At 46.2% G+C, this 288358-nt stretch overlaps 1 protein-coding gene across 2 annotated transcripts; it reads right to left on the bottom strand.

Annotated features, from left to right (window-relative positions):
- Positions 1-131819: 131819 nt before the first annotated feature.
- On the bottom strand, positions 131820-285039 carry C1QTNF12 (C1q and TNF related 12). Of its 2 annotated transcripts, none has more exons than XM_086921464.1 (8): positions 282055-285039; positions 206830-206949; positions 205306-205417; positions 195377-195555; positions 177769-177877; positions 176813-176903; positions 138991-139069; positions 131820-134089 (listed from the first exon to the last, which is right to left on the bottom strand). In XM_086921464.1, exons 1-8 carry the CDS (start codon positions 282220-282222, stop codon positions 133991-133993), a joined length of 957 nt encoding a protein of 318 aa, XP_086777590.1. In that variant the 5' UTR covers positions 282223-285039; the 3' UTR covers positions 131820-133990. The 2 variants fall into 2 exon arrangements, with proteins under 2 accessions (XP_086777590.1, XP_086777589.1); XM_086921463.1 differs by having other exon boundaries at positions 195377-195558; positions 282055-283244.
- Between the last annotated feature and the right edge of the window lie 3319 nt (positions 285040-288358).

Genomic DNA, 288358 nt, shown 5'->3' with positions numbered 1-288358 from the left:
TATCTAGGTGGTCTTCGCCTGTCAAAGTTACAGAAGTCTTCAGCAAAGCTGTTAGAGTTGAGGGTGGTAAGATCTGGAACTTCAGGCGTATTTCAGCTTGCAGGTCAAATGTCATAGATGAGAAGCATGTCCATTTAGATCCTAGTTCCTCTGATTCCGGTCTTCATGGTTCTCATGAAGCTTTTGATTATCTGCATTCTTCTCAGGTATCTCTGCCTCGAATTTGTCCTAACAATTTTCCTTTACAGGTCGTTCCGTCTAATGCTCATCATGTTGCTTCTCAAAATACTGTGCCTCATGATGTTGTTTCTCAAAATGTTGTTTCTCAGGCGTGCTCTTCCCAGCCTGTTAGTTTACGCAGTAGTTCTCGTGTAAAACATGTTCCTGTAAAGCTTAAGGATTATGTTTGCTCTTAATGTTGTTTTTTTTTTCTTTTCCTCTTTCTTTTAGGGTTTATCGTTTTTTTTTTTTTTTTGTTTTTCGGTGGGAGGTGTGTTGTATTCCTACTTGATGTCATTTTTAGAACTTATGATGTCATCTAGAATGGTGAGTGTCAGGAGCTCATTCTGCTGTGCGCTTCTCCTCCGTTAACTGCTCTATTCTACCTGTGGATGTTAAGTTGTCATTCCTACAATAAAAGCTGTTTCCATCTAACCTACGCTTGGACCTCTTCACTACAGTTACCTTGGGGGTGGTACGGGGTGGTGAACTTGTACGTCACCCGCACTGTTGCCAGAGAGACTTCATGTACTTGGAGATGAAGTTTGTTCCTCTTTTGCTCACTACTTCTCGTGGGAACCCCACCCGGGAGAAGATCCCCATGAGGGCCCGCCCCACTACGGGGGCTGTCACCGTTTGGAGGGGGATGGCCTCGGGATATTGGGTGGCGTGATCCCCCAGGACCAGAATGAACCGGTGTCCTAAGGACATTTGGGGGTCAAGGGGCCCCACGATATCGATTCCTACTCGTTCAAAGGGGGTACTGACCACGGGGAAGGGTTGGAAGGGAGCCTTGCGTCGCCCTCCGCTCTTTCCGCTGGCCTGACACGTGGGGCAGGACCTGCAGTGGGTCTCCACATCAGAGCGCATGTGTGGCCAGTAGAAATGGGTGACCAACCGGTGGTACGTTTTGTCTTGACCCAAGTTTCCCGCCAAGGGCACATCGTGGGCCAGGTTCAGTAGAAATCCGCGGAAATGTTGGGGTACCACCAGCACTCGGGCTGACCCTAGTTCGGCTGACTTTTGTTCGCTATATAGCAGGCCATTTTCCCAATAGACGTGGTGGGAGCCGGACTGGTCACCGGAGGCCTGGGCGGCGGCCTGCTGCCGCGGTCCCACTAGAGAGGGACAAGAAGTCTGCTCCAGGCAGAACCCCTCTCGGGAGGGCCCCCCTCTTGGCGCCACTGGGCCAATTCAGGGAGATCGTCCGTGCTCAGGGCTGGCTCACCAGCTTGGTCCAAGGGACCGGGGTCGGGGTCGCTGCTTTCGCCGGGAAAGAGGTCAAGGCCTTCTGTCTGCCTGCTACCCTCCGGCTCGGCAGAGACGGGCGAGGGTTTTCGGTAGTCACCTCCACGGGGCCGGCCACCCGGGCCGTCACGCAGGCCCACTCGGGTAGGCTCACCATCTCGAGGTGAGTCTTTCGCTCTACTTGCTTCCAGGGGGAGCTCTCTAGATCGTTACCGAGGAGACAGTCCACGGGCATGTTGGTGCGGACTGGATCTCTTAACTCTCCGGAGACCCCCTCTCACTCGAATGGGACCTGAGCTATTCTACAGGTGCGGACGGAGTTGTCTGCGGAGATCACTCTGCAGGAGGCATGGGGTACTATCTGGTCTGGGGTGACTAGGTGCTCTTTCACAGCAGTGATACTGGCCCCGGTATCTCGGAGAGCTCCTATGCGGAACCCGTTGACAGTCACCTGCTGTCGGTATTTCTCTGTGTTATCTGGCAGGAAGGTTGTGGGGACCATTTCTCTATCCCCCAGGGAAACTAAGGTCATGGCTGCTGGTTCCCACCCCTTGGGGTCTCCGATCTCCTCTTCTTCTTCTAGGGCTACGTTGGCGAGGTGGCGCGCAGGTGGACCTGCAGCAGGGGTCTTCTTGAGCAGGGGGCAGTTGGGGTCATTGGCATAGTGCCCTGTTTGATTACATCGGTAGCAGGCTGTGGTTATTCTGGGTCCTGGTCTAACGGGAGGGAATCCGGCCTTTGTGTCTGGCGGGGGGTCCCTGGCTGGTTCCTAGGGGGACTGCAGGGAGGCCCTGCCTGGGAACCCCTCTGTCTATTCTGATTCCCTGCGCCTCTCTGACGGGGAGATCCTTGTTTGTTTCGGCTATAGTCCCCCACGGGCCCTCGGGGGACTCTAGTGTTCACCCATCGATCAGCCTCAACAGCCAACTTCCGGGGGTCGGCCAACTTGCTATCCAGAAGGTGCTGTCTAAGTTCTACAAAGCAATTGTTGGATAGGTGTTCATAGGCGATGAGTTCTACAAGTCCTTCGAAGGTGGTCACTTTGCCGCCCTTGATCCACCCTTCCAAAGCCCGGCTGTAGAAATTCACATATTCTACCCATGTGGTGCCGGGGATCTTTTTGCAGTCTCGAAATCTCTGCCGGTACATTTCCGGAGTGATCCCATAGCGAGCCATGTGGGCGTCCTTCATATGGGTGTAGGAGTTCATGACGGGGGAGGGCAGATCCAGCAGGGTGTCTCTTCCCTCGCTGAGGAAGCGGCCCAATAATCCGGCCCCCCAATCCTTCTCAGGTACTCGGTGGGCGGTCATGGCGACCTCGTACGCTTTGAACCACTTCTGGATATCGTCATTTTTATAATATTCCTTCACTACATCCTTGGGGATGTGTACTTTCGGTTCGACCGGGGTCCAGGGTCTCTGTTCCCCGGGGGTCGGGTCTCTTCGTTCCGGGCTTTAATTTCGAGCTCTTTCAAGCTGCGCTCGTGTTCGAGTTGGAGTTTCTTTCCTTCGTGCTCCCGCTGGAGCTTCTTTTCTTCCAGCTCCCGCTGGAGCTTCTATTCTTCCAATTCTCCTTGCAGCCGTAACTGCTCTACGGCTAGTTTCTTTTCCGCCAGCTTTATTTCTCCTTCGATTTTAAGTTGGGCCAATTCTAGCTCGTGGTTTCAGTTGCGCTCTCGGTCTGCCATTTCTTCTATCGACAGACCTCTCTCCGTGCTGGCATTCCGTGGCAGGGATTCAGATCCTTCCTCCCTCAGGCCGTCAGTTTCGGTTGGCGGCTCCTTCTCTTCACCATTTCTTTCTGTCGTGGGGAGGGGGGCCCCGGCTTCTACCCAGGCCGTCAAGGCTTTCTGGAAGTCGTCTTTGGTGCTCAGCCCAGTGGTAGCGATGCGGAAATCTTTACAGAATTGTTTTAATTCTTTGTGGGTATAATCTTCCAGGTTTTCTTTCTGATGTCCGTCTGTGAGGGTCTGGACATCAAAGGGCCACTGGACTATATCAAGGCCCGCCCCTGAACTAGCGGGCAGTTGTATCTTGGACAAGGAAGCCCTGCTGATCTGATCGCGGCTGAACTGAACCTCGTAACTCTTTGAGCCCTGCTGAGGCTGTCGCGGCTTGTTCTTGGAACTGAAACATCGGAGCCCTGCTGACCTCGTCGCGGCTCGAGCTTGAATCTTGAAGACCTCTACCGTACCTTCTGAGCCCTGCTGACGTGGTCGCGGCTCCTCCAGAACTTCCTCCAGAGCGAGCCCTGCTGACGTCGTCGCGGCTCGAGGAACATTCTAGTCCGGCTGGACTATCGACGCTACCAACACGAGTTGAATCATCCTCAAGTGAGTAGGATCACCAGTGCGGCTACCATCTTCTGTATCCACCCAGCCCGAGGATTGAGAGCTGTGCACAGGGTACGCTACGTACTGGCCTATGAGACTAAGACTGTCCCGCTAACCCCTCCCTAAAGACTTGAGACTTTCTGCGATCCCTCGATCATGATATATATGAGTGATAATACTTTTTACGTGATTATAAAGAAGTTGATAACGAAACCCACGGTGTGGTGTCTGTTCATAAGTGTGGTGTGGTCCTCGTGTGTACGATTCGCTACTTGACGTCTTCCCCGGTGGAGATCTCTCATAAGGCTCGGCATTATTGGTGGGAGAGGCGGGTCACGGAGGAGTCGGGTAGACATAACCTGGCCTCTGGGATCGCCCCTTCTAACAAGACAGAAGCAAGAGAGGTGCAGAAAGAAGGAAGAGAGGTACAGAAAGGGGTAGGAGAGATGCACAAAGACATAAGGGGTACAGAAAGAGGCAAGAGGGGTGCAGAAAGAGGTAGGAGAAGTGCACAAAGACACAAGAGGGGTACAGAAAGATGCAAGAGGGGTGCAAAAAAGGAAGAGAAGTACAGAAAGAAGCAGCAGAGGTGCTGAAAGAGATAAGAAGAGCACAGAAAGAGGCAAGAGGAGTACAGAAAGAGGCAGGAGAGATGCAGAAAGAAGCAAGTGAGGTGCAGAAAATAGCAAGAGAGGTACAGAAAGAAGAGAGTGAGGTTCAGAAAGAGTCAAGAGAAGAGCAGAAAGTGGCAAGTGAGGTGCAGAAAGAGGCAAGAGAGGTATAGAAAGAGGCAAGACAAGTATAGAAAGAGGCAAGAGAAGTACAGAAAAAGGCACTTGAGGTGCAGCAAGAGGCAGGAGAGGTACAGAAAGAGGCTCGAGAAGTACAGAAAGAGGCAAAAGAAGTGCAGAAAGAGTCAAGAGAGGTGCAGAAGGAAGAGAGTGAGGTGCAGAAAGAGGCAGATGAAATGCAGACAGTGGCAAATGAGGTACAGAAAGAGGCAAGGGGACTGCAGAAACAAGCAAGCACAAAGAAGCAAGAGTGAAGCAGAAAGAGACAAGAGAGGTGCAGAACGAAGCAAGAGAAGTGCAGAAAGAGGCAAGGGAAGTGTAGAAAGAGGCACTTGAGGTGCAGAAAGAGGCAAGAGAGGCATAGAGAGCCTCGAGAACTGCAGAAAGAGGCAAGAGAAGTGCAGAAAGAGGCAAGAGAGGTGCAGAAGGGTGAGAGAGAGGTACAGAAAGAGGCAAGTGAGGTGCAGAAAGAGGCAAGGGAGGAACATAAAGAGGCAAGGGAATTGCTGAAACAGGCAAGTGAGGTACAGAAAGAGGCAAGTGAGATGCAGAAAGAGGCAAGAGAGGTACAGAAAGAGGCACAAGAGGTGCAGAAAGAAGCAAGAGATCTGCAGAAAAAAGCAACAGAGGTGCTGAAAGAGGCAAGTGAGGTTCAGAAAGGGGCAAGTGAAGTGCAGAAAGAAGACTATGAGGTGCAGAAAGAGGACGAATGGTGCAGAAAGAAGCAAGAGAAAAGCAGCAAGAGGCAAGAGAGGCACAGAAAGAATAGAGGTTTGTGCACCATTAGTACCAGTTTAACACCTACATTAGGCAATGACCATTCCAGCTTTGCGAAGGCCTTCCACCACGCTGTAGCATGTGACACTGCATTTTTGGGAACATTTGAGCTGTTTGATCTAGAAACAAGGCTTTTTTTGTTCAAATCTGCAGATTAGGCAGCAGATGATGGAATAGTTGGCAAATGCAGAAAATGTTTAAATAGGTGAAAATTGGTGCACCCGAACAGTCATATAATTCCAGTGGCCCTGCTCATACCTCCGACTTGGTCCAGAAGTGCTCCTCAGTGGTTACTTCTTTTTATGTGTCTCATTGAGTTTATAGTTTAGCTTCTATGAAGACGAGGAAGACTAAACCTGAGGTTACCACTCCACAACACGGACTACAATACCACATAATTATTCTCGAAAACACATAATCCCACTCCACATAATTCCTATACACTAAATACCACAAACTTTCTATTCACATAATTTCACTTCACAACATACCACATAATTCCACTACACACAACGTACATCCATTCTACACGAAAAAATATTAGTAAAAAACTTTTACATTTACAATGCCAATAGCTCTAACTCTCACAAATGCGAAACCTATTACATTGCAAATTCTTCTCTAACTAGTAGTCGCGTTTGCAGAGTGGTGGAGAAAGGGTGCTGGGCCTCCGATGTTGCGCAATCACACGAGGCGTTCTAGATGTTTCCTTCTTGATGTTGTAATGTCCCAATCCCCTCGTGAAACAGCCAACTCATCAAGGAAGGGAACACTTGATGAGCTAAGTCGTCCCCAAGGGAAAGGGGGAGTGGAGAGATAAACAAGACAAAACACTGGGCCTTCGTCTTGAGGGATCCAGATATAGTTTCTCTTGCTGAAGTGCTCTGGGCCTTGATTGTGAAGTTGCTGCCAGCCGGCATCTTAACTCCTTCTATCAACAATAAAATCAGAAAGAAATGAACAAGAGTTTCTCTTGAGAGAACTAAAAAGCAATACTCATATAACTATATCTTGGGCACACCACTTATCTGTAGGCCCATGCCATCACTTCTATTGGTCTTCGGTTTAGTCTGATTATTGATTGGAACCTTTGCACCCTTTAAAACAACACAACAGATTATCTTGCACTTACAATATTTATGTTCTTTTCATGCAAACTTTTGATTAATGAGGTTAGTGATGGCCAGTAAACAACATTAGTCAAGAGACATACCTGTTGACCTGAGGTAGAACTCTTAAATTGGGATTCAGTTCTGCAAAGTGATTAAATAGAAAACAATTCCAAAGAAAACACCAACGTACCCTTGGACTGGTTGATCCTTCATTAAGTATTACAGATTAACAATGATGCATAACACACATAACTTAATATTCCGACAGATACATAGTTTGACTGAGTTTTTGGGTAATTCAGAATTGTATTGCCCTGTGCTTGTTGGCAATTCGGAATTGTATTGTCCTGTCCTTGTTGGCAATTGGAATTGTATTGTTCTATGCTTGTTTACTATTCAAAAATTGTTCCATGTCTGTTCACAATTTGAAATTGTCTTGTCTTATGCTTGTTACCAGTTTTTTTAAGGGAACTGTATTGTCCAAGGCTTGTTTGCAATTTACAACAAGTTTGATTCCAAAGCGCTTAAAAAATAGCAAGACTAGCAATAACACTTGTAATGTGCCTTAAAATGTTTTCCCAATGTATTTCGAGAAGTTGCCAAGCAACCGATAAAATGCTTACTTTCCTTTTGCAGGTCGTCGTCTGTTGCTGGCCGGATTTCCGGTGAAGAAGAGCCCGGTGAGGAATCCTGAAACTGCCTACCTTTGTGGAAGACCTCCGAAAGTCTTGCTGGCTCAGGTAAGGCAGAAACAACTGGGCGGAGGGTCTGGGGAGGTACGGAGAGGGAAGGCCTTGAGCTGGAGGTCTGAATCCAAGGCGGCTTCAAATTCGGGAAGAGCTGAGGTCCGGAGCGCTTGTGGGGACGCGATGCAATGAAGCGAAACACCGTCACGTTCTCGAGCGCTCCTATTATAGTTTCAGTGTAGCAGTGGTTTCCTTAATTTGCATGCGCCTCACGTGAATATCAAGACGCTTTCCAATCGTTAATCCATGTGAGGATTTCACGTGGAGGATGAGTCCTGCGTCCATGTGCCAAAGAAACAAGCATTGCTACATCGCTGTGCCTAAGAAACAAGCATTGCTACATACAAATACTACATCACTGATTTTGACCTATTGGAGTTACATTATGCCAAGAACCATAAATAAAATGGAAGTACGATACACACATGTGCTCAGTGTACCTAAACATGACTTCAGTTATGTATATTGAGACTACTGTTAAAAAATTTAGAAGGCAGTAGCATGAGATCCTTTAACAGTTCCTCCCCCCAAAGGCCTTCTCACAGGGCAAGGTTTTTCCGGATTTAGGGCATAAAATGACATAATTAACCTTGGGGCATGCACATTACTTTCAGGTTCCCAGGATCTTTCAGATGTATCATATCCTTTCCAGTCAATAAGATAATAAAGACGACCTTGAACGCGTTTTGCGTCCAAAATCTTTTTGACCTCGTATTCTAGGTGATCACCTACTACAATTGGTGAGGGAGGGTTGTGAGGTCGAGTGGCTGGATCATGGGGTCTCACGAGGGAGACATGAAAAACTGGGTGGATTGCATAATCCCTGGGAAGAATCAATCTAACAGAAACTGGATTTAAGATCTTTTCAATCGGGAATGGACCAATATATCTTAGTTTTAGTTTTTTGGGACCTTCTATTTGAATATTTCTGGTTGATAACCAGACCAAATCTCCTTTTTTATATGGTGGGGCTGGTAATCTGTGTTTGTCAGCTGAGACTTTCATTCTTAGTTTATTTTTGGCCAAACTTTTCTTAACATGTTCCTGAAATCTTAGTAATTATGTCAGTCTTTCTTTAACTGCCGGCATCACTTGTTGGTTTTCTGGAAATAGTACAGGAATAGATCGTGGATGTTGGCCAGTTAGAAAATAAAAGGGGGAACAACCGAAAGCAGCATGTAAGGTGTTGTATGAGAATTCGGTCCAAGGTAATACCTCGTCCCAATTAGCGGACATAGTAGAAAGCAAACAACGTAAACCCTGTTCTAAATACTGGTTTACCTTTTCTGTTTGCCCATCTGTCTGAGGATGGAAAGAAGACGACGAAGCCAATTCAATTCCTAATTGTTTACTGAGCTGAGTTCAAATTTTTAAAATGAATTGAGGGCCTCTGTCCGAAATAATTTTACTTGGGAGGCCATGTAGTTTTACAATATTAGCTAGGAATATATCACTAAACTCGGCTGCTGATGGCAATTTGGGTAAAGGGGCGAAGTGCCCCATTTTTGACAATAGATCTACCACAACTAATATTGTGGTCAAACCATTCGACTTGGGTAAACCAGCAATAAAATCTAAACTGATCGGGGACCAAGGATAAGGAGGAATTACCATTGGTTGAAATAGCCCCATTGGTGCAGTGTGTAGGGCTTTTTGTCGTGTACATACTGGGCAAACCTCGACGTATTGTTGTACATCTGTGATGATATTAACCCACCAAAAATGTCGTTGACAGAGCTCAAGAGTTTAATTAACCCCTGGGTGAGCTGCTGTGGCCAGATCGTGATTCCAGTTTAGCACTTGGAGTCGTAATTCTTTCTCAGGGACAAAAATGTTGTCTTTATGAAAGAAAAAACCCACACGAACAGTGTTATGTTTTTGGGATAGCCATTGTTGTTGGTCTAATGTTTCTACTTTTTTTTTTATCAGATCAAGGAAACTTTCCGAATGGATTTCAGCTATAATCCTTTCTTCAGGAATGATACTTTGTGATTCATTATTCTGATCCCGATGTTTTTCACAAACCAAACGCTATAAGGTGTCTGATAAAAGCTGTTCATTTCCTGGGCTGTTAGAAATGGCAATTTCCGGTTGGCTGAGGCTTGCTCCAAAGTCAGGCAGAAACCACCATTCTAAGTCAGGGCAAGGAAGTCACCCGCCAAGAAAACCCCTGCTCACCCCCTTGGTAGCTTGGCACGAGCAGTCAGGCTTATCTCGGAGGCGATGCGTAAAGCGTTTGCGCGCGCACCCAGCAACAACACCCAAGGCCCACCACAAAGGAAACTCCACACAAGGTTATATATAAAAATAGCCTTTGTATTATACCAAACACATTAGATAATAAACACACTTTACAATGTGCCATAGGCACGGGCAATTTTACAGGGGATTATATACATGGGACAGGGCCACATGGGCCACTGTCAGGAATAAGCACTTTTAGAACTAGCACTTGGTAGAATTAGCACTTTGTAGGAATAACGCTTAGCACATAGCACCTATAATAACTGTAGCACCAAATAGCAAATGTAGCACACAACCAGCATCTACTGGTAAAATGTAAGTACCACCTACGCAATTCTAAACACCTTCGGCAAATATCACGCAGGGAACCATGAACTCACTAGCATCACCTCTACTAGGAAAAACAACCTCCTAAACATAAAAATGCATTCAGAGATATAGGCATAAAGCATTACACATGATGCAGAAATCACATTAGGCAAGTAATCACATCTGTGCGAACCTCACATGAGGTAGAACATGTAAACTGTCCACAGGCCAACCTGGCCTCTCAGGGGCTTGAACGCCCTCAGTCCAGCAAAGTCAGGGCAAGCTGCGCAGGCAGCCAAAGAAGATTGCGCAAGTCCTAAACGAAGCAGCTGCCCACTAAGTGCTGGGCAGCTGTAGGAACTGAGCCTGGCACCAGCGTGCCTCCTGGCTCTCTTCTGGGGCTCTGAGGAAACAATAGGGCCAAAACCATGTGCGAGTCTCATGGGCTCTGAAATAACTGTGCGCCACACTGGGGGAGCGGCCCGCTGCCAACCGGGGCCGCTCTACCCTCTGAGATGCCCCCAAAGATGCGGGAGCCGCTGGGCTCTAAAATAAAATGTGCCCTTCAATCAGCTTTGGAGCCCACAGGCTCTAAGTACACAAATGCCCCTAATACAATGGGGGACTCGTGGGCTCTGAATACAGAATGCTCGCTGGTGCCTTGTGGGCTCGAAATGAACAGGGCCCCAACACGTTGGAGGCTCATGGGCTCTAAAACAAAATGTGCCCAGGTCGTTGGAGCCTTGTGGGCTCAGAAAACAATGTCCCCCTATGTAGATATGCGCATCATGGGGGAGCGGCCCGCAACGGCGGGCCCGCTCAGGATAGGCGCAGAGTGTGTCTGGTTCTGCAGCCACGCGGCACCCAGGGATTCCCCCCCAGCACGTCTGGAATTACAAGGCTGCTCCTCCGGTGGGGTCCTCTCCTGGGTGCTGGCAATCTGGGCTGTTGCTCCGCTCCGCGGGCGGGGCAGGCTGAAGTCGATGGCCTTCACCCCGGACTTGGCTCGAACTCTCGGAGGCGGGGTGAGCTCCCGTCCTCTCCGCACGGCAATCCTTCACTCGCGGGGCTTCCCTCTTCCGTCTTGGAAGCCCCGCCTCCCCGCACACCACCTCGTCTGTCTTCCAGGTCACGCTGGGCAGCGGCTCGGAAGAGGATTATCTAGCGGCTCGGGCTGCGGCGGTAATGGGAGTCAGACGAGGGCTAGGCTCCCTCTCAAGTTGAGCCAGGCTCACCAGCCAACTCCAGCCAATCACAAGCCAGACAGGGAATTCACCTTTATTACGCAGACAGGCCAACTTCTAGAAGTGGCACTTCCACACTTGGCACATTAACGCCGCACACATCATCGCGCAGCATTTAATCACACGAGTCCGCACATAACAAACTCGACCCTGCACTCCCCACGCATCAGGAACTACCAGGGACTCATACATTCCCCATGCATTCCTATGGGAGGGCAGGCCAACCTCACCACATGCACGGACTTTACCCTGGGACACAGTGGTAATGTGTGCAGAAGCCAAAAATCACTAACACCAAGTCACAATTAAAAGCAAAATGTTTAGGGGTGAACCTGCCAGCAGGGCCAAGTCCAACACAACCCCCTTCCAGCCAAAACGCAGGGTAGACCAATCACCACTGTGATGGGCTTCCCTGCTTGGGGCAAAAATAACACGGACACTCTCCTGCTCTACGCCATGGTTTAACCCATGGGGTTCCTTTTAAAAACACTGTCTGGAACAACTGGGCTACCCCACTGGTACTCCCAAGCTGTCCGCGGCCAGGACCAGGCCCTAGGCCACCCAAGTGCCACTGGTCCTTGCCTATTCACAGAGTGGGGGTAGTAACCCCTGGTACATAGTAGCCATTCTCCACTCTTCCTGTCTGTAGGACAGGGAAAGACTGCCACTGGTTCTCCAGCCTAGGGTCTATACCCTCAGGCGGACCAGGAGTCACAGGGGAGGCTCTCCTCCCCCTACCTCTCCTTCTAGGGTTCCTCCTTCTCCTGCGAGGGGTACCCTTAAAACACAATTCTTACAACCTAGGGTTTAACCCCTCAGGTTGCACCGGGGTCAGAGGCGGGCTATCCCACCCTCTGCACCCCTTCCAGAGTTCTGCACCCTCCCAACTGGAGTGGTACCCCTGGAAGATGAACCGGTCAGGAAGCTGATTACAGACGTCCTACCCTTCAGGCCAGGCTGATCCTGGACCTGGCCTCCCAACCTCTGGTCTAAAACCTTTGGTGGAATAATTGCCTGGCACTCCAGGACTTCTGGGGACTTACACACCATCCCCCTGAGGCTAACACATGACTCATATGTTGTGTGACTGTCTGTGTGGCGCAGATCTCCCGTCCCCTGTCCATCTGACAGTGTGTGAAGACCCCCCAGAACAGAAGTGGTGTCACCCGGGTCCCCCCAACGGAATCTAGCCCAACTGACTAGTCCCTGGTCCACTGGTTCTTCCACTGGGGAACTCATCCCCCAATCAATCCTCACTTCAGACTCCTGTGCCCTCCCAACTGGAGTAGCACTGTCGGACACTAGAACCACTGGAGCTCTATTTACAGACGCTCCAGGTCCTCTATACACTAGGAGATCCTCCTCAAATGGACTAACAGGACAGCCTACCTCCCCAACCTGGTGTTCCCTAAAGAAACCACCCAGTTCTGAGACAGGGCATCGGGCATCTGGGGATCCTCGGTCACACACTCACTCCCGCTCCAATGAGACATGTAGTAAGCCCCTACACCCCCTCACTACTCTGGGACCTAGCTGGGCTCCTCTGAACCTCTTCCACCACGATGGGCTGGAAGATACCTGAACCACTACTTTTGGAATCACTCACCAATGACTCTTCAGAACCTCTAGCACTTTCCAAGCGGTCTGCTTTCCTTGCCAGGAGGTCTGGATCAGTAGACCCATATTCCAACAGGTGTTGGCGCAACCCTGGTGAACAACAACTGAGCAGATGCTCTCTGAGAACCATATCGAACAGTATGTAAAAATCAGATTCCGTGCGAATCTCTATCCAAGCCCACAGAGCTCCAAGACATTCCTCCTCAAACTCCGCCCAAGACTGGTGAGACAGTTTCCTTCTGCCCCTGAATTTCAACCTACTCCTCTTCTGGGGAAACTGGTACTATACTCTGGGAACTGGGAATGGGACTTCCTGCACTGAAGTCTATATCGCTGCCACCACTAGACTCAACCCCCCCTGGGGAATCCAGAAAACTAAAACTGCGCGCAGGAGATAGTCTACCTTCCAGAGCTAATTTCTCTCTGGCGAAGGCCCTCTCAGCCTCCTCTATCCTCTCCTGCGCTAAGACCCTCTCAGTCTCTAGCTTTTGCTGTTCAAGGCCCAACGCCTTAAGACTCACTCCTGAGCCCATAATGCCTTTTTCTCCTCTAAGGCTAGCTTCCTATTGTCCAACTCCAATTTCTGAGCTTCCATATGCTCATAGCTCTCCTTCTGGAGTTTCTCTAAAGCCAGCTGATGCTCACTGTCTTCCCTCCTATCTACCCACTCCTCTGGGGACAGGAAAAGGGATGGGGGCTGCTCCCTACACTGGACCCAGCAAGGGACTCCCTATCTATGGGGTCTTCACTATCTACTGGTGTCCAGGCAGTGTCATTTTTTTCCTCCTCTTTAGCCTCTTCAGGGCTCCCCACAGACCCACCACCCTCATGGCGTGCGGCCCGGGCCCTATCTTCCTCACTGCGCTCACGTTCCCATTCATCCTTCTGCCACAGGATCAGGTTGTCCCTCAGTTTGGACGGGGTGTCTGACCCATTCACTGCTATCTCTCTTTCTTCACAGAACTCTACCAACTCATCCACACTGTATGTAAACAGACCACAGAAATTAAAAGCAGACTCCATCTTGGCAGGACGCTCAGGGACACGTGCAACAGAGGGGACCTAACAGTCTGAGCTGAAGCAAGAGTACACAATCTAAAAATTACTCTCTTAGGAGAAGAAATAATGGAACTTCAAAAAACAATAATCCCCAAAATGTCATTATCTAAAATTCAGAGTTTTGTGGTGCAGCCAGTTGCCACTGCGGTACAGTGCAAACGCAAGTCCAATTTCCCACCGCTGCCCAACAATGTTAGAAATGGCGATTTCCGGTTGGCTGAGGCTTGCGCCAAAGTCAGGCAGAAACCACCATTCTAGGTCAGGGCAAGGAAGTCACCCGCCAAGATAACCCCTGCTCACCCCCTTGGTAGCTTGGCACGAGCATTCAGGCTTATCTCGGAGGCGATGTGTGAAGCGTTTGCGCACGCACCCAGCCACAACTCCCAAGGCCCACCACAAAGGAAACTCCACAATAAGGTTATATATAAAATATTCATAAACAAACTGGAGTCCTAAGGACTAATTATTGAAGATATACTCTCACATAGATGTACATCAAAAGAAAGTCTATTGTGACTTACTGTGGCTAGCAAGAATGTGGAAAATAGTAAAGGCTACAAAAAACTCAATGCAGATCGTATTAGGATAGTTGGTATCCCATCATTACACAGTCATGTGCCCAGTGTCATCATCTGGGATCCAAACAGTACCTCCTCAGTCCCTCTTATCAATCAGAGAAGACAATGAGGAAGGAGCTGTATCCTTCTTACGATTATTTCAGAAGGAAAGAAGACAAAAGAGAACATGGAATGTAAACTACAAATCCCATCAGTACTTGCAGAGTTGAGGAACAATGACATCACTAAATGACGGCATGAGCGCACCCCCTAAAGCGTATTCAGATAGCAATATAATGGCGTCCTGATCGACATGGAGACACCTCCACTCCAGCCAAGGTTGTGCCAAGAGGTAACAACGGACAGGTAGGCACGACTAAAGAATATATGCTTTAGTACTGGCTGGGAGCAAAACATGCTTGCTTTGTTACAATAGATATGCTGGCTAGGCTTTTCTTTATTAAATCCAAACTGCCGCTTTTGACAATGATCTTAGTAGACGTATCAAGCTAGGTTAGTTATAAAGGTATGTGGTCACAGTACGAACTGTTCGGAACTTGCTAGAGACAGAACAAGTTCATTTAAAAGAACGCTCGGTAAATCTTTTTTTCGAGCTTGCACGGAGTGTTATAGAATTCAGTAAGTGTGATGTGTCTCTATAATCCAGCGACTCTGCACGTTCAGATTGCAGCATGAACTGCTTTAAATCTCTCAGATAAAGAACAAGTTCATACAAATGAACGCATGATAAATGTTTTTGTCTGGCATGCACAGACTGACATACAATTTATCTTGTATGCCGTGTCTCTGTAATTCAGTGACACCGCACATTTGAATTGGTATTCCGATTCTGAGCTGTTTTGACATATGCCAGTATCGAACAGGTTAAGAATAATGGAATATGCATTCCTTTAAAAACGTTATCAATTCTAAACTCCCTTACAAATGTTGATCAACATGAAAAAAGCAATAGAAAATCATGTTTGGTTTACAATTAATGGATAGAGACTCATGCCTCTAGTAACAGCCTCCACATATTTATCTGCCTTGGTTGCTAAGTCTTTTTATAGTTTGCTAGGTTGTTTATGATTACTCATTTCTGATAACATCATTCTCTGTTCACATAAATGTTGTGGTTGGAATGATTTTTATAGAGCGGGGCTTCATACATCCGAGCTGGTGCAGAGTGAGGTGAGGTCTACCCCTTGAGGAGCGATGGTAAGCCCTCTTTAGCTTGTTAACTAATCTACATGGTGACCATTCTTTGTATAAATATATGTGAAGGCTATCGCACATAAAATGAGAAGTTTTCTGACACTGTTTTCTCCTAGATTCAGTTTTTTCATCTTGCTCATCAAGGTTTTGAACAGAAGCAACATAACAAGAATATTGTATCTATGACTTCCAAGTATTAATAATTTCCCTATGTCTATGCAGTGACAATATTACTTATTGATCCTGAAGAAAGCCAGGGGTCTTAAACTCTGGATTGGCTGAAACATGTCGACCAGGTTATTTTTGAACAGTGATTAATTTCAAACTGTTCCAGGTTTTCACTTTGTCGCGTTGTTTTTACTAGGAGGACTGCAAGAAATTGATGTGATTGCCAATAATTGACTCACTACCTCAGCAGTTTATCCTTTTTAACATACACTTATTCCTTGCACTATCTACTTTCACTGCATATTGTTGAGACTACTTAGGTTTGTCTATTTTTCATTTACACAGTCCTCTTTTGTCTTCTTTCCTTTTGGAATAATCGTAAGAAGGATACAGCTCCTTCCTCATTGTCCTCTCTGATTGATAAGAGGGACTGAGGAGGTACTGTTTGGATACCAGATGATGACACTGGGCACATGACTGTGTAATGATGGGATACCAACTATCCTAATACGATCTGCATTGAGTTTTTTGTAGCCTTTACTGTTTTTCACATTCTTGCTAGCCACAGTACGTCACAATAGACTTTCTTTTGATGTACGTCTATGTGAGAGTATATCTTCAATAATTAGTCCTTAGGATTGCAGTTTGTTTATGAATGTCATGGTAAGGGGGATTGAATCTTGTTAGGACTTTAAGCTTCCCTCAGACCCTTCTCTATTATATTTATATATACAAATAGCCTTTGTATTATACCAAGCACATTAGATAATAAACACACACTTTACAATAGGCACGGGCAGAATTTACAGGGGATTATATACATGGGACAGGGCCACATGGGCCACTGTCAGGAATAAGCACTTTTAGAACTAGTATTTGGTAGAATTAGCACTTTGTAGGAATAACGCTTAGCAAATAGCACCTATAATAACTGTAGCACCAAATAGCAAATGTAGCACACAACCAGCATCTACTGGTAAAAGGTAAGTACCACCTACGCACACATGATGCAGAAATCACATTAGGCAAGTAATCACATTTGTGCAAACCTCACATGAGGCAGAACATGTAAACTGTCCCCAGGCCAACCTGGCCTCTCAGGGGCTGGAACGCCCTGTGTCCAGCAAAGTCAGGGCAGGCTGCGCAGGCAGCCAAAGAACATTGCGCAAGGCCTAAACGAAGCAGCTGCCCACTAAGTGCTGGGCAGCTGGAGGACCTGAGCCTGGCACCAGCATGCCTCCTGGCTCTCTTCTGGGGCTCTGAGGAAACAATAGGGCCATAACCACGTGTGAGTCTCATGGGCTCTGAAATAACTGTGCCCCACACTGGGGGAGCGGCTCGCTGCCAACCGGGGTCGCTCTACCCTCTGAAATGCCCCCAAAGATGCGGGAGCCGCGGGGCTCTAAAATAAAATGTGCCCTTCAATCAGCATTGGAGCCCGCAGGCTCTAAGTACACAAATGCCCCCTAATCCAACGGGGGGCCTCGTGGGCTCTGAATACAGAATGCTCGCTGGCGACTCGTGGGATCGAAATGAACGGGGCCCCAACACGTTGGAGCCTCTTGGGCTCTAAAACAAAATGTGCCCAGGTTGTTGGAGCTTCGTGGGCTCGGAAAACAATGGCCCCCTATGTAGATATGCACGTCATGGGGGAGCGGCCCGCAACGGCGGGCCCGCTTAGGATAGGCGCAGAGTGTCTCTGGTTCTGCAGCCACGCGGCACCCAGGGAGTCCCCCCCCAGCCCGTCTGGACTTACCAGGCTGCTCCTCTTGTGGGGTCCTCTCCTGGGTCCTGGCAATCTGGGCTGCTGCTCTGCTCCGCGGGTGGGGCTGGGTGAAGTCGGTGGCCTTCACCCGGGACTTGGCTCGAACTCGCGGAGGCGGGGTGAGCTCCCGTCCTCTCCGCACGTCAATCCTTCACTCGCAGGGCTTCCCTCTTGGAAGCCCCAACTCCCCGCACACCACCTCGCCTGGCTTTCGGGTCATGCTGGGCAGCGGCCCGGAAGAGGATTATCTAGCGGCTCGGGCCGCGGCGGTAATGGGAGTCAGACAAGGGGTAGGCTCCCTCTCAAGTGAAAATATAACGCAGGGTAGGCACCCGCGAAAATGCAGGAGTCCCTGGCGGGGTGGGCACCCGTCAGGGGGTACAATGAGGGACAAATCTGAGGGGTCGGCACCCGCTCAACCCCACGAAGGACGGCAGTGAGCGGGGTGGCACCCGTGCTGCAAAGGAAGACAAGGGGGGATCCCCACGCCGTAGAATTCCTCTAAACAGCAGTGCACCGTCCAGCGCTGGCAGGAGAAAGCAACAAGCTCCTTGGAAATAAAGAGTTGCCGCTTCCCAGGCGCTTGGAGCACAAAAGTCCCAAGTTTAGGTGAACTCCAGCAAAAGTCCTCAGGCAGGCAGGGGGGGTGCAAAGGCTGGGCCCAGGGGCCAGCTCACAGGGCCCTCCAGGCATGGAGGTAGTCCCCAGTGGCGGTCCTCCTGGCGCCCAGCAGCAGCAGGCCCCCCTCTAGGTAGAATCAGGAAAGAGAACATCGTGTATGGGGTCACAGCCCCTTTTAATATACAGAAACCCTTTGTCTGTGTCTGCAGGGTGGGGGCAAAACCGGTCGCAGCTGGTTTTGGAGCACTCTGGTGTGCTCAGCCCTTCTCACCATTCACTGGCCAGGCTAGGGACATCAGGCACAACACAGGGGGCGGAGCCAGCATTGTGTGGGGAAAGCCCAGCCCTATTCAGGTCCCAGGTGTACTCCTCCCACCCATCTGGCTGTCAATCTCCCTATTCACCACCGGGGCAGACCCATTCTGACTCCTGGAGCCAGGCTCACCAGCCAGCTCCAACCAATCACAAGCCAGACAGGGAATTCACCTTTATTACGCAGACAGGCCAACTTCTAGAAGTGGCACTTCCACACTAGGCACATTAACGCCGCGCACATCATAACGCAGCATTTAATCACACGAGTCCACACATACCAAACTCGACCCTGCACTCCCCAAGCATCAGGAACTACCAGGGACTCATACATTCACCATGCATTCCTGTGGGAGGGCAGGCCAACCTCACCACATGCACGCACTTTACCCTGGGACACAGTGGTAAAGTGCGCAGAAGCCAAAAATCACTAACACCAAGTCACAATTAAAAGCAAAAAGTTTAGGGGTTTACCTGCCAGAAGGGTCAAGTCCAACATGGGCGATAAGTGATCAGAAAATCAAACTCGCAAACAAATTGTAACCAACGCATTTGTCTGGGGGTAAAGACCTTTACAGTAGAATAGAATTGTAAATTGTTATGATCAGAATAAATGGTAATGGTATGTTTAGCTCCTAGGAGATGATGTCTCCATTCTTGGAAAACTGCTTTTATAGCCAAAAGCTCGCGTTCAGCAATGGTGTAATTTTGTTCTGCTGACAAAAGTTTATGAGAATAAAAGGCAATTGAATGTAGATGCCCGGTTTCTGGATCTTTTTGCATTGATACACCTCCCAGAGCTGTTTCTGAGGCGTCCGCCTCAACAAAAAATGGCCTGTCTGGATCAGGATGCACTAAGATAGGTGCTGAGGTAAAGCCTTCTTTAGACTACTAAAGGCTTGTTCTGCCGCTTCAGTCCATTGGAACTTTTTTCCTTTCTTGAGTAATTGTGTAATAGGTGTTACTAATTCAGAAAACTTTGAGATAAATCGTCTGTAGAAATTAGCAAACCCCAGTATTCTTTGTGTGTCTTTTATTGAGGTTGGTGCTGGCCACTCTCGAATTGCTTCCACCTTTTTTGGATCCATTATGATCCCCTCAGGAGACAACCAGTACCCCAAAAATTCCACTTTAGATGTGTTGAAAACACATTTTTCTAACTTTACAAATAATTAATTGTCCCTTAATCTCTGCAGGACTGAACGGACGTGCTGTACATGATCTTCAGTATTCCTTGAATAGATTAGAATGTTGTCTATATATACCAGTGGCGGCTCCTCCATGGGGGCGTTTGGGCGCCGCCCCCTGCTTTCTCGCCGTGCGAGAAGGCAGAAACAAATGGTAGTCATTGACGTAATAACTACCATTTGTTTCTGCCTTCTCGCACGGCGAGAAAGCAGAGTTCCTGGTTTAAAGTGGGCGGTGTTACTCGAGGGCAGGAGGGAGCGGCTTGCCCACTGTTGTTAATACTGTCTGTTTGGGTAGCCTGAGAGGCTGCCCAAACAGACAGTATTAACAACAGTAGGCAAGCCGCTCCCCCCTGCCCTTGAGTAACACCTCCCACTCTCCCTGTCTCTCTGTATGCTGCAGCATATAGAGAGAAATGACATGGGTAGGGCAGCTGGCTGAACCGATCACAGCGCTGGCTGCGGTGGAGGGGAGGGAGGCTGCCTGCCGTGCCGCCTTCCTGATGACGTGCTGCAGCACTTGAAGACCAGGACGGCGGGAGTCGGGATGGAGTCTCCGGATGGTAAGTTTACTTTATTTTATATATATTTCATTTGTTTAAATTGTTTCCAAACCCCTCCCGCCTCCCCCCTCATCCCCTCAGGTCGTCACGACCCCATTTCCAAACCCCCCCCCCCCCGCCCGTAATGCCGTCCGCGACTGGTCATCAATCATGTTATGTGGGATGTTTAGAAGCTATCTTGGGATGCCTTTATTTCAGTGCTCGATGTGCTCCCGTGCTGATTCTTATTTATTTTCTGTTCACCAGTCTGACCCCGTTACCCTTTGGTTGTGCGTGCATCTGTTTGTCTCGCATTCATATTTATTTGGTTGCCGGAATGTGTGAGAGTAGTGAAACTGCCTAATAATAGTTATATAATTCTCTACAAGTACAAGATCACAGAAGCAGCAGCACGCCATATGTTGGCCAGGCCTCTTTTGTCGTCTGCTGCTGTCGCCTTGGTTGGTGTTTACTGTTGTGTTGTTCCCTGATATTACTGGCACAAATATCGACTACAGCTCAAAAGAGTCAGACAAATGAATGCAGTCTACCCGTGTAAAACAATAGCTACACCGTCACTCTGTATTTCCAAGTTCACATTTGCCCCGATTTGCACATATTTATCTCGGGCCTCTTTTATTTTGGTGTCCGACATGCTCATGTGGAGCTTATCTATTTTGTGTTTTCCAGACCCTGATGTTGCTTGTGCGTGCCTCTGTTTTGCTCACAGTAATATTAGGTTGCCGGAAAACTGTGAAACTGCCAAATAATGGCCATAACATTCTCTACAAGATCATAGGAGCTGCAGCACCACCAAATGTATGCCTGATTTGTGTTCTCCTTCTGCCAGCGGCCACCTGGTTTGGTGTTTACTTTTGTGCACTTGTTCCCTGATATTACTGCAAACACCGACGACCACAAATAACAAATGCATGCGGTATACCCTTGTAAATTCATAGCTACATCATCACTGTGTATCTCTACTGTTTACAAGCTCAAATTTGCCCCAATTTGCACATCATTGTCATCAATCATGTGGGCCGGTTTTTAGCTATTCATTTTTTTTGGTTTGCCAGTCTGAATAGGTAACCATGATGTTGTGCTTACATCTGGTTTTCCACCTCTCTCACCACTGGGCACTCAACCATTGACTTTTACGCCCTACCACTTTCAAATGCCACCAGCCGCCACTGATATATACTATAACACACACATCCAATAAATCATGTAATACTTTATTTATGAAGTACCGAAACGCAGCCGGGACGTTGCAGAGGCCCGTATATAACCGTATATTCAAGGAGGCCAAATTTAGTTCGGAATGCGGTTTTTCACTCATCACCTTCCTTTATGCGAATTAGGTGATAAGTCCCTCTTAAATCTAGCTTGATGTAAATGCTGGAGCCCTTTACCTGATTGAGCAATACTGGAATCAATGGTAATGGATACATGTTTTTAATTGTTGCCTTGTTTACAGCGCGATAATCGATGCATGCTCTCAGATGACCAGTCTTCTTAGCCACGAAGAAGAGTGGCGACGAAACTGGTGATGTAGAGTGACAGATGAAACCTATTTCTAATAGTTCATTCAAATAAGATCTTAAGTATTGTTTTTCTGGTTCGGTTAACGCATATATCCTACTACAAGGTAACACTGCTCCGGGAATTAGGTCCATTCTACAAACGTAGACTCTGTGAGGTGGTAGTTTGGTGGCTTTAACCGGATCAAATAATTCCGCGAAGTCTTGATATTCAGTTGGAATATGAATTGTCTTGTGACCCAAGGCTGCACAAAAGAGAGGCATTACTGGGTCCTTGGTTTCCTGATAGCAATGAAATTTACAATGAGGTGATTTCAGGGTGACTGTACGTTTTACCCACTCAATTTTGGGATTATGCAGTTCGAGCCAGGCAATTCCCAGAATGACCCCAAAAGTTGGAGTATCAATGAGATCAAATACAGTGTTCTCGGTATGGCCGTTTTCAGCTACTAGAGTTAAAGGTCCAGTATGAAATCTTATTAGACCAGAAGATAAAGCCGATCCATCCACTGCTCTTACTGGCTCTGGTTCCTTTTTAGGTACTTGGATTAGTTGCAGTTTTCGGGCTAATTCTAAGTCAAAAAAGTTACCGGTAGCTCCTGAATCGATAAGTACTGGTATGCTATGTCTTTGTTGAGTGGATAAAATAAAAATTACTCTTACTGTAAAGTGTTTGGGAATACGATTGATTACATTGGTGGCATACTGAGAGATCTTTGTTACAACACCTCTCGGAGAAACGACCTCTTCTTTCTCAGAGGAACCTAGTTTTCCGACAACTGAGGTGAACTTCTCTCAATTACTAAGGCCTTTTTCTTTACAGGTTTTGTAGGGCAATCCCTAGCAAAATGGCCAGGCTTTCCGCAATAAAGACATACATTTTCTTTACGTCTTCGCTCTTTTTCTTCGAGGGTCAAAGGTCCCTTTACACCACCTATTTGCATAGGTTCAGCGGCAGAACTTTTATCCTCAGACTCCTTCCTGTCTGATTTGAAATGTAAGTTTCTTATGTCTCTTCTGGGTCTTTCACTCTTTCGTTCCCCCAGTCTATGATCTAACTTAACCACTAAATCTTGGAATTCTGCAAAGTCATCGGGCAAATTGACTATATGAGCCAAGGAATCCTTTAGGTAGTCCTTGAGGCCCCGGTAAAACAAGGATACTCTTTTTTCTTCGGGCCAATGAGTTTCAGCCAGTAACTTGTTAAAGGTAGTAATGTAATTTATCAGATCTTTTTATCCCTGAAGTAGACCTAAAAGCTCATTATCAGATGCCTGTATAAACACATGTTTGGCAGAGAGATTAGACATGGCTACTTTGAAATTATACAGATTATGAAGAATAGGATCATTAGTATCAACTACGGTCACGGCCCAGTTAGCTGCCACACCTCCTAAATAAGAAATTATAAAAGCCACCTTAGCTGTATCAGAATTAAAAATCTGCGGTTTGCACATGAAGTGTAATTGACACTGACTCATGAAAGTTGTATACCTGCTACTGACCCCTGTAAATCTCTCAGGATTCGCTAAAGGAATAGGACTAGGGGTAACTACTGTGACTTGTACTGGCTGTTCTGTGGATTGGCTTACATTTGACCGGGGCTGAAAAGTATTGGTACCAAACTTGGGAGGGGTTAATATGGGCTTTCCTTCCTCTGATGATTCTCTCCAGGAAGTAAATCCTAATCTGGTTTATCTAACTCTTGTCTAAGAGACTGATTTTCTGAACGCAAATCCTTCATTTCCTTGTTTAATTTTTGCACAAGTTGGGTTAATTGAGAGACATCTATCTTAACTCAATAAGGGTAATACAAAATCAAGAGGAAACAAGGGAGGCTTCGCTTTCTGTTGCGCGATCACAAGAGCCATTCCGGTTGTTTTCTTCTTGATGTTGTAATGTCCCAATCCCCTCGTGAAACCAGCCAACTCAGCAAGGAAGGGAACACTTGAGGAGCTAACTCGTCCTCAAGGGAAAGGGGAAGTGGAGAGAGAAACAAGACAAAACACTGGGCCTTCGTCTTGAGGGATCCAGATATAGTTTCTCTTGTTGAAGTGCTCTGGGCCTTGATTGTGAAGTTGCTGCCAGACGGCGTTTTAACTCCTTCTATCAACAACAATATTAGAAAGAAATGAACAAGAGTTTCTCTTGAGAGAACTAAAAAACAATACTCATATAACTATATCTTGGACACACCACTTATCTGTAGGCCCATGCCATCACTTCTATTGGTCTTGGGTTTAGTCTGATTCTTGATTTGAACATTTAAACCCTTTAAAACAACACAACAGATTATCTTGCACTTACAATATTTATGTTTTTTTCATGCAAACTTTTGATTAATGAGGTTAGTGATGGTCAGTAAACAAGATTAGTCAAGAGACATACCTGTTGACCTGAGGTAGAATTCTTACATCGGGATTCAGTTCTGCAAAGAGATTAAATAGAAAACAATTCCAAAGAAAACACCAACATACCCTTAGACTGGTTGATCCTTCATTAAGTATTAAAGATTAACAATGATGCATAACATACATAACTTAATATTCCGACAGATACATAGTTTGACTGAGTTTTTGGGCAATTCGGAATTGTATTGTCCTGTGCTTGTCGGCAATTCAAAATTTTATTGTCCTGTGCTTGTTTGCAATTCAGAATTGTATTGTTCTATGCTTGTTTACTATTCAAAACTATAATTGTTCCATTTCTGTTCACAATTCGAAACTGTATTGTCTTATGCTTGTTGCCATTTTTTTTAGGAAACTGTATTGATTGTTTGCAATTTACAACAAGTTTGATTCCAAAGCACTTAAAAAATAGCAAGACTAGCAATAACACTTGTAATGTGCCTTACAATGTTTTCCCAATGAGGTTCAAGAAGTTGCCAAGCAACCGATAAAATGCTTATTTTCCTTTTGCAGGTCGTCGTCTGTTGATGGCCGGATTTCCTGTGAAGAAGAGCCCGGTGAGGAATCCTGAAACTGCCTACCTTCGTGGAAGACGTCTGAAAGTCTTGCTGGCTCAGGTAAGGCGGAAACAACTGGGCGGAGGGTCTGGGGAGGAACGGAGAGGGAAGGGATGGAGCTGGTGGTGTGAATTCAAGGCGGCTTCAAATTCTGGAAGAGCTGAGGTCCGGAGAGCTTGTGGTGACGCGATGCAATGAAGCGAAGCACCGTCACATTCTCAAGCGCTCCTCTTATAGTTTCAGTGTAGCAGCGGTTTCCTTAATTTGCATAAGCTTCACGTGAATTCCAAGACGCTTTCCAATCGTTAATCCATGTGAGGATATCACGTGGAGGACGAGTGCTGCGTCCATGTGCCATTGCTACATGCAAATGCTACATCACTGATTTTGACCTTTCTGGAGTTACATTATGCCAAGAACCATAAATAAAATGGAAGTACGATACACACATGCCCTCAGTGTACCTAAACATGACTTCAGTTATGTATATTGAGACAATGAGCTCCTTTAACATCCGTCCAGTGCTCAGGAATTCTGCTGCGAAGGACTTATAGGAGGTACCAGGAGGGCTTCTTGTCCTGCAAAGTCCCTCAGGAATAAAGTGGACTTCATCCCCCATCCCGTAGTCTGCCAGCACGTGTGTTTGAAGAGTGGTGGGAAAAGGGGGCGTGGCCTCTGAAGACTTCTTAGCAACCTCACTGTGTGGGACTTACTGGAGGTAACAAGAGGGGTATTTGGCCCCCAAGGATGTCCTTGGGTGCCAACTACCCCTCCTATTACCTCCAGTAAGTCCCACACAGCAGGATTGCTAAATTCTCATAGCAGGCCATGGCCCCTTTGCCCACCATTCTGCAAACATGCTCCCTGGCGCGATCTTGGATAGGGTTTGAAGTCACCTTGTGAGACGGCGACACGGACCCCCCTACCCAGAGAACGCCCTCACACACCTGTGTCACTTTCCTTTCCGCCGGGACTGCATCCCCGCGAGCGCTTCCCCATGTCAGTAACAGGAGTCGGCGCTGCAACCATGACCAACGGAACCCCGCCTTCCTCTCTCTTGCAGGAGCCAACCAGAGACCTACGATCAGAGGAAGTACAACCCTCTAACCCCGGAAGTTCCACCCCCGTGGCAGCGTCAGAACAGGGAAAAGCCGAGACCTGGGACAAGAACGCTGTTGGAGTATCGTGGCAGGACACTCAGACTGGAGCGGTAGAAGGAGAAGAGGCGACCGAAGAAGACGTGTGGACGGAAGACTGGTGGAGACCCGAGGAGGTGGCTGAAGAGCGGCCGTGACTCACCGAAGAGTCACGGCGAACCGTGTGAGTACCCGTAATTCCACCTCAGAGCTCGCTAGGTGCTCGTTGTAGAGACTGTGTAAATATCTTCTCTCTTAGGCACGAACGTAGTCGTAGTCACACTGTATAATAGTTGTAAAGCACCCTCACTGTGTAGAAAATCCTCCCCCTCACGACCTTACCTGACACGCTCTCGTCCCCTCCCTCCCTTCTCGATACCTCCCTTCCTCACGGTCATTCCTTTCTCTCCCTCACTACCCGGGTGACGGTGGAAGTATTCTCCTGGGAAACCCCGGCAGGACTAACAGGTCTCTTGTATCTATTATTGCCCTCCGAGGCTCCTCCCCGACGTCGGACCCGCCAGAAGACCCTGAAGAAAGGAACTGGACCCAAGCCCCGAAGCAGAACCCGGACCCTCTCATATGGATTTTGTTCTTATGTCCACCCCTCTTGCTTTCTGCCTTGTATCTAAATAAACACCGGCATAGTCCACTATATCCGGCCTCCTTGCCTGCTTTTCCAGCCTGCGGCACGCCCACCATCACATCTGGTGTCAGAAGTGGGATCCGCTGGAAGCATGGAGGCCGTTGTGAGAAAAATGGCGGAATCACAGGAACAGTTCGGTAAACTGATGGAGCAATTTTTGAAGACCGCGGAAGATGACAGGGGACAGCTTCACGACGTCCTTAAAGGTCAGGGGGTGGTCCACGAACAAGCGATGGGTAAACTGACCGACGCCCTGGGACAACAAAGGCCTATGACCTCACTCCATTCCATAGTCCTACAGAAGTACGTGCCGGGAGAAGACGCAGACTACTTCTTCACCAACTTCGAGAGGTTGGCCCAAGCCGCCAACTGGTCGGTGGACCGATGGGGCCAATACCTCGGACCTCTTTTAACCGGCGACCTGCAGGCCGCCTATCAACAGGCCATTGTGCAGGGAAATACACCGTATGCGGACATAAAGAAATGCATACTAGAACGTCTTGGTATAGACGACGACACCTTCAGGGTAAAATTCAGACAAGCGAAAGAGAGACCCCAAGAGAATCCAAGGACCCTCTCTTTTCGTATTAAGGTTCTCGCAAATAGATGGCTCAAACCTGAGACCTCCACAAAGAAGACATCTTTGAAAAAATATACCTCGAACAGTTCTTGATTTCCCTACACCCGGCGAACCAACGCTGGGTAAGGCAACATTCCCGCCTCACACTGGACACAGCCATCAAAATTGCCTGTGCCTTTAGTCGAGCTCAAGAACACCAGCGGGGCAAGGAGGATCATCTGCACAGGCCCCACAACGTGACGGCTCCTCGTCCTCCACGGCCCCCGTTGGCCCGAAGAGCAGAACCTTCTCCTCTTTTGCCAGCACCGGTCCTGTTCCGGCCCCCCAACCCCGGACCCCAATGTTATTCATGTGGGGGTTTCGGACACATCGCCCGCGTATGTCCACAGAAGGAAGAGCTGATGGAGATCGGCCTCGTGAGGAACTATGTGTGCACCACTCCGGGGACCGCAACCCCCCTTTCACTGCCCTGTGTCTATTGATGGATAACGAGCCTTGGCACTTGCTGATACCGGGTGCCGTCAGAGTGTTCTCCGACCTCAAGATCTAGATCTTCGCTTGGTAACCCTACGGGTGTCGTAGCCATTCAATGTGTTCATGGAGACACCAAACGATACCCCACTACCCAGGTGCGAATTCAACATCAGAAGGATCACGGAACATGCCTCACCGTGGGTCTTGTGCCGGCTCTTCTGGAACAAGCCATATTGGGGAACGATTACCCCGGACTGCCTTCGCTCCTCCAGGACACCACCGACTCTCTGACCCAGTGGTGGAAGGAAGCCCCTTATTCGAAGGGTCAGACATTCCCGGATAGCGAACCAAAACCACACAAGCCCAAAAGCCAGAAGAGAAAAGAAAAAAAAGACTATACAAGTGCATATCCAGCTCTCACGGAAGACCACCCCTGGCAGACAGACCGGGAATTCAGGGCAGCACAACAAGAGGATCCCCTCCTACAAGATGCATGGGGAAGAGCCTTAGAGAATGAGGACCCCTTACAAGTAGGTCCCTACTTCTACAAAAAGAATGGGTTGCTATACCAAAAAGGGGGGGCATAACAGAACCCACAGCTACTAGTACCCGCTCCCGCTCCTTTCCAAGATAAAGTCCTCTTCTTGGCTCACAGCCACCTATTAGGGGGTCATTTCGGTGATGAGAAGACTAGTCAGACGGTCCTCGAGAAGTTTTACAGGCCTGGAGTGCACCAGAGAGTTAAAACCTACTGCCGGGAATGCACGGTCTGTCAAAGAAATAGCCGTTATCGATCCCCTAGGGTACCCTTGCAACCTCTTCCCATCATTGACATTCCGTTTAGCAGAATAGGGATGGACATCATAGGACCCCTCTTGCCCTCACGAAGCGGGTGTCGCTATGCGTTGGTCATAGTCGATTATGCCACTCGCTTCCCTGAAGCTAAACCCTTGCGCCAACCCACAGCCGAAAACATCGCCAAAGCCCTGATTTCTATATTTTCCCGGGTGGGGTTTCCCCGGGAAATCCTGACCGATCAGGGCACGCCTTTTGTTTCTGCGCTCATGAAAAACGTTTGTTCCCAATTGGGGATCAAACAAATCAGAACGTCAGCATATCATCCTCAAACTGACGGTTTGGTAGAACGGTATAATGCCACAATCAAGCAAACACTAAAAAAAAATATTGGGTTTAGAAGCAAAACGTTGGGAAGACATGCTACCACTGGACCTATTCGCCATTCGGTGTAAGACACAGAGTAGCCTGGGATATTCCCCATAAGAATTGTTGTATGGTCGTCCCCCTCATACCTTGCTGGACATGGCTCAGGAAGCCTGGGAAGCGGAACCAGACCGTACACGTCCACTCCCCGAATACCTAGAAAACCTGAAGACCCACCTGTCGGTGATTCGGGACATAGTCCGGCAGAACCTAGAGAGCGCCCAATCCTCCCAGAAGATGCAGTATGACAAGGGCACCAAAAACCGTGTCTTCGCTATAGGCGATCTGGTCCTCCTCATGATGCCCTCCTCAGACGAGAAGCTCCTGGGTCAATGGCAAGGCCCCTACACTATCTGACAGCAGGTGACCCCGGTTATCTACGAGGTGGAGCTGGACCCCACTCGGGGTACTTCCCAGATTTATCATGTGAACCTCCTAAAAAAATGGGAAGGACCCCGTCCACGTCCTACGACCCCACTCCCAGTACGCCGGAGCCTATTTAGACGACATTATCATTTTCAGTGATAGCTGGGCCCAACACTTGGTCCATCTTTTCAATGTTGTCTCTACCCTTGGCTCCTTTGGCTTTGCTATCAACCCCGCCAAAACCACCCTGGCAGCAAAAACAGTTAAATACCTGGGCTATCTCCTGGGGGATGGCCTGATAAGACCCCAAAAAAGTAAGACAGAGGCCATCCAATCCCTGCCCTTTCCTCAAACCAAGAAAGACCTTCGAGCCTTTTTAGGGCTTCTGGGATATTATCGGCGGTTCGTACCCAATTTCTCACAGAGAGCAGCACCCCTCACCGATATACTAAAGAAAACAGTCAGATCCGATGAGACACTAAAAAACCCCACTCCCGTATTATGGCAGGCTTTCACGGACCTAAAACATGCCCTGACCTTCAGTCCGGTCCTGGTGAGCTCTGATTACTTGCTTCCCTTCATTCTGCAGACAGATGCTTCCGACCAAGGGTTAGGGGCAGTATTGTCACAGAAAGATGTTCTAGGGAAGGAAAAACCCGTTCTCTATTTGAGCCGAAAATTATTCCCTAGAGAAAAGAACTATGCTGTAGTGGAAAAAGAAGCCTTGGCAATAAAGTGGGCTGTTGAAAGTCTACGATACTACCTGGAAGGCAGAGACTTTGTCCTCTACACCGATAACCCCCCTTGGAGTGGATGGACCGGAACAAAGGGCAGAACGACAATGTCCTCCGCTGGTTCCTATCCCTACAGCCCTTCCACTCCAAGACATTGCACCGAAAAGGGTCGGACCAAGGCAATGCCGATTACCTTTCCCGCTACCCCCTTACTCCAACCCCTCCAACCCGTACAAGAAGGACAGCTAGGGGAAGGGGATGTGAGATGGAGACACGGACCCCCCTACCCAGAGAACGCCCTCACACACCTGTGTCACCTTCCTTTCCACCGGGACTGCATCCCCGCGAACGCTTCCCCATGTCAGTAACGGGAGTCGGCGCTGCAACCATGACCAATGGAACCCCACCTTCCTCTCTCTTGCAGGAGCCAACCAGAGACCTACGATCAGAGGAAGTACAACCCTCTAACCCCGGAAGTTCCACCCCCGTGGCAGCGTCAGAACAGGTAAAAGCCGAGACCTGGGACAAGAACGCCGTTGGAGTATCGTGGCAGGACACTCTGACTGGAGCGGTAGAAGGAGAAGAGGCGACCGAAGAAGACGTGTGGACGGAAGACTGGTGGAGACCCGAGGAGGTGGCTGAAGAGCGGCCGTGACTCACCGGAGAGTCACGGCGGACCGTGTGAGTACCCGTAATTCCTCCTCAGAGCTCGCTAGGTGCTCGTTGTAGAAACTGTGTAAATATCTTCTCTCTTAGGCACGAACGTGGTCGTAGTCACACTGTATAATAGTTGTAAAGCACCCTCACTGTGTAGAAAATCCTCCCCCTCACGACCTTACCTGACACGCTCTCGTCCCCTCCCTCCCTTCTCGATACCTACCTTCCTCACGGTCATTCCTTTCTCTCCCTCACTACCCGGGTGACGGTGGAAGTATTCTCCTGGGAAACCCCGGCAGGACTAACAGGTCTCTTGTATCTCTTATTGCCCTCCGAGGTTCCTCCCCGACGTCGGACCCGCCAGAAGACCCTGAAGAAAGGAACTGGACCCAAGCCCCGAAGCAGAACCCGGACCCTCTCATATGGATTTTGTTCTTATGTCCACCCCTCTTGCTTTCTGCCTTGTATCTAAATAAACACCGGCATAGCCCACTATATCCGGCCTACTTGCCTGCTTTTCCAGCCTGCGGTATGCACACCATCACACACCTTCACTGCTGGGGGTCCTTTGAGGCCAAGTAGCCTACCTCTTACCCCCAGTAAGCCCCACACAATGGGATTGCTGAGAGGGAGACACAGGCCACGCCCCCTTTCTCCACCACTCTGCAAATGCACCTCCTGGCATGCTCTTTGTTGGGGGATGAAGTCCCCTTGACTCCTGATGGTCTCTGGGGGCCAACTATCCCACCAGGTACCTCCAGTAAATCCCACACAGCTGGATTGCTGATAGTGGTCCGAGGCTGTGACTCCTTTTAACACCACTCTGCAAATGCGCCGCCTGGTGCACTGCTGCTCGCGGGATGAAGTCCACTTGTGTCCTGAGGTCCTCATGAGACAACAAGACCTCATCCTCCCACCAACAGTACACCAAGAGGTGCGTTTGCAGAGTGGTGTAAAAAGGGGCGTGGCCTCAGACCACCTCTCCATAATCCAGCTGTGTGGTGCTTACTGGAGTTACCTGGTGGGCTAGTTGGCCCCCAGGAACCCTCAGTATTCAAGGGGACTTAATTCCCCAACTTAGAATGCAGCAGGGGGCACACTTGCAGAGTAGTGCAGAGAGGGAGCAGGGCCTCTGGCAAGATGCCAGCTTTTCTTTTTTTAAATATTTTTAGGTGGGGGGCTGTGTGGCCCCCTTCTTTAAGTATTTTTTGGGCACTGGGGACCCCATCCCCAGGGCCTGAGCATTTCTTATTATATTTTTTAAATGGGAAGGGGGACCCCCTTCCCTGGGCTGCTATTGGCCCTGTGGACCCCATCCCACGGGGCCTGGCCAGCATTTTTTATTTTTTTATTTTGGAGAGAAGCCGCCAGGCCCTCCTCCCAAGGCCTATAATGGACCCGGGGACCCCATCCCACGGGGGCATTGCCTCATTTTTATCAAATAGTATGGGAGGGGGCCACATGGCCCCCTTCCATTGGTCACTTCTGGCCCCGGGGACCCCATCCCCCGGGGCCTGGCCAGCCTGTTTTATCTTTTTAGGAGTGGGCCACATGGCCTCCCTCCTAAGGCCCAATACGGCCGCGGGGACCCCATCCCCCGGGGCCAGCCTTCCATTAAAAAATAATAATAATAATGAATTAATAGGTAGGGGGCCGCTTGGCGAATCACCCGAAACTTTCAAGACCGGAGCTGGCCGGAGCGCTCCATTAGTTTGAAAAATTTTGCAAAGATTCATCTAACTACGCCACAGATATTGGCAAATCAAAAAACACTTTATCTATGGAAACTAGGTCCTAACTATAACTACAACTATTATATATATGACCGAGTGGCAGTAGCCACTGTGGGCCGGACTCATGATGGGACTCCGTGCTCGTGGCGGAGGTCCCACAGTGGTGGCGGGGTGCCCCCTCTTATAACAGGACCTCAGCATTAAAGTTTCTCATTGCAGAAGTCCTGCTACAAGTGTGGTCCCCCCACCACAACTGCTGGCCCTCACCCCGAGCGCGAAGGCCCTTTGTGAATTAGTCCCTCTGTAGTTATAGTTTTGGTTACCAGAGATAGGGATCCCTTGGAAATTTGCCCCTTAATAACTTTGCACCTGTTAGACAAATCTCCATGAAACTTTACAAAACTCTTTTTCCTTCTACATTGGCGTATGATGCAAAGTTTTGTGGCGATTGCTGAAGGGGGGTGGGGGGGGGGGGGGGGGGGACAAAGAAAAAAGAGAAGTCCCAAAATAGGTTTTGACCCCAGTGCATTTTACATAGATTTTTGTATTGAACGTAATGCCAAAACAACTGAGCAGATTAACATGAAATTTGACCGGATTAGATATTGCGATACACAGGTGATCCATTTGGGTGCTAGGGTAAGTATTTTTTCAATTTATAAGGCCTTTTAAGTTAGTTGTATCTATTGGCATATTTTGCGGAAGTATCGTCCTTAGGTGAGTGGCTAATGACTGCCTTTACAAAAGTTAAAGGCGGCCATGATGTTTTTAGGTATAGTTTGGCTGTGTTCTGCGTTATGCATTCAGTTCCAGGTAGGTATGGAAAAATATTTAAAAGTTTATTTTTTAAAAAATATACAGAGTACTACCTCAAGAATACTGCAGTACCAAAAAACAAAATATGTAAAAACCCGAAATATACTCTGTAATACATTATAAATCACAAATAAAATGCACTAACTGTATTTTCTATTTTTAACTTATTTAAAAATGCACCTAAAAGTCTACTGAGTAGCGTGGTAATACTTAAATATGACCACGCTACTTAAAAGATGTGAAGTTCTGCATAGACTGCTATAATTATTTACTTATTAGCACTTAAATTAAGTGGTACTAGGTAGTGAACAACAATAAAACCTAATACTTACCTATATCTAAGACTCTAACCCAGAACGCAGTGAAAGGCAGACCACAGAACGAAGCAAAACTATGATAAAAACTACATGGCGGACATTTACCTTTGGTAAACATAACCATTAGCCAATCACCTACTGACTTCTCATGCGCATGATCCGCGGTATACTGCAAACTTACCACAGTATACCGCCGCACAATATATAACTGCTTTTTTTAAATGTATAACTTAAATACTACTTACACTATTCAAACACACTACTGTAAATTACCATTTACACTTCATAATGGATACTCCTGCCATATTACATCTATAACCCACAATCCAGAGAAAGGTCAAAGCAACAAAACCCTGCACAAGTCGTTTACTGTGTTTTGGCTATATAGATGAATTCAATGCGGTGCAATGAGCCGGGGTCGTGACCTTTATACACCCCCAATAACGGCGAAGACAACTACCCCACAAAACAATTAAGACACAAATGGCTCTGCACTGAACTAATTAAACTTTATAAATGGATGTTAGTGTCCATAGTCCATCACACATGAGAATAAGATGTTCTCTCCCAAATGAAACACCTTGTTAGGCATCAGTGCTTCTTCAAACTCGTCAGGAAAGCAGGGTAAAGCCTTCGATCTATATCCATTTACATACTTTCATACTGCATCTGTTTCAATTAACACACTCCACTCTACGCTAATCCACTCTACTCCACTCTACACCACTTCACTCTATGCCACCCCTCTATACGCCACTCCAATCCACGCTAACCCGCTGTACGCCACTTCCCTGTACTCCCCACCACTGTACTCTGACCTTTTCATACTGCACACAACTCCGCTGTAAACCCCTTCACTGTACTCCACTGTATGCAACTCCACTACAAAACTACATGCTATTCTACTCTATGCCACTTCACTATGCGTCACTATAAGCTATTCCACTCTACACTACTCCGCTGTAAGCCACTGCACTATATGCCACTCCACGATAATCCAGTGTACGCTATTTCACCATTCACTACTTTGTATGCCACGATACTATATGGCACTCCACTATATGCCACTCCACTCTACGCTAAGACTGTCTACGCTATTCCACTGTACGATACTGCACTCTATGCCACTCTACTATACTCTACTTCACTCTATGCTACTAGGCTGTACGCCACTAAACTCAACGTTATTCCTCTCTCACCACTCCATTGTACACTACCCCACTATATGTCATTCCCCTCTACGCCACTCCTCTCAACGCCACTACATTCTCCACTATTCAACTGTGCTCCACTCCACTCCACCATACGATGTTCGACTCTACTCCACTTTACGACATTATACTATACAACAGCACACTCTACAATACTCTCCTCCACTCACTGTACCACATTCCACTTAATGACACTCAGTGACAGTAAACTGCACGATTTGAAAAAAGAAATTCTTTGAAATAAAAAGATATTGAAATTGAATGAAAAAACAAAGGTTAAGGATAAATCATGGTTAGGAAAACTTTGTTTCTTCTTTCTATCCAAACCCAACTTAAACTATACAATCAGAAATTCTAAAGTTATAATTATAACTTAAATTGATAAATTACGCACAACCTTCAAATTACTATAAGTCGTGTAACTCCGTACACAGTCTGGTGACCTCACTTGCCACACTACATTAACTATAACTCACTACTCTACCATACATTGGTTATATCCTTGCACATTACATAACTTATAGCATGTGAAATCATAGCATACATACCAACACTTATGACATCTCAATGACATGATTTGTGAGAACACAGTGCATGGTAGAGGGATGAGTTATAGTTACTGTAGAGTGGCGAGTGAGGTGACCAGGTTCTGTACGAAGGTACATGACTTATAGGGGCATATTAACAACACGTAGCGATAATTATCGCTAAACGCGCTTAGCATGTTTTTTCCTATCGCTGGATTTTTTCGCCATGATAGCACTGTACTAACAACACTTTGCGCATTGGCAATATAAAATCCAGCAATATCGGCGAAATGCAGGATTATCGCAGGAAATCCAGCGATATAACATCAGTAATAGGGAAATCCTTGCTGATAGGCCATGGTGGACTTAGCCCATCAATCCACCTCCCATGGAAGAGATGGCTAAGTCAGAATTTTTGCAGGAGTTAAAACCTGCGATAAAGGGGGCTTAGCGCGCCTTTTCCTCTTGCATCGCGGGTCAGGGCGGTCTTGTTAATATGGCAATGCAGAGTTAGCAAGATTTTTCCATTTAGTTTTCTAAAGGTACGCCCACTTTGCATGTCATTAGCGATAATAATAGCTGACATGCAAAGTGGAGAGAAAAGATAATTAAGCGGTGAAAAAATAGCGGCTTGATAATATGCCCCATAGTATTTTGAAGGTGGTGTGTATTTATTAGAGAGATAGGGGCCGCACGGTCTCCTCCCAAAGTCTTTAAAAAGTCCTTGGGGACCCAACCCCCAGGGCCTTTGGGACCCTAACCCCAGGGCTGTGACTTAAATCAGCCCCACTCCTTGAGTCTCTAATGGCCCCAGGGACCCCAGTAGTTTCCCTGCTCACTCTACCACGTGCAGGGAAACATGTTTGCTCTCGTCTGGCAGGAGCATTTTCAAATCTCCCGCCAAACGAGAAAAAACACTAAGGGGCTTATTTACAAGCCTCTACGCTGCCGGAACGTTACTTTTTGAATAAGGCAACACAGTGGAAGTTGCTGTGTTGCCTCACACTGCGTAAGTGCCATGGTCTTTGCAGATTTGACACATTCCCAGATTTACAACATGGCATGAATCTGGGAATAGGTAAAAGCCGTGCACCTCCACAGGGGTGACGCAACGAGGAGAAAGGACATTATTTCTCCTCATTTTTTTCCTCTTTCCATGTGTGTTGGATTCTGCAGCACACATAGAAAGATGAAACACCTCCAATTACTTTTTTTGTGAAGGAAGGTGTCCCTTCCCGCACAAAAACTATTATGTCCACAACACAGACAACCTTGCACCATGGTGTTAGCGCACAGCTGCTAATTGTGCACCATCGCTGGCTGAAAGGACAGGAATTATAAATACGGTGCATTCCTGCCCTTTCGGATTGGCGTAAGGCAGCTCAGCAAAATGACTTGAGGTGCTGCCCTACGCCAATGCTTTGCAAATATATCCCTTAGTCTGCTCCCAGCTTTTAAAAATGTTCCTACCTTAGACCTGTGGGCAGGGAAACAGAACCCATATTGCTCCCACCCAGAGGGAGCAGCATAAATAGCTTCTCTCTCAATGTGGGAACAATGCCTGCTCCCACACCATACAGGCTGCCGATTGGGGCCAAGTGGGCCCTGGGGCTAACACCCGTTCCCCCCAATGTGTTGGTAAGTGGGTGCCCCAGGTAGGGACCAGGGCACCCACCTATTACTGATACGTGTATCTAGGACAAAAAAGGCTCAGGAAAGGGTGTGCCCCCTTCCCCTTTTAAAAAAGGTACGGCCCCGGGCTCGGAGAGGGGGGCCGCGTGTCCCTCCTTCCCTTTTATTTACATTTCGATTCCAGGGGATGGGGTCCCAGGACCTATAAAGGCTCGGGAGGGGGGCTGCATGCCCCCTCCCTAATGTATTATATTTGGCTCCAGGGAATGTGATCCCTAGGACCAAGAAGTCTCCTTTTTAACCCCTTCGCTGCGGCGGCTATTCCGCCGCAGCGCTAAGGGGGGGGGGCGGTCGTGCGGCGGTCCCGTACTTGTGACGGAACCGCTCCGTCACGGCTCGCGGGTGAGCTGTGCTTGTGACGGAACGGTTCCGTCATGAACCCGCCCGCCCATTAATTAGTCAGCGCAGGCGCGGAATTCGCGCCGCGCAGGCGCGGCGAGCGGGCCGTGACGGAACCGTTCCATCACAAGCACAGCTCACCCGTGGCTTGTGAGGGAGCGGTTCCGTCACAAGCATGCAATGGGTTATATCGCTTTGGCCCTGGAGGATGGGGTTCTTGGGGCCTGATAAGGTATGGGTGTGGGACTGCACATCCCCTCCCCTGCTTAACTGTATTTGGCCCCGGAGGATAGGGTTCCTGCAGAGGGTTGGACGCAAGGATGGGCTGTAATATTTAAAGTCATAAGCAGTGCACAGTGGGGCCAGGTTTAACTGGCAAATTTCTGAGTTTTTTTTTACTTCAAAACGTTACACTGGCACTGAAATTTACACATAACTATTATGTCACTTTAACATTTGTTTTTTTAGTAAATTTCTAAGGTTTTTTTAAAATCAAATTCTGATCTTATCATCACACCTAACTATAATGTCACTTTAGCCTTTGTTTTTTCCAGTGAAAATATTTATAGATATATTTAGTTATCAATATATTCCTGCAGAATGATTTTTAACACCCTCTGATGCTTCATTGAGGATTCAATGAAGGGGGTTAATACCCAGAAAACGTTGCTCTGTCACAGAAATCTTCAGTCGAAAAATCTTTGGCTGTGATCAAAAGATTAGAGCAGTCTGCAGTAAGTGTAAAAATGTGAAATATAGGTAATAGAATAAACCAATCAAAACAGCACAAAGAGAGTACTAAGAAACTCAACAGTAGCAGGCTATGTGATGTTATGTAGATTTCAAGCGAGCACTATTACCTGTGAGGATATCCTGGCGCTGGGCAGGTGCAAGTCTAGCCAAACCTATGGAGTAATGGGACTACTCTTCATTTTCTTGCAAAATTCAAGGAATTAGGAGGAGGTTCCTTTGAGTGGGGCAGGTCGATACACGCTTTAGTGAAAGAAAGATATATTTGGCAATCATGTTTAAATATTAAGCCAGAAATAGAAAACAGAATGAAATTGTATCCATGTGATGAGCTGTGTGTGTTTATGTATGTGTTTGCGTATGTGTGTTTATATGTATGTATGTATGTGGTATTAGTATAGCACGAATCTAGCCAAAAGCCTGCATTGTACAGGGTGCGTTGTCTGTAAATGAGAAGTGAATGCACAATGTACTGGTTGGGTACAAGGACGTGCTTAGATAGAAGTTAGGGGAGTTACAAGGCTATTTGTATACAATACAAAGAAGGGGGATATTATTAGATACAAAATGGAGAAATGAAACACTAACAGCAGGATAGAATATTGCTAATAGTTTGGAAATGTTGTAATGAGAACATTGCTTGCCAAACAGAAACCTCTCTATGGCCTTCTACTGTTGTCATGCACCAAATAACACGAGGGATGGTAAGATCATGCATAGACTTACTTATGCAGCTTGAACATAACCATAAATATAAGTTTAAGATTTGGATATGGCATTCACAATTATGTGTGCTTCTATCACACCAGGAGGAGCATTTCAATTCTTAACAATGTCCTTTGGATTTTGTTCAACTGCATTGAATTTCCAAAATTCCAGGCACCCAACATTTACTGACAGGCTTGGAGTAGAAATCTGGCTATATGATGACCCATGTTGATGCCAACTGAGAACATAATGGGACTGTGATAAATACTCGATAGCAGCATTCCTTTAAAGGCTTTGAAGTGCAAATGTTCAAGGCACAATTTGGCATATGTGAGACATCTAATTTCTGGCCAACCCCTTGTCTACTGTTAGCAACCAAATAACCATAAAATACGCTTTTAGGCATGTGTGGAGACACAGAATATCAGTGGTGAACACTTTCACCAGCAATTTGAAATGATTAGAAGAGCTTTGTACCGTAATGTGATGAAGAGTGACAGGGATATCTGTGCCTAGAGATTGCCTGTAAACTCTAGAGATCATCTAGAAATATTGCATGTAGTGATGGTAGTAGTATAAATCCTAATAGTAGTAGTTGTAGTGATAGTACAAGTAATCAATCTTGACAGTTTCCACCAGCTGCGTGGGTTTGGTTTCAGTACTTACACAGTTGGTAAGAAAGAATTTAGATTTCTGTCCGGGTATTCAGACATCCAAAATATTTCCACTGGGAAGATGATTTGTGCTAAGAAAATGCCTTAAAATCCCTTAACATTTAAACTGATGGGGATCTGAAAACATTACTGTGAAATTTAACAGGCTGGTGGAAAATATATATATATACATGTGTTTTCATTGCATAGAGCATTCCCGGTGGAGGGAACATATATGTGGTCTACCTTTCATGTGTACCTGTCACGGAGGAAGAGCGGGGATATTCTCAAGAACAGGCGATAATTATCGCCCACCTAGGTGAACGCAATTTTACATAATGCTGTCTATCGCGGGAAATTAACGCTGTGTTAACGGCGTAATCCCAACACACCGGCAACAGGCGATAGTTTCCCTATAACGCGTCAAATGTCCGCGTTAAAATTACCGGGACGCTAATAAAAAGGAAACCCGAATATGAAAAAAGTGGCGATGGGCCCAATAGCAAACGAAATATCAACGATAAGCAGCGCCAAGCTTGCTATTCCCACATCGGGCAGGAAAATTCACCATAAAAGCTGCAAAAAAATAAAACATAATTTTTTTTTCAAAAAAACACAAAACTCAAACAACTGAGAAGCGCCATGGAGGAAGCTGGAGCAACTACAAAGGCCAACCAGAACCCCACACACCCCACGGAGGACCAGCCAGCGACCTCGGGGAAGGAGAAGGGAAAGGAGAAGAAGAAGAGGAACCCGCAATTCAGTCCGCAGGAAAACAAGATCCTGATTACGGAGGTAATAGAACACCACCAACAACTGTTCATCACCTCCACTGTGTCATAGGCAACTAAAAATGCAATATGGCAGTCCATCTTGGCCAAGGTGAATGCAGTCGAAGTGAAGTCCCAAGAAGCGCTGGAATGATGTGACGTGCAAAACCAAGCTGAAACTTGCTAACAACCGTAAAGCAGCAATGCAGACTGGAGGTGGGAGTCCAGCGCCACAGCAGGAGCTGGATGAGATGGAGATAATGGTGTCCACAGTCATCAGTGGGGAGACAGTGGCAGGAGTTGGGGGACCGGACACTGCTCAACATGACCTGACCCAACAGCAACAGGGTGAATAACGAATAACGACCAGGGACTGGGGGGACGGGGGAGAAGGGCACAATGGCACACATGCACATTTAAGTATAGCACAGTGCACACCCACAATGACTCTGGATCATGTCCCTGATCTCCTTGGCATACTGCAGCACACATAGAAACAGCAAGTAGGCCCCAGTTGACAATGTGCCCAGAGGGTACCCTCGCCACACATCACTAATCTCACAACAAACCCATGCACTGAACCCAGCAAAGCAGAGGGTCCATGAGCACACTAACAATGCAAGTGACACTGCATGACGATTAGCATGGCTGCAGTTCAATTATCATGACATGGTGCAGGCCACGACACTGAGGTGGCTGAGTGTGGACCACATCCATAAAGGAGCAGGTCACACTGACACATATGTATGTGTGTTCTTATATAGCGCTCGACTTACCCTTGGGCATCTCGGCGCTTGCATTGGGAACCCGTCCTGGATTTTCCCTGTGAGATAACCCGTACTGGGCATCCCCAAGGTGAAAGCCAGGCATCCCGCCGCGGGGGGCCATTGTGGAGATTAAGCAAGCTTGTTGCCCAGAGCTGCATAGTGTGAACTCGTGCTTAGAGTGGGCACCGAAGTGAGAATTATCGAGTCCGTGGACAATTGGGCTCCGGACCCTGCCGCGTCGGGAATCGAACCCTGGTCCCGGGTCTGACCTCTGCTTCAGGGTATGCCTCCTCTAACCAGTGAGCCACACTTCTCTGTGTGCACAAACAACCCCTGAAATAATTTCCCTTATGTCCATGTTGCTCATGTTGTGCATCAGGGTGGTTCATATTTGACCCCAAATGACACCTGCAATGTCATATTTGACCCCAAATGACACCATTGTTGTCTTTTTTTGAACACCAATGACAGCCTTCATGTCATGTTTTTGTACACATGTGATACGCTGATGAGTGGGACTATGTACTGTATTTGACACCCTCAAATGGCATTTTGAATACGTGACATCCTAAACAGCCTCTCTGTACAGAGGTGACACACCCACCATCTATTTACTATTCATGAGATTGTTAGCACTTAATGTTGCACTTACACTTGTCAGAATGATGTGCTAATACAGAGGAATGTGTTTTGCAATGAATTTAATTGCACATGCTGTTCATGTGGTTATTTTGTACTGGTCCATGATTGCTAAGGACAGTCACAATGTGACGTGCTCATTCGAAGAAATTGTTAATGATTGTGTTCCTTCGGGCTATTCCTGCTGCAGCTGCAGTGGGGTGTGATCTACCTGCCTCATCTTCCTCATCATCGTCTGGTGCATCTGGCACTTGGATCCATGGGGCATTGGTGCGAACACATATGTTGTGCAATACACAACATGCAATGATCATCTTGCACACTACTTCGGGGCTGTACAGGAGTCTTCCATCTGTGATGTCCAGACACCTGAAACGTGACTTTAACATGCCAAATGTGCGCTCAATAATGCCCCATGTGCATTTGTAGGCCACATTGTACTGCCTCTGGGCTGGGGTGTTCGGGGCTCGGAGGGGTGTCATCATCCATGGGCAGAGTGCATATCCTTGATCACCTGTGAGAGATAAATAAGATTAGTGTAAATTGGTGGTTCTGCATGCTGTGTTGGCAGACTTACAAGTTTTGTGGTGTGTGATTTGTGTGACTTTGGGATTCATGTTTGCCATGTATTGCCTCTGGCAAATGAGCGGGATCAATGTGTATTACGTAGCCTCACAGCTGCTCCTCCCCCCCCCCCAAAGCCTATTTACTTGTGTGCCCTGCGCTGTTGCAACACTTGTACTCCTTGTAAGCCTTACAACAATACTGTAATGTTGCCTGTTGAAGGTGCGCGGCCATGTGTGTATAGGCCTATGGTAAGGATAGGGAGGACACAGATGTAGAGTTCAGGCCTGGCTGAACTCGCACTGCGATTGAGGCTATGCCTTTGGCTCATGCTGCGTCAAAGAAGATACACACACAATAGTTGGCATGTATGAGCCAAGACCCCAAGCTATCCTGCGCTCCTTTACTTATCCATTCGGGCAAGCCCGCCCTCCGGGTGCATGCTACATTGCAACATTGGCGATTAAGGGCCAGGTGGCGTCGTCACTACAACAGAGACACACGCCATAGTTACTTTTGTGGCCAGCCCGGAACTGTACCACGCCCAGAGCCCAGAACTGAACCAAGCCCAGAGCCCCAGGCTACTTCTTCACACTCCTCACATGCCTTCGCGTGGGCTGCCGGCGCCGCTGTGGGATGTCATGAGCTTCGGAGTATGTCTCCAGACGTTCCACCCAGGCTTTCCAGCAGCTTGTCTGGGACGGGGTGGCCCAGTGACTGTGAAGGCCTCCAGTGGCGTTACTGAGGACGTGGTGTTGGCTGCTGGAGGCGGACTTGTAGGGTAGCCCCACATGGCGATGACCTGCGGTGCACTGAGATAGGCCCACCTGAAGAGCTGAATGGGTGTGCAGTCTGTGATGATGCAGTAGGCCTGGGAGACCGGACTGGAATAGATTTGTCTGAGACCTGCTGGACTGCAGGGTGGGCCGGAGGGAGCAGTCAGCATACACAGAACTCCACGGTGCAGTGCCGCAGGGTGCACTGGGGGCGTGTTGTGCGGAAGCCAGCGATCAGCTGAGGAGGCTGCCAAGCGTGCGGGCCTCTGGCTTGAAGATTGAACCAGCACGTGGTAGGCTCTCTTGGAGGCACGCCGGTGGCGGCAGGTGAGCAGTGAGGCCTGGATACGCAGGGGCGGGCAATCACCGCTGGGCACCGGATGGTTATGGGCACCAGCGGGCTGGGTTGCAGCAGGCACACAGGTTCACGCAGGCACCACCGGTCACGGCGGCGGCATCGTGGCAGGGTGAGGGGCGCTGCCCTGACAGACACACCCCTGCAGGCGATGACGAGATGTGCGCCGGGTGGCATGTGATGTAGCCACTTCGTCGCCAGCGTAGATTTGTCCGTTGAAGGTGGTTGGCCACATGTGTGTAGGCCTATGGTCAGGATATGGCGGACACAGAGACACTTTACTTTAGAGTTACTTTGGTGGCCATCCCAGAAGTGAACCACGCCCAGATCTCCGGGCTATTAATTCACACTCTTAACCTGGACTGGTGTATGTCGGCCCAGCCCACTACACTTATGCTTACAGGGGGGGGCGACATAGCTAATTGTCCAAGGTCTTCCCCACTGCCTGAGGTAACATGGTTGTGTCCACTCTCCACAACACTACAAATACCAGCAGTATATGTCCACATGGACATATCTGTGGTCTGCATACTCAAGACTGTCCAGTCCATTATCACCACACTTGGTATTGTGCACACTCTTATTTATGGGTCACTTGCCTCTTTTCGCACATTCGCACATTCTTGGTTCCCACCTCTCCCCATATTCTGCAATTGTGTGGCAGAGGGGCTATGCATTTGTGGATGGTTTGTCTACATGTCTGGCCCATTACCACAGTTACTTGTGTTGTTGTGTCTGGTAGGTGGGTATGTTGTTTGGCATGTTGTACATGATTTTGTTACGTGTGCATTCCCACAGTTATGAGTTGTATGATTGTGGAGTTAAGGTGTGTGATGTGTTCCGTTGGTACTTACCGACGAGTAGTCAATTTCCATAGGTACCATCCTGAAAGCACTAGTTGATGATGGACTGTCGGAAGATGTAGGAATCATGTAGGAATCATGCACACTGCCTGGGAAGTTGGTGACGACATTGGTGAACAGTCCCCGGTGGTCCACTATTGCCTTCACATTGATGGAATGTGTGTACTTTCTGTTGCAGTAATTGTGTGCAGTGACAGCAGGGGGCACAAATAGGACACGTGTGCAGTCAATTGCCCCCAACAGGTGCGGGAAGCCAGCTATGGCATAGAACCCTTGCTTGGTCTCCAGCTGTTCCTGCGCAGTGTGGGGGAATTGAAGGTGCTGGGGTATCAAGCTGATGATGGCATACAAGACAGGTGTGAGGATCTTTGATAGGGCTGGCTGTAAGACTCCTCCGACTCTGGCAGTTGCTGGTTGGAAAGTACTAGAGGCCAACAAGTGCAGCACAGCCACTAGCTGTGTTGGTACCGTCAGCCTGTGGACAGTGTGGGTCAGGATGCGGAGGATGGCTGTCCTTTTGAGCCTGTAGTGGGCAATGACATCCTCTGGCGTTAAGTCTCTGAGGCTGGTGCGTTTACGGAAGGTCCACTGTCTTGCTCTGCACTGCCTCAGTGGTAGTCCAGGGGGTTGTCTTGGGTCTCCAAGCTGCATGATTAGTAGCTCCATGGCATCTGTTGGTTTTCAGATGTGGCTCTGGCCTGAGCTCCCTTTATACTGCAGGTTTTCGTCCTACTTAAGACCAGAAAAAAGCAGGTCTTAAGTCCCTGCTGCTAACATTCCTTTTTGCCTGTTTTTGGACCACATCGCTGATCTGGATGGTCGTTGAGAATATCGCGAAGTGGTGTTATTGTGAGTTTTTGGACAGGAACGCCTACTCTACATATGATCAGCGTTAGTTGTCGCTGTCAGCCTTGGCGATGTTTTTAGCGGCAGCTATCGCAGGTAAACTGACGATGTCGGCTGTTAGCGCAGGCTTGTGAAAAGGGCGATAAATCTATTGCCACTTTTGTGGTGGAAAAGTGCAGGTAAATCAGCAATGAGTACTTGAGAATATGCCCCTATGTGTCTATCATCCTGGTTGATTTGGTGATAATGTTGAAATATGCGGTAAAAGAGGATGTGAGTAGGATCTAGTCAGGCAAATGACCAATGTTCAGTTACACTGAATTTTCACATTTGGTGAGGATTTCATGTTAGAGAATGACTGAATCTGGCGTTACTTGTGATGCCTTGGCAAATGCTATCTTTGGAGTTGGTAGGGCCTACGATTGGCATGACAGCATACATGTGTTGTGCAACAGAGTGTCCATGTTTATAGACATTGGACAGAGTTTCAAATGTATCTCTGCCCACAACAAAGAAAGTCACCCACAAGCATGAATCTAATGTCAAGCATAAGTCAGTAGACCCCATTGTTTCAAGAGATTTTGTGCAGATTGAGCAGCATAGTAAGCAGGAAAGTAAGCATGGGCGGAAAATCCGTTCCGCTCGCGGATTTTGCGGATTTTCGGGAAATTCGCAATCCGCGAGATTCGCGAATCTCCCGCAAAATCCGCAAATCCGCGAGCAGCGGATTTTGCTCGCACTGCTCGCACTGTTCGCGTGAGTTCGCGCCCCGCGAATAAGTGCAAAATTGCAGAAATACGCTCTTAGCAAAACTGAAAGTAACTACTTACCAGGTTCAAAAGTTCAGGCTCATCATTAGTAGCCATTTCCTGTAGTGCTTCCTGAGGGGCCCCTCCAGAGTTCAGTTGCCAGTTGAAACTATTATGTGACCCTGCTCTGAACCTCAGAATAGTTACACATATGCCACAAAGGTCCTGAATTACAGCTAAGGGAGACAAGCAGGAGCCAGGCTGGAAGTTAAAATCCATTAATCAGCCCCTAATTCATTATTGTCAGTTGGGGCAGGGCAGGTGTTGTAACTAATTTTGCAACAATGAAAGCACTTAGCAAGTGCAAAAGATCACTAATCAGGGCGCACTAAGGAAGCAGGTGCCAGCTAAAAAAATATTCTGTGACACATTAATCAGCACAAATTAATTCAGGTCACTTGAGGCAGGGAAGGTGTGCTTTGCTTTGCCGAAAATAATGTACACTGGACAACCAGAGGGTGTGGTGATGAAACAGAGGGTGGCATGGGTGGGCCAGAGGGTGGCATGAGTAGTCAGAGAGTGGCAGTGGTGACAGAGAGTGGCAGTGATGAAGAAGAGTGTCCCAAACAGGCTGGACACGTAGAAACAACAAGTTCGCAAAACTTGCGACCCGACAGGTAAGTTCGCAAATTGCGAAATTGTAAAAACCCTCGCGAACTGGCAGAAACACGGGTGAACACAAAAAAAAAAAAATCCGCAAATTCGCGGGAATTCGCGGATTTTGCGGATTGCGAATCCGCAAATCCGCAAAATTCGCGAACGCGAGATCCGCAAAATTCGCCCATGCTTACAGGAAAGTCGGCTTTTAAGAACTAGAAAAGGTGGACAAGGCAAAGAGGATTGCAGCTAACTACGTGAGAGCAAGCGGTGGTATTTTGGATTGTAGTATAAAGCCATTCAGAGGTTATAAGTGTGAGGAAACCAGTGCACTCATGGAGGAGCGAGATTTTTTGATGACAGAATGGATTCAGTGAGAAGATCAGAAGTAGGTGAGGAATGGAATGCAAGTTGTGAGAGATGTGTGTTAAGATGCTGAGAGATTAAGGTCATGGGAAGGTCATGGAAGGTCAAGGTGATGGGTTGAGGTAGCAGGGAAATGTTGGAGTGACCAGTTGAGCACAAGACAGAAATTATTCAAGCAATGTGGTTTGCTGAAATGTTTCTAAGATTTTATCATGGACTAGCTGACATTTTCGTCAACTTGGTCATTTTTAACAGACTTTAATGCAGTATGATAAAATGATTGCTGGTTTGAAGAGTTGGTGAATGATATTGTAGCAGTCCTAAAAGTCATCCATTTAACTCTTTTTCGCAAGTAATATTTAAACAATTAAAAATAACATAATATATTGGTGGTTACATCTACTATAGTTAAGAAATAACTTATCTCAACTAATATTTCCCTGCCTGTGGCAAAGTCAGGTACATTTCATAGCCATGCTGCAAAAGCAGATAGGAATTCTGTCTTTGAGTACGCTGAGCTGAAGTATCCCTTTTTCAGCAGTTGCATGTCCAGCGTTTCTTTCAAACCTCTATATAGTTCATATATAAAGTGCCTTTTCTTTGTCTTCTTCTGGGGCTCTTTCTTGGCAGTAATTGTTGAAAGGCTACATGTTCTCTACTTCCTCAATAGGATTCCTGCCTTCTCCTTGTACGACATGAAAGTATTGATATGGAATAATGAAGTGTACTCTTGGAAGATATTAATTACTCAGTTCTTCCATTGGGATTAAAATGTAATTCCACCATCTTGGATTATTTAGTTGGTTTTTGAGAAAGTGCACGCATGCCTTGATCTCATTGGTGAATAGGTAATCCCCTTTCAATAAACGATTCTCTAGGCCGCTTCACCACGGGCTGCTAGAGGTAGGATATAGGGCTCTCTTTTTTTAACTGTTTTGTATGATGTCAAGGTATTTCAAGTGGGGGTTCAGGTTAAAAAATGCGAAAATGGCACAACAGGTACCCGGCAGGCTCTGTCCAGTAAAGCTGGTCATCCCCTTGCTGCTTCTCTCCTGGAAGCACTGACAGCAAAACCTAGCGTATGCTTGAGAAGGGAATCCCCCTCTCACACCTAGAAAAACGCCTTAGCGAGTGTAACACATAGCCTGTATTACACGAACCCACCTTTTTAGTTTGCACTATCACCATTTTATTTAGGTCCTGAGGAAAGCCAGATTATTCTTAAGGCACTGGCTGAAACATGTCGACCCATGTATAGATGTAGAAGGTCGTAACTCACCACCTTAACATCCCCAAGCCTTAATTTTAACCGCTGACGGCGGCCCAGTTATTAAAGTGTAATTTATCCTCGGGTACTGGGACCCCCGCCAAGCCGTTTTAACTGTCACTTCACTACACACCCTACACTGCACTCTCAGTAAATATCTCAGCTCCGCTGTAATCAGGCGTCGCAGCACACCCGGGAAACATTAGGTGTTACTGGGTGGGCCCGATGATGAAGCATGCCACAAACTAGGTTGGTGGGTGAGGGCTTCATGAACACACCAACAAGGTGCCCACTGACAAAACCAGTCAGAGACCCAACATAAAAGTCATATTGAGCTAGTCTTCTTTGATGATATATAAAAAAATTATAAACCCAGCCACTCGAAGTAGACACCATCTTCTTTGCAACCATAGTGCACATAGTATTCAACTAGGTTAACTGGAGGATCAGAGTCTACCCCCAGTCGTTAAGATGAATTATTAATGTGCAGTACTTTGGGGAAATTTCACTGCCCAATCATATCATGGGAACCTCTTTATTCCCACCAATGAGAATTTCAGAATGGAATGCAAAAGAATTTCAGAATGGAATGCAAATGCTGCACGACTCCAACAGCAATACAGTAATTTACAAATTGTGAAAAAACACTATATAGATGCTAATAACATAACATATCATTCTTCTTCCAGTCTTATGGAACAACTTGGGAGTTTTTGCACCTATTTTACTATCTTGAAAAAGAGAATCTCCTCGAATTACTGAGGGCCCCCCCAGCTTCCATTGTCTGGCTGCTTAGCCTCTCTGATGCTTCCATTGTCTGGTTGCTGAGCCTCTCTGAAAGGTTCACCCTGTCTGTTAAGTCAATTAGCCCTATTCTGTGAAAACATTATTAATCAGTGTTCTCTCAATGGCTTTCTATTTCTTTGAGATTCATGACTTATTGATGAATCGAATAATGCAAGGGGCCATCCGATCTTCTAGATACTGAAGCAATTCCTCCTAGCTATAAAGTTCTCGATTTCAATGGGGTTCAGAAAACAAACAGAGATTTCGGTCCTTATTTTACAATCTTTTTTCCATTTGGGATAATGTATTTCGTAGGTAGTTCTTGATTGCTGCTGGTGATATAATGCAACCGATGCCTCACTGCTTTTGATTCTTCGACATCTATGATGCAACCTCTGAGGTGGTTAATTTGGTTCAACCTTTTGAGTGGGCATGCTTGGGCCATTTTGTCTAGATAACTGGGCCATTAGCAGATCTTGAATTACCTAATTCATGTGGTTGGCTACACACTGGGGGACTAGTTTAAAGAAAAGGGCAGGAATGCGTTGTATCTATGTGATACAGTGCATTCATGACCTTTTCACCTGCGCCGACGCACAATGGGCTGCGGTGCGCCAACGCAGGCACCTTTGCACCATGGTGCAAAGGTGCCTGCGTTGCGGGGTTGATTGAATTTGTGCAGGAAGGGACATCTTCCTGCACAAAATCAATCAATTCAGCCAATTTCCATTTTTGTATGTGTGCTGCAGAATGCAGAACACAGAAAAAGGGAAGCACGAGGAGAAATATTTTAATTTCTCTTCGTTGCGCCTCCCTAACGCCAACCCTGGGGTGGCGTTAGAATCCGACGCATTCCCAGGTTTAGGATTGCTCGTGAATCTGGGAATGTGCCAAGTGCCATGGGTTTTGCGTGGGAACACCCACAGCTCCACCCATGGAACACCCCTTTTACACAGTTTTCTGCATGAAATGGGCGCATATTTATAAGGCCCTGAAAAGCCACATAAAGTGGATTTATGTGGCCTTATAAATATGCGCTGGCACATTGTGCCACCAGAACGTCAAATCCGTGATGAGGCCCTGTATGTGGTCTTTGTTTCAAAGTCTATTATTTCTCCTGATAACGCTTTCACTTGGCATGGTCAGACCACAAGGGTCTTTTATTTGGCAGTGACTGCTGGTTTAATGTTACCACACCCATTACTAGTTCTTTAAAACATCTTAGTCAGAGGAGAAATAGCTGCGATTCTGTTGATTTCACTCCTGGTCTGGATGCAAAATTGCAGAACTCTGGCTTGTTGCAAGGTGGTTTTGCATCTCAGCTTGCTTAAGTCTATTACTGTGTGGCTTGTTAACCCCTTCGATGCTCATTACGGAACGGTTCCGTCATGAGCATCGGTCGAGCTGTGCTCATGACGGAACCGTTCCGTCATGACCACACCCATTAACATTGGGGCCCAGCACCGGCGGTAAATCGGGGCAGCACGGATGTGGTTAAACATTTAAATGTGACCCCAGGAAAAAAAAGCCTGCCCAGACCTAATTCAATCAGGGCCATATTTATGAAGGTGGTTGCGTTGCTTTTGCACCATGCAATGTGGTACATGTGTGACACAACCCCCAAAAGCAATTTATCAAGACCTTCATGGCCACTTTGAGTGGCCATGAGTGGCTTGATAAATCTGGAGTAACGCAATGCAGCGCAAATCGCTGCGTTGAGTTACTCTGCCCTGGGAAGGCATTTCATGGGTATTGGGTGGGTGTTCCCACGCAACTCACATATATGTTGATGCATTCCCAGATTTACCATTGCTTGTAGATGTGGGAACAGGACGGACTAGCCGTAGCGGGCACCGGGCATTTCCCCAAACGGCCGCAAGGTTTGGGGCCCCTGGGGTCAATTTTGTTACAGGGACGTTTTTGCAGCATAGCTCCAATATTGGCCGCTGTAACGAAATAGGCTCAAACCGGCCGTGGCAAACAGCTCGGCCGCACCCCCAACCGCCGGGGGTTCTGGCCGAGCACTTTGCCAGGGCCGTTTTTGATTCTCAGTCCGGCCCTGCGTGGGTTACGCCTCCCCAGTTTAGGCGTAACGAGGAGAAACAGCTTCAATGCTCCACATTACTTCCTCTTTCTATGTGTGCTGCTTTTTGCTGCATACATTAATAGAGAAATATGCCTCCAGGAATTGTTTTTGTGCAGGGAGGTGCTCCTTCCTCCACGAAACAATCCTGCGTGCAACGTAGGCACCCTTGTACCATGGTGCAAGGGTGCCTGCGTTGGTGCTAGACAGTCCATTGTGCACCAGTGCTGTGGAAAGGCCAGGAAAGTGCCATATTGTAATAAATATGGTGCATTCTTGCCCTTACTCTGTAACACAGCAAAAGCAAGGTGACTTGCTACACTGCGTTCCATTACTTTTTCATAAACATGACCTGTATTGTTTAATTTAAGTGCGGGCTTAAGAGTTCAAGTAGTGATGAACAAGCCATGTCTGAAATTTGCAGAGAATAACTTTTTAAAGAGACTCCTTTTCCTTTATTCAGATTTTGGAAGAGCAAAATAAATTATTTTTTTCTTGTTTTAAAGAACAGTACTCTCATTTTATAATTAACTGTGCAGACGTCTGACATATTTTAATGCTCTCTAAATTAATTCTCAGAGAAAATTGCATGTTTTTGTTCTGTGCCTTGGCATGAACATCTGCTCGGAGCTTTTTTTCACCTTGCTTTTTAAAATTTTAAGCTATCTCAGTTGAAGCACTGGATACATTATTGCACTTACTGAATTCAACCATGGCCAGGTTGATTTCTCTGAAACAATAAGATAGTGTAGCCCCTGTTGTTTGTCAGTGAATTGATGTTTTGTTTAGAGTCTCATATGGTTCCTGTGGTTTGGAAAAAAATGTCATGGTACCGAAAATCTTAAAAAAACACTTGTTGGACTCTATGGGCCTCATTTATGAGAAATGACGCATCGCTGCGTGAAAGCAGCGATGCGTCACTTCTCAGTGCGCACTCCTTGCGACATACCTGATGCGTCATATTTACTGTATGACACATCATGTCGCAAGGAGTTACAGATACGTCAGTATTTCTGACGTATCTGTAAGCCCAAAAGTGACGCATTGCTGGAGTGTGTCACAAAAGTGACGCAACTCCAGCAATACGTCCCTTCACATGGGGCAAGCCCCATGTGAAAGGGCCTGCGTCAGTTGAGGCAGGCGTAAGATTTTGACGCAACGGTGTCCTAAAAGTGACGCAGTGAAATCTCATAGATTCCACTGCGTCACTTCTACGACCCTTCCTTGCGTCAATACGCCCCCCTTGCATACATTATACCTGGCGCAGGTATAATGTGGCGCAGGGGTTTACAAAGTGACGCATCTACCTAGATGCGTCACTTTGTAAATATGGCGCAATAAGGTGCATTTTTACGCCACTGGTGCGTCACAAAAAGTGCTGCACTGGCGGCGTAAAAGTGAAGCATGGCCTCATAAATGAGGCCCTATGGACCTTGCCAGCTGCCGATCTCTTTACCACCAGGTGGTGCCAAGGTCCCTGGAATCGCAGTGCCTTGTCAGATAGAGAGCTCAGCTATTTCCTCGTGTAAAAGGGCTTTACTGATGATTTTCAGGATGGTTTTCTTCTGAACAGTGGAATGGAAGAGAGAAAGCCTATATCAGTGGCCCTACAAATATTCTACTGTACCCGGCTGGTCCACACCTGCCGACCTGCTATTTCACAAAATTCTATACAACTAACACCTGTAACGATCCTACATTTTGGTGCGGAGTATTTGTTATCCTTAACTCATGCACATCTAACAAACACAAAAAATAGTAGCCAGGATCATTTCAATTTATTCTGAAGTAAATTCCCTTTAATCAGTTATGTCTTCAAATGCAATAATAAAACTGCACCATACGTGGATGGATTCTGCATAATCTTTACATAATCAATTGATAATCCAATAAATTGTCTTATATCAATGTCTACAAAACAAGAGCCAAAAAGTGTTTTGCTTCTTCGGGACGATAACATATACAGAGAGAGACTCTTCTATCTTCACAGGTTGGTTTCACCTCAAATTTCAAATAATTAGGACAGCAATAGAACCTTCATGTCCATAAATCCAAAATAGGGTTGTATCCATCAGTATGCCCACAGCGCATGATGAAAAGAGCGTTTCCTGAACTGTGACCACCAAGACCAACACCCCCTTTACACAATTGTAGGCGGGGCGGTATTGGTTGGTCGAAGATTTGCCATAGAGATGAAAACTGTTTCGAGGTTGGGGAAATTTGGGGCTACGACTGATTTGTGTTACCACTGTGGATGGAACGAAAATTGCTGTTTAGCTCGGAAATAGAATGAGCAACATATTTCTGGTTTATGATACAAGGACAAGACACCTCCCAGCAGAGCTGCTATACCTTGAATCGGACCATACAAATGCACCACCTATCAGAGCTTCTATGCCTTGCGAAGGGCAGCACCCACTGCACCTCCCAGCAGAGCTTTTGTACCTTGAGAGGGGCAGTGCCCCCTGCACCTCCCAGCAGAGCTTCTATACCTTGAGAGGGGCAGTGCCCCCTGCACCTCCCAGCAGAGCTTCTATACCTTAAAACCAGCAGTACTCAGTGCTCCACCCAGCACAGGTTCTATACCATGAGAACGGCAGTACCAACTGCATCTCCCATACCTTGAGAGGGCCAGTACCCCCTGCACCTCCCAGCAGAGCTTCTATACCATTAGACCGGCAGTACCCGCTGCACCTCCCAGCAGAAGAGCATCTATACATTGAGAGGGACAGTACCGTCTGCACCTCTCAGCAGAGCTTCTATACCTTGAGACCAGCAGTACCCTCTACACCTCCCAGTAGAGATTATATACTTGCAGAGGGGCAATACCCACTGCACCTCACAGCAGAGTTTCTAAATCGTAAATCGTAAATCATACGTTCTTATATAGCGCCTTTCACAGTGGGGTCTCAAGGCGCTTGCTTTGGGAACCCGTCCTGGCTTTTCCCTGCGAGCTAACCCTTACTGGGCATCCCCAAGGTGAAAGCCAGGCATCCCATCGCGGTGGGGCCGTAGTGGAGATTAAGCAAGCTATTGCCCAGAGTTGCAGAGTGTGAACCCATGATTCGAGTAGGCACCAAGGCAAGAATTATCGAGTCTGTGGACATTTTGAGCTCAAGACCCTGCCGCGTCAGGGATTGAACCCTGGTCCCGGGTCTGACCTCTGCGTCCGGGGCTGCCTCCTCTAACCGGTGAGCCACACTTCTCCACACTGCCCCTCTACACTTGCGGAGGGGCAGTACCCACTGCACCTCCCAGCAGAGTTTCTATACCTTGAGACCGGCAGTACCAACTGCACCTCCCAACAGAGTTTCTGTACCTTGAGACCAGCAGTACCCATTGCACCTCCCAGCAGTGCTTCTATACCGTGAGAGGGGCAGTACCCCTTGCACCTCCCAACAGAGTTTCTGTACCTTGAGACCAGCAGTACACACTGCTCCTCCCAGCAGAGCTTCTATACATTGAGAGGGGCAGTACGCACTTCCCAGCGAGGTGCCTACACCTTCATTGCTACAGTACCGTGAGCACTGCCCAGCACGGTGCCTACACCTTCATTGGGACAGTCCCATGAGCACTTCCCAGCACGGTGCCTACACCTTCATTGCGACAGTACCAGGAGCACTGCGCAGCACGGTGCCTACACCTTCATTGCGACAGTACCATGAGCACTGCCCAGCACAGTGCCCGCCCTACACCTTCATTAGGACAGTACCATGAGCACTGCCCAGCACGGTGCCTAAACCTTCATTGGGACAATACCATGAGCACTGCCCAGCACAGTGCCTACACCTTCATTGGGACAGTACCATGAGCACTACCCAGCACGGTGCCTACACCTTCATTGGGACAGTACCATGAGCACTGCCCAGCACAGTGCCCGCCCTAGACCTTCATTAGGACAGTACCATGAGCACTACCCAGCACGGTGCCTACACCTTCATTGGGACAGTACCATGAGCACTGCCCAGCACGGTGCCTACACCTTCATTGGGACAGTACCATGAGCACTGCCCAGCACGAGGCCTACGCCTTCATTGGGACAGTACCATGAGCACTACCCAACACGGTGCTTACACCTTCATTGGGACAGTACCATGAGCACTGCCCAGCACAGTGCCCGCCCTACACCTTCATTGGGACAGTACCATGAGCACTACCCAGCACAGTGCCTACACCTTCATTGGGACAGCACCATGAGCACTACCCAGTACGGTGCCTACACCTTCATTGGGACAGTACCATGAGCACTGCCCAGCACGGTGCCTACACCTTCATTGCGACAGTACCAGGAGCACTGCGCAGCACGGTGCCTGCACCTTCATTGGGACAGTACCATGAGCACTGCCCAGCACGGTGCCTGCACCTTCATTGGGACAGCACCATGAGCACTGCCCAGCACAGTGCCCGCCCTACACCTTCATTGGGACAGTACCATGAGCCCTGCCCAACACGGTGCCTGCACCTTCATTGGGACAGTACCATGAGCACTGCCCAGCAGGGTGCCTACACATTCATTGGGACAGTACCATGAGCACTGCCCAGTAGATCGCGTGTGCCTTCGCTGGGACAGTAACATGTGTGTTCTCTGAAAGACAGAAGTCCATTGTGCGTCCGTGCATCCGATTAACAAATTCACACCTTGACTCTACAATAAGTGAAGGTTCTACGGTGTATTATTTTGGCCTGTGGATCACTATTTTTTCCGGCCACTTGCCCTGAAATAAACTTTGTGAGTCCCCGACAAGACCTGGACTTTCTGTAGAGCTCATTTGTGGGGGTGGCTCGAGGCAGGCACCACCGCCTGGCAGCACAGGGGACAGTGCCGGGCGCTGACGGATCTCCCTGTTCCTGACAGGGGCCTCGGGTTTCAGTTTTTGTAAATGATCCCGGAGTCACGCTCCAGACAGACTCCAAGGGTATTTATGTTGGATTAGCAGCTAATTGCCTCGTTTCACTGGACTCGCCACAGTGCTTGTAAACTCCCTTTTTTTTCCACTCTGTGCTCTTAACCTTCAGCGGGGGCGTCGTCTGTCTTCCAAGGCTTTGTTATAAGATTTGGGGGAGGGCAGGTGATAAATCACTTCCAGGGCAGGCTCCGCGCGCGGGCCCGAACTGTTCCCGAAAGCATATTCATTAAGGAGTCTAGTTATCTCGCGAGGGGTCAGCCAGAGAAAGAGAAGCAGCGCCTTCCTATTGGTCAAGGCGGGCTGGCCTATCAGGAAGAGGTCAGACCCTCTGAAGTAACGTCAGACTTGGCAACAGGTTGGAACATCTGAGAGGTCATCAGGACTGGCTGGGACAGAGTCAATCACATTACATTCTCAAGTCCTATAAGGAATCAGGAAATGTTCTAATAGGTTGGGTTATCCAAGAGTCAGGGGTGGGGTAGGGCCAATCCCATTGTAAGCAAATCTCCTGTGAGGGATAAGAAAATGTGCTAAGGGACAGGGGCATCTGAAATGTTAGGAAGGATGGGCAGGGTCGGCTGGTCTTTAAGGAATGAGGAAATGCTATAACACACTGTTTTTTTCTAGAAGGAAGGGCAGCTGGGGCAAATTCTGTCACACAGCAAGCATATACAGTACAAGGAACCAGGAAATGTCATAGATAGAGCTCTCAAGTTCCCCAGGTCCATGAGTGAGTAGCTCATCTGCTCAAGGATTTTTCCTTGCTCCATGCGTTTTATAGTCCTGTGTATACTATTATGAAATCAGGACTACAAGTACCAGAATGCAAAAACAGCTTGTTCTAGAAAAGCCACTCACTAATGGAGTTGTGAAATTTGAGGTCTCTGTTTATAGACCGGTGTCACTGGGAGGTCACAAACTGATACCTATGTGAGGTCAGAATAAATCACACATTTAGCTTTTATTCTATATGGAGTGAGGAAATGTTCTACAATGCTGTCTCCGAAATTAGGGTTGAGTTGGGGGTAGGCTAAAGTCATACCTTAAGTGATTGGTATGCATGGAGAAAATCGTGGGTATTCCAACAGAGAGAGGTGTCTTGTGGGGCAGTAGTGTTTGGGAAGGGCCAGTCGTCAAACAGGCGATTTTTTTTAACAGGAAGGTGCCTTCGAAAAGCACATAGATATGGGGCGTAGTCTAGTCATGTACCATGCAGGGTTTTAATTGGGGCAGGTTCCTACTGGTCTAAGACATTTAATTAATTAAAAACGGAGCATGTAATAGTTCCCTATTGGGCCCTACATTCATGTCTCTACAGGAAACAAGCATTGGCACAGCCAATAGGTCTCGCTTTTGGGACCTTCTAAGTATTTAGCTATGCAGCACAATATCCTTGGTGCAACCGCATCAACTGTTGCGTGGCTAAACACTTATAAGGTCCCAAAGACGAGACCTATTGGCTATGCCAGTACTTAGTGTGGTTGTGTGTGTGGTTGTGTGTGGTTGTGTGTGTGTGTGTGTGGTTGTGATTGTCTTTTGTGTGTGTGGTTGTGTGTGTGGTTGTGGATGTGTGTAGGTGTGGGTGCGGTTGTGGGTGTGGTGGGTGTGTGTGTGGTTGTGTAGTTGGGTGTGATTATGTGTGCGGTTGTGTGTGGTTGTGTGGTTGGGTGTGGTTGTATGTGGTTGTATGTGGTTGTGTGTGTCTGGTCCTTTGTGTCTTTGTTGTGTGTGGTTGTGTGTGTGTGTGTGTGGTTGTTTGTGTGTGTGGTTGTGTGTGTGGTTGTGTGTGTGTGTGTGGTTGTGTGTGTGTGGTTTTGTGTGTGTGTGGTTGTGTGTGTGTGTGTGTGTGGTTGTGTGTGTGGTTGTATGTGTGGTTGTGTGTGTGGTTGTTATGGTTGTGTGTGGTTGTGTGTGGTTGTGTGGTTGTGTGTGTGTGTGGTTGTGTGTGTGTGGTTGTATGTGTGGTTGTGGTTGGCTATGTGGTTCAGTGTGGTTGTGTGTGTGTGGTTGTGTGTGTGGTTGTGTGTGTGTGGTTGTGGTTGTGTGTGGTTGTGTGTGTTGTTATGTGTGTGGATGTGGTTGTGTGTGGTGATGGGTGTGGGTGTGGTTGTGTGTGTGGGTGTGTGTGGTTGTGTGTGGTTGTGGGGGTGGTTGTGTGTATGTGGTTGTGTGTGTGGTTGTGTGGGTGGATGTGGTTGTGTGTGGGTGTGGTCATTTGTGCGGGTGTGGTTGTGGGTGTGTGTGTGGATATTTTGGTGGGTGTGGTTGTGTGTGGTTGTGTGTGTGGTTATGTGTGTGTAGTTGTGTGTGTGTGTGGTTGTGTGTTGTTGTGTGTGTGGTTGTGCGTGTGGTTGTGTGAGTGGTTATGTGTGTGGTTGTGTGTGTGTGTGTGGTTGTGTGTGTGTGTGGTTGTGTGTGTGTGTGGTTGTGTGGTTGTTGTGTGTGTGATTGTGTGTGATTGTATGTGTGGCTGTGTGTGTAGTTGTGTGTGGTTGTGTGTGTGTGGTTGTGTTTGTGTGTGAGCGTTGTTCTATGGTTGTGTGTGTGGTTGTGGTGGTGTATGTTGTGTTTGTGGTTGTGTGTTTGATTGTGTGGTTGTGTGAGGTTGTGTGCGTGTGTGGTTGTGTGTGTGGTTGTGTGAGTGCTTGTGGTTGTGTGTGGTTGTGTGAGTGTGGTTGTGTGTGTGGATGTGTGTGAGTGTGGGTGTGTGTGTGGATGTGTGTGAGTGTGGCTGTGTGTGTATGTGTGCGGTTGTGTGTGTGGTTGTGTATGTGGTTATGTGTGTGTGGTTGTGTGTGTGGTTGTGTGTGTATGGTTGCGGTTGTGTGTGTGGTTGTGTGTGTGTGGTTGCTTGTGTCTTTTGGTTGTGAGTGTGGTTGTATGTGTGGTTGTGTGTGATTGTCACTGTGTGTTTGGTTGTGTCTGTGGTTGTGTGTGTGGTTGTGTGTGTGTGGTTGTGTGTATGGTTGTGTGTGTGGTTGTGGTGGTGTGTGTGGTTGTGTGTGGTTGTGTGTGGTTGTGTGTGTGGTTGTGTGTATGGTTGTGGTTGTGTGTGTGTTGTTGTTGTGTGTGTGGTTGTGGTTGTGTGTGGGTGCGATTGTGTGTGGGTGTGGTTGTGGGTGCCGGTGTGGGTGTGTGTCTGTGTGGTTGTGTGTGGTTGTGTGTGTGTGGTTGTGGGTGTTTGTGTGGTTGTGTGTGTGTGATTCTGTGTGTGGTTATGTGTGTGGCTGTCTGTGTGGTTGTGTATGTGTGTGGTTGTGTTTGTGGTTTTGTGTGTGGTTGTGTGTGTGGTTGTGTGTGTGTGGTTGTGTGTGTGTGGCTGTGTGTGTGTGGTTGTACGTGTTGTGTTTGTGGTTGTGTGGTTGTGGGTGTGTGTGCTTGTGTGTGTGCTTGTGGTTGCGTGTGTGTGGTTGTGTGTGTGTCTTTGTGTGGTTGTGTGTGTGTGTGGTTGTGTGTGTGTGGTTGTGTGTGTATGGTTGTGTGTGGGGTTGTGTGTTTATGTGTGTGTGGTTGTGTGTGTGTGTGTGGTTGTGTGTGTGTGGTTGTGTGTATGGTTGTGTGTGTGGTTGTGTGTGGTTGTGGTTGGGCGGTTGTGTGTGTGGTTCGTTGGTTGAGGGTGGTTGTTATAAGGTCCCAAAGACGAGACCTATTAGCTATGCCAGTGCTTAGTGTGGTTGTGTGTGTGGTTGTGTGTGGTTGTGTGTGTGTGTGTGTGTGTGTGGTTGTGATTGTCTTTTGTGTGTGTGGTTGTGTGTGTGGTTGTGGATGTGTGTAGGTGTGGGTGCGGTTGTGGGTGTGGTGGGTGTGTGGGTGGTTGTGTAGTTGGGTGTGATTATGTGTGCGGTTGTGTGCGGTTGTGTGGTTGGGTGTGGTTGTATGTGGTTGTATGTGGTTGTGTGTGTGTGGTCCTTTGTGTCTTTGTTGTGTGTGGTTGTGTGTGTGTGTGTGTGTGTGTGTGGTTGTTTGTGTGTGTGGTTGTGTGTGTGGTTGTGTGTGTGGTTGTGTGTGTGTGCGGTTGTGTGTGTGTGGTTTTGTGTGTGTGTGGTTGTGTGTGTGTGTGTGTGTGGTTGTGTGTGTGGTTGTATGTGTGGTTGTGTGTGTGGTTGTTATGGTTGTGTGTGGTTGTGGTTGTGTGTGGTTGTGTGGTTGTGTGGTTGTGTGTGTGTGTGGTTGTGTGTGGTTGTGTGTGTGTGGTTGTATGTGTGGTTGTGGTTGTCTATGTGGTTCAGTGTGGTTGTGTGTGTGTGGTTGTGTGTGTGGTTGTGTGTGTGTGGTTGTGGTTGTGTGTGTTGTTATGTGTGTGGATGTGGTTGTGTGTGGTGATGGGTGTGGGTGTGGTTGTGTGTGTGGGTGTGTGTAGTTGTGTGTGGTTGTGGGGGTGGATGTGGTTGTGTGTGGGTGTGGTCATTTATGCGGGTGTGGTTGTGGGTGTGTGTGTGGATATTTTGGTGGGTGTGGTTGGGTGTGGTTGTGTGTGTGGTTATGTGTGTGTAGTTGTGTGTGTGTGGTTGTGCGTGTGGTTGTGTGAGTGGTCATGTGTGTGGTTGTGTGTGGTTGTGTGTGTGGTTGTGTGTATGGTTGTGGTTGTGTGTGTGTTGTTGTTGTGTGTGTGGTTGTGGTTGTGTGTGGGTGCGATTGTGTGTGGGTGTGGTTGTGGGTGCAGGTGTGGGTGTGTGTCTGTGTGCTTGTGTGTGGTTGTGTGTGTGTGGTTGTGGGTGTTTGTGTGGTTGTGTGTGTGTGATTCTGTGTGTGGTTATGTGTGTGGCTGTCTGTGTGGTTGTGTATGTGTGTGGTTGTGTTTGTGGTTTTGTGTGTGGTTGTGTGTGTGGTTGTGTGTGTGGTTGTGTGTGTGTGGTTGTGTGTGTGTGGTTTTGTGTGTGTGGTTGTACGCGTTGTGTTTGTGGTTGTGTGGTTGTGTGTGTGTGTGCTTGTGTGTGTGCTTGTGGTTGCGTGTGTGTGGTTGTGTGTGTGTCTTTGTGTGGTTGTGTGTGTGTGTGGTTGTGTGTGTGTGGTTGTGTGTGCATGGTTGTGTGTGGGGTTGTGTGTTTATGTGTGTGTGGTGTGTGTGTGTGTGTGGTTGTGTCTGTGTGGTTGTGTGTGTGGTTGTGTGTATGGTTGTGTGTGTGGTTGTGTGTGGTTGTGGTTGGGCGGTTGTGTGTGTGGTTGAGAGTGGTTGTGTGTGTGGATGTGTGTGTGTTTGTGGTTGTGTGTGTGTGGTTTTGGTTGAGTGTGTGGTTGTGTGTGTGTGTGGTTGTGTGTGTGTGTGGTTGTGTGTCTATGGTTGTGTGTGTGGTTGTTGTTTGTGTGTGTGGTTGTGTGTGCGGTTGTGATTGTGTGTGTGGTTGTGTGTGTGGTTGTGTGTTTGTGGTTGTGTGTGTAGTTGTTGTGTGTGTGTGGTTGTGTGTGGTTGTGTGTGGTTGTGTGTATGGTTGTGTGTGGTTGTCTGTGTGGTTTTGTGTGTGGTTGTGTGTGTGTTTGTGGGTGTGTGTGGTTGTGTGTGGGTGTCTGTGTGTGTGGTTGTGTGTGTGTGGTTGTGTGTGCGGTTGTGTGTGTGGTTGTGTGTGTGGATGTGTGTATGGTTGTGTGTCTGTGGTTGTGTGATTTGTTGTGTGTGTGGTTGTGTGTGGATGTGTATGGTTGTGGGTGTGATTGTGGTTGTGTGTGTGGTTGTGTGTGTGGTTGTGGTTGTGTGTGTGTGGTTGTGCGTGTGGTTGTGCGTGTGGTTGTGTGTGTGGTTGTGGTTGTGTGTGTGTAGGGTTGTGTGTGTTTGGTTGTGTGTGTAGTTGTGTGTGTGGTTGTGTGTATATGGTTTTGTGTGTGGTTGTTGTGTGTGTGTGTGTGGTTACAGGTGTATTTGTGTGAATGGTTGGGTGTGTGGTTGTGTGTGTGTGTGGTTGGCTGTGTGGTTGTATGTGGTTATGTGTGTGTGTGGTTGTGTGTGTTATTGTTGTGTGTGGTTGTGTGTGTAGTTGTGGTTGTGTGGGTGGTTGTGTCTGGTTGTGTGGTTATGTGTGTGTGTGGTTGTATTTGTGTGTGGTTGTGTGTGGTTGTGTGTGTGGTTGTGCGTGTGTGTGGTTGTGTGTCTGTGTTTATGGTTGTGAGTGTTGTGTTTGTGTGGTTGTGTGTGTGTGCTTGTGTGTGTGCTTGTGGTTGTGTGTGTGTTGTTGTGTGCGTGGCTGTGTGTGGTTGTGTGTGGTTGTGTGTGTGTATGGTTGTGTGTGGGGCTGTGTGTTTATGTGTGTGTGGTTGTGTGTGTGGTTGTTTGTGTGTGGTTATGTGTAAGGTTGTGGTTGTGTGTGGTTGTGGTTGAGTGGTTGTGTGTGTGATTGTGTGCGGTTGTGGTTGTGTGTGGGTGGTTGTTTGTTTGGTTGTGAGTGTGTGGTTGGTGTGTGTGGTTGTGTGTGTGTGTGGTTGTGTGTGTGGTTGCATGTGTGCGGTTGTGGTTGTGTGTGTGGATGTGTGTGTGGTTGTGTGTGAGTGTTGGATCCGGCCTCGTGGTGTGGCCCTCGCTGACCCCCCCAGAACCCAGAACGACGGACAGAACTAATTCCCGTCCATCCAGAACTATACACGAGACTCCTACATCGGACCTGAAACGACCTCCAGACCGCGTGCCTGCATCCATGCACGTGACCAGCAAACTCCATGTTTGACCACCCTGGCTAGCCGACCGCCTTCTTCCCTTTCGGCAGCCCCTGGCCGCTCCCGGCTGCAGCTGGGCGTGCGCGTCCGGTGCGCCCGACTCGCCCAGGGGGGTGAACGACTCCCCAAGTACCCGAAACCAAGGCGTCCATCACACCTCCGGCCCCCTCCAGAGGAGCTGGATGTCCTCACACCTCTGAACCATCCCTGGGGGCTGGTTTCGATCGCACCTTCTGACTTCCCAGTGAGCTGGCTCCAGGCCTTGATGAGCGTCTGGGGTTCCCTGGACGCCTGGTCCAAAAGCATCAAAAACACCACCGCCCAGACAATCAGGCGCCTAGCCCTCGGACCTCTGGCCTCCTGCCTCTGAGGGTCCGGACATCAAAGAGCTCCTGAACTATAAGACAGGCTGCCTCCAATCTAGTCGGCAGTTGTATCTTGAACAAGAAAGTCCTGCTGATCTGATCGTGGCTGACCTTGAGGAGAACAGACTCTGACCCACCGAGCCCTGCTGACGTCGTCGCGGCTCATCCCCGAATCTACGGAACGGAACCATCGGAGCCCTGCTGACGCGGTCGCGGCTCACTCTCGAAGAGACAGACTTGAACCATCGGAGCCCTGCTGACCTTGTCGCGGCCCACTCTTGAGATCGAGAGACCTTTGCCACCATCCAGAGCCCTGCGGACGCTGTCGCGGCTCTTCCTGCCTACGAGTAGGACGGAGTATTGAAGGACTGGGTTATTTTAGAACCCAGCGGTGCCAGGGCACAACACCTGAAACCTTCGTGGGTAACCTGCTCCGGCGTACAAATCACAGAGACACGGGACACTTCCTTCGGCGTCAAAGATTCAAGGTTTATTTGCTGCAGGGAAACACAGAAATCACGGAAGTACAACAAGTGTAGTTCAGAGTGACTGCTTCAAATTGGTTCTGTGGATCGCTCCTTTTATACACGATTTTCCCATAGGTTTGCATAGCAGACAAAAGTTTACAACCCGGTTCCCACAATTATCCCCCAGAGGGGTCGTTTTGGTCACTTTGATTCACATAAGGTCCGGAATATAAGTGCGGAAACATTTGGCGGTTCCCAACTGTAAAAACCCATCTTCCCACCATTAGTACATTCCAATCAGCAGTAAAACAGATTGAAGTAGGAACAAAGACAGGTGCAGAGGAAGATGGAGACAGTGGGGAGATCGGAAAGGGTGTAAAAGGGGAGGTATCGGGAAACATGAGATACAGGCATCAAAGGGACGTGCCTAATGAGATGCACGGCTGAGACAATAAGCCGGCCGCTCGAGATGGGCCTCGAGCGGCGCCATCTGCCTTACAGTATCATCCCCCTCGTCATAAAGACACTTACAAGAGACATGTGTCTTTCGCAAATATCTTGGGAGTCCCAGGGTCGCGAAGCGGACATCGTCCGTTCGCTGGCTACTTGAGGGCAAGAGACAAAATGGATGCCGTATCTAAGATGGAACCCGTGGGTACAGATGAAAAACCCACATAACAAACGAACGGTTTGAGTTAGTACAGCGAAACTACGTACACCCACTAAACTCGTCATTTGCGGTTCATAGATACCAGACTCGACTATATTCGTGCGAGTCGAAAAACACCACTTACAATTGTCACGGAACCTCAGACGCTCCTTTTGCCCTCATGTAGGCAAGCACTAGTCGGAATCATACTCAATATTCATCAGACCATCTAGATGTTGCTGTAGCATAGCTCTGTCCAACCGAGTTCCATTGGTAACAGGCGGCTGTCTCATACACGTTGTAGCACAGAGGCCACATAAGGCAGGACCGCACTGCACACAAAGGCAACACGTGAACAGGAACGCCACGACAACTCCAACGATCATCAGAATCTTCCAACCCCAAGTCGACATCAGGCCCCAAAACCACCCAAGTAGCGTCCAATCCCCTACATCCACGTGTATGGATTCGGAGATCTTATGCAACTTCGAGATGGCTTGATAAACGGTCGGAGCGTTATCAGGAATGAAAATACAGCAGCTCGAATGGATCACCTTACATACCCCACCTCGATCTGCTAAGATCACGTCTAAAACCATACGGTTTTGTAACGTCATAAGTCTATCCGCCTGAAGTTCTGTGGTGATATTACCAAGGGCACTGACAGTAATGTTAGCTGTCGATTCTACCACTCGAGTCAACTGTCTCAGGTTCCTACTATTAACCATAGGCCCCCAAAACGGGAGGAAACCCTTGAAAAAGTCTCCTGCCTCTTGACCGGCAGTATCCTCTTCGCTGACTACGCCTCTCACAACTCTAGTCTTGTGATAATCTGCATCTACAGTAAACGTCGGGGGCAACAAATTTGCGATAAAACATGAGCCCATGAAGTCAGAGGGCAACCATGCATACGCACGATCATGGCAGATAAAGTATGTACCCTTGGCAGCCAGAAACACAGGGGACGAGACCATCGGCAGAATGTAATTTTCAGTGCAAGCACTCTCTCCAAGTCGGGCTTTCGATCTTCTGCCACGACCTATGAGACAAAAATTACCAATGTGGGGTACGACCCATATCGGAGGTGAGCTTTTAAGCTGTTTTTCACTAGTGAACACACTATACTCGCCTCTACTCAGGACCCTATAGGCTTGTACCTCTTCTTCTGGAATAAGCGAGGGATCATAGATATCACTATCTAAGTCCTCTATTGCTATAGATAAAGGTTTTTGATACGAGGTAGGACCAGAGTAGGGGGAACGTGGTTCCCGAATGGGGTGGAAACCTAGTGCGCTTCGAAACATTGTCTGAAATGCTCGAGCAGACCCTTGGGAACTATACGGTAACACCAGATATGGAATTCTCTTATCCGTAGTATGTGGCATCAACCCACACACCCAACAATTAGTAGTGTTAACCACTAACTGATGCTGGTGAAGGAGCTGAATAAAGGAATTGTTGCGGAATTCTGCACGTCTAGCCTGCTCGTGTTCGGGTAAGATGTGAAAGGAATGAGGGGAAATAGTAGAGGTAAGTTTAGGATCAGGGGTAGGAGTAGGTATAGCAGAAGGTAAGAAGTAAGACATCGTGTAATACACCCCACCCGCCAATAATGCAGAAATAGTCAAAAATAATACAAATATTTGGAACATAAAACATTTGGTACGACTAAGTTGTTGCAACTTGAACCTTTGCGCCTGAGCTTCTTCCAAGTCCATCAGCTTTGAAAACGCCATCCCCTATGACCGTCCGCAACGTTTCTTGACGCACTTCGTTCTGTGTAGCAGTAGTCAATTCCCAGGAGTTCCCAAGAACCGACGGTCTTTAACCTAGCGTCAAGACCTACTAACCAGAAAGAAGTACGCGCGCGGCCCTACGGCCTTTATTTATAATCAATATTTCTCAGCTGTGGAAGCAAAAAGTATAAGGAACAAAACTCAATATATATATATACAAGAATAATCACAATAAGACGGATGTTCAAACTGATCACGGAAAGCGGGATAATGCAGTTGTCAATGAATCAAAGCAGGATCTTTTATTAGTCTTTAGTGCTAGATCGCAAAAAGTATCGGGTTTTCCCAGGACGTGTCTGTTCGTCGAACAAAGGATCCTTTGAAGAGGCAACGTCCTGCTGATCAGTTGAGTGTTCTGGTCTTGAGTCTTTTGATGACAAATGTTCAACTGTGTCTTTCTGCTGCACTGAGGATTCTCCGACAGGTTGTGCGTCGCTAAAAGGTACAAACGCCGGCAATCCTTCGGTTTCAGTTGATGCAATGCCTCTCCTCACCCACGGGTCTGCCGGCAAAGGGATAGGGACTTTCTTCGTGTGGGTGGCGTGCACCCAGTTCTTCCGTCCCTCAAGACGAACAGCAGTCCTCGTGGCGAGGAGAACCTGGTAGGGTCCAGTGAACCTCGGATCCAAATTGTTCTTGCGCAAAAAGTTCCGCGTCACCACCCAATCTCCGGGCTGGAGCTGGTGGCCTGGACCCTCCGTCTGCGTCGGCAGTGCTTCGTAAACCTGTTGGTGAATTAACCTCAGTTTAGCAGTCAAGTCATGAAGATAATCGATCAACATTGGATATTCAAGATCACAGAACGCACCTGGCCTAGGAACCCCCCAAACATTCGCAGGACGACCGAACACTATTTCATAGGGACTAAGCCCTACTCGGGAGTGTACAGTCGCCCTAGTTGACAATAATGCTAAGGGTAAAGCGTCAGGCCACGAGAGACCAGTCGTAGCCTGAATCTTCGCCAGCTTTAGTTTAAGGGTGCCATTATACCCTTCAACCAAACCAGCTGACTGGGGATGATTGGCACTATGGAATTTCTGATTAATTCCAAGGCCCTTACACACGCTCTTCATCACACTCCCCACAAACTCACTTCCGTTATCTGACCACACGACTCTAGGCATTCCGTACCGAGGAAAGTATTCCTTCAGTAGGATTTTTGCAGTAGACAAAGCGGTATTGTCTTTGAGAGGATAGGCCTCAATCCATCGGGAGAATGCGCAAACCACTACTAAAACGTATTTCAGGTTATTGCATCGCTCCATATGGATGAAGTCCAATTGAATCACCTCAAAGGGACATGAAGGGGGAGCAAAACTGCCAGGAGGAGTTGGGGTTCCCTTGCCAGGATTGTACAACATGCACACCATACAATTCTTAACCAAGCGTTCAGCACATTTCGTGATACCATCATTCTTCCACACAGGGGACAGCAGCTTACAAATACCTTTCGCGCTAATATGTGCTAACCCATGTGCCATTGTCACAACGGCCAGCACATACGCATCAGGTAACATCCATCTTTTCCGATCCGATAAATCAATCCAACAACCACTTGCATCCAGCTTTCCCGTACTTTCTTTCCACTTCGTCTTTTCAGTCTTGGTGGCCTCTTTCTGAATTTCTTTCACACTCTCAATGGTGTCTTCACACATACCCGATTCTGCAGGCCACCTAACCGAACTCGTCACATACATTCGAGTGCTAAGGTTCCGGGCAGTCTCCTTAGCAATCTCATCCGCAAACGCATTACCACGACCAACATCATCCGTCACCTTACGATGCGCACTACATTTAACAATTGCTACCTGCTTAGGCAACGTCAGTGCATCTAAGAGATCATTCACAAGCTGGCCATGCTGAATCTTCGTACCATGCGATGTTAGAAAACCTCTCTCTCTCCACAATCGTCCAAAACTATGGGCGACGCCAAACGCATATTGGCTGTCGGTAAACACATTCACACGTTTCCCTTTCGCTAACACACACGCTCTGGTGAGAGCGATCAGCTCTGCAGCTTGGGCAGAATTCTGATTCAATCTTGCAGTCTCAACAACAGTATTCAATGTTACAACAGCATAAGCAGTAGTCACATCGCCATTCGGCAACTTAAAACACGAACCATCCACATACAGCGTTCCATCTGGGTCTTCCAATGGGGTGTTTTTGAGGTCCACTCGACCTTTTGTTTCCTCTTCTGTCCTCAAATAACAATCATGTTCTGTTATTTCATCTGACTCTGAGCTAATTGGTAACAAAGTCGCCGGATTCAGAACATTGCAACGTTTTATTTGGATATGACTTGCCAGCAACGTCAATTCGTACCCAGACAATCTCGCACTCGTCAAGTGCTGAGTTTTCGTACGATTCAGAAGAGTGTCAACTGCATGCGGAACCATCACCGTAAGCATATTATCCATGACCAATCCTGCTGATTGTCGGATGGACACCGCAGCTGCCGCTGTTGCTCTCAAGCAACTCGGCAATGCTCTAGCTACCGGGTCCAAGGTCGAGGAAAAATATGCACATGGACGTTGCTTACCACCAAAAGGTTGCGTTAAAACACTCAACGCACAACCTTCTCTTTCGTGAACATATAACGTGAATGGCTTACTGTAGTCAGGAGTACCTAACACAGGAGCCGAACACAATGAATCACGCAATTCAGAAAAACTTTTCTGACATTCTTCCGTCCATGGTAAAGGAGTTGAAACATCCTTGCACGTAAGAGCCACTAATGGTTTCGCTAGCAATGAAAAATTAGGAATCCATTGCCTGCAGTACGACGTGATACCTAGAAAGGCACGCACATCTCTTTGGGTTTTTGGCACAGCCATTCGTGCAATTGCAGCAATTCTCTCTGGGGTCAACCGCCTTCCCTCCTTTGACAATAAGTGACCTAAATAGGTAACTTCTTGACAACAATATTGGAGTTTAGAAGGCGACACCTTGTGATTTAGCTCGCAGAGATGTTGCAGCAACGACACCGTAGCAATCTTGCAAATGTCCTGAGTGTCAGCAGCCACCAATAAGTCATCGACGTATTGGATTAAGGCCACACCAGCCGGCAACTTGAACGCATCCAGTTGACCCTTCAAGGCTTGACTGTAAATCGATGGACTTTCACAGTAGCCCTGAGGAGCGCGTTTGAACCGGAAGCTGCGTCCACCGAGAGAGAAACCGAAAAGGTCTCTGCTCTCCTCTGCAATCGGGATGCTGAAGAACGCATTCTTCAAGTCAATCACCGAAAACCACGATGCAGAAGCTGGAATCAGAGTCAGTAGCGCCGTGATGTCAGGCACAACGGGGAACTGAGGAATCACAATTTTATTCACCTCCCGTAAATCGATAACAAAACGATAAACAGGTGGTTTCGAAGGATCAGTACGTTTTAGAATGGGCAGTACAGGGCTGTTGCACACGTTTCCCCGAGTCTCTTCAATAACGTCTTTCTCGATCAGATCATAAATGATCGCTAACAGTGCTCGTTCACCATCAAGAGAGATACGGTACTGGGGAATACGTGGCAATCGCACATTAGATTTCAACTGAACAACATAAGGGGAGATGTCAAGCAGGCCCACATCATTGGGACCTGTTGCCCACAAAGACGCAGGAAGAGAACTCAATTCCGGTGGAAGCTTATCGAGGGACAAATACATAGGTGAGACAACTCTCTCTCCCAACGTAAGCTTTACGCCCGCGGGAGAACAGTACAGAGTTGCATACAAACGTTTAAGCAAATCCAGACCCAAAAGATTTTCACCACACCCAGTAGTCAAAATCAACGGAGCCTGGAGTTCACGAGGCCCAATTGTAAGGGGCAAAGGGCGCGAAACTGGATTGCTAACAAGGGCGCCAGAGAATCCAACGGAAACATTTGTTAAGCCAGACAAAGGTGCGCCAGGGAGTTTCGAATGCATAATAGAACTTTTCGCTGCACCAGTGTCCAACAGAAAAGGCTCAACGACGCCCGATGTAGCAACTGCGACGTAAGGCCCTCTCTGATCAACCGGAACTGATACCACTCCCTCTCCTTGTCTTTGGCTGTCCTAGTAATTACTGTCGTCAGTTCCCTGATCGACGTAGTAATCGTCTACATTGTACTGCGCAGATCGTCCTTGCGATGATCCTCGTTGATCAAAACAGTTATTAGAGTTTGATGAGTTATCTGAACGATCATTTTGAACACCGCGACCCCTACCGCGTGATGTCTGTTGAGAACCACCACGACCTCCTCTAGAGGAATTACCACTATTACGGTCGCTCAAAACAGGACAATTAAATTTTATATGACCCTCCTGTCTACAATAGGCACACTGATTGTACCCTAACGATGATCTTTGGAAAGAGGAGTCATTACGAGGTTGTGATCGGTTCGATTGCGACTGCGATCTATTCTGTTGGGGCGCATTCTGATTCGAACGTGGAGGAAACGCCTGCTGTAGCAACACTTTAGTTTTAAGCTCTTTCGTCTTTTTCTCAGCACGGTCGTTCTCCTCTTTCTCTCTATTCTCATAATATTGTGCTGTGGCCAATATCTGAGCTGAGGTAGAAACGGCCCATGCACTTTCTGAATTCTTTAATTTATTGCTCAAATCGGGCAATAAGTTTGAAACAAATTTATCGACAAACAACCGTTGACCACCCTCTGTACCCATATCCTGTCCACTATGGTCGATGAATGCCTCCTCGAACCTTGTAAAGAAGTCGGAGACACTCTCGTCCTTCTTCTGTTTACAAGCCGACAATTTGTCCCAGTTCACCCTCATAGCTGGCATAAGAGTTTTCATTAACGTTATTATTCTTTGAGGAAGATCGGCAATCAACTGCTCGGGTTTAGCACCACCAGTTTGTCGACCATCCGCCGCTACAATGGCAGCCCAAGCCCCACCCAATTCATTGGGATGGTTTTCCTGACGAATCTTAGCCCATACCGGTTGTGGTACGACATTGCCGAACAGCATATCAATATCGGCAAGATTCATTATCGTAGCATCTACGAGCTGCGATAATTCCTTATAGTACCCTGTAGGATTTTTGCGAGGGTCAGGGAAAGATTGTTTCACCTGTAACACTTCTGAGCATTTCCATGGCAGATGTATCCACACTCTCTGGAAATGTGCCAATACCGGGGGGTTCGCCCCAGGATTAGCTGGCATCCACACTGGTGGAACTTCACGCATAGGAAACTGACCAGACTCATCTGGCTGTCTTTCAACATCCTCAACAAACAAGGCTTGGGGTATAGGAGTGGGACGGAAAGATAGCAACCGCTCAACCGCACGTCGAACGTTGGTATCCACTATCAGTCCAGTCGAGAACTGAAGCTGTAGATCGGACAAAGCGGTCAGCACCTCGTCAGGTGCGTCGGCCGATATCTGATCGCGAAGGACCTTACACATTTCTTCGAACACAAATCTCTGGGTTGGTATATTGAATTGACAAAATGTGTCGAGTACGACACGTGGTGGATTTCGAAGAGGATGTGTCATCCAACCCATCGCCATATTGTATAGCGAAGCACGTTCTCTGTTACCAGGAAGCTGACTACGTCTCTGAGGACCATCGGAACCAGCGGACCCAAGAACAGGTCCAAGAGAATGAAAGAAACTAGCCGCAAGAGGAGAAGTACGGCTACGAGTAGAGGGAGAAGTATAAGACACAGGACTAACAAGTGAGGGGGTAGAAACAGTAGCAACAGTAGGAGTTAACAAAGCAGGAGCAGTAGCGGGAGCAGGAGTATGTGGAAGCGGAGGAGCAGTAGGGATGGCAACAGACAAAGGAGCAGGAACAGTCGGAAGGACAGGTGCAGGTTGAGGAACAGGCTGAGGAATAGGTGGCGGAACAGGTACAGGGGGAACCAATGGAACAGCGGTACCCTGTACATACGGAGGTGGTGACTTCATAAGATAGGACATTAAAGAATCCTCAACTGCCTCCTCCTTCTTTTCCGACTCCGTAGGCAAAGTAGGATAACATTTATCTATGGACATACGCTGTAGCCTATCGAACACTTCCTTTTCCTTATCCTCCTTATCACGCTGAAACTGCTCTGCTTTCTTTACAATGGTAGCAACACCATCTCTCTGATTTCGCTTAGTCTGTCTAATTTCTTTCTGTCGGGCTTCTTTACGCCACAACCGAAAAGCATCAAACATGGCCGGCCTTGACTTTTTCGCAAATAGTTTAGCCTCTAGATTATCTAAGATTGGAGTCTCAAAACTACCATGAGGTGGCCAACTAAGGACACCGTCCTTTTTTGTATAACGGATCCAATAATCATTAAAAGTAATCGGGCCTAGCCCATGCTTACTGTACAATTCATAAGTCGGAGTTCCAGCCGGAGGTATCGGACACGAGTCCTCCAATCGGGAATCCACACCACAAGGTCTAAAACAACTAAACAAAGTACTGCGACTAGGCATCTTGCACACTAGCCGAGTTTCACAAACTTCAAGGGTTACGGGATTTACCAAGTCCCTGTAAAGAACAAAAACCCTCGGTTTTTGGCGGCTGCAGTCGTCAAACAACACAACAAAGGACCAAGAACTACAAATGCAATGGAACCATGCAACCACTAAGCAACCACAACCAAGAACTCTGGGAGCGACCCACAAATACTTAACTCAAAAATCGATGGCGTCACCAGGAAGGCCCGTCAATCGTCTCGCTCTACCAAGGTCTACGCCAGGCGCCAAAACAGGTCTACAGTCAGGGCAGCAGTCCGTCGCAGCCGTCAGGAGGCGGGAATCTTCGCGGGAAAAGTCTTCGGGCCACTTATTTCGACAACGGGATCGATGAAGCGGAGTGCACCTTCCCTCGGAGATTTCACACGAAGTTCCTCACGATCGTCGGGCTTGGACCGGTACCACTGATGCAGCCCCACGTTGGGCGCCAACTGAAGGACTGGGTTATTTTAGAACCCAGCGGTGCCAGGGCACAACACCTGAAACCTTCGTGGGTAACCTGCTCCGGCGTACAAATCACAGAGACACGGAACACTTCCTTCGGCGTCAAAGATTCAAGGTTTATTTGCTGCAGGGAAACACAGAAATCACGGAAGTACAACAAGTGTAGTTCAGAGTGACTGCTTCAAATTGGTTCTGTGGATCGCTCCTTTTATACACGATTTTCCCATAGGTTTGCATAGCAGACAAAAGTTTACAACCCGGTTCCCACAATTATCCCCCAGAGGGGTCGTTTTGGTCACTTTGATTCACATAAGGTCCGGAATATAAGTGCGGAAACATTTGGCGGTTCCCAACTGTAAAAACCCATCTTCCCACCATTAGTACATTCCAATCAGCAGTAAAACAGATCGAAGTAGGAACAAAGACAGGTGCAGAGGAAGATGGAGACAGTGGGGAGATCGGAAAGGGTGTAAAAGGGGAGGTATCGGGAAACATGAGATACAGGCATCAAAGGGACGTGCCTAATGAGATGCACGGCTGAGACAATAAGCCGGCCGCTCGAGATGGGCCTCGAGCGGCGCCATCTGCCTTACAGTATCATCCCCCTCGTCATAAAGACACTTACAAGAGACATGTGTCTTTCGCAAATATCTTGGGAGTCCCAGGGTCGCGAAGCGGACATCGTCCGTTCGCTGGCTACTTGAGGGCAAGAGACAAAATGGATGCCGTATCTAAGATGGAACCCGTGGGTACAGATGAAAAACCCACATAACAAACGAACGGTTTGAGTTAGTACAGCGAAACTACGTACACCCACTAAACTCGTCATTTGCGGTTCATAGATACCAGACTCGACTATATTCGTGCGAGTCGAAAAACACCACTTACAATTGTCACGGAACCTCAGTATTCCGAACCAAGTCCTGCTGACCTCGTCACGGCTTGAAGAACTCTCTGGTCCGGCTGGACCATTGACGCTACCCTCACGACCATTTGAAACCAAAGTGAGTAGGACAGCAAGTCCCATCGCCAGCCCCCGTACCCCCCAGTTCGAGGATTGAGAACTGTGCGTAGGGCGCGTGGCGTGCCAGCTGGCCCCCTAAGACTGTCCCGCTTCCCCTACAAGACTTTCGCGAACCCTCGTTCGCCCTGTATTGCTTCTCATTTTTATCTTGATAAAAGTTCATACTTGATAAAGATTCACAGTGTGGTGTCCGTTAATAATTGTGGTGTGTCGACAGTGGGTACGATCAGTCCTCCCCGGCGGGGACTCCCCCCTCGATAAGACTCGGCAGTATTTGTGGGAGAGGAGGTCCCGGGTGGTTAGGAGAGTCATCTTGACCCCTGGGGTCACCGCCTTCCAACATTGGTGGCAGCGACGCGATACGAACCTACGCCTAAAAGATCGTACCACTGACACACTACCTGAACCCACCCACAGCAAACGCACGAGAAAGAAAGAGCAATAATGACGTTCACAGAATCTGGTGTGAAGACGACATTCGATAAAGACCTCTTGGAAGACTACACCCATAAAGAGCTAAAACAGTTTTGCAAAGAACTGAGTATCCCGAGTACCGGACTGAGTACTAAGTACTAAGGAAGATTTCCAGAAAGCGCTAACCGCTTGGGTAGAGTCCAGAGCACCCCTCCCCCGACCGAAGACGACGAGGGAGGGAGGCCACAGACCGAACCCGGTACACCGGCCGGTGAAAGAATCCAGCAACCGACCCAGAGCCCCGCAACCGGGAGAGATCGGTCCTCGGAAGAGAGGGCCGACCGAGAACGTGACCGAAGCCATGAACTCGAACTGGCGCGCCTCAAATTGGAGGGCGAACTCAAACTGGCAGAAAAGAAGTTGGCGGTTGAGCAGATGCGGCTCCTGGGAGAGCTAGAGGAGAAGAAGCTCCAGAGGGAGCATGAAGGCCGGAAACTCCAGCTCGAGCACGAGCGCGGTCTCAAAGAACTAGAGTTGAAAGCCAGAGCAGAAGCAACCGGATCGCCGGGACTCGGAGAGCAGGTGGTCCCCAAAGAAACGAAGGTGCACATCCCCAAAGACGTTGTGAAGGAGTTTTACAAAGGGGACGACATCCAGCAGTGGTTCAAGGCCTACGAGGTTGCCATGTCCGCCCACCGGGTTCCCGAGAAGGACTGGGGGGCCGGCCTGTGGAGCCGCTTCCTCAGCGAGGGAAGAGACACACTGCTGGACCTGCCGTCCGCACACATGAAGGCCTACCCCCACATGAAAGACGCTCTCTTATTCCGCTACGGGCTAACGCCAGAAACGTATCGCCAGCGGTTTGGGGAGTGCAAGAAGATTCCTGGCACCACATGGGTGGACTATGTGAACTACTACACCCGGGCCCTCGATGGGTGGATCAAGGGCAGCAATGTGACCACCTTCGAAGGCCTAGTCGACCTAGTCGCTTACGAGCACCTGTCCGCCAATTGCTTTGTGGAACTAAGACAGCACCTCCTGGACAGCAAGCTCGCCAACCCACGGAAACTGGCTGTTGAAGCCGATCGCTGGGTGGCCACCCGAGTCCAGAAAGGGCCCGGGGGAGACTCCCCACGGAACGACCAAGGATCTTCCCGCCAGCGAGGTGGGGGAGGTCGAGGCAAACAGCAAGGATCCCAGTCAGGGCCCCAGCATAGTCCCCCCAGAAACCAGGCCCCCCACTCTCCTCCCGCGACGAGGGCCACCCTGAGTACAGGACCCCCGGGGCTCCGCCCCAGCTCCACATGCTACAAATGTCAGCAACCCGGGCACTATGCCGGTGATCCCCGATGTCCCATGACCCCGAAATCCACTCCCACTGGCCCCTCCACCAGACAGATATCCTCAGTGGCCATAGAAGAGGAAGAGATAGAGGAACAGGGGGAGTGGGAGCCCGCAGCCATGGTCTTAGCCTCCCTGGGGAATAGCGAGATGATCCCAGGGGATTACCTGCCCGACAACACAGAAAAATATCGCCAGACAGTTAAGGTTAACGAGTGCAGCGTAGGAGCCCTTAGGGACACAGGAGCCAGCATCACGTCTGTTAGATACACGCTAGACCCCGAGTCCATGATCATCCCCCACACCTCCTGTAGAGTAATAGCAGCTGATAATTCCGTCCGCACCTGCAGGATAGCCCAGGTCCCGTTTGAGTGGGGGGAAGTTTCGGGCGATCTACGGGTAGCGGTCCGCACGGACATGCCTGTAGACTGCCTCCTGGGGAATGACTTAGAGAGTTCCCAGTGGAAAGAGGTAGAAAGAAGGACCCATTTAGAAATGTTGGGTCTACCCCAATGGGCCTGTGTGAGCACCCGAGCCATGACCGCCAGAATGTCCAACCCCGGGAACGAAGAGCCCGAGTCCCCCAGTGCAGCCCCTGATGTCCCCGAGGGGAGCGAGCACTTCACGGTCCTCGACCAACCCTCCATCGAAGGAAGCGAATCCGACGAAGGTCCCCTCGGACCCGCCGTCGAGCCAGTCCCCATCCTAGCAGATATCCCCGAGTTGGCCCAGTGGCGCCAAGAAGGAGGACCATCCCGAGAGGAGTTCTGCCGAGAGCAGACCTCCTGCCCTGCCCTTGAGGGGCTCCGGCAACAGGCCGCAGCCCAGGCCGCTGGAGACCAGTCCGGCTCCCATTACCTTTACTGGGAAAACGGCCTACTGTATAGTGAACAGAAGACCGCCGAACTAGGGTCAGCCCGCGTGCTGGTGGTACCCCTACGTTTCCGCGGCCTCCTCCTCAAACTGGCCCACGATGTGCCCCTGGCGGGACACCTGGGCCAAGATAAGACATTCCAACGGCTAGTGACCCCTTTCTACTGGCCCCGCATGCGGGCCGATGTGGAACACCACTGTAAGTCCTGCCCCACGTGTCAGGCTAGCGGCAAAAGCGGAGGCAAGCGCAAGGCTCCCCTCCAGCCCTTCCCAGTTGTCAGTACCCCCTTCGAGAGGGTGGGGATCGACATCGTCGGACCTCTGCACCCCCGGACCTCCCTAGGTCACCGGTTCATTTTGGTTCTGATCGATCAAGCCACCTGATACCCCGAAGCCATCCCTCTCCGGACCGTAACGGCCCCGGTCGTGGGCCGGGCCCTCATGGGGATCTTCTCCTGGGTGGGATTTCCCTGGAAAGTGGTGAGCGACCGGGGCACGAACTTTATCTCCCGGTACATGAAGTCCCTTTGGCAACAGTGTGGGGTGTCGTACAGGTTCACCACCCCCTGCCATCCCCAGGGTAACGGCTTGGTTGAGCGGTTCAACCGCACCCTGAAAGGGATGATCATGGGTCTAGAGGAGCCCTTGCGACGCAAGTGGGACGTCCTCCTGCCCAGCCTCCTGTTCGCATACCGAGAGGTTCCCCAGAAATCCTTGGGGTTCAGCCCTTTCGAGCTGCTCTATGGACACCCCGTCCGGGGTGCACTCAGCCTAGTGAAGGAAGGCTGGGAGACAGCCTCCCCGAGCACCCCCCCCCCCCGATGTGTTCTCCTACGTCCTGGCCCTCCGGAACCAGACGCGGAAGTTTCGCGAGCTGGCCGAGGCCAACCTGGAGGCCAGCCAAGAGGAGATGAAGCGCTGGTACAACCAGAATGCCACTCTGGTCGAGTTTCAACCAGGCCAACAGGTTTGGGTCATGTCCCCAGTGGAACCTTGTGCCTTGCAGGACAAGTGGACTGGACCCTTTAAGGTGATAGAGCGCAAGAGCCAGGTCACCTACCTCGTTGATACGAAATCAGCCAGGAACGCCCTGAAAGTCCTACATGTGAACCGGCTCAAACCCCATTTTGTGCGTTCTGAGTTGGGATTACTCCTTGCCACCGACGACGGAGAGGAGGAGGAAACGGAACCTCTACCAGATCTCCTGTGTGCAAAGGATCAAGATGGCTCCGTAGAGGGAGTGAGTCTCTCCTCCTCCCTCACCCCCGTGCAGCGTGAAGAATGTCGCCACTTGTTGGGACAATTCTCCGACCTCTTCTCCCTCAACCCCGGCGTCACCAGTTGGTGCGGCCACGACGTGGACACCGGGGACAGCCCTCCGGTACGACACAGAGCCTACCGAGTCCCTGACCGAGTTCGAGCCTGCATCAAGGCCGAAGTCGACAAAATGTTGGACCTAGGAGTGGTGGAAGCCTCCGACAGCCCATGGGCCAGCCCCGTGGTCCTGGTTCCGAAGGCAGCCGCCCCCGGTACCGTCCCTGAGCTGAGGTTCTGCGTAGACTACCGCGGACTCAACGCAGTCACCCGAACCGAAGCACACCCCATCCCCCGAGCCAACGAACTCATTGACCGCCTAGGATCGGCTCAGTACCTCAGTACCTTCGATCTCACCAGTGGCTACTGGCAGATCGGCCTCACGGAGAGGGCCCAAGAAAGGTCTGCTTTCTCCACTCCGGATGGCCATTTCCACTTCAGAGTGATGCCATTCTGCATGAAAAACGCCCCCGCCACCTTCCAGCGACTGGTCAATCAGGTCCTGGCCGGGTTGGAGAATTTCAGCGCGGCGTATCTCGACGTCATTGCGGTGTTAAGTGCTCACTGGCCCGAGCACCTGCACCACCTCTGGGAGGTGTTGGACGCCCTGCGTCGGGCCGGGCTCACCATTAAAGCTAGCAAGTGCCAAATAGGACAAAGCTCCGTGGTATACCTCGGGCACCAGGTCGGGAGCGGCCTCGTAGCCCCCCTCCAACCCAAGATAGACGCTATCACCGCCTGGGAGACCCCCACGACCCAGACCGAGGTGCGAGCCTTCCTAGGACTCACAGGGTACTACCGTAGGTTCATAAAGGGGTATGGGAGTATTGTAGGCCCCCTCACGGAGTTGACAGCCAAGGCCAACCCCAAGAAGGTTAGTTGGACCCCCGCCTGTCAGGAGGCATTCGAGGAATTGAAACATGTGCACCGCTCCAGTACTACAGGCCCCTGACTACTCCAGAGAGTTCGTGGTCCAGACCGCCGCCTCCGAACAGGGCATCGGAGCCGTGCTCTCCCAGGTGGACGACCAGGGGATTGATCACCCAGTAGCCTTTATCAGCCGGAGGCTACTACCCCGGGAGCAGAGAGGGAGCACCATCGAGCGAGAGGCCTTCGCAGTAGTCTGGGCCTTGAAGAAACTGAGGCCCTACCTGTTCGGGACCCACTTCCAGGTCCAAACCGACCACCGTCCTCTCCGGTGGCTCATGCAGATGAGAGGAGAGAACCCTAAACTGTTACACTGGTCCATCTCCCTCCAAGGGATGGATTTTACTGTGGAACACAGGCCTGGTGCCGACCACGCCAACGCCGACGGCCTGTCCCGCTTCTTCCGCCTCAGCGAAGAGAACCCCCAAGAGGATGGGTAGTCCTCCTCGGCTTTCAGCTGGAGGGGACGCATGTTGGACCCGGCCTCGTGGCGTGGCCCTCGCTGACCCCCCCAGAACCCAGAACGACGGACAGAACTAATTCCCGTCCATCCAGAACTATACACGAGACTCCTACATCGGACCTGAAACGACCTCCAGACCGCGTGCCTGCACCAATGCACGTGACCAGCAGAGTCCATGTTTGACCACCCCGGCCAGCCGACCGCCTTCTTCCCTTTCGGCAGCCCCTGGCCGCTCCCGGCTGCAGCTGGGCGTGCGCGTCCGGCACGCCCGACTCGCCCAGGGGGGTGAACGACTCCCCAAGTAACCGAAACCAAGGTATCCATCACACCTCCGGCCCCCTCCAGAGGAGCTGGATGTCCTCACACCTCTGAACCATCCCTGGGGGCTGGTTTCGATCGCACCTTCTGACTTCCCAGTGAGCTGGCTCCAGGCCTTGATGAGCGTCTGGGGTTCCCTGGACGCCTGGTCCAAAAGCATCAAAGACACCACCGCCCAGACAATCAGGCGCCTAGCCCTCGGACCTCCGGCCTCCTGCCTCTGATGGTCCGGACATCAAAGAGCTCCTGAACTATAAGACAGGCTGCCTCCCATCTAGTCGGCAGTTGTATCTTGGACAAGAAAGCCCTGCTGATCTGATCGCGGCTGACCTTGAGGAGAACAGACTCTGACCCACCGAGCCCTGCTGACGTTGTCGCGGCTCATCCCCGAATCTACGGAACTGAACCATCGGAGCCCTGCTGACGCGGTCACGGCTCACTCTCGAAGAGACAGACTTGAACCATCGGAGCCCTGCTGACCTCGTCACGGCCCACTCTTGAGATCGAGAGACCTTTGCCACCATCCAGAGCCCTGCGGACGCTGTTGCGGCTCTTCCTGCCTACGAGTACGACGGAGTATTCCGAACCAAGTCCTGCTGACCTCGTCGCGGCTTGAAGAACTCTCTGGTCCGGCTGGACCATCAACGCTACCCTCACGACCATTTGAAACCAAAGTGAGTAGGACAGCAAGTCCCATCGCCAGCCCCCGTACTCCCCAGTTCGAGGATTGAGAACTGTGCGTAGGGCGCGTGGCGTGCCAGCTGGCCCCTAAGACTGTCCCGCTTCCCCGTTTCCTTGCTACAAGACTTTTGCGAACCCTCGTTCGCCCTGTATTGCTTCTCATTTTTATCTTGATAAAAGTTCATACTTGATAAAGATTCACAGTGTGGTGTCCGTTCATAAGTGTGGTGCGTCGACAGTGGGTAGATCAGTCCTCCCCGGCGGGGACTCCCCCCTCGATAAGACTCAGCAGTATTTGTGGGAGAGGAGGTCCCGGGTGGTTAGGAGAGTCATCTTGACCCCTGGGGTCACCGCCTTCCAACAGTGTGGTTGTGTGTGTGGTTGAGTATGGTTGTATGTGTGATTGTGGTTGTGTGTGGTTGTGGTTGTGTGTGTGGTTGTGTGGTTGGGTGTGTTTGTGTGTGTGTGTGTGGTTGTGTGTATGTGTTTGGTTGTGTGTGTGCTTGTGTGTGTGGTTGTGTGGTTGTGCATGTGGTTGTGTGTGTGGTTGTGTGTGTGTGTATGGTTGTGTGTTTGGTTGTGGTTGTGTGTGGTTGTGTGTGTGGTTGTGTGTGTGGTTGTGGTTGTGTGTGTGGTTGTGTATGTGGTTGTGTGTGTGTGGTTGTGTGTGGTTGTTTGTGTGGTTGTGTGTGTGGTTGTGGTTGTGTGTGTGGTTGTGTGTTGTGTTTGTGGTTGTGGTTGTGTGTGTGTGTGTGGTTGTGTGTGTGTGGTTGTGTGTGGTTGTGTGTGTGGTTGTGTGTGTTGTGTTTGTGTGGTTGTGTGTGTGTGTGGATGTGCGTGTGTGTGGTTGTGTATGTGGTTGTGTGTGTGTGGTTGTGTGTAGTTGTGTGTCTGTGGTTATGTGTGTGGTCGTGTGTGTGTGTGGCTGTGTGTGTTATGTGTGTGGTTGTGTGTGTGGTTGTGTGTGTGGTGGTGTGTGTGTGGTTGTGGCTGTGTGTGTGGTTGTATGTGTGGTTGTGTGTGGTTGTGTGTGTGTGTGTGGTTGTGTGTGTGGTTGTGTGTGGATGTGTCTGTGTGTGTGTGGTTGTGTGTGATTGTGTGTGTGGTTGTGTGTGTTGTGGTTGTGTGTGTGGTTGTATGTTTGTGTGTGTGCGGTTGTGTGTGTGGTTGTGTGTGTGGTTGTGTGTGTTGTGTGTGTGGTTGTGTGTGTGGTTATGGTTGTGTGTGTGGTTGTGTGTGTTGTGGTTGTGTGTGTGGTTGTGTCTGGTTGTGTGGTTATGTGTGTGTGGTTGTGTTTGCTTGTGTTGGTGTGTGTGGTTGTATGTGGTTGTGTGTGTGGTTGTGTGTGTGTGGTGTGTGTCTGTGTTTGTGGTTGTGAGTGTTGTGTTTGTGGTTGTGTGGTTGTGTATGTGTGCTTGTGTGTGTGCTTGTGGTTGTGTGTGTGTCATTGTGTGTGTGGCTGTGTGTGGTTGTGTGTGTGTATGGTTGTGTGTGTAGGGTTGTGTGTTTATGTGTGTGTGGTTGTGTGTGTGTGTGGTTGTTTGTATGTGGTTATGTGTGAGGTTGTGGTTGTGTGTGGTTTGGTTGGGTGGTTGTGTGTGTCATTGTGTGTGGTTGTGGTTGTGTGTGGGTAGTTGCTTGTTTGGTTGTGTGTGTGTGGTTGGTGTGTGTGGTTGTGTTTGTGTGTTGTTGTGTGTGTGGTTGCATGTGTGTGGTTGTGGTTGTGTGTGTGGATGTGTGTGGTTGTGTGTGTGGTTGTGTGTGTGGATGTGTGGGGTTGTGTGTGTGGTTGTGTGCGTGGTTGTGTATGGTTGTATGTGTGATTGTGGTTGTGTGTGGTTGTGGTTGTGTGCGTGGTTGTGTAGTTGTGTGTGTGTGGGTGTGTGTGTGTGTGTGTGTGGTTGTGTGTATGTGTGTGGTTGTGTGTGTGCTTGTTTGTGTGGTTGTGTGGTTGTGCATGTGGTTGTGTGTGTGGTTGTGTGTGTATGGTTGTGTGCTTGGTTGCGGTTGTGTGTGTGGTTGTGTGTGTGGTTGTGGTTGTGTGTGTGGTTGTCTGTGTGTGGTTGTGTGTGTGGTTGTATGTGTGGTTGTGTGTGTGGTTGTGGTTGTGTGTGGTTGTGTGTTGTGTGTGTGGTTGTGTGTGTGGTTGAGGTTGTGTGTGTGTGTGATTGTGTGTATGTGGTTTTGTGTGTGGTTGTGTGTGGTTGTTGTGTGTGGTTGTGTGTGTTGTGTGTGTGTGGTTGTGTGTGTGTGTGTGGTTGTGCGTGTTTGTGGTTGTGTGTGTGTGGTTGTGTGTCAGTGGTTGTGTGTGTGGTTGTGTGTGTGTGTGGCTGTGTGTGTTATGTGTGTGGTTGTGTGTGTGGTTCTGTGTGTGGTGGTGTGTGTGTGGTTGTGGCTGTGTGTGTGGTTGTATGTGTGGTTGGGTGTGGTTGTGTATGTGTGGTTGTGTGTGTGGTTGTGTGTGATTGTGTGTGTGTGTGGTTTTATGTGTGGTTGTGTGTGTTGTGGTTGTATGTTTGTGTGTGGTTGTGTGTGTGGTTGTGTGTGTGGTTGTGTGTGGGGTTGTGTGTGTGTATGTGTGGTTGTGTGTGTGTGTGGTTGTGTGTGGGGTTGTGTGTGTGGTTGTGTGTGGTTGTATTGTATTGTATTGTAATTGCATTTGCATTTATATAGCGCTTACTACCCCTGACGAGGTGTCGAAGCGCTTTTTTGGCGAGTAGCACACTACTCCGGAATCCATGAAGGATTAGTGTTGAATTAGTATAGTGAAATATGAAATTAATTTAAGTGGTGGATATGTTAGTCAATTATTTGCATTCAGAAGGATAGCAGAGGGAAAAGAGGTTTGTATTTCTATAGCGCTTCTTACATTGTGTGTGTGTGCTTGTGTGGTTGTTGTGTGTGGATTGTGTGTGTGTGTGGTCGTGTGTATGTGTGTGGTTGTGTGGTTGTGCCTGTGGTTGTGGTTATGTGTGGGTGCAGTTGTGGGTGTGGGTGTGGTTGTGGGTGTGTGTGTGGATGTGTGTGTGATTGTGTGGTTGGGTGTGATTGTGTGTGTGTGTGTGTGGTTTTGTGTGTGTGTGTGTTTGTATGTGTGGTTGTGTGTGTGGTTGTGTGTGTGGTTGTGTGTGTGTGGTTGTGTGTGTGTGGTTGTGTGTGGTGTGTGTGTATGGTTGTGTGTGTGGATGTGTGTGTGGTTGTTTGTGTGGTTGTGTGTGTGTGTGTGTGTATGTGTGTAGTTGTGTGTGTATATGTGGTTGTGTGGTTGTGTGGGGTTGTGTGTGTGTGGTTGTGAGTGTGGTTATGTGTGTGGTTGTGCATGTGGTTGTGGTTGTGCGTGTGGTTGTGTGTGTGGTCTGTGTGTGTGGTTGTGTGGGTTGTTGTGTGCGTGTGGTTGTGGGTGTGTGGGTGTGGTGATGTGTGTGTGTGGTTATGGGTGTGGTTGTGTGTATGTGTGTAGTTGTGTGTGTGTTTGTGGTTGTGTGTGTGTGTGGTTGTATGTGTGGTTGTGTGAGTGGTTGTGATTGTGTGTGTGTGGCTGTGTGTATGTGTGTGGTTGTGTGTGTGGTTGAGTGGTTGCGCGTGTGGCTGTGGTTGTGGTTGTGTGTGTGGTTGTGTGTGTGACAGTAATACTAAAAGCATCTCAAAATTAAGGAACATAAACATCGAGTTTGGGGAAAGAGAAAGCACGTTGTAAGTCAAACGGGCACAGCAAAGCATTAACGCAACAACATGTTCTTTGCACCTGTACACCTGTGCCATGTGGCACACATACATGCCCTAAGGGCATGTATGTGTGTCACATCGCACACAAGCCTGAATCAGGTGTGCAACAGGGTGTCAAAGGGACACCCTGTCCCCCTTTTCAATTCGGTAATTTTACCGAATCAGTATTTACTGATTCAGTAATTGGCATTGGTTCCTATGGGCCTCAAGGCCCATAGGAATCAATGGCAATTACAGAATCGGTAAATACCGATTTGGTAATTACCGAATATTGCCGAATCATTAATTTATTCGGTAAATATACCTACATAGCATTTACCGATTTGTAAATACCGAATCGATAAAATTCGGTATTTACCAATCGGTAAATACTTATTACCTACATCGAGCCCTTGGTGTGCCTGTTGTAATTGTGATTCTATGCAAACATGTGTGAAGGAGGTAGAGAGCTGTCAGAATATTGAGAGGGCAAAAGTAAAACGCTGTGCTTACATGTGAGTGGGTGTGTTGTGTGTGTGTGAAAGATGGTGAAGAGGGTGCGACGGAGTACATGAAGGAAAATGTGAAAAGAGGAGCTGAAAAGGAAAGAGATGAGGTGTGAGATATAAATATGAAGGATTCAAAAGAGATGTGGGGTAAGGCGGGGCGGGGCCCAGTTGATATTTTGAATGCCCGAGACCCTGGGGGTCTGAAGGGCATAACAGAGTCTCAGGCATAACCTGGCACATGTTGCAGGCCTAGATAAGGCTGTTGGTGGAGGTGGGAAGGAGCAGCAGGCTCTGGTTGTAGGTCATGGAAGGTAGGGGTGGGCAGAATTTGAGTAATCGCGTTACGTAAATCTCTGCAAAACGGTAAAAAATCTCTGCGAACACGCAGAAATCCCGCGAGCACGAGGAATTGCATGTTCGCGATGCTTTTTTACTGTTCACAGTCGCTGTTTGCGTGCTCGGGGGGAAATATCTTGCGAACACACATTTTGACATTGCGAACAAGCAAGACATTTTGCGAAGTCGCGGAATGCAGAAGTTTGGGCAATTTCTCGTTCTCCGCGGCACGTGAAATTACCCAAATTCCGTGAACGGAACGGAATTTGCCACCCAGGCCTAATGGAAGGGAGGGTAAAAAGGCCAAGGTTGTTGGTAGTGGGGGGAGGAGCAGCAGGCCTTATTTTGGGGGAAAGGTGATGTGAACATGGAGTTGGGAGGCCCTAGTGGCCAAGAGGGAGATCCTAACAAATTTGGAGATACCCTGGAAGGGGAGCAAGGACAGTAACAGAGGCAGTAGGTCCTGCCAGAGCTGGCAGTGGGGAACAGTCTGTGGGAGCAGTCAGGGAGGCCGGTGGAGGCTGGAGCCAGATCACAAGTATCCTTAACCCCTTCGGTGCTCATGACGAGCTCAGCTCGTCATGAGGCACAGTGCTCGTGTGCTCATGACGAGCTGAGCTCGTCATGACCACACCCATTTCTATTATGGTGCAGCACAGCAGGGGAATATCTTAAGCAGCCTAGGTGTTAAGAATTTGGGACTGGGAAGAGAGGGTGCCAAGTGGTCCTCAGGCACAGTGGCCAGAAGTTCTGTGATGGAGGGCAGGGTCCCAGTGGCGTAGTTAGGCCTTAGGCCACCTAGGGCAGCCCCGCCCTTTGCTGCCCATGGTGGCGTGATCGAAGAGCGGGGTTGAGGTCTGACTATTCATAAGGCCGCACGTGGGAGCAGGGGGAGGGGGGCCGGCTGCCCCCGGCAAAACTTGTGCCGCCTCTGGTGGTCCGCCCCCACACCCCCTCCTAGCTAAGGTCTCTTTGGAGGCAGGGTGTGGAGAGAGAGCAAGGGGGTCAAGAGGTGGCAGGGCAGCAAAAAATGGTCCAGCATCTGCTCCGGTAGTCGCAAAGCTGTAATGGAGCAAGGATGAGGGTCAGGAGGAAGACATGGAAGTAGTAAGGAGCCGCTCTCAATGGGTGTATTCTCAGGGGATCAGAGACGGGGAGTTTGCCCAGGTGCAGGAAGTATAGTGCAGCGGCATACAAGACAAAGGAAGGGTTGTCACTCGAATGTATAGTGGAGAGGAGTCAAATGGTAGCGTTCAGGTCATAGGAGCTCTTGGGTCTTGCACACTGGCCCTATCCTCTTGCTTACAGGTCTCAGGATGTCAACAGGCAGTGGACTCAGGACAGCACAGTGCAGATCATCCACCCCGAGGTGAAGTTAAGGCATGGCGCAGAGTGGCCGGACAGTTGGCATCATGGAACCCAGCCTTGACTGACGCAAGAAGGTCTGGTGACACCATGTCAGGGTACATGGAGGACAAGCACAGTGCACCTTCAGGAGGACAGTCACCTAGGTCACAATGGCCTGCAGCGATGGAGTTCCTGGGAGGGTTTGTTACAGCCCCATAGGGGAAGGTAGACAGTTCCCCACAATAGGGCCCTAAATGCCACATGCAGTGGCAGTTTGCAAATGCATTGAATGGTTGGAGGATTCGGTGGATTGCGTGGAGTTGGATTATGGAGAAGACAGTCTTGAGACGGGTGAGATTGTAGAAAGTGAGGTACAGGGTGCTGCAACATGTGCGGGGCAGCCTCAAAGGGGGGGTCTTGTTAATCAGTGTGTAAGTAGTGTCTTTCAGGCCACGCAAAAGGTACCGACAAGACCCATGAACACCCGTTTGGTGGACAGGTGGGTTGCACTGGTAAGGCAGCAGGCTTCAGAGTGGGCACCGACCATCATGCCAGGTAAGAACGTAGGGGCCACAAGGTTGGCCCCGGAGAAGGTGTCAACCGGAGTGAATGTTTGGTGAGGGCAGGGGGAGGAGGATACCAGACTACGGAAGGGCATATATCTGAAGGCACAGTGGAACGAGAGGCCGAGTGCACAAGTACTGACGGGATGATAAAGAAGGAAGTGGATAAAGCCAAGTGGGGGCAACTACAGGAGGGGGCACGCCAGAGGAGGAGCAGGCAGATGACAAGGTTTAGTCCTTGGGTGCTAAGGATGGAGGAACAGGCGGGGAAAAAGCAAATGCAGAGGGAGCAGAAGACAAGGAGAGGAAGGAGCTGAAAATAAAGAAACTCCCCTATATAGGGCGCCAAAGCCTTTGGAGTCACACCTTATGTTGTCCACCAAGATTTTAAATGGGGAGTATGTTGAAATGTTTAAGCTGTTACATAGAGAGTTGAAGGCCAAGGACGGGTCCAAGGAGGAGGAATATGAAATCGCATAATGCCAAAGGGTGCCTATGACCATAGATACTGGAGGGAAGCCTTTCTAATTTATGCCAGTGTGTGCTGTGAGAAATATACCAAGCGGAATGGGCCCTGTTTAAATACATTAACGTCATGCGCAAAATGCAAATTACATTTGGGCGTAATGATACTCCGCTCCTATCAGCCCATCAGGAGCTTACAGACTGAACTGTACCAGATGATGTTGTGAGAACTGGGTTGCCCGGTCGACCATATGGTTTGAGAGAACCACAATATGTTTACTACATGTGCCTGTATTGTTGGTTTCTGTTGCTTTATATATATTGTGTATAGAATACTATGTGTGGACAAATGAGTGGCTCAACATTATATTGCCAGAAAAAGATTTGAGTGAGTCACACAATGATAATGATGTAACTTTCGTTTTACTTTTGCAAAAACTCAATATAAACAAGTAAAAAAAAACATTTGGGGATAACAACTGGTTGCAGTATGATGATGAATTCCGAGCACACCTGGCCCTTCACACAGAGGCTAAGTGGGGAGAAATGGGCTTAGACCTATGGCAGCACATGATAGGTCTGGCAAAATTTGGTAAAATGATATTCATAGCCAGCAGTTTGCCTATATTCTATCAGTCCCTTCAGGCCTGCCCCACCTGTGGAAGTGTGGGTTCCACAACAAAGAGCCACGGGGGTAAGATGGGGGCTTGTTGGGATGTCAATAATGGTCAATGGAAAACCTGATTGTGTCCATAATAGGGGTGGCACTCAAGAAGAGCAAGGTCAGATCCGGCTGATTCAACATCTTTCTTGGCCACAGGGGAAATCGGTGAATTACTTTATAGCTGACGAGGGGGCCTCCGTGTCATGTTCATCAGTGGATGTAGCAATGGCACTGGTTGAGCAGGCAAGGGTTGGAGCAGAAATGTCAAAGTGTAACATAAAGTCAGCCTTTCAGTTGTTGCCTCCACACCCAGAAGATTTTCAGCTGCTGGGTATACAATTTGGATGACAAGGGTATGTAGGTAAAGCTCCCCCAATGGGTTGCTCTATTTCCTACACTCTGTTAAAGCGATTTAGTTCAATTCTGCAATGGATGTTTACTTGGTACATGAGGCATGTGTGGGTGACCCCTTACCTAGATTATTTTTTTCTTTGGCAACAAGCATAGTTCTGAGGACTGCCAGAGCCTACTATTAAGTTTTTTAAGAGTTCATGGAGGACATTAGGGTTCCATTTGCACCTGAGAAAAAAGTGGCCCACAGATAATGCTTTCCTTTTTGGATATAGAACTGAATTCTGGGGTCATGGAGGCAAGTTTGTCACTGGACAAAAACCTGAAAATACAATTGTTGTTGGATACAATGCTGGACAAAGCAAAGATCAAGGTCCAGGAGGTACAGGTGCTTTGGGGGCACCTACATTTTGCATTCAGTGGGGCACAGATGGGTAGGACCTTCTGTAGAAGGCTAGGATTGGCTCTGTCAGGCCTGACCTTACCGCACCATCATGTGCGCATGTCACCAGGGGTGAAGGAGGACCTGCGCATGTTGTGCTTCTTTTTGGATTCATTCAACAGTATTCCCCTGTGTATGCCACAACAGTGTGAGTGGGATGTCCAGATAGATTTGGATGTGGCAGGGGTATAGGATTTGTCTTGTATTGATAAGGGCTGTGGTGGTCAGAGGGGTGGAAACATGGTGGCCGTAGCATTGCTTTCCTTGAGCTGTTCCCACATTTGGTGGTAGTCACCCTGTGGGTGGATTTGCTGGTGCACAAAAAAGTATTTTTTTGCATTGACATCATCGCAGTGGTGCAGGTGGTTAACAGACAGTTGCCCGGAGACATGCAGGTGCTAAAGTTGCTGCAGGTTTTTGTGTTTGCATGCTTGAAGCATGATATTTTTTTCATGGTGAAACAACGGGCCGATCCTCTTTCTTACAGGTCTCAGGATGTCAACAGGCAGTGGACAATGACATCACAGATGCTTTATCTCATTCATGTTGGAGAAGTTCCATGGTCTGGCCAGGAGGCAGAAAGGGACAAGACATTCATTCTGAGGGAGCTATGGACAGTAGGAGACAGAGGCTGTTCCACCTGGTGGTAGGGTCACTGGCTGTATCTGCACCCAAAGCAAATGTACAGGCGTGGGAGGAATTTTCAGTACAGGGGTTGAGGAACTGGAAAATCTTCATTCTCAGGGGTCTTACTAATATCAATAAAGAACTTGGCACAGAAGCTGAAATATGAAAAAGACATCTTTATTAAATGAGGCCACGTCACCCAGCTGCCTTAGCAACTGAATGAGGCAGTCTGAGGAATACAGAGGACAGAGGCCTTTTATATGTTTTAGGGTTACATGACTCAGCACAAAAGTAAGGGGCAGTCCTAGCTTTTCCAAGCATGCAAAAACCCAACATTCCTTCTTACACAAGCTGAACAAACCCATAATAAAAGACCACAACCCATATCGTAAACAGGTCATAAAAAGAAGGAACAGAAACAGATGAGAGGTAGGATAAGGGGTGTGTATGTGCATACCAAACTTTACAATCTCCTGTGCTCTTATCCTTAATCGTGATCAGCTACTGGGGAAGGAACTGGTCTAACAAGGTCAGCTTCAGGCAACAGGGTCAGTTCACTCAGGTCATTCAAAAGTCAGATAAAGTCATCAGCCTATGTGAGGGCAACTACAAAATGGCTGCCATGCACAAAATGGAACCCAAGGATTCAGAACGAACTATTCAAATACACAGTGAATCCATCGGTGTAACATGATGAAAACGCTCCTACTTGCTGAGCTCACTGTTTACGGTTCACTGTTACCAAAATCGTAACAGAACCACGACCTTTATGACCCAGGTTCAGAATTCACGGAACCTCAGGGTCTGTAGGAGGTTGGATGAGTGAGAAATAGTGGAGGATGTGGTACAGTTTATTCTATGGTTGACGAAGAAAGGGTTTTCTCAGGACACAACTGCTGGGAAGTTGGCAGGCATTGCTTTCATGGGTAAGTTGTTTTGTGGTCGTGCTCTATTGGCAGGAAATTAGGTAGGGGATGCATGAAGGTTGGGCCACGGAACAGGGTTTTTCGGGAACAAAGTGAAAGTCGATTCCATGGAAGGTCTTCACTAAGGTGATTAGTGGTTTGCATTTCAGAACAAGATTTTATCTTGTTTTGTACTTTGATGACATGGATATTTTTTGTAACATTCAAAGTGCCAAAATTGTTGGGGGGCAGTCATAGTAATGGACTCCTACGGGAGGAAGTAGGGTGGTTTCAGGAGACAGGGGTAGAAATCTGGATGTGCCGTTCAAAAACGGATCAGAGGTCGACAGGAACGACTGTACTTCTGCCAGTGTACCTGTGAAGGGTTTTTGCCTGGCAGCTTGGGGTAGGAAACTATGGGAGCAATGAGTGGTACTCTCTGGTGAAGTTTTCAGGCATAGTCAAGGGGAGCTTGTGACCGCATTCCAGCTGTTAACACTATTGAGGAAAGCGATTGATAAGTTTGGGTTGATAGCTACATACTACAGCACACACTCATATCGCATTGGGGTGGCTACGAAGTCGGGCAAGAGGTACTGCCCTGGGAGCAAATCATGGGCCTGGGTAGATGGTCTTCCAGTTGTTTCAAGCGATATGTCAGATCTGGTGGGGGAGAGTGTGGTGTGAATATTTGCTGTATTTTCCCCTTACTGCTCTTTTCCATTTTGTGTTCAGTTGCGGGCCTAGAGGCTGCCGGCTTGATAGTATGGATCAGGGAGCATTAGTTTGTGAACTGCGCTCACTGGGAAGTTGGCCAGAGTCATCATGAATGAAAGGTCGGATTTGACCTGAGTGCTATTTCTGTTGTTTGGCATGGTAAGGGGGCATGCGTTAGAGAGGGTTGCTTCTTACATTGAACTGGTTGATTCAGGTGAAGAATGCCTCTGACGTGTTGTTAGTGTATTTAGGCAAAAACGATGTGTTCGTGGAGAAGTGCTAGTCATTACTGAGGGCAAGGAAGAAGGCTATGAAGGAGCTAAAAGTGCAGTGGTCAGGGTGTTTTGTAGCATGAACAGAATTCATGCCCAGGGGAATTGGAGGGGTGCTAACAAGCCAGCATCAATCGATAAGGCAAGGAGGAAAGTCAATAGGGAGATGCAAAGGTTTTGCAGGTATGAAGGGCTAGGCAGGGTAGAGCATTCTGACTTGAGGAACGATTTGGTGGATTACTTGCGTGGTGATGGGGTTCATCTTTCGCTGTACGGCATGGAATTATATTTGTTGGAAGTGAAGACATTTTTGGCAAGGACATTGAGATTACAGAGGTGAGCAAGCAGGCAGGTAGTGTGGGGCACAACAAGAAAAGCTAGTATCTTTTTCTGGTGGCTGTTGGCCCACAGGTTTGCAGGGGTATAGATAAGATTATTGTTGTTGCCATATGTGAATTATGCTGAAAGGGAGGGTTTGTACAAGGTCACACCAGACGAGGCAGGAAGTTAAAGGTTACGTTATAAGCAGTTAAGATGTTAATAGATTTCACTGTTAAATGGTAGGGGAGGGTAAAATGTTACAATTGCAGTAGTGCTGTATGACATGAGGTAGATGATTGTGTAATTACAATATGTGGGTGGGCAGGAATTTAGGGGTGGGGATAGGAATGGTAGATGGCAAACTTGTATAGTGTGGTTTTAGTTCTGTAAGGTGGAATGTCTAGGTAATTTTGTGAAGTGCGCCTGTTTCAATAAAGGGGCCTTTTTCTCCCTTATTAAAGTGTCAGTGGTCTGTGCTGCACTCATCTTACCCAAAAGGAGGAAGAGAAATGTGGAAAAGAGTGACAAAAGTTGAAGGAGTGAGCAAAAGGGATAGATAATTGTCTGGTGGTAGATAAATGCATCAAGGCTACCCATCCCTAGTATTTGGAAATCTCCAACATTTGTAGCACTGGCCACTGGCTGTTAAGCAACACTTAGGGCCGAACACTTACTGCTTCCCAAATGAAGGGCTGTCAGGCTTACAAATATGTGAGCAGTGCACTATATTAATTTGACTCTTGGGCAGATACTGAAACGCTGCTACTATTTCTCATGTTCGCAGTGCTTTGTCCAATCACCAGGTCACTGGAATTGTGTGGAATGGAAGGACCAAATTGTACAGAGTCTGATGTTACAGCCAGAGGTGCACGTACCCAGGCACCACCATTGCGGGTGCAGTGTGCGCGGGCGACACAATGGTACAGGAGTTCTAAATGTGGTATGTGAGAATATATATGTAAATACACTTCAAAGACTCAGAAAAATAAGGAGGGAAGTCGAAGTGAAGTGGGGATAGTCAATGCTGAAGACTGGGGCTAAGCAAGGCAACAAGGTTGCATTAAAGTTTGAACGGTTGTATATAAAAGTCTCTGGTTACATCTGACCAAGCAGTGGCAAAGACATCTGAATTTATAGCATCCAATATGCCTACTCATATCCGTCGACAAACAAGTGTTTTGACAGCATAGTCTGTGTTTTTAACATGTCTTAATTCGCAGCACAGTAAAACATAAGAAGAATGCATACCATTGTATGAGGAATGTGACCTACTAACTGTTGGCATAGTTATGTGAATTCTATTATCTGTATCTTTCAGACTCTAAGAAAAATATAAAATGCAAACAAAGAGATTTTTTTTAATGGGAAGACCAAATTGTGCAGCAGAGTTTACTAAATAGTGTGTCAAGAAAAGGCAAACTATGGAGCGTAATGCAGCATATTTTGTGAAAGTATTACCTCATTATTTTCTTATTTTTGCACGTCTATCCTACCTGGGTTTTGCATTACTAGTACAAATCCGACACCCAAATACAGCAATAAGCAACAGAAAGATGGCCAGTCAGACTTTGAGAAGGACTTCCTTCTGCGCGTCAACACGTCTTGCCGCATTTTTAGTAACGTTTGATCAGTTTAAGCTAGAAACATTTTTTTTTTAAATCTGCGGATTATGGAGCAGATAATGCATTATGTGGCAACTGCGACAAATCCATAATTATGCGGAAAACGCTGTGGCTGCAAAATCACATAAATCCCGTGACCCTGCTGATCACCCAGCACTGCGCTGCACATTTTTAGTAAAGATAGCCCAATATGTCATGCCTAATCCCTGCTCCTCCTGAAAGGTATATGCACTTTTCCGGGGTGACGGTACCCAGTGAGCACGAGAGAGCAGGTATGAGTACAACTTGTATTAGACTCGCCCGCTCATGCATCAGGAGCTTGCTGGGGCATTATGCCAGGGCTGGGCACACAGAAAAGGCAGACAGCGCCGCTTGTCTGCACGCAATGCCACCCTGCTCAGTGGGAGGGTGCAGCCTGGGGGGCAGAGAGCACCGGTGGGAGCGGACGAAGGGTGCACATTTGGGGTTTGGATCTTTGAGACGCACAACAAGGGTTGGAGGCCCTCCAATGCGGGGAAAGATTACGAGTAATCCCGCTCGACGCCACTTTCAGATCCCGAATTAGAGGAAAACTGGGCGAGTTTCACGTCCTACAAAATGGAACTCTGCTTGCGAAGTACGAAAGAAACTTCGCTTCATATCTAATTGTCAGATGCAGTCACAGTCCAGAGGCCCTTTGAGGTGTTAGTTCACGTGAATAATTGATTGCATGAAGATACAGATTGTTTTAATTTTGCAGCCCGAAGGTAGTATGTGAACACTTTCGGATTACACGAGTGGCAGGGTCTGGAGGCTGCGTCGACCAATGTCTCCATCGGAGCACTCTGAGTTTGACTCAAGGATCACAGGACCGAATCCTGGCAGGCCCACTCAACGTTTCATCCTTCCGAGGTCGTTTAAATGAGTACACATGAGGTGGTTAACAACAACTCCTCTGATCTGTCACTAGCGCCAAGAGACACAGTCACTGTTACTCTAAGAAATGTTTTTAGTGAGAAATTCGGATGCAGAATTGGACTGTCTCCACATATGGTGCTAATCTGCACTTGAGATTTGGACTATCTCTAAATTGAATTCCCCAGGCTGCTAATCTGCACTGGACATTTGGACTGTCTATAAATATTAGTCCCTGGAGATGCTTACCTGTGCTGGGATTTGGACTATCTCTTTTTTCTCATTTTTCAAAATATTTTTATTGCATTTTTAGACATACACATATGACAGATAACATTTAGTCGTTTCACATTGTCCACACAGGGTAACATTTCATTTGATTTAGTTGCTGGTAGCATGGTTTACATAGGTTTGAACGTCCCTGCTAAAACTATCGTAAAACATATAACATAAAACATATACCCGGTGTGGCGCTTTGTGCTGGGGGTGTCCGTAAGGTTGGTCGGGTTGCAGTAAATTATGAGCTTGATCGGCCCCCTGTCCCATTGTCTACTGTGGGGGAAAGTAAAAAGGGGCGAGAGAGAGAAGATTCAATGGGGGAAGGGGGGGGGGGGTGGAGATGTCCTGCTCTAATTGGAGGACAGGTGCTGGGCTATTCCACGGGTACTGACAAGCACCTTGAAGATGGTTCATACGGGTCTAGGAACCTGTCCAGGAAACCCACATACCCCTATTGGGGTTTCTCCATGGTGTGTTGCGTGGTGTTGTGAGGTCGGCACCTCTCAAAAATGTCACCCAGTTGAGCCACCCCTTGAAGGTGGCTTTGGAGGTGTCCTTCCAATTGGTCAGGACTATTTTAACTGCTGCTGTTAGCAGGAGGTCGAGGAGGTTTCTGTCGTGATCCGTGTCTAGATCAGATGTTATAAATGCGGTGGTGACTGAAGCAAACTCTTCTTTAAGTGTGCACCCTAGGGCTTCATTTATGAAGGTAAATATTTTGTTCCAAAATGTTTTGACCTTTGTGCAGTGGAAGATGAGGTTTGCCAGGTCCTCCTGTTCTATGTCACAGTTCCAGCAACGGTCGTGTTCTCTCAGAACCATGGACGCTAAGCGAGCCGGGGTCCAATAGATTTTGTGCAGCAGCCAGAATTTTTTCTGGGCTAGCACCGGGAAGATCATATTTTTCGAAAGGGGCCAACCAGAGGGTGTGTCTTTCTTGTTCGGTCAGAGCGGTGTCTAGCTGTGCCTCCCAGTAACTGATTGTTTTGTTATTAAGCTTGGAGGTGTTGGGGCGAAGTAGTTTGTAGATGTGGGAGACCTAATGGCCCACTTTGTTCAGATTCTCCATATACTGGAAAATTGAGGGTTCGTGTCTGGCTATACTTGATTTGGTTAGGGCAGTTCCGATTTTAAGGAAGTTGTAGAGTTCTATGTCTGGTAAGTTATGCCGTTTTTGTAACATGTTGTAAACAGGAGTCCCTGGGGTGCTAATTTGCGCTACAGATTTAGACTATCTGTTAATAAGAGTTCCCGGGGAACTAATCTGCACTCTAGATTTGGACTGTCTAAAATAAATATGAGTCCCAGGGCTGCTAATCTGTGCTAGCGATTTGGACTATCTCTAAACATAAATCCTGGGGTGCAGAAGGAAACCATGGTTTGTGAAAGGTGGCAACGTGAAACAGTGGCTGAGGGTCAACTGATACAACTCTGTCCTAATTCAAAATCTTTCACTCTAGACCAGCACTACTCTTATCAACCTCCGATCTGCATGATCCTGCTCTTTGTCATTCATTGTCCAACATCAGATAACATTAATCACTTGCTTAACATTGACTATTACAGGATATTATTGTGCCCTGGATTTAAATAAACCACAACGGGATAAGACTGCCATTGACTAACATTGACTGCTTCAAGATAACATTGTTACCTTAGCTAACATTTGGCTCCCATAGGATAACATTGTGCCCGTGACTAGCATTGACCCTCATAGGTTAACAGCGTGCCATTCACATACCCCTTGCATCCATCCATCCATTCATATTAAATGGTTCTTGCTCTCAGCCTTGCCCTAGTGGTGTAGCAGGCATCCTGTGGGCCCTAATGCAAGAAGATAGGCGTCCTCCCAGTGATAGGGAAGTAAAGCACTCCAATTTTTGTGGTTTAGTAGTCCCATCACGCCTATAGGTCCTGGAGTAATTTCAAACTGCTCCATCATTAGTAGCTTCATTGGCTGATCTCTTGCTTCTTGCAGGCGGTAGAGTTGTTCCTTGCTTGTCATACACAGCAGTGATACCCCTCACATGGTACGGACAGTAGAGCTAGCCCCCGTTGGTTACAGACAGCAGAAATGTTGCTTGCCTTACTGACTTATCACTGGTCTGTTGCATAACTTTTTCAGGTCCACTTGTGTGTTCAAGCTGTCTACCTGTCCTTGTACGTATATCTATCCATTAGTCCCAGAGTCCCTTAGGTGAAACTGTAAAACACAACAGGGCCATACTTCACACAGGCCAGGGGGAGGGATGAAGGATATTAGCCTTTCCTACAGAACACTCTGTAGAGATAACCCATGACATACATTTGACTCACTCATCTGAGGTTGGAAGGTCGCAGGATCTGTCTTGCTCAATGAAACATTGTCTTAGGGAAAATGCTGTTGTTACATCCGAATCATCTACACTCACTCTCCCTGATAGGAAGACCAAATTGCACTCTTCCACACCCTAGTACCAGGATGAAGAACCTCTGTCAGGTAAACCCACAATCACAGACGATTCTATCTACAAGAACATAATGCATCAAAAGGCCAAATACTTGGCAATCTCTGCAATCAATCAATTAGGAATTATAAAGCACGGCTATTCACCCAATGGGGTATCCAGGTGCTTGCAGGTCCCGGAGGCTTATTTGAACAGCCAGGTCTTGAGGGCCATTCAAAATTCCAGAAATTAGGTGATGGATGGCACGGAGGTGCATGGGGAGACAATACAAAACTCACCCGGATTTTACAGAACCCACACAATCTTGGCAAGGGAGACTCAGTATAATAAGTTAGAGAACTGTAAATGGGAAAAAGGGAACAGGGATCATGGGATGAAGTGGATTGACAGGATAGTGTTGCACTGAGCAAATAATAACTACACGGAGATCAACCTAGACGTCGCATTGAAACCATTACTGAAGGATTGCATATATTACCTTCCCACAAGCCTTATATTACAATCAACTAAAACACACTCAGCAATTCAGTCACCATGCACACAATCCTCCCCTACAACATAGGGAGGTATAGCCATACTCCACCCACAACATGATGCCTACCAAGACTCCATGCCCTGAATGACACAGCTGACATGGGATATGTGGAGGGTAAATTACTTGTACCCCAGCTATGATATACCCTGGAGAAGCTAGCCGAAAATACCACACACTCACATGGGTTTGGCCAGGAGGTTCCACTGCCCCACCCCACCTCCCAGAATCCTGGAACAAGCCACAGAAATATGTTGGATCATCTAACATAAACCCATTAGCATTGTTATTGTGATAATCTGTCTGCTGAGATCCCCAAGGATGACTCTCCATGAATAAAGCCACACCACAAACACATACGTCTACAAGAAAAAATGCTAAGGGGCAAAATAATTGGCAGATGTGTACAACATAAAAACATGTAACAACATAACAGGAAATTCAAATGTGTGATGCGAGTAGATGTTAAATGAGCTACAGGCTGTCACCATGCCAAGCTATTTCTTCTTGCCAAAACCAACTGAACATTGACTCCGTCTGGACCTCAATTACCAGCCTCAAGTTAAAACTCAAACACCAAATTGTAAATAACATAGATCTAGGCAAGCACATATCAAAATACATAATTTGGCACGCCCAATTATCACTCATGACAGAAGACTGAAGGATAGTTGCACATTGTAAACAATGCCAAGCAAGAATAAAAACAAATGAAACAGGCTTATCTTTGGGTGTAGAATCGCCAGTGCCAGTGGTACCAAAGGCCAAGTCAGGCCAGCTGAAGTGACCCCGGGAAACCCAACATAATTAACTTCAACTCTTCCTCAGAGACAAATTACAGATGATCCAACAATACATCAACAACACTAAGCATGGCTCACCCATTAGACCCACCCCTTCTTGTAGCATCTAGCAAAGCAAAAACAAAAAGATAATAGACTGAAATCTGAACAATGTCAAACATTCACACCCATTCCCAGATCTGCATTAAATTCATTGTTCTTTTGCTCACCACGCCACCCCAGTTAGGACGGAGCCATATGCAAATCAGTCTTGACCCTGCTTCCCATGGGAACAGTCCAGACAAAACTGCCAGGCCAGGTCCTCCCTGGACCGGAAAACAGGCATCCTGGGACTGGTTTTGGGGTAAGCTAGGCTACCCTACTCATCAGCCAGGCTAGCTTGAATCCAGTGGCACGTTGAGCATGAAACCTCACTGAAGGCATCTGCCCAGGGGCTGCTAAACAGGCCAGAGTTTCACACTCTTGAAGAACCCACTGTAAACCCTAACGCCCTTTGAAAATACTTACTGCTCACTTACCTACTATTCATCTGAAAAAACATTGAAAATCAGTCCACGAGAACTCCAAGATGGCATCAACACCAACCATATCCAGCATAACTACCAAATCTGGCTTCAGATCACTTTGCAGTACAGAGACAGCTACCCAAGACATCATAGATGACTCTTGACCACAGGTGAAGATTATGCCTGCTTCCTAATATTGCTGGGTCTCCGAGCTAACTTTGACAACGCTGACCATCCCATCCTCATCCACAGCCTGAAATCTTGAATGGGATTCACTGGAAATGTATTTTTCTAGTTCTCCTACTATGCAAACAACATTGATTTGTCCACGTAGGCTCCTTCACATCCCAGAAGATCCCTGTACGGAGTGCATCAAGGTCCATCTAATCCCTGTCAACTTCAATCTGTACATGGAGCTCCTTGGGCTCTACTCACAGAGAACAACATCAGAACAAATAATATGCCAACAATATACAACTCTACCTGAAAGTCTCCTCTGCTCTAAACATCCTATGCCTCAAAAACGTTCGCCACCATCTCCAAATGTGAATGTTTAGCAGTTAAGTGAGGCTAAACACCACCAATACAGAATTCCTTACATTTGTTTAGAATAACAAGCAACAACTAGCCCAAACCTGCCTCAGTGACATGAACCTTGATGGTTTTGAACCCCAGATTTTCATTCAGTGCCAAGTCACTTGGATTAACTTCAGACACAAACCTCACCCTAAACAAAACACAGTCAAGTAGACAGCCTCGTGCCAGCTCTCTCTACTAAACAAAAGTGAAACCTGTCATTTCAGAAAGCAGCTATAGAAATGTTTTTCAAGCCCTCATATCTGGATGGTAGCAATGCCCTGCACGATAGCCTCCAAGACTTTACAATGCCCCCCTTAAGGGCAACATCAGTGTTGCAGCATGTCTCATCCATTGCTAAAGAAATACAACCAGTTCTCCTCCCATACTTATGGAACGCTATTGGCTTCCCTTACCAGCTCTCAGTATCTTAAAAGCCATCTCCATCATTAATAAAGTAATCATGACCAGCTCCAATGTCTGTCTGACAACCTTACCATGGCACACCCTATTCAGGACATAATTAGACTGGAGGCAAAGTGTGAAAAAAAGGCAACAGGTGTTTTTCATTTAATCACCTAGGTCCTGGAACCTTTATCTATTCATCAGGATGCCCAATTCTGCTCCAATTTAAGAAAGAGCTTAAGACACACCTCTAGAAATAACAATACAGAACAATGCAGTGGCATCCCACTTCTGCTCAAATACTCCAGCTTACTCTTAAATCATATGTTGCCTGTTTCTTAGCCTTTGACCCTGTATGGTGCTCTATTGCTTTTTTTGCTAGGTTTGCACTATACATATACAGCAAGCATACATACATTACAACCATGGTCTAAATGTCTTAGATAATGCCTCTGGAGTGGAAGCTGTGCTGTCACAAACCCATATTTTCCAACGACTCCAAGGGATGTACTGCAGAGCTATCTGAAGCCACATGCCTCCTCTGGGCGTGTCTTATCTGTGGTTTCTTTTTAATAGCATTACTGGAACCTAGGCTAGCTTCATTCTTAGAAGGGGTGGTCACTCAGGGACTTTAGAATGTATCACAATCAGCCATATTATTGGTCACTTCCCAAGAAGTATGAAACAAACTCCCTGCCCATTTAAACACAATCTTTTCCATGGGGTTGAGAAACTGTAAGCAGCATTGCCACCCCTTTTCCTAAGCAAACAACCTTACCTATGCACTGTCAGTAGTTCTGAAAGAAAACATTTAGTCCCCCTTAGAACAAACTCCTATTTTCTGCTCTCAGCTCTTGTAAGATTGCTATTTCTAGAGCGAAATGTATTAGGTTACAACTACCTTAGGGAAGATTATATTATTCCTTCTAGAACTAGCTCTGCCCCCAACTCTGTGGTGCTGGGAGACAACCTTTGTGTTCTCCTTGAAAGCTCCAGTCTCTATGAGCTACTCCAAGGGAGCCGTTCTTTTTCCCTTAGTGTGATTTCCTGCATGTGCCTAGAGTTAGGACCGCCATTTGCTCTGAGGATGTAGAAGACTCCGCTGTCCCTGGGAATTTCAACTTCCCTATGTGCTCTGCTACAGAGAGTCCATGTGGTCTCAGAGGCAAAGGACACTGTTATCAAGAGGTTTCCAAACTTTTTAGAACCACCACCCACTCTTCAGAGCAACACAAGCAACAAATGTGGGCGACACACATAATTTTAATGGACATGAGGTGGAGCGATTTTTTTATGTAACTAAAGCATTGTGTGGCAGCGCATTGTCATTTACAGGCAACACATTTTTCATTGAAATGGCCACTAAATTTGCACAGACATACAGTTTTACTGATAAAACTATGTAGCACACAAATGATAACGCATGTAAATCGTTTTCTGTGAAAGTTTATCATTTGTGCATCACCAAGTAAGTGTCTTGTTTTGATCCTATTAAAAACTCTGTTTCTAGCACACTTCAGAATTACAAAAAAAGGTGCTTCATGTTTACTTTTCTAACTGCTGGATGCATACAGTTCATTTACAGGTATTAACATTTTGTTGTGTATTGCAAAAAACAACATTCTACATTGTCACATAATTCACTTTAAAACGCATCTCACTTTGCAGTCAGGGAATGAAAACAAAACACCAATCCACATGTTGACCTCTGTCAGTGAGCAAGTGTGACAAGTTAAACACAAAATGTAAAGGCATCTTTATTTATTGCTCTTACTTTCAAGACCCACCAAAAATCAGCTTGCGACCCATCAGTGTGCTGTGACCCACAGTTTGGGAAACACTGCATTAGAGAATCTTTTGTCACAATTACTGTTATCTTTCATATGTTCTCTCAGATTAGTCTGTGAGAGTCTTTTACCCGTTTCTGCCATGTTCACCAGGTGTTCTTAATTAGAACAGACGTGACTATATTTCTCAGACTAGACTGTGAGAAAGTCTTATATCTCCCCTACTGCCTGTCTTAGAATGCCCATGTGCTTTAACCCCTTCCATGCTCATGACGAGCTCAGCTCGTCATGAGGCACAGTTGAGCTGTGCTGATGACGAGCTGAGCTCGTCATGACACCAGCAAAATGGCAATTTCCAGCACAGGGGAAAAATAACCACAGCAGCGATGTGGTTAAGGACCTGATTCACAAAGGGCCTCCACACTCGTGGCGGAGAAGCTGCAGTTGTTGGGAAGTCTCAACATTTTGGGTGGAATCTATGCGACAAGAATTCTGATTGCGAAAATTCCGCGTGAGTGCTCAGACTCCCGCATGACCGTGGGGCCTCCGCACTCGTGGCGGAGGCCCCACAGTCATGGGGGAGTCTGACCATTTTTGTGAATCAAGCCCTGAGACTTTATTGTGAGAAAGTCCTCATCTGTCCTCCTTAGACTAGTTTTTTTCATGTGCCCCAACTGTGACCATGTGATCTGAGACAGGACTGTGAGACAATCTTCTGAATGCTTTAGCACTGACTTCTGCATGTGCCCCAAAATAACGTCTGTCGTGAGTCATTGTGCCTATATGTTCTAAGACTGTACTGCGAGGGATTTCTGGCTCCATCATTGCTGGCCTCTGCATGTGCCCGGAGTTACAGCTGACATGTACTCGGACACTAGACTGCCCTCTTTAGTGCCATTTTCAGTGTGTGCTTTGTTTTGTGCCCCGGTGTGCTCTGTGGAAGGGTCATTTGCCCTCTATGCCATCTGCATGGGCTCAGAGTTACAGCGGCCATGTGCACTGAGACTGGACCATAAGAGACTCATCTGTCCTCCTAGAGCCATTGTTTTCTGTGCCCTGAGTTAGATCACCCATGCAATGCCTTTTGCCCCATATTACATTTCTTCAGGTCTTCTGAGTTAGAGCGACCACACCTCTGTGCTCTGTGACTAGACTACAACAGAGTTTTTTGTCACTCTGTGATCTGAGGTAGGGCGACCATGCGATCTAAGACTCTACCGTGGGAGTGTCTTTTAGCTCTGTTACTACGAACTGAGGTGTTCTGAGAAAACATTTCTGCTTCCAGATAAAGCGACTGCGAGTGCCCCAGCATTCAGATCAATTCCACTGAGAAGCAGTGGGGTCAGTAACCCAGAGATTGTGCAGGAGTGCAAGCTCTGAAGATAGCAATTGTCTCTGACTGGTCGCAGAAATGCTTCTAGGTGTCAGGTGAGTTTGGCGGTGAGCTGTAGGGTCAGAAGTGACAGGGTGGCCAAGCAACACTTCTTTATATTGGTGGTAAAAGTCGGACTACACTCACATGGATGACATAGCGACGCAGTATCCTCAAGTGAAGGCAATCATCACAGTGGAACTGTCCACGCAGGCACAACTTTAGAACTTTACAGCAGCTCAGGCTCCTAGGTACAATTTCAGTTAGCATGGTGCGCCCGAGCACAACTTTAAGACAGCGCCAGGGTGTAGGTCACTCAGACAAAATGTCTGAGTTGCAGCAGCACGGTCTGGTAAGGCACAACTACAAGAAAGTACTACTGTGCCTGCTGCTCATGTACACCTTCAGGATAGCAGTGGCTTGCCTTTTCAGGCACAACCACAACTTAAGGACAGTACCACTGTGCAGGCTACTCAGGCAGAAGAGACTGCACAGGAGTTCTTGAGCATGTAGGTTGCTCTCCTGAGTCTCTAGTGAGGACAGACCCTCAGCTTTGGCGTTAGCTGCTTCTGTTTGCCTTAGATGTTTTCAACTCTGGTAGGGTTAGTTCACTTCTTCCCTCTCTCAGCAGGCAAGTCAACTTCCAGGATCTGCACAACAGGAACCTAGCTCTTCCTTCCAGGACAGACTCCAGGTGATGTTGTCTTGCTTTTGGTAAGGTGGGTTTGAGCCAGACACCAGCTTTGGTTACTCTGCGGAGCACTCCCTTCCTTGGTCAGAAAGAACTTGGCACTCGATCAATAAGTGGGTCAATGGCTTCCACTTTTATACAGTCAAAGCAGACACATGCTATGGATTCTCTGTCTGCACTTATAGAACCGGTTCTATCTGTACTCTCCAAACTGTTTTACAGACACAGACTTTGTGCAGAGTGATGCTCCGTACAGCTTGGTACTCACCTGACTGGAGTACCCACAACAGAGGCAAAAGAGGTGTGAGCCATCTGCACCTGGCTATCAAACAGCCACCCTAAACAGTGATTAGGAAAGAGACAAAAGGCGGCCTCACCTAAAGGACCCGTCACGCTCTGAACAGAAACTGCAGTCCCACCCTTCACCCCCTTCTTCAATAAAATGGCAGTGTTTAAAAAGAATAATTAAAAGACCTTCATGACCAAAAGACCTAATCAAATTTCTAAAGGGAGCCCTGCCTCCTCTTTCCTAACTTCATTGTCTAGATTTCCTCCATCCAGTTACAGGAATGTCAGCAATACCCTTCCACTGCCTGGCAAAATAACCTCTCCTCCATCTTGTGCACAAGGACAGGCAAGGGGCTTCCAAAGGTGAGCCCACAGACCTCCATTACTTTAGTTTACTCATAGACACAATGCAAGCAGCACACAGGCTACACATGTATGCACATGAATGATATGCACTGGGCGGTAAGTAGTAGGACCAGGGTTAGAACAGAAGCAGAAATTTACAAAAGTAGGCCCTTAGACCTTCTCTCCTATAAGAGATAAAAAGGTCTGTTTACAAATACTGATTCACAAAATATGGTATGTTGCCACCACCATTCTATATGCTAAATCACTGAGAGGGTCAGAAGTTCACTGTCAAACAAATAAGGGCACACATCCATGGGAAGAGACATGCCTTCGTGCACACACACACACACTAAATTAGCATGAGGCGGAGGCGAAAATCAAAAACCAAGATACCAGATACTTGCAGTTGGACCTTCAGAGCAGGGGAACACAACTTTTCCCAAAGCACAGGACATTCCCATCCCAAAAGTGAATGAGAGCCTAATATTTCCTGTTAGTGTTATAGATAATGGAGCACCAGAACAGGACAGGACCTTCGCTAACAGACGAGTAAAGTAAAATAGAATGCTTTTAACCCCTTGCCCGCGGCTGGAATTCCGCTCCTGTGCGGCACATTCCGATCGCGGGCGTGGTCATGACAGCCGGGAGCCGTCATCAGCACACGAGCACTCTGTGCCACGACGGCTCCCAGCCGTCATCAGCATGGAAGGGGTTAAATGTATGTTGTGCTAGTGAATACAGGTGAGAGTGTGTTTGGGGAGAGACAGTATGTGATAGTGTGACAGTCGGTGTTGGTATGTGTGAGCATGTGTGTGAGTGAGAGTAAGTGGCAGGCAGTGAGTGAGAATGAGTGAATATAAGTGAGGTTGATTGTCGGTAAGTGAGAATGATTGAGCCAATGAGAATGAGTGAGTGAGGTGAGAGAAAGAGTGATAGCAAGTGAATTGACATTTTGAACTTATCTTCAGAAAGCTGCAAGCCCATACCCCAGAGACAGGGGTGAAACGCATGTCGGCTGTATCAAGTTTCAACAAAGCCCACACCATATTGTTCGTAAATAATACTTTTTATGATCATCTAATAGAAGCCGGACAATAAGTATATTCAACCAAGGTTTACTACATGAGATTGAAACAGTAGAATGTGTATTGGATAACAAAATAACATTTAAATCTTAATCAAAAGTCTTTGAAGCTCCACAAAGGCACCTGTATGGCAGATTACGGACAGTAAAATGATTGATCAACAAATTCAGAAAAGATAAATCGTGTCTGATATCATATTGCATAAGTTAATTTACGAAGGGAAACAGTACACTATACACAACAAAAATTTGACACTGAGCGGTGTTGTAGGCCCTACCATCATGAGTGTAGATTCCCTCAAGATTTATGATACTAATGGGTATTATTAAGCAGGCCTAAAGTGAGTCGCGCCTCATCAAAGGAGTAATAAGGCAAACAGTGTTTTGATGGGCACCGTTTACTTTCTGCAGCTTCTACTGGGATTGGTACATTATGTGTTATGTTTTGTAACATGAATACATTCAGGGGTTCAATGCACGACCTTATGATTAAACAAAAAAAAGAGCCAAATAAAACACCTTTAAACAAGTTATTTCCACATTTCATTAATGTGAGTACATAAAACACCCTGGGCCCGATTCACAAAGGTAAACTTAGACCTGAAGTCTAAGATTAGAGCTAAAGCCTATCTTTAGACCTGAACTCTAAGTTTAAACCTGAAGTCTAAGTTTTGACCTGAAGTCAGACTTCAGGCCTAAAGTTAGACAATAGGTCTAAAGTTAGACTTCAGGTCTAAACTTAGACTTTAGGTCTAAAGTTCGACTTTAGGTCTAAAGGTCGACTTTAGGTCTGCAGTTAGACTTTAGATGTAAGGTTAGACTTTGGGTCTTAACTTAGACTTCAGGTCTACGTTTGCCCTTGTGAACCGGGCACTATGTGTCTGAATAAAACCTTAACCTTTGTGCATGGCAAAAGTGATAGTGCCTCACAAATGATCACAAATAAAATGTATTCATATAAGAAATTATTTAAGGCAACAACATATTTAATAAATGGTGAATATAAATAAAAATATTTTGACATAACTACTAATTGATGTTTTTTAAATCTCTTTTCGACTCTACAATTTATGAATACAGTTCTCGTTGTGCCAGACATTAGGGGAACTATTTAATCAGTTTGTGGTATATATAGCTTAGGTTCTCAGACCTGATCTATCTTTTATGGCACTATATTTTTTTCAGATGAGCGTATCATTTTTCATCTAATGCAAAGATAATTGAGTAATGTTCCTCTAGAATATCATGTCAGCACCCTGCTATAAATGGTGGCAATAGCAGACATTTGTCTGTGTTTAATTGTTATTTTAATCATGCAGTTATTATGGAATTTCAGGATTATCTCTTACTGGGATATCCAGGAGTGTAGCAAACACAAGGAGATGATGGACGGAGCGCTGAAACCTTTCAGACACTCACTGCCAGTCACAGATCTGGGTTGAATCCATCATCGTTCTTTAGCTCACTTCGTCACCCCAGTTCAGACCCATCCATATGCAAATCAGTCTTGACCCTATTCCTCATGGGATTGGTCCAGCCCAAACAGGATTGTATAACACAGGTCTCTGTGGCACATCGGGGGCTCCAACCATTCATTGGGTCGAAACCCTCCAGGGCCCTCATATTCAGCCCAAGGCCAATGTACACACGAGAGATATTGGGAACTCAAGGTCCCCTCATCATATACTTTCAGGGGCTCCCAAGCATTTTGCCTTAGACCACAGGGACTGTCATCAAGATTAAGGTCTTGTGAGATCATCTTCTGTGAAGGTTCAGGGTCAAGGGTCATATGATGTCACTTACTGTGATGTCATAACGGTCAAAGGTTGAATGATGTTGCTTCTGCTATCCCTGTAATTTTGATGAATTCACATTCATGCACACAACCCCTCCTTGTGTCCTTTGTAGTTCGAGGTAGGTCCTCTGTTCTTGTCAAAAAAATCTTGTTACATTATGCACCAATAGCGTAGATGCCGGCCTTACAACAAGGAAAACAAACATTACATATAAAGAAGGTAGAATAGAGTAGAATAAAACATACATGTGTAGGATTTCAGTTGCCACCAACACACATCCCCCCTTTTGGATTCTGTGCTCACCATACTCAATGCTCCCAGGAGCGCTCTGTCCTTCTGGGCACCTCACCATTCTGCTCATTGATACTCTATGGTCAACACATCTGCATGGGACGAGCTTTCCACAAACCTTTGCCAAAGATGTCTCAAAATGTATCCATCATTGCAGGCTCCTATTATTTTCTGAATTCAATAGGCTCCCAAATGCCCAATTGCGACAATGTTCCTTCTCAGAATATGGCTACCACCAGGTATCACAATGCATCGGCGTCCTATGTCCAAAACACGTCTTCAGAAACGCCAGGTATTTTCCCAATTTAATGGATTTTGTTATCCACAATAACAAAGAGTAAAAAGTCTTGATGTAGACAGTAAGAGCACTAAATTAATTATTTTTTCTTCTAACTACATTTTTCACTGACAGTAACCGTAGCCAGGAAGCTCAGCCTCTTCCAAAACATGTGGGTGAGCCTCCCCGCCAAAAAAATGTGCAAAACAAAGTGAGCAAGCAGTACACGTGTGGCAACAATTTCCAAAATATATTGAATTACATGCCAGTGAATTCACTGTGCAAATTGACTACTCAGGTTGTATAAGCTGTTGCTCATAATTCTGAAAGTGATGCTGATTGCTTATTACTTTCAGAATATTGATGCTTCAGACTCATGCATCAGATTGTCAGATTGTAGACATGCTCACCTGACGACAGGCAATGCCATGATGCCTTTGTCCTCATTGCCTCAATATGTAAAGCACCAGTGCTCCAAGTATGTAAGGCCTAAAGCAATGCACGAAGCTACAAGGGCAGAGCAAAACCTTGATAATCTGGCCCCCGGTTATAAACCTGTAGATCTGTGGCACAAAAGCAGCTACTTGCAGGATTACATGTTACTCTGCTTGTTGCAGAACTTGTCCCCAGCTCTGGACAGGAGGTTCAAGGGTGCCCGCCGAGAGCTCAGCGTTGGCATTCAGAAATCAGAGGCTGACACCATGGTCTCCTTGCTGGAAGAAGTGCTTGAGTGACACATGCAGGTTTTTTGAGCTGGTCTTGGGGGCCATGTTTATCAAGGAGACCTTCTCACCAGAAATGAAGAAAGGGGTAAGGCCCTCCTAAAGGGTGAAGTGTGCACCATCTGCGCTTTACTCAGAAGTGCCCCTTGAAACAGATCATCTGTGTTCCCTTGGGTAAGAAGTAGAGGAGAGGCAGTGAGGAGAGCAGAGGTGCCCTATCAAGATGGTACCTAAGAGACACTTCCATGGTACCGGAATTTCCTACCTCTTCTTATTTGAATTTCAAGACCCTATTTAGGGACGCACAAATTCATGGTCTGGCAGGGGTGGGCCACTCCTATAGTCACACATTTATTAAGAAGAATGGGCCCACATGAATACCTATTATCTCCCTTGTGCCACCCGTTCTCTCTTGTGAGGTCATTTGCACATCAGAAAGGCTCTGGACATGACAAAGGCTCTGCCTGAGCACACTCACAAAGAGTTTGCACTAGTCTTTTGTGACCCCAGACAAGCTGGGGCCAAGGAAGGGAGACATGACAATCTTGAACACCTCTGGGGTGGAAATCCAGAACCTTCTCCTGCTTCAATGCTGACATCAAATATTGGAGCCTCAGACATAACTCTTCAGTACACCATCTGTGGAAGACTCAGAAAGACTTCTGGGCTGTTAAGCAAGACGTCTGCTACTCCGTTGCCCTGCCGCCTTACTGCCTGCTGCCCTGATGCCTGAGTAAAGGCCAACATCTTGAACCCAAGATCACCAGAATGACTCTTCATCATCAGCCTCGGGGACAGACAAGACTCCAACCATCCTGAACCCAGCACCTGGACTCTGCATGCTGTGTGTCTTGCTACCCAAGTGGTGCCACCACAGTCCTGGAGCCTTGAAAGTGGGTCTGAAGGTGCTCTGCCAGTCTAGCTGTGGTCCTGCTTGAGAAACTGACACAGCATGATGCATTTCCTCGCAGCCACATTGGAAACACGGCAGCGTGATGCATCCCCAATGCAGACCTCACATCACAGCCCACAGATGATGTGCAATGCATTCTCGATACAGCCCTTCGCATCGCATGCCCCTTGTCGATAGCATCCTTGATGATGACGCAGGACTCTACATCCAAGCCCCTCAGCTTCTTTGGAACAGCCACTGTGCAACACATCCTCGACACAGGTCTTCACAATGCAAGCCCCTCGCCGAAGGCATTCTCAATGACAGTGCAGTACTCCGCATCGCAGCCTCCCAGCTGCTCGAAACTGCAGCTGTGTGACGCATCCTCGATGTGGGGCAATGCTTCGCAAACCAGGATGTTCAGCGGGCATAATTTGGTCCGCGTATCTGTTCCGTGCTATATTGTGGTTTGCCTGAACTTGTGACTTTGTCCCAGTCAAGGCGACCAGATACCTACAGTTGGGGCTTGGTGCTTCTAGGCACAAGCTTCACTTAAAAAATGTAATTGCATATCTCCGGTGCTACTGATTGGATTTTTGTAGCTTTGATCGTAAATAATGCATTACATTTTACTCTATTTTTCTAAATTTGTGTGAGATTTGTTTTATGTTTTATTTCCACTTTATTGCTGTTTGAAGTGCTGCAAAAACTCTTTACACATTGCCTTTAAGTTAAGCCTGACTGCTTTGTGCCAAGCTACCAGCCTGTTAAACACAGGCAAATTTGGGGTTTTCTTTGGCTTCACCATGACAGGGATTGTGCTAGCTGCTTGAGTAGGGTTTCATGCCTCTCAACCAGTAACCCAATTTCCAACAAATATTGTTTGCAGATTTCATTTGGAAAGGTCAAAGCAACGCTTTAGAGCAAGCCTTAGTTTTAGCACATTTGTGGGAGCAAAAACAAGTGCGATTCAAGGAGAATTCTCCTGGCAACATTTCAGCAAGTGTGGATAATTTCAAGAGTGAGAAACCAATGTTCTAGTCACTCTGGAAAAGCTAACTTTCAATATGAGAAACAAATCTCCATTAAAAGTAATGACTTAAAGTTAGACAATAGTGCTCTGTGGTGAAACCTTTCTTGCATTTATCATTAACTAGAAGTCACTGCAAAGGGAAGTGGTTTGTGTGGTACGAGAGAGCATATATCATGTGAAGAACAAACAGGAAAGATCTCTGATCTCAGAGGAATAAATGACAAGAAAAACTGAAGAGATGCAATTAGTGAATGTTGTTTTAGAACAAACTGTTCATGTGGAATGTAATGAAGTTCTATGCACACAGAAGTGTATCTTGCCTTGTTTACTATTTTTATTTCTTTGGATGTTCAGATTATCAGCCAGTGAAGTTCCCTTTCTAATCCCCCGCCTCCTTCCCCTGGGGGAGGTAGTTTCAATTCTTTTTTGTGCTGCTTTTCAATGCAGTTTCATTCAGTCACAGGTAGGTTCTCAATTCATGTACGGAACTGGCCTGTATGTATAAGACTTGTTAGTGACGGATTTCTCCTTGCACAGGATCTACACCTCAGAATCAGCTACCTTTAGTCCTTTTCTCTCACACTTGCCACAGTTTGCCGCCGATCACCCTCAAAACTGCGTAATCAAATGTTGGGTGGTGGTGCGTTATTTACTTGTATTCTCTTCTTGGTGGTGGCTTCCACCCAACAGTAGAATCTCCAGGGGCCCCCCCCGACCCCAGACTGTGTTGATGTCAATTCTTTGTTCTTTTTGCACAGATGTGACCTCTTTTCTAGACAGCATCTTCCTTCAAGGCACTCTTCCAGTACTCATCTGCTCAGTGAATTGATCTCTTCCCTTAAGGCAGATTCAACAGCTCCATTAGGGTTGGAACCCAAGTCCCTTCACAGTTCTTTTCTCTGCATGCAGATGGGCTTATGACTCCACATGGTAGGCTCTTCTTCCCCAGCAGATTATTGGCCATTCCTTTTTGTCCAGCAGTTATTCTTTCTCCAGGCACTCTACTGTTCTACTTGCGGAGATCTTGTCTAGGTTGTCCCCAAAGGAAGCAGGCTATCGGGGATCCTGACTCTGGAGCACAAGTAATTGTCACCCACACCCGGTATCAGTCCTGCCGCTGGGCAATGAGAATTCTTGATCAGAGTTTGTACCCATTTATTCTAGTTTTGCTAGCGTAGATGGGAAATTCAGGTATCTACCTACTGAGCTGGTTTCAGGCAGTTTCTGACATTTATAAGCCCCACACTGGTCAGACTAATTCCTTTTGTTTCTCAAACCTGGCAGGGAGAGGAGGTGAGCTGGGTATGCCCAGACTAGCGAAACTGAAGTAAAGGCACAAAAGAGAGGAATGGCTTCCCACTGCAAAACTGCATAACGCTGTCTGCAGAAATGCATGTGTTCTGTCTCTGTTATCCTTTCACATTGTATATATTTCTTGTTATGTGAGTTCTGAAATGTTGGTGTGGGGCAGTTGAAGCAAGCACCATCCCCGATGTCTCCGCAAGCCTTGGGTTTTGCATTGAAGAAAATACTTTTTTACCTGTAAATTTAGACTTATTGGTGTAGAAATATGCAGTACATCGCCTGACCATTGTGCTGAATCACAACAGGTGAACCATAGTCACAACTTATGACCATTATTGTTAGCCTAGCCCCATGTAATGGTGAATGTAGTGGAGTCCCAGCCTATCCATTGTGAATGGTAGGTTCTGGTTAGGAGTGGTGAGGGAACCCACTGTCTGAAGATGCCAGTCATCATTATCTCAATTATACTGGGCTGGGAGTAGAACAGAAGTCTGAGTACCATCTGGCTATCTGGTTAATCAGCCTCTCACCAGGTGGACCACCCCAGTTGTGACTGAAAGGACAAGGCCATCCGCCAACCAGATGGTTTTACACTGAACACTAGATGGCAGTGGTATATGTTGGCCAGCACCTCTGTAAAGTTTGCTTCAAAGTTCTAATACACGAAAAGGGATATTCTCCAGCGTGCTCAATGGCAGACACCGTGCCATCCACAGTGTTACAAAATATGTAAGAAGCCCCACATACAAACAATGCCCAAATATTTTGTTTTCCTTCCGCTGCGGTCGGTTGAAGGCGGAGGAGCTCGCAGGGCGGTTAAAGTACTGCAAGAAAGGAAAATGGATGAAACACTAATAGTGTACAGATAACCTTTAAAATCTTGGAGTGTCAATTCCCTGATGAAGGGCATGCTACTAATGCCCGAAATGCATTGGAGACGTTAAGGACATTGTCTGAGCCTGTATGTTGAATATAATCATGAAGACATTAGAATTGAATCGATAAAACAACATCATTAAAATCACGAAATAAATGAAATGAATTACAACGAACAGAGAATGGAAGTTGTTTTCTTGCACTAAGGGAACGCAAATTAGTGTGTGCCATACTAGCGATGGGACCAGAGTTCCTCTGGCCTCACATAGCAAATATTCAATTTGACGTCGTTGGACCCTCGACGCCTCCTTACTGAGCACCACCAAACCAAAATAAATATAGGTAAACCAAAGAATAACGGATCTTGAATCATAACTAGCTGTGCATCAATCCAATCACAAATACAAATATTTTGTTTGACAGAGCACAACTCGAAGTAATTTATCAAAATGCCTTAAGTAGGTGAAACAGATGTGACAACAAAAATGGCACAACTCAAATATTGTCCATAGTCAAAAGGTCTTTTGATTTTCAAGTCTTCATTATTGTTGACACGTAGACATAGAGACATTCACAGCCGACACGTGGTTTGTCTTGAGACGACTTTTTAAGAAAATACTATCAAGAAAATATCGAAGAATGGAAATCTTTCAAGTTAAATTAGATGTATACATTTTTTTGTACAGCCTTGAAAAAGTTGTCTCAAGAAGAAACACGTGTCGGCTGTGAATGTCTCTATGTCTACGTTTATGACTGGGGTGAATGTTTTGCCATTGTGTAACATTCCGTCCATCATCTTGTGTGTCAAACTGAACGGGGACAAGACCGAGCTGATGGTTCTTGGCAACACCCGCACCACTCAATTGATTCCTTATGGCCATCCTGTCTTGGACCTGCCCCCATATCCAAGGACTCAATTAAGAGCCTGGGTGTATGGCTGGATAAGGCTCTGAATTTTAACCATCAAGCTGCCAAACTTTCAGCCGTCTGCTTTGGCATACTCATGCTCATCCGGAATATCCTCCCCCTACTACCCTTCAAGGTGAGGCAGATTATGATTCATGGGCTCATTTTGTCCTGCCTGGACTTTGGCAATGCCGTCTATCTTGAGTCCCCCCAGGCTAACCTAAACAAGCTCCAAGTTACTCAAAATTGTGCTACCCGAACCCTTCTTCAGATTCCCCGTCGCCGCTCCGTCAGAACTGAACTTAAAACCCTCCACTGGCTCCCAATCAGGAGCAGAATTGAATTCAAGGGCCTGTGTCCTGCCCACCGGGCCTTCTGGAAAAAGGGTGCCACCATCAACCACATGCTGATCACCCCATACCACCCAAATAGACAGCTCAGATCTGCCTCCTCCTTCCAGGCCACCGTACCCAAGATCCGGAGAGCCAGATGTGGCGGCCGCTCGTTCTCCTACAACGCAGCACGACTTTGGAACTCCCTCCCTATCCATATGTGATCAGAACCCAATCTACTGCCCTTCCTCAAAAAGTTAAAAACCCTGTTGTTCTATAAATCAGACTAGCTCCCACTGTTCATTTACATACGCCGTCCAGAGCGCTGGGACGCCTCAGGGTAGCTACCACGCTATACAAAAACTCTTTTCATTTCATTTCATTCATTCATTCACAGTAAACACAGTATGCTGAAGGACTTTGCCTTACTCTATAGCTATGAGGCCATGAAAGGCCATACAAAGTGGCTTTGCGTGACCTCGTAGCTATGGGTCAGCACACTGCGCTTCCGAAGCATCACAAAAGTGACGCTACAGCACCACAAATGTATCGCAAGGGGCTTGTAAATAAGACCCTATGTGTTCAAAGAGTCAGCATTTTCTTGCAACTTTACCCAACGGTCACAAAGTACTACGCATTTAGGTTTTTGTGTGAAAATGGTGACTTTGGCATATGTTTTATGTTGTAAACTACTCGGTTTCAACAACAAATCTATCCCACATCTGAAAAACATTGATGGGAACCTTTTTTCCTAAACCCCTGTAAATAAGCTTTTTTTATGTTGAATGCACACCCAGGGCGTCATCTACAATAAAATGACGCAACGCGGCCCCACAATCCATTTAGCTGAGCTGTGCTACATCATTTTCATAGCACAGGGATGCGTCGTATTAACAACAACACAATGCACACCTGTGCTGTACCCTGTGCTGGTGCACAATTGGTTGCCATGCACCAGCACATACGCGTGCTTAATTTTCTAAGAGTGTCTTTTTTGTGGGGATGATTGTTTTTGTGCAGGAAGGCCCGCCTTCCTGCCCAAAAACAATAATTGATGGAATTTTCCTCTTTCTATGCGGGCTGCAGAATGCAGCCCGCATAAAAGAGGAAATACGAGGAGAAATAAAAGTATTTCTTTTTGTTGTGCCACTCGGATTCTGATGCATCTCCAGATTTACAAAATGTTGTAAATGGGAAAGCGTCAGGTTCCATGGATGTTCTATGGAAACACCCACAGCAACACCCATGGAACACCCCTTTCCCGCAGAATAATGAGGGAAAGGGGCTCATGTTTACAAGGCCATGAAAGGTGCAGGCTGACCTTATGTGGCCTTGTAAATATGGGCAAGCCCATTGCGCTGCTGGCGCGTCAAAAAAGTGATGCACCAGCGGCACAATGGGCTTGTAAGTAAGCCCCCCAGTCCCACAGTAAAAGTACAAGAAAAAGGCAAACCCGGTTTCGGCGCAGTGCTACATGTGAGAAAATGTTAAACCACTTGCGGAAATAAGTTTGAATGTTCGATATAAAAGGGAAACTGCAAAATATGTAAAAGATAATAAACATGAATTTAGCTAAATTGGCTTACGTAATAATAACTTTGTCTAGTATTCACAGCCGGAGTCATGCAGAGGACATTCTTCTGTGTACCTTATACTTTATACTTCCTTCTATTGACTTAATGTAGTGTATCAATGTGTTAAGCACGTGTTCATCCATGATGGGCCATCTTGGTGCTAAATAATGTACATTTATTATTACTTTACTGAACTGTACTTTTTAACGTGAATTCAAAGCAATAGAAAGATGACAAAAAACATCCTGGTTGGTTTTATAGTCTCCACCATTGTGATGTGGTTTAGAGAACAAAGTCCCTCATTACCAGTAGTCTGTAATTATTGCATCCAACAAAATCCAACACCCAGGTGTTCAGAATTTATCAGTCACTATAATTATAGCCTATGTCGAGTTTTGTCCACAAATGAGCACTATATGTGGCTATTGTTGCTTACTGCATGGCCCATTGTTTACCTGTCACTTTTCTCCAAATTATTTTTTGGCGGGTTTCAGCTGCCAAAATGTACCTAGATAAGATTGCAGAGGTGTGGTGCTTGATGCAAAACTCTGAATTCCTGTATGTGTTGAAACAGAATTAACTGCACATACTGAAATTTAACAAGCCAATTGTTAGTTACTACATAACGGAATTTAGCAAGCAACTCGTAATGAGGGGCCTCAGGGGAGACGCCAAAATTGAAAAGGATAGGTAGGCAGAAAATTGTCTGCTGTCTGGCTCAAGGGAGGGGTGTGGTGTGCTGGTGTGAACTGGTTCTTTTCTGAGAAAGGATGAGCCAAGTGTTCACAGTAGATGGCATGAAATCTTTCCTCCAGATAACAGAATATGATACAGACAGTAGCACAAATCTAATAATGGAACAACTTTGTATGAACAGCAAAAAAACGCTGCAGGGCTCTACAAAGTGCATTCTTCGATTTAGCTTCTAATTAAGAACACCAGTGCTTGAGTGCAGGTGCTAATACCATATTTTAAGAATCGGTTCCTCTGGTAAAAAGGAAGAGTTTTCAGAAACCTGCCCTGGGCACCACCCCCAAGCCAACGGACCACGCACGAAACCTGGGCTTCATCCTGGACTCCTCCCTCTCGATGACCAAACAAGTCAAAGCCGTCTGGTCATCCTGTTTCAACACCCTGCACATGCTCCGAAAGATCTTTCGATGGATCCCTACCGAAACCAGGAAGACGGTCACCCAGGCACTCGTCACCAGCCGACTGGACTACGGAAACACCCTCTACGCGGGAACCACGGCCAAACTACAGAAAAGACTCCAGCGCATACAGAACGCCTCCGCACGACTCGTCCTGGACATCCCCCGCCACAACCACATCTTCGCCCACCTCAGAGACCTGCACTGGCTCCCCGTCAGCAAGAGGATCACGTTCAGACTCCTCACCCACGCACACAAGGCTCTCCACGTCCTGGGCTCCAAGTACCTCAACAACCGCCTCACTTTCTACACGCCCACCCGCCAGCTGCAATCGACCACCCTCGCCCTCGCCACCGCACCACGAATTCGCAGAGCCACCGCCGGGGGAAGATCCTTCTCCTACCTGGCGGCCAAGACATGGAACTCCCTCCCCATCCACCTACAGCTGACCCAGGACCATCTCTCCTTTAGGGAAAACTCAAGACCTGGCTTTTCGAGCAGTAACGGACCCCTCCTCCCCAGCGCCTTGAGACCCTAGCGGGTGAGTAGTGCGCTATATAAATTGACTGATTGATTGATTGAGAAAGTACAAAGAAGAACATTGGCCTATATGTCCAATGATTCAAAAGAGGATCCAAATGTAGAACCTGAAGAGGAATTTTAGTCCGAGAACTTTCCATCTAATACAAAAGTGAGTTAGTTCTAAGAAACAAAAAAAAATAACAAAATCTTTGCAGTATTCGATAAGCAGAATATGTTTGAGGCCAACCAATGATGAAGTAATCAATATATGTAGTCATTTTTCTTCTTTCAAAGGATTACATTCAATATATCTAAACAGTATTTACTGACACACGCAATTCCGGTTGCTTGCTATTAAACATAAATGGTAAGCAAATCTACTCCAGAACAAGTGTTCCATGGAGATAATGTGGAACGTCAGCACCTTTTGCCTCCTACTGTTTCAAGCAATATATTATTGTACAGAGCAAAGCAAGGAATTTTCAAAGCTGAAAATCCTAACTAAAATTAAGGCATTTTAAAGGAAAGAACAGTATGTCAAGGTCAAGTTGAAATGTTTGGATCAACATGCATCTACTCAGGAGAGTTTTCATATCGTTCCTCTCCTCTGCATAGTGTTCTAATTCCTGAATCGATTCCAGCAAAAAGCTTGTACTCATTTTGCACACAGTAGGACCACCTTGGAACTAAATGATTATTACAGACGGTGGAATTTCAGCTGAACTCAAACTATAAATACATCCTTTCCTATACTCCCATTCTAGCTCGTCGCGTACACAGAGGTGGAGTAAAGAATTGTAAATTAACACTTGCTTCATGAATTTTTCTTCATGATATTTTGGTACTTGATAATTTTGATCAAAATATTTTTGTAGCACAAATGTTTCTGAAGTTAACATTTCATCATGTAACGATTTCCTCTTGTCAATGCCTGTTTTTGTAAGTTTTTTAGCTAAGTTCCACCCTAATCAGGTTAAGTGTTATTTATCACTCCCCGGGTGAGAACACATTCATTCACTTCACACATTCTAAAACATTCGGCAAAATAAACATTTAGATTGCGTGGTTTTATGGCAATAACTCTGAGGTAGCTAATGCTCGGAATAATGTGCCTTCTAATTGCATTCATTAAGATGTTAACATTTTCACAGCTAACTATAATGATTTCGTAAAAGACCTTCTTCATGAAGTCTCACCTTTGATATACAAAAACAAGAGACCAACGTACTCTGCTCCAGTGTTTTCCAAGGGTTGTTGAGAGCAAAGGAAATCCTTAACGGGGAGTCACTCTCCATCACCCTTAAGCAGACTCAGCCCAAAGCTACCAGAAACACCGTAATAAATGCATTTATGCGGGAACGCCTCACTCATCAAATCTGTTAGATTCCTCCAGTAATCACTCTATAATTCTCTTTGAAGTTGTAAAACATTCTACCAATTTGCTGTCAGCTTTCACTTTATGCAGGTCTTTGCTGAGAAAGTAAAATCTATTCACAACTCTCTGCCAAAGACTTCCTACCCTCCCATTGATCTTAACTTACTCTGCAAAGCTCAGATGATTTGGTTTCATTTTGCTGACATTTCTGACCATGATTTACCCAAAACTATTGCCAAGGTTAAACATTCTAACCATTTTACGAGTGCAATTCAAGAAAGCATTGCTAAGGCATTGTATAGACACATCTTATCAGTTTGGACCACTGAACTTAATTCATCTATGCACAAGGCGTTCACCCGGTCTGTCTTGAAGTTGGCCAAGTGTCACCCCTTAAGAAGAACCTCTCTAGTGCTAGTGATCTTATTAACCTCTAACCCGCAACAGCTAGCCTTTCCTAAGAAAGTTGAATGTAAAGCTGTGCGTCTACTCAGATATCTCAAATCTTTGTAATGGGCTCCTAAGCAACTCTCGATCCAAATTCAGACAAGACTGTTGCAACAAGGCCGCACTCCTACAGACTGTATATGATGCACTCCATTTCCAAGACTCACTTAACTCATAACTACATGTATGTCTAGATGTATCCTCTTCGTTTGGCCCAGCTAATCAAACTTCTTTCACCAACATCCTCAAAGATCGAACGGGCATTAATGGTGTGCTCTTAAAGTGGTTTACCTCACACTTATTGAACCAGTGTCGATTAGTTTAAATCATAAACTCTCTTCTGAGTCCTGTTTTTCAGCAGCCTGGGGTTCTACAAGGTTCCATGTTGTCCGGTACACTGTTCAGCCACTATATGGAGCGGCAAGGGAGTGGGCGGGTCATTCTCAGTAGGCCAGTGATACTGTATTATAAATATGCTAATGAGCACAGGTGTGCATCAAGCTCTCCTCTCCCAAAGCTATCCTTCTCTTCTCATGGATGGAGCTTATTAATGAATGTCTAGTTATCACTTCATATGCAACTGTCCAAAATCGAAGGTCCCATAGGAAGTCCAACCTACCTGTTCAATTCTAGATTGATTTCTCAAGCACATTGAACTGGAAAGCCTGTTCTCGCTAACGATGCGAAATTGCTGGGTATTATCCTTGATAACAGGCCAATCTACAGTCCCATGGTAATGCTATGGTTAATGGCTAACAGCTCTCAGTATCAAGTGACATTGCTGTGGGGCATCAGTTACCCGAAAAAGACTATATAATGTGCAAGATTTAAATCCTTTCCAAACTAGGGGGCCGATTAGGATTGCGGTGAATCCGCATCCTCCGGGCCGGCGGAAACAACCGCCGGCCCGGAGGATGCGGATTCATCGCTGCAGTGATTGCAAAGACCCCCCGCCAGATTAGGATGGCAGGGGGGTCATCTGCGGACGTGAAGACCGACCGCAACTTTTCCGCCGCGGTCCCGCAGCGGAAAAGCTCTAATATGGGGGCGGTGTCTATCAGACACCGCCAGCCATATTAGGATTCATGCGGAAACATGCTTTTCCACTGGGGGTTTTCCGTCGTGGAAAAGCATGTGGTCTTTGGTGTTTGGGGGCCTGTTGCGGGCCCCCAGGGTGTCGGGTGGGGGGTGCACATGGGAGGTACCTATGGTACCCCCCAGCATTTACATGCACAAAGCGGCAGGCACCGCGCGTTAAACATGCATTTTTAACCTTGCGGCGGGTGCTGCTTCAAGCAGCACCCGGCGCAAGGTTAAAGGAACAGGAAGTGACCGCCAGGGTGGCAGTCACATCCTAATTTGCATTAAGGGACCGTCGCTGCCCATGCGGACGGTCCCTCTTCCTCGGGGGTGGCGGATGGACGCAGGTCCGTCCGCCATCCTAATAACCCCCTAGATTATGGTAACTCACTCCTCTTTTGCATCTCTAATATATATCTAGCACCCCTTAGGGCAGTACTACATGAAGCAGCCCACTTTGTTTATTGAAGAAATGAAAGTGACCATGGCAACCCCTCCTCTAAAAGTCCAGTGGCTTCCCATCAAAGGCATAGCACAGTTCATGATGCCTTGCTTCCCCCAAATATCCTTGCAAAGGCTACTCCCATCTATTATGAACAAAAGTTAAAAATATCCAATGGCTTATGCATAGTGCAGACTCTCTTTTCCTCGAGGACCCACATTTAGAAAAGAACAGTAATGTCCGATAATTTCCTGGCAGTGGAACAAGACTCTGGATCTCATTAAAAAAAATCCAATCTAACTATCACCGTTTTTGAAGTACCACCTTTCCAGATACTTGTGAATGTGTGAATAGAGGATGCAGTAGAATGGTTGCATCCTGGAGCCTTGGAGTGTATATTGTCCCTACGATAGTGATTTGACAAGATGCACCGGGTTCAAAGCATAAGAAAGGGTATCTTTAACAAGAAATCATACAATTGCATTATTCAAGGTTGATGATACAGAATTATAGCAATTACATTTGGAAGTGAATGACCATCGTACTGCAACTCATTTTTTTACAGTTCTGCCCAGAACACATTTGAGTGGGACTTTTTCTACATAAAATTGGCACAACCACAAAGAAGAAACCTAAAGTCTGTTTGTTCTCCATCACCACAAACCTGCAGTCCATAAAGGTGGTCAGCAATTCCAAGCGAGCCCTGACCCTCCTGGTAGGTCGCTCCCTCTCCACACAGCTCCCACTGTGTGCCCCTGCTGCCACTGCCGCTGGTAAGTGTCCTCCGTCCCTTTTGCCACTGTCTCCCCATCTTTGTGCCCCGTTTTCTCCTCTGTGCCACTCAGTTTTTTCCCCCCTTGTGCCCCATTTTGACTTCTGTACCATTGTTTCCCCGCCGCTGTGCCCCCTGCGGCCCGCCCCCTGCCAACTCGCTGCTCCCGCCTCCTGCCTCCCAGCTGCTCCTCCCTCCCGCCTCCCCATATATGCCGGACGCTGCGTGGTGAGGTGAGCAACCCCTGACCCTCCTGGTAGGTCGCTCCCCCTCCACGCAGCTCTGACTGTGTGCCCCTGCTGCCGCTGCCACTGCCTCTGGTAAGTGTCCTCTGTCCATTTTGCCACTGTCTCCCCCACTTTGTACCCCGTTTTCTCCTCTGTGCCTCTCGGTTTCCCCCCCTTGTGCCCCATTTTGCCTTCTGTACCATTGTTTCCCGTCGCTGTGCCCCCTGCGGCCCCGCCCCCTGCCCACTTGCTGCTCCTGCCTCCCAGCCGCTCCTCCCTCCCCATATATGCCGGATGCTGCGCGGTGAGGTGAGCGACCTCTGACCCTCCTGGTAGGTCACTCCCCTTCCACGCAGCTCCGACTGTGTGCTCCTGCTGCCGCTGCCGCTGTTTAGTGTCCTCCGTCCCTTTTGCCACTGTCTCCCCCTCTTTGTGCCCCGTTTTCTCCTCTGTGCCACTCTGTTTCCCCCCCCTCGTGCCCCATTTTGCCTTCTGTCCCATTGTTTCCCTGCCGCTGTGCCCCCTGAGGCCCCCCCTGCCCACTCACTGCTCCCGCCTCCCAGCTGCTCCTCCCTCCCACCTCCCCATATATGCCGGACGGTGTGTGGCCGCGCCGCTGGCACGCCGAAGGCACGCCTAAGGCAAGCCCGTCTGTGCCTGGACCGCGCCCAGCGCCAGAATCCCTGGACCCCGCGAACGCCACAACACCAGACTCCACTACGACGCCAGCACCCGCCACGCACTCAACGCCGGCCGAAACCACACCTGCTTCCAGGCCACCCCGAAACAGACCCACAGACCCTTCTCCTGCCACACCTGCAGCTTCACCTGCGACAGATCCGCCAAACCTCCAAGGACTGGACCCAACCACCTCCGCTGCATACTCCTCAAAACCCGCTCCGCACGCAAACATGCAGTCGAGCTCTGGGATCTGCTCTACACCTCCGCCCCAGACGTGGCCTTCCTGACCGAGACCTGGTGGAATGACTCCTCCGTGCCCGACATCGCCATAGCCATCCCGGACGGCTACAAGATCACCCGCAGGGATCGCGCCAACGGAATCGGAGGAGGAATAGCCATCATCCACAAGTCCACCCTCAAGGTCGCCACCCACGCAGACGACACCCTCAAAACCGCAGAACATCTGCCCTTCGAATCCACACTGACCCCAACACCACCCTCAGAGGAACACTTAACTACAGACCCCCCCGGACCCCGGGCTCAGTTCAGCGACTCCATCGCTGACCTCGCCAGCACCCACGCACTCGCCTCCATGGACAACATCCTCCTCGGGGACCTGAACTTCACCCTCGAGAACAACGACACCAACTCCGCCACCCTGATCGACAACCTCACCAACCTCGGCCTCAGACAACTCGTCACAGCACCCACCCACGCTGCCGGCCACACGCTGGACCCCGTATTCTCCACAGGCACACACGTCGCCTTCGACCACACCGCCGAACTCCACTGGACCGAAAACCGCTGCATCCATTTCACCTTCAAGAAACCAACCATGCACCACCGCACCCAACAGCTGCCTCGTCTCTCTTGGAGCAAAGTCAGCGAAGACCAGCTGATCACCACCCTCACCCAGAACCCACCCACCGACCCGACCAACCCAGACGCCGCAGCCCGCAACCTCAGACAGTGGATCGACGACTGCGCCAACACCCTCGCCCCGCTCAAGAAACCCTCCAACAGGCATTCCAGCAAGGGAGCCACCTGGTTCACCGACGAGCTCCAGACCTCCAAACGCGCATGCTGGAAACTGGAGAAAATATGGCTCCACGAACGCACACCGGACAACCACGCAGCCCACAAGGACGCCACCCACAGGCATCACCACCTCATCAGATTAGCCAAGAGATCCTCCTTCAAAGACCGCTTGGATAACAACGCACATGACAGCAAAGACCTCTTCAGCATCATAAAGGAACTCTCCAACACCAGCGCCAACGCCGCCATCCCGCACTCACAAGAACTGTGCGACTCACTAGCCATCTTCTTCCACCGCAAGATCACTGACATCCACGACAGCTTCAAAACCACGACCACCCCGACTACGCCAGACTGCACCTCCCCTGTGAACACCACCAGCGCCATCCTACTGACCTCCTGGTCCAACGGCAACGACGACGAGACACGCAAGGTCATGAACTCCATCCACTCAGGATCTCCGTCAGACCCGTGCCCACACCACGTATTCAACAAAGCAGACGCAGCAATCAACATCTCCTTCGAAACAGCGACATTCCCGGAAAGCTGGAAACACGCCGAAATCAACGCCCTCCTCAAGAAGCCCAGGCGGGCCACAAAGACCTCAAGAACTTCCGGCCCATCTCCCTGCTCCTGTTCCCGGCAAAGGTCATCGAGAAGATCGTCAACAGGCAAATGGCCCGCCACCTGGAAGACAACAACATCTTGGACCCGTTCCTGTCCGGATTCAGACGAAACCACAGCATCGAGACAGTCCTCATCGCCGCCATAGACGACATCAGGCACCAACTAGACAACGGCGAAACATCAGCCCTCCTGGACCTGTCGGCCGCCTTCGACACAGTCTGCCATCGCACTCTAAAGACACGCCTCCTAAAAGCCGGAATCCAAAAGAAGGCCCTTGACTGGACCATTCTTTCCTCTCCGGCAGAACCCAGAGCGTCCGCCTCCCACACTTCCGATCCAAAGCCACCGACATCATCTGCAGCGTCCCCCAGGGCTCATCCCTCAGCCCGACGCTGTTCGTCTACATGGCCCCCTTCGCACAAGTGGCCCGCCATCATGACCTCAACATCATCTCCTACGCCTTCAACACCCAGCTCATCCTCTCTCTCACCAAGGACCCACACACCGCCAAAACCAACCTCCATGAGGGAATGATGGCCATCGCCGACTGGATGAGGAGCAGCCGTCTGAAGCTGAACTCGAACAAGACGGTGGTACTCATCCTCGGACCCACCCCCTCAGCCTGGGTCGACTCCTGGTGGCCGACCACACTGGGAACAGCACCAACACCCACCGACCATGCACGCAACCTAGGATTCATCCTCGACTCCTCCCTCTCCATGTCTAAGCAGGTCAACGCCCTCTCCTCCTCCTGCTACAACACCCTCCGCATGCTCCGCAGGATCTACAAGTGGATCCCGACCAAAACAAGAAGAACGGTGACACAGGCCCTCGTCAGCAGCAGACTGGACTATGGCAACGTACTCTATGGAGGAATCCCAGCCAAACACCTACGACAACTACAACGCTTCCAAAACGCCTCTGCCCGACTGATCGTCAACGTCCCCCGCCGCAGCCACATCACCCCCCACCTGAGAGACAAACACTGGCTCCCCGTCGACAAGAGGATCACCTTCAAGCTCCTCACCCACGCACACAAAGCACTCTACAACGCCGGACCAGCCTACCTGAACAGCAGACTCAGCTTCTATACCCCCACCCGCCAGCTCCGTTCCGCCAGCCTCGCCCTAGCCGCTGTCCCCCGCATCCAACGAACGACCTCCGGCAGCAGATCCTTCTCCTACCTCGCGGCCAAGACCTGGAACACCCTCCCTACCCACATACGGCAGACCCAAGACCTACTCGCCTTCAGAAGACTCCTCACGACCTGGCTCTTCGAGCAGTAGCGCCCCCCCCACCTCAGCGCCTTGAGATCCTCACGGGTAAGTAGTGCGCTCTACAAGTAATATGATTGATTGATTGATTGATTGATTGAACCGTTGTTGGTTCTTGATGGGCTTGTAAGAGTTCACAGATCAAGAGATGGGCTCATCAAAGAGATTCTGCTCGCACCCTAAGTTTCTTTCTGTGGCAACCCCAGCTTCGGCTGCTGGCTATGCTCTCCCAGGCCCGGTTGCAGCTGATGAACTCGGAAAGTGCCTGGGGAACTTTGAAAGTGGCTGGAGCACATATTTCTGCACCTAATCGCAACGAGTGAGAAAAGTATGCAGGCCCAGCCAGCCTCCCTAAGAGAGACTTGCGCCAGTGAGGGTGTGCGATCTCCCACCAATTTTTTTCAATGGGCCAAAATAATGTATTTTACAGCACAATGTTCAGATACGCTTGATAAAAAGACATATGTTGTGAAGCCGCAGTCATAGAATACTCTAATATTTTCATGTTGTGAGTGCCTAATGCTTTCAGGACTTGAATGTTCCCTCTCCTCCACAGGAAGTTTACAGAAAATGTCAGTAAAAGGGTAACTTTTCAGCAGAATTTTAATAAATAAAATCTATCTGAAAAGCAAAGGATGATTCAGGCAGCTCAGAAAGTGTAATTGAACCTGTGTTATCCGTTTACAAGGCGCTTATCTTCACTTCTACATTTCACTTCCTTTCATTTTTACATGCTCCCACTTGCAAATTAATTCTTAGCCATAAAGTCTGACAGAAAATCTCCTTTGAGAATCAGGCTTGAAATAAGATACACATGTCTCACAAACTCTGGTAGCAAACAGCAAAGCAAGACAACTTTTAGAGACCCTTGAAGTAGTGATGCAGCTCTGTTTAGGGAGTCCTTCCTTGGCAACACCAGTCCCCAGAGCACAGGTCTCAAACAGCAGCAGCGGTTATCACTCCTATATCAGCTGGAAAGACATATTTGTAAATGTAATAAATGTATCCCTAGACATCAGTGTGTTGGTTAAAGAAAATACACCGTTTTTGATTTCACATACAAGCTTTGAAGTCTGAAATACGAGTCAGCGATGCGGGAAGTGCAAGGTAAGTGGTTTTATTTATTTTATGTTCACTATCCCTTCTATGTTGACTTCCACCCCCATGTCCGTTCCCCACTGCACTTACCTGCATGGCCCGCGACTGGGCCCCATCATCCTCTAAGCCGTGCCATTGCATGCAGGCCATAGAGAGCACTGGGCGTTTCCCGGTGGGCCGGAAGGGCGGGGGGCTGTTTTTGGAGCTCTGGGGGGGGTTTGTAACAGGGTCCCGGTTTTGCTGCAGTGCTGCAATATCGGCTGCCTGTAACAAAAGCGGCAGAGGGAGTGGTGCTTCCCACTTGCATCCCCCACCCGCAAGTCGAGCTGATTGCCAGGGCTTGTTTCAGTTCCCAGTCCGGCCGTGGTTGCATGCCTTGCAGAATGCTTGCAATGTCATGGAATAAGAAAAAGTTAAGCACTTGGGAAAGCCATTCTGCTTTACCAAGCAAGCCCCTGCATTGTAGGGGGGCCCAACCGTTAAGGGGGCTCCCATCAAGGGTGGCCTTAGGCATGTGCAAGCTGTGCACCTGCACAGGGCTGCCAAACCCCAGGAGCCGCCACGCCAATATATATCCATAATATAATAATCCTCTGAGGATGGATACATGTTTGCGTGGCGGCCCCTTGCAGGGATTTGGCGGCCTCCGGCTCTGTTCCACTTCCAAACACCCTGACCCCCCCCCCTCTTCACTGGCCTCCACGCTCCGCCCGGATCCCCTGTTCCGGGGCCCCCTAAATACGCTCCCTGCCCAGGGCCGCCATGAGCCTAGAGCCGCCCCTGCTCCCATTGAGCTCATTGTGCAGGGGGCTCCCATCATTTTGTGTTACGCCACAAATGCAAACACCAGTAAAACTGTTTGCGGAACTTTGCACACCCTTGCAAATTATTACAGGAGCTAATCAGAAGATGTCCTCGTGTCTACCTTACTTTCCAGTGAAAAAACATTTTGGTTGAGCTTACGCGCTTCAGTGCCTTAAACACAGACTCATTCCCCTAACATAACTTGTATTTGTATAGTGTTCACCACTGAATAATACATGAGTATTGTTATCAGCTCTATGGAATTTATTTTGTCGATCCCTGAATGATGCTATGGATACCCACCGGGATTCGAACCTGTGACCGTAAGGTGAAAGAGATGTCCAAGATGCATTAATCAACTGAGTTAGGGGACCCGGTATGAAGAACACACAAAAAAATATAACAAAAAATTCTTCTTTGTTGGTTTTACACACTCCTCCAGCGAGTTGGTGTTTTGTCGACTTAGGAGAGAAGCCAAAAGGGAAAAGGAAAGGTAGGCAGAAAACCACTGGATGTCAAGTTGACGAGAGAGAAGGGTGCGGTGTGCTGGTGTGTGCTCCAAGTCTGTTTTCTGAGAAAGGACATGAGTCAAGTGTTCATAGCAGAAAGCATGAAATGTTTCCTCCAGATAACAGCCCCGTTCTATCGAAGTAATGGCCCTGCTCCCTAGAAAACCGTTCCACATTACGATTTAATGTAAGGCAAGACCAGAATGGTTTCATGTCAGGAGAAGTCCTACAGTTGGACTTATCGGGAGAGCAGAGGCTGTTGTTCGCTTGATAATGGCTTGGTCGCTAGCCTCGATGCTACAGACCGTACAGGCAGCAAGCCAGGCTGATTTTCAAACAATTTCATGTCCATGTATGCTGATTACTTTGCCGAGCCCACTTTAAACAAGTCCATGTGACAGTCTATTATTTACTTAATTTATGCCACTTTTAAGTTACCTCTAAAGTTCAGGACGTCTCCTTAGAGTAAATATAGTAATTTGTTAAAGAGATCTGTCTCCATGGTTCACTTTCAACAATGGTACCAGCAGATCTTTAACAATGTGTTTGCAGATGTTACTTTGTTTTCCACTTTAGAAAGAGGAGTGTGGAGGGCCCGTCACCATCAGCGGCTGCAAAAAACAGGAAACCGAAGGTTGATAAAACACTTGTGCACTCTTTAGAACCTACGGCAAAAGTGCGGACCCGTAGACAGATAGGGATCCCTCTAGTAGGTGAGCCTCTGTACGCCCGTAGGAGGCACCCTCCATACCTCCACTGCAACAATATCCCTTCTTTAGGAACCCGGGTCCTTCGTTCAGGGAGTTAGCCAATGGTTGTTTGTGTGAGACAGTGGAGCCTCCCCCACTGCTCTTAGAGGGGTGAAAAGTAAAACGACAATAACAAGGTTATTATCGTTTTATTTTTGGTTGCTGTGGGCTGGGTTAGCGCGGGGCTGGTGACTCAGGTTGGGAGGGAGAGTGGACTATGCACACTAAGTGCGCATGACTGCTTGGTCGGCCGTTTCAGCCGGCCAAGCAGTAATGCGCCCTTTGCATATTCCCCACCATACTGTAATGGACAGCCTGGTGGGGAATGTGCACAGGCTCCCCGTCCCGATCTGAGCTCCGATCCACGGCGCTCAGACCAATCACAACGCAGCGTTGTGATTGGCTCAGGGGAGCCTGTGTGCCGGGTGCGTCCTGCAGCTTCTTCCAGACTGGAGTCAGAAAGAGCAGGGAAGCGGAGGAGAGACACAGTCCTCAGAAAAGGTAAGTGTTTTTAAAAATATATATATTTTCCAGACGCCCTGCCACCCCTGTTCCCTACTATCCGCCACTGGTGTGAAGGCGTGTTTTATCTAGTACCACCACTGTATACTTAGCTCCTCTGCCTGAGCTGACCAGTAATTGTAATCAGGAATATTTACATTGGAAATACCGCGACCACAGGGCCCATTTTAAAATTTCTCACATAATTTGTGTTTCACATCTTACCAACAGGTAAAATCACATAATATTCGTCATTCCACACTGAATTCTCCATGTAAACTATTCCTTATATGTTGGCGCAATTTGTGCAACTTGAAATGTGAAACTGGGCACAAACACCCAGAGCTAATTTGAGCCAGTGGTTGTCGGTTTTACCTTATCGGACTATTCTGGAGAGCAAGAGAAGGAAAAACATGCAAAGGGGAGAGTAGGAGAAAGAAATAGACGGATAACCATCACAAAGTAAGAAAGGAGGAACCTGCAAGAGTGAATTCAAGGAACAGGGACTGTCCAGGGTGAATTAAAGAGCAATGATGTGGATTCAAGACTACTCAGCATTGGTATTCAGAGCACCAACATGTAATAGTGCTGGCATTTAAGCAGAGCATTGGGCACCAGCACTCATTCTTTTACAAATTAAGCACTGCAAAAAACATTTGCACAAGATATCCCATTTACTACAGGAACCTGTTAAACTAAACATATGAGAATCCTCTTAACATAAGGGGCAGATGAAGGGGCAAATGAATGCTTTGTTTTAATGTTTTGAGGGGGGAAGGGAAGGTTCATGTTTTAAATGTCACTGTTCCCATTTCTACTTACATTGATAGAGAAAACCCTCCGCATATCTTTTAATTTTCATACAAAACTTGCTACCTGTGCCACTCAGGCAGCTCACTTTATTACCACTCATACCAAGCCCATTGCCTGGATTTTTAACAAACCAGGCCTTAGGTCATTTCCACATCCTACCCACTAACTCACAATCTGCCCATTAATTCACAACTTATCCGCTGACATATATAAAGATGCCACCTTCCTCCTGTTGTCACTTGAGCTCTCTGCTCCATACAACAGAATCGAACACCCCACCCTCATCCACCCATTAACGTCTCACATGGGTATCACTGATAACATCCCTCACAGATTCTTCTAATGCCTTTCCCTCAAACCAGTTCATTTACATGGGCACCTCCAAGTCCCAGAAGATCCCAGTCACCTGAGGAGTTACCCAGGGGCATATTATCAAGGGATTTATCCCTGCTTTTTTGGCTTTAAAAGTCAAGACAGAGGAGATAAAATTATCTCCCTATCAGCAACAGGGTCCTAATACGCAAATTTGCATGTTAGCACCCTTTTTCTCTACGCTTCCCCTTGCATCGCTAATGAGATGCAAAGGGGGCGTTCCAGAGAAAAATAATCGGAGAAATGTTGTTAAGCGACATTTCTCCTATTATCAAGAATATCGCTAACCCTGTTAGTGATAAAAAAAAAAGCAGCGCTAACCGCGGTTAGAGCTGCTTTTTTTACACCTGGTATTTTCCTGACTTAGCCATGATATCCTATGGAAGGTGGATATCATGGCTAAGTTTGTGAGCCCCTATCATCAAGCTAACGCCAAGCTTTGAGGGATTATCGTTGGTTTTCCAGCAATAATCTTTCATTTGGCAGTTAGCGTGAGGATTTTTATCACTTTTGAGATAAACTTTGCTAATAGCAAGTTATCTCAGCGATAATTTCCGGCGATGCTTAGCGATAAAAAAATCGTTGCAAAGCCTCATTAGCGATAAATATCGCTACTCGTTGGTAATATGCCCCCCAGTTTCCATACTATCTCCTGCCATCTTGAAACTGAACGTGGTGCCCCATGGAGCTCTATTCACAGATAGCATCATTAGTATTCCCCAATATACTGGTAATACACAACTCTACTTGAAAGTCTCCTCAGCTCCAGACATCCAACACCTCAAACACTGCCTGCACCTCACCCAGACCAGGATTTCCAGCACGCATCTGAAGCTTAGTCACACCCAAACAGAAGTCCTGCTGCTCACTAAGAGTAGCAAACAACAAGTCCAAACCTGACAGAACAACATGAACATTGGCGGATTCAAACCCGAATTTTCACCCAAGTCGCTTGATTTACACTGGACATCAATCTCACCCTCCAGGAACATATAGCCAAGAAGACTAAGATGCCGAGTACCAGCTCTCTTCTCTAGAGAAAGTGTAACCATTCCTCCCAGAAAGTGACTTCGAAACCGTAATTCAAACAGCTCGTACTCTTGCATCTGGATATTGACAATGCCTAGTCTATGGGCTCCCAGACTCCACAATAGCCATACATAAGGGCATCCTATTTGCAGTGGTATGCCTCAAAATGCACCTGAAGAAATATGACACATCACCCCCAACCTGATCAAAATTCCACTGGCTTCTCTTGCCAATAGACACTATCTTCAGAATCGGCATCATCTGCAAACCCATCCCAACTAGCACACTTGCCTATATGGCTGACAAGCTCGCCATCACCAGTGGCTCTCGCAGCCAGGACGCCATAAGACTTGAAAAGAAGTCCACTGAGAAATAAAAAAGGGCATCAGGCCTTCTCAATATGTGCCGCCCAAGTTTGCAGTGGCATCCTTTATCCATCAGGGCTGCCCCAACTCTGCTCCAATTTAGGAACGAGCTGAAGACAAACTCCATAAATAACACTACATCCTGAAGTATTAACATTCCACTTACAGTACTTGAAACCAGTTACCTTCCAATCACATGTTTACTGTATTTGACTTGGTCCCTGTACAGCGCTCTACTGCTGTTCGCCTAGATTTGTGGTATATAAATACTACACACATCTATACATACAAACACAGTTGCTCAAACAACTGGACATTTTATATTAAGTCGTTTCCGCACCAGACCTACAGTCCTGAGAGGTGTGTCTTAATAGGGCACTCTCACTGCTGACCTTCAGAGCTTTGCGCCACTTCCTCAGTCATTCCACTGATATACCAGTACATTTCCATATTCTTCTCAGTTAAATTGCACACCACTCTCATAAAGCATTCATTGATGTATCAGGCAACTTGTATAACCCACCCAATTATATATCAAATCACTTCAGCAGTCCACTTTATCATGCCAACTCCATAGCCTCCTTACAGGATTAATAAAAAAGAGGTACTAGACTATTGACCTATTAGGCAGCCGTCAACACTCCCGCCGAGACATGCCCTCTAATTCATGGCTTGCCCAAAGACGTATACAGTCACTCATACAACCCTCCACATTTATATCATGCCACTCCCTGAGTACGCATAATGACCTATGGGTTTACTTCAATAATTCTTCCAATCGTCTTTTGGGCCACTGGGCAAGAAAACAGACTGATGGCTAATGCCACTTTCTCAGACCGCCTACAGGACTATCAAGATGCTTCAACAAGCAGCCTACTGCATGTGCAGCTCTTTCAGCTAAACCACTAACATAACACAGTAATCCTACAGCCCATCAAAAGACTTATCAGGGCACCTTGACAGACCACTAACACAGTGGTGCTTCTGAAGATGCAACGGTATAGCCTCCTCTTCCTAAGGCAACACTTATGTCCCACAATTCTATCTGCTTCTTTAACTGGCTGCGTGCTGACCAATCACACTCACTCACTAATTTGGAAGATGACAGGGCCACTTTCTGATCTAAAAGGTCATTGGCATAGTCTGCTGGCTGAAAAAACTGGTCCACAGTCTACCAACGAACCTAAAACATAAATTTTAATAGATCATGCAAAGGAGGAAGGCACGTTTGCAGAGCCCCTCTACTAATAAAGAAAAGTCTCCCTGAAAGTCAGCCTGGAATTGCTCTTTAGGAATGATACACTGCATTGAACAAAAGCACATTAAGAAACAACACAAAATCCAAAGAAAAACTCAAGACCACTTCTTTCTTCAGTTTTGAAGATAAATTAAATATTTTCAACTTAAATTTGCCAGGCATACTGAAACATTGTCCAAGTTCATACTTATAATAAACATTTGATAACCACACTATATATTGAGGAAGTGGTTGTGGGACACATCCCCATTTTCTTTACACATATTCACACAATACAAGATTTGTCGTCGTATAGTATATGCTGACACATATAGTAGGATTATGTACAGACTACAACCAGTTAGGAAGCGCCCAAACCAACTTCTACCTTTTTTTTGTGATCATTTACTGAGGGAATTCTTTTTACCACTATTAAGGAGCAAATCAACCCCCACTAATGTAACTCTGTTTTCCAGCCTGGCCTCTGGTGAAGTCAATCAGCAGTGCTCATTCTCTGCACAACCACTGATGCAAGGAGCCGCCTTCCATATTGGTCAGGTACACAATTACTGTGGTGCAGACTGTGTTATATATGATGCTTCTTGTGCTTGCCTCTGGAAGTACCACTCTCTCCTGCTGGCTAAATAAAAACCTGAAACAGCATTTACAAATACACCAAGATAAAAATCTTAGGTAGTCTCTGGTTGGGTATTCCACCGCTGTCGCCAAAAGCAGCCCTTTTTCTAGATCTTGAATTTTTTCCCACTGTGGCACTGTGTTTTGTTAGACAGATCCGAAGATCTCGTTAAGATCCAAGAATGTTGCAAAGTCACTGACACAACAGCTCAATGTGTTTCTCATAGAAGTCCTCCTGGTTTTCAGGTTTGTGATCACCCCTGTCCAGATTATTTTAAGCATTTCAGTTTTTTAATATTATGATGCAATTGAAGCCAAAGGTATTGGACAAACATTTCCTTGTAGCTAATGTAACCAGGTGTTAACAACAAAGCTCACAGTAACAGTTTAATTAATTGGATACAGTGGAAGCATGAATGTGAAAGTCCAAACCCTGGTCTTACTCCTTAGAAAAGCTGAAATCAATATATCTCCCACAATGGCAATACTACAACTTCTTAGAAGATATCACTGGTGCTAACTGTAGTATTGGTTATGAGCAGAGTGGGATAGCCCGAGTAAAGGCTAGAAATATTCTAACAGGCCAGGACCCATATAGGGAGTAGTGAGCATACTTCTGGACCACAGGAAAACAGTGTAGTATTAATGTATATCGACATCCTTCCTCATTCATCCTGCACGCTTGTCAGAGTTTCTGCTGAGTATGCAAGTATAGATGATTCTGCAATGTGGACAAGTAAAGCTTGTGTGTCTTCTTATTGATGGACTTTTATGGAAGAGGCCAAGGGACCAGAGACTCAGAAAGACCGTAAACGCACAAAGCGTGCAATAGTATCTTCTGAATGGTTGGAGCTGAGTCGAAGCTTGTGGTATGGAATATCCCATTTCTGCTTATACTTCTGCCCGCTTTACATTTCAGATGAATAAAGCAGGACATGTTAAGTGGGATTCATGTCGGACAAAGAACTTTCGGAATCCTCTCAAAAGCAAGTACTGCAAAAAATTGTGCAGCGCATCATTAAGGATTACTCCCTAGAATGTTTTGGCAACCCCAGACCCAACAATAAACGTGGAGTTTTCAGCCTGAAAAAGGTCAGATTCCTCCTGGGTTTCCACAATTTGTATTATTTTACATGCCACAGTTCAGGTGATATTTCCTTTGCTTTTCACTAGTCCCCAGAACACACCCTTGCATCTGTGACATCACTACGAAGCGCTGATCCACTTTTAAATTGTGTATAACTCTGCCAAAATATATATATTTATATGTGTACATATTTGAAAATGTAGGTCCTTTGCATATAAACACACGTGATTTGTGAAGTTCTAAGGCCCAATGCATCATAGCTTATTCCCAATTCCGTTTTTAAACAATACTCTGGTCTCTGTTCATAAAAGTTAAAGTGTTCTATGCAGGCTCCTGGGACGCTATGAGAGACGACCCCCCATGGTTGGTGGCATATAAATCTGTTTTTTTTCTCCAAGTGGAAGCCATGGTAAATGTCAGGGGTGGTGCAAGGGATGTCATCTGGCTTGTGCTGGGCAACCAGTTGTTTTGGCCTCTGAGCTCATTGTCTTTCCACAGTGCTGCCCGCATATCCTCCAGTGCTGCATGTTTCTACTCTTCCACCGCCACCACTGGCCTTTCCACCGTTGCGCCTAGGCTATACGCCCATCAGCATGCCCATGAAGTCAGAGCCGTTCTGGACGGTGACTGGAGCTCCAGCGCTGTTATCCACAAAGATGGAGGTGTACTGTCCTGCCTGCGGATACAAGAAACACCATGACTCAAGAGAAGGATCCACTGTACCATCATAGTTCACTGCATAACCAACAACCTCAATTAAAAAGAATCAAAACTAAGTCAAATGCAACGGAATTTGGAAACTAAATCAAAAGATGTTATTATTACCTAAGGGCACTGTTAAAGCGGAAAGAAAGACACTGGTAAACTCCAAACATGAACAACTGAGTAGCACTTTATTTTATGTCTTAACACATTAAGCTCCATCTACCTAATTCCCCCAACGGTTTTTCCAAGAACGTTTTCACCATCGCGTTCTAAGAAGATACTGAGCGAATCAGGAAAGAAAGGGGAGTGAGGAAAAGGGAATGGAAAACAAGGAACATAAGCTAAACCATATGTGATACAATACAACACATCTTCCTTTATACACATTTTTTTGATGAACAGCAAAAGAACAAAACAAAACAAATAGTCATCAAACAAAATGTTCCTGCATGGAAATCTTTGAATGTTCTTTATTCTATCAGCCACTGATTCGCCTCCAATAACCATCAGCTCAGAGGGAGCTGCTACAGTATGGATACTCGCAAACATTTTCCTGGGAGCCAAAAAAGTATGGTCCGTGTTGTGACAGAGGGCAGCATTGATGCTAGCAGGTTGGGAGTGTGGGGCATATGGGGTGGAAGGTAACACAGGGGAAGCGAAGCATGTACATGGTGTGCAGGGGGCGATGTAGTTATTTTGAGACTTTCAATCCACACTTCTTCTAGTCTCTTATTTGTAAATATTAGGAGTGCTTAGAAGCAGGGATCAAACATGGGATCAATACCGGCTTTCCTACTTGACAAAATTGTGTGATCCTAGGCAGTTTCTTTTATTTCACTTTGCTAAATCTTTCTTCATTATCTTATATGAGAGCACCCTGAAATATGTTTCCAGGATGTGTGCTGAACAAAACCTCTTGTGTTTGATTTAATAAACTATTATGTTGCATGTATATTGGTAACCTAGGTAACATCGAGGGTGCATATGACAACTGACTTGCCTCCTGGTTCACAGATGGCACTGTTATCAAGCCAGGCAAGGCATGCATGTTTCCAGGTTCATTTTTGAAAAACCTTTAAATGCAGTGATATAAACCTTTTTGAATTCTGAAGAGCCTTTATTATATCTGTACACGTTTGTTGTACAACATCTTTAAAATCAATGTGTTCCTAAAGATAAGTGGTGCAGGCCACCTTCTTTTCTTCTTTTCCTTTCACTTCAGCTAATGTGTAAATACATACTTACAGTTGAAAGTTCCTAAATGTCACAGCCATATCAAATAAACAGCAGCCTAGCGGTCTGCATGTAAAGGTCAGGAGGGCCATACTTTGACTATCCTTCTGCCATAGTCATCTGAAAACAAGAGTCAGAATCTGGCTGGGATTGCTTAGATAGAATGTCACCCTGGAGGGCATGAAGAGCACCACAGGCTGACTCATTACCACCATCCTCACTGTCTGAAACATTATCCTGGACACCTTGTTAAAAAACATTAGCTGAATCATTACATTTACACTTAGACCATCTTAAATCCAAGCATTTGCCATCTTGGGTACATACACTGCCTTTATTGATCTTGATCACCTATGTTGGTTTGGAGAAATAACTTTTTCCATTCCCTAGTCGAATCTTGACAATATCACCCACAGAGGTCTTTGAAAGGGCAACACTATGCAATAGCTCGTTTTTGTTCTTTGCGATGCATAGTTTAGCCCTCATTTTAGATCTAATTTTCTCAAATTGAACTTCAGCAACCAAGCAGGTGAAAACACCATACTTTGTCCACCATGGACAAATTAGAGAAGTAGGTTGTCTCCCCTTTAACAATAAGAAAGGTGGTACAATTACAACATTATGGGGTGTATTTCTATACGCTCACGATCGTTAACGTATTGCCAGAAAAGGAACCTTACTAATATTGACTAACTCCCCAAGTCTGACCCTCTTCAATGCATGCATGATCCCTCTAGCCAGCATCATCTGCTCTCATGACATCAACGTCCTCGTCTACTGTGATGACACACAATTAATTCTCTCCCTCACGGGCAAGATGCTGAGAACCCTGATCAAGTTTAATGCCTGCATGACTGAAATTGCCTACTGGATGTAGACCAAATGTCTGAAGCTGAACACCGACAAGACTAAAATTGTGATGTTCGGGAAGAGCACTTCAACATGGGACTTCACCTGGTGGCCAACAGAACTAGGACCGAAACCCACCTCCACCACCGATGCCAAGAATCTCGTAATTGTCATAGACAGCAAACTCAACATGACTGTCCAAGTCAACACCGTCACCGCCTCATGTTTCCATAACCTGAAGTTGCTGAGCAATCTCTTCAAATGGCTCCAAATCAGCACTGGGAAAACCATCACGCATACCTTTGCCACAAGCAAGCTAGGCTTCGGGAACACCCTGTACACCAGTAACAACAAATTATCCAGAAGGCTGCAGATCATTCAGATTTCGGCAGCCAGAATCACTCTCAACGTCCCATGCCGCACTCACATCACACCACACCTGAAACAGCTCCACTGGGTCCCCATACATAAAGAAGCACAATTCAAACTCCTCTCCCACACTTTTAAGCAATCACATCTGCTTGAATAATATTTCCAGTCAAGCTCTGCTCATCCAGACTCCTACATGCACGCATCCCACACATACGGAAAACCCGATCTGGCACTTAAGCCTTCTCCTACATCGCTTCTAAAGCATGGAACGGCCTGCTTCTACACATAATAGCCTCTTCCTCACTTCTTGAATTCCGCAAAAAGCTGAAGACCCGGCTTTTTGAGAAGTCTTAATAGGTCATAGGTTTGGCTACACTCACACCTACTCAGTGCCAGGATACTCTCCAGGGTGATATATATTGCACTCTACAAATCTGCATAACATAACTTAACTACTTATTAACTACTTACTTCGGTAACCTACTAATTTAGGTTACCGAAGCTCAAAAGGGGTTTTGATACATGTAAAAAGCCTGTTTTGCATTCACAAACCGACCAATTCTGCGATTGGGCCCGTTTGCGAATGCAAAAATGGTTCCCACATGTGGTCCTCAGTTCTTTACAACATCCAATTTGCTCTTTGTTACTCATAGGACATATTTCTACTTCTTATTCGTGGAAGTTTGATTAACTGCTTTGATCCAACTCATCGATTGTTCTATAGCCTTAGCTGACTTGACCACTTCACCTAGTGTTCATTCTACCATTATCTATAGCATTTCCTATATGCGCTTATTATTGGTATTCACTATAAGTTGGCCTTGTATCATTTCATTAGCTGCATTGCAAAAATTGGAGGTACTGGATAAGCTTCTTTAAATAGTAAGAAACTCATCGAATGTTTCGCCTTCCTTCTGTCTCCTAGTGTAAAAACGGTACCTCTCTAAGGTTGTATCAATAGTGGCCTTAAATCTTGGCTCTAATCTCATCATTGCTTCTTCAAACTCCTCATAGTTATCCACTCCTTCAGGGGCTCCTACCTTAGGAAGTGAACTAACTATCTCTTGACCTTCTCAGCTCACTAAATGTAATAGGATGCATTTTTTCCTTTTCACTGGCATTCTGTTACCTTCTATTGAAAGTATGTACAAAACTCATCTTTCAATCTTTCCAGGGAATAGGCAGTTCACCTTTTATTTTCAAGAATTTTTTTAGGAGGACCCAACTGTATGCTGATGCAATTATATGAATGCAGTAGCATCCCAGCAGGAAATGTATGTCTGTCACTATATGGAATAAAATTGCACAGCTCTGACTTCAAAAGTGTATCCAATAGATGATGGTGGATTGTTTATGAACACCAGCGATATTGAATATTTAAGTCGTAAATTAGAATGGCTTATGATGCCATAAAACTTTTGTGAGCAATATTCACTGATCAAAATTGATCAAAATGTCTGTTTTCCAGCTTGGATCCATGCGTTGCACAATTTTTAATAGAAAAACAAAATTGTTGCAGAGGTCCAACATGAGGATCAAACTGCTGCTATTGTCTTTTGTGAGGAGATGAAGGAAATTTCCTCTTACAACATTCCTGTGAGTGGGAAGCCATACCTTGCTCGTATTCAATGGTCCCCTCACAATACTCTGTCTTCTCATTTATTAGTAGGCAGGGCTATTACCAGGTGGAAGAATGTGGCCTTATCTCTTTCTCAGGATTGCAGGTCGAACGCCATCCCCTTCATAAAGAGCAATGCGGAGTGACAGAGTAGTGGACCAATCGACCCATGAAAACAACTGCGCATGTCAATACTCTTCCTCTTTGCCAAAATCAGTGTCGCAGAGAAAGAAAGACACTGGAAGCTTCAAATGTGAGAAGCAGAAGAGCACTTTATTTTAGGTCTTGATAAAGTCACCTCTCGGTATTTAATACATGTAACGAGATTTCCTTGTAGGTACTCACCACCACGTTCTAATCGCAGGCTGAGCGAATCAGGAAAGGACGGAAAGGAAATGGGAGTGACAAACAAGGAACATGTGCTACACCACAACAGGTTCTTATTTTATTGATGAACGAAAACAAAATCTGGGTTACTTTTTTAAAATGTATTTTAGCTCGTTGACTTTAAGAAACATACAGATAGCTGCTGCAGGTTCATTCTGTCACTGAGCTATCCTAACTCATTTCATGACCATTTCCACATGAACCACTGCGATAAAAAATGAGTGAAATTCATTCAACATATGACCTACTTACCCAACATGGATAGGCCAGCCTGCGTGGGTCGCTGAGGACACGTCATAATGGGTATGTACATTACTGTGGGAAGAGCGTGAGAAACCAAGCGCTATGTATTGCCTGTGATAGTGCCTTCATTTCATATGGCACCCACAGGGCAGATGACTGTGAACCCTTACCTGTAACTGAAGCAATCCGTGAACATAGACGGTGAATATTTTGCTGTTGCTTTCCAGGCCTGCGATAACTTCAAGCGATCTGGAAGAGATCACAAAGAAGACAAGACTTGTTACAGAAGTACCATTAGAGAACAGCTGTAAAGCTCCCTAATCCACAGCATGGCTTGAGCAACTGATTGGGAACCACTGTTGCATATAAAAACAATGAAGGGTGTTCAGAAAATCTATGCATAAGCACCTTACTCTGGTAGTGTGGCTCACTGGTTAGAGGCGGCAGACCCGAGAGCAGAGGACGGCCCGGGACCAGGGTTCGATTCCCGGCGCGGCAGGTTTCTGGACCAGGGTCAGCGGACTCGATAATTCTCTCGCCTCGGTCCCCACTCTATTCAGCGATCACACTCGGCAACTCTGGGCATTAGCTTGCCTCATCTTCACTAACGGCCCCACCAGACCGCCGGGGATGCCTGGTCTCACCCTGGAGATACCCATTAAGGGACCATCTCTCAGGGAAGCCAGGAAGGGTTTCGCAGCGGTCGAAGCGCCTTGGGACCCTCCGGGTAAGTAGTGCTCTATATAAATGCCTATACATTTACATACATTTACATTTACACTCTTCATCCACTGGCGATATCTCTCTGGTCTTTAAATAAGACTCTGAATGCCTATTTTTCCACAAAATGCTTTTCAATACCTGTGTATAGAAACACATTAACCAACAAATAATCAAGGCTTTCCACCTTGTCTTTTTTCAGTAATAGTTATTAGCATATTAAACATGCAGGAATGAGTGGAGCTGGCAGACTTCTATCTCATTCATATCGCCCTCTTGGTGATCAGGAGATCTAAGTGTATAAATCTTGTGGTGACATTTTTAGTTTTGAATCTGGGGAAGGAATAATGTTACTGCTCAGTATTACCTCCAGTTCCTTTAGAGTTTTACTGCAATACAGGTGGAATACCCTGCAGTTTTAATGTTACCACACTTCTATTGTCATGCATTTTTTTAAATATTCCTATTAGCCCTCTGCTGGGGGAAATCATTCACCTAATTTCTTTGAAGCTGTGCACTCCGACAACATTACAGTATATCCGTGATATGGCAAAAATGTACTGTAATATAGACACTGCATGTGTTTGCCCCAACTGCAGGAGCTTACAAGAGGTTGTCGTTCTTCAGGCGGCACCAATATTCAGTCTTGTATGCAGTCCAGTCTGGCTTGAACTTCAAAGAGTCAAAAGGTCGATGATAGCCACTGGTTCCTATTTTTTTAGGTCTGCCTTTCAAATCACCAACTACATTAGGTCACACACTCATCCTAATCAACAATAATTTGTTGTTTTCTTCACATCGTTCCCCCATTGTTTCTACAGGATTTGCTTTTATGTTGGACTCTAAACTGCTAAACAGCTATGTGTGCATAGGCTCAGACCTTTTAAAACAACATTGGCTTATTGCATTTGACATTAATATGGGCACAGTAATATGGTACAAGAAATGCTCAGGTAGCTGAAAGGTCAGATGTCACATGTGTGTTGCAGCATAGATTTACATTACCATTTGAATGGCTCTAAGAGCATGACTTCAGGACTGCCATTGCAGCCCTAGATGGCCGAAGCCATCATTGTCAAAAGTAACAGTTTTGACATGTAAAAAAGACTGCCTACAGTTGTGGCTAAATCACCCCTAAGTAGTGCCTTGGAGCCGCCCAGAAAGCCCTGTTGGACAACGGGTGGAAGTGGTTCATGCCAAGTAATTAGACGAGTGTTTGTACCTGCAGTAACAATATTAAAAATGCTATTTAACTACAATGGTTTTGGGAGCTATTTCATAATGCGAAAGCCTATTTGTAAATAAAAGTTTGTGTTGTTCAATTTTATGCACTCTGCTGGAATATTTAACAATATCAAATACTGTGATGAATATAGTGCAAGGATGAGTTTATACAAATGAGTCAATTTCTGCCTAAGCCCTGAATAAGTGTGTAAACCAGCTGTGCCTGCCTCTCCCTCTCCCAGTAACAGAAGTGAATTGCCAGCTCAGTTGATTAGGTGTAACATGGCTCACCTTAGCTTAGCTTGGCCGGCCAGCACGACTCTGACAGGAAGGAAGGGAGAGGTTCCTTACTGGACATTTATCTAGGAATGTGACGGGAGAAGAGTGACTAGGGACAGCAGAGAAGCGCTGAAAAGGACTCGCAGGATCCATTTGAAAGAACCTTTTTATACTGAACTGGTTTCTGGGGTGAATCTTTCCTTAGATGGTGGCCTTCTCCCAGAAATGTTGAGTTCTTGAGCAAAGACTCAGCTTCATTGGGTTTATAGATGAAATGGAAGGATCTCATTGTCATAGGCCTGTCCTTGGGAAGGCTTAGAGAGCTCTACCTAATGACTCTGGGATCCAGCCCTTTGGAGAAACTACAGAAACAAGGCTTACTGGGATCGTTTTGCAGCAAACCAAGAAGAGATGCTGTAAAAGAGGACCGGGTTGATGACGGGGGAGTCTTGTGGGCTTCCATTGACAATTCTTATTAATCAACAGCTTCAGAACACTTTAAGAAAGTCTTCCCACTTTAAGGCTTCACAAGGAACATAATGAGCTTGAAGAAGATCCTGCTGGCTTTGTCTGCCTGAAGGAGGTGAATAAGGCCTGGGCAGCTTTTTCTTTGTTCCCAAGAGGGGGGGGGTGCTTTTCGAGGGTGAGACCAGTGGTCCTCCTGTGATGAAAAGGACATAATCAGCAAGAAAGGCATCTTTACAGAAGACTCAGCAGACCTGTAGGAACTGGCACCTGTGCTAGAACTTGGACTAGAGAGAGTCCTTGAGCTTCTCACTGCTTTTGTTGCCCTGATGTTCAGGAAGCTATCTCTTTCAATTTGGAAACTTTAGGAGTAGCCAGGTGGAAGATAATCAGCAACCTGGCAAGTTTGGGAACAACAAAATGAACCAGCCTGTGTGAGACAGAAATGTTTGCTGGTGATTTTATGGCAAGACCGGAGGCTCCTATTATGCATTCTAATCTTGCATTTATTACAATAGCAGCCAAATAAGTGAAAAACCACAGTTCCCAGAGGGCCAGGCGAGAACTGGGCCATGGGAACGAGAAAAAACGTTAGGACAATAGCCAATCAGCACCAGGTAAACAGATAAGAGAACACACTGATTAGAATGCATAATACTCGCCTCCGTGTCTTTAATAAAATTAAGACTTTCCGTCATAATAACTAGGAAAATCTACATTTCTTTTCATATTTAATGCTAGGGTAAACCTACAAAACCACAGCGACTGTAACACCCCATTGTTGATTGGAGAGTATTTTTATTTGTTTTTAAAAGTGTCATATCTCCTGGTTCTCTTACCCAATCTTGTCTGAATTGTTCTTTTTACTACATTGCTTTGGGACCTTTACCAGTTAGTTTACAACTTTAATGTTGGTTTCTACATACTTAACAACCATTTCTGGAAGGAAAAGCTGTATTTTCTAAGCAATTGCTACAGAGTAAACCCAGGTTTTCTCACCGCTGTGTATTTTACCTCACACAGCACTAGATTACTACTTTGATGGCAACACTGCCCAGGTACTTATTCTGCCCATTTACATGTATTGTCTTTGATCATATGTCAGCCTTTAACTATCAAATTAGATCGCATTAGAAAGAAGACCACCAAAACAGAGTGGTACAAAACACAATTCTCGAATTCTCCTTCTACCATTCTCATAGACGTGTTTGATTGATGTTTTCCCGCGGGCTGCATTACACCCAGGAAGTTTAACTCAGTCTTTCACAAAAACATATTCAGAGACTTCCATTCACCAAAATCAAAGCAGTTCTTATTACTGGCCTGGGTAAAAGAGATATACTAAAGCTAGCTTGACTGGCTTACAATGATCACCATGTAGAGGGAAATATGGAAATAGCTTGTCAATGGCGCTATTACGAATAGTGCGTAATGAAGGAACCGAGGTGCCATGGTGTTTCACTTGTTTTTATATATGTTTGATTTTAGACAGTCGTGGCAAAAAAGAGCACCAACTTGTGTCCAACACAAGCAGAACACCATGCGGAAGGGCGATTGCACGTCAGGTATCCCCGCAGAAGTGGAGGATAACATCTTACTAATATGCAGTATACTGAAAACAATTAGACAAGCCCAGGGAATCATGAGACATGGTTCAAAAATGCTGAGGGAACAATACTTCAGTTGCCTCGTCATACATATCTAAATCATAGTATCGAATCCAAAAACACAAGTATTGTGAAACGAGCGGTGCAGCCCCTGGTTTGATACGAATCCTTTTCCGCCAACATGTAAAAAAAACCCTCACCCCCTTTTCCATTCCCCTAAGGTCGGTACCTCTGAGGCACCCCAGTATTATGCCAGGTCCCTCTTAGCCACCACTAGGCCCAAATTACAGAATAGTAGTTTCATCCGGGGGAGGTCTACCTCAGTGGGTATGTCCAGGAGGGTGTATTTGCCATGGTGTATTCCAGCTATGGGAAGATATAGAAATTGTCTTGCTAATAGGGCTTCACAAACTTGAAAAGCAATTTAGAAACTGGTTTGACAGTGGTACCTTACATAGTTGGGGAAAATGTAGAAAGTGGCATAATACTGTTTGAAATGTGGAACAAATGGATTAAAATACTGGGGGCTAAATGCAAACTAGCTTAGAAGCTGTGCATTGCATATTCAAGTGATGCTCATTTTAAATTTCAGCTGTGCTGTACATACTTAGGAAAATGTACACTGGCTTGACAGTTGTGTTTTACTAGGCAATTAGCAGCAACATAATGCCGGCCAGCCGAAAACTGAGACTGTTCAGGCAAATCCAGGGCTTCTGGTCACCATAAACTATCTCTCTCACGCACACCACCAGTGAAACAGAAAAAGGAAAGAGCAAGAAATAGAAGGGACAGGGGACCAGAAAGACAATGAGCCAGTGCTTAATTTGAGCTGGTGCTGGCAGGTGTGGCCCACCAGCATTCATTTTTTGGGGGAATGGTACTCACTTTTCCTCATCGGACTTTCACCCAGAGCAAGAAAGGAAAACACACAAAAGGGAGAAAGAAAGAGGAAGAAAAAGATGGAAAACAACGACAAATGGAGAAATGAATGAAAAATAACCTCAAAGAGTGAGATGAAGGTGATAGGGGGGCCTCATGGTGGATGAAAGAGGCATGAGCTGGAAACAAGGTTAAGCAGTCCTGGTATACAACACCCCTGCATTTGATCAAGCCAGCTGTGGGCTTCTGAACAAAACTTTTGGCCCCGAAACTTATTGTTATACAAACTGAGCCCGGCAAAAAGCAAAAGTTAGAATTAAGTATGAGAGACAACCAACTAAAGTGAGAAGGGAGACACTCGCTTCTGTTCATATGAGAGAACCTATGGATAGTTGGAAGAGAACGAGAGGTAATTACTAGCGAAGGAAGGAACATTCAACATTAGAGGTTTCATGGAGAGTAAAAGATCCTGTGTACACACGCCTGGGGACAGAGGGCAACAGCCCAGACCGCAATTAGCGCTGTCAAGTGAAGACAGACAGAGAGACACCGAGGCCTCAGAAGAGCCGAGAGTTCTCGAGTGAGGAGTTTTCACTTGTTAAGAAAACAAAAGTGTCCCAGATTGGGAGCCGCAGATAAGGCAGACGGTCTGGCTCGGTGTCTCCCCGGACAGAGGCGCCCCGGAGCGCCGTGTTTACCGGCGGGTGCTCTGTCTCCTTCCAGCCGGTGCCAACAGTGCAAGTGAAATCTAAAAATACTCTGCCTTTTAAAGAAATCCGTCTGGGGCCTCGGCGAGCCGCTCCGAATGTTGAGACGTTCCGAGGGAGGAAAGGTACAGTTTACCAACCCATCTACGTTACTGCGAAATGGAGACGTTTTCCATCAGGACTGCTTGCCTGGGGGCTGCGTCACATCTCAGGCACTGCACGACTTTGTCCCGAGCCCTAGAAGGAAACCAGCACAAATGCCGCCCTCCTGTTCACATTTCCACTTTTTGGCTCTGGCGAATGGTGTGCATTTATCTCAGACACTGGCTTTCCGCTGCAAAAGGTTTTACCCCATCCAATGGATAATAGCTCATTGTATTACTGTACCTGCTCCAGAAATCGTTGTGAACTTGAGATACTTCAATGCCATTGTTCTGGATTCCTGTGCACGCCTGTGCATCCTTCCAATGTCAAAAACAGGGCAATCTCTATGCTCGAAAGGGATTTTTGATGGATTATCTGTTCTAAATGTACTGTTTCAAACCCAAATGGTGCGAAAATAACGTGTTCCCATTTATTAGCATACTAAAACAAGATTAAAAACTACAGTACACTACAGAATCATGTATCACTTTAAAAAGATTTTAAGCTTGACGGTATGGTAAATATGCAATACGGATTTTACATGCACAAATAATAAACATTGTAGTTTTATGTTGTCGAGCTTTTTTTTAACAAATCATTTTCGCCAAAAACATCTCCACGTAAACTCTGCACATTTTTCCTTTTTTGGATCAAATAATTTTCACACAAATAATTCAGCACAAAAGAAAGTAGTTAGGACAAAATATATTATCTAAATGAGGAAGTGAGCTAATAGGCCTGGGAAACTTTCAGTGCATTATGGACAGCCCAGTAGCGACATGAATTTCCAGTATATCCCGGTCTCTGTATTTAAAGTTGTAGACCCAACCCCCAAATGGAAGAGTTGATGGTAATTCTAATTAAAACAACACCTGGTTTCCAAAAGAAGGCACGGTCCGATTCACAATGAAAAGGTGTGATTTTTTTCTAGAAATTAATGAGTGATCCAGGAGGAAGTGACACTTTTTCACTGAAAAATATCTGTAAATAACCTTAAGAATGACGAGAGAAAAATGCGGAAAAGTGGAGGAAAGATAGGGATAAAATATAAGCGTTGTTGCTTTCAGTAGGAATATAAAAATATAATAAGATGATTGAAGGGGCTGATATTTATGAAGAGCGAATGAAACTTAGGTGTATGCACGCTCCCTACCTTGGTGATTTGCGACGGCACAGAATGTAACCAAGTTCTTTCATAAGAAGATTGAGTTACTGAAGTCAAACATTTTACAATCTTCGGACCAATTAAGAAAGTTGGATGCACTTCCCTCCACATCAAGTCATCTTTAGCTGGTCCTTGGTGTTTGGTCGAGCTACAAAGGTTATGTTATTTTACGTTATGTTATCTTCTGTTATTTTACGTCATGCTACGTTGTGGTGTGTCATGTTTCATTATATCATGTTATTCTAACAAAGATTTGTATAGCCCTGCGTAGCAAGACTGCCTCAGTCTTGTATAAGCCAGAAGCTCTTCCTCCACATCGAATAACAAAACTCCAGAGAATACCAGTCTACAAGGGGGACTGATAATTAATTAATCCTCCGAGAGAAGGCATTTGCCCCCTCAACTTGAGTTGGCAATGGCGGGTAAAGGTCCCCCCAACCCCCCAGAAAAGGTCAATGGCCCTCCATTTGATCTAGCCAGCAACTGGTCTCTATCAAACCTCTAATTGTAAGCAGGAGGAAGATACTGTAGTTACTAGTTGTCAGTCTGGCTTTCAGCGGGACTGCAGGACGGAATCAGCGCTGCTGGCATCCATGATGGCTGGTGTTGACCAAAGATGAGACTCAACCTTAGATCTTGATATGATTGGAAATCACTTATGGCTCCTGTAATTGGAAGGAGAAGCCTACCAAAGCTAGAGTCAAGGCTTTAAAAAGGGCAGATCATTCTTGGTGCCAGCCAGTGGTGGCTGCTCCACTAAGGCGGAGGATCATCGCCCCACCCAGGGAAAAATAAAATGCTTAAAACATAATGTTATTATCGTTTTATTTTGTCCTCCTGCTGAGGCAGGTTTGCGTGAGGGGGCAGGGCGGGTCTGTAGAGCAGGGGAGGAGTGGTTTGCTTACTCCTAAGTGCACAATGGCTGTTTGGTCAGCCCTCTTGGGCCACCCAAAACAGTCATGCGCTCTTCCCTGTTCTTCATACAGGCTGCCTTACAGCCAGCATAGAGAACATGCCCAGCCCTCCAGCCTCTGGCTGAGCACCGTTTTAAGGCGCTCAGACCAATCACAACGCTGCATTGCAAAGTTGTGATTGGCTTAGGGGAGGGAGCCTGGCTGCCTGTTTCCTGTTTCTGGAGTCCGACGCAGGAGAGCAGGAGCAGCGACGCAGGACCCAGCGGCAAAGTAAGTGTTATTTCTTTTGCCTTTTTTACATTGAAGCCCACGCCCCCACCTCCCGCACGCCCATCCCCCCACCCTCAAGCCATGCCGGCCGGCACTGATACCAACATAGATTCTATATAATACAGCTGCGGTGGGAAGTGCTGCACTCTCCCCCATGTTCTTTCACTTGCAACATGAATGAGGTGAACATTTTAGGAGGGGATGATAAACGGCTGACCAAAGAGTGGACGAACAGGGAAAACATCTAGAAATTCCTCAAGGACATTCCAGCCTGTGTGAGGGTAGGGATCTTGGCTTTGAAAGTCTACAAGACCTTGATTTTAGTCTCAGGAGCTGAGACCCCCATAGCCCACTCTTATTTGACCAATATCACTGACCTCAGTTCCTCTTACCATACGCAGGTTCAAGCACCTTGGGTTTTAGTTTTTCAATAATCTTTAGCTGTACTACTGTATGTCCATAATGGACGATTCAGGCAGCATCCACTTCAATCTGGTTGAAAACTTTCCATTAATATTGTGAGAGTGACATTTTATAACAATAGTTTCCTTTTAACCACACAGTCTAGGTAATAATTCCCAGGCTGCAAGGGGTGGGTGCACAATACAGCAGTGCAAGGGATTTGAGTTCAGAGAGTCCATGGCCAGGTCCTCCCCCAGTCATGGCTTGTGTACACTGACTGCCTGTTACTGCTCCAGTTCAAGCTGATGATCCTCAAGTGGTCCATAGAACAGACTGGGGTATAAGCCCTTCTGAGAGGCAAAGGGTCCATGTGAGCCATCTTGTTCTTGTGGCCTAGGATTGGCGGCCTCTATTACAATCAGAGTCACCAAGAACCAGTAATTGAAATGAAATTATAGAAGTTCAAATACTCACTGTTACATTGTACTTGCAGGGCAAGCTGGTGGCCCCCCATACAGAAATCTTGTTTTTTGTCCCCCACACACCCAATGACCTTCGTCTCAGCGGATTCCCTACCTACCACCCTCCAACAGTGCCCCTCAACTCTCCATTGTCCCTCTCTCACATGCATTACATTTGTTTTGTAGTGCTACTTATACCAGTGTAGGGTGTCAGAGCACTTTATATCAAACACACATTATACAGAGATAATTAATCAAACTTGTGTAAATCAGTCTATAGGAAATGATACATAAGAAAATGAGGATTACAAGCTGTAGGAATCATGCCATCCATACTAGCAGGCAGTATATTTTAGGAGTGTTAGGTCTGGAGAAGCACAAACCCAGGATTTAAACCTACCACAGTGGTTAGCTTTACTAATAAGAATGATATTTCTACCCAAACAAACCCTTTTTTGCAATATTAGAATAATAAAAGGCTGGAGAAAAACATAACCTTCTAACATATACCATGCCGTTTGCATACAGCTCTTTGATGATTGTTCACAGCTTACTGAGCTATATTAGGATTATAATTTATGAACTGCAAGTAACAAAATGATCTCTATGACAAAAGCGGTACCCCACTGAGCTGGGCACATAAAATACAATTCTGTGATCTGCATCGTACACGTTCTTTGCAGCAGGCATGTTAACCTTCTGCGCTACTTTATGATGAGTCAAAACTGCCACTAGACAAAACCTGTCTCTTTCCAGCAGAAACATTAATCATCAAATCTATTGTGACATTTTTAATGTTGCCCGAAAACTGTTGGACACATAAGGAACTCTGCAACAGGTGCTTTTAAACGCACAAGCTATTTTTAAACACAGCACTCGCTAAACTCAGCACAAGGTGCGGCTGCACCACTCGCATCACCCTAAAGCCGGCCCTGATTACCTGCTTGCTATTGAGGTGCGGTGGCACTACAAGTGTCACACCCTGCAGAGAGGTCCTTGCACTCTTCCTTTGTAGCGAAAGAAATAGAGCTATTTTAATACTTGACACTACTCGAGCCTTTTTACAGCACGGGCAAGTAATGAAGAGAGTGGTCTGGAGGTCCAATGCTGCTAGTGGTCAGTAGAGGTTGGCGAGCCACTAAAATCTCAAGCTAGATCTCTGGCTCAGCTAAAGGTCCTCTTGGAACCTCAAGCACTAAGCAAGCCCAGTCGAGGCTTCTGTCTGCTATGGGCGGTCCAACCTCATGCACCAAGAATGAAGTACAAAGCATCAACATTTAATGCAAAAAGTACCTTGAGAAAGATGCCCATTTAGTGGCTGAATTGCAGAGTGGACCAGAAAATCAGCAATTAATTTCGAATTCTCCTCCTAACCACATTGTAAGATCCTAGTCGAATATCTTATTTCACAAAACCTTCACGAGAGGCCCTTCAAATACATGAGTTCAAGATGTGCACTGTATAAAAAACATTGTGCTTTGTTTAATAGACTAAACGACTGTTCCAAAAAAGGAATCTAGACTACATATAGAAAGAGCATTAATACTGACTTGCTTTTACATCATAAATAGTATTGTGGTCAGGGCGCAGAGCAATGTTTATAAAGTACCTCTTAATGCTGGCATATAATCTGAGGTACTAAAATCAAACGCTTAAGCGTGTTAAAGAAATACACTTTTTGGAATTTTGAAGAGACCCTGTGATATTTTATATTATATTTGTTACATAATTAAATGCTAAATATGTTTAAAACTAAGCTCGTGCATTGGGCTGTTAGAACCAAGTCAGACTCTTGGCTCGGCTCTCCCTATTAGTGCTCAGAGGTAAAGGTAAGGTAAACCATCTCAGGTTTGAAGGAGCTCCAAAGACTCTCACTGCACTTTGTACTAGGAGGGCCTCAATGGGTGCTAATTGTGAGATAGGCCATCAGAGACAGGCACTCTCTCTGAAGCAGCCTCCGTCTCAGTGGATGCAACCACTGCAAAGTCTAAAAGAACTTTAAATATTCGACAAATACTGAGACTGGCACGGAAGACAGAGGTGCCAGATGCATTTCCTTCTGCTGCTGAACTTCGAGTTTGATGTGGATGGGAAACGTGGTTTCGTAAAGATCATTTTCTAAACGATTCCAGGAAAATACGTTTTTTTTTGCTTTGCGCTTAATAGGAGTACCATAAAACATGATGCCTGCCGCCTTCAAGTGCCTGGTGATGAGATGACAGGCCTCACACCACCATCTCAAATACACAGGGAAGAAGTGAAGCACGTGCCTTCTTGTGGATCCTGGGAGGGATAGTTGGTGAAAACGAGAGTGCTAATATTTGACTTTAGAGATAATTAATCTAATCTGTCTTCTGCTGTTTTGAACTGCTTTTCACATTAGTGCAGCAAGGTTTTCTCATCTCATCTGTTAACCACATCCAATTGACGAGTCTGCTTTCACACCTGTAATTTATGCAAAGTTTTGTTGAGGATGCGGAGAGGTACCATATGGAAAAAGGTGATCTGCTCACATGACCACTGCACCAACCATCTCTTCTTTTCAACTGAAATCTACCCACCCATGGTGCACCCCATCTATCTACCCCTGCCCTTCAATTATTAAACCTTTGCCCCTTTCCTCAAGTACTAAAATATACAAACAAAGTGATGGATGCAATGCTTGAATTTATCTCAGCCACTGGTAATTCCTCAGATCTCATACAAGCCCATTGACATTTTTCACACCATGCCAGCTCTGTTTAGACCCAGCTATAAGAAATCAGCCTTGACCCTGCTCCAACGGCAATAGTCCAGCCTGAACTGCCAAGCCAGGACCTCCCTGAACTGGAACACAAGAAACTGAGGACCGGTTTAGCCATTGGGCTCATCTGCCAGGTAAAGCTTGGTTCCAGTGACACAGTGTGCCCAGGACCCACGTCTGGGTATACTCATCCCACTTAGAGCAACATAGTAAAGTGCCCTAAGTACACAGGGTATGCCCAGAGATGGCTCCCTCCTCACTATGCCACTGGAATAAAGCTATACCTGGCTGATGAGCCCTTACCTGAGCAAGGCCGGTCCTAGGTTGCTTGTGTTCTGGCTCAGGGAGGACCTGGCTTGGCATTTTGTGCTGGGCTGCTCCCATGAAGAGCGGGGTCAAAGCTAATTTATATATAGGTGGGTCCAAACTGAGGTGGCATGGTGGACGAAAAATGATGCCTTGTGGTACGGCCTCAAGCAATTCCCAGCGGCTGAGATTAATTCAAGCATTTTATCCATTACTGTGTTTTTGTTGTGGCTTTCCGCAAATAGGCACACCTCTTACCACTATGCATCTACCTGCAATTTGCCAACCCCGCCATGGTACAATCATTCCTGAAAAAAATATTGCCCAGCCTCTCCTCTCCCTCCAGCCACCTTTGTCTCGCCCCATTGCCCATTTGTCTCCTAAATCCTGAAGCAAGGGAGTAACCGGAAAAATAGGCTACCCTCTACTTTGAACTGAGTGAGCAGGTGGAGGCAAGCAAACCCAGCAATCAGTTGTGGCTAACAACGGGTGGAGAACTCCGTTCCGCCCGCGGAGGATGCAGAGATTTGCCTACTGTGCGTTCCAATGGAGAACGCGGAGTAGGCAAATCTCTGCACACTTCGCAACGGAGCTGAGTTAGCCAGCCCCCGGCTCCACCCCCCTATTAACAAAAAAATAGACTTTAATGAAGAGTAAAATAAAAACCACTAACCTGTACTGCGGATTCCCCGGGCTGCTCTCTTCCTCACCGTCTCTGGGTAATCCTTGCAAAAACTGTGCATGCATGTGTGCATTTTTCGCAAGGATTACCCAGAGAAGACGAGGAAGAGAAGGAGGTCACCGCAGTACAGGTAAGTGGTTTTTATTTTACTTTTTATTAACGTCTATTTCATTGTTAATAGGGGGGGTGCAGGTGGGTGGCGTAGCGGAGTTCCACGGAGTTTGTTCCCAACTCTGTGGACCTCCGCGTAGTCCCACTATGCCAACTACACCCAGGGTTATTTGCAGCACTTTTCCCTCTGAGAAAATTTAAAATGTCAGATAATTCCTTCCTTCCTTCTTTCCAACCTTCTTTGAGTCTTTTGTCCTGCCCTTCTTCTCTCCATCTTTCTGACTTTGCTTTACATATTTCTTTCTTTCTCCTTTCTGTACATTTTCCCATTCACCCTTCTTTGGCCTTTTACACATATCCATACATCCTTCTTTCCATGTCTATTTTTCATCCATCTATCCTTTCTTCTCTCCATCTGTGTATTTTCCTTTATTTCTTTATTCATTCACCAACCTTCCTTTTCACCATGACCCATACATCCTTCCTTCCTCTTTTCATGTGTGCATCCTTCCCTACAGCTTCCACCATCTTCCTTTCATTCATCACTCAATTTATCTTTATTGCCATTCATCTACTCTTCTATAAATACTCCTCTCCATCCATCATTTTCCCAATACAACCTTTTTTGTCCATTCATCCTTTCATCCATCTTCCTTTCTAGTTATCCATCCCTGCATTCATCCAACCACCCATCTTTTTCTCTCTGTCCTTCTTGACTCTACTCTCTCTCTCTCTCCATTCTCTTCTCCATTCCTTCCTCTCACCAACCCTCCCTTCCTTCCGATAAAAGAGCTGGTATTCATGATATTCTGATCAGTCAACGCAGCCATAGATACTAATGTAAATGTTTAATGTTATGCAGAATTACACTCTGGCACACAACCCCTCTTCAAGTTGCTAAAGTGAGGGGCTCATGATGTTCCTTTCTTGGAGAATTTTGTGTTTGACAGTCTTTCTTTCTCACTGTGTAAACACTCACAGGATAACAGGTCACCAAATTTGGCTTTCATGATTATCACTCTCCCAAAACAGCTCTCTTTCCTGTCTCAAATGTGCAACCTCGGCACATCACAACCGTCAATCAGGGATACTTACGTCTTGGACCAATTAGCTGCCTTTGATACATTTGACGTCTCCATCTTATTTAACATTTTAACTTCACTTGGTCCACCAACTGCACCCAATCAATATCTGCAATCACTTGTTATCTGTCACAAGGGCTTGCCCCAGTCCTCATCCACTTTCCTCCAGCTGGCTCTCAGAAAGTTCAGTTGTTGGCCCCATACTCTTCTCCATTAAAGCAGAAGTCTGGGTGAATTATTTTCCAACGACTGCATAAAGCCAGCCTCCAAGGACCTGAACTTTGCTGGATTTGCAACTTCCTTACAGGCCACATCCAGTAGGTCAGCCTGACCTTCTTCAGCTTGGATGTCGTCAATATCATCTGCCAAGTTCCACCAGGTTCCTGATTCAGCCTCGCAAGTTCAACGCCTGCATGTCCCCACTCGCCAGCATCATCCATACACACAGATTCAACATCATATCCTACACTGACGACACCCAGCTCATACTTTCCCTTTCCATAAAGACGCCAAACAAGTGGACTTATTTCTCTGCCTGCATGACTGAAGTAGCCACATAAATGAAAAACAACTGCCTCAAGTTCAACACCATCATTCGAAGTGCATTAAAAAAAAGACTGGGAACTGTGAACTCCTCCAAGACCCCCTCCCCCCCAGCGCCACGACAGACACCAACTCCACAGCCAGGGAATTCCACTGTTGGGTCTCCTGCTGAGCGGACAAGCTGACACCCGTCCGCCATCCCGCCAAACAACACCCCTTGAAGGCCGCCTGGTTCACCACTGAACTACAAAAAGCGAGACGCTCCTGCAGACGCCCAGAAAAAACCTGACAAAACCAGAAATCCATGGAAGCACGGAACGGCCACAAGAGCGCCCAGAAGAAATACCACCAGTGCAGAAGGGACACCAAACGGGCCTTCATTAGAGTCAAAGCCCAGACCAACGCGACCAATGTCAAGGAACTGTCCAACGTCATTCAGCAGTTCACAAAACCCACCTGTGAGGCCACGGACGTCACACCCTCCCAGGAACTCTGCGACATGCTCAGCTCCTACTTTCATCTGAAGATCAAATCCATCTACGACAACTTCAGCAAACAAGTGCAGGACAACTCCCCCCTATCTACCGCCACCGATAAGCCAACCATCAAATCCTGGGACCCCGCTACCGTCAAACACATCACTGTGACCATGACGAAAACTCACTCTGGAGCCCCAACGGACCCCTGCCCACCCCACATCTTCCACAGGGCCGCCGCTGCCATCACACCCAAACTAAGACAGACAATCAACACCTCCCTCAGATCAGGCACCTGCCCCGATGACTGGAAACGGGCGGAGATGAAACTCCTCATCAAGAAGCCTACGGCCGACCCAACGGACCTGAAAAATCACCGATCCATCTCACTCCTGCCCTTCACAATTCTCTTGGTGACTTTGGCTGCAAACACCCAGCTGACCGCCTTCATCGAATAGAACTCCATCCTAGACACCTCCCAGTCACGCTTCCGTAGCTACCACAGCACCGAGACCGCCCTCCTCGCTGTCACTGACATCCGCATGCTACTAGACCAGGGACACACTGCGACCCTCATCCTGCTAGACCTCTCCGCTGCCTTTGACATGTCTCACATTGCACACCCGCAGCCAGACTCCACAACGCTGGGATCCAAGGAGCCGCCCTCGACTGGATCCAATCCTTCCTCTCCGGCAGAACCCAGAGGACCAGACTCACACCCTTTCTCTCTGAACCCACTGACATCAACTGCCGAGAACCCCAAGGATCATCACTCAGTCAGACGCTCTTCAATATCTACATGGCCCCCCTCGCCGCCATTGTCAGATAGCATGGGCTCAGCATCGTATCCTATGCCGACGACACCCAGCTCTTCCTCTCACTCACAAAGAATCCCAAAGACACCAGACTCTGCTTCCAGGAAGGAATGAAGATCGTGGCAGCCTAGATGAAGGACAGCTGTTTAAAGATCAACTCAGAGAAGACCGAAGTCCTCAACCTCGGACTCTGCAGCTCCGCCTGGGAAAATATCTGGTGGCCCTCCGCCCTCAGGATCCCACCAACCCCGACAGACCACGCTCAGAAATTCGGAATCATCCTTGACTCCTCCCTCTCCATGAACCGCCAGATCAACGCAGTCGCATACACCAGTTTCAACTGCCTTCGCATCCTCCGTAAGACCTTTAAATGGATCCCCTCCGAATGCAGAAAGACTGTCACCCACTCACTCATAAGCAGCAGACTGAACTACGGCAATTCCCTCTATGCAGGAGTAAACAGAACTCTTCTACATAAACCCAAACCATCCAGAACGCCACAGCCAGACTCGTCCTCGGGACACCACGTCACAGGCACATGACCCAACACCTACGAGGCCACCACTGGCTCCCTGTCGAGAAGAGGATCACCTTCAAACTCCTCACCCACGCCTACAAATCCCTCAACAACATCGGACCCAAGTACCTTAATGACAGAGTATCCTTCCACATACCCAAAAGGAAGCTCAGCTCCTCCGACCTCGCCATGGCAGAGGTCCCCCAAATCCGCAGACACAGAACCGGCGGGAGACCTTTCTCCTACATCACAGACAAGACCTGGAACGAGCTTCCTGTGAACATCAGACGCTCCCCGCCCCTACACACTTTCAGGAAGGATCTCAAGACTTGGCTCTTCGACTGATCTGAAGCTGCTCTTCCTCCCCCCTCCCCCCATCCCCCAGCACCTTGAGACCCTCACGGGTGAATAGCGCGCTTACAAACCCCTGATTGATTGATTGTGATGCTGCACACAATGGGGATGGGGTCAATGGACATGGAGGTAAGGTCAAAGGTGTGGCTAAAAAGACAAAACATTATGTAAGTTTTTCTGGTCTTTCACCTTCTGGTAACTACATATAAAATAACAGTTTTAAGGAAAAATAGATACAAATTAAATTACTCAGTGGAAAACACAATGTAGTACGTATGAAATCTCTATTTATGCACTGCAGAGGTCTGTGTGTGTAACCTGAGAAAGACAGAATTTACTCTTGGTTGGTGCAATGGAGAACAGTGGCTTGTGTATTTTTAGTGGTATGAGGTCCCAGCCTGTGAGAGAAGGCACTGCGAATATGTAAGTCATTATTTTAAACTTGCATTACACCCAATATAAGATAAGCTGCTACAAAATTTCAAAATGTGCATTGAGGTTTAAGATAAAAAAGATGCTTCCAAAATATAGATTTTAATAATATCCAGACAGTACATAGGGCAATTTGTTTTCTATAACTGTACCATTAAAGCAAACACTTCCCAGCTCAGCTGGTAACTTGCTTGCACTACCACTCAAAAAGAATACATCTGTATTATCAGAAAGCTTCAAGTGATTCCATAAATTAAAGTAAATACTGGCTTCCAAGCATATTTTAAATTTGTAGATTAACCAGTTATGCACATTTACATTTCTTTCAGGCAAGCAGGCACCCTGACAAGAGCACTTGTTTCTTGTTTAGCTGTCTGCCCGCCTTCTGTTTCACAGCATAGGAGTCTCCCTGCCTGACACTTCAGTTGAAGCATTTAAACTATTGGAATTTACCATTCCGGGATGGTTGTCTTTTCACTAAAGTAGAGGAATGATTTTGCCTACATTTAAAAAGTATGGGCACGTTGTGCCCCTCCAATCAGTCCCACTTCAACCTCTGGTCAACATATACAAGAAGGAAGTAATCATTTTCGGCAAAGATACCTCACTCTAGAATTCCACCTGGCGGACTGCTGAATCGGAGCCACACCTCTCCTGCAACTCATATAAAGAACCTTGGAATAGTAATCGATAGCCAACTCACCTTGACCGGCCTAGTGAACGCAATCTCCGTCTTCTCCTTCCACACACTCAAGATGCTCAGGAAAATCTTCGAATGTCTACCCCCCATCTCTTGCAGAACTGTCACCCAAGCCCTTATCACCAGCATGCTGGACTACAACAATACACTCTATGCAGGAATCAGTGCTCAACTGACCAGAGGACTACAGACCATTAAAGACTCAGCAGGCTCACCCTCAACCTCCCATCCCCCACTTACATCACCATGCACCTCAAGAGTTCCACTAGTTCCCAATCCATAAACGAGTACTCTTTATATGCCTCACACACACACATACAAAGCCTTACACAACATTGGCCGTATGTACTTTAAAACTGCATAAACTTCCACAAACCTAACAGACACCTCCGTTTAGCAGGACTCATACTTCCACCCCACGCATATGCAGAACGGGATCCGATTGTCATGCTCCTCCTACCTCTCTTCTAAAGCCTGGGATGACCTGCCCCTTCACATATAAGCTACCACCTCCCTTTTATACATTCCACCAGAAACCGAACACCAGGCTCTTCACCTAGCCCTGGTAGTGGCTTGGCTCATACAGCTCTTGCTTTGGTGCCTGACTAGCCTCCCTGGAAGTTGTGCTCTATACAAATAAATGTATCACAACATAACATAAGATAACATACTATAACACAACATAATATAACACAACTTAACACACAACATAATTTAACATAACATTACATACCATTATCTCCTTCTTTGGCCTCTTCCATCACCTCCAAGACAATGGCACCCAAGCATTATCTTCTTTACCCTCGTTCACACCTCAACTTCACACTCAACTCCCCAATGTCAATCTACAATCAGGCAATTGTTGGCTCCACAATTTCTCAAGCTCAAATCATCATAAACTGAATTAACCAAACGTTCGTCTTCCCCTATCCCATCGACCCTGAGGCTACTAATAACATAACATATTTATCTGTGAAGCTCAATTCTTGGAGTTGCATGAGAGAGGTTTATTGTTACCCATCTCAACGGTAGTCATTAAACCCACTGGAACTCAAATTTGTGACCCCAAGGTAAAACACAGATACATGGAGTGGGTGACTTAGTTCACCGGGCCACCATGCTAAACACTGCTCCTCCTGATGACATGAAGTAGGGTGGCCACCCTGGCTTAAGGCATGTATTCTTTTAGTGTTCTGTTTTTTAGTTTTGAACAGCCATCACTGAAAGGTAATTTATGGCTTCTGCTGTTAGGCATCGTCAAGTTTTGTAATAAGTACATGCTGGGAAGCCCATGCGATACCTCAGCTTAGACAATATTAAGACTGGTATACCTAGGCCCAAAATATATTAAAAGCATTTCCATGCAGCCAACACTAGTACTATGTTATGGCTATGGCAACATGCTGCATAGTGTATTTTGGACTCCTTAATTAGGTACGGAGATGCATGTAAATGTTGCTATATGATGATGCTGTGCCACTATGATTTGGTTTTTTGTGTTTTTTGCAAATCATATGTTTAAGGTGTGTGATCGAAATAAGTCAGTTGTACTGAACCAAGACCATAACTCCCACAAAGCACAGGTGTATGTATGTATTTATTAAATAAAAGTGATTGGCTTGAAAGAGTGCTGATATCGCATATCCACAATCACTTCATCTTCTCAGAATCCTGAAAGGCTGCCACACATAGTTTTGTTTTCCTGTGGAACTCCAGGCTTCAGCCACTAGCATGAAAAGTCCTTTTGTCTAAAAGGCCAGACTTAATAAACCTGTGGCAAATTACGTGGAAAAAAACGTGTTGGGCCGACACGTGAAATGACATTCACAATGACCTTTGTAACACGGACATTAGCCACTGAGATTTTTCCCAGCGTCAGAAGTCTCAATTTCTAAAGCCCACCGCCAGGCCCTTGAAGCGATGGGCCTATGAGCAGATTTTTGGCAACACAACCTACGCCCAGTAGTACTCCGTAAGTCTGTCATATGTCGGGTAAAAGGCCTAATACAAGGCATTGCCAGTACACTGCCCCCGTTCTACCAGGGGGGTTTCCGAGTGACAGGCCAGTCCAAAATCGCGTCTACTCTCACTACCAGTAGGACTGAAACGAAGCTTCTGTTTGACTCCAAAAAGCCAAGCTGCGTCGTCATCCAAAAGCCAGCGCGTTGCCAAGAGTTGGCCCCCAGCGAGGGATCGCCTGTCCTTGCCGCGCGCTCGGTGCAGGCCCGACGCGCTGCGCGAGGCGCGAGGGAGGCGCGAGGCGTGGCGCGCTAATGAACGGAACATTGCCGCGCCATGAGCTCAGCGGCCCACGTGGCTGCAGAAGCCATCACCGCCGTCTGACTTACCTGGCGAGCCGCGCCGCACAGGAGCTGACTGTTAATTTGTGGCCCTTTACGAGGCCTGTTAAATTGTGGCCTTTTACGAGGAGCTAGCGGTCCCCACAGGAGGTGAGGGCGGCGCACAGTAGGAGCCTTGAAGCCGAGCCAGCACAGACCCGCCAATAAAAGCGGAGTCTGACTGCTCACACTCACGCGGCACTCTGTTTACTATGGGCTCCGCACTTGTACAAATAACGTGTGTGCTGTACCCGAAATTCGATCGAGGGACGTGTGCACCACTGCAGCTGCGTTAGTGCGCGAGGGGAACAGGGACGTAACTTTCATTGGTGCAGCAGGTGCCGTTGCGCCGCTGCCCTGAGGCCCTAGGAACCCTCTGAACCCCGATTATTGCTGTAGCTTATAATTCAAAAAGAGCAGCCAAGGGCCCAATTTTCTTTCTTGCATTTGGGCCTATAACACACTGGCTACTACTTAACCAGAAACGTGCCCTGCTGCTGGACAGGCGTGCTTGTCCAGTGCTTTGCTGCTTTCCATGATACACCTGTTGTGTGTGAGCCAGGCTTGCATTCTTAGTACCTGCACATTAAGTAGCACGTGTGTGAGGGAACAGTGCGTTTGACAAACGTACATTGTTGATGCATGTGAAGTAATACATGTGTGTTCGAGGAAAGTGTATGTTTGTGTGTATCAATCTTGCCCTGTTGATGCCAGTGCTGAACCTCTTCTCCGTGTGTATGTGTATTTGCAAGAGAAGTTTTTTATTTTTATTTAATGCGATTTTCTATAGCACGAACTTTACCCGAAGGTGTCAGAGCGCTTTACATAAGAACAGTTGCAAAACATAAGGATTTAGAATTACATGCGTTACATAAACGATACAAACAGAAAAAATGCAAATGTACAAGATGTAAAGTCACACAAGGAAGAGATACAAACAGAAAGAAAAATTGAAAATGTACAAGTAGTAAAGTCACTCAAGGAAGAGATACAAATGGATATACTCTAGTTTCACATAGGAATGGTAGAGAGCAGCCGCGGGCCGTGGAGGGAGTTGCGGTGGGGCAGGGGCAGGGTGGAGAGGGCTAAAAACCGGCATATGGATAATTACAGGTAAGTAAGCAATTTAAATAATAAAACAAATTTCGTAGCGAGCACTGCATCGCAAAATGCGATGCAGTGCTCGCTACGAAATTCGTTTTATTATTTAAATTGCTTACTTACCTGTAATTATCCATATGCCGGTTTTTAGCCCTCTCCACCCTTCCCCTCCCCCTCCCCGCCTCCCTGCCCCACCGCTACTCCCACCACAACCCGCGGCTGCTAGAGAGTGCAAAGGTCTACTGCATATACCAGTGATTAGAGTTATCTCTATATACATGGGGAAGGGATACAAATGGATATACTCTAAGAGTCACATAGGAATGGTAGAGAGTACAAAGGTCTACTGCATATACTAGTGATTAGAGTTATCTCTATATACATAGGGAAGGGATACAAATGGATATACTCTGAGTCACATAGGAATGGTAGAGAGTACAAAGGTCTACTGCATATACTAGTGATTAGAGTTATCTCTATATACATAGGGAAGGGATACAAATGGATATACTTTAAGAGTCACATAGGAATAGTAGAGAGTACAAAGGTCTACTTCATATACTAGTGATTAGAGTTATCTCTTTATACATAGGGAAGGGATACAAATGGATATACTTTAAGAGTCACATAGGAATAGTAGAGAGTACAAAGGTCTACTTCATATACTAGTGATTAGAGTTATCTCTATATACATAGGGAAGGGATACAAATGGATATACTCTGAGTCACATAGGAATGGTAGAGAGTACAAAGGTCTACTGCATATACTAGTGATTAGAGTTATCTCTATATACATAGGGAAGGGATACAAATGGATATACTCTGAGTCACATAGGAATGGTAGAGAGTACAAAGGTCTACTGCATATACTAGTGATTAGAGTTATCTCTAAATACATGGGGAAGGGATACAAATGGATATACTCTGAGTCACATAGGAATGGTAGAGAGTACAAAGGTCTACTGCATATACTAGTGATTAGAGTTATCTCTATATACATAGGGAAGGGATACAAATGGATATACTCTGAGTCACATAGGAATGGTAGAGAGTACAAAGGTCTACTGCATATACTAGTGATTAGAGTTATCTCTATATACATGGGGAAGGGATACACATGGATATACTCTGAGTCACATAGGAATGGTAGAGAGTACAAAGGTCTACTGCATATACTAGTGATTAGAGTTATCTCTATATACATGGGGAAGGGATACAAATGGATATACTCTAAGAGTCACATAGGAATGGTAGAGAGTACAAAGGTCTACTGCATATACTAGTGATTAGAGTTATCTCTATATACATAGGGAAGGGATACAAATGGATATACTCTGAGTCACATAGGAATGGTAGAGAGTACAAAGGTCTACTGCATATACTAGTGATTAGAGTTATCTCTATATACATAGGGAAGGGATACAAATGGATATACTTTAAGAGTCACATAGGAATAGTAGAGAGTACAAAGGTCTACTTCATATACTAGTGATTAGAGTTATCTCTATATACATAGGGAAGGGATACAAATGGATATACTCTGAGTCACATAGGAATGGTAGAGAGTACAAAGGTCTACTGCATATACTAGTGATTAGAGTTATCTCTATATACATAGGGAAGGGATACAAATGGATATACTCTGAGTCACATAGGAATGGTAGAGAGTACAAAGGTCTACTGCATATACTAGTGATTAGAGTTATCTCTAAATACATGGGGAAGGGATACAAATGGATATACTCCGAGTCACATAGGAATAGTAGAGAGTACAAAGGTCTACTGCATATACTAGTGATTAGAGTTATCTCTATATACATGGGGAAGGGATACAAATGGATATACTCTAAGAGTCACATAGGAATGGTAGAGAGTACAAAGGTCTACTGCATATACTAGTGATTAGAGTTTTCTCTATATACATATCCACACATGGTAGATTTTCTCAGGTCAAGAACCAAAAAACCAGGAGAGCAGAGTTCCATTAAGTGGGGTAGGAGGGGGGCCGCAGTCACAGCAGCAAGGGAGGGTGGGAGGGATACAAGGGTATGGAGAAAAGGCAAATCAGTGTGTGTGTGTATGTATACAGTATGCTTATCTGCTGGTTGCAGAGTTGTGTTGGTGTGCGTCCATTTACCATTTTGTTTTCTGTGACGCACGACAGGGAGGTTTCCGAAAACATGGTCTTCTGCGTATCCACTTAGGAAAGTTCCAAGCGGTCATGCTGCTCTATACCAAGATCATTGATCAAAACAATGGCGCACACACCAGTCATGTAATCTACCCATCAGCCACAGAATAATTGAATAATCAGCTACATAACAACATGAAGTGCACTCCATCCCATCTCATAGACCTCAATAACAATGTCATGAATACAGGCAGCGGCATGTTGCTTCAACACACCTATCCCAGTTTTCAGGACATTATACATCAGTTCCTACAATCTGCACATAGAACATACTATAACCACACACTTTCAACCAAACATCTGCTGGGGTCTGCCAGTAATCCATCAGTGTGATACAAAATATGTCAATTGTTGGACTACGGAATATAGACATTATAGTGAAGCTTTGACATGATTGCACTACAGCATAGGTCTATAACTGTTCTTCAGAACATGGACATCATCAGAGAATGTGTACATCATTATTCTATGGGATATGGATATCGTCACAGAAAATGGGCACACTGTAATAGGGACCACGGGCATTATAGAAAAACATGGACCTTATTGTATTACAGCATATGTCCATAATGGTTCTACACAATAATGTCATTATCACAGAATATGGACTTCATTGACCTAGAAAATATGGACATCATCCCAAAATATGACATTACAATACAACTGAAAATGCTGATTCCTGTTAACGATTATGGCCATAATGGGGCTGCAACAGGTACCTGTTACTTGACTTCAACATATGTACATCATTGTATCTCAGAACGTATCTACCTTTATACAGTAGAAAAAACCCATCAATATTTTGAAGAATCTATCCTTCAATATGCATCCCTGTGCTAGAGAACTTGGGTATCATCCCCAAAAAAGGACACCATTATCTGACAAACTATAGGCACTATCAATGCATGTAGACACCACTAGCCTATATAATGTGGGCATCGTCCCAAATATTGCTGTGAAGATCAATATAATACAGAATATGTCAACCTTTTACTACAGAACATGTCCATAAATACATAATATTGCATACCATCACAACAAAAGATTCAGACAGCTATCAAAGATCGAACACCGGGAGAACTTTTTTAGGAGTCCCGAAGTAATCAGGGGTTAATGGGCTCAGATTGTGACGATCAAAGTCTTTTACCACTGCTGTTCAGGGGCATCCCCTCACTGTTAAACCCAAAATTGAACATCAGGTACACCTCTTTAGCACTTGACCCTCAGGGTAGGTAGGCAGAGCAGTCCAAGGATTACTTTGGAAAGTGGTTGGGTTTAGAGACTCAGGGCTCAAGAGACATCAGACAACAATACAATACTATCCATCCAGTGCTCAATAAAAATAAAGAAGATTATTCCTATACTACACACAATTTACTTGCTGTAAATAATCAACAGAAGGCATCCATCAGTGGTACTACTAGGAAACATGAACAGTAAACCTGGGGACAGCGTTTAGGTAATTTGTGTTGATCCTTTCTTGGAGAAGGACTCAGCAGAGTTACTGGGTGGGAGGGATGATGATCTCCCAGTGGAACAATTAATTTTACTAGCAGAAGTCCCATCCACTATTACTATGCCTACCTCCCCTTTTGGGGTGCCGCCATACAGTACATTTTCTGTGCTGGACATGCGTTCTGTCTGGTGCAGACTGCACTAGTGTCTTGTGGGTGGAGTGCACTGTTTGCGTTGGTGTGTGCAGCATGCTGCTAGAGTGTGGGAGGAAGTGATCCTTCTCTAACCCAAGTAGCTGGTGGTCGAGTGGCATCTCCTGTGCTGACGTGAGATGAGCGGAGGCAACACTTCACATTCAGCACCAGATGAGAAGGCTGCAGTGAAGTTGTTGTGTCATGGTTTATCTGCTCTTGTTCTGGGGCCCTTCCTTGAGCCCACACACAAAACCCAACTCACAAACAAAACTAGATGCCCACCCATTGTCATCTTTGTAAATATGTAGTCCTTGGTGGGAAAACTTCTGCAGGCTTGACGCTCTTCCAGAACTCCTAATTCCTTCCATTGGGAACCGCAGATGGTGGTTGATCATTTAATAGCACCCCTTGTCTTCTTGGGAAACTTGGCTGGCTACTAGTTTCCAGGTACCCTTGATCCAAAGGGGAACATTGTTCCATTCCACTGCAGGGTAAATCCAGGATCATTTGGACTCGCCCTTGCAGAATAGTGCAGGTTGTTTCCAAATCAGAAGTGGACATCTTCAGCTCTTCCCACCTTGGCTCATTCACAGCCCTCTCATTCTCAGTGAAGTCTAGAGAAACTTCAATGCCAACCCCCCCCCTCTCCGCCCCGAGCAGTCAGTCTGCTCTCTCCCTCAAAGCAGGATAGAAGGCAACTTTCATGGCAGCCTTGGGTCAAAGGCCCAAGGTTACTGGTCCTGCCCCTGCCAAGAAGAGTTGGTCGAAGGTACGCCAATCCTTACTCTCAAAGGGTGTTTCGGTCACAACTGATTCAGGATAAGAAGTCTTACATAATGGGCCCTATTCACATAGATAAACTACCACTTTTGTGTAATTTTACTCTTTTTCGTTATATTCACAATAGGCCTGTCCTATCTTTTTATGTGTAGAGTTCTCCACCCTTACTGCAGAGTCTCCACAGTCATAAAGTTACTGTTAAACTCCGCAGTTTGTGCGGAGAACTCTGCAGTTAAAAAGATAGGATAGGACTATATTTTTATGAGCAGAGTTCTCTACCCGACTGCGGAATCTCCGCTCGTTTGTGAAAATCAAAAAAGACTAATCTGACACAACGGTGTAAGTTTACCTTTGTGAATCAGGCCCATAAGCTGGAAGTTTCTGACTGTCGTTGCAGACAAATCGTAAAAATAGCAGGTCCTCCAAATGCATTACTATTAATGACCATTTTAGCTTTGGTGGTGAGTCCTTAGACCTCCACTTCTCAGTGATGATGCCACCAACGAGCCAAAGAACATCAAATTCTCAATGGCTGTGTTGTTCCTGCAGCTTCACCACCGCCCGACTAGTGCCACAATTGGATCAAATGCAATTCATATCTTAATACCTGTTCCAATGCTGCATATATGAAGAAAAGGTTGTGTTTTCCTACATTAACTAGAAGCGTAACATACAGTCTGTGGCGAGGGAAGAATACCTCATCATTGTATTAAAAACATGGCCACCGTTGTACTCTGGGACACGGCGTTCAGTTTACTGCACAGTATGTCCATCTCCGAGCTACAGAACATGAGCGTCATTGTCTATTGTAGTACTCAAGAATTGTACATCTTAGTACTACTGAAACTGAACATCATTGTACAACACATTGTAAAAGCATGGTTTGTAGAAAGCTCAGCAGAAACGGCCTGAAGCCTCGGAAGAATTGCTTATATGCTGGTTAACTCAGAAGGCTAAACCATCACTAAACCGATAGAAGTAAATAGGAAATCCTTGTATTCTGAAAGTGTTTTATACAGGTTGAGCAAGAAAGGTAGGCAGCAAGAGGGAAGGATAGACGTTACTACAATAAATGCAAAAGATATAACGATATAACAGAGCACAAAAATTGCAGGAAAGATGCTTTGTTCACTAAAATATACAAGATTGCCTACTTTTCCGAGAGACTGAAAAGAAAGTGTTCTTTAAGGAAGCATACAATAACTGTCATGTAGACCCTCAATAAAGACACAGAAGAATATCAGAACAAAGCAAATCCTACTACATGGTGATAAGAAATCTGTGGCTATGATGTACACAAGTGTTAAGTAATCTTAAATCAGCAGAATTACTGGAGAACATTGAATTGCATTCATGAAGACAGCTAGCGAAGATAGACAGTTGTTAGAGGGTCAAGAGACAGAAATCACTGAACAATAGTTTTGGCCTGATATTAAAGGATTTGCACCCCTGGGTATGCTAGGATTAGATGGGCGTATCACAGAGATGTGTCCATCTTACAGTAAAATATGAGATTCACACCTGGTGACCCTGCAAAGGTGGGTAGTGATTGAGAACAGTTTATTAAACATTTTTAGAGTCGGAGTGGATGATGGTTCAACCTTCATCTGCAAAGTGGTGACATTTAGAAACACTGGAGTCTATTCACAGTGGTAATTTGGAATATGTAACGTGTTACTCCTGTTATACTCATTTAAGTACTCTTTCATGCCTTTGTAAATTAGCCCAAAACATCTAAAATGGGAGTAATCAGGGAATGTTCATATCTAATTAGCGCACACAGGAAAGTCCATGCCCTCATTGCACTTTTGCTAATTGAGTGTTTTACAATTTGGGGCTGATTTGCCAAGGTATGTATGTCTGTAACACTACTCCAGTACTCATAAATGTTTTTGTAAATTAGCACCTTCCCACTGGCCAAACATGGCACTGTTTTGTAGAGCTGTCCACCAATGTATAAAAGGTTGTGGTAGTCTGTCTCCGAAGAACTTGGCTGGGAAGGAGCCAGTAATTTGGCATTGGAAATATAGTGTGAGGTGTGGAACAAGGTACATGCCTGTGATGGGGATATCACTTGGGGTCTGTTAAAGAGCTTCAGTCGTCCTTCCAAGGTGCCTTGTGTCTGTGAAAAGGGACTCTGAAATTCCTGCTTTTTTCTTTTAAACTGCAAGTTTTGTACTTTGCAGAACTTCTAACGTTTAATTTAAAAAAATTGAATTTCTGATTAGTTAAGAGAATTTTTAATTATTGAAATACAAAAAGTTAGGTAAAGACCAACCCAAAGGTTTTTCTTTATTATATCTTATATATCATTAAAGTGTGACACCAAGATACTGGCTGAAGTAATCTTTCTTAGTCTTGAATTGATTATTCCCCAGGCTGACAGTCCAAGCTCAAACAACCTTGGTCCCTCTGGTGGAAATTATTATATAGAGATCTAGTCAGCATGGAGTTTAGAGAGAATATCACAGCATGGATCAGAAGGCAAAACAAAGCCCTTGGCGAGGGTAAAACCAATAATATGGTGTCTGAAACCTGGAAGCTAAACTGAGGGACTAGGCTGGAGGGCCCCTTATCACTCACCCTATTTCCAATCATCTAAGTGTGTTGTATTGTATGTCACTTCTTTAAAAATATCCTATTTTAAAAGCTCTGGATTAATAAAATTAGGTAGTGCGGAGTTAAATTAATTGGTCGATGCAATTAGCAATACAGTCCCCCTGCCCAAATTAAAAGCCTGCTTCGTATCCGCTTAGTGCGCTAAGGTGCAGTTTTAAAGTGCTATGTGTTATCTCCTCAGGCCAGGTGTTGTTCCTTAGCTGCCTGCTAGGGCTCACAAGTAGGATTATTTGTTCGAAATCTGATCTAGTATACTTTTGCTACTGGTGAATGGCCCTTGCTGTCCACTTCTGTGCTTGATGGAAAAAAGCGCTGCTGCCAGCTAGGAATAATAAAAAAAAGTGCCCCGTGCAAATTAGACATACATATCTTAATCTATTTGTGGCCTAAGTCCAGCAGCTCATTGTTAGATTCGGGTCAGGATGTACCGTGCTGGTTGTGATGTTAATGTCTTAGCCTCTCGAGGGACTATGAGATCTGTTGTGAATCTTAGAGTGCTAATCTGATTAAATGTATGAACTTCGCCACTATTGCAAGTTTACAAACCTTGGTTTCAGTAAAACACAAGTCCAAGGTCTCCTTACAAGTCTGTCAGACAGGTGAGCCTTCTAGAACTATCTACAGACAATATATTATTAACTTTATCTCAGCCTAGACTGAAGTTGCCAGAAGGGCTGAATATTAAAACAGAATTCCAACCTGTAGCTGGTGTCAATGATTTATTGCATCAGATCTGTAATGTTTCAGCTAGCAGGGAACATGATGCAGGACAAGGCAGGGGGCAGCTACAATGCACTCTGGTTGGGCTCTGGTATCCAGCATGAAGATTATACTTATATAGTTCATAGATTATACTCAGTTCAGCAACTCCATCACAGACATCGTCAGCTCGCACGCCTTGGCCTCCACAGGCTACATCGACCTCGGAGACATGAACTTGCACCTCGAGAACGCCAACAACAGCAACTCCACCACCCTGCTGGACACCCTCACCAACCTCGGACTCAAACAGCTCGTCATGACACCCACCCACTTCGCCGGACACACGCTCGATCCCATCTTTTCCGCCAGCAGCCACGTCACCTTCAACCACACCACCGAACTCCACTGGACCGACCACCGCTGCATCCACTTCTCCTTCAAGAAAAACACCACACACATTCACCCGAAATGAATCCCCCACCCCAGCTGGAACAAGGTCACCAATGACCAGCTAATAGCCACCCTCGCCCGAGACACACTAACCGACCGCACCGACACAGCCGCCCACAACCTCAGGCAATGGATCGACGACTGCGCCAACGCTCTCCCCTGATCAAGAAACCCTCAAACAGACACACCGACAGTAGGGCCATCTGGTTCACCACCGACCTCCAGACATCCAAGCAGACCCACCGAAGACGCGAGAAGAAGTGGCACCATGAACAGACATCAGAAGACCACTCAGCCCTCAAGAACGCCAGCCGCAAGCACCGCCAACTCATTCGAACCGCCAAAAGGACCTCCTTCAAGGAACGCATCGACAACTACGCACACAACAGCAAAGAGCTCTTTAACATCGTGAAGGAACTCGCCAACCCCAGCTCCAATGACATTCTGCCATCACAAGACCTCTGCGACTCTCTAGCAAACTTCTTCCACCGCAAGATCATAGACATCCACAACAGCATCAACACTCAGACCCCCCGACAGCCACCGACACCTCAGACTCACTGCCCCCCAGTCACACCGGCCTCCTCCTCTCCTGGAACAACATCAACGACGAAAACACCATAAAAACCAAGAACACCATCCTCTCCAGCTCACCGTCAGACCCCTGCCCTCACCACATCTTCAACAAAGCAAGCTCCGTCTTCGCACCCCAACTCCGTAAGATCTTCAACAGCTCCTTCGAGACCGCCATGTTCCCAGAGAGCTGGAAATACGCACAGATCAACTCCCTACTCAAGAAACCTAAGGCAGACCCAAAGGACCTCAAGAACTTCCAGCACATCTCCCTGCTCCTGTTCCCGGCAAAAGTCATCGAGAAGATCGTCAACAGACAACTGACCCGCTTCCTCGTAGAGAACAACACCCTGGACTCGTCCCAATCTGGATTCCGCAGCAGCCACAGCACCGAAACCGCCCTCATCGCCGCCACCGACGATATCAGAACCGTGCTGGACAACTGCGAAACAGCTGCCCTCGTCCTCCTAGACCTCTGAGCCGCCTTCAACACCGTCTGCCACCACACAATACGCACACGCCTCCACGACGCAGGGATCCACAACAAAGCCCTGGACTGGATCACCTCCTTCCTCATCGACAGAACCCAGAGAGTACGCCTCCCTCCATTTTGATTTGAAGCCACTAAGATCACCTGCGGCGTGCCCCAAGGATCATCCCTCAGCTCGACCCTCTTCAACGTCTACATGACACCGCTCTCCAACATCGCCCGATTGCACGACTTTAACATCGTCTCATACACCGACGACACCCAGCTGATCTTCTCTCTCACCAAGGACTTCGCCACCGCCAAAACCAACTTCCAGGAAGGAATGAAGGCCATCACCGAATAGATGAAGAACAGTCCCCTGAAACTGAAGTCGGACAAGATGGAGGTCCTCATCCTCGGCTCCACCCCCTCTGCCTGGGACGACTCCTGGTGGCTGGCCTTGCTGGGAGCTGCGCCGACACCCACCGTCCACGCACGCAACCTGGGGTTCATCCTGGACTCATCACTGTCAATGACCCAGCAAGTCAACGCCGTCTCCTCCTCCTGCTTCAACACCCTCAGCTTGCTTCGCAAGATCTACAGATGGATCCCCACCGGAACCAGAAGGGCGGTCACCCATGCCCTCGTCACCAGCAGGCTGGACTACGGCAACGCCCTCTACGTGGGAACCACTGCCAAACTCCAGAAGAGACTTCAACGCATACAGAACACCTCTGCACGCCTCGTCCTCGACATCCCCCGCCACAGCCACATCACTGCCCAACTGAGAGACCTGCACTGGCTCCCCATCAACAAGAGTATCACCTTCAAGCTCCTCACCCACGCTCACAAAGCACTCCATGACGCTGGACCAACCTACCTCAACAAACGACTCACCTTCTACACTCCCAACCGACAGCTTCGCTCCGCTGACCTCGCCCTCACCACCGTTCCACGCAACCACTGAATGACCATCGGCGGCAGATCCTTCTCCCACATCGCCGCCAAAACTTGGAACACCCTCCCCATCCACCTGCGACAGACTCAGGACCTGCTGACCTTCAGACCTGGCTTTTCGAACAGTAGCAGCTTCCTCCCCTCCCCCCACCCCCCTTTAGCGCCTTGAGACCTGCACAGGTGAGTAGTGCGCTCTACAAATGCTTGATTGATTGATTGATTGATTGATTGATTGATAGAGAATAGAGAAAATGCTCCAGAGTGAAGTTCTTAAGAGCGTTTGCTCTATGTTTGCTAGTAGGCAGATGGCAAGTGTTCCATCAAAAGTGTTGGGCAATCAAGTTAAGTAGGTACTAACGCAGTAAAGAAATACAATAAACAATGCACCAGACAAAAAAAGCCAGGACTAATCCCATGTAACCCAAGAAAAAATTAAAAGAAATTAACTGACATGCGATTTTGCAAAGATGATACCTTTATGTGTCTAACCCATATTTCAGGTTGCTACATTTCACGATTGCATAGGACAACTCTGCTTGCAGTTATAGCACAACGACAACAGATCCTTCAGTTATTTGAGAGAGCCATCTCATTACTTTTTACTGTGCACTAAGGTTACATGTAAGTTTGGTAAAAACAGGAAAAGCGGGAAAAAAAATTATTTATTTGAAACCATTTTCATTTCTTTTTTCGGTGTATGGCATGTAAATACACTTTTTGATACAAACAGGAAACAAGCAGTTGCAATGCAATAGGTCTCGCAATTGCGAGATTTCGAGCTATTGGCATTGTAAATGATAATGGCCTTTATTTATGTGTTGCAAAAAACATACAATAATAAAAAGCATTGACATTTACAATATGGATAGGTGTAAGTTTATAAAATGCGAGACCTGTTGTATTGCAAATGCTTGTTTTCAAGCGCCCCATAAAGGATGTTTATGCTAATGGAGGACATGGCCCTTTGTTTGGATGAGGGGCGTCTAAAGAAAGGTCCGCTGCCGCTGTTAAAGAAAGGGTTGCTGTGATATGTACTGGGAATATTTTCGGAGCTATGAAGTTGCAGAAATATTGTGCAAATACAAAAAAAACATCTGATTGAACTGCATGTAACTTTTCTAGTTACATATTTTAGATTCTAAAATGTGCCTCTGGGTAAAAAAAATGACCTGGATTGGGGGTGGGGGTTGGTTGTAGGTGATCTAATGTGTCATGTAAGTGTCAGTAAAAATATGGGACACCGCATAGTGTCAACTATATTTAAAGATGTACTCCCTCAAAAAACATTAAGACAATTCACTACCAAATTTCTTATTCAAAAATGTCAAATAGATAGTATGCTACCTTGTAGACTAATGCCCTCATTTAATAAAATTGGTAAAGCACTGCAAGTAGGCTAAACATAAGTGCTAACCCAGTGAGAGAACACATGGTAGGTTTATCAATTTATTGGTTGGCAGTTGCTGTTATCTATACTTTGTTTGTGTATAACCTACCAGGACGTTAATGAGCAATACCACATAATGTAGGGTAAAAGGGCGATGAGGCGAGAAAGTGAGAAAGTGATAGGCAAACAGGAATTATTGAATATGGCAGCACAAATGATCCTCATGTGTGGGGGCTGCGAAAACTATGTACGGGTAGATGATGTATCAAAGGCACAACTTAACGTGCAGCAATCTATGACCAAATCAGTAGTGCGCTACCTTGTAGAGCAATGGGCTGTTCGAAATAATTTCAACTAGTTTAGAGATGGCTGTTTGTTTAGTGAACGAACATGGGGTATAAATATGAGTGTTGTTGTAGTAAGGAATTGAAATTGGTATACTGTAAGTGTATAGTTATGATTGCCATTGAGTAGTGACATGCAATGGTAGGAGCAGGGCCCAAGGGGGGAGGGGCGGTGAGTGAGCGAGCGAGAGCCAAACTGTATTTTGTGTGCAAAGTGCTGCAAATGACAATGCCTTTTATTTATGGTTTAAAAACGAAAACAAAAATAAAAGTCATGGTCATTTGCAATGTCAATAGCTCAAACTGGGAATAAATGCAAGACATATTGCATTGCAAATGCTCGTCTAATATTGCATCTCTGAGCACACCCCAGAGCCGACATTAACCACTCTAATTGTTATAGAACTGATGTTACCCTTGTGGCAGTTGATGTTTCAAGGACGCTGGGAAAGTTGTTTGTTATTCTAACCACAGCCCTATATTACTTGGTGAAAGTGTAACTTTCTCCCAAATGGTCCAGACATATTATGTACTATTCTATCACCAATCTTGGAATATTTTGAGGAAGATTTAAAAAAAATACTCCGTTATTGTACAGAGGACAGAAATGTTGTAATTTAACGTCTCTGCAAAATGTGTACTTATGCTGCTCTGAGCAACTAATGGCAAAAAAAACAAGAAAGATAACCTTATAATATGAAATACAACACCACTTTGCTCCGGCAGTTACCCGATTTCATGGTTCTGTGTCTGAATCCTTATGATCTAGATTGCGTGTACACGAAGTAGCAGCAGCAACTACAGGTGGCGAGTAAAATAAAGCTAGATTTGACTATCATTAATATACGTCCTTGCTTTATTCTCTTTAAGTCTACAAGAAATTCTCCACCAAACGCATGTCAGGTGCAGATGCTGAACACCTTAACAGAAATTCTAATCTAAATGTCGACTGATTTTCTTTAGTTAATTGCTTCAAAAGCTGGGCTGATTGTATATGGTAACAAAGGGGGCTTGTTTATCTAAATAAAGACCCAAAGGGCTAGTACGCAGTAATCAGAAATAACTCTTCTGCTAACGAAATTCTGTTAATTTTATCAATTATTAGTTGAAGTTCTAGTGTGCCTCCAGCTGTGATTTTGTATAATACACAATGCCAAATATCAGAAAAGGGACGCTGCCTATAGAGGCGCACCTTAAACCAGAGATTATTAGTACTTGATTTGCTTGAGCAGAGTATTCAACTCATCTTCGAGGCTGTTGTCACCATGGCCACGCAGTTAAGCGCCTCAGTATTCAATAACTATTTCTATGTAAGGAAACTAAAACCCATTTTACAACTGTAATTAGAAATAAGTTGACTACTCAAATAATTACTACCTGCACTCCTGCAATGGTCTTGGCTTCCTCGGTCCCTTTTGAGCTGGCTACAAACAGCACAAAATACAGCCTTAAGAGGTTCACAGGATCATCGCGTATGCAATTCAAAGTGTACTGTGTGAACTATGACACTATGTACTCCTGATTCCAGGTATTGCCACTTGAAAGAAATACACGTCAACCTTCCAGATCCAAGCAAGTGGTCCCTGGATGCTGGTCTTCCCTTCCACTCCCGGTAGAAAATCTTAAAAATCAGACAGTCTCTGCTTCATTTTCCACATTACCAAACTTCAACAAACACCAGGCCCATGTCCGTTTTAACAAATATAATATAGGTGACAAATAACGTAGCGTAGCCTAACTGGTAAAACGAAGAACTCAACTACTCGGCGTCTGTCTGGGCAAGTGCACATCAGAACGCGCAGTGAGCGTGCACATCTGCTGTCCGGGCGCCAAAGAAGACACGCAGTGAGCGTGCACATCGGCTGTCCCCCTTCGGACGCCAAACCGACAACAATAGGTCTCGCCAAGGCGACAGCGCATGCGCTGCATCGCTAGGCGAGACCTAAAAAGAGGGATATTGGATCTTGTGTTTTGGATTTGTCTGTTATTCTGTGAAATTACGTACGAAATGGGGAGTGTTATACGTGACGTGTCAGGGTATGAATACCTTTGCTCCACTGAGCAGGAGTGGGAATAATGTTCCTATCCAGAGTTCAGGACCTCGAAAAACTGTGTTGTTACTTCACTTGGGAGCAAGGAATGAGGCTATTTCTGTGTGGTTAGTTTTTCCTGAAGGCTATCTGAGCCTTGGGAGGGAGGTGGCGAGACAGGTTCATATTAGATAGTGGCAGATAAAATCTATGTCCATTTCTTTCCAGTTTGCACAGCCCGTAATGTTTGTATGAATACGGTTTGGTATAGTGGCTCTTTGGTAACACTAGGCAGAAACGTTTGGAGTGTATTTTTCAAGAAATTGACTATTCGACAGAAAGTATTTGGTGCACTCATCACGTTTCTATTTATATTACCAAAGATATGCTCCCATTACAATGCATGAACGGTGAAGTCTCTATTCGATGAAGTGGAGATGCAGTGATCACCTTTAAACAATGGAGCCAGGAGCGGCTCTAGGCTCATGGCGGCCCTGGGCAGGGAGTGTAGGTAGGGGGCCCCGGAAGAGGGGGTCCGGGCGGGGCGGAGCGCGGAGGCCAGTGAAGAGGGGGGGGGGGGGGGGGGGGTCAGTGTGTTTGGAAGTGGAACAGAGCTGGAGGCCGCCAAATCAATGCCAGGGGCCGCCACGCAAATATATATCCATCCTCAGAGGATTATTATATTAAGGATATAAATTGGCATGGTGGCCCCTGGGGTTTGGTGGCCCTGTGCAGGTGCACAGCTTGCACATGCCTAAGGCCGCCCCTGATGGAGCTAGTCCACTGGTTGACACAGGACGCATATAAACTTTGGGCATCTGCACATTGTAGTTATGGAGAGTGGAGAGAGCTTGCTATAGATCTGTCCCCTATCTCCTCCCCAACGCTTGCCACCTCACTCCTTGCTGTCTACGTCTTCGTTGCCCCTTCCTGGACATGCTTGCTCTGTCCAGTCCAATCTCAATCAATCCATCCATCAGGATTTATAAAGCACAGCTAATCACATGATAGGCTATCAAGGTGCTTACAGGTCACAGAGGCTTATTCGAACAGTAAGGTCTTCAGGGACATTCGGAAATCTGAAAGCCCCGCTCTACCTCCTTCACTTTCTCTGTAGTGCCCCGGGGATAAGAGAGATCGCATCTGCATCTCTCTCTACTCGCCTCCTGTAGAATAACTATGAGAGGTCAGGCTGCAGATACAGGTGTTTGTGCCGCTTTAACTTCCATTAGTGCAGGGAAAGGGAAGCAGCAGGTTGTAAAAACAAACGCACTGTATTCAGCTATTTCTACGGCTTGTGCCTTCCCTGACAATGTGGGGCACGTTCCTTCCAGTGTACGGAAGACTGGCCTCTGCTGAGGACTGAAGACGCCTTTATCCTTTGTGCTCCTGTACAAGTTCTGTCCCAAGTGGCAGCAGGTGTCAGAGGTCAAAGACAGCACATTTGGATACCAAACATAGCAGCCCGTCATAAAAAGCAAATATACACTGACTACAAGTTAATCAGGAGATAACCTAAGACATGAAAAGAATGTGAACTTTCTCAATATTTACATTTCTGTAAGGCAAGGGGGTGTATGTGTGCTTTCTAGGTATGTATGGTATGCAGATCTAAACAAGTAAATACACCAATAATGGGCATTTATATAGTCCACATACACTAACAATGGGCATACACTTTTCACAATACAAAGTAACTCTTTTTGGGCACTTAACAGTTTGCTTTAGTTACTACCGAACCCAATGGTACCCACTTGATGAACCCAAGAATAATGATTGATTGAGTTGAAACCTGCTGGGATTCAGTCTGACGCATTGCAGGTTACATGCCCCTGTTCCACACATAACCCAGTGAGCTGGCTTACAAGCATGGGAACCTATGACTTGTAGGTAACACACACAGTGCTCTGCATCAGTAACAATAACCTGCTAAGCTTTGATATCAAAACTGTGACCAACAGATTACATACAGTCCTGTGCAGCACGTGCATAGACCCACTAGCTATTTTATTCTGTGTCATGCTGGGTGCACAAATGTGACTGCAAGAGGTGCTTTACACCCTTCGTTAGTTTAAAATACCTCTGTTAATCTTTGGTGTTAAAAGTCATTGTCCAATGGCACTTTGAGGTATTAATACATGCTATTGGCACGCTGGTGTATGGTGATATGGTGGCGCACTTGGATCCTAATCGGTTCTATATGTTTTTTAAACTATAAGTGTTTCTACTTCTTGGTTACTGCTGCTTTAATGTACATACTTGCCCATCCTTACGGTCACTGGTCCAAATAATGCTTATGTATCACCGCTTCTGCTCTCTCCTAAGCCCCTAGAAAATTGCGAGCTCCTTGGAAAAGCAAGAATGACAACAAAGGATGCATAGTGGTCAAGGCAGGTCACTCACGTGTAGCGGTGGCACAGGGACTCAATGCAGATCAAAACCCGTACATTGTCTCGAGCTCGCAGCTGCCCTTTCGTCTTCATCTCACTGTGATCTGTAGGAAAATATTTTCCATTATTTAGGCGGCACACAAAGGATATACAATAACAAGGCATCTGGTCTCAGTAGGGTCACTGAGACAGAAAAGGCAATAATGGGAACAGCGCGGATGGTGAATAAAGGCTTAATGCAGAGTTAGGGGGACTGGAGGAAACGATTAAGTAAAGGTAATTGCACACAGGCATAAATAGGGTGAATTGCAGGAAGAGAGCAGACAGTTCCACAAATTTAGTGCAAAGAACGATTTGCTTAGGGACAAAAAATTAACCATAGCACACATTCCTCACTGCCCTACCCCTGCCTTTAATTCTTCACTTTCTGCCTTTTTTCTTCCTTATTTCCATTTGTCTTTTCTTTGCTTCTTTCCCATCAATCATGAATCTAGCTCTCTATTTCTTTACTCCATTCCTTAATTATATATTTCTTTTTTTCCTTTACTTCCTCCTTCTCCTTCCTCCTCCTATCTCTATTTGTTTCCTCCTTTGTATGGTTAGTGCTTAACTTTCTCTTGTTTCCCTTCCTCCCTCCTTTTCTTCCTTTGTTACTGATTTAAATGCTTTCCTTGCGTCCTCATTTCCCTTCTCCAATCCTTTACTCAACTTTTTCAGTTTGCGCTTGTTTCCTGAGAAGAGATATTTCCTCCATCTACAGGGCTTATGTCTGTAGTATTGTCTCCTCTGCCGAGGCTAGATGTGTCTCTCCAGGATCTCCCATTTGTGGATTACCTACTTGACAACTCTTTTATGCCCAAACGTCCCTATCCTAAAGGATATGTGGTCTGGCTTGCGCTTTGTTGAATAAGTTATGTACTGCAAGGCATTTAAGTTGCACAACCACAAATTTTGCTTGGCAACACTCACCGATATGGACGTTGGCTGAGAACTGGTAGATTCCTGATATTGGTGCAGTGAAACGACCCGCTCCCAAGTTCATGCCAGAACCCCTGAGGAAGGCTCCTTTAGCGATAGGCTGCAGACAACAATGGCAAAGTGTTACACCAATGCAATATACTGTAAGGGTTCATGTGATGTCCAGCGATGACTGTGTTAATTCCTAATGGCAAACAATCTTAACTGCGAGTGTAAACACTACAGTTAACTGTGTAAACCTTAATGCACTTGGAAATATTCAGAAAGTTTGTATTCTCTGTCATCAATGTGCTTCTAACCAATCAGAACATAATTTACTTTAGGTACTGCAATTTGGCCCCTGCTGTGTCTGTTGCTCCTTTCCTCCTGCCCACACTGTATCTGTTGCCCAATACACCATGTACACGTTTCACCATTTGTTCTGGTGCCTCTTCCTATTAATTATCTGGTGACCCTTCTTTTGTGCTCGCACTATAGCCATTACTTGCGCCATCTCATCGATGTTATTCCGTCTAACCCCCCCACACCCTATGCCTGCTGTTGCCCCATTATAACTATATGGCATTCTATGTCCCCTCTACCCTTCCATCCTGTATCTGTTGCCCTTCTTTATTTTTTTTGAGTTGTTCTTATTTGTTCATATTATCAAGTACAAACATATATGTTGTGTATAAATATATACAGTGCTTTAAATGGGGCGGTACTGTCCGATACTGAGTACCGGCACTTTTTTATTTTTGCGAGGGAGAGTATCGTCACTTCTCAAGAGAAATGTAATACTTTTAATTGGAGAGTACCGGCACTTCTCAGAAACAATCAGAAACAAGCAGGTATTCTGGTACCTGCCCTTCTATTTTCCATTTCAAGCACTGCATATACGTATATAGCAGGTGCCGGATGTTGAGGTCGGACCAGACCTCGCAATACGTTTCCAAACAAAAATTGCACCGCACTGCAGGAATCACTAGTAACTGCTGTACTTTTATTAAAGCACAATTACCACCACTACCATCGCCAACGTTTCGACCAAGAAATGGTCTTTCTCACAGTTCACATTATTTTATGCATTCACTTTTCGTATTTCCTCAGTGTATAATTCAGGGTTGGTACCCTATTTCATATGTCTCTCTTTATTCTGTTTGTAATTACTGATTTCTACAAAATGGATAGGTACTTCCTACAGATGAATATGTAGCTCCTCGTCTCCGTTCAAGCCATACGGAGTCTTGGTCTTGAATCTGATGATCAGACGCGACTCTAGTCTCCTCAACTTCAGTGTCCGGTTTCCTCCTCTTACATTCACAGGGACTATTGGAATTCCAAAATATTGTATATCTTGCCAGTTTGTTTTATGTTGGGTATGCAGATGTTTTGATATTGCGTAGTTCATGTCCCCATTCTGGATCGCTCTCAAGTGTTCCAGGATCCATTTCCGCAAAGGACAGATTGTACTTCCTATATAGCGTAGGCCACATGTCCACTCGATCGTATATACAACATATGTTGTCTCGCACATTATTTTTTCATTGATTTGAAACGTCCTTCCTCGGAAATCATTAATCATCTTGGTACTCTTGCCGATCTTGCACGCTTTGCATTTATTGCACTGTATGAAGCCTTTTTGTTTGTCCATCAGCCAGGCTGTCTATTTGTTCGTGAGAAGTGGCTTCTTACAAGTTTATCCCTTAGGGGTGGCGCTATTCGGAATGTTACCATTGGTCTTATTCCAATTCTCTGCCCAATGTCAGAATCTTTCACCTGAACATTCCAGTATTTCTTGAGAATGTTTACAATTTTGTAGCTCTCCTTACTATATGTTAGGATCAATCTGGTTGTATCCTCTTATTCCTTAGTTGTATCTCTGCCTCTGTTTACGAGTGCTTCTGCTCTGGGTATTTTCATTGCCTTTTCCAAGGCTTCTTTCACATCTCTATGCTTGTAACCTCTCCGTATGAATCTCTGTTCTGTTTCTTTCAGGTTTTTCTCTGCTATTCCTGTATCCGAGCAGTTTCTCTTCATCATGATGAACTCCCCGTACGGGATACGCTTCTTCAATTGTGCCGGGTGAAAACGTGCACAATGGAGCATACTGTTTGTGGAAGTCGGCTTCCGATATATCTTCGTGTGGATTTGATCCTTATCAATATACACCGATACATCCAGAAATTGGACTTGTTTTTTGCTCATGTTGTATGTGAATTTAAGTCCCATGTTGTTAATATTCAGGATCTCAAAGTATTTTTTTTAATCCTCCATTCCAGATAAGAAAAAGTCCCCCATTCCAGATCAGAAAAAGATTGTCTATGTATCTTAGCCATAGCTCGATTTTAGATGTATATCTTTCATTTTCATCACACCATGCCACAAACTACTCCCACCAACCCATCATAAGTTTGGCGTAGCTGGGTGAAAATGAAACGCCCATGGCAGTTCCGCACTTCTGGGTATACACTTGATGGTTAAAGAGAATTATGTTGTTCCTTAGCATAGCTCGATCATTTCCATCAACATTTCAGTGTGTCTTAATTCCTGAATGTTTCTTTGGCGTAGGAAGTAACCCACAGCTTTAAGCCCAATCCCATGATCAATGGAAGTGTATAATGGCACTACGTCGATGGTTATTATTACGAAGCCTTTTCGCCATCCCATATTGGGTAGAGTTCGCAAGAAGTCCTCAGTATCCTTGATGTAGGAACTGAGATTTGTCACCATAGGTGCGAGAAAATGGTCTACGTATACAGAGATGTTCTGGTAGAGAGACTTACAGCTCCATACGATGAGTCTCCCAGGTGGATTTATTAGGGTCTTATGAACTTTCGGCAGAAAGTATATGGTCGGCATTACCGGGCTGTTATCAAATAGAAACCTGGCTTCCTCCTCATCGAGGAGTCCTTTGTTTTTTCATGCTGTTCTTTTTCAATTCTAGATCCAAGGTTAATGTATTAATTGGATTTGACAATAATTTCATGTAATTTTATTGGTCGTTTAGTTGTTTCATGGCTTCTTTTATTTAGTTCTCAGTATTGAGTATCACCATATTCCCACCCTTGTCAGCAGGTTTGATTGTTATTTTATCATTAGCCATAAGTTTTTGTAATGCAGTTCTCTCATTTTTGCTCAGACTCTCTTTCCTAGATGTTACGTTTTCCATTCTTTCAAGGTCTGCAACTACTAAATCATGGAATAGGTCGATTTTGTTTCCAGGGCTCAATGATGGACAGAATTTCGATTCTGGTTTAAAGACAGAGCTTAACTGTTTATCCGTAGTGATAATCAGATCTTGCACTGCATATATACATATATATATATATATATATATATATATATATATATATATATATATATATATATATATATATATATATATATATATATATATATATATATATATATATATATATATATGTATATATATATATTCTCCAAGAGAACTCCTAACAGCTACCTCCAATCCCACGAGATCGGCGAAGCAGGAGACGGACCACAATTGAGGGTAATAATCCTTTACTGCAGAAAAGGGTCAGATGATAAAGCCAGCAAAGACGCGTTTCGGGCCCAACGGCCCTTGTTTACATGTGTTCATTGTTCATATGTGTGTGTGTATATATATATATATATATATATATATCCCGCTCCATAGTTTCGCCATCTAAAACCCGGACACTGACAAAAGCTAAGGCTGAAACGCGTCTGTTGTTTTGAATTATTTGAATAAATCCTAACCGGGATTGAACTGACAAGAGTGCTGGTTCTTCTGTTTTTTGGCAGCGGAGCCAAGGCTCCGTTAGAGCCGAAACGTTGGTGACTCTTTCTGCGTGAATAAAGCTGTTTATACCTCGAGGTCCGTGTCCGGAGTCTGCTTGCTGGGTCTGCGCGAGCGTGCGAGCTGGGAGACAGACGGTGCACAGGATATATATATATATATATCACTGCAACCATTGACAATGTCAAAGTTGACTTCCTTGATGTTGAAATTTACATTGTCGATAATGAATGGGTGTGTGTTCTGCCATTTCACAGCCCTGGATGGGCCCTGGAATGCAGATGTCCATTGATCCCTCGGCTGCTGCTTCACAGTAGGCTCGGCGACTTCCGGCCCATGACCCCCTGTGGTTTTTTGAGCGGTGGGGTGCATACCTTCGCGGCTGGGCAGGTAAGGAATGCACTCATCCAGCAGCCCTTATTTCAGCGGGCAAAGGACATCACTGCATCCCAGTCTGCAGCTTCTCATGTCTCGATTGAAAGCCTGACGCTGTGAAATAAGGGCTGCTGGATGAGTGCATTCCTTACCTATAAGTCCCACAAAGCAGTGCGAGTGGGAGTGTCAAAGCGTCAACTCAAGTCGAGCCTCTGAAGACGTGATGTCCTTTACCCGCTGAAATAAGGGCTGCTAAATGAGTGCATTCCTTACCTGTGGGTAACTTGGAGCTTTCATTTACACGCAGCAGCCCAGCCGCGAAGGTATGCACCCCCCGCTCAAAAAACCACAGGGGGTCATGGGCCGGAAGTCGCCGAGCCTACTGTGAAGCAGCAGCCGAGGGATCAATGGACATCTGCATCCCGGGGCCCATCCAGGGCTGTGAAATGGCAGAACACGCACCCATACAGGGAAGAGACACGGCCTATAAGTCCCACAAAGCAGTGCGAGTGTCAAAGCGTCAACTCAAGTCGAGCCTCTGAAGACGAGCGTAGGCTCAGAAACGCGTCAGGCTTTCAATCGAGACATGAGAAGCTGCAGACTGGGATGCAGTGATGTCCTTTAACCGCTGAAATAAGGGCTGCTGGATGAGTGCATTCCTTACCTGTGGGTAACTTGGAGACTCTGAAATAATTAAAAACGGTAGTTTAATACCAACGTGCCCACGAGTGCTGTTTTCCTAACGTAAATCGTGAGGATTGTGAGCTACATGTAAATGCGGGGGTTCTGCCACCGCAGACTGCACCCACCCGCGAGTGTCCCGTCTTTTTTGGCAGAACTTGGAGCTTGGGATATATATATATATATATATATATATATATATATATATATATATATATATATATATATATATATATATATACATATATATATATGAGCGAGAGATCGGCTGATCTCAAAACGCGTTGGGTGTTTTCTTCTGCTAATTAAATACTGACAAGCACCGTACTACAATTGAGCTCCGACTCTGGGTTTTTCCGTGGGAAGGATTGAGACCAGGAGTGTGTGCACATTGAGGGGCTGGCGAACCCCGTCGTGAGCCCGCCGTTGAAGTGGCTTAAGCACGCCATCCTTGCGTGTGTGTGTGTATATATATATATATATATATACACATATATATATATATATATATATATATATATATATATATATATATATATATATATATATATATATACATATATATATATATATATATATATATATATATATATATATATATATATATATATATATATATATATATATATATATATATAGCAGCGCGCTTGCCCTAAAGTCCTTGAAAAGAAGGCAAGAGTAGACCCAAATTCGTTCTTTATTCCACAATCACCATGTCGCTATGACATGTTTCGGATGGAAAGAGATGGCCTTGATTACATATATGTGGGCAACCCTTTTCTTTGTGTTTAGCGGCTGGTCCGGCTGCAGAGAGATCCTGCCGCCTCATCTGCGGATCCCTGTGCTTGCAACCGTGCGCACTTTTGGATTGGGGGGGCCTCACCTTTGGATACTATTGGTGAGCAACGAGCGCTTTCCTTTCATTTTTCACCCACTTGGTATTAGAATTTTGGAAATAAACCCACTTGGACTGATTTTAATAACGGGGGGACCTAACCCACTGGGGTCTCACGGAACTTGCAGACAGTCAGAACAGGCACAGGAACTAAGTGACCCAGAATGCCTTGCCTGATGATACCCATTTGGGCGGGACTGTTCAAACGAATAAAGGTGTTCCAAATTGATTGCTGCCTCTGTTTACTTTGTGCAAGCCAGTGAACAAGGGCTACGGCTTGAAACGCGCCTGGCTTTACTTGCAATTGGAAGTTGTGGTCCCCACTTAAGTTGCTGCTGCCATTGGTGTTTGTGCTGAAAACCGCCCCCAGGAGTGACCTCTCTATTGTGGGCAACCCTTTTCTTTGTGCTTAGCGCCTGGTCTGGCTGCAGAGAGGTCCCGCCGCCTAACCTGCGGATCCCTGTGCTCGCAACTGTGCACACTTTTGGATTGGAGGGGGCCTCACCTTTGGATACTATTGGTGAGCAACAAGCGCTTTCCTTTCAACTTTCACCCACTTGGGATTAGAATTTTGGAAATAAACCCACTTGGACTGATTTTAATAACGGGGGCAACTAACCAACTGGGGTCTCACGGAACTTGCAGTCAGCACAGGCACAGGAACTACGTGACCCAGAATGCCTTGCCTGATGACGCCCATTGGGGCGGGACTGTTCAAACGAATAAATGGATACTATTGGTGAGCAACGAGCGCTTTCCTTTCAACTTTCACCCACTTGGTATTAGAATTTTGGAAATAAACCCACTTGGACTGATTTTAATAACGGGGGGACCTAACCCACTGGGGTCTCACGGAACTTGCAGTCAGAACAGGCACAGGAACTACGTGACCCAGAATGCCTTGCCTGATGACACCCATTTGGGCGGGACTGTTCAAACGAATAAAGGTGTTCCAAATTGATTGCTGCCTCTGTTTACTTTGTGCAAGCCAGTGAACAAGGGCTACGGCTTGAAACGCGCCTGGCTTTACTTGCAATTGGAAGTTGTGGTCCCCACTTAAGTTGCTGCTGCCATTGGTGTTTGTGCTGAAAACCGCCCCCAGGAGTGACCTCTCTATTGTGGGCAACCCTTTTATTTATATGTATATATATATATATATATATATATATATATATATATATATATATATATATATATATATATATATCAGTATAGCCACCCTATAGCATCATAACGACATCACACGTCTTTCCATAGAAGAGTGCTGAACAACTATATCTTAGTAACTACATGGCTCACAAAAGAAGTAACCATTATGCCTGTATCAACATGGATGATTTCCACCTAACAACAAAACAAAAAATAAGAATTAAGAAACAGAGCAGTGAACAACGATCTTACAACTGCTCGACTCATCAAAATTAACATTAGTTAATTAAAATAAATAATAATATTAATTCATTAATAAACAGTTGTCCCGTGTTTACGTATATCGGAATGAGGCCATCTGCCATTTTCTTTGTAACCACACTTTGTGTTGCCCCTGCCATTCTGACCGCATGGTACACATTGCCACTTCTATTTTGATCATGTTCTTTCGTTGTCCCTTTTATTTTGCCACCCTGTACCTGTTTCCACCTATTTCCTTTTTATGCTGCCTTCTTTGTGCGACTCTCATATTGTGCCTCCTCTCAATGCTGGCCAGGTTGCATCTTTCAGCCTCCTATGCACACACATATTATATGTTTTAGGCTTTAGGGAAATCGCAAAATAGCAGCGTTTGCGATAAAAAGATGGGAAATGCGATGTATTAAAAAAATTGCATCGCAAAATTTGCGATTCCTTAATTTTGCGCTATCATTTAAGGAATCGCAAAAAGCGATTCCTTAAATGGTATGTAAGAAAGAAGAAAGTTTCGCGATTTCACTCTAAGAAATCGCAAATTACCACCAACTTGTAGTTGGTAGTAATTTGCGAATTCTTCAAAAAATGCACTTTTTGAAATTTCTAAAGGTGCCATGTGACGCTCATACATGCCCTTTGGGCATGTATGTGCACCATATGTGCACACATGTAAATTTCAGGGGTGCAGCAGGGTGTCCTTAAGACACCCTTGCACCCTTGAAATTATTCTCAATTTGCGATTAGCAAATTGCGAATCGCAAATTGAGAATAACTTTCCATTCATTCTTATGGGCCTCCTGGCCCATAGAAACAAATGGGAAATTATTCCTTAATTGCGATTAGCAATTTGCTAAACGCAGTTAAGGAATTTTAAGAAATCGCTAAAAAATAGCGAATTTCTAGATACATACCATTTAGCAATTCTCAAATAGCAATTCGCAAAAAATCGCTATTTGAAAATCGCTAAAGGGTATCTTGATACATCTGGCCCTTATTGATTTGCCAAGAATCAAAGGATGGTTCCCCGCATGTAAACATCTCCTCTTTTCTGCCGAACGGTACCCACCAACACCCTCATCATGTCAATGCGACAAAAAACAGGAAATGCGATGTATTTAAAAAATCGCATCGCAAAATTTGCAATTCCTTAATTTTGCGCTATCATTTAAGGAATCGCAAAAAGCGATTCCTTAAATGGTATGTAAGAAAGAAGAAAGTTTCGCGATTTCACTCTAAGAAATCGCAAATTACCACCAACTTGTAGTTGGTAGTAATTTGCGAATTCTTCAAAAAATGCACTTTTTGAAATTTCTAAAGGTGCCATGTGACGCTCATACATGGCCTTTGGGCATGTATGTGCACCATATGCGCACACATGTAAATTTCAGGGGTGCAGCAGGGTGTCCTTAAGACACCCTTGAAATTATTCTCAATTTGCGATTAGCAAATTGCGAATCGCAAATTGAGAATAACTTTCCATTCATTCTTATGGGCCTCCTGGCCCATAGTAATAAATGGGAAATTATTCCTTAATTGCGGTTAGCAATTTGCTAATCGCAATTAAGGAATTTTAAGAAATCTCTAAAAAATAGCGAATTTCTAGATACATACCATTTAGCAATTCTCAAATAGCGATTCATAAAAAATCGCTATTTGAGAATCGCTAAAGGGCATCTTGATACATCTGGCCCTTAGTGATTTGCCAAGAATCAAAGGGTGGTTCCCCGCAAGTAAACATCTCCTCTTTTCTGCCGAACGGTACCCACCAACACCCTCATCATGTCAAGGCTGTTGACGGTTGACCCCAAAACCCTTTTCAATGGTTTACAGGATGAGATTACACAGCTTGGACTGGAACAAGGCATGAGCGATTGCCATTCGCTGAGACTTTGCCATGTGTTTCCCTTTCCACTAGTCATCTTTTGTTGTCTTAATGTGCTTTCGTCAGTGTGATGGGTCTGTCGTGGCGTGGAACCGTGGTCACTGTGCCGTAGGATCCAAGCTACATCTCACTACTGATTACCAACAAGGCTGAAGCCAGCGTGAGGTTGCTTGTTTTGGTAAAGTGGACATGGCCTGGCAGTTCATACTGGACTGTTTATTGGTGGACTGCAATGTGGCCCGAGTGGCTGGCAGTGGATGAGACGTTTGCATGCATGCTTTTGTTGCTTCATTTTAGCAGCTGAAGGCAGCAGCAAGTGAGTGCCAACAATGAATGGCACAAAAGCCCAAATAAAATAAGGCTATGCAGCAATGGATGCCTCAAAGACATATGTGAGAATAAGTAGTTATAAAGCAGAAGTTGGCCTGATGGCGGTGAAGCTATGATTGCTTGTTGTGACGCTCCATTAAAGTTAACGAAGCCTAGCTGCGGGCCAGAATGAAGCTCAATTCCCGATGTGAGACTCGCCCTCTTTGAGCGCCACCCGAGGCGCGCGTGCTGTGAGAAGCGCGCGTGCTGTGCCACCACGAGAACAAGCGGGCTGTCTCTCAGAGTGTCAAAGCAGCGGCTGCAGTAAGTGGGCCGCAGTGGGGCGCCTGCCAATCACACGGGGAGGCAGACATTCCGAAGCCGTACTTCCATCAGATCGACTTTGTTTACTGTTAGTTTTGGCTACGACCGCCTGGCTTTGGCTTGAGGTGAAATTAAGAGGTAATAGGTAAGAGGAGCCAAAACACGAGTATGGCCAAAACATCACTCCACCAGGCACCCCTCTTCTCCAACCACAAGAATTCTTCCAGAAATTTGGAATGGAAGGCATCGGGCGCATTAGAAGCAGCCTTTCGTTTCTATGAAGAGGAGGGCTGAAACAAACAGGTAAACAGAGACAGGCAAACATTGGTGGATGGACAGACATACGGGCATGCAAAGGTAAACAGACATAAAGGCAGACGTACATACTGACTGCATGAAACAGAGCAACTACCGTATGACTGGACAGGCAGAGACGTATACCGACAGGTAAGTGTCCAGTCAGGCACAGGTGGCCAGGCATAGGTAGACTGAAAGGGAAGCAGGCAAGCAGGTTGATGGATGGATGGATGGATGGATGGATGGATGGATGGATGGATAGATGGACAGATAGCAGCAATTGTTGAGTGAGACACTTCCATCCACAGATACAGGCTCACTCACCACGCACAATATACACCACACTCAGACACTCTCAAATTATTTGTTTTTTTTAATGATATTGGTGTAACACATAACTAGCCAGCTTAGAGCTTCACACAAAAAATACTGTGCTGCAGAAAAGTGAAATAAACAACAGCGAGGAGCGTAGAGGTGATGCTGTAAGGATCAAGGGACAGAGGGGACACTACTTGTTTAGGTAGTCACGAGGAGCGGAGTCCTCAGGGAAAGGGAGCAGGCCTGGATTTGGTCTTTCTCCCTCAGGTAGGTGACTCTAAATTCTGGGTGTCCGTGCGCCAGGAGAGGCCTGATGCTTTTTTTTTTTAGCTGTAGTTACTCTGAGAAGGAGAGAGTTGCTTCTCTTCTCCGTGTCTCTTCAACCCTCTGCCATGAGTAGTTTATTGTTCAGGCCGAGGGGCAGAGCCTTTTCTGAAGATCTTGGCCTGGTGCAAAGTAACAGGGTAAATGCAATAACAAAAGAATAAGGGAGCAGACAATTAAGCTAAAAAAAGAAGTTCTGAATGTAACTAAGATGCACCCCAAAAATAGCAGAAACATTGACCACGCGTCATTAAAATTCTAATAGGTATTCGTATAATTAGACCACCATCCTTTTAGCAAGTAACGCCTTGAGTAGTGCTGCACAGGAGAAAGGGCAGAGCTGTGGATGGACCACTTAAGAAAAGCGAGAAAAAAGCCTCAGCTGACATGTAGAGAAAAGACTGTGTGACGTTTAAGGGTCAGGCTGACAACGGAGTGCCTTTGACTGTGTGTGCTGTTGTTTAAGAGCTTGGAGGACTGTAACACCTGGTCACACGGAGCTGGAGAAGTGCCTACATTTTGCATTTACATGAAATTCAGGACATTTCTCGAAATGCTGCATAACGTAATTTTGAGTAACTTTTGTACCAGGGCATGCACTTTGAATATTAAACTTGTGATACATAAAAAAAGGGAGGAATTGGAGTAATGAAGATTGTAAGTAAGTAATCTGGGCATTCCTGAAGCTTCAAAGAGGCCACTCAAGGGTACATTAAATAAGGAGCAAGAAAGCTTAGCAGTGGTGCTTTAAATGGGAAGGTGCTGCTTTGTACTAAGAACATGCACTTCTTTAATTTGACTGAGAGAGTACCCTCACCTCTCTACTGTGATGCACTACTTTTAATGATTTGAGTGCCACCACTGCTCATTAGCAAGCACATACTCTGGAATAGTGAGTACCCACACATCTATAGTTCCATTTCAAGCACTGCTTAACGTTGATGGGAAAGAAGAAGCCGAAGGCTTTGCACACTTAGGACAGTACTTCCTTGGTTAACTTCTCCGGATTCACAATTATAGACCAAAGGCGAAGTTTATCTTAGGTCACTTGGGGGACTGCCATGATGCTTCCAGTAGCATGTGTCATAGGATTATTAAATACATCCAGAATTGACCGATACCACGTGGGTGGATTAAGAACTGTTTAAGGCAGTCCAATAATTACAGCAATATGCACATGTGTGTCTACCCTATCAGACATCAAAATCCACGCAATGGTAACAAAAACACTAAAAGAAAATCAGGGGAGTAGAATAAGATTTGGTAGAACCTATGCATGCTCGTAGCCCGCAAACAGTGCAGTTCGAGCCACCTTTAGCGAACAAACCAGGGCTCGAGTCGGGGTACCACGCGGGTGGACGGCGTCCCCCCACTTATTTTACTGGGTCCTCGATAACTGCAGCAAATGGAGCCACACATTCACTCTTTGGCCTCTCTGGGGCGAGATCGGAGCATATTCAGAACGCTGGTCATGCGCTGGCTTCTCTGATGCAATCGCATCTAAGGGGTGAGCAAGGGGAGGCAATGAGTCTGATGGTGCAAGCCACCTTTCGTGACGTCACTTCCTGTAGTGCCGCCAGCGTCCCCCCACTTCTTTTTTTTAGGACTTGTGCCCTGACTCAAACCACACTTTATGCAATAATGCACAGCATGTGACTATCTGCTAACTCTGCAGACTGAACTCGGACAGCAAGAGAAAGTGACATCACAGAGAAGAGAGCGAGAATGTGGTGACTGGCAGGTGGATGAGCAAAGGAAACCTAGAAAAGCACCTCCTCTCCTCCCTCCACACACACACTCACGCTCTCCTCTGGACTGACCACAGCTGCGTCCACTTTACCTACAACAAGCCCAAATCCAACAACCACCCCCAACCAACTCTACAAAGAAACTGGAACAAAATCACCATCGACCAGATCTCCTCATCGCTTCGTCTAAACCCCCCAGCCCACTCCTCTAACCCCGACCAGGCCGCCACCAACCTCACCCTATGGTTATCCAACAGCGCCGACATCCTAGCACCACTGAAAAAACGACAAATCATACTTGGCAGCAAGAAAGCCTCCTGGTTCAACGATGATCTCAAGAAATCCAAGAAACTCTGCCACTCCCTGGAGAAGGCATGGAAAAAAGACCCAACCACTAGCACCAAGGAAGCCTTCAAAAACGCCACTCGCACACACCACCAACTGATCCGAAAAGCCAAGAAAACTGCCTTCAAGGACCGACTAGATAGCAACGCCCACAACAGCAAGGAACTTTTCAACATCGTCAAGGAATTCACCAACCCCTCGGCCATCTCCAACGACATCACCCCCTCTCAAGCCCTCTGCGACTCCCTAGCCTCATTCTTCCACAACAAAATTGCAGACATTCACAACAGCTTCGATAACCAACCCGGAGACCAACCCAGCCAACCATCTGCTGGACCTTCACCACCCTCGAACTTCCTTAATGATTGGAATCCAATCTCCACTGAGGACACTATCCGCCTGATGAACTCCATCCACTCAGGATCCCCAACTGACCCATGCCCTCACCACATCTTCAACAAAGCAGACTCCATCATAGCACCGCACCTCAGAGACGTCATCAACTGCTCCCTCAACTCCGCCACCTTCCCAGAAAGCTGGAAACACGCAGAACTCAGCGCACTTCTGAAAAAACCCACAGCGGACCCCACCGAACTCAAAAACTACCGTCCCATTTCACTCCTTCCATTCCCGGCCAAAGTCATCGAGAAAGCTGTCAACAACCAGCTCGCCGCCTTCCTCGAAGCCAATAACTCCCTCGACTCCTCACAGTCCGGCTTCCGAGCCAAACACAGCACCGAAACCGCCCTCATCGCAGCAACAGACGACATTCGAACCCTACTGGACAATGGAGACACAGTCGCCCTCATCCTCCTCGACCTCTCCGCAGCCTTCGACACAGTCTGCCATAACACCCTCCTTCAGCGCCTCAGAAACATTGGAATCCAAGGAAAAGCACTAGAATGGATCACCTCGTTCCTCACCGGAAGAACCCAGAGAGTCCGCCTTCCACCATTCAAGTCAGAGGCCACTGAAGTCATCTGCGGCGTTCCACAAGGATCTTCACTCAGCCCCACCCTTTTCAACGTATACATGAGCCCCCTCGCGACCATCGCACGCCAACACAGCCTCAACATCATCTCCTACGCGGACGACACTCAACTGATCCTATCTCTCACCAAGGACCCTCACACCGCCAAAACTAACCTACACGAAGGAATGAAAGAAGTTGCCGAATGGATGAAACATAGCCGTCTGAAACTTAACTCTGATAAAACAGAAGTCCTTATCTTAGGTACCTCCCCCTCCGCATGGGACGATTCTTGGTGGCCAGAAGCCCTTGGAAAAGCACCCATCCCGACAGACCATGCACGGAACCTGGGCGTCATCCTGGATTCCTCACTTTCAATGCACAAACAAGTCAACGCCGTCTCCTCATCCTGCTTCAACATTCTTCGCATGCTCAAAAAAACATTTCGTTGGATCCCCACCGAAACTAGGAAAACGGTCACCCACGCCCTGGTCACGAGCCGACTGGACTACGGAAACACCCTCTACGCCGGTACTACCGCTAAACTCCAGAAAAAACTCCAACGAATTCAAAACGCCTCAGCCAGACTCATTTTAGACATCCCGTGTAAAGAACATATCTCTGGTCACCTGAAAAGCCTCCACTCGCTTCCCGTCAACAAGAGGATCACCTTCCGGCTACTAACCCACGCACACAAAGCACTCTACGAAATCGGACCAGAATGCCTCAACACACGACTATCCTTCTACTCCCCCTCCCGCCAGCTACGATCATCCAACCAAGCCCTTGCCACCGTACCTCGCATCAACAAAACCACCATGGGAGGTAGATCCTTCTCCTACCTGGCAGCTAAAACCTGGAACTCCCTTCCCACCCACCTTCGCCTTACCCAGAATCACCTAGCATTCAGAAAGCAACTTAAAACGTGGATATTTGACAAATAATTCCCCTCCCCTCCTCAAGCGCCTTGAGACCCTCTGGGTATGTAGAGCGCTATATAAATTCTTTGACTTGACTTGACTTGTCAGAAATGATCAAACAGTCCAATGCACGACCTCCCCCCTGACTGTCTCTTTTGCCCTCCTCTGCTTCACACAGTTATATTTTAGGGAAATTGTTTTCTTTTCCTTGAATTTGCAGAGATTGAAACCGTAGTCATCCTAGTGTAAGAGCACTGGATTACATAAATGGCAGTGGGTGATGTTACAAATAAGAATTATTGCTCCACTCTGAGAAATGCCCATAGAGGAAAACCAGGATCAGATAGTTTTGCACCCGTTTTCTTTATTATAAAATGAGTGCAAATACAATTTTTTTAACTTGTAAGTTCCTTTAGGGCTCTTCCTGTAAGAAACTGCACAAGGAAATTGCTAAAGTGTGCAGAAGCAGTAACGCCATGCGAAAAATCACCTGATAAAAAGTTTCACACATTATTCTGCATTATGCACCACAAAAGTCCTAGTAGGGCACAAAAAACAACCCGATTCCGTGTGCAGATGGTATTTGTACCTAAGTCTTTGTGCACCTGTTATTACTTCGTAACTTAGAATGAGGCCTTAAGCTTTACCTAATTGTCACCCCTGGCACTGCTTCTTTAAAATGCACTATTAACTGTTTCAAGTCGCATTTGCATTTTTGCTGCGAAATGCATTTGCTAGTTCACATACATTGAATATGTTTGCAAATTAAATGAATGTTCTTGAATTTCAACTGAAAGGTTTATACACTTAAACATTTGTGGTAGTTCGAAATTTCAATAAAATGATATTATTTTACATTGCAGATTTATCACAGGCACCACCACTGATGTTGTGAGCAAGTGACTTTAAACTAAACCAGGTGATGTGCTATTCTCTGACCCTTGCACAATGCAGTGCTGTAATTTTTTTATGCAGTGCTCCTTTTGTGTGATGGACAGTACATCTAGGCCTACGTTTTCTGAGGTCTCATTGAAGATGCAGCACCATCAAGGTAAATAAAGGTCAGCGTTGAGAAAGAGGTGTTGTCTTTAACAATAATACTCACTTTATTTACTGTTTAGAGTCATAGAGTACTTAAAATGGTGAGGAGTGCTGAAAACTAAAAGTTAACCATTGCATTTCCCAGTTTATATGTTACTGCAGATTATTCTAGCAAAGCACAATGCAGTAAATAGGCCAGACAAAACTTCTTCAAGCTTAAACCCAGCCTATGAGAAGAATGGACACAACGCTGCTTCAGTGTCCAGGAAGCACTCTTCAGCATCACAAAGACTTTCAGGATGCAGCCCAGGAAGTCTGATTGGTGATGCTCATTACCACATTACTTAGTTAGTGCAGGAGAGCAGGACATGGGTCCTGCTCCAGTGATTACAGGAGGGCAGGGCATCAGATTAACAGAATTGGCTCTGCACTGGTGAGCTACAATACTACAAGCATCAGTCTTTGACTATTAATGCCATTTCTATGTTTACACAATCTAACTACATACTTGGGGTGGGTGGAAGGTCCAGCTATAAATAATGCATAGGTTGTATCCTCGGAAGTTGGCAGTCCACACTTCCCAGCATATCACAAAAAGTCTGTATCCCATCTTCAATAGAATACTAGCAATTCGTCTGATACCCTCTCCCACTCATCTCTCCCCGAACCAGGTCAGTTGAATTACTCACTTCAGCTTAAACAGGAGGCTACGCTACTTGCTCCCACCAGACAGGGAGAGCCTACAGCTAAACTGACAATCACCTACAATGGGCAACAGGGATGTCTCTGGGCCAGATTCTAACAGGTGAAGTTAAGCAGTGGAAAAACACAAGAAATGGAGGGTGGGGCAGTTGTAACATGCAGATTTCACCTTTGAACTGGTATTTGCCTTGTGTTGCTCTATGGGATTTGCTGCTGTTTTTGATGTGCTCTCTGCGCACGGAGCCAGTGACTACCTTCAGAGGGTGCACATCTTCATCATGCATCAGATCCCCCACGTTGTTATTATGCCCGACAGCAATGAAAAGTTTACAGACGTATGGAAACAGGCAGAAATGTAACCCGATGATCTTCTACTTAAAAACCTCTCTCATTAAAGGCAATTAAATTAATAGCAGGATTGATGCTCCCACAGAGCAGGGTACCACGGGACGAGAGCAGACACCAGAAATGATTGCAGGTAATTTGGGCCTGTTGCATCTTGAGCCGCTGCCTCGACAAAGCAAGCGTACTTTTGATTTATTTAATGATTTACTGATTCTAGAAGTACAAAGGCGGTAAACCAATCTCAGAATTGTAGCTATATAAATATTCCTCCCAAACGGTGTGGCTAGAACCACTTCCCTTTACATTCCCCTTTCCAGCTGACAGGCCCGCAACACTTACCATTCCATTCTACCTCCTGGCAGAGAGGTCTAGATCATTTGCCATTGCATCCTTGATTCCAAGCCTGCCCCCTCCTCAAGTGAGAGGCTCTACTGTCGTCCCCATAACCCCCACAGAGGCACTGCAAATTGCACTTCTCACCCCAGTCCTGCTTCCCAGAAAAAAGGCCCTGGACCACTTTACTTTCCAGAACAAACATCTTACCCCAGCTCAGTGGTTTTGCACCTCTCTGCCTCCCTTCTGAGAGGCCCAACATCACTTAAAATTATATTACTAGTCCCTCATTTGAGGGCCCTGCACAACATCCAACTCACATGTTACCTACCAAGTGCGATTTTCTGCACCACTTGTAGTTTAAAGTCCAGCTTCTACCTCACTAGACAGAGATCCCTTATACCTCTACCTCCCAGCTGATGGCCCTGTACCACCTACAATTCAAGCTCTAAAATCCCAGTCACCTACTGCTCATGAATAGCACTTTTATGTGATGCCTGTTTCCAAACATTCATATGCCCTCATGTCTCGAAGTCTGCACACATCCCCTTAGTTTAGGATCCCCATCTTACCCTACCTTCCCCATAAAGCTATCTTCGTATGCTCTAACTCCTCTGACTCACCGTCTGGAAGTTCTGCAGCTCCACCAGGGTCTTTTTATCGACGGTAACTGGACCCTTCAGCTTACAGTGGAAGGCTTCTTCCACACGCCGGTACGGAGACAAGTCCTCAAGAATGGGGAGTAACGGCGGCAATTCACTGGGCAGCTCCGGTGTGGCCACCAAGGCTCTCTGCTCTGCAGCTTCTGACGAGGAAGCAAAACATTAATTACCATCTTCAAGAACGCTACGTCCGTGCTCAACAGCTAGGTTTGCACTCTTTAAATACCAATACATACATAAACACATTAAGGGTGGGAGGGTGGAGATTTATCATTTATCAGCAAAGTTGGGTGAATTCTAGACTCTTTGCATGCCACAGAGGTGGGAACATTTTTCTGAAACTCTCCGAATTCAATGAGATGAAGCTGAGCTCATCTACAGGCCGCATATTGGGCTGATATCCATAAAATGCCTAGGCCATGCATTGCAGGGCATGATGTGATATGAATAGCGTTCTGTGGTATGGTTTGCAAATTACTCTATGCTGGTGCTGTGGTGTGTCTGGGGTCAGAGCTAAGAGGGGGAGGGTGCAGTGGCGTGTGGGAAGGGTTTGGGGGTGCCTAAAGCATGGGAAATTGCCAGAGAGGGTGTTGGCTAACCAGGTGGGGATCAGAGCAAGTGGACATGCTTAGGGGGTTGAGGGGTTATGCCAAGTACAGATGCCAAGTGGCAGCAGTCACTGTGGCCCGCCCCCCATAGTGTTGTGTAGTTCCACAGGATCTGCGTGTTTAGACAATATAAACTAAGGGTACAGACTGATTCCAGACACCCGAAGGATATGTTAGTCTGTAGACCAGCTAGCTCACAGTGCCACTATGAGCCCCTCTTACCAAGGAGAGAAAAGTTTCTGGCAACTATCGAACATGACAACCCTGACTCCTCAGGAATTGTGGAAACAGAACAGTACTTTTCGCTCAGTCACTCATGCTCATTCAGTCTCAGAATAGAACAGAATAAATGGTGGGGACGTTTTCGATAAGTATTTATTGAACCAGCGTCATTCTAGTATAAAATACGTGTGCTGCAACAACCATGAGACATACACATATATATATATGATTATGAGCACCAATAGAGTAAAGAAAAGATAGAATTCCATCATAGTGCTAAAACAATGAATATATACAGGCATATAGATGCATAACAGTAACAATTTGTACTCCTACAATGCGAACCCTAACTAGATGTACCTAAATGTACCGATCATGTATGTTGGTGTATAGCCAAGAATCCCCTTAGGATAGAGCCAACCCCATTACCTGTTGTGGGAGAGCGAAGGACCCCATGTTGGTCTTGAGATGGACACTGCATGCGTGCAGGAGGATCTGCGTGCATTGACCTCAGCATCTCGCCTCAGCGTGTCAGCATGGAAGTCCTTTTCTCCTCTATCTGCCCAGTGAAGATGTAGCACTTATATACCCGATAGGTACCCTCAGGGGTTTTACCTAGAAGCGTACTCTGGGCATGTCGGGCAAGGATGACGACAGAGGTGACCCTTATACAGAGTTATTTTGCAGAAGATGGTAATCCTGCTGTGATAGTGAGAAATCTCATGCATAATACATGAGGCTAGTTTTCGGAGAAAAACCACACAACAGTCATGTAGCACCTAATTTGCTAAAAGGTCAGTGTCAGACCCATTATGTAGAACAATAGTAGGACAGATGTAGGTAAAAGGTTGTGTAACTACAGAGGCCTATATTGGGGTACATTGGGGTTCATAACAATAGCAATGAAGGAAAGGTGTTCTAGTCAGGCCTAACGCAGAGGCTGGTTCCATTTTCAATGCGACCTGTCACTATGCTTGCCTGGAGTTTTGGAGACCTTGATTGTATTTCTGAGATGACAACTACAGGTCATTCAGTCTAAGACCTTTATAAATAAATGTACAGTAGATGGAGATTGTGAAGAACAGAAGTCTTTGCTTATTAATAAAAGGCAAAGCTTTTTTAATCCTTTGGGATGAGGTGACATTAAAGGATATTCACAAAGGAGCAGCACTTCTACTTTGAGTTGACCCAGTTTGGTACGTTATCGGTGGCTTTCAGCTTGTGGCTTAGTAAAGACTAGTTCCTTACCTAGGTTGTTAGTCAAGCTGCCCTGTAAACTATATCTCCAAATCTCTATAGGTTACTGGGCTTCTTTATTTCATGATGGCTTTTAATGTTACAAGGACACTTCCCATCAGGGTTCATATCATTTTTTGAATTGCGGGAAGGTTGGGGCAGTTCTAATGTATATGGAGATGTTGCTTCAGATCCTAGGAGCATAGATGGAAAAGGCCTGTTTCCAGCTTTTCTCTTTTTACTTCTGGTGTACAGCAGCCCTGTCATTTGGCTTATTGTTACCAATGCTTTAGAATATAAAAAGATTGGGCGTTGACTCCAACTAGAGGAGAATGACTCTCTTACCTTAAGCTATTGTCTGTTTCACGTATTATTCCACTCTCCTATTAAGTGTGTACATTGCAATGCATGAGGAACTAGTTTTCATCTCAATGGTGCACTCAATGACCACTCATTAAATTCTTTACCTCATAGATGCATCTCATACAGAAATGACTTTTTTGTATTATATTTTACTTTTCACTGTTTAAATGGTTTAGTCAGGACTCAAAATGCAGCCACATCTATTGGCTTTGCACGTGTTTGTTTTCAGTATTACCACTTACTGCCAGAAGTTTGTACTTTAATCAGCAGTTGAAATATTGAAGGACTTTGCTTCTGTAAATGATTTATTTTAAATCGTACATATATTGTGAACTTTACAAATTTTTAAAAGTAAGCGGGAGATCACTGTTGCAAAGCCCAACTTTTAGCAAAAAAAGTTATTTAAGAAATTGTCCTTCAGAAAGCTAGGTATGTGAAGCTATGCTAACTTCACAACTTTAGTAGCTTGGTAAACGGTAATAGTTGTGCATTCTAGAAAACTTTGTTTGTGGAACTGTTGTTGCCCACAGACATACTTATAATTAAATAGCGTAAACAACATCAACAGAATAAATGGCCCAAATATCAACAGTATCAGATTAAATTACCTAAATCTGACAAGCACACTGTTAACAGGGTATTATGTTATGTATTTCTGTTATGTTTGCTATTGCATAGAACCAATGGGAAAACATTTGTGATCACACCTTCGTGCTCACAGGGGACTTGAGCAATCACAGAGGTGGAAGCGTAGAGCTATTAGAGCAGGCGGACGTAGGCTTGGATGAGAGGAGTGGATTACTACATTTGTCGATTTGCTGAGAGACACTGTGGGATGAGGAGAGGAGAGTAACTCTTTTCAGAGGAAGATGAGGGAGGAGTTCAAGGGTTGACTAGAGGGAGTTTCATAGTTTTGGGGCCCAGAAGATTTCTCTGATGGTTTTTTTCTGGGGTTTTTTGCATTGTATCTCTGCATGAATGACATTTACTTCTTGTTGTGAGACTTCAGTCTGATACGATGAGTTTCACAATGACTTAGACGGGTTTTTGTTTCGGATTGACCGTGTTGATGACACAAGTAGGATTGAAGGGGACAAAAAATTGAAGTGGGATACAGCGAAAGGTAATTAAGATGGAAGTTGTTTTTTAGGTCTCGCCTATGCAGCGCGCATGCGCTGTATAGGAAAAAGACCTTTAGCCATTGATTCTGTTTTGCTGCCAAAAATTTGCACGCATTGCATTGCTTTCAATGGCAATGCGTACACGTTTAGCGATTCCCTTGCGGGAGCGAGCTTTCAAACCATTTGCTTGCTTGCTCCCGCAAGGGAAACGGCGCAGGCCCCCTCCTCTCACCCCTCCCCCTGCTGCCTCTTTTCCTTTGAACCTGGGGCAGGCCTAGCAGGGTTAGAAGTGGCTGGGCCCAGGTGTCGTCACCCACCTCCAGCCCACTGCGCTGTCCCTCTTCCTGCCCGCTTCCTGCCTCTCCAGGGGCTGCACACCTTACCCGCTGGGCCTATTGAGTACGTGTTGTGGCTGTAGCCCTCCAGCGGACCCCTATTGTCCAGTCAGGCAATCAGCATGGGCGGCGGCTGCAGGAGTGCAGGCCTCCCTCGGGCATCGCACGCCCTCTACATTCTGGGTGTCTGGTCGCTTCTCTGACTCTGTTGTCACGCCTGCTGCTTCCTAGACCCTTGCCTGCAAGCCGAAGACACTGGTCGGAAATACGTGAGGTGCAACCGATGGAAGACCTCAGGTACTGCGCTGCTTCCTTTGCACTGCCAGACCTCGCTGGGTCCCGCTCTCCTTAGTGGCTGCAGCGGCCGCAATCTGCTCCCTGTCGCTATGTAAGCGGGGTGTTGCCGCTCGCCTGAGGCCCCGATGGCCTTGCGCACGCACCGTAAGGGCCCCACTCAACAATGGCCATGGGTGTTCACGTTCATTGGGGCAGCCTCCGATTCAGGAGTGTGTGCCTTGGTCCCTCTCGACTTCCATTCCAGCTCTCTGCTATCGGCTGCTCTCCGGACCCCTACTCTATGTACCAGCTCTCTGCCTAACAAAGCCACCGCCCCGGATTACCCTCGACAGTTGATAGCTCTAGGCTATGTACTGCGGGCCGGGGTAGACGCGCCGCGTGTCGCATCTGTGTAGCATATCTATTTTGTATATCGGGCCTTCCATCTACCGGTGAATTCTTTCTACTTTTTCACATTAGTTATGCAGTCCAAGACGTTGCACTAACTAAAGGGATACGTCCATTTACAGTCTCAGTAATACCAGTACCACAAACACAGGGAAAACGGCTCCGCTGCACAGGCAGCACAACTCCTACAACTCGGCCCCCACGGGGCCTCCACTCACTTTAGGCTATTACGCAAAGCTTTGCCTCCTTACCTACTGCTCCCCTTAAAATCAACTCCCCGCCAGGCGCCAACAATCCGCTCACCTCAATCCTAGTTATAACAGTGCAAGCTCACCACCATATTACACCTGCACCCCCAAATGCTTTCAGTCCGCCGCCGCTCTACAAACCTCACCAAAATAAACACATAAGCCACATACCACTCAACTCCCCCGCAAATATGTTCGCTCTACAATTTCTTTACAGGCTAACTCCCGGGCCCCCACTCACCCCCACAAAAGCTCTCTGCTACCCGCTACCCATAACCTCATCAACCCCTACAAAGCCTTTCCAATAGCCTAACAGCCTCTCCTGCTTACTCCATAGCCCTAGTTGCATACCCCCATCAGGCCCCATTCCATGCGTATCATCTTAAACTCACCATAAACAAGCATTGGCATAGCCAATAGGTTTCACCTTTGTGACCTTATAAGTGTTTAGCCATGCAACAGTTGATGTTGTTGCACCAAGAATATTGTGCTTGATAGTCCCAAAGCCGAGACCTATTGTCTATGCCAATGCTTGTCTAGGTGTGCTGTGGTATTGTGAAAAGGGGTTGAGGAAAGAACAGCAGAGTGGATAATAGAGCATGCCCATGGAGTTGAAAGAGGGCAAAGCCTTATACTCTGACTTAGAAGTCAGTTTGGGTTAGGTATCCCTTTACTTTGTGAAGAAGGCTTAATTGTAAGTAGGACTCGAGCTTTTCAAGCTGTATGTGTCTTAAATCAAAGTACTAGGGAGCCCATGTTGAAGTCTAGTGAATTTGTGTAGGGAATTGTGTGAAAAAGAGGCCATCTAGTGCGATTCCGATGAGCTATACTTAAAAGGGGTAACAAGCTGATATCATAATTCTCAAAGCAACAGCAAACATCAAACAAAGGAACTATCTGAAACATAAAATAGTAGTGTGCAAAGCTGCAAAGGAAGCGAATTGTAGTTCCACTTAGGTTTTTTTTAGTTAGGAATTTAAATTTGTGACTTTGAAAAAAAAAAACCTTTGTATTAGTTTGAAACTATTCCCTCTGCTGTGAGGTGCAGCAGGTAGATTGCTGCTCTCGACAGCTGTTCCCTATATCTCTCATCATTACAATTTATCACCCTCCTACGGGCAAAGCTAAAGTGCAATTCTTGAAGCTTCCCTATTATCTCTGCCATCCCTAGATCTCAGGCCCTACCTCACCATCTGCCCCTGCCCGGCTATTGCCGTACCCTTAATGGCCAATTCCAATTGGGGACCAGCCTGCGGCTGGACATCAGCCAAGTGTGGGGCCACAGGCAGGTTTAACTTTGCTGCAGCAAAGTTAGAAACTTTTATTGTCTTTGCTGGAGGTGTTTCTCACCCGATTTCACAGGTGAAACAAAATATTCACTCACCCTTATCCGAAGACCACCAACATTTTCAAACAAGTGACTCAAAACCCAACCTGACATAATGAAATTATGTCGTTTTCTGGAATCTAAAGTTGGAGGGGTGATTTGCACATTTTTAATGTTCACCTGTGTAATCTGGCAATGTCGGAAAATGTGGTCCTTTTGAAGATGCACAAAATATTCTCTCCTCACCTCAGGCGAGGGTTCACATCACCCCTTCCAGGGGCGGCCTTAGGCATTTGCAAGCTGTGCACCGGCACATTGCCACGAAACCCCAAGGGTCACCACGCCAATATATATCCTTAATATAATAATCCTCTGAGGATGGATACATATTTGCGTGGCGGCCCCTGGCAGGGATTTGGCGGCCTCTGGCTCTTTCCCACTTCCAAACACCCTGAACCCCCCCTCTTCACTGGCCTCCGCTCCTGCGTTCCTCCGGGGGCCCCCTACCTACGCTCCCTGCCCAGGGCCACCATGAGCCTAGAGCCGCCCCTGCCCCTTCAGTTTCTAAGTCCCACAGGACCTCTTGCTCCAGGAAACTGTCTTTCTGCTGCCACTCTGGGCTACCGGCCTTGGCTGGGAGCATGGAGACGGAACAGATACTGCTTGCTGACTTCAACCCGGTCACATTCTGGCATAAGAGAAGGGGAAGCATGTGGCCCTCAAGAAGCCAGTCAGTCGTCAGCCTAGAGAGAGGCCTGATCGCAGCGTTGGCTTAGCAGTCGGGACGCTCCTGCTGCCACCACACTCGACCCCTTTTTCACATCGGGTGACCAAAATCCAGGGTGTAGCAGAAGTGACATCACTTCTGCATCACTTGACATGACGCAACATCAAATGATCTTTGACGTCCGATAACCTCACAATAAAAAACAGTGTCACAGAAAGTGACTTTAATAAAGTAAAACTAGCAGGTACAGGATTAATAACAACACAAACCACTACTAAAGCTGATTATGGTCTTATTTTATGTTACTTATTACATATTAACTAGTGTGCTGCCATAAAAGACTAGGAGCACAGACTTGATATGCCAGGGCTCAGCTGTCATCTACACAGAATCAACAATCTCATGCTTACACAGTCGACACTAAAATGCACAAGCATACGGCCATATGCCAACGTGACCCTTCAATAATCACACATGAACAACTTATGGCCAAACAGACCCCACATATCCTGAATTATAGTCTGATAATATCAAGTGTAGCTACATATGCCATTTGCTGTCTCTAGGATGACTACATCAATCCAGGTCACTAAGAAAACTGTCTCCAGTCCAGAACGTTTTACCTAAAAATCATTGTTTTCAGATCTGCTAATCTAATTAGTTCAATGGAAGCAAAGGAAGGCTACAACGCCCAGGTTGCATTAGGAGATCACATTGTCCATAATGACTTAGAAGGCGGTATTCACCTTAGGAACTTCATAAGCACTGCAATAGTTACAGTATAGCTATGTAGTCCCTTCAAATGCTCATTATGTTTAAGTATAGCCGCAAATGTCTGTAAATTCTTGCCATGAATAAGCATGTACTTGACTGCTGAGTGCAGGCACCACATGTGCAAATATAGTCTGAATCACAACCTATTTGTGTATGGGTTTAGCGCCAGTGCTTAATTTGTAAACAAATAAGTACCAGGCTCTGTCAGGAGACCACTGCAGCTTGCAGCACACATTGACCCTGCTATGCTGCCAATAATAGTGACAACAGACCTACTAAAAATCACACTCCTACAAGTGTGACAATTCGGACAATTTCTAGCCCGAAAGCTATATGAATGTTTTGGGCAACAGGTAAGATTCATTTGTAATGAGGTTTGAATGACTAACAAACTGTTGTGGTCATCTCGAAATTATCCAAACAGCACCACCTTGTGTTAGACTGTTACAAGCCCTGGTGTGGACAATTAAGTGGCGGTGCTGGGCACCGGAAACCACAGACTCAAATTAAGCACTGGTTAGCCTTCACTGCTTTTAGTGCAGCCTCCCTGTGCATTGTTTACAGCCTCAAATGTCAAGTGCAATATTATGCATGCACATGTTTTTTGTCTCAAAGGCCTGTGCAGTCTCACTTAGTGCAAAACCTGGGACATATATTGGCAATTCGCAATACTATAGCACTTTGCCAGCCCTCCTGGGTTTTCTTTTCCAAATAATTGGGTGTGCTTGTGCAATTGCTCCTGTTAACGCAAGCCAGGACTACAATTCCCTGGTGCACATTTTATTTATATGAAATCCCAGGAATGGCACGTGGTGCCCTGCCATCTTTGAACAATCTCGAAAGCCAAACTCTCTGAGGCTATTACTGGAATCTGCAAAATCATACCTGTATTCGGCTGTGCAAAATAAGAAGACCCCATTCTTTCCTGTGCATAATCTGCACAGAAAATATGTCACCCCTGACCCCCAGGTGGTGTGGACTGGGAGGCACACAAAGCACTTGCAGTTTCAACATTTGAAGGACAACTTGACTCCAGCCTTCTCTCGAGTTTCTCACAGGCTTGAACTGTGAAGTGAATTACTGCAATACATTATCATTATTGATGCAGTTAATTAGTGGACAAACTGTAGAGAGATGCAATGACTCAAACATTGTTTAAATAATGTTTTCCCCACAGAGAGTCCTTTGCTGACTTAGAAACACAAATATTTAAACATGACCACGCCTATAATACACAAAGTTTTGGACATGACACACTTTGTCAAATATTGCACATAAAAACCATTGTAACAGCCCAAGAGAAGCCTGCTCACGATTGGGGGCCCAGGGAGCGATAGAAGTGGGCTGCAAGCTAATCGGATAAACTGTAGCAGTTTCCAACTGCTCGTTTTTATTCTGTATCCAGTCCAGCCTCATGCAGTTTAATTATAAAAGAGCTACATGGAAAATTACAACAGGAACCGCTATTTATCACTGGCTTTGTAACCACAGAGACCAGAAGTTACAAGAGCAGTATCAGGGGTAGCAAGGAAAAGCCGGGGGTCGCAGTTGCAACATCCAGTGCCTGACCCCTAAATGACGTCCATTAAAAGTTCAAAATAAGAGATCTGTGACATTGAGAGAGACTAAACTATGCAACTTTAAGCACCCTAACTGAAAGGCAACAAGATGGGGCTTGGAGGAACCCGCATTGTTGGTGAATGGTGATAATTTAAGGCTGGGCACACAGTTTTAGATTTTCTTTTCTCATGGTTAGCGTCTCAAAGATACATTTTGTTTTATAGCATGTCTCAATAATTGTTAGGCAGAATTTAAGGTGTTCTTGACTAGGCCTGGGCGGTGAACTCTGCTCCATTCGCATAGTTTGTGGAGTTTGCCTCACTCCGCGCTCCACCGAGCACGCGGAGTTACGAAAACCCAAAGAGCGGAGTGGTTTTCCTCACTCGCCAACGTTAAGTTGGCGAGCGAGAGTAAGGAAAATCCAGCGCTAGGCCACCTTCCAGCAAGATTTCTCAACACGGGCGGTCGTGGATGGTCGCAAACGCTTGCGTTGAGAAACCATCCGTTGATGAAATTCCTATTCTTACAGAAGGGGGGTCTGGCAGTTCTTGGGCTTTCTGTATAACTACAGTGGCTTTGATTCATTGGAGCAGGCGAATGAGGAATGATGATGCTTTCTTACCTTTTACTACAGTGGCTTTGATTCATTGGAGCAGGCGAATGAGGAATGATGATGCTTTCTTACCTTTTATCATCTCCTTGAACTCCTGCAGCAGCACATCCTGAGTAACCTCTGCTCCTGGAGGTCCAGGGGGTCCCTGGGGCCCGGGAGGGCCTGGGGGTCCTATAAGGCCACGCTTAGAGAGCAGCCAAAAGAAAGCATAAGAATCAAATCCAAGGACCAGCCAACAACTGCAAACAGAATGCTCTGTCTCTGCACTTTTACAGCATACAGGCCCTCTGTCACTCTACTGTCATAGACTATAGCCAACACCCTCCATCAGTAAGAACATTCTCTCAGCCTGCAGGCCTCTGTTACTTCGCTGCCACAGCGTACAGGTCCTTTGTCACTCCACTGTTACTGCTTTAAGGCCAACCGGCACTGCATAATCACAATCTACAGGCCATCTCTGAGTGAACTAGGTCTAATTCAAACTACAGGCCACTGTTACGGCACTGTCACAGTCTGCAGGCATCTGTCAGTGACCGCCTTCCACAGCCCCATTGTCATTGCATTAATACATCCCGGAAGTCTGCACTCTCACAATATAAGAGCCTTCTCCCACTGCACTGATACAGCATACAGGCTGCAGTGTTACAACTGGAAGGCCTGCTACTATTATAGTGCTTGAGCCAAAAGGCGGTATTACAACCTACAGGCCAATGATTACTACAGTGTCAATCCCTGCAGGCCTGTCAGTGCTTAGAGTGTGAATGACCTCCGTCAATGCATTCTCACAACTTGCAGGCGCTCTTTGTTGTGCAGTTTAAAGGGCTCTTGTTACTGCACTATCACAGTCTGCCGAACAATACCAGTGCTGTCCCTTCCTTAAAGCCCTCTGCCACTGAACACCATAAATGCTTTCGTCACTGCACTGTGACAGCCTACAGGTCAAGCATCAGGTTGCAATCACAGAATTGTATGTAACAGTGTCGCTGAACTATTTTTTGTAAATAAAAGTTTGTACGAGAAGGGTTTTTAGGTCTGGGTTTTAAAAAATGCAGCTGTCAAACAGAACAATTGTTAACAATATGCAAAGAGTGGGTAGTGGGTGTGTCCCAGTCAACCATTGGATTGTTGAACCAGCCTCATCAAACATTGGTCTGAGACTCTTCCTCCTATTACGTATCCCACTTCTCCTCCTTCCATCCATTGTGCACAAGGATTACTACTAAACCACCTTTCCACTGCCTTCAGGTCATCCTCACCACTCTATCCTAGCACTACCATCAGCCTCTCCCTCCCCATTGCAACACTGCTACTGTATCCTCTCCAGTGCCTATTGATACCCCATTGCCAGCATTGTGCCGTCTTAAGATGTCTCTTTCAATTCAGTGCTTTATAGCTAGGTTTGAACTATCTAAATCTCCCACATACATAATGCATATGGCACTGATAATATTTCTCCCACTAGCAATTGTTGAAGGCTTTACTTTGGTTGCTCAGTGTTTTCCTGTGATTGATGGGTTTGAAATCTCAAAAGCATGCACAGATACACCCATGCACGCACATGCACTCACACTCACTCACTGCACAGTCATAACTTACTAATTTCTTGTCTTTTCCTTTGCATTTTTTTTTGGAATTGTTCCCATCGTCCGGGCGGTGGACGAAAGTCATCCAGGTTTCCCGGGGGTTTGTTATTTCGGGATCAGGGACCTCAGGGAGCTGTGGAGGAAGAAGACAATAAGAGATACTTGTTAAAGCAGTGATTATCTGCCTAAAAATAGAAACTAAAACCGTCTTAAGGTCCCCATACCCAGTAGCTGGTCAATCACTGATCATTATTCATGGATACATTGATACTGAAGACCAATAAGGACCAATAGTTTGCTCATGTCTGTTGCATCCCTGACTGCAGTACCAAAGCCATTTCCAGCCGGTCTCCAGCACTATCGTTTATCTTACAATGGGAATAGACGACGGCTGTCTGTCGTAAGCTTTACAGAGTTCTATTCACTTTCTTTTTTTACACCTACTGCTCCTGCTGAAAGGTAGGCAATTCCATTTACCATAATTTCAGAGAAGAAAAAAAACCCTTATATTACAAATAAGTCCCTGCACCCACACTATCTCAACCTGAAAAACATTTTTTTCTTTCAGCCCCAACTCTCACTCGCTACTGTATTTATACGCCAGAGTGATTCAGACGTCTTTATTATGACTGCAACCTATCCTTCAACTCAGACTCATGATAGAGTGGTGAGTTATAGTTAGTGCTGTCTGCTTAGCAAGCTGAAACGAGGTCCACTTCTTATAAATATTTGAAGGTGGTGGATGAATTATAAATGAAAGTTATAACTATAACTTTAGAATTTTTAAAGTTTGTGTAGTTTAATCTTGTTTGTATAGGGTCGATAGGTTTACCCAACTGTAACTAAGCTTTAACCTTTGTTTTTTTCATTGAATTTCAATGTTTTTAAAACTTTTTGTAAATAAAAATGTGTTTGAAATTTTAAAGTGCAGAGTTGTTATGTGGAGTGTCGTGCAGTATAGTGGAGAAGAGAGTATTTTAAAGTCTATTGTCTCAGACTGGAGTATTGTAGATTGGAATTGAGTGGAGTAGAGTGTAGTAGCGTATCATACAGTGTAGTAAAGTGTACAGGAATATAGTGGAGTAGAATGCTGTAGAGTGTCATGTAGTGTGGTATGTAGACTTTCATAGAGTGGAAATATATAGAGTGATGGAGAGTGCCATACAATGCAGCAGCATTTAGTGGAGTGGCATACACAGTAGTGGTGTAGAGTGGGCTACCGTAAAGTGGAGTAGCATACAGTGGAATGGCGTACAGTGTTTTACTACAATGTAGTGAAGAAGAGTGGAGTGTCATAGAGTTGAATAGTCCAGAGTGGAACGGTATACAGTGGAGGAGTAGCATAGAGTGGGTCAGGATACAGTGGATTAGTAAAGATTGGGGTGGCATACATTGAAGTGGTGTAGCGTAGAGTTGAAGAAGCTGATATAAATTGGACTGGTGTCTCATACAGTTGAGTGGCGTGCTGTGTCATACAGTTTTGGAAAGTGTCATAGAGTGGAGTAGAGTGTTACACAATAAAGTTTACAGGCATAGAGCACAGTGCAAATTTGGATAGTAAAGTGTATGGGGACAGAGTGGAGTAGAGTCTAGTAGAGTGGCATAGAGTGCAGTACAGTTTGGTAGCGTGGAGTTATATAGAGTGGAAGCGACTACACTGGAGTGGCGTAGAGTGGAGTAGTATACAGTGCAGTGGCAAAAAGTGGAACAGGGTAGAGTGGAGCAGCGTAGACTGGAGTGGTGTACAGTGGAGCAGCGTACAGTTTAATAGCCTATATTGTAGTAGAGTACAGTGGAGTGGCATAAAGAGGAGTAGAATATGGCGGAGTAACGTACAGTGTAGACTGGAGTTGCATACACTGGAATGGGGTAGAGACATACAATGTAGTTGGGTCCAATCAAATAGCGGAGAATTAAGTGGCGTGGAGTGGAGTGCAATACACTAGAGTGGCGTGGAGTTAAGTTACATACAATGGAGTAGCATACAGTGGAATAGCATAGAATGGAGTGGCATACAGTGGAATAGCATATACTGGAGTAGCATATAGTGGTGTGGCATACCATGGAGTGGTATACACTGAAAAGGCATAGAGTGGAGTTGTGTACAGTGTAATAGCGTAGACAGGAGTGGCTTAGAGCAGAATGTTGTACAGTGGAGCATCGTAGATTGTAATAGTGTATAGTGGAGTAGCATATAGTGGCGTGGCGTGTAATGGACTGGTGTAGACTGGAGTGGTGTATGGTGGCATGGGTCAGAATGTAATAGCATTGAGTGGAGTGACTTACATTGGAGTTCGGTCCAATCGAATAGCGTAGTATGAAGTGGCGTAGGTTGGAGTGCCATACACTGGAGTGGCATAAAGTGGAACAGCGGCATGCAGCGGAACAGAGTATAATTGAGTGGAGTGGCATAAAGTGGAATAGACTAAAGGGGAGTGGCGTACAGTAGAATGGTGTAGGATGGAATAGCGTATAGTGGAGTCGCATACAGTGTGAAGTGACATGGACTGGAGTGGCGTGCAGTGACGTTGCATACAGTGTAACAGCATAGAGAGTAGTGGAGTAGGGTGAAGCCTCGCACAGTGGAGAGGTGTAGGTTGGAATAGCGTTAAGTGGAGTAGCTACAGTGGCGTGGCATATGGATGTATGTGACATTTTGAAGCAATGTTTTATTATGGTGTGCAGAGTAATGCAAAACAGTGAATTGCACTTCCTTGCTTTTCTCCAGATTTACCAATCAACGCAGGGCACACATGGTATTCTAGTCGTTATGTATTTGTTTTCAGGTTTCCATTAGCATGCAAAGATAAATCGGTATTTTAGTTGCTTATGTGGTAAATCTGAAACTTTACACATGCAGTCTAGTTTATTCTTTGGGCTTTCTTGCTACTTTTATTGTGCTACATATGAAGGCCAAAGTGAATAAAAGGCAATCATTGATATTGTTACAAAAATTGAGATCATTATTTTTTTCCCAGTGGCCAATTATCATGTCCCCCAAATAGAAGTTTGTGTGTCTCACTGCCAGGGCAATTTTTCATTTTGTAGCACTGGGGTGCATAAGAAAATGTTTTTTGATAGGCTTGTTGGGCCACTTTTATTTTGTCAGCCAGAGAACATGGAATAGAAAACCTATGTAGATTAAGATGTATTCTATTTAATATGTGTTTGTTTATAGGTTACCAATAGCATTCAACCACAAATGGGTCTTTCAGTTTTCCATGTAGTAAATCTGATACTGTACATATGAAAGTTTATTTTTTTGAGAGATCAAATTCTTGAATTTCTACTTGATTGACTGTGACGATTTAGACAGATTTTTCCCTTGAAAAAGCCCCTGGCCTATTTGCCACTGAGTGGAACACGTGTCAGCTGTTTGTTTGACATTGTTAACCTGTGCATACAAGACAATAAAGGAACTATTTATTGTCCAACGCAACACATCTTGTGGAAAATGTCTTTCCTAAACAAACCATTGCATAACCAAAGGGTACGAACCTCCATCAACTAACCACATGGGATCTTAGGGGATGCCTGGACACCATCGATTGGGCAACCCAAGACTGTGAGGCATCGGATGCAGGGGTGTCTTTTGGCATCTGGTTCTTCTTACCAGCCGCTGTCGTGGTCGGGGGGGACCCTTCTGGTTCAGGCTGCAGGCGTCATCTCTTGAACCTTGAGGGAGGTCAGAGATCCCCAGATCCCAGGTCAGGATCACTGAGGAGACCTCCTTGTGGTGTTGGGCCACTCAAACTTGGGCTGTAGGCATCAGGTGCAGAGTGTAGCAGAATTGTGGAGTCGCCTGGATCTGGTTTTTGTGGCTGAATCTTGGCTTGGGCAAATTCGGTGCTCACGGGAGACAGAGTCTGTTAGATCAGTGCAGGGCAGGTCCTCCTGGCTCTGTGGGTTGATGGCTGCTGGACTCAACGGGGTTCTCGCTGTAGGCAGGTCGCAGGCGGGACAGGCTGGTGGTCTGGGGCCAAAGCAGTAGGGGCCCTCTTCTTCCTGGTTCAGCACTGCTCTTCGGTCCTTCTTCTTTCTTCCTCGAATCTGAGGGGGCGAAGTTCAGGGTTGCCCCTAAATACTACCTTTAGGGGAATTAAAAGGGGTGAGCAAGTAGGGACCAATGTGTCCCTTCCTTGGGGTAGGTGCACCCCCTATTATGCCACCCTCCATTGGGAAAGGGCATGAGCCACTCCCCAATTGGCTGAGTCCCCTAATCCTCAAGATGGAGTGAACGGACATATGTGCTTCACCTCGCCTCCCCTACCTGAGGGGTAGGGTTGACAAAGGTGGTGTAGGAAGCTGGGTTTCTGTTGCAGTAACCCCCCCAATTGTAGCCAGACTACTGCCAATCAGGCCCCAGGGCCTGTGTTCTCTACCAAACTCGGACCTTGTCCCTCAATTAACACCTCTCTGGCCACATGTCAGTCTCTTGTAAAAGGTACCATGGGTATGAAGGGCACTGTGGCGGATCCTGAGTCAGGGGGAGGCGAAGGATGACCAGATGATAGTATTGATCACAACAAGACTTTGATGGGAATCCTATATTTATATATTGGTTTCACCCACAATCACTGTTTGGTCCTGTGTGTATTATTTATATGCTTAAATCAGTAGCAAATTGCCCTAGTAATTGATAGATTGGTACGCTATCGTTACCCTGGATTAGAGGCTCCCTTTTCCTCACATTTTAGACCCCTAGGTTTTCTTGTAGTGAACAGTATTATTGGGGATTGTAACCTAGGCTGACTATAAACTTCCCTTAGACCCTCCACACAGTATTAGTTTTTATATAGACCAATTCTTAGACATTGTAAGTGCAGTAATGCCATTAAGAGTATATGTTGCTGGGAGATTGTCATTACGAACTCCACGGCATCATAATTACTTTACTGAAAACTGGGAAGTTTGGTATCAAACTTCTAAGCACATTAAACCCACACTGATGCCATGAAAAAGGCACTTAGCTCTATGTATTCTGGTACCCAGCAAAAGTACCCTGGTCCTGTGGTACTGCACTAACACATAAAAAAAGAAATTAAAGGGTCTGGTCATAAGTCAGACCCTGCGCTAACCGCCATTGTGCAGGCCATGTGCAGTGGGAGTTGCCCACCTAAAGTGGGTTGGTCAGAGGGCCAGCCCACAGCTGTGCACAACTGTAAGCAGTGGGGGTGGCTGGAAACCCATAAGTATTTGGGTGCTCGAAGAGGGTTGGCCCAGAGGCCAGACCCTGTGGCCGACCATAGTAGAGGCACCCACAAGAGCAGTACCTAGTGAGGCCCCCAGTGAAGTACAGGGGTATCAGTGCTTGTACCGAAGCACTAAAAAATTAGAAGTGTCTGGTCATAGATCAGACCCTGCAGCCAACCGCCACTGTGCAGGCCATATTCTGTGCACATTGGGAGTTGGCTGTCTGCAGTTGGATGGGAGCCAGGCCAAACCAATGCTGTGCATGGCTGATGGCCATGCGCAGTAAGGGGTTGGGAGCCAGCTGGGGTTTGGACTCAGGCCATGTAGCCAAAGACTACTTAGTGCTTAATTTGAGCTTGTAGTTTCCGGTGCTCGGCACTGACACCTAATTGCCAGCACCGGCACATAATTGCCAGATCCTGCACTTAAAACAGATGCCACATGGTTGCCCTGTTTGTGTAAGTTATGGATGAGTAGAAAAACAGTTATTTGTTAATTCAATATACATTAAAAACAACTAATACCTGTCACCCAAGCCATTCTTAACCGCATGCTCGCTAGCGGAATTCCGCTCGCACGCTGGGTTTTTTAAAAACGCACTTTACGTGACAGCTGGGCTCGTCATCAGCGTGCGAGGAGGCTACGCCATGACGAGCCCAGCTCGTCATCAGCGTCGAAGGGGTTAAAGCTTTGGTGGTATCGAACAGTCTTATTTGTCACACTTGCAGTAGTGTGATGGTTGGTAGTCGTGTAAGTACTGTGGCAATATGTGGTGGGAACTGCGGTGGCCTCCTGACGAGAGCCCGGCACATATTTTTTTATAATGTAAGCACTGCCCCCAGTTAGGTGTGCACATAAGGGGGGTTGGGGGAAGGTTGTCGGAGGGAGTTGGGCATATGCTCAACTTTAAATATGATAAAAAGAAACACAGAAATCCACAAAAAAAACGAATTTTAAAGTGATGTAATAGTTTAGTATGATAACAAGATTTTAATTTATATTAAAAAAACAAATACATTCACTGAAAAAATCAAGGATTAAATTGACATTATAGTTAGGTGTTGAAATGACATAAGAACTAACATTTAGAAAAAGAAAAACCAAATAAATTTGCCAGTTCTAGTTTCCTGAACTAACTATAACTTGCACCCCGTTGTACACTTCTTACCACCTCACATATTGCGTGCCTCATGACCTGTCAAATTACATCAATGATTCCATCTCAAATGACATTATTCATAATACTGCTATTTACATTCCTTCAGAAATCCTTATATCATAAAATGCTAATAAAGGTTTGATAGTTATATACAGCATTCAATTACTGTGTGTATGCGTGTGGGAACATAGAAGGAAACAGAGTAAGCACTAGAGGCAAGTGTGATTAGGGATATTGAAAATGATATGGTACACAGTTTACAAACCAGTAAAGTTTGGAGCACAATTAGTACTCCATGTTAAATGTGGTAAGGGCTGAGCGCACCTGATGTGGGTTGCATAGGCATGTTTAATAGGAGATTGTGGCTAGAAGCCAAAGTCTGTTGCAAAAGAATTGTGAGAAAAGTCAAAGTGTTCATTCACAATAAATTATTCACTTGAGGATGTCTAGGCATGAGCCCATGTCAAATAATTATAGCACTGTGCTATAGACAAAAGCTACGTAGCAAGGACTATTGTATGGTGTGGATCTTTACTTATAGAACTTTGTTGAAGAGTTTGAGGCAACACCGATTGTTTGATAATGTAGAATGTAGGAGTGATCCACTTAAAGTTGCTTTAAATCACACTGGATTTGTAAATAAGGCTCTAAAGGAGCATGCTATTGTGCTAATCTCAGGCATGTGTATAGTGTAGTTTACCCAACTATGGAGGGTTGTCCATCAGGCCGGATATAATATGTCTTATCAGTGGCAAATGCATATCTGTAAATCCCTTGACTTAGCATTGTAGTGTCATGTGAAGTCATTAAGAAGGTGAGTGCATTAAGCTGTGTAGAGCAGGACCTCTTTTTAGAGGGTGTTTATGTTTTAAAAATGGGAGACCGCCTAAAGCCTTTGGAAGCATTTTGTGTTTTAGATAGGTGAAAACCTGTTCAAAGAGGGTAACATTCACCAAATCTCAGTGACTTGACAAATATACTATGTGAACAGCATATGGCCAAACGCTATGTCAGTTATAATTTGATTGGTGATAGAAAATTGGGCACAGATGTCGTTTTTAAAATTACTTCAAGGTCGCAAACCCTCTAGGATGCTGTCGCAATGACTGCACAGTGTCATCAAAGATGTAATTAGTAATGTCATTTCGGATATCATCAGTAATGTCTTTAATTGTGTCATTTAACATATCATGAGTGATGTAATATGAGAGGTGATAAACAGTGCATAACGCAGTACAAGTTAGAATTAGTTGACAGAATTATAACTACCAAATTTCAATGGTTTCGTTTTTAAGCTAGCTCCTATCTAGTTTCAACAGCTAACCATAACCTCAACTATAACCCTATAACCCTTGTTTTTCAGAGAACAAAATAGACAGACAGACAGACAGACAGACAGACAGAAAGATAGATAGATAGATAGATAGATAGATAGATAGATAGATAGATAGATAGATAGATAGATAGATAGATAGATAGATAGACAGACAGACAGACAGACAGATAGATAGATAGATAGATAGATAGATAGATAGATAGATAGATAGATAGATAGATAGATAGATAGATAGATAGATAGATAGATAGATAGATAGATAGATAGATAGATAGATAGATAGATAGATAGATAGATAGATAGATAGATAGATAGATAGATAGATAGATAGATAGATAGATAGATAGATAGATGAGGAACTAAACATCCACCTAGGGGATAGAGATATGTATCTGTGATCTCTTTAAGATTGACTGTGGTGCTATTGTTTATGTGTTGTCTGTGAGATGACAAGTTGCTTTTTTCTGCTTTGTTGTGGTCATGTTTTGGGTTTTTTGCAACTTTGGTTTATGCATATATAACCATATAGGAATTCCAGCTGCTGTTTATAGAGGTTTTTTGTGTTTTTTTTAGGAGTTCCAGATTTAATTGTATTTCTTTTTAACAGACTGGTGATGGGTTTGGCACTTGGACAGGTTCAGATTCGATTCCTGTTTGCGCTTTCACCTCTTCTTTGTGGTAATATGATCTTATTTCTTCAGTTTTGGAGGCACCCACATAGGCCTCATATCCAGTACTGAACAACCAGGACACAGATACCAAATGCAGATGTTATTTTCTATATTATAGCTATTCTGACTTTTGTATAAAAGAGAAGTGACTGTTTTGTACTATTTTGGTTTTTACTTTCTGGTCCTGTCCCTGTCCCCCCCTTGCCCTCACCCCTCCTCTTTGACTTTCATCTTTTCTTACATTTACTTGTCTAATTGTTTTTTTTCATGAAGTGCGTTTGAAGTCTAAATATTCGCTCACTGGGCTTTATGAGCGTATGGTTACTTTTGGTCTTAAGAATTCTTTTCATTATTGGATTTATGTTTGGCAAGTACTTTCAAGGGGTTTCTGATGAACTATCATATTATCTTTGGAGCTAGATTGGTATACAGCAGATATTTTATAAATTTTTGCTCCTGCATTTTGCTATATTTTAAATATTACAAGATGTGTGATCCCCTTGTATATAATCATGTACTAGTGGTGTGGCTGTAATGTTGACCTTTTCATAATTTCAAGATGGCGCTTCTGGAAACGTGGGGTGTACTTGAATTGTTTCTATTGCCTGGCCTCACTGTTAAACCTTGTAACTCGAAATGCTTGGCTTTGAGTTGGTGTCCTCACCCGTTATCAAGACGTGAGTAAACTTGTATTTGGTGGTTTCCGCGTTTTGATGTTAGCTATGAGTTTCTCCACTAGTCACAAGTTGTACCATCACTGCCTGGATCTGAGAGAAATTGTGCTTTTGTAGATATTCATGCTTGGGATTGCTGGACTCATCTCCGCATGGATATTTGGGGGAATCTGTATAACAAAATGTGATTAATTGAGCACTTGCTCTCTCCTTACCTTGGTGTAGGAGGACGGCACAGTTTGAGGTGAGTCAGCTACTTGGTTCTCTGTTACACTTGTATGATATTTCTGCATTTGGGAGACAGGTGATATGGCTAACTTTGCTTCACCAAAGGTGCCTTCAATTACAATTAGGTGTGGGTGGAAAACTCTACTCCGCTAGTTGCATTCACATAGTTTTGTCACACTGCGCTCCACTTGATGCATGGAGTTCGGCAAAAAACTCCCCCATCTGCCTTCGTAGAGGAGTTTACCGGCACCACCCCTGTACAGTCATTCCCTTTGCTCAGTAAAGTATTGCATGAACAGGACGATCAACGCACATCTCAAGCCTCGCTCTTGTGCACACTTTTAGTTGCCTGAAAATCCTAACAATGCGCTTGCTGGATGATTTAATTTTCACGACGAGGTTTTACTGTCTTACAGCATGTTTACTCACAGCGACCAGCTAGCGTAATTGCATTTGGAGTCTGTTTGCTGCCAGAGCAGTCTAAACGGTTGCACGCCATGATGGAGATCGGGGAGGTGTTTGTGTATTTGGTGAAAAGTATTTGAGGGGATTTAGCACACGAAAGACTGAGCACGGGTGAATGTGCATAGCATACTTCACATACCTAGTTAGCACAAGGCCAGAATGTGATTGTGAATCCAAAAGCAGCCTGATTAAACTCGTTGTAACCTGCTTCATATTTGCACTGTGCAAACGAGCATAGACCATTCCAAGATACCGTCCATCACACTCTTGCTCACTGCACTGATATCCGCCTCCATTCCCTAACAAGGAGTTGCATCAGGTGAATATACTACCTCCTACTAACATGTAGTTGAACAATTTTTATGACAATTATGACATATCTTTCTGCTGTGGCTATTATAATAATATCAATATCTATTATGAACTGTGTGTTTCTTTGTTTCTGGCTTCAGCACTCGATGTTACTTTGCACCGCGAATCTGTGAAGTTCTCTGGTGTCTATCTTAGTGAGGGTCAAGATTGTACTATGTGCAGAGCTAGAATTCCCTCCCACTCTAATAATCCCCTGGCTGTTGCAATTTATAGGAGAGTCTTCAGGAGAGTGTTCAGGTACTTTTTGAGATTCACACATCTCGAAAATGTTCATAATATTGCACTTACAGTAAACTCGTTGTGTTTTTATAAAATTCTGAAATGGCTGACGTTATCCAGCATTCTTTGATATGTTTCATTTAATAAATGAAGCTTACTGGTACATTACTCACATTCTTTACCAGCAATATGTATGCATGTTGCACCACTTTCCTGAGAGACTATGCACTCAACAAAAGTTTGAAAACTGAAGAACTGTCGAGCCTGGGAGCCTGAAAATTTGCCCTGCTCGCTAAGTATGGCCTGGGCCTGAGGAGGAAAAGGAGACATAATATTACATGTCTCCGAGAGCAGATGCCTTTATTTCATTTTACGTTTATGTCAAATCCGCTGCTAAACTCGAAGATAATTTGTTGTAATAGTGGCCATGCGAAGATGACAAATGGCACTCCTGTCTGATGAGAAATGTATTTTTTCCTGTGCTCTTGCATTAAACTGTGATTTGTATTAGAGCACTTCATGGTTTTCACAGGCTGTGTGGAGATAAACATGTATTTATTCATGCCCCTTCTATAAATTAACCTGTGTGAAATATTCTTTTGGTGGCTTGCCTTCCTGAGGGGGAAGAGAACCACAAAATAGAAGCACACAAAAGATGGGAGCCTTGGGTTACTGCTATAACCGTGCAGAGTCACTGGATAGTCTGACGTAGACAAGAGCTTTCATGATGCCCTATACCATAAAGTGTGTTGCAAGCTCTTACAAGACGTTTTAGGAACATCAGTTTTTGTGCAGTATGTGAGTGTACTGGGAGCAGGGCCTGCCATTATCAAATAGAAGCTATTGTGCTGTTGTGACCCAAAGCAATTTTTGTGCTGCGCTCAATTCATCTTCTTCAGCCATTGTTTGGGTTTCATTCGGCCACCATATATTTCGCAGTGGCGCATAGTTGCTATTGGCCTCACTCTATTGAACTCCACATGGCAGCAGCTTCTAGGGAAAAACCATGGACTCTGAAACTGATCAAAAAGTCCTTCCTAGTGTCCCCCAACTGTCAGAGAACCACACAGATGACATCAAATAAAAGCATGGTGAATACATTAGCAGGCATGCAGCGATGGCACGTGTGATAGAGTACTCTGCCATCTTACAGAACTCCGAAAAATCACGCCGAGTTTTTTAGTTACCCTGCGAAATTCCATGGAGTGAAACTCTGCGAGCTTTGCCCATGGCTATGTCACACACAGAGTGCAAGGCCACAAAGAAAATGACAGCAGACTCAATTTTTGTGGAACTATTTCCAAATTTGTGTGAACATTCTACAACTAGTAATGAATTGAATAGTCACATGTTACTCTTAAGATTAGATAAACTACTTAAAAGATAGATTAACACATGGTGGGAAGCACCTTCCTTACAGAAATACATTGGTTTGAGCGGTGACCGAAGAGTTTTAAGGATTTTAACCATTTCTTCATATGCTGACCCAAACCCACTTATACTAGAGGAATGCTAAGAAGATAACCACAGCTGTCCAATGAAAATGCTCGAAATCTGGTGAAAGATGCTATTAAACAAAAACATGCGAAACAGGAGATGATTTAGGCACAAAAGGCCAAGATTTACAAAAAAGAGGATTTGGAGAATGATACAAAAGCTAAGAAACAGACAAAATTATAAAACAGGACGTATATTAACTTTCAGTAAAAAATACGATGGTCTAAGATGGCAGATTGCTAATAATACCAAGAAAACAACAATAGTAACTTCACCAAAGACTGACATAATAGGAACCACAAGTGGATATTCAGGTGTTATAGAAACATCAGATATGTGGGAGTGAAAAAAATCTGGCATTGAACAACCATAAACCAAGGAGGATTAAAAAAAAAAAATTAGATTGATGAACAAAGGTCGAACTCAGATATTTGGCAAAAGGGGACATCCAAGGGGTGGAGGAGGAAAGCCAGGAGAAGCAATAGGTACAAAGAACCAAAGCTCAGTGGGAATGTAAACAAGAGGCAGCAAAGCGAGGAAATGATTGATAACAGTGATGCTCTCACGGAAATAAATGTCTCTTCTAGAAACTTAAATTAAACTAAATTAGAAGTACTGAGTAGGGCTTATCATTCTGTCCCACCAACACTAGGGATGACAGTCAAACCTAGATCGACTTCTACAAATGTATACGTAAACTTAAATTGAAAAAGTATTTTTGCTTTGAAACCTGATGACACTAGAAGGAAGGAGGCTGGGTTGCAAATGGGACAGACCCCCTAAACGGACCTTTCGGTGGGGGATGTCAACACTTTAAATACTTTTGTTTTCCCTGTAAATTAGTGATTTGAGTGAGTTGGGGGTATGAGATTTTAGTGGATACATTTTGCCCCAGTGGCTTTAAATTGAATTCCAGTTTTCACATCCTTTATCATACAATCATATTGACATTTTTCATGAAGTAGTTATAAGGGATGTGAAAAAACAAAGACTTAAAATGTTCTCTGGTAAACATAACTTAAACTGGTGTCAATGGAAATGGGTCCTTGAGGATGATTACAGTATATTTATTCACCCTGCTGTTATGGGGGTTAATGTGGTGCTTTACCTAAACATTTGTACCTTGAGGAAGCCTATCACCAAATAGCTGACACTAATTGTTGTGAGATCTCTACTATATCTGACTATACACATGCTCATATTACATATATGAACATGTTGAAAGACTGGAGAGATGGAGGTTTAAATGTCTCTGAAGAATGCAATTTCTTGAGGTGTAATTTTCAGATTTTACCTATCCTGTATCGCCTGCCCAAGGTTCATATGGATATGAGGAATCCTGCAGATCAACCTATTATTTCATCAAGGGGAAGTTTCCTAGAGAATTCCTCTAAATATATTGATTTATTTCTATGTCCTTTTGTTGAGACATTACCTTCATATTTAGGAGACAGTTGTGACTTTCTGAAATGCACTGATGACAAAAACTGGAACTCTAGTTATGCTTTGATGACTGTAGATATCAAGTCACTGTGCACAAGAATTAATCATGATATAGGTTTGGCTGCTTGTAGATATTTCCTAATAGCCAGACCTATTTCTTTCTATTAACATACTGAGATGCTTATGGCCATGATAGAGTTGTGCCTTAACAATAACTTTTTCCAGTTTAATAATAGGTATGTTCAAACAAAGAGCACTGCGATGGGCACCTGCTTTGCCCCCAGCTAGGCAAATCTAGTGATAGTCTGGCGGGAGGAGGAGGAGGAGGAGGAGGTGGTCTAGGGTCCAATAATTCCCATTTTCATGATCTGATTTGTTATCTGGATCTGGGAAGATGACCCCTCCATTGCTAGCGAGTTAATGAAAATTCTTAATGATAACACCTGCAACTAGCTAGCACCATCAGTTAAGACCGCATCGATTATTTAGATATTAGGATCAGAATCCTTGACAACACAATTACCACAGGCATTTTTGGTAAAAAGACTGCAGTAAATAGCTTATTATGCTAGTAGTGGAAACTCATTGAATTTGAAATGGAGTATCCCCTATATGGAATTACTATGGATAAAAAGGAACCTCAATGAGCATGAGACTTTTTTGGAACAACAAGATCAGATGTTGAATTGTTTCAGACACAGGAGGTTTATTGAAGAATGCCAAACAGAGGGCCATACTGATTGAAGAAAAGATCTTATTCACCCTGTAGAGGTAGTAAAGAAGAGCAAGGCTGATCAAGAGAAATTTAGCATAATTTTGGCGTTTAATAACAATTCCAATAAGGCTAGTAATATTCTGAGTATAAATGCTGGCATTTAGTTTGTACTGATGCAGTAATTGGGAGAACAGTAGGTGATTACCCAAATATTACTTACAAAAAGAACCACACTCTGAGGGATTGGCTCATGAAAACTGAATTTTTATCAAAATCTAAGGTTGAGGGTTCAATAATTTCATGTTTTTTACCTGTAATAAATGTAAACATGTTAGTATAATGAGAATGTGAAAGAATATCTTTCACTACCCTCAAATGTTCCTTCTATAATCAACCAACATCTGAGCTGTAACTTTTCTGGAGAAAATTGTATCTTTATAGATATACTAGCAGCCCGTCCCGACGTTGTCTGGGTATGAATTGCTGGCGGCCAGTAGTATATTGTTTTGTAGGATTTCGTTTTGATAGCATTTCTTATCTGTGACACGCCTGTGAAATGCTCCGATTCACAGTGCACTGCTGATGCACTTAAGAGTGCCCGTTCAGTAGTGTGTGAACTCGAGTTTCCCTACTTTATTTTTCCTTGCAATATTATACAGCGCAAACTCGAGAACATGGCATGAGCACAATTTACATTACAGAAGAACACATTCATTTGTGGTAGGCACGGGGAATCAGAGGATGTTGAGCTGATGCCAAGATTCGAACGTAGCTCCCCAGCCAGCTCTAAAGTTCGCAATTCTAGAACTTGTGGCGGGAGGTGTATCTAAAAGTGTATGTCGGTGCTGGCCATCAATGAGAGAGACCTGTGCATTTTTCAAATGGGTGGTGGAAAAATATGAGTATGTTGCTGGAGGTGTGGGCCGCCGTGCCACCAGTGTACTTACCGGGGAGGGTAAACACCCATTATTCCGCAACTTTCTTTCCGCATACCATCACTCCGCATACTTTCATTACGAAAGTACCATGACTCCGCAATGCCATTATAACGCATGGCATTACATTTTATATGCTTTTACCACGCATACATTTACAACAAAATTTGTTGTAAATGCATGAATGGTAAAAGCATGTTTTTGTTTTAATGTTTGGATAAGGTAAGTATGGGTATAGGGGAATATGTTTTGGGGTACTGAGGTATATGTTTTGGGGTGTTTGGGTATTTTAAGGGTTCAGATATAGTTTGGGTTATGGGGACAGGGGTAGTTTTAGGGTTTAGGGATAGGTATGGGTTTTGGGGTACAGGGGTATTTTTAGGGTTCAGGGCTAGGTTTGGGTTTTGGGGTATAGGGGTATTTTTAGGGTTCAGAGGTAGGTTTGGGTTTTGGGGTACAGGGGTATTTTAAAGGTTCAGGGCTAGGTTTGGGTTTTGGGGTACAGGGGTATTTTAGGGTTCAGGGGTAGGTTTGGGTTTTGGGGTACAGGGTTATTTTTAGGTTTCAGGGCTAGATTTGGGTTTTGGGGTACAGGGGTAATTTTAGGGTTCAGGGTTAGGTTTGGGTTTTGGGTTACAGGGTTTTTTTAAGGGTTCAGGGCTAGGTTTGGGGTTTGGGGTACAGGGGTATTTTAGGGTTCAGGAGTAGGTTTGGGTTTTGGGGTACAGTGGTATTTTTAGGGTTCAGGGCTAGGTTTGGGTTTTGGGGTACAGGGGTATTTATAGGGTTCCGGGGTAGGTTTGGGTTTTGAGGTACATGGGTATTTATAGGGTTCAGGGCTAGGTTCGGGTTTTGGGGTTCAGGGGTATTTTTAGGGTTTAGGGATAGGTTTGGGTTTTGGGGTACAGGGTATATTTATAGGGTTAAGATGGGTTAGTGTTTAAGGGTGTTGGGGTTATTTTAAGGAGTACGGGTGTGTTATGATTATGGGGTGCAGGGGTATTTAAAGGGAGCAGGGTGGGATTAGCACACGATATGAGACATGGCATGAAGGGCGGAACGTACCACACGCCCCCAGCATTTGTCACGCCCCCAGCACACGCCCACAGCACAACACAGACACTCCCACAAGGGACTACTTTGCTGGCACGGTTCTTTTACCTTTTAAATGTATATGGTGGGTGTCTGCATAGCCTATGTCCTTCTGCTGCAACTGCCCTTTCCAACGCTGTATTGGGTGTTGTGATTGGTGCTGTGGTTCCTGATATTACCCGCCTCAAAGGTTTGGGCTCTCTCTTTATTATATTAGTATGGATAGAGATATATTAATTTAAAAAAACGATTAAAGTAACATTATAGTTAGGTGGGTATTAATATTTAAATGTACTCAAAAAGTTACTGAAAATGCAAAGGTTAAAGTTATAGTTAGATCTTGTGATATATTAAAAGTTAATGTTTAAAAAACACTGAAATTCACCAGTGATAGTTTACTGCGCTCACTATAGCTTGCACCACAGCCATGCACTGCTTATAACCTTACATATTACATCACTTGTGGCACTTTAAATGCCACCATTGATGGCAACACTGATGACATCTCAAATGAGATCATTGATGACATCACCCATGAGATGATACAAAGATTGTGACACCTTCCTTTAGGGTTTTTGGCCTTTAACTAATTCAACAAACTAAAGGTGTGGACAATGTTCTATTTACCTTAATTAGCTAACCCACTTAAACAATTAGCATGACATCAATTTTAAGTCAAGAGATTGACAAGTATACATTTAAACTGTAAATACACTTTCTTCCAGGCTCTAGGGACGACACTCCATAGTTTAGTGAGATATTTTACGCACGTTCCTCAGATGGGCACAGAGGCATACAACAAAAGAGCCATGGTTACAACACCAGTGAGACATAAACCACTTCTAAGTGGAATACCCCTACATTTTGTTTTATTAAAAATCTCAAGTGCCTTTTATTTTTTCTTCAAAAACTGGAAATAAACATCTACGCTTTAGAAATGCCCTCACTCCCTAACATTGTCTATAGTACTGTAATACAGCTGTTAAATATGGCTGAGTGTCCAAATATTAGACCTTTCACACAAATTATTTGGAAAAGGCTTTGGCTTTAAGCCAAAAACTACTTTCAAGTATACCTTTGCAACCCACATTAGGTGTGCTCAACCGTTAGCTTGTTTAACAAGGAGTAGTACTTGCACCACAAACTTATTTATTTATACACGATTCATCACATAACTTTCAACATACACAATCATTCTTTTTTCCAGTGCTTACGCTGTTTCCATGCTATGGACCCACACATGTACACCCAGGAACTTTATACTGTATATGAGGACTATGGTAATTTCAGTAATGTCGCTGATGTGGTCATTTGAGATGTCATCAGTGATATCATCAATTATGTCATTTAACATGAGGCCATGCATGGCGGTGGCACAAATTATAATTACCTCAGGAAATTGTACCTGATTAATTTTAATGCTTTTCTTTTTGTTTTTATAAACAATTTTTATATATCTTATTATAAGGCCTAACTATAATATTCCTTTAACCTTTGTTTTTTTCAGTACATTTCTAGGTTTTTTTTTTAAACCGTAAACTAAAATCTTATTACCTTACTTAATTATAGCATCACTTTAACCTTTATTTTTTTCAGTGCATGTTTTTTTTTAATATAAAGTAAGAACGTATTACTATACCTAACTACAAAGTCAATTTAACCTTAGATTTTTTTCGGCCGCGCCTGGCAAAATGTTAACTTCATGGCCTACCATTTGGCCAGGCACTGCACCCATTCCCAATAAACAACCAACCTCAAGGAATGAACAGCCTTTGGCCATGCATGGGCGTCTGGTAGGGCAAAAACTCAATAGAGCATAACTACATTGGCATAAAGTGATGTGCTAGTTTTTGCACCCAATATGCTTATCAGCACAAAAAAGGCAGAAAAAGATGCAATGTTGGGAATCAAGATCCCCCACAGATGCACTGTCCTCTGGGACAACCTAGCATCTCACCAATATGGTCAACATAGCGCCATGAGTTAAGCTCTTGCAGCTGGTATCTGTGTCAACTGTGTCAGTCCATCTGTCTGAGTTGTTGGTATACATCATGCACTAGTGGTTACAACTGTTCTCTCCTAGGTGTTAATGAAGTCTTTGTAGATATTTGGGGTGCACGGGGCTGATTGCAATGCTGAGAATTATGGGTTCACGATTTATGTAAGGTTTTTCATTTGTTGGTCAAGGTAAGTAAGTTACGCTGCAGTTGTGATTTGATCAGGACATCACCTACGTAACATATTGGCATCACAGCAGAATGTGTGCTACATCACAAGTGTCCAGGATGTTTAAGGTGAAGGCGGCATATTGCGACACAGCATTGTCTGTTTCCATAAGGTGTGATTCTCCTCCTCTTGGCATGATATATATATCCTACTGGCAATAGCCATTAGGTAGTTAGTTAGGAACCAACTTTTCACATAGGCGAAGTGTTTTTTGTTTGGCTAATAACTTTGGCGCCCTTTAGTGAATCTTCACAAAAGTTTTCAAAATAAGTGACCTATTTTTCGTAGTTCTATATGGAAGGTTTTACAGTAATTTATCAAGCGAGGGTCCAGAAAAAGGGGGGGTCACAAAATGATTTTTCCCCCTGCAATGTTGGGGATTTAAAATTTTTTAGACATGGCTACAGGCCGAACCGTTGAACATATTTACACCAAATTTTGCAGAAAGCTAGCTCTTGGTCCAGAAAGATCCCTTTTTAAGCCTCAGATAGACAGTACATGACCTGTCTCAAAGAGACATGTTGTATTTAAACTGTGGGCTTCAGCCCACCCAGAGGCTTCCCATCACTCACAGGATTCTCATTTGCTCGCTCTGTCATCGGTCTCATGCTCTTTGTCACCATTTGTCCCTGGCATGCACGGTCATGCCCCTTCTTGTATGTAACCCTCTCTTCTAAGCATCGACCAAGTACTTGTAAACAGCCACTGCTCCTGTTTTTATGACTATTTTAGGACATAATTTTTTCCATGTTTTTCATCACTCTATACAGTGCACATGCTTTTGCCAGCTCTGTCTCCTCCCACCCACCCTCATGCCCCATCTACAGATCACCCCATCACTGCTTTTCCTATTGCTGCTGCTTTTCGTTTCCCCATTTTCACCTTTGCTTGCTTCCTTGCACCTCCCGGTGCTTCGTCCCATCCACAAATCACCCCATCCTCCGTCATTGCTTTTCCTTTCATTGCGGCTTTCTGTTTCCCCCACCTCTCCCCTCTAGTCTCTGCTTGCTCCCTCACACCTCCCAGTGCTTAAATCATACACAAATCATCCCCTCCCCTAACCACATCACTTTTTTTTAAACCCCCATTTTAGTCTGTTTCCTTCTAATGAGTGGTGGTGTTCTGCCTTTTAATCTCCTGTTAGTGTACTGTTGACGTGCTGATTGGAGCATGTGTGCATGGCTGTTATTACATGGCACACATGTGCTCTCTGTCTATTTTCCACATGTGTGGGTACTAGGGGGCAGATTTACAAGCCCCTTGCGCCGACTTTATGCCGCCGTTGCGTCACTGGTGTCGTAAACAATGCACCATGATGCGACATATGTACAACGTGACACATCTAGGGAGAGGCGTCACGTTGTAAAGCCCTGCGCTACATTATAGCAGGCGTAAGGAGTGACGCAGCATGTTAGGGATAAGCATTCCTAACAATTGCTGGAGTTGCGTCGTGCTTGCGACACGACTCCAGCAATGCGCTGCTCTTACGCTGATAAGATGCGTCACGCAACTGTCTATCCTTGCGCCACGGTGCGCTGTATTGTAAATGCAGTGCATCCAAGCAAGGCTATTTTCCAGTCATTCAAATCAACTGGCGCATCCCTGCTAATATGCAGGGTTGCGCAAGTTCTTGTAAATCTGCCCCCAGGTGTGTAAGTGTTTACACTATATGTGGTCATTCGGCAATGGTGTTTATAACCAGATAATCAGACCTCAAGAGAATCAGGTATGCATTATCACAGGGCATGTCAGAGCTTCTAAAGTACCTGTGTCTTCTGCTGTAATTGCATAGCCACATTTCTCCTGTGCAAAATGACTGAACTGTTTCTGTCTCACCTTGTTGCTTCTGATTTCATAGGATGGGACTCTATTTCTTCAAATTTCTATCATAGGGACACTTTCTTACTCTTTACGTATTCACCAGTAAAATGTTTCGGTGCACCAATGTTGCTTAACTTTTTTATCTTCAAAGGGGCCAGGCTGCGTCTTGAAGTCACCAAGGTCTGCCTGTCCTTCAGTGTCCATGTCAAAAGTAGTCCTTTTAATGTGATTGCTGATGCAATGTATTTCTTCTTGTTCACTACAATAAACCAGCCTAACACTGTGATTCTTTCTGTTTTTGTGTGAGCAGTTTTATATAGCACCAACACCATCCGAAGGTAGTGGAGTGCTTGAAATTAGCACCAGTTACTTTTTTGTGCAGTTTTATGTAGCCACAATGCCACCTGTAGGTATTGGAGTGCTTTACATTAGCACTAGTTTCTTTAGATAGGGGCACATTTATTTTTGTAGGCACGGGGTGATTAAGGGCCTGATTTAGATCTTGGCGGACAAGTTACCTGTCACAACAGTGAAGGATAGCCCGTCCACCAGAATATAAATCCCATTATATCCTATGAGATTTATATTTCGGCGGACAGGCTAATCGCCACCGTTGTGATGCACTAACCCATATGTCAAGATCAAAGTCAAGCCGTAAGTGATTTGCTCAGAATCAAGGATGTTAAGCCGAAGTTAAAACTCAAACCTGGTTTCCCAGCTCCATAGTCAGCAGCTTTGGCCTTTATGCCACGTCCTCTCACAACAGGATACCACATCATCTCCCTAGCCTCAGCTTCAGTTCCACATTTTGTAATAACGGGCAAATCACTTAGTCTCCCCATGGCTGACGGCATGTGCTGTTGGTGGCCCATCCACCTTCCACCTGTCACTGCTTGGCCCACTGAACTCCGTTACACAACCCACTCCTCCCCCGACTCTGCTTTTCAATTTATTTTCTAGAGTTTTATATAGTGCCAACACCACCAAAAGGTATTGGAGTGTTTTACATTAGCACCAGTTACTTTTTGTGTGCAATGTTATATTGCACCACATCACTCAAATGCATTGGAGCACTTTACATTAACACCAGTTACTTTTCACAAGGACACCTAATGTGCTCATTCAAAACAATAAATGAATTGTGTAAGGATTTCAGAAACATGAAGCATAGAGAGGTCTGAGATGATATCTGACATCATGTATCAATTTGCATTTCTGTTAGCATATGATGGGGCACTTGCCGTCAATGACACCTAAACATAAACTAACATTGAATCCCTCCCACAAATAATCAGGGGTCGTTTATTCAAGCAGACTCCAGATGAAACACCATTTGGGTAAAGATTGTTGGGGCCTGAGAATCCGGTATTATCCAAGATATCTATAATAGGGGTAGTTGCACATCGCACTGTTTCAATGATGTAGTATTGGCTGTTCTGGAAATTAACCTCGACAAAGTTGATCCTGAATGAACTTAATTGGATATGAGGAATTTAATTGTATACAACTGTATAATTTTATCAGCTATGCCAATTCATGATTATTATCGCATTTGTAATTATATTTGTATGTGAGGGCACTTGCCGTCAGTGACACCCAAACATAAAGTACTTGAGTATGAAATGGCCGTTGCATCCCTCCTGCAATTTATCAGGGGTTGGTTATTCAAGCAGACTCCTGATGAAACACCATTTGGGTAAAGATTGTTGGGGTCTGAGAATCCGGTATTATCTAAGGTATCTATAATAGGGGCAGTTGCACACCGGACTGTTTCAATGATGTAGTATTGGAGGCTCTGAGAATTAATCTCAACAAAGTTGATCTAAAATGAACTTAATTGTATACAATGAATTTAATTGTATATAACTGTATATTGTTATCAGTTATGCCAATTGATGATTTTTATTGCATTTGTAAACGAAATTGCAAGTAATACTGTTTTCCAGCCTAAATACGAGTGTATGCTAAAGCTGACAGTAACTTTTCCATGTTTATGCGCCATGCAGTCTATTTCTAAGGGAGATTGCTGTACAGGAAATCACTTGAGAAAGGCTTACGCCGAAACACGTAGTCTTGAAACTAGTGCACAATAAACTTTATTGTTCAGTCCTCTGGAGTGCTGTTTCTTGGTTTAGTTGCTGATTGCGGCGAATTTACAGGAGTTCATTTGCATTACAAAGCCGCTGCTGCTGCTATCTGGCACCGATGCCGGAAACCGCAAAGTGCAGCGTTGGAGGAATTATATATATATATATATATATATATATATATATATATATATATATATATATATATATATATATATATATATATATATATATATATATATATATATATATATATATATATATAGATATAGCTATAGATATAGATATAGATATATAGATATAGATATATATATCCTTTCAAAAACCCCCAAGCTTCAGAGACGCATCTTAATCATAGGGTGGGTGATTTGGAAAGTCAGAAATGGAATGCCACTTATTTTCATCCAGCATGCCTTCTCCAGTGAATGGCATGCTGGTAGCGGTAGTCCCAATTACTCCCCTTCGGTGGGGTCCGTTTTTCCAACACTGGTTTTGCTCCCAAATTCAATTTGTATTGTTTTCTCTGCCCTCCGGTGGGCCTCAGGTTCGAAATGCCGCCTCCAAATTGCTCTGTTCCTCGTGCTGGAAGAAGGCTGCAACACCGTTATGCAGCCACACAGACCTTCAACTAATGTTAGTGGCGGTGCGATCTCCCACGGCCGGAGCCGCCGTGCAAAACATCCTTTCAAAACCCCCCAAGCTTTAGAGACGCACTCCACAAGGAACAGCTTATCCAAGCTATTTATTCAAAAAAGGCAGCATTTCCAACCTGACAGATTTATGTCCCTGACGCGTTTCGATGCCTCCGGCATCTTAATCATGAGGTGGGTGATTTGGAAAGTCAGAAATGGAATACCACTTATTTTCATCCAGCATGCCTTCTCCAGTGAATGGCATGCTGGTAGCGGTAGTCCCAATTACTCCCCTTCAGTGGGGTCCATTTTTCCAACACTGGTTTTGCTCCCAAATTCAATTTGTACTGTTATCTCTGCTCTGAATTGGAAAACAGAGAAGCGAACCTGAGGCCCACTGGAGGGCTAGAAAAACATTAACTTTGGCAAAAGTGAGAAAATTATGTTTGCAAAACGGAACCCACCGAAGGGGAATAATTGGGACTGCCACTACCACCATACCCTTCACTAGAGAGAGCACGCAATATGAAAATGAGTGACAATCCATTTCTGGTTTTGCAACACACCAAACCCTATGATTAAGATGTCGGATGGCATTGAAACTCGTCAAGGAGAAAAATAATCAGGCTTGCATTTCACACTATCTTAATCTACTTAATCAAACTGAGCATTTCATTTATATTCCACTAATTTCTTGTGATTTAGACAGCCTTGAGTTGTAATAAAATAGCTCTCTATATGGCGCCACTTAGAAGAGGTGGAATGCAAGCAACGAGATAATTAATGTTTAGAGACAATCTTGCATTCTAAAAATGTAGGCTTCTCCATTGATATGACTTTACAAGGAGAAAGTGAAATACAACCATTTTGTATATTTATAAATAGACTGTGTTGGATTGTTACTGATTAATATTTCTTTCTAAAACATCACCAGTAGATAAAGGAATGTAAATGAATGTTCAGCCATATTAGGTTCTTACATGTTTTAGGGAAAGAAAGAACGTGAATGGTCTTAGAAATTCTGTGGCTTTTATGCGTTGGAGACTAGTCCTCTACAGCAGAGATTACACCCAACTGCAGAGATCAGGCTAAGACACTTGGAGACTAGACTAGGGATTGAGAAGTAGCTCAGGAACACAGAAAAGAGGCTCAGCCGCAGTGTGGGGTCAAACACCAGGGTGAGACACTAGAACCACACATTGTCTAGGTTCAGATAAATATATGCAAGGCCTAGTCACACAGCAAATGAGAGAAGCTGTTCTACAGAACTCAAAGACAGAAACTAGGGCAAAGCACAGCGAGGATCTAGCCACATAGAGACTAGACCCAGTTGCTAAGACTCTAGGAGAACAACGTAGAAACTAAGGGTAGATGTGTGAAGCCATAGTCTATAGAGCTTGCCACATAGAGATTAGGCGCAGCCACACAGAGACCAGGCCCAGTCAGAGAGGCCTAAGTCAGCAACACAGATACCAGGCCAAATTACAAACACTAGATTCTGCCACACTGTGACCAGGCATAGTCACAGAGACTAGAGCTAGCTTCATGGAAACCAGGCCCAGTCAGAGACTAACCCAGTCGTGCAGAGACCAAAAGTTACAGGGACTACAGACAGCCACACAGAAACCAGCTTCAGTCACACAGGCTGCAGTCGGTCTGGAAAAAACACAAGCACAGTCACACAGGCTACAGCCAGTCTAGAAAAGCACCGACCCAGTTAGACATGCCATATCTGGCCTAAAATAGAGATCTATTTAAAGAGAAACAAGGCCAGCAAAACAGGCCAAGCCGAGGCATGGAGAAAAGAACCAGAGAGAAGAATTTGGCTCAGTTAGAGACAATACTGCTAGCTCCACAGAAACGAGGCACAACCACGAACACAAAACACTAAAATTAGACAAACAACGAACAGACTCTTTACAGAGACTAAGTGCAGTGGCACATAGACCAGGCTCTGTTACAGAGTCCAGTGACCGGGGAACCAAAAGCAGACCTGGCAAAAATGCTCACACCATCCCGGCATCCCTCCTCTCCTGGCCCTATTTTTCGCATTCCCGCATCTCTCTCCTCTCGCTCTTTTCCGTCTCTGATTTCTCACCCTCTCTATCTCGCCCTCTGGAAGCCCCATGTGCTTGCTGAAATTGGGGAGCGAGAGAAAGTGACAGAGGCACCAGAAGCGGCCCTGGGCTTTCAAAACTCTAATGCTGCAGCCCACCGGGAAACGCCCGATACAATAAAAGGCCAGTCGTATGTGACAGAGTCATGCAAACCCCACACAAAGAACGCGCTCAGTCACATCCACCTGGAGCTAACCGCGCAGAGAAAAGACAGTCACAACACTAGAGCCAACCACAGTGGAAAAGTCCAGAAAAGCATAGGATGTTAGCGACTCGAGCCGTGCAGGCCTTTCAGATACATTGGTATGTTAGGAAATGCCGATGAAAGCTGGTACCCAGCCCCTGCCTGCCAAGCCATCAGAGCTGGGAGCCAGGACCAATGCCCCAGCAATAATGAGGTGTAAAAAGCAGAGGTGAACAAAAGCAGAACCCGTTCCTGGAACCCAGACGTGTCACCGAAACAGCTGAGCAGGCGGGAAAAGGCTGGCTCGGACTCCAAACGTTGAAAGAGCCTGGGCCCCACACTCAGCTAACACTGTCCCGAAAAGTGTGGTATGGCCATTAACTTGCAGGGCGCGGACCAGAAACTGGCCCTTCTCGCGGGATGCCCGTAAAGCCTGCGCTAAGAATTCAGCCCTTATTGTGCAAAGTTATAAAAACTGCATATTTTGTAATAATAGCCCATGGGAAGTCTAATGCCTTCTGTTTGAGGCGGAAAAAAAGAGCATAACTAGCCTTTTCTGCTAAGAAATAGCCTATTAAGGCTGGGTGGCTTGGCTGCTGTTTTTCAATTACAAATGCAAAGATCTCTTTTGAAATTAAGTAATTTGCAGCATTTTAAGCACATTTGTGATGTCAAAGAATCTTTAGTAAGAGCCTTTCTTCCAGTGAGGTGTAAAGACACACACTCTTTGCCGCTGACTGTGGTTGATACTCGCACATACAGGTTTTGCACTGGGTTCTGGAAATGTATGGTCCGTAGTAAGAGAAGCTATTTGCCTCTGAGAAGTGAAGGTCCGGTGCTTAATTTGTAAAACAAGCACTGGCGTTGCCAATAGGTCTCGCAGTAGGAAAGTTGGAGCTATTACAATTGCAAATAACAATGCCTTTTATTTTTTTTTTCATTTTAAAAACATAAAGGGCTTTGTCATTTACAAAAGCAATAGCTCCAACTTTCCTACTGCGAGACCTATTGTGCACTGCACAGTGTGGGTGAAAGTGGCACTGCGTGTGTGTGAGTGGCTTTGAGTGAGTTGCGTTGCGTGGGTGAGTGGCGTTGCATGTGTGAGTGGCGTTGCGTGTGTGAGTTGCGTTGCGTGGGTGAGTTGCGTTGCGTGGGTGAGTGGCATTGCATGGGTGAGAGTGGCGTTGCATGTGTGAGAGTGGCGTTGCGTGTGTGAGAGTGGGCTTGCGTGGGTGTGAGTGGCGTTGTGTGTCCTTAGTCATCAAGACACAATTTGCAGGGTGTGGGCTTTTCTCCAGCAACCTAATGCGTTTTTGGGCATTGTAATGCTGGTTAATTTCAACTGAACCAATTGAAACTACTGGTGGCTCGGGACTTGAAGCGGGCATCCATGGTGATATTACCCATCTGGTAACCTTTTTTCATTCTAATCGCTTTTGAACAGACTGATTTATTGTGCATAGGGAAGCAGGGGTGTAGCTACAAATAGTGCAGCAGGTGCTGTGGCACCAGTACCCAAGGGACCACTGAACCATAGCTATACCCTAGCTGAACCATGGCAATAGTTGTATACCTTTTCTCCTTGCACCAGGGCCCATAGCACCTTTGATACGCCACTGTAGTGCAGAGATGGTGTATGTTTGTGTGTATAGTGTGTTATATCTCAAGGGGACAGTCGTGTTTGAACGGAATGTGTGATTTTTCTCCGGTTGTGTTTTTTTCAGCGGGTTGCTGATTGTGCAAGGAGACAGCTGGTTTGGAAGGGGCGTGAGGGCGTTTGGGAAGGGTGCGTCTGTCCGCAGTGGGTGCGGTTCAGCCCTGTGACTGCAGGGGCAGTGGTGCATCGTGATGAGGGTCGTGGGAATCCGGCAGTTCTTCTAGAAAAGAGGGCGAGGGGAAGCATGGTGCGGAGAGGGCGTGGACTTTGAAAAGATGGATGGTGTGAGTGATGTCTGACTCTGACGCTGGAGTAAATGGCCACTCTAGCTGAAAGCAGCCACAGACGGGGAGGGGCTCTCGGGATTTGAAAAGGTGAGAGGCTGTCAAAATGTAAGAAGGAAAGTGAAAATTCAGATTTTCGAACAACCTTAAATCAACTCTTGTTTGCCCTCCTGTTTCTTAGTTGGGGTCCATAGCACCAAGAGGTCTCATTCAGGGCGCTGTATTGCGCTGCAAAATTGGTGGTGGAACAGAGGCTTTCGAAAGTGACCCCGAGAGACTGTGGGTGGAGGAGGTAGGGCGTCGGCGAGGGAGGCTGTGATGACAAACACTGTGGCGATGGTGAGAGACATTCTGGCGGCATGGGTGGAGGTGCGAGTTGAGGTGCGAGGACTTTTGGAGATTGGGGGCTGTTAGACCTGACATCATTGGCTTGAGTCTCTCCTCCATTTTTCTGTTCGCCTCTACTGTGTTTACGATGTTTTGCTGGTGTATGCTTTGGGCGCCGTGTCACTGCTGATCAGTGCCATTGCGCAAGTGCTCCCTCTGTTAAAATGATGTATCTATTGTATCCATGTTTGGCTTATTTGGTTTACTATCAGTCCCTAGTCTAGTGCACCAGGAGTGCCGGGGCTTGTAAATACAAATGCCGCTCGTGGGCTTGCAGCACGTGTTGTGCCACCCACAGGAGCGGCCTTGGAAAAGAATGTCTACGGGTCGGTCATTGCGAGACCCACGTGCAGTCTTGCACTGTCACGTCAGCTGCGCAGGTATACCTACCTGCCAGCCCCTCCAACCTTCCCTTAAACTTCATGTTAGTCACCCCTATGGTAGACCCGTGGTCAGGGTGCATTGTAAGTGTAAGGTAGGACAAGCCTGACCAAGTTGGCATGTCCTGATAGTGAAGTGCCGCCATCTTAGTGCTTCACTATTGCGAGGTAGCCTGCTCTCCGTTGGATAGAATGGGCCGCCGGGATTATTAATGCTATGATCCTAGCTGGCTCGGAGAGTACGGTGCAATGTCGAGTTTGGTATCCCTGAACTCAGGGTTTAATTACGCATCCGTTGGTGTGGATGGTTTTTGGACTCTGGGTTCGAAAGTAGTACTTTTAGAAAGTGTCTATTTTCTTGTCTAACCATATCTGGTCTCTGCTGGTCTTACGTGTGTGTGACAGGAGCTGGGTGGCTCCCCGAGGTCTGGATGAGTCAGTGTGGGATGAGTGGGACATTACGTTGAGAGTAGGGGGAGAGTAGTTGTTGATAGCCTGCCTTGCCTGATACAATGCTGGCTCCACCTCCTGCCAAGCGACTGATGGCTCTGTGCCTGCCATGGACGATCCTAGCCCCACCTCCTGCCAGGTGGCCGATTGCTCTACTCCTGCCGGTGTCAATGCTGGCTCCACCTCCTGCTGGGCGTCTGAGGACCCAGCCCTGCTCAGTGAATAGGCCAGGTGCTACTGCCTGGCTCCACCCACCGCAGACCCAGGATGTTGGGAAACCCCCGGCATAGACAAAGGGATCAAAGACGAAAAGGGGTATAAGAGAAGGACCCCTGAACTAGGAAATCAGATCACTTCTGACAAGGAACCCTGTAACCAAGGACAAGAGGCCTGCTGATCTAAGGACTGCCTACCCCTTCTGCCAAGTGTGCTGTTGTTGGGGGAATCCTGCAGTGCTTCTTTATTTTTGCCAAGGAACCAGGAGAGAGGAACTGTGTGTGTACTCTCACGCTTGCTAAGAAAATCTCCAAGGACTGGAAGAGTGCCAGTCTCCTGCTGAAGTCACAGGGCTAAAGGACTTCATCTGCTAAAAGTGCTATCCGCTGGAAGTGTGAGTCCAGCACCTCTGAAAGGAACAGCAATCACGACGATCGGACGCTGGGCCCGACCGACGCCAGCAGCAACGCCAGTGAGTGGGAGTACGGCTCTAGCTCCAGAGGACCTCGTGTCTGCACCGCTGCTGATCGCATCACCTGTGTGCCCTTCGACGCCGTGAGCGCTGCTCACTCTGTGCAACTGCATCATCGACAACGCCTGCTGAGGCCTGATCGACACCGAAGACGCGTCGCCGGAGTGCTCGACGCCGCTGATCATCGTGTGCTTCAATTTCCTAAGGTACTGTGTTGTTGGGGGTCCGTGTGACTCCAGGCCCGGCGCAGCGCTCCTCGCGGTCGACGCCCAACCTGTGGATTAACTTTGCCTCGACGTTGTGTAGCTCCCGTGTGAGTTACCCTGTTGCTAAGAACTTTGTTTCCAAGAAGAAGATTTGCTTGATACTAAAAGACTCTTGTGCTAAAGAAGAAACTACCTTTGAACTATCCTTTTTCCTTCCCGAACGTATTTATTCCGATTGTGTACAGTTTTGCCGTTATTTGGTCTTGTGCTAAGTCTTATATAAAAATACTTATTTTTATAATACTACGGTGTCGTGTCCATTTGTAGTGCATTCACTGTGTTACTGTATGTGGTCATAATTGCTTAACGCACAGCCTCGGAGATAAGCCTGTTCTGCTCTGCCAAGCTACCAAGGGGGTGAGCAGGGGTTATCGAAGGGTGTGATCCCCTTGCCCTGACTAGAAAAGGAGTGTCCCTATTTGTCAGAAGTGTATACCTCTGCCAACTAGAGACAGCCGGTTCTAACATTGGTGGCAGCGGTGGGATTTGGACCTTGCATTTATGACCCATGTACAGTGATTAGTGAGCGCTACATAGTGAAAGCAGACCATAACGCAGTCACAATCTGATTCGGAAGGATCCTATTTTTGTTCTCCGCTTTTCTGAAACTTGATTTTCTGAACACTGCCAGTTGTAACCATGAGTGACAACGGAGTCACTGCCCCTGCTATCGTTGTTGTTGAAGAGTTCGAGAGGAGTAAGGTAAAGAAATACAAGAAAGATGAGCTGAAACACTTTTGCAACCAGTTTGAAGTTCCTACCACCGGCCTCTCGAGAAAAGATGATTTTTATAAAGCATTGCAGGCCTGGTGGGAATCCAGAAATCCCTCTGATGTGGTGGTGGTACCCACAGAGGAAGGGGATGAGGAGGTGCCAGTGAATGGACCTGTGCCCTCTCCCGGAAGCAGTGTTTCCTCCAAAGGTCTTTCCCCTGAAGAAAGAGAAGAAAGGGCGAAAGAGCGAGCTTACAACATGGAGATGGCAAGGCTAAAGATAAATGGGCAGTTGGAGTTAGAAAATGCAAGAGGTAGAAGGAAAGCTGACTTAGAGATCAAAAATTTGGAGTTTGAACGAGAGAAGTTAGCTGGATATCCAAGCTAAAAAGTTAGAGTTGAACCCCTCTGGTGGCAGCATTCCATCCGAGCCTGCAGAAAGTAAGTTTTACTTCCCGAAAGATGTGATCAAAGATTACAATAAGAATGAAGATATTGGTCAGTGGTTTAAAGCATATGAGTTAGCATTGTTGGCCCACCAGGTCCCTGAGAAGAATTGGGGAGCGGGGTTGTGGGGTCGCTTTGTGAATGAGGGAAGAGATACCCTGTTAGACATGCCTGTTGCGGATAGGATGTCGTATGCTCATATGAAAGATGCTTTAATGTTGCGATATGGTTTAACCCCCGAGCAGTACAGACAAGCTTTTAGAGAATGCAAGAAGTTGCCTGGTACGACGTGGGTTGAATATGTGTCTTATTTTTGCAGAGCCATGGATGGTTGGGTAAAGGGCAGCAAAGTGGAAAGTTATGAAGCTCTCTATGATTTGTTTGCGTGGGAGCACTTGTCTAATAACTGTTTTCCAGAACTGCGCCAGCACCTGATTGATAGCAAGATATCTAACCCTAGAAAACTTGCTGAGGAGGCGGACCGCTGGGTCAGTACCAGGGTCCACAAGGGTCCAGTGGGAGACTCAGCCAAAGGTGGGCAGGGTCCCCAGCAGAAGAGTGGGGGGGACAAGGGAAAACAGAAGGAGTCTCAGAAAGGGCCCCAAAGTAATCCCCAAGGGAACCAAGGGAAAGGTTCCCAGCCTCCCCCTGAGAAGAAGCCAGGGGCTCCAATGGGTAAACCTGTTCATAGGGGCCCCCTAACCTGCTACGGTTGTGGGCAGGTGGGACACCGGTTTTATGACCCCCAGTGTCCCAAGAAGGATTCGAATGCACCGCCGCGTGCGCCCCCTCGTCAGTTGGCAAGTGTAGCCTTGGGAGGGGAGGAGATGGTTGTCCATGGTGGGAGGGGTCCCGCAGAAATGTCCCTGGTCTCGCTAGGAGACATGCAAATGGTCCCTCCACCCCCTCTGCCTAGTAACACTAGTAAATATAGGCAGTGGGTGACCATTAATGGCCATAGAGTGGAAGCTCTCAGAGACACCGGAGCGAGTGTGACAGCTGTCAAGTGTCACTTGGTGTCCAGAGAGCAGGTGGTTCCCCACGCATTCTACCCCGTGATAGCTGCCGGTAACTCCCAGAAAGAGTGTGAGGTGGCTCAGGTTTCCTTTGAATGGGGGGGAGTTTCAGGTACTCTTCAGGTTGCTGTGAGGCCCGCCATGCCTGTCGACTGTCTCCTGGGCAATGATTTGGAAGACTCCCCTTGGGCTAAGGTGGAGCGAGGGGCGCACTTGAAAATGTTGGGTGTGCCAGAGTGGGTGTGTGCAACCACTCGATCCATGACAGCGAGTAAGGGTGTTGATGGGGTCCCGGAGCCTGAAAGTACGGCCCAGGACCCAGCTGTGAAGAGAAGAGGCAGGAGGCGCGGAAAACCGGCCCCCGTCGTTCCCGTGGTCCAGAAGGAGGTAGACCCTGAGGGGGATGCCCTGGAGCCCACAGGGGAACAAATTGCCGAACTGGGAGATCTGCCCGAGCTGACCCACTGGCAGCAGGATGGTGGTCCCTCCAGGGAGGAATTCTGTGCGGAACAGAAGGTGTGCCCTTCTCTTGTGGGCATGAGGCAGCAGGCCTCAGCCCAATCCTCAGGTGATCAGTCAGGGTCACATTTTGTGTACTGGGAGAACGACCTCCTGTATAGCGAGCCTAAGGCTGCTGAGCCTGGGTCAGCCCGTGTGCTGGTGGTACCCCAGCGCTTCAGAGCCTTCCTACTGGGGTTGGCTCATGACGTACCGTTAGCTGGACATCTGGGGCAGGACAAGACCTATGACAGGCTTGTCACCCATTTCTATTGGCCTCAGATGCGTAGGGATGTAGACATCCATTGCAAGACTTGTCGCACTTGCCAGGCAAGTGGGAAAAGCGGAAGGAAGCAGAAGGCTCCCCTCCAACCTTTTCCGGTGGTCAGCACCCCCTTTGACCGGGTGGGTATTGACATTGTTGGGCCCCTGGACCCCAAGACAGCCCTGGGCAACAGGTTCATCCTGGTCTTGGGGGACCATGCCACGAGGTACCCGGAAGCCATCCCTCTCAGAACAGTGACGGCCCCCGTGGTGGGACGGGCACTGATGGGTGTTTTCTCCCGGATGGGGTTCCCCAGAGAGGTGGTGTCCGACCGAGGCACCAACTTCATTTCGAACTATATGAAGTCTCTGTGGAAGGAGTGTGGGGTAACCTACAAGTTCACCACTCCTTACCACCCTCAAGGAAATGGGCTGGTTGAGAGATTCAACCGGACCCTGAAAGGCATGATCATGGGTCTTGAAGAACCAATGAGGCGGAAATGGGACGTCCTCTTGCCATGCCTATTGTTTGCTTACCGTGAGGTACCGCAGAAGGCTCTAGGGTTCAGCCCCTTTGAGCTCTTATACGGTCACCCGGTAAGAGGGCCTTTGAGTCTGGTTAAGGAAGGCTGGGAGCAATCTCCCAGGAAACCTCCCCAGGATGTATACAGCTACATGCTGGCCTTTCGGAACCAGACTCGGCGCTTCAGAGAACTTGCTCAGGCAAATCTGGAGGCCAGCCAGGAGGAGATGAAGCGTTGGTACGACCGGAATGCCACTCTGGTAGAGCTTCAGCCTGGTCAGGAAGTGTGGGTCATGTCCCCGGTGGAACCTTGTGCGCTCAAGGACAGGTGGACTGGACCGTTTAAGGTTGTGGAGAAGAAGAGCGATGTCACCTACTTGGTGGACTTGAAATCTCCCAGGAACCCCTTGCGGGTCCTGCATGTCAACCGTTTGAAGCCCCACTTAGAGAGGTCCGAAGTGGGCATGCTCTTAGCTACAGATGCTGGAACGGAGGAGGAGAGTGAGCCTCTTCCTGACCTCCTGTATGCGAAGGAACAAGACGGGTCAGTGGATGGTGTGGTCCTCTCTGACACACTGACCCTTGAACAGAAACAGGATTGTCGCCAACTGTTGGGACAATTCCCGGATCTGTTTTCCTTGGTTCCGGGTGTCACGCATTGGTGTGTCCATGACGTTGACACCGGAGACAGCCCTCCTGTGAAGCACAAGGCTTACAGGGTGACTGACAAGGTCAGAGCGTACATTAAGGAGGAGGTCTCCAAAATGTTCGCGTTAGGGGTGATTGAGTCCTCTAGCAGTCCTTGGGCCAGCCCAGTGGTCTTGGTCCCGAAGGCTGCAGCGCCTGGTGCTTCACCAGAACTCCGGTTCTGCGTGGACTACCGAGGGCTCAATTCGGTCACGAAGACTGACGCGCACCCCATCCCCAGAGCTGATGAGCTCATCGATCGGTTGGGGGCTGCCCGGTACCTTAGTACGTTCGATTTAACGTCTGGGTACTGGCAGATCGCCTTGACTGATGGGGCAAAAGAGAGGTCAGCATTCTCCACACCAGATGGGCTATACCAGTTCCGGGTGATGCCCTTTGGGATGAAGAATGCCCCCGCCACCTTCCAGAGGTTGGTCAACCAGGTCTTGGCTGGACTGGAGGATTTCAGTGCCGCCTACCTGGACGACATCGCAGTGTTCAGCGCCAGCTGGGAGGAACACTTGCGCCACCTCCAGGAAGTGTTGTTGGCCCTGCGCGGAGCAGGCCTCACAATCAAAGCCAGTAAGTGCCAGATTGGGCAGGGTTCTGTGGTGTACTTGGGGCACCAAGTAGGGAGCGGCAAGGTTGCCCCCCTGCAACCCAAGATCGATACCATCCTGGCTTGGGCACCGCCCAAAACCCAAACGCAGGTGAGAGCCTTCTTAGGACTCACGGGTTACTACAGGAGGTTTGTCAAGGATTACGGTAACATCGTGCACCCCTTGACTTCGCTGACTTCCAGGAAGCAGCCACGAAACGTGATCTGGACTGATGCCTGTCAGACGGCCTTTGATACCCTGAAAACTGCAATGTGCACAGCACCTATACTCCAGGCACCCGACTTTTCAAAAGAATTCATTGTTCAGACGGACGCTTCAGAGCATGGCGTGGGGGCTGTTCTAGCTCAGGTGAATGAAGAGGGCCGAGACTTGCCTGTAGCCTTCATCAGTAGGAGGTTAATTCCCAGGGAAACGAGGTGGAGTGCGATAGAGAGAGAAGCATTTGCTGTGGTCTGGGCGCTGAAGAAGCTAAGACCCTACCTGTTTGGGACTCACTTCCGGGTTCAGACAGACCACAGGCCCCTCAGATGGTTGATGCAAATGAGGGGTGAGAATCCAAAACTGTTGAGGTGGTCCATTGCTCTACAGGGGATGGACTTTACGGTGGAACACCGCCCTGGCACAGATCACGCCAATGCTGATGGTCTGTCCAGATTTTTCCGCCTTAGTGATGAGGACTCCCTAGGTTAAGGGTAGTTCTCCCCACATTTCAGCTGGAGGGGACACGTGTTAGACCTGACATCATTGGCTTGAGTCTCTCCTCAATTTTTATGTTCGCCTCTACTGTGTTTACGATGTTTTGCTGGTGTATGCTTTGGGCGCCGTGTCACTGCTGATCAGTGCCATAGCGCAAGTGCTCCCTCTGTTAAAATGATGTATCTATTGTATCCATGTTTGGCTTATTTGGTTTACTATCAGTCCCTAGTCTAGTGCACCAGGAGGGCCGGGGCTTGTAAATACAAATGCCGCTCGTGGGCTTGCAGCACGTGTTGTGCCACCCACAGGAGCGGCCTTGGAAAAGAATGTCTACGGGTCGGTCATTGCGAGACCCACGTGCAGTCTTGCACTGTCACGTCAGCTGCGCAGGTATACCTACCTGCCAGCCCCTCCAACCTTCCCTTAAACTTCATGTTAGTCACCCCTATGGTAGGCCCGTGGGGAGGGTGCATTGTAAGTGTAAGGTAGGACAAGCCTGACCAAGTTGGCATGTCCTGATAGTGAAGTGCCGCCATCTTAGTGCTTCACTATTGCGAGGTAGCCTGCTCTCCGTTGGATAGAATGGGCCGCCGGGATTATTAATGCTATGATCCTAGCTGGCTCGGAGAGTACGGTGCAATGTCGAGTTTGGTATCCCTGAATTCGGGGTTTAATTACGCATCCGTTGGTGTGGATGGTTTTTGGACTCTGGGTTCAAAAGTAGTACTTTTAGAAAGTGTCTATTTTCTTGTCTAACCATATCTGGTCTCTGCTGGTCTTACGTGTGTGTGACAGGAGCTGGGTGGCTCCCCGAGGTCTGGATGAGTCAGTGTGGGATGAGTGGGACATTACGTTGAGAGTAGGGGGAGAGTAGTTGTTGATAGCCTGCCTTGCCTGATACAATGCTGGCTCCACCTCCTGCCAAGCGACTGATGGCTCTGTGCCTGCCATGGACGATCCTAGCCCCACCTCCTGCCAGGTGGCCGATAGCTCTACTCCTGCCGGTGTCAATGCTGGCTCCACCTCCTGCTGGGCGTCTGAGGACCCAGCCCTGCTCAGTGAATAGGCCAGGTGCTACTGCCTGGCTCCACCCACCGCAGACCCAGGATGTTGGGAAACCCCCGGCATAGACAAAGGGATCAAAGACGAAAAGGGGTATAAGAGAAGGACCCCTGAACTAGGAAATCAGATCACTTCTGACAAGGAACCCTGTAACCAAGGACAAGAGGCCTGCTGATCTAAGGACTGCCTACCCCTTCTGCCAAGTGTGCTGTTGTTGGGGGAATCCTGCAGTGCTTCTTTATTTTTGCCAAGGAACCAGGAGAGAGGAACTGTGTGTGTACTCTCACGCTTGCTAAGAAAATCTCCAAGGACTGGAAGAGTGCCAGTCTCCTGCTGAAGTCACAGGGCTAAAGGACTTCATCTGCTAAAAGTGCTATCCGCTGGAAGTGTGAGTCCAGCACCTCTGAAAGGAACAGCAATCACGACGATCGGACGCTGGGCCCGACCGACGCCAGCAGCAACGCCAGTGAGTGGGAGTACGGCTCTAGCTCCAGAGGACCTCGTGTCTGCACCGCTGCTGATCGCATCACCTGTGTGCCCTTCGACGCCGTGAGCACTGCTCACTCTGTGCAACTGCATCATCGACAACGCCTGCTGCGGCCTGATCGACACCGAAGACGCGACGCCGGAGTGCTCGACGCCGCTGATCATCGTGTGCTTCAATTTCCTAAGGTACTGTGTTGTTGGGGGTCCGTGTGACTCCAGGCCCGGCGCAGCGCTCCTCGCGGTCGACGCCCAACCTGTGGATTAACTTTGCCTCGACGTTGTGTAGCTCCCGTGTGAGTTACCCTGTTGCTAAGAACTTTGTTTCCAAGAAGAAGATTTGCTTGATACTAAAAGACTCTTGTGCTAAAGAAGAAACTACCTTTGAACTATCCTTTTTCCTTCCCGAACGTATTTATTCCGATTGTGTACAGTTTTGCCGTTATTTGGTCTTGTGCTAAGTCTTATATAAAAATACTTATTTTTATAATACTACGGTGTCGTGTCCATTTGTAGTGCATTCACTGTGTTACTGTATGTGGTCATAATTGCTTAACGCACAGCCTCGGAGATAAGCCTGTTCTGCTCTGCCAAGCTACCAAGGGGGTGAGCAGGGGTTATCGAAGGGTGTGATCCCCTTGCCCTGACTAGAAAAGGAGTGTCCCTATTTGTCAGAAGTGTATACCTCTGCCAACTAGAGACAGCCGGTTCTAACAGGGGCAGAGACTGTGGCGCTGTTGAGATGGCTGTGGTGGTCGTGGGTAGGCTGTGAGTAGTAGCGTTGGAGGGTGAGGGGGAGAACTTGGGCTTCGGTGGTGGGGAGACGCTGGGGGCAGGAGAAGACGAGAGCGGGGTTAGTGGAAAGTGGGAGCGGTGGTTTTGGGGCAGGGGTTGGAGAAGTGGTGGGGTGTGCGAGGAGAGCGAAAGTGGGGTAACTAGGAAAGGTAGGGGAGGGGGTCGGGTGGCGAGATGTATCGAGCGCCAAGAAGCAGTGGTTAGGATAGGTGGTGGAAGAAGAGCAAAGCAGAAGCCATGTGACGGAGCTGGGTTGTGTTGTTGGGACAGGCTCGGCAGTGGTTGAGGGGAGAGGTCGGGGTTGGAGTGGGAGAGGCTGCTGCAGTGCATTGTTTGAATAGCACAGAATGAAAACAAGGCTGTGTTTGCGGGGAGAGAGAGGGGAGGTGCTGGTGTGGGAGGAGTGCTGATAGGGCAAGGCTGTGTTTGCGAAGCAAATAAAATGGAAGTAAACCAGACGGCAAGGCTGTGATTGCGTGGAGAGAGAGGGGAGGTGCTGGTGTGGGAGGGGGGAGGTGCTGGTGTGGGGGGAGTGCTGCTGGTGTGGGAGGAGTGCTGCTAGGGCAAGGCTGTGATTGCATGGAGAGAGAGGGGAGGTGCTGGTGTGGGAGGGGGGAGGTGCTGTCGAAAGTGACCCCGAGAGACTGTGGGTGGAGGAGGTAGGGCGTCGGCGAGGGAGGCTGTGATGACAAACACTGTGGCGATGGCGAGAGACATTCTGGCGGCATTAAGCGGGGCTGTGGCATGACGCACAACGTTGCCCCCACTGCTGACTATGATGAGGGGCCACTGAGTCTTCCGTTTCTCACAGTGTTAATTGCGCGTGTGCTGCGTGGGGGCTCCTTACTGTTTGCCCCTTCCTCGGCCGGCCTCACCCCTGGGCCTAGTTTAACCTCCTGGGTTTTGGCTATGTTGGGGGGAGCCTGGAGCATGATGAAGGCGGGGGGGGTGTGCTTTTGCTGGGGAAAGTGATATGCCCGGTCGATAATTCGAGACTTTTGATAAATCGGGCATGAGTATGGCACTTGACATGGCGCCGGCGCGTGCTGTGGGTGGAGGTGTGAGTTGCTATGCGAGGACCTTTGGAGATTGGGGGCAGAGACTGTGGCGCTGTTGAGATGGCTGTGGTGGTCGTGGGTAGGCTGTGAGTAGTAGCGTTGGAGGGTGAGGGGAGAACTTGGGCTTCGGTGATGGGGAGACGCTGGGGGCAGGAGAAGACAAGAGCGGGGTTAGTGGAAAGTGGGAGCGGTGGTTTTGGGGCAGGGGTTGGAGAAGTGTTGGGGTGTGCGAGGAGAGCGAAAGTGGGGTAGCTAGGAATGGTAGGAGAGGGGGTCGGGTGGCGAGATGTATCGAGCGCCAAGAAGCAGTGGTTAGGAGAGGTGATGGAAGAAGAGCAAAGCAGAAGCCATGTGACGGAGCTGGGTTGTGTTGTTGGGACAGGCTCGGCAGTGCGGCAAGGCTGTGATTGCGTGGAGAGAGGGGAAGTGCTGGTGTGGGAGGGGGGAGGTGCTGGTGTGGGAGGGGGGAGGTGCTGGTGTGGGAGGAGTGCTGCTAGGGAAAGGCTGTGATTGCGTGGAGAGAGAGGGGAGGTGCTGGTGTGTGATTGCGTGGAGAAGGGGGGAAGTGCTGGTGTGGGAGGGGGGAGGTGCTGGTGTGGGAGGAGTGCTGCTAGGGAAAGGCTGTGATTGCGTGGAGAGAGAGGGGAGGTGCTGGTGTGGGAGGGGGGAGTTGCTGGTGTGGGAGGAGTGCTGCTAGGGGAGGAGAAGCCTGATGCCGGATGGGGGCGGGAGAGCCTGGGAATGCGAGAGGCTGGGCTTGCATGCGATGCGCGTGCATGTACACGTGAACTGCATGAAAACCGCGGGGCTGAAAGCCCTTAGTTTGACGATGTTTTCGCCACTTGAATTCTCGCTCCGCTCGATGCGCTTGCGCACATCGATAGGTCGCGAGACCTAAAAAAGAGTGCAGTGGGTCAAAGTTTTACTCAGTATTCCGCCACCAATGCTTCAAATCTTAGGGGTGCCGAATCCAAAATAAAAGTGGTCCCCACCTAATTAACGAATTAGATAACTAAAAAAGTGGCCCATGTTTATAAATTGTGTCAGGTTTTGAACTTGTAAAGACACGCTGTATAATTGTTTTGCAAAGTATGGAAATGTGCATGCATTTTTGCTTGCTGCAGGGTATGTTTGGTCTAATATGAGGGAAATTAACAGCAAAAACTAGCCCACCAGACGATAAAATAGGCCAGCAAACAGACAAAAAAAATACTGACCTGTCAGACCAGCTTTTATCGGGCCTGATTGCCCCAATCCGACTTGTCTTGTTTCTACCTCAGGTCTCTTTCATCTACCACCGCACACTTCCTAGCCTTTTATCTCACTCTTTCAGGTTCCTTTTCATTCCTGCTTTCTCCCTTTGTCACTGTTTTCCATCTTTTTCTTTCTTTCTCCCTTTTGTTTTTTTCTCCCACTTGGTCTGAGTGAAAGTCTGGTGAGGAAAAATAAGTGCCAGTCACCAAAAAGTGTGTCCTGATGGGTGCCACCTGCACAACTGCTCATATTAAGTAAAGAAAAGACCCTGGGATGGTCCCTCAGTGAGAGGCGCTTCCAGCCTATAAGCTCTTTGTGAAAGACAGCCATCTCTCTCTCTCTCTCACGCTCTCTCTCCCATCTCTCTCCCATGGTTTGTTAGTGAGAGACACTTCCCGCCTCTGAAATGTGCAAACACACTCATTCTATTAAGCCCATGTTGTGCGCATACAAAAGCCCCCGTTTTTTTTGTATGCACACAACAAACGTGCACCAAAAGAGACAAAGTCTCTCTTCTCTGGTGTGCAGACACACTTCACACAGAAATGGTTCTGGGATGGTGGTTTAGTGAGACAAGGTCCCTGTCTCTGAGGTGTGCAGTCACACTGCATTAAGGTCCTGGAATTGGTTAGTTAGTGATAGAAGCTGTGTGCCTCTGAGTTGTGCAGGGCGACTGCACTCGATTTTGAAGCCATCAAAGGGCTCATGAAACAAGCCCTAAAACAAATAGTGGAGTAATAGTTAGCATAATTTGTGCACAATTACATCAAGTGGAGTGACCTTGCAGAAACCAATGTGATGGCCTTATCATATCCTTGACTTTAATGGTAAATTGCACTGAAATTTGCAATCAAAGCTCAGAAACAATATGGTCTGGTTCTGCCTAAGACCCCCTCCCTTCCATACGACATATACCCTTGGTGAAATGAGAGACCCTCCCCACTCCCTTGGAGGCTCGCTGCCTCTCACTTTCCCCCAAGGCAATACAATGCAAACACCACACTGTTTGGATTAGGGGTCATCGTAACCCCAGCTGTTTTTATTTACATAAAAATCCTAAAACATTAATAGTTATTTTATTTACATTATGTACAATACTCAGAAAGTCCAATACATTGAAAGGTACATGATGTCAATTGGCCAACCTTAACATGTTTCGAATACATAGCCAATCCTATCGTAATCTAAGTGATGAAGATATTAACTTTCTGCGTATCCCTGTTAGACCCTACGGCATGGTCAATGACTGGCGTCCCCAGATCCTGATCCAGCTAGGTCCCAACCTCCTTACCGGCGTGACCTTGCATAGGGGACCCAGCTTACCGGATGAATACCTCCCCAGGGTCCCCCTATGCCCTCAACATTAAACTCCATAAAAAGGGGTGCAGCAATTATGCCTCCTTGTACCCTTGAGTGCATGAGCGTGCGGGGATTGTCGAGCCAGTCTCCTGGAAGCGAGACTTCCCTTCCCCCGCTCCACACCAGCCTACCGGCTGTAACTGCCCCTGGAGTTCCATGAGAGACCCTCTGTCTCCCCCTCGGGCGTCCCCATTTTACAATGGTGATGCCCGCTAAGGACCGAAAACTATGCTCACCAATCATGACCATTTGGGCAAGGCAAACCATTCTGAAATGGCTCCCGATGTATAATTATTCAGCAGACGCAACCTGCTTCTCCAGAATTAAATGGGCTTATTTACAAGCCCCGTGCACTGCTGGAACGGAATTTTCCCCCTATATTAAAAGTGATGCACCGGCTTCGCAAGGGGCTTTTAAATAAGCCCCTAAATCTCTTCAACATGAAGTCCTCAAGCCAGCTTTTTAGCACTGACAGTGATGAACTACCATCTTGTGTTGCATATCCTCACAAGGATCACTATTGTTACACCCCCCCCCCATAATACATAACACTGACCCAGAAGGAACAGCAGGGCACCACCTAGGAGAGAACTGAACTGATTCTTCCAGAGATGGATTGTGCACCACTCCACCAATTATACAGGCAGTCCTGTTTTCAGTAGTTTTTTGGGATTTCAGTGTTCTTTTCACAGTGTTTTCCAAACCTTTTGAAGTCGGTTTTTATCAGTGTTCATTCAGTTGCCTAACCCCCCAAAAATAATAAATGTGTTATTCATTAAGAATCCTGCCACAGCTTTTTTTTTAACATACATTTAGCCCTAATTACTCTGGGGAATAACAGTGACCAAGATTCTACCCCATCCTTCAACAGGCTCCAAACGATTCACAGCAACTGTCCGGAAATAGATTCATGGTCCGCACCGGCATGGATGAAAATGAGAGACATTATATAAGGGAGAGTGATCATTTATGTATTTATTTTATTTATTTATAAAGGTTGATATAGCGCGAACAAGATCCAGAAGGATATCAGAGCGCTTTACAAAAGGATGGAAGACATGTAATAAATGCAGGTAATAAATGCAATATCGACATCAAGTAAGAATAACAAACATGAATAATTACAAAATTACAGGGCAAGGGGTCAGAGGAGAGTAATACAATACCAGGTACATAGCAGGCTTAGAGAGGGGCACATGATGAGGTAAAGAAGAGTAGCATCCACTGAAGGACTAACGGTTGAAGGATCAGGGACTTAGAACCCATGATCCTAACCCAATTAAGGTAAGAACTTGTTCATTAGGAATCTTTTGGCTTCCATTTTGAAAGCAATTGTGGAGGAGATTCTACGTACTTCCGGTGGAAGAGAGTTCCATATCTTACCAACACTGTTGTAGGTGGCAGGGCCAATATATACGCAAACTTTAGACCCCCTGAGCCATGCGATCTACCTCCCTGTCCTGGAAATATGATGTACTTCTGGATTAGATAAAGGTTTGTAACAGCTCCAGCTGGGTCCCCCATCAGCATCTCCACATCAGAGGTAGTATGTGGGGAAAACATTGTCTATGTTTCCACCCATCAAGAATTATTACCAAAATTATTTGACATTGCCACATGACATCCTTTTCCCACTGTTAACAAGATGTAATCCCTGAGAAGAAAAGTTGTTTTGGATCATCTCCTTCTCTGGTTATCTGAGAGTGAAACCTTGCTCACTGCATCTGCGTGGAGGCACCCTCACTGTTGCTGCTTGTCGTCGCTGGATTTTTGTGAAAGACTCCACAACTTGCCGTACCCGCTGCGCGGGTCCCGCTGCGCCTACAGACTCCGTGGGGCGTTGGGAGGGGAGTTGGACACCCTTGAACCCCTTTGCTCACCGGCAGGGCTGCGAGCAGCCTAGCAGGGACTCCATTGCCCAGGAGTCCCTGCGTGCTACACCTGTGGCCGCTCTCCCTGCCGGTCACGCCCCCTGACTTTGGACAAAGCTGCTCTCTTTTCCCCACTCAGCGGGAAACCTTGCTCACTGCATCTGCGTGGAGGCACCCTCACTGTTGCTGCTTGTCGTCGCTGGATTTTTGTGAAAGACTCCAAAACTTGCCGGACCCGCTGCGCGGGTCCCGCTGCGCCTACAGACTCCGTGGGGCATTGGGAGGGGAGTTGGACACCCTTGAACCCCTTTGCTCACCGGCAGGGCTGCGAGCAGCCTAGCAGGGACTCCATTGCCCAGGAGTCCCTGCGTGCTACACCTGTGGCCGCTCTCCCTGCCGGTCACACCCCCTGACTTTGGACAAAGCTGCTCTCTTTTCTCTCCACTCAGCGGGAAACCTTGCTCACTGCATCTGCGTGGAGGCACCCTCACTGTTGCTGCTTGTCGTCGCTGGATTTTTGTGAAAGTCTCCACAACTTGCCAGACCCGCTGCGCGGGTCCCGCTGCACCTACAGACTGCGTGGGGCGTTGGGAGGGGAGTTGGACACCCTTGAACCCCTTTGCTCACCGGCAGGGCTGCGAGCAGCCTAGCAAGGACTCCATTGCCCAGGAGTCCCTGCGTGCTACACCTGTGGCCGCTCTCCCTGCCGGTCACGCCCCCTGCCCTGTCCTAGCCCTATTTTAGAGGGCGGAGTAACCGCTGCGCGGTAGCGCCCGGGGCAAAGACCGGGCAAAGAGTGGGCCGTTTGAGGCCGTTCGAGGTCTAAGAGGTCTGGGCTGGGCCTTCCCCCTTGGTTTGTTGATTATTGTTGATATATTCCACTCGTGTCACATCGTCCATTTTTACACCCACTATGTGTACACGGGGTAGTCGCAGCAAAACTGCCAAGTGACCTAATAAGCCCAATGGAACCCTAGATGATTTCCTCACAAAGACCAATCTGGCCATTGATGTGGAAATCAGTAAAATGCAACATAGGGTTTCCTTAGAATTAGAAGCTGCGCGAAAGCTTTCACTGAACTTAGCTTCCTCCAAAAAATCATCCTTAGGGAAACTTGCCTTAGCTCTAACCCCTGAGCGTACAGCAGGCCCCCGTCCATTGTTAACGCTGGCAGATATCCACCATGTTCCAACCACATCTCTACCTGAGCCCCTTCTGAATCCAACATTACCACCTCTAAAACCCTTGGAGGAGTCCGTGCCCTACACCCCGTGGCCGGCATAGGCTTCCCCACCAAACCCGATTTGTCTAACCCAGCAGTAAATGCTAAAAAAGTTGCCATTCAAAAGAGAAAATGCCTTGCCAGATCCACTTATGTTTGCAAAAAGGCAAAAATTGCGAGATCCCAGTTCTTTAATAGTAGATGACCATTGGTCACACATGGGGTGGGTGAAGAAGCATTTAAAACTAACATCGCCACTCTGGGCAAGGAAAATGACACTGGTTCACGCAGTGTTGTGCTAGACCTTACTACGGGAACCTCTCCATATAAGATTGAGGAAGGGCCCATAGAGGGTAGGTTGAGTGAGTTGGAGAAGGATAGGAGGGGGGATGAAGAATTTCTTAAAACCGTTTGGGACACATTAAAACAGCTACTTACTCCCCTGGAACTTAGACTTTCCCGAATAGAAAACAACCTACTAGAAATGGATAAGACTATAGTCACATTGGCTAGCTTTAGTCTTAAACAAATGGAAGCTAGGTTTCCCCAGGGTGAGGGTTGTACCCCTCAGGCTCAGGAGTCAGAACCCCCGGCCTTGCCCCCCCCAAGATCTAAACCCATACCCAAACCCCGTACTAAAGTCTGTAATCCCACCGCCACAAATCCAAGACCTACAGCCCCCAGCACCCGTCCCCCTCAGAGTGTAGCACCATCAAAGCCAAGGCCTCAAGCTGTCTCAGACCAGTCTAACCAGCCAGCAACCACGACATTACTCCCTCAGCAACCCAGTCGACCAAATTTTTGCGGTGGCTATATTGACTTGCCACCTGAGGCCGGGCCTTATGTCATAGTATTAGCTGGCGTGCCCGCCCTTGGCCCACAAACACAAGAGAACCATTGGTCCTTAAAAAATAAGGTAATCTACTGGCTCAATACAAATAGACAGCTCCCTAATCACCAAAGAAGTCGGGTATTAATGGTGCGCAGAGTACCATGGGTTGGTCCTACAAGCAAGTCCATTGCTGGCGATTGTATAGTAGTGTCTTTCGCAGATCCCCATACAGCTCAGCATCTCTGTTCATGGGCCTCACGAGATGATGACCCCTCTATTGTTGTTAGACCCCTCACTTTTTTCTATCCCCCTCGACAGCAGTTTGAGATGGAGGGGTCCTGGTCAACAGTCCAAAAACCTAGACAGAAAGGACGAAGGGATGGCTGGCAAAGCCATAATAACTGGTGGCAAGGGGCTCCTACTACTAACATGTTTGGTTGTTTGGATGAGGTTGACTGACTTGGGGGGATTGATGCATCAATACATCTCATGGAACCAATTCTCCCTCAAGCGATTGCCCCTCCCACCCCCCCAGTAACCTGTATGGATTGCTCAACCTCATGTAAAGGTTATAGCACAACCCTGGATCATGTTAACATTCCTACTTTGACTAGGTCAGGGGCTCTGGGTTTATCACAGACTATTCCACTCAATAGCTCGGTAAATGAAATCAAGGTGGCCTCATGGAATATTGCAGGATTGAGGGGTCGGCTGGATAACGACGACTGGGTAGACTTCATTGTCACATATGACATCGTCGTTTTTCAGGAAACTTGGTCAATCGTCCCCTATTTAGGGAAGGCTACCTGAACTATCACAAACCGGCTACACAGGGCCCCAGGGGTAGGGCTTCGGGAGGTCTCACTGTATGGATCAGAAACTCCCTGGGTTTCCGTGTTAAGGAAATCCTGGTGGAGAATGCTGACCTCCTCTGTATTAACCTGAGTAAGGATAACTGCAAGGACATCATTCTAATTAACATCTACGCCCGAGGTTGTCAGGGTGGGAGGAAGCAACCAATCCTTAATGACCTTGAACATCTCCTGAACAAGCACAAAGGTGATCATCTTGTCGTAGTGGCAGGTGATCTGAATTGCTCATTCGAGCCCATCCTTAGTCTGGCTGAAGATGTGGGGACTGACGAAGATACTGCCTGGAATATCCCCCGCTAGCTATAAGTAAGGGTGTCAGGGGCACGGAGGCTGCCCTCCACTGGCTGGGTCTCTGCCTGGAGTGGGGGCTTCGGGCAGTGAATGGCCGCACTCCGTCGGACAAGTTAGGGAAATCTACCTTTGATAATGGGATTAGTGCAAGTCGCATTGACTATATATTGGTCAATATAGAATCCTGGTCACATGTGATGGATATGGTAGTAGAGACCAGGCCAGAGAGTGATCATAACCCCCTCTCTTTGGGGCTAAGGGTACCTGGACTAGGTGGTCTCCAAATAGAAACAGCCTGCATAACGCCTGATTTAGTCCTGTGCGATAACAGAAGACGGGTCAAATGGACTAGGGTCATAGCGGACCCAGAGCTTATCTGTAAAATAGAGGAGTTGGTCCTAGACACAAGGAGCAGGATGACTGTATTATCCCCCCTTGACGGAGCCGATTCCTCTACCATCGATCTTCATGAGAAGTGTTTTGCGGCACTCAAAAATCTTCTTACTAGGCCATCTAAAAATAAGAAAGACAAACCACATACAAGATGGTATAATAAGAACTGCAGAGAAGCCCACAGCAAACTAATAGCAGCTGTTAAAACCAGGATAACCCCTGATATCAGGAAAGCTAGGCAGTTTTATAAACACACCCTTTGGGCAGCTAAGAGGGACTGGGACGATTCTTACTGGTTAGATCTCCTTAAAGCCTGTGAGTCATCTAAACAAGTAAAATTTTGGGAGATAGTTAGACGGGGCAGGGACTCGGACTCCCAAATACCAGTAAACCATGTTTCAGCTCTGGATTGGGTGGAATTTTTCTCTGCCCAATTTAAAGATACAAACGCCGAACAGGAACTGGCAACCGAGCCTGCAGTGGGGATAATACCAATATTTCATGGGGATAGGCTCACATTTTCCGCTTCAGACACGGTACGTGCCCTAGGTTCTGTCCAGTCTGGTAAAGCCCCAGGTTTAGATGCCATACCAGCGGACCTTTTTAAACTGAACCTTGATTTATGGGTCCCATACATTACAACACTAGCAAACTCTATTGCAGCAGGGGCTAGGATACCTCAATCCTGGAAAGGTGCTGAGATACTTCCAGTATATAAGAAAGGGGATCGATCATTACCTAATAACTATCGCCCCATAAGCCTGATCGACTCTATTCAAAAAATTGTATCAAGAATGGCCTTAACAAGAATTCAGGGGTGGATCGAGCAGAACAATATACTCTCCCCTATGCAGGCAGGGTTTAGATCAGGCACCAGCACCTTAGATCAGGTGTTCCGACTTACCATGCTCTATTGGAAGGTGGTTTTCTTGGGCGGTGGGGTTATCTATGCCGCATTCGTTGATCTTAGGTCGGCTTTCGACTTAGTTCCTAGGGCAAAACTATGGGAAGCCCTCAGACTTATGGGTCTCCCCCTAGAACTCCTGGAACTAGTCAGGCGCCTACATGAGGATAATTTCGCCCTGGTAAGGTGGGGGAGACAGGGCCAGGTGACCAACGGCTTTCCTGTCCAACGAGGGGTGCGCCAGGGCTACGTGTTGGCCCCCACCCTGTTTCTCCTTTTCATCAACCAGGTAGTTGCATTTTTTACTAACACGCAAACATATGCACCTACCCTGGGCGGATCAAAATATCCTATGTTAATATTCGCCGACGACACCCTGCTCCTTTCCAAAACCCGGAGCGGGTTACAGGCAGCCCTGAATAGGTTTGCTGAGTTTTCCGCAGATCAACGTTGACAAAACCAAATTTATGGTTTTCAACAAAAATAAACCAATCAAAAGTTCGGTTACTCTGAACGGTGCCCCAATTGAACAGGTCAAGGTCATGACATATTTGGGCGTGACTCTTGATCATCAACTTAGTTGGAACCCCCAGTTGGAGGCTCTAAAACTTAAATTTGTCCGCCTTACTGGATGTTTACTGCAGGAACCAAAAAAATCCCTGACCAAACGCATTATACCAGCGCTAAAAATTTATGAGGCCAAGGCTAATGCTGCTACCCTGTATGGAGCTGACATATGGGGTTATAAGGACTTGTCAGCATTGAACACAGCACAGAATAGGTTTCTACGGAACTTGGTTGGGCTTCCACAATCTTCACCAATAAAACCACTGCTCTTAGATCTAGGTTGTAGACCTCTGGACGAGATGGCGCAGTATCGTCTCGTGGCACTCTGGCGTCGCCTCTGGACGACTCTAGAGCTTAGCCTCTTCGCCCATGAATTGGTTGAGGTCAAATCATTGTGGGGTGCTCATAGAATTCCATGGCTCCGGGAAGTGAAACAAATATTGTATATAATGGGCCTCTCTGAGCTGTGGTCATATCCTGAATGCTCCAGGTTTCCATCGAAACAAGAGTTTAAGGATCTTTTCTGGGCTGCAAAAAAAGCTACGCTGGTCACTCATTCTTCGGACAATAGTCTAACGGGACTCTTTTTAACACATAAGGTAACACCGTCCCTTGAGCCCTATTGGGATTTGATTTGCAAAACCCTAGACCGTAAACTGTATCACCAGTTTCGGGTAGGTACATTGCTCATCAACTCCTTCACTACGAAGTGGGCGAAGAATGCACGCAATAAATGTTTCTTTTGTCCCGACCAGGTAGAAAGCATTGGCCATCTGTTTTTTGCATGCCCAGTATATCGATCCCCTCGATTGAAATGGCTGAAACCTATATGTATAACCTTGAACTGTGGGGGACATCGTGAAGCCCTGCTGAAATTACGTGATACACGAACTGAAATGTCTGTGATTTGCGTAGCCAAATTTCTGGGGTGGGCGTGGCTGATCCGTTCAATGAAATTGAAAACCCTTTTAAATTAATTGTCATGAAATGATCATATATTGATTGTTGTTATACTTTTTTTTATAATTTGTGGGCATGTTTGAAGTAGTTTTTTTAAAATATTATGTAATGTATGTCGTCTTTTATGAATTTTATTCGAAATAAAGACATAATGAAACTGAAAAACTGATATTCTCTCTCCAGTTTCACATGGGTTCAGGAAGGGCCTCTGCACCATGGAACAGTGCCTAAATATACATCTCCGTGTGGCCAAACATACATTTGCAAATGGCAGCTCTATCCAGTTGGCACTCATGGATCTATCGAGGGTCTTCGGGACAGTTTAGTATCTTTGGGGTTTGAGGTGGATTTGGTTGTCTTCTGTTAGGTTTGGGGAACAAGGTGAGTACATGTCCCCATTTAAACGTAACAGTGGAGTCCACCAAGGCTGCATCCTTGCCCTCATAATATTCCTCCTGTTTATCAATGATTTTGAAAGGACCTTGGTGACAGCTGAGGTGGATGAGCAGCGGGTGGATAATATAGCTATGCCTGCATCACTTTACGTGGATGGCACGATGCTCTTGGCCAGGAGAGCAAATGGCCTCAACAAGTTGATCACTAGTTTTGTGGTGTTCATGAAAGGGCTTGATCTAGAAACTAAAATTGTCAAAAACATTTATAATGGTTTGGGCCCGAAGAACACCAAAACCTGTACCTTGCATATAGAGGTAAGGTTGACTGAACAGGTGAATCACTTCCCGTATCTCTGAGTGGTGTTTGATGAGATCTGTACTTGGTCCCCCTGTGTCAAGAACATACTAGATCGTTTCCTGCATGCAGTGGAAGCCACTTTCTAATTTGCTGCCTCTATAGGCAAAAAACCTATTGCACCCATTTCAGAAATATACATGAAGAAGTGCCTCCCCACTCTTACATATGACAGAGGGGTATGGGGCGCAGAGATATATCATTCAAGTGAAGGAAAACAGATTTTGCAAGTGTCTGTTTGAGGTCCCTCCATCCACTTCACATTTTACAACACATTTAGAACTAGGCCTGGAATATGTGGACGATCTCATTAACCTTGCTCCGCTGGTACTTTGATATTCAATATGGTTGATTAAGGAAGCCAAACTAAATCAAGCAATTATTTGTGATTATCCCTCCTGTAATTTTGGGTCAAAAATTCCATGGCTGAAATATATGAGAGGCAGCCCTTGCTTTGGGCTGCCCCTATTCATACGAAAAACCCGAGAGCATTACCAAGAAGTATAAAGATTGGGTCATGGATTGCTACCTCAAGTATAGACAGGCCCAAAGGAAGGGCATAGAAGTAATGAAACACACTGTCAGAGAATGATGTCTCCTTCCGATGTCTGCTGGGGTTGCTCCCTATCTTTATTTTTGTACAGAACACATGGGAATGAATGTTACCGACCCGATTTAGATTTGGGTCCATCAAGTTGTTATTATGTTTCCCGCAAGGGCAATTTGCTCCTTCTGACATTTGTTTTTGCCCATGTGAGGAACAGTCCTCCCAGACACTTTTGCACTTCGTATTTTTCTGCAAGTATTATCTTCCCCTCACCAGGAGATATGTATTGTCCCTGCTACAGAGAAATGCGTTTAGCAAATGTAGAGTGGCCCTGGTTTTCTTACAGCAGTTACAAGATCCTGATACATGCTAAGCAGTTGGCTGTTTATTGAAAGTATAGTGGGCCTGAGAAAATCTATGATGATTTGGAGAAGACACCTATTATTGACACTTTACTTGCTTATGGTTCCAGTGGGTATGTGTTCCTTTTATTGCTGAACATATTGTATACACAATGTTTAATAACTTTTTTAAACTTTATTTTAATCGAGAAAACAATTTTTTATTTATATATGTGGTTTTTAGCTGGTGAGAGCTTTCTTTTGTATTTTTTGGGACCCTCTATCATGCGCAATTTTGAAACAGGTCCCTGTTTATAAAATGCACTGAAATCACAAAAAGGCTTCTCTTTTTGAACCTCCAAAGCTTGAAACCCGTTTAACTTCTGGTTCTTTCGCTGATTTTTAGAACTGTTTCATGTAATTTTGTGTCTTTTATAATCTGCTCTTTAGATCGAATAAAGATTATTGTATTATATTGTGTTTTTCAGTGTTTATAAAACGTTGGTTTTTACATTGATTGTTATAAAGCAAATATTTAATTTAAAGGGGAAGTAATGAAAGATATCTTTTATCTTCTCATTGGCAGTGTCCAATGGACTTATGTTAAACTGTTTTAATCATAAAAAGTCTGTTTATAGAACCCATTAATTCTCACATCTCATTAACCTCTTTCACATCCCAGTCTCTCACACACACTCAGGGTCCAATTCACAAAGGATTCTGAGCTCATGGCAGAGGCCCCGCAGTCATGGTGGAACATTCATTCATTTTTTGAATCAAAAAAGTGTTTAAAATATTTAATTATAATTATATTACTATTTTTTAAAATATTTTTTAACATTAAAATATTTGTTAATATTTTAAGTAATGTAATTTAATTTAACGTAATTAATGTTAATGTTAATTTAGTATTATTCCCTGTGGAGGTTTATTTTAAGTCCATGCTTGCATTATGTTATATAGAAGAGTGTTGTAGTATCAGTGGTTAGCCATGTGTGGTGTTGGGCTCAGTATTTTTCTCTTTCGGCAGTAATAACGTAGACATGTAAGTTTGGCTTCACCCCCTTTTTCAGAGAGTGAAGATGTGTAAATCCACGCTTTTGAGTAATTTTACACTTGGATTTAGTGAATAGCCAAAAGTAGAAAAGTTACTCGGAATTGTAGAAGTAAATTGCACATGCAAATTACTCACAAGTTTACATTCCCTATGTGAATATGATGCTTAGTGTATATTTCAATATTGTATGGCATCTTGAAGGCTTGATTTAGCTCAAAATAAGATATCTATTCAAAGTTATTCCAAAAAGGAGGCCCCAAAATACGTTTTTGGTCAGGGTTCCAAAAATCCTTAAGATAGGCAGTGGGTGGGATAGGGTGACCACTCGGCCACTGGAAAGTCAATATGATGGTTCTGCATGGCAGCTCTATACAGTGCTGTACTGGAAGGCGGCATCTGTTCCAGTGCAACTTTCCCCAGGTTTGAATTATTAGTCACACATGGTCCTGTTTGTCCTACAAGTGCTCCTTCTCACACTTACAACTATAATGTTAACCTCCACTTTTCCCTCAGTTGTTCTAGTCTGCTGCACTATTTCAGACCATGCCCCAGTGCTACCTCCTTCTCTGGGAGTTTAAGCCCTCATCCTTTCTTACCGTTATGCATCCTGCATAGATGCAATAAACCCTTCTCTGCCACTTCGGCTCACAAGTGTCTGACTGCATTGTATTAGATGTGTTGGTACAAGTAACAGAAAAATAGGAGGATTGGAGGTCAGATCTTAGTCCACTGGCAAAGCCCTAAGTCACTAATATGCCTTTAAAATATTTAAAGAAGCCCTTTTAGACATGAATGTTTGCTCAGTTCTGCTACATAATATACAAATCGATCAACATAAACTTATTGTGACCTGAACTTGTGTCGGTCATCTATTTATTTATTTACTTTTATAGTATTGGTTGACCTCAAGAATGTGCCTGTGAAATTGCTTTTTTATCATGATATTTGTCCTGAATGTTGACCCTTTGTCCTCAAATTTAACAGTTACTGCCCACAGTTTGCCTCAATGCCGAGTGGTCACCATGCTTGAGTAGCTATATGGGTGATGCATGTCCTAGTCTCTCCGCTCAGCCAATGGTTCACGCCAGGTAAAAACCAACCAGGTGCAAACAATCCATTTACAGAAGGAAATAAATTGCTTCTTGATGAGCATGCCAATTTCTTCCAACTCTTCCCCAGTTTTACCATTCACCAACGCAAAGAGGGCCACACACCATCCAAAGAACCAAGGGCTCAAGCAGGAGAGCCAAAGTGTGGCAGCCATCTTGGGACCGTATTGCCCCGCTCCAACCTTTTTTAGTTTTCTATGGTCCCTGTGGTGACCTTTCCGGTTATCTAACACACAAAGCTAGGGCTTTAGAAGTACAAAAATTTAACCTGAAAGACTATACCCTAATTTGGAGCATTTTTCTAAATGTTATAATATTTATAAAGGACTTCAGGAAGACTCATTCAAATCTACGATAGTCACAGATTTTTTTGAGAAATCTATCCAGATAACTTACTCTTGTGGCAGTCGCGCCCAGCACTGATCAGAGGTATGGGACGAGATGGGGGAGAATGAGGGAGGAAGCGGTGAAATTTTTTTTTTAAATTACCTTCTTGTGGCTTCCTCGCCTGTGTAGTCCTCCCCTGCTCGCGTTACCAAAAGCACACCCAGGCTCCCAGTCAGCCAATAAAAGCGCTGCCTTAGCAGCGTTGTGCTTGGTCTGAGCGCCGTGCTTCAGCGCTCAGACGCTGACTGGGGGCCTGGGAATGTACTCCATGTAGGCTGAAAGGGCCCGAGAGGGCCGGCCAAGCAGTCAATGCGCACTTTAGGAGGGTGCTACCACTCCTTCCTTGTCCCCGCCCCCTAACACAAAGCGGGCAGAAGTAGGAGCAAACAAAAGGATAATAAAGCAAGTTATTATCATTTTATTTTCCCTTTGTGTCACTGCAAAAAAAGAAGTAGGGCGACGCTCCTCTGCCTTAGCGGAGGAGTCGCCACTGTCTAGTGGTTTTTCCAGTGGGTGGAGAATTCTGTGGATGAAACTAAGTAAATGTCCACAAACCTTCAGCTGTGTGGCTGTTCATCTCCTTCAAAAAGTAACTCACTCAAGAACGCCCATAAACAGACTGTTTACCCTAAATCTGTGATTTGGGGAATTTCTGTATTTGCAGGTCCCTAAATCATTGAAACTTATTTGGGGAGTTACCTCTACTAAGATTGCACCCAAATAAAATTAGGCACACCAAAACGATGACCAGTTGGACCATGTGACAACTCATCAGTTCATTTATCCTTTCCTCATAAGACATTTGCATCTGCTGCTAGCACATTTTCAGGGCCATCTTTCAAAGCTTATGGATACATTGAATGTATATCTGTTTAGCTCTCTCTCCTCTGTTTCTCCCTGTTCTCTATAAAAATACATATGTGCCTGTCTCCCTATATTTCTGACTTTTTTTCTATCAATATATCTCTGCTTCTCTCTAGCTTTTTCCTATTTGACTCTGTCTCTCTTTCTCCCTGTCTTTCACGCTGCTTGCCTGTCTTTCTCTTTCCCAGTCTCTGTCCATCTCTCTTTCTATACCCCTCTATCTTCCTCTCAGTTTCTCTCACTTGCTCGCATTCTCTCTCTCTTTCTGTCTTTCTCTGTCCCACTATCTTTGTTTCTATCTCTGTACCTCTGTTTTTCTCTTGGTCCCTCTTCCTCCTCGTTCTCATTGTTTCTCTCTCCCTCTCTTTTGGTCTTTCTTTCTCACATTACCTGGCTCATTCACTTTCTATTTCTTGTCTTTCTCTTCTCCTCTCCATATCTCCCTCTTGCCCTTCCTTTTTCTCACCCATTCTTTCTCTCCCAATCTCATTCTTTCTTTCTCTCTTTCTTTCTTGATCTCACATGTTCTCTTTTCTCTCTTGTTCTCTCTCTCTGTCTCATTTTCTCTCTTGCTGCCTCTCTTTCTTTCTCCCACCCTCTCCACTCTATCACGACCAGCTTTTCTCCTCTCTCTCAGCCAGCTTTTCTAACTCATGGCCCAGCAGGTAGTTGTGAAGGGGTGGGGCAGTAGGTTCAAAATTGAAGAACCCCCTGGGGAAGGGCATCTGCAGCTGGCACTACTGGCAAGGGCGTAGCTTCAAGGAGGCATTTGGGGTGTGACCCCACCCCAAATAAATGCATTCTTGGCTTGGTATTGGGTTTGGGGACTCTGAGTCGGGTCTACTTTGTCTGTGTTGTTTCTTCTTGCCATCCAGATTTCACTGAGAGGTTATAACTTGTTGACCAGCAACTTAAATATATATGGAGTCTGGTTTACCGAAAAGTTGTAAATCTGCACCCACAGAAGGGCTCCTTGAATAGATGCAAATGTACTAATATTCAGAATTCACAAATGTTGGCAGTAGTAGCCATGGAAAGCTGTGCCAGTTTCAGGTTTCCAAGCTTACTGCTGGCAATCAAACACCCAAAAAGTGAAGGGCTGAATGCCTTCAATTAGTCTAACTAATAGCAATTGCTTGGGTGGCATTCCAACTCATTGCTTTTCATCCAGTGTGCCAATGTAGACACAGAGCCTGATTTAGGGTTTGGCGGACGGATTAAAGACAGACAGGGTAACGGAGGACTTTTTGTCCACCACCCTGCCTTTCTTTTGCCTGCCAAATGTACAGATGTTTGCCAGCTGCATGGACATCTCTATACTTTTACCACAACTGCCATTGTGGCAGTGCCTGTCGATGTAAGAAAAGATTGACAGGCGGCTCTGTCAAACATGAGAGCTGGCCATCAAACTTTTCCACAGTTTTTTAAATATTTCATAAGCAAACATAGGCTGAAACATAAGCAAACATAAGCTGAAGTTTATTTTTGAAAAATAAAAAACTAACACATAATGAGAGCATTCTTCCACCGTGGGATGGTGATTTTTTCTGTAACTCACCTCCAGGATATGCCTGACTGTGACAGACAGCAAAAATAGCCATCCAATAGTCCACTCTTAATAGGGCAGATGATCGGTTGACTGTCTTCCGACGGCCAATACATCATTGGGCCATCTGAAGAAGTTTTACACCAATGGAATACATTTCTCTCCATTGGCATAAAACATGCAGCCAAATAGACACAAAACCGGGTAGCGCTCTTCGAGCTTGACTCCTGTTGAGTACCTTCCCTAGTAGGCTTCTTCAGAGACCCCACTTGTCCAGAACTATCAGTGATTGAGAACCATGGGGCTCAGTGTAGCGCCTAGATTCTATTGGTTTAGCTCCTCATGATGCTATAGCATGTTATGTGTATTTGTTTAGAGCACAACTCACCTTGGGTAGTTAGCATGTTATGTGTATTTGTTTAGAGCACAACTCACCTTAGGTAGTACACTGTCGTTGAACCAGGAGCGGTATGGCCCAAGCCAGGGTCAAGGCTAGATAACGAGCCAGGGCTTCAATTCCTTACGGAATTCAAGAACTGAGGGCGGGGTTCTCATGTGCAGGGGCAGGTCATTCCAGGCTGTAATAGTGAGCTAGGATAAGGAAATCCACCAGATTTGGTGCTGCTTATGTGGAGTGTGTGCTAGTAGGAGTCTGTCTGAGTGGAGGCTTCTTTTTGGTTTGTGGAAGTTTATGCAGTTGTTGAGGTATGTGGGTCGAATGCTGGGAATGATTTGTATGTGTGTGAGGGTTTTGAAAAGTACTTGATTGTGGATTCGGAGCCAGTGGAGCTCTTTGAGGTGCAGGGTGATGAGAGTACAGGGTGGAGTTTGAGGGTGAGTCTGGTGTCTGAGTTTTGTATGGGCTAGAGTCTTGTGGTGAGTTGAGTGTTGCTTCCAGCATAGAGTGAGTTGCCTTAGACCAGCTAGTGGTGAAGAGGGTTCGATTGACAGTTCAGCGAGTGTTGGTGGGTAGCCATTTGAAGATCTTCTTGAGCATTTTGAGAGTGTGGAAGTAGTAGACTAAGACTGTGTTCACTTGGCCGGTCATGGTGAGTTGCTTGTCAATTCCTATTCTTAGGTTCTTTTTGTGGGTTGCCAAGAGGTGTGTGTGGTCTAGTCAGGCATGCCACTGGGTGGAGTGCCAGATTAAGGTGTCTTTGGCAAAGATTACTATTTCCTTCCATGTTGAGCTTGAGACAGATGGTTTTCATTCATCTAGAGCAGGGGTCTCCAAACCGGTCCTGGAGGGCCGGATCCATACCAGATTTTTTAAATTACTACATGTATCTCAATGGGGAAATCCAAAAAATCTGGCATGGATCCGGCCCTCCAGGACCGGTTTGGAGACCCCTGATCTAGAGGCTTCAGTCAAAGAAATTGGCCTGGGTGTTTGGTGTCTTGCCAGAAAGGGAAAGTGTGAGCTGGGTGTCATCAGCATTGGGTACGGCATTAATTCCATGGCCGTGGATGATAGTGGTGAGTGGGGTCATGCAGGCACTGAACAAAGTGGGGCCAGGTGAGGCTCCTTGTGGAACTCCACACTGAGATGTAGAGCACTGATGTGATGAGGAACAGGCTGACCGACTGGGAGCAGTCCTTAAGAAAGAAGCAAATCCAATGTCTTCCGTGTCATCCGGATGTTGTCCGTAACAGCGATGAGGGCAGTCTCTGTACTGTGGATGTGCCTGAATCTGGACTGAGTGGTGTCTATGAGGTGGTTGTCAGTGAGGTGGCTAAATATGTGTTTATTATCTTTTCCAAGATTTTTGCTGGGTAGGATAGCAACGTCATTAGGTCTGTTGAATATTTCAGGAGGAGGCATTTTTCAAGGTGGATGAGATGACTGAGTTGTAGGGTGAGGACTGCATGATGGGGTCTAATCCTTTGATGAAGACGTGGTGAGAGCAGAGTTCATATTGACTGCATGGTTGTTGAGGTTTCCTGAGTGGTGAGGGTGGGCCTGGTGGTCAGGATGGTCCTCAGGGTGTTGGTAGAGATGAGCAGGAAGGCTGCAAGGGTGGAAGGGTCCGGTTAGGGCTCAAACATTTCGTACATACTGGTGATCTTGTTGCTGAAGAATAGGAACAGCTGAGAATAGAGGTCCTAGATAGGAGTTTTACTGGTGGAGCTTGCTGCCAGAAATGTGAAGTTTTTCATTATGACAAAGACTTCTTGGTGCTGTTGCTGCTATTTTTAATGCCGTCAGTGAGGGCAGAGCATTTGGTGGCTCTTGTGTTTTGTGAGACTGAGCTCCTCTGATCTCTTTTGTGTACCAGTTGCCTTGTGGTCTGCTTCTCGTGGCTTTGTTGGCTTTGAGATGAGTTAAGGTATCTGTGCAATTGGTGATCCAAGCAGTGAAGTTGGAGTTGGATTCAGGAAGGTTGTTGTTGTGTCAAGGCTGACGGTGTAGGAGTTTGGAAGGCCAGGAGTCTTCTGGATCTTTTTTCAGTCCCATCGTGAATACCTGGTGATGGTTCTTCTGTGGTGGTGTGGGATGGGTATGCTGAAATTGATGAGAATACAAATAGGTCTGAGCTCACCAAGTCTTTTGATTCAGGGTGGGCAAAGAGCAGAGAGAAGGCACCCGCCCGAGATGTTCACATTTAATCTTCAAGCAGTATCTGGTTTCCAACTGAGCTCCTAGTCCTGCTGGTGAGGAGCAAATGCCAGTAGCCTCTTATATGACTGACGGACAGGATCTGTGGACATGTGCGTTCTTTCCCAGGTCATGAAGTTGAAGTGACCACCAAGAAGTTTTAATGAGGCCAACATGTATTTCCTACTGAAAGGGATTCAGCAGGAGCAGGTGGGAAATGGATGTGGCGACTTTTTTGTCTCGTTGTGCAGGAGGTGGGGGCGTTGCAGGGGGTAGAGGAGAGAGCAGGGAGAAGCATTTTCTGCTCCCCACAAGCCTGTCCCACCCATCACTACAGGAAGAGGACTACATGAGGTGGTCCGGACACAGCCCCAGCACCTCCTCTGTTGGGTTCAGGTATGGGGGCTCCCTGGGCCCAAAATTACTGGGCCTGGTACTTGTAAGTCCACAGAAACACTGGAACACATATAAATGCCCACCCCAAAACGTCGCACAATAATGGTACTAAGGGCAGTGTTGCAAATCAGTATTGATGAACATTGTCAAATCTCGCGTGGATTTCGTGAGATACTGCAGGCCACGGGACTTAGCCAGATGTGGTGCCTATATTCAAATAAAAGGATGAAAGCTCGTCCGCAGCCCACAGCCACTAGGAGAGATTTTTTGCAGCGTGGAATTAAAATACTGGAAGGTATGAAGGACTCCCTTGAACCTGAGCGTCTAAGTCAGATGGCCGAGTCCCACGAGGCACCCCTGCTTCTCTCAACAGTGCAGTGTGCCACGGGCACAATAGCAGCCCCAAGCAACTTTCTCCCAAAATCATTATAAACGGCAAGTGCTGGGTGTGAAAATTGTCTAGACAGTTCTAAACACAGCCTGTAAATCTGTCGGTGAGACGTGAGAAACCGAAAGTCCACTTACCACAAAAATGTTGTTAACTCCCCGCTGCCACCACGACGCCTGCGCGCGAGACTTCAAATGCACGACGCACGTGCGCCCACGCGAGCATCTGGCAGAGCAAAGCGGTGTTGAAAACCAAGATGCAAATCAAGCCAGCCAGGGCGACCGGCCGCTGTGGGGATGTATGGCATAGCCCACGGTTGGGAAGCCTTCCTTTCATGAGCACCAGCAGTGCAAGATTCCCTCACACATCACAGGAACAAGCATAAAAGAAATAACCGGGGCGCAGGAGTTTCCTGCTCAGATATAAGACGCGCATTAGGCTGCAGCAGAGACAGCCTTCATCATGCACAGAGGGCAGGCACATCAGAGTCCACGCCGCCCTAGTGTCCTTCACAGCTCAGACAGCAGCAGTGCGCGCGTCATTCACACAGTTACGACAGTTAAACACAGGAGCAGTCATGCACGTTTTGTGCAAGCAGATAGGCCCAACTCACAAGTTATGTGGAGAGGAATTCCTGAGTAGAATTCCAATCCACATAATTATCAGTGGTCTGATGCTATAGGCAGTGGCGGATCCTCCGCTATGGCGAAGGAGCGTTGCCCCACTGCTTACAAGCAATGCCAGAAGCAAAAACAAAAAATGATAATAACTTTCAGTTGTTATCATTTTATGTTTCCTTTGCGGGCAGGTGGATGGGCTACTCTGATAATGTAGCAGGGCAGGAGAGGAGTAGTTTGCACATTCCTAAATGCACAATCACTGTTTTGTTGGCCCTCTCGAGTCGCCCTAAGTAGTCATGCGCACTTTCCTAGTTCTCCTTGCAGGCTGCATTACAGCCTGCATGGAAAACATGCCCACCCCTCCAGCCCCTAGCTGAGCGCTGTGTCGGGACCCGGCTTCAAGGTAAGTTATTTATTATTTATGCTCCCTCCCGATACCCCCGCGTGACCCCCACACCCCCATGTGACCCTTCCTCCCGTGACCCCCTGCACCCAGCCCCCACCCGCGTGCCATGCCGGCTGCAATTCGTTATGGGACTCAGATTTTCCAGGTGCAGGAACACCAGACCTATTTTTCCCTGCTGGAAAATCCAGGATATGGAATCACACTTTGGGGAAAGGCTGCATTGTAGACCAGACCCATTTCCCAGCCCCGCCAAACTTTATGTCAAGGCAGTGGGGAGCACTATGCTCCCCATGCAAGGCAACATCCTCCCATACTCTTGACCGCAAGCTACAAAGGAGTGTTTAGAGACATTTACCACCTGTAACGAGCAGATGTTAAATGCCTTTGTTAAACCCCACCAGAATTGGGAATACTGTGCAGATTTCCGCCCTGTACTTTCAGGTCTGCACAGTTATTCCCCATTCCCAGAGACTAACTCATAATTGTAAGAGTTCTATGCAGAGACTCAGTCCAGTATTGGTATTTGCAGCTGCCCAGAATCTCTCATAACTCTGAATCGGGCAATAGAAGGCAGGGACATCTTAATGAGTTTGGGGGCCCCAGGCCAAAGAAAATTTGGGGCCCCCTGCTCACAACTTTGAATTTGGAATACATGCCAGCTCATTCCCGCTCCCGCCCTGTGCAACTATGGTGGGATCACTAGCAACCCTCTTCCTAAGACAATCTTCATTTAGGCACAACCCAACAACCAGCAGAATAGTGACATGATCAAGCCTTTGCATGTTGTGCAGTGGGTTGGTGTCTCATGTTCTGGGCCTGTACATACAAAGGATGCATTTTTGTTTTTGCACTCCAGTCCTGCAGTGAGAGGAACAGGGATTCCGAGTCTGTAGGGACTTTGCTGTTGTACTGACCTAGCAGTGGTTTCACAAGGATGGTGCAGTGAAGAAGGGAGCATATAATGCTGCTCTGCACTGCACATTGACATGTGCCCTACTCTTGTGGCCTACACTGTGGCCCTACTTCGGAGCAAGTACTTTCCAACTGGACTGAGCCACCAAAGCAGAAAGACTAGTAGTCTGGCCAAGCCTTCTAGAGACAATGTGCGGTGTAGTTTCTATCATGTGCTTTTGTTTTACTGCCCTGCCTCTGCTTTGTGGGAGTATTAATCGAAATTCAGAGATACTAGCCAGTGATCACGCCAGTCCGGCAGTAGCTCAACAAGATTGATACAGTGACAGAAGGAGTGCACAATAATTGGAACATACTGAATAAAGGCAAAGGCCTGGGCAGTTGGGCTGGACCTAGGAACTTAAAATGTTAAATGCATGATGAATCTAAACAGAACTGAATATGCATTTTCCTTTAACACTCACTATCTCTCAGGTAAAGACCAAAATGGCTGTCCAGCCTGGGTAAACAAAATGGGTATTTATAAACCCATACAGTCTAAGATTGTCACAAAAGCCTAAAAAGGAGCCCCTTAAAAGGTGGGGCCCTGGGCCAGAGCCCACTGTGACCATGCCTTAAAATATAGAAGGTGATAGAAGGTGTAAAGCACAGAGACTGTACCTGTGCAAGATTAAGTTACAAACAGGGAACCGGTACAAAACGGTCAGGGGCGGTCCCATATCTAGCTTTCCTGATACACAGGACCAGAACGCCATGCCCAAGCAGAATCAGTGCATGCCTCTGTATGGGGAAAAAACAATGCACTCATCACTCGGTACAGGAATAAGCACTGCAAGCTTTCCTCACAGACACAACAGTTACAGCAAATGTCACAGTAATGATTAAAAACACAGGCCACCTATCATATGTTTCCTTCACCAGAAAGTACAGGATAGGGAGAAGCCATGTATAGTGTGGGCCTCCCTGGGACAGAACAGGCAGAGTACAGGAAGCAGCAGTATACCCTTCCTTCTCATAGAAATTACTTTCATATTTCACTATACTTATTCAACACTAATCCTTTATGGGTTCTGGAGTAGCGCGCTACTCGCCGAAAAAACGCTTTGACGCCTCGTCAGGGGTAGTAAGCGCTATATAAATGCAATTACAATACAATACAATGGAACAGGTACTTAGCCCAGGAAGCACCAGTGCAAGCCTCCCTCACTCACACAAAAGGTATGACACGCAGCAGCAACACATGATTCCTTCATGTAGAACAGGCACAGCACAGGCAGCAGCAGGACAACATCTATGAGCCTGCTTGACAAGGAGCCCGTGCACGCAACACTTTCCCGACTCTGACTCGGCCCCACTGTCCTTCAAAGACAACGTCCTGTTCTGAAAACCAGGTATTTACTGCTTGACTACACTGAGCCTGTGCCCTCTTCAGAACCACATCCATCACCCCGCCCCCTCTTCCTGTCAAGACATTCTTGTAACTGGCCCATGTCTAAGGCCGTCAAAGGTCGCACATGATCAAAGGCCTCTCATTAGAGGGGTCAGTGAAGACTGCAAATGAAGGAGCTCTCTCACACTCTGTAGAAAAAGACATGCAGTTAAGGGGGTGGGGGGGGGGTCGGGGGTCTGTCTTCGCCTCTCGCACTTTAAAAGGCCAAACGTTTAATTCCTTTGGCTGCCCTAATCCTGATTCCCAGGATGTGCATTGCAGCCCATACCATACCTCCAGGCACCAGTTGGTCATTACCAATTCACACACAATTCAACTCGAAACATCCTGAAAGGGGTCCACAGTTGGGTTCAAGAAACACTCCACACTCCATGTGCAAGCCATATTTGTGATGGCAGGCAAGGCTAAATCAGGGCAGGCCATTGTTTGGGGTGTGAGGGGACATTGGAAAGGGAAAGACCATGGCATCTTCAACTCATTTTTTGCTAATTCCACATATCTAGTTGGCCATTCTCTCTTTTTTCATTGCCTCCAGAGACGCAGCTGTCATTGGTGACTCCTGTGCAGTGGTAGTGGGGCCCCAGGGTGCAAGTGGCCCACTCACAAGAATGGTGACTCCATTTTAATATCCAACTGGGGACCAGGAATCCATTTTCCGTGCTTGCATTAGAGCACATGGCACACTTGGTACAATGTGAACTAAAGAACTCAGTGGGAGGAGCTACTCAAATATGAGTCAAGTTAAGCTCATGGGGACTAACCGACCCAGAATGCAGCCTGCCGCACTTGATGGAGGTTTCATGTTGAACTGCGAGAACTAAAATACCGATCGAAAAATCAGGGCTGCGTGAACTATTTTCGCCTGAATTAAGACAACTTGAGATCTCAGTACTATACAGCGATACACAACACCACAGCAGGGTTTAAACGACATTAACACCACAACTGGGTTAATCAGGGGCGTATCCCACGTCAATGTTAACAATCTGCGAACACCACTTCTAGGTTTAAAGTATGCTAACACTACAGAGGGGATTCCAGTGTGCTAGAACTACAACAGGGTTCGCAAAGAACTAACAGCAACTCAGTGGTTACACAGTAGGGATAACACTGGACTAAACCGCAGTACGGCTTACAGTGGTCTCACGCCATACCATAGTTCACAAAGGACCAACAACCTAGGAGTAATGCAATAGGGTTTGCATTAGACTAGCACAACAGTTTGGTTTACATAGAAGGTTAACATTAGAACACCTTCTCTACTATCCACGGGGACTGCAGTTGGAACAGTAAATTAAACTATTCACTATCCAGCACCCCCCAACGCAAGTCGTTGTAACGACTTGCGTTGAAAAACCTGTGTTGTAAAGGCATGCGTGGTAAAAGCATGCATTGTAACAACGTACATCCTGGTTACAAAGTGCCAACAGCACAGCAGGGTTCTTAATGTGCTAACACTACAGCAGGGTTTATGATATACTAACATCACTTTAGGGTTTACAGCATAGCAAAGGTTACAAAGCTTGAACACCAAAGTAGAGTTCTTAATATACTAACACCGCAGAAGTGTTCATAAAACAGTAACACCACAGTGGGGTTCATAATATGCTAACACCATAATAGGGTTCACTATTTCAACATACTATGGTCAGAGAGCAAGGGTTTCAAAATACTAACATCACAGCAGGGTTTAGAATATAATAACACCACAGAGAGGGTTATAATATACTACTGCCTCAGTGACGTTTACAACATACCAAGGTCAGAGAGAGCAATGGTTAAAACATTAACACCAAGTCAAAGTTTATAAAATACTAACACCACAGCAGGGTTTATAATATACTAACACTAAAGTATGGTATGTAACAGACCAAGGTCAGAGAAATTTGAGGGGAAAATAAGCACAAAAAAATAGTAACTGGTGTTCATGTTGTTTTGCAGTAAGCGCTATTTTCTTAGTGCAAAATGCATCCTCATGTCCCTTTTGGCCGCAAGGATGCACTTGGTGCTAAGAAAATAGTGCTGAATGCCGTGAGTAAGTTGGGGGAAAAATTGGCCGCGTTCATGTTATGTTACATTTTGCACTATTTCCTAGTGAAAAACGCATTCTCTGGCTCATTTTAGATGAAAGGGGTAACTTTAGTGCTAACAAAGTAGCACTTAATGCTGAATTACTCTTCTTGCCTATTTACACAGATTCTCATGTAATTCTGTGTAATTACGCCACAGTAAATTATGCAAGTTATGCCCACCCCTAATTCTTTGCACCCTTTCTCTTTGCAGTAATAACTGCAGTTAAGCCAAAGCATAAGAAAATATCCATATCTTGACTGGGTAGACAAAATGCGAGTACTGACTATAACTGTCATAAAACAGCAGTTGCTACCTCGAAAAGAGATGGAGTAAAATAGCTCCAATGTGCTATTGCAAGTTGCAATATTGTACTGCCTTGTTCCATTTTTTTTTGCGCCAGTCAGTGCTGTGCTTACCTATGTGCACATATGCTGTACACATCACTGCACATGCATCTAGCTGTACTTATACTTTATTAATCACATTGCATATCTGTATGCATTATGTACGTATCACAGCGCATACACCTATCTGTACACATGATGTACACAACACAGTGCATACACCTGGCTTTGCACATGCAGTACACATCACAGGGCTCACAAACGCACACAGCTTCATGGCCACTGGAATTATGCGATTGCGCGAACGCAACAATTTTTGCATAATTATAGATTTGCCGCATTTACCACACAATCCATCATCTGCTGCATAATCTGTAGATTTTAACAACAACAAAAATTCTAGCTCAAGCGGTTCAAAAGTTACAAAAAATGCAGCCACAGGTATTGCTGCATGCTTAAAGGCCCCTTACAAGATTGGACTGGTCACCTTTTTGTAGGGGTGGGCGTAGTTCGCGAAGTAGAGCTACGCGAAGTGCACTTCGCACTACGCGAACTTCACGTAGCACTACGCGAGCTGCGTAGTAGCATGTTCGCACTGTGCAAGATGTGTTTTCAATGATTGCACAGAGTGGACAAGCATCCGGCACTGTGAAATCATTGAAAACGGCATCTTGCACTGTGCGAGCTGTAGTTTTCTGCTGCTCGAGTAGATTATTACTCGAGCGGCAGCTTTTTCAACGCGAACTGGTAGTTTCTCATTGAGAGCGGTCGCGAGCATGCGCAACCACTCACAATGAGAAACCTGACCTCCCCGCGTTGAGAATCTCACTGGGATGTCATTTTGCTTGCTCGCGGTCGCGAACATGACGTTGAGGACCGCGAACAAGCAAAAAATGACCGCTGCACTACGCTACGCTACGCTGCACTACGCATGTTCGCACTGTGCTACGTGCAGCTCGCGTAGGGCGAAGTTGCGCAAACTTCGCAAACTCCGCAAGCGTAGCGTAGTGCTTCGCCCAGGGTTACCTTTTTGTTGCTTATTGCTATAATTGGGTGTTAAACTGGTACTTATGAGGTGCAACCAATGCCCAGACAGTGTTACCAATTTTAAAAATCACAAAATAATGAAGTAATACTATTACAAAATGTGCCACATTATGCTGCATAATTTGTTTTTTCTTGCCAAATAATTTACTCAAACCTGCTGTATAATTTGGCAATCTCCTTCCACATAATTCCATTAGTCCTGGCTATAGGCTCCCAAACTGTATACATCACAATGTCTGGACCTGTGCTGAACACACATCACATAGCTGCAACTTCCCATCAAAGATCCTAGTATTTAATGCACACACCTGAGAATACCCTGTAGACATCGGTGCATATAAGGCACACATGGAGAAACGATAGGAACACGTAAAAGCGCATACATAAATCTTTACACTTGTTTCACAGATCACATTCCAAACTCCCCATGTCGAAAAACCTGCTCTGCACGTCACAGTACATATGCATGCACATCTTTATCCATGCTGTGCACAGCATAGTACAGAGATGCCAGTTAGCATGCTGTATCTATCTCGATATATGTTGTGTGCATTCATGTGTGCTGCACATATCACAGTAAATACCGCACACATCTATAGGCATAAAGCATGTACCAACATTCCTGTGTAGGGAAGTTATACACATACTCATGCGTTATTTACATATAAGTGCACACCTCATAATATTAAACACGTTGTGTATATCTGTGTTGTTGTACACGACAGTGAGAGCTCCACTGATCTCAGTGCAGCACAGTGGTGGCTCCTCAGCTAAGGCGGAGGAGTGTGGCCCCAATGCTTTCAGCACTGGAAATAAAGGAAAAATAAAGTGATAATAACATTGTTATTATCATTTTATTTGTTTGTGTTGAGGCTTGGCCGGCGGAGCATGGCTGCTCTGCTCTCAGAGCAGGGGAGGAGTAGTGGCACCCTCCTAAGTGGACAATGGCCATCTCGGGACGGCCAAACAGTCATGTGCACATTGTATGTTCTCCGTGGGCCCCATTCCCTGGCTGAGCACCGAAACATGACGCTTAGACCAATCACAACCCTGCATTGCAATCAATCAATCATATCATTTGTTCATTGGCTGCCGGTCCAGCAACGGATTCTTTATAACGCATGGTGTTTGGTTTTCAAAGCTTTGCATGGACAGGGACCTGTTCTGCTGCAGAATCTTTTTTCCAGGTATGTTACTCCTCGAACCTTGCGCTCTTCTTCTGCATGCCTGGTAATGGTTCCCAGGTTTCAGAGATCAAGGATGGGAGGTCGCTCTTTCAGCTTTTCCTCTGCTAGGCTCTGGGATTCTCTTCCGCTTCCATTGAGGAGCCAAGGCGAATTTCCATCTTTTAAGAGAAATCTGAAAACTTACTTATTTCCAAGAGTAGTGTGATCTCTGTGAGTGTGTGCCAGCTATGTTTTGTCAAAGCGCCAGGATACCCTTTGGGTGATAGTGTTGCGCTATATAAGATTGCAATACATACATACATACATACAAAGCACACTACTCACCCGTGAGGGTCTCAAGGCGCTAGGGAGGGGTGGGGAATGCTGCTACTGCTCGAAAAGCCAGGTCTTGAGGAGTTTTCTGAAGGTCAGCAGGTCTTGGGTCTGACGTAGGTGGATGGGGAGGGTTTTCCAGGTCTAGGAGGCGAGGTGGGAGAACGATCTGCCACCGGAGGTTGCTCTTCGGAAGCGGGGGACTGTGGCGAGGGTGAGGTCGGTGGAGCGGAGCTGGCGGATGAGGGTGTGGAAGCTAAGTGATCTGTTGAGGTACATTGGTCCAGTCTTGTGGAGTGCCTTGTGTGCGTGGGTGAGGAGCTTGAAGGTTATCCTCTTGTTGACCGGGTGCCAGTGCAGGTCTCTCAGGTAGGGTGTGATGTGGCTGCAGCAAGGGATGTCGAGGATCAGGTGTGCAGAGGCGTTCTGGATGCGTTGAAGCCGACTCAGGAGTTTGGCCGAGGCTCCTGCATAGAGGGCGTTTCCATAGTGCAACCTGCTGATGATGAGGGCCTGGTTGACCGTTCTTCTCGTTTCAGTGGGGATCCACCTGTAGATCCTGCGGAGCATGAGGAGGGTGTTGAAGCAGGAAGAGGAGACGGCGTTGACCTGTTTAGTCATGGAGAGGGTGGAGTCAAGGATGACCCCTAGGTTGCGTGCATGGTCGGTGGGTGTGGGGCAGTTCCCAGTGTGGTCGGCCGCCAGGAGTTGTCCCAGGCCGAATGGGTGGATCCGAAGATGAGGATCTCCGTCTTGTCCGAGTTCAGCTTCAGTCGTCTGTTCCTCATCCATTCAGCGATGGCCTTCATTCCTTTGTGAAGGTTGGTTTTGGCGGTGTGGGGGTACTTGGTGAGGGAGAGGATCAGCTGGGTGTCATCGGCATAGGAGATGATATTGAGGTTGTGCCGACGGGCAACGTGGGCGAGCGGTGCCATGTAGATGTTGAACAGAGTTGGGCTGAGGGATGAGCCCTGCGGTACGCCGCAGATGATCTCGGTGGCTTCGGAGCGGAAGGGGGGAAGGCGGACGCTCTGTGTTCTGCCGGAGAGGAAGGAGGTGGTCCAGTCCAGGGCCTTCTCTCGGATCCCGACGATGTGGAGACCTGTTCGTAATGTGTGGTGGCAGACCGTGTCGAAGGCGGCTGACCGGTCCAGGAGGATGAGGGCCGCCGTTTCTCCGTTGTCCAACAGGGACTTTATGTCATCAGTGGTGGTGATGAGGGTAGTCTCGGTGCTGTGGTTGCTGCAGAACCCGGACTGGGAAGGGTCCTGGATTTTGTTCTCCTAGAGGTAGCGGGTCAGTTGTTCGTTGGCGGTCTTCTTGATGACCTTTGCCGGGAACGGGAGCAGGGAGATGGGCCGTAAGTTCTTTAGGTCCTTGGGGTCCGCCTTGGGTTTCTTGAGTAAGGCGTTGATCTCGGCGTGCTTCCAGCTCTCCGGGAAGGTTGCTGTCTCAAAGGAGTTGTTGATGACTTTCCAGAGATGGGGTGCGATGGTTGTGCTGGCTTTGTTGAAGATGTGGTGTGGGCATGTGTCTGATGGAGATCCAGAGTAGATGGTGTTCATGATCTTGATGGTGTCGTCGTCATTGATGTTGGTCCAGGAGAGCAGGCGGTTGGTGTGGATGGTGGTCGTGGGGGCGGAGGTCTCAGTGGTTGTCGTGGCGGTCGTGGCATTGAAGCTGTCGTGGATGTCTGCAATCTTGCGGTGGAAGAAGGTGGCGTTGCAGCCTTGTGATTGGTCAAGGGAGCCTGGGTGCTTACCAATTACAACACTGAATTGCAGCGCTGTATTTCGTCTGGGGACCATGGGTGTGCTTCCTGGTTCCTGCGGAGCAGAAGAACGACGAGGAGCGGCAAGGAGGTGAGGTAAGTTTTATTTTTTTTCTTTACTTTACCCACTTCCCCCTCCCCGCCCCTCACCCCCCCATCCCAGCCACCACAGGTGTAGCAGGAGATGGATGTGCAGACATTCCATGCATGAGTATACTCTGCATTGGTATCAGTGTAACTTTCCACAAACACATGAAAAAAGCCTGCAGAAGCGTTCACACAACGTAGATATGACTGCCTCAAATATGAGTACATATACATCAGTAAATTTTCTCCGTTTTCGCATAGGTAATTTAAACATTTGAATTAGAGATGGGCAAGTCAAGAAATTAACAGGGAGAGCCAAGCAGAGCTGAGCCATGGGCTGCATTGGCTCCTAGAGTCAGTGCATGAGTCGAGCCCTGAAAATGTTTGCCGTGTAAATCATATAACAAGCATCACATAAAATATGATAAAATCTCTTCAAAAATAAACAAAGGTGTATTTCTGTAACATGTGAAGTCTTTCACATGAATATGTCACACTATGGCACTGCACTGAAAAGTACTACTTAAAAGTTTTTAAATATGAACAGAGAATCATTCCTACCCCATCCCTATGCTGGGGACAGTGCCATTAGAAAACCAAGAGGCAAGCCAGTAGTCATGTGAACTATTTTTGTCGATCAGATTATTATAGAGCAAATTATAATCTATTAAATCAAACACAATGGGTTTCTATATAGTTGGTATTCTGAGCTCACATATTTGAAAATGCTATCATATGCAAATATGAAAAAAGGAGTTTTGGTGAAATAAAATATTTGCCTAAGCTCACACAATGTAATGGGGAAACCATGATTTATCCAGGTTTTTTAGTTTCAAGGTATTGCAGCGCTTTACATGTACATCAGTTACATTACACAAGGTCACATTCATTTTTTTATGAAGTCACTTGGAGATTAAGTGATTTGCCCAGAATCACATGCTGTTGAGCAAACACTAAGATTTGAACCTCTTTCCCCAGTTCCATAGTTAATTGCTATGTACGCAACACCACATTCAGGAAGAGCGAGGGCAGCAGGCAGATACTACATTAAAGCTCGGCTCGTTATGGGCTTGCGGTTCCCACAGGACCTGGATCTGAGCCAGAGCCAGGCTTCAGGCTCGAGCTTTGAGTGTCTCTCTCGCCTCTAATTTGAGTACACATCATACGGTTCTTACAGTATACTGTTTATGTGACTATATTATGCTCATGTGAGATGATACAACAGGCAACTCCATTCAGTGTAGGTTTTTATATATGTGAGAAGATAATATGTAATTGTGGTAACACACCACACACCCCTGGTTATATATGAAACAGACTTTGTACACAATAAGATGAACTTGTGATAACACACCCCTGGTTATATATGAAACAGACGTTGTACAAGAGTATATCTTATATAAATGAGCATGTGGTGTGAATGCACATGTGCACATGTGCATTCACACCACATGACCCTCAATAATTCTTTGTATGGGAATGAATGTTGAACACCTGTAGGTAAACCTCACAGAGACCTGGATCTGTGTTCTAGGTATGGGATTAGATACTGACAAGTTAGTACACACCACAGTGTATGTTTAAGAGGTATGAATAGATAATGTACATGTGTGAGGCGTGAAGCATTCCGTGTATGTTCTATATATAAGAACAATGTGTTCTTGAGAGCACAAACTACAGAACAATTTTTGTGCATGTTTTCTGCATGTGAACAGAACGGTTGCACAGGCGCTTATAACCCATACACACATGAGTACGTATTCTACTCTTGTAGATTGTGTACACTTCAAAGTAGGAACAATCTAGCTCTCACTATACGCTTTCTAGACGTGATCATCTTTGGGTGTATGTTCTAAATATGTGAAAAGAGATTGTAGTCATGTGAGTACACAGCACACAGCCTTCGATGTATGTTTCCTATGGGTGGAGGGATATAAGCTTGTGAGTGCGCATCATAGAGCCCACAGCAGATGTTGAATTTGTATGAATTGTTATTTTAAGCCTGTGAGTTATGCCCAGAACTGAGAGTGTTTGCTCTAAACATGTAACTAAATACATGGGCTTCAAAATCAAAATTTCAGGGCTAAGTCAACATTTGTTAAATTTTGTCACAAACTTCGTGCCGCCGACCCTGACACTCTAAATAATCTTTGTTGGCAAGCAATCAATACAGATCCCACTCAGCCCTGGGCCATTCATTTGGAGAAATGTCTTGTGGACTTCGATCTGCCAGTTACATGGAATAAAAAAGTTGATCAAGCAAGTTTCTGCAAAATAGTAAATTCTATTGCCAAAAGGAAGTCTGTTCTAGAAGACAAACAAACATTGTCCCATCGACGTCATGCCTGGTCAGTCATTTCCTCTTACTCACTCCAACAACCTCAGGCCTATTTGGCATCCCATTTTAGCCACTATTTAAAAAAATACCTTATCAACCTCCGTATGGGCCTTCATGAATCTAAGGATTTACCACCTTCCTGGAAACCCCAAGATGATTGCCCAAAATGTCGACTCTGCGGATATCATACTGAATCTCTAGTTCATTTGTTTTGTGTATGCCCATCCCTTATGGTATCTAGAAGACGCTTTATACGGGACATATTGAACAACCTGAATATAAGAACATGTCGCCAGGCCGTTATTTTCTGGCTGGGAGGTTCATCTCCGATCCTGACCTGTCGGGGTCTCAAATTTATGATGGAAATTAGAAAGCAGCTACAGGCCTCCCAATGATCATTTTACATATTGCTTTGCCCCACCCTCTTTGCAAGTGCCCCTCGGCCCACTCTATAAATCCCTATCTTGCAAGAAGGGGCGGGTTTTGAGTAGAGCTTTAGTTTTAACTCTTTTTTAAAATTGTCATTTTCTTGTTTTTATAATGTAACCTGGTTAATCTTACCCTTCTTATTGTAAGGATTTTTATTAATTCAACAATAAAAACATATTGTATTGTATTGTTGTAACTAAATACTGTACAAATGCATGCCTCAGAACTTTCAGTGTGCGCTTTATATTTTACTTCGAGCAAACTTTAAGGGTAAACATCAAAAGAAATCTGCTCCAGCATTTGCACAATCTTCATTTCAATGTTTGCATTATTTACCGAGTGCATTTTCTCAAGTGCAGCGTAAACTTCTCAATATTTCACTGTGTTTGTGCCCAACCATTACTTTACGCTTCCAGCCCTTGAGCTGATCAGTTGTTCTTACTTAAGGGTGGTCCAGTGGTAGTCTTTCAGGTGATAGACTGTTTGTCTGATTTGATAGCTTAGGCTTTCTACAGTTCTGCATCCTCAGATTGCATGAAATCTCTAAAAAGTCTCCTCTGTATTCCTATGATGTTGACCTTGACTTAAAACATCCTATTGTTGTCTCTCCGTTTTCTTCAAATGACCCTCTATTTAGAATTACTTAAATAATGGTAAGGCTGACTGGACCAGCACTGGGGCCTAAATCAGTATATTCAATAACCATAAAGTATAGAAAGTTCGTACGCTCTTCGTCCTGGGGTCTACCATTAAGGCCCCAAATGATCCAAACATATGAAGATAACAGGGAAGGAGCGTCGTATTTGTAAAAAAGTCTTGGGTTCAAATATTGTGTTCCAAAGTTTTTATTGTTGCCAAGTTCATCCAATATCAGCAACAGAAGATTTGAATGAGAAAATTGCACGAGTTATTATATCCAGGCATGAATAGGATATGAAGTTGATATTTTGAGATTTATTACCAGAGCTGGACTCAATACACTGAATCTTAGAACTTAGCAGAGGCCTCCGCATTATTGATTTAATACAGTTATTTTGAGCCCTGATGATGTCCAATCCGGACGAAACGCATTGGCTGTTATGAGTTTTCCACACTGTATTGATTTGGATTAAGTTGGACTTTTTTTGTAACATTGGAAACAAAACTTCTGTTGCTGACATTGTATGAACTTTGCAACAATACAAACTTTGGAACACAATATTTGAACCCAAGACTTTTTTTTACAAATACGCACCCCTTCCTTGTTATCTTCATATGTTTTGACCCTCTACTTACATTCCATCCTCTGCATTCTTCCTCCCTCAGAGCACAGCTTACTCTAAATCACACGCATGTTTGCCTTAATCCCTGTTATTGTATTTCTGCAAATTGGCGTCACCTCATTTCAAAGATCACAACCACTACTTTAAAAGTCACACTCCTGCGACCTAACAATGCCCAATGTCATGTAGCTCACCTATTAATATGGCCAAACATTTGCATACATTCACAGCAACCCCCTTCCCATCAAAAGATCACACCTCCCTCGAGTAAATGCATTAGTATGGTTTCCATATGAGGGTTCCGGGAAAGTGTGCTGCCCTCATAAAGCCCTTCAACACCTCATCAGGGGTACTTAGCGCTCGACAGATTCAATTACAATATAATTGGTGGATATTGTACATAATTACACACAACTCAACCCTTGGAGTATGTTCTAAATATGCGAATAGATATTGAACACACATGAGCACATACCACAAAGCCCTCATTGTAAGTTCTATACGTGTGACTAATATTGTGCACATGTGAGTATACATGTTGCAGACCTCAGTGTATTTTCTGTATGTGTGAATAGATATTGTGTGCCAGGAATGGCTCAATGGCGGTATAAACAGCTGGTGTTCTGGAAGAGTGGATGGGGCGGGAGGGGGTCACGGGACAACAAAATAAAAATATATATATATATTTTTAAATGTACATACAGCCGGCAGCGTTGTGCTCTTCTTCTCCTCTCCTCGAATGCGCAAGCTCCCAGACGTTACTGCTGCCCATCCTCACTTAGCTCTCATGTCATGAGAGCAGAGTCAGGATTGGCCTGAACCTTCTGAATTTGTGATCCCAGTGAGACTGGGAGCCTGCTGTCTCCAACCAGGCAACACAGCTGGGGTGGGAGACAGCATCGGTGCACAGGACGGTTTGGTCAGCCAGCCGCCCAACCCGCCATGCGCACCTACAACAGTGCCCACAACTCCTCCTGCAGCCTGTCAACCCCTTTGCCCACCCTCCCCAGACGTGTTTGTCGTTTTTTTACCTTTCCTGACATTTTGAGTCAGCTGGCAGGAGGGGGGGGAGGGGGGCATTGCTCCACCATTGCAGAGGAGCTGCCACTGCACACCTGCTGCAGAGTTGAGGGGCGCTATGTTTAGAATTAAATTATTGTTTTAAAACCACCTACTTCAAAGTTCCTGGTGTTTCCAGTAGTTTTCAGTCAACAATAAAAATGCCAAAATAACTCTAGTGAATAATGTTCCTGTTGAAGAGAGATGGAGTTTTGTCTAGTGGCAGATTTGACTCATCAAAAGGTAGCGCAGAGGGTTAATATGCCTGCTGCGAAGAACGTGTACCATGCAGATCACAGAACTGTACTTTATGTGGATAGCTCAGTGGGTTACTGCTTTTGTGTCACAGAGAGCCTTGTGTAACTTGCAGTTCATAAATTATAATCCTAATATAGCACAGTGACCTATGAACTGTCATCACAGAGCTACATGCAAACTGCAAGGTATAGGTTAGAACGTTGTTTTTCTCCCAAGTCTTCTATTGTCCTACTGTTGTTTAAAAGGGTTCATTTGGGTAGAAACACATTCTTAATAGCAAAGCCAACCACTGTGGTACGTTTTCAATCCTGAGTGTGTGCTTCTACAGACCAAGCACTCTTAAAATATACTGCCTGCTAGTACCACCGACCTGAGTCCTAAACCTTGTAATCCTCATTGTTTTATGTAATATTCCCTATAGACTGATTTACTCACTATGATCCATTGTCTCTATATGTATATGTGTAAACTGAAGTGCCCCGACACCCTACACTGGTGTCAGTAGCGCTATAAAAATAAAATGCTATGCATGTGAGAGAGGGGTTAAGGAGAGAAATTAGTCACTGTTGAAGGGTGGTTGAGAGGGAATCTGTGGGGGAGGAGGTCATGGGGGTGGACGCCACCAGCGCTAAACTGGCCCTGTATGCGAATGTGAAGACGCACCACGCAGTCCGCGTGACATGAATGCTCTGTTCTGTATGCCTGAATGGATATTGTACGCATGTAAAGTATGCACCCTGCAGTCCTGGCGGCATGCATGTTTTGTATGTGCATGGGTGTTGTGAATCTCCACCATGCAGCCCTGGTGGCATGTTGTGTGTGTGAATAGTATGTGTGCACGTGTGTGGTGTGTGAATGGCTTGTGTGCATGTGTGTGTGTGAATAACTTGTATGCACGTGTGTGTGTGAATGGCGTGTGTGACGTGTGTGTGTGAATAATATGTGTGCACGTGTGTGTGAATGGATTGTGCGCACGTGTGTGTGTGAATAGCGTGTGTGCACGTGTGTGTGAATAGTATGTGTGCACGTGTGTGTGTGTGAATGGCTCATGTGCACGTGTGTGTGTGTGTAACTAGATTGTGCACGCCCGGTTCTCGGTGCACGCTTCCCCAGCAGCGCCTGGCTTCGCCCCTTACCTTGGCCTGCCCGTGGAACTCCTCGCTGTTGGACACGGTGGTGTTGAGCGGCAGCAGGTACTGGTTCTGCTCTTTCCCTTTCTTTCGCTCCTTCTTGGCCGCCACGCGGACCAGGGCGAAATGCTGCCACACGAGCCCCGCCACCACGGCCAGCACCCAGCCCCTCATAGCGCCTCGCTGGACCCGCCCGAGAGCGGTCGCTGGAGTGCGGTGTGCAGGGCGAGGGGTACGGTGTGGGGACCACCAGCCGAGTCCTGGCTCCAGAGAGGTTGGGTGTGTGCACGCGGCACCCAGGACAGGTACAATGGAAAGGGGGGCAGTGGCTGAAGACGGGAATAAAAGAGTTTGGTGTTCGCAAAGGTCTAGCGAGATGACTCAGAAGCCCAAAACCCCCGGGAGAAGGACCCCGAACCCTGCAGTGTCATTCCAGGAACCTGCAGTTGGTGTCCAGGTGGCGGGACGACGGGCGATCCTGTGGAGACTTCCTTTGCACCCATAAAGCGCCTCACTGCAGACAAGGGTCGTCACGTCACCGGGAGGTGGAAGCCAGGAGGTCAGTGGACGAGGACAGCTCAGGCAGACCGCTCAAGGGGCCACTCATCCGCGTGATCAGCCATAAGCCCCCAGGGCGACCACAACGTCCAGGTCAAGCTGATAGTCGGGCACCAGTGGCAGCGTACCGATTGGACTAACACCAAGGACCAAGTTCAGAGAGAACAGCTCCGGCAAGTCAAGCGCCAAGACACGAGAGCGCCAGGCGGCGCAGCAAGAGGCGCGCGGCAAGAGTAAAGTTCTACCAGTTCAGAGCCGCAACTAAAGTCGAGCGCCAAGAGTCAAGCGCCAAAAGGCATGTCCCGTGAGTAGATCGCCGGGAGTCGGCACGACGAAGCGAGCTCCCCGAGTGCAAAGAGTTATGTGCCAAGAGTTGACTACGAGGAGCTCAACTTCGAGAGTCAAGTTGCAATGAGCGTGCACCAGAAGTCGAGCGCCAAGAGTCCAGCTCCGAGAGTCGAGCGCCAACAGTGCCACTGCGCACACTACATGGGGTTAGAACCTGGAGGGCAGTGTGACAGCTCCATCCCTCCCACCTGCCTTCTGATCTTCCCTATGCGCGAGGGTGGTCCTTGGAGACTGGGAGGAGACTCCCACTCAAACGATACCGCTCCGGTGAACAGTCTGGCTGCGTGTGTGACACCCCCTCCTCTGCGGGCACGTCACCCAAGGTATAAGAGCCTCAGCAACTCCGAACTGGGCTTAAATCGGCGGGCACTGCCCGCTTTCCAGAAGTGGCCCTTTACAGGAAGCAGTAGTGCCAGCCGGGCTGCTGTACATATATTAGGACAGTACAGGAACTTCAGTAGGGCTGATGGACTGTTAATGGTACAGTAAAGGTTGCTAGTTCTCAGCAATGCTGATGCATATTTAATAGTACAGTGCCCGCGCTTCTCAGCACTGTTAATGAGTCAGCACTAGAATCCTAATACCGGGCTGCTGAATTTTTAATGGCACAGTATCTTTCAGTATCTTTACTTTTTAGTAGATTGAGAACATTACCAACACTTTTAGCGGTGACGCTGTCCTTTTAATTAGACAGTGACTGCCCTTCGGAGTAGGGCTATTGTACTTTTATTAGCGCCGTATTTGCACTTCTCAGCGCTAGAGTTGCTGTACTTGAATCGGATATCATAGCACTGGCACTTTTCATCGGGTCTGCTATGATTTTAATGCAATAGCGGTCTGAATGTTGTTCTTTTTATGGGATGTCATTAGCACTTCAGGGAAGGGATGCTGCACTTGTATGAGACCAGCCCTTCTCATCCGAACAGCTATACTTTTAAATGAGAGCACCAGCACTTAGATAGGGCTGATGCACTTTGAACGGGACAGTATAAGCACTTCAAGTTACCGCGGCTTTGCTTTTCATGTAATAGCGGTAGCACTTCTCAGCAGTGATGCTGTACATTTAAATGGATGGTACTCGCACTTCAAACGAGAAATGCTGTTCTCGTGATGGGGCACGCCAGCGTTGTTACACTTAGAATGGGGCAATACCAGCAGTTCTTATCGGGCTGCTTTATGTTAATGGGCCAGCGCCGGCACTTCTCATCAGCCCTGCTATACTTTTAACCATGGCAGTAATGGGACAGTACCAGTACTCCTCATCAGATGACTATACTTTAAAGAGTCGGTGCCAGGACTTCTCAGGTATTGATTTTAATAGGACAGTACCAACAATTTTTTTATCAAGGCGCCTATAAATTGAATGCAACAGTATCATCAGTTCCCATCAGCACTACTATTCTTGTATTAGGACAGTGCCATCATTTCTCACCAGCCTGCTATATTGCAACGGAACAGTACCAGCACTTCTCTTAGTGCTGGTACACTTTTATAGGGACAGTACCAACATGCCTCGCCAGGGCTGGTATACTTGCAACCGAAGAGGGTTGGCAGTGTTGAGTAACAGTGCTCTGTTTGACTGTCCAGCCGCGCGTCTCGGCAGCTGTCAGTATGAAGAGACAGTCCCCATGTCCGCCACCGCAGGGGGAAGCCACCAGTCCGCGAGCTCAATACTATTACAAAGCATGGACACCGAGGCACCCCGTGCTAAGAAGCCGGCTCTGTGAGGGTGCCCAGGCGACAGCATCAGACAATGTCCCCTTTCGGAGACAGTCAAAATGTGGCGTAGGGACGGCGCCGACGGTGCCTTGACTGGTCTTGCTCGGCGCGCTCCACGCTGCCGTCTGTTTTCCCTCGTGCTCTCTCGTGCGCAGCTCGGGCACTATGTGCCTGCCTCTTGCGCGGTGCTCCTGTCCTCGCGCCGCAGACTTGGAAAAGTATTGCGCTCTGGCGCTGCAGGTTGTGCTCGCTGGCTCTTTCTGGCGTGCTCGCTTCGTGCGCGCGCGGTGCGCGCTCTGCCCTCGGCCTCTGCCTCCTGGAATGAACTGCAGACAGTCTGCGGAGCGCGGCGCCCCTCTCTCTTGAATTGAAGGGGAGGGGTCTGGCTGGGGTTCCCAAAACATCTCCTCAGCCCCAATGGAGAACGGTGGGTGAGCATTGAGGGCTGGCTCGGGAGGGGTGTACGCCTGCCAGGACACTCCCAGAACTGGCAATGTTCGACCGTGTCTTTCTCCATCTCTCCCTGGCAGGCGCGTGCCTGAGATCTGTAAAGAAATCTCCAGGATGCGGTTCCCGTGAGCACGCAGAAAGCACCCCAAAGCGGTTTCCTCGGTTCTGTACTGAACTCAGCAGAGACCTGCATAGGGTGAGTACACATTACTACCAGCACGCGCGTGTATGAGGTCTGTACTGATCCCACCAGAGGCACGCACCTAGGGTCTATTCAGAATCCACTCGGAGGTGTGTACCTGGAGTCTGCAACCACCAGTAGGCGTGTGCCGGAGGTCTGCACATAAACCACCACAAGACTTGTGCTGGGGGTCTTTACTCAATCTACCAGCAGGCGTGTGCCTGGGGTCTGTACAGAAACCACCAAGAGGCGTGCACCTGGGATGTGTACCGAATTTACCAGAAGGCCTGTGCCTGGAGTCAGTAGAAAATCCACCAGGAGGTGTGTTGAGGGTCTGCACAAAAATCACCAGGAGTCGTGTATCTGCGGTCTGCACTGAATCACCAGTAGGTGGGTGCTTGGGGTCTGTACTGAATCTTCTGTCTGTGGTTTGCAGAGAAACCACCATGAAACATCGCCCGAACAGTGGTATATAAACTCAAGAACGATCTAACCACTTGGGGCACACCTTAACCACGGCCCCAACATCTAAGGAAACATGTTGGTACACATACTACGATTAGAAGCCCATTGAATCCACACTAACCGCCAAAGACAACTACAAAACCCACAAGACTGTCCTTGGTATTGGACTACTACTGAAAAGATAAGGTAGCCAATCTCATTCTCGTCACGGAAAGCCCCACATTCAATGATGCAGCAACCAAGATGATGGACGGAATGCTGAAACTTTTCACTATTTTGCTCACTATGCCATCCCAGTTTGGACACAGCCATATTTCATTTAATTTCAAATAACTTTATTCGATTCTGAAAAAAGAATCATAAAAGTATACTATTAAAATAACAAGTATCATACATTCAATCACAAACGGTATTTCACAGATCATATACAGGGTACCAAAATTCACGTACAATAAACACTGAAGAAATATACATTAATGTGGTGGGATGTTGAATGGTACTAGTTATAATCTTTCACGTAGCCCTCCCGTGGACGCTTAAAGTGCAGTGCATTCACAATATACAAAATATCATATTTAAAAAGACATAAAATAAAAAAAAGTTCATAATTCATAGTGATTCCTAATTGAAAGTGCAGATCTAATAAAACTAAGCATAGAGCTACATATAACCACAGATGATAATGATCTCAGATACTCGAAACCTTCCATATATGTACAAGGTCTAATATCCTTCAAAAGGGGTTTTGATAAAACAGTCTCTTGGGACTTTATAAAGTGGACAGAAGAGAACAAAATGCACTGTACATTGTTGGGCTGTATTGTTACATGGACAAGGGGGAAGTCTCTCATACCAGCCCCCTTGTTTCGGAAAAGCAGCCAAAAAGTGCACTATTTGTAACCGAAATCTAGTCAAATAGAAACGCCATATGCAAATTAGTCTTGACCCTGCTCCCCATGGGAACAGCCCAGCCCGAACTGCCAAGCCATGTCTTCCCTGGACCAGAAACAAGCACCCTAAGACCGGTTTCGAGGTATCACCCCTCATCAGCCAGGCTAGCTTAAATCCAGCAGCACAGAAAGCAAGGGGCCCATGTCTGGGCATACCCTTCCCACTTAGACCGAACATAGCAAACATACAAGATGATGGACTGAATGATGGATTCAAGCGGGCCTGGCTGATGTGGGGTGATACCCTGAAACTAGTCCCAGGATGCTTGTGTTCAGACCAGGGAGGGCCTGGCCTGTTCTTTCGGGCTGGACAGTTCCCATGAAGAGCACTGTTAAGACTGATTAGCATATGGCTGGATCCAAACTGGGGTGGTGTTGAGCAAAAAACGATGGATTAATCCCAGATCTATGACTGGAGTGAATGTTTTATTTGTTTAACATTCCAGCCATCATTTTTTCTTTTGTTGCCCAAATGGGAATGGTATGCTCAGATGTGGGTCCTGTGCTCACTGTGCCAGTGGATTGAAGCTAGCCTGGTTGATATAGGGGGATACCCCGAAACTGGACCCACAATGTTTGTTTCTGTTCCAGGTAGGACCTGGCCTGGCAGTTGGCGCTGGACTGTTCCCATGGGGATCAGAGTCAAGACTGATTTGTATATGGCTGGGTCCAACCTGGGTTGGCATTGTAAGCAAGAATAAAATAGATTAAACCTAGATCTATGACTAGGTTTTCTAAATTCAACTGAGGCCACTCATTGAACACACTATATTTGTTTGATGCATTTGCACTGCTCCCAGAAGTCAATCTGAGTACACAACTTAATTTGTAGCCTCTAATTTTAAAACCCTTCACATTTATGGAATGTTTTAATCTTATTTATGCACACTTTATTAATCTGTTAATATTATTTCATTTTCTATGCAGTCGAGGACCCCCTAAATCGGTGTTGCGTACCCCCATGGGTCCCCTGATCACAGGTTAAGTACCGCTACAATATATCACTGTCTCAATGCTTTGACAACAGGTTGTGAGTACTCTGTTGTCTATAGATTAAAAATCTGCTTTCCTCAGGACTCAACAAGCTTCCACCCATTGACTTTTTCAAGGGGTTCTTCACAATCAATCATGCAATGCCAATGGGCATTGATAACTGCATATGTTGCACAATGGGCAAGTAAAGAGTGAGGGGATGATATAGAGTTTGCCAGATGTGGGGCATCTGCAAATACGTGGCAGATGCTTCATCTGCCGAATTTGCCTGGTTTCTATTACTAGATCCTGAGTTTGCCTTGCTAGGATGAAATCTTTGACTGACATGGGTCGCTCAGTAAACGCACGTGTCCCTCTGCAGTACATTTTTCCTGTTCAGAACCACTAGAAAAAGTCTGCCAGTCCCAAACTGAAGCTTTCAGTGTTTCAGGGCCATTTATTTTTTTGTTTTGCAACATGAAATGCCCATGTTTGGGGTTTGTTTCCGGAAAATGAAAACCCAATGCCAGCCGCCCCCCATACTGGGAAGACAGCCATCATTTTAGTCCCACCCAAAGGGTTTCGGCCACACAGATGGAAATACTTTCAGCAAAACAATCCTGTGTTGGTGGCGATCTCTGAGTATGAAGGGCCGTCTGCTGCTGAG

This window comes from Lissotriton vulgaris, chromosome 5 (genome assembly GCF_964263255.1).
Source record: "Lissotriton vulgaris chromosome 5, aLisVul1.2, whole genome shotgun sequence".
Taxonomy (NCBI): Eukaryota; Metazoa; Chordata; class Amphibia; order Caudata; family Salamandridae; genus Lissotriton; species Lissotriton vulgaris.
The sequence above is the reverse complement of the archived record's forward strand: the minus strand, read 5'-3'. Positions and strand labels throughout refer to the sequence as shown.

What these genes read in the sequence shown, in the direction of transcription:
- C1QTNF12 (XM_086921463.1), bottom strand. Translation starts at nt 282,222, where the DNA reads ATGAGGGGCTGGGTGCTGGCCGTGGTGGCGGGGCTCGTGTGGCAGCAT. An exon ending in GTTCAAGGAGATGATAAAAG is followed by an intron (nt 195,559 to 205,305) that starts GTAAGAAAGCAT and finishes CTTCCTCGTCAG; the next exon opens with AAGCTGCAGAGCAGAGAGCC. An exon ending in CTCAGCCAACGTCCATATCG is followed by an intron (nt 176,904 to 177,768) that starts GTGAGTGTTGCC and finishes ATTTTCCTACAG; the next exon opens with ATCACAGTGAGATGAAGACG.